Source organism: Taudactylus pleione, unplaced genomic scaffold (genome assembly GCF_031769625.1).
Source record: "Taudactylus pleione unplaced genomic scaffold, aTauple2 ptg000019l, whole genome shotgun sequence".
Taxonomy (NCBI): domain Eukaryota; kingdom Metazoa; phylum Chordata; class Amphibia; order Anura; family Myobatrachidae; genus Taudactylus; species Taudactylus pleione.
The window spans coordinates 25,803,115-26,091,472 of record NW_028284421.1 but is presented as its reverse complement, the minus strand read 5'-3'; the positions used below and the strand labels follow the sequence as shown (position 1 = coordinate 26,091,472).

Below are 288,358 nucleotides of genomic sequence, written 5' to 3'. Positions count from 1 at the left end.
GGCCAAAACAATCAAGCAGATATATTTCAGCCTGTTTGGGAAATCTAGATGGATGATGGCTATAATATATTATAGTTAGAAAAATGCACTATTATTGCCCAACATATTGTTTGGCCTCATTACAGTACGTAGACCAATGTTTGGATCCATATGAAGCAAAGTGTTTGATTTACTTAATAGAAAACACCATAATTTAAAGTTTTGAATTTGCTTTTTTTATTATCTAATACATAGGAAATATCCATTTAAATTAGCAATATACTATTAAAGTAGTTTGATGGTTGCTCTTGCAAAACTACATTTATATGTTTAGTTCCCATAAGGTTCTCTCAAGAAAAGAAAACTACACATAATTGGTAGCCATGAAGCACAGAGAATTGACCATCATGTGTCTGCTTACATGGTTGTACTAGGTATTCGCCTTCCTTGCTTCATAAGGATAGTGTTGAAAGAGTAGTGCTCTACTGCACAGACTCCAGCCGTCCTGTTTCTCCAGGGAGGCTTCATTGCGTGTTCAAATATAGCTGCCAAGCTCACTACTGAGCATGTGCAGGAGCCATCTTTACAGTTTGCTGTGTAGAGTGACATAGTGGGAGACAGAAGTCTCCTACATAGCTCCTATGAGAGATCTGGTTAATACCTGCATATAATGCTGTTCCAGATACCTGCATTGCTACCTGTTTGCAGCTTACACTCACCAGCAGGTGAGCTGTATTGAACCCCTCTCCACTCCATTACCAGTGTACATGTAACAGTGAGTATGTATATAACTGCTATTTCTTAATAAATCAACACCATTGGACTTTTCATAGTTTGAGTCATCTGCTCAGGGGTGTTTGTAGAGAGGAGGAGGTCCGTGTGCAGTCTCCGACACGGGTCCCCTCTTCTCTGTCCGGCGGCTGACAGCGCACTGAGCTGGGCGCGGCCAGCGCTGGAGTTATAGACTCTGGGCACTAGAGTCTATAGAGTATGCACAGGTCACCAGGAGAATGGCCGTGGCCGCCATTTTCCCTGTACTGCGCATGCGCAAACGACGGGAAAATGGCCGCAGCAGCCAATTTAGTCGTTTTTACGGTGCCGGACCCCCGCACCGATGTGGGACTCCGGAGAGGTAAGTAATACTATGGGCAGAGGCGTATCTATAATGGGTCCATGGGGGCCCCACACCGCACACCCTGCCCCGCACACCCTGCACCCATTATAGATACGCCCTGTATCTGCTGGTGAGTGCCTCTATATCTCTGCAATATCAACATCTGCACACACATCATTTCCAACAGGTTATGGTACCCAGACATACAGTACTAGCTATTAGAAACACCCAAAGCAGAATACAGATGCCATCTTAAGCACATGTGTAGTGAAGATTGCATAGGAGAACAGAGTGAAGACAGCACAGAGTGTTTCCAGCAGAGTATAGCAGCAGTGAATCTGATTAAAGTACAGACGCTACACAGTTATGACTGTAAGAAGCATAAATACAGGATCTACACCCATAATGGGGTTTATCAAACAGGTGCAGAAAATTATGTTTGTTGTGGCCTGTGGGCCATAGAACAAGATGCGGCCTTTGGGCCGTGTAGCAGCCTTGGCTGTGGTGGTCTGAAGAAGGACCTGTGCCACCGGGTTGACAAAGGCCATGGTACGTAGGATTGTGGCCTGTGCTGCCGGGATATTACAAGCGGTGGTATGCTGAATTGTGTACTTTGGATGCTGGAGTGCGGCCTGTGCTGCCGGGTTGACACAAGTCGCTGGACGCTGAAGTGCAACCTGTGCCGCCGAGTTGACACAAGCAGCTGGATGCTGAACTGGACACTGAGTGCTGTCTGTGCCGTCTGGATGACACAAACGGCAGAGCATGGATATGCAGACCGTGCCGCCTAGATGACACAAAAGGCAGATAATAGATATGCAGACCGTGCCACCTAGCGGCAGGTAACGAAAGTAGACAGGAGATCTGGGTACTCGACTGGATAACAGGAGACAACACCAAAACCGGAAACATGTGAAACACTACCACCGGCATTGGAGCAGGATTTGCACCAGAAGGAAATAGCCACAGGAACCAATTCAGAACAGAGCAGGGATGATGGACAGTTGATGGGAGGAGTTCAGCGAATGGTCCCCCGGCGTTCACATGAGCGGCTTGTGACACAAACACAGCCCAGTTAACAACAGATACAGTCAAAGCAAAGTTATCCCAGTTTCAAGAATGTGTACACTGTGATTTAAGCATTTAGACAACTGCAGTACATACAGAAATTGAAAAATTCAGAAAATCTCAAGTGTTCTAATTGTCACAAAATACATCACAAAGTAATTGAGTGCAAGCAAAAGAATGTGAATTCTATACAAAGCAAGAGATGCAAAAGCAGAGTTGAGTAATTTCTGAGTGTTCTAGATAGCCGCAGAAATGATTACTGGTATATTGATTTAGGCGCAACAAGGCATTTCAGCTGCAATGAGGAATGGTTCACCAAGTTAACCATATGTGATCCTATCAATATCAAAGGAATTGGCAATTAAGTTCTTACAGTTACTAAAGTTATCCTATCACTATCAAAGGAATTGGCAATTAAGTTCTTACAATTACTTAAGTTGGACAGTAAAAGCACACTTAAAAATTGTGACAAGAACAAAAGTCACAGAGATCCAAGATGTGCTTCGTGTACCAGAACTGGAAAGTAATCTTATCACCATCACTGTCCTAGAACAGAGAGGCCACAAACTTCACTTTGCTAAGGGAAAGTGCTTATTGAGAAACAAAATAGGAACTGTCATAGCTACAAGCACAATATGTCAGTAATTGTGCATGTTTTATACACAGCACTGTTACGTGATGATGACATCTGAGTCACAATCACTGGAACTCTGGCAAAGAAAGTTTTGTCACCCTGGATATGACAATGTTTGAAAGCTACAGAGTGGGACTATCACGGTAGTATTAGTAACTAACACAGAGGAACCCGTATGTGAGAGCTCTATTGTGGGGAACAATTTACAAAATCAACAATTGAAATAGTACATTCAGATGTGTGTGGTCCAATGAAAGTAAAGTCTGTGAGTGGATACAGATACTTTGTGACATTTATAGATGACTTCACAAGAATGACACGTGTACTTCATCAGAGAAAAATCTGAAGTGGTGAAAAACATTGTAGATTACAAGAGACAGGTTACAGACTGAAGACACTAAGGTCTAATAATGGTGGAGAATATCTCAACAGAGAGATGAAATTATTCTTAAGAAAATATGTAATAGAGCATTAGTTAACCATTGCCTATACTCCTGAGCATAATGGTGTCAGTGAATAAGCTAAAGGACACAGACCTAGATAAACAATTTTGGGTGGAAGCAGTGTCCACAGCATTTTATTTCAAGAACTGTTCTCTTACAGTGTAACATCTATTGAACTGTGGTTAAATAGAAAAAAAAGTGTAAAACATCTCAGAACTTTTGAAAGTACTGCCTATGTGCATATACCAAAGGAGAAAAGATGAAAGCTTGATTCAAAGTTAGTAAAGTACATCATGCTCTTCTATTGCTATAAGAGCAAAGGTTACAGATTCTGGAATCCAAATACCAGACAGGTTATTGAAGGTTACCATCTGCACTGGAGTTTGGTCATTGATACATTTATTTGTAGATGGACCCGTAATATAAAGCAAATATAAGTATCTTAACCATATATTTCAACGTGGGGGTGCTACCACTGACAATAATAAATTAATAACAGACACGAAGACAGAAGAGGAATTGTCCTGTGTGGTGTAAATAAAGACAAACAAATGGCACCCCCCCCTTTTTTTTGTTTTGGAATATTACCTTAACAAATGGAGATTAGCGGAGTAGTGGGAAGTGCATAGTTTTTCTTTTTAATCACACCATTCTTTTTCAGATCTGTCACTTTATTTCTATTTTATCTTGCTGGATTTTAGACATACTGTATAAAAAACAAAAGATTGTGTTTTATAAAAATGATAAATAAAAGTTATATTTTAAGATAATATATATATATAAATATATAATATATATAAAAAAATTAAAAAAAATAATAATAAAAAAAAAATTATATATATATATATATATATATATATAGCAAAACAAAAAGAAGGTGGCACTCCAAGACTGATAACTTTGTGAAGCAAATGGTGCTTTATTGCAACGTTTCAGGGTCCCTCACCCCTTCGTCAGGACACACAGTGCCTTCACAAAATCATCACTTGGAGTGCCACCTTCTTTTTGTTTTGCTGCATTAGAGGTGTGTCATCCTCAGGAAGGCACCCAAGCAAGGTCCAGTAAGGCTTCAGCTGCCTGCAGAGTGCCGGATTTGTCTTTTTATATATACAGTATATATATATATATATATATATATATATATATATATAAACATGTAGGAGTCCGGCACTCTCCTAAAGATATAAGTATTGCCCAGGTGCCACAACAAACCAAGAAGGTATAATATATACGGGGAAACAAAACAGAAGGGCACTCAACAGGACTTCCACAACCTATGTAGATATAATCAAGAAACCAAGCAGAGCCAGATGTAATGTCAACGTTTCAGCAGAAGGTGCTTTTATCAAGACATGATATAGATAGATAGATAGATAGATAGATAGATAGATAAAAAAATGCACACTCACCCCCTCCTTACAGAGAGGATTCCAGGACTTGCACGATACCACAAAAAAATGGGTGTAATCTAATATAAAGATTACATAATACAGACAAATGCAGAGGCCCAACAGTCTGTTTCAACTGCTCGCAGGCAGTTTTCGTCAGTGACACTGCTTGGAAAAGATCTTCTGCGAGGTCAAATATCGGCAAGCCACCTAGGGGATATGATGAAGAAGTTTCAAATATTTCATTCAGTGAGCCTCTAGATATTCAAGGAGCACAGTCAAGTGCCGACTGGTCTGAATGGAAGTCAGCGATAGATAAAGAGATGAAATCGCTTCACAAAAACAATGTTATCCGGCTATAGATAGACAGTAAAATGGTCAACAATATCTAGATAGACACCAGATGTTGAACAGTCAATAGGTTGACAGGGACAAAAGGTCGGCAGGGACAAAATATCGAGACACTAAAGGTCGACATGGAAGAGGGTCAACATGTAAAAATGGTACATGTTGACACACAAATGGTCGACACACAAACTTACTTACCAGAGGGTTAGGGTTAGGCACTTTCCCGATGGTTAGGTTAGGCACTTACCCCAATGGTTAGGGTAAGGCACAAGGAGAGAGATTAGGCACTTACCAGAGGGTTAGAGTTAGGCACTTTCCCCGATGGTTAAGGTCAGGCACCTACCCCGATGGTTAGGGTTAGGCACCAGGAGGGAGAGTGGGTTAGGCGCCAAGGGGAGAGTCAGGGTTAGGGTGAAGATTAGGGCTGGAAAAAAAATGTGTTGACCATTTGTGTGTTGACAATTTTCATTGCGTCCTTTTGACCCTGTTGACCATTTGTACCTGTCGACTTTCTTCCATGTTCCTGTCAACCTATTGCCTAACATCTGGTGCTTGTATAGTCAAATGCATAATTTGTAGCAAAACTGGGTTATGCAGGAGACAGCAAGTCAAAGCCGGTGCTAGGGTGTTCAGCACCCACCTGCAAAATATAAATTTGCACCCTATTATAGTTAGCATTCACACCTTTCTAATGCAGGAGCAAATGGCTCCATTGGTAAAGTGTCTGACTTCAAAGTGTGGGGTGATTAGTTCAAATTACTATTTTAAATTAAGGAGAATGTGAAGTAGCTTCATATAGTTAGAATTCACAGGCTACCTTTGTAGGAACAATTGATTCCATTGGTACGGTGACTGTCTGCAAAGAATGCGGTGATAGGCTAAAATCCCAAATATGACTGTATTTTAAATTAATAAGAATGTGAATTAGCTTCATATAGTTAGAATTCACAGGCTTCCTTTGTAGCAGCAAAATGGCTCCATTGGTAAGCTGTGTGACTGTGAAGTGTGAGGTGATTGGTTTGTGTCTCAGTTATGACAGAATTTTGAAATGTTTTCACTTTATGGGAATATGACTGAAGATGCTTAGGGTTAGAAGGGGATGTGACCTCAGCAGCAGAGGTAATGGGGGAATGGGAGGAAATGTGATCAGACAGAAAGATGCCGGGACTCACAGAGCAGGAAGCTACATGAAAGAATGGCCAGTGAAGCAGGGAAGGTGCCTCTCCAGCCCGACACCTGCCTGCAATGTATACTCCATTTACCACATTGCACTAGCACTGCAGCGAGAAATTACAATATTAGGTACTTTTGCAGGAGCTTTGAGAAACACCCTATTAGACTAATAATTGCACCTGACCCTGGTCTTTGATAGTCCAAAGGTAAATTTTTTCAACCCTTAGTGGTTATACAGTGTGTGTCTTATTGTGCTTTACAGTAGTATGTGAAGTAACAGAGGCATCATAAGCCAGGAGAAACACCTATATCCTGAATCACCTGAAAAAATAACACAGAGATGACATTTCACATTTAGTTAAGATATATTGCAGGTAGCAGAAGGTGCATGTACAAAGTTATTGTTGATTACATACTTCTCAACTGTCCCAATTTTTTGAGTCTGACACTTCGGGATATAATTACTAAGAATTGTGGCAGTCCGAGATTAAACACGCTGGGCACCGCTGAGATACAAGAGAATTTTCCCCAATCAAACACTCAAATTTACCAAGAATCATGCTTGACTGAAACATGGTTTCCAAAGGTCTATGGAATCATGTTTGATTGTATGCAAGTTTAGTCATATTGGGCTGAATTGAATAGAAGTGCCTGTGAGCAGCATGTTCTGCAGAAGCACTGCACAGATCAAAAAAAATGTGGTGGGGCCCAACCCAAAACCAGCCCTGGACCTCTGAGCCAGTCCTGGTACAGGAAATTGGGGAAAAACCTGGCGTGAGGTTCTCTGTATGTTCCTATAACCAGCACTGGGCTGAACGAGTCGAGATTGTAATGCCATAGCAGAAGACACACAGCATTGAGTCTCTCTGCCAAAGCATTAACCAGCTCCAAACTTGTCAGCCCAGGGCTGGCAATCCTTGGAAGGTGGAGACCCCAAAAATAAAATGGGGTCCCCCTTCCAAAGGATCAACCATCCCTGCACCCCTGGAGATGGTGGGTGCAGGTGTAATTGTTTAAATATAGAAATAATATTGTTCTTCACAGTGGGACTACAGGTTCAAGCAAATCTCCCCTGCAACACTTATAGAACTACAGAACTACTCAAAATAAAATTAATCCCCTATCCTGTGGACATGGGAGTCATGTATATATACATACTATATATACAGTGCTTCCCAGGAGACTGACAGGACCCCTACATGGGTTCATCAGACCACTTATAGCCAATCAGCGGCCGCTATCTCACTGGGAGTTGTAGTGTCATCACACCTAAGGAGACCCTGATGAGCCAAGTACACCAAACATGCTCAGCGGCAGCTGTCTCCCTGGACCCTCTGCAGCCCAGCACACAGCAGCAGTGTGCTGGGCTAGGGAGACATCGTGCTGCCACTGAGCAGCAGCAGCAGTCTCCTCTCTCTCCCTGCCCAATGTGTTATTGACTTGAGCACCCGCCAGGCCCCTTCAGCTGACCCGGGTCTTGGTAATTAGTAACCACTACGCCCCTCTCTGTGCCTCTGCGGAGGAGTGGGGCCCAAAGCATATTTTTGCACCTGGGCTCACTACTCACAAATTATGCCACTGGTCCTACAAATCCCTCTGCCAAAGAAATCTGGGGTAAGTAGCCAATAGGCTACAGTGACTAATGCCAGCTGAAGAGCACTTTGCTTTCCGGAGTTTGGTAAATTAGGTATTGAAGCAGCCCACAAAACCTCAGGGGGCTTCTTTTGCAAATGAAAAAGTAGATACTTTCAGGGGATATATAATATTTGCGGGTGCTCCATGAAATCACACATTGGTGGGGCATATCCCACAAATATAATTTGATAAATAGGACCATTATAGCTAATACTGTCTATGTGCTTCTCCTATAAACATTGTGTTTTTATTTTGCACTGTACATGACCATTATAATATTTCATGTAATGATACACACAGCACCATCTGAGAATGACGGGTTATTGTATCCCTACAGAGACGAATGACTGCAGCTATGGATGTAGGTGAAAGAGCTGATTAACTCCACTAAGAAGTGAACGTATGCATAATGATATAGGTAGGACATGCCATTGCATAATGATATAGGATCGGATGTGCCATTATTATTCTTATAGGGTAACCCTCTGTCTGAGTGCCATGTTGTTTTACAATGATGTCACCACAATGTTCCCTGTCTTTAAATGGCTTTGTTTGTAACATATAACTGGTGTTTATAATACACAGAACCAAAGGAATGAGAGATATCTGAGTAAAGAAGACTAACCCTTTCCTGGCTACAGCTTCTCATCCCTACAATTACACAACTTAGAAGGAATACCGTCCCAGAATTAGTTTACATAGTTGATGAGGATCAATGTGATAATGTAAACAGATTCAGAGATTCCATTAATACCCAAAATATAAAGTGTATGTTAATTGCTAAGCACTAAATACATGGCATATGAGTTGCAACTCTTTCCTTTAAAATAAAATGCATAGCATTTCATACATACTACATTGAAAGAAGCAGTGACAGATAATGGGGTATATTATATAGACAAAGCCCTGCAGCATATACAGTTGTATATTATACAGACAGAAGCAGTGTGAGGGATAGCTGTGTACATTATACAGAGATAAACTATTTGACAGAGAACTGAAGACTGGTACGAACCAAGTAATTATAGCACATAGAGGAGAGTAAGGAGAGCTGTGTATTATATAAAAATGCCTACATCAGATCCAGGTGAATAAAGTGAGAGGTAGGAGTGAATATTACGATCAGAAAGCAGAGTGAGAGACAACTGTAAAATTGTGGGGAAAAGAACAGTGACAGAACATTTTAGTATGAAGAATACTGTAGGAGATAGCTGTATGTGTGTGTTGACAGCTGTGTACATTAGGTAGAACAGGCTAAGAGTCAGCTGTGGAAATGTAAAAAGAACAGTAACATGAGATAAGCTATTCATTTCATAACTGAGTGCTGAATGCTGTTGTCATTATAGACCCTTAGTCCCCAACTGTCCTCAATTTCTAAAGATAGTCTCAGGTCTTAGGAATTTGTCCACAGAAATGTATATCTCTGGTTTTTAATACTGAATAACTGCACCATTCTAGTTCTCTTGTATGGGAAAACAAGAACAATAGTCTTAATGACCAACACTTCTTTGCCTATCTATAGGCATTTATAATTCTCCCTCTATTACCACCAGCGGTCGCTGACTTAATGGCTCCCAGTTCTCTCTCCTCCTAGAGTTATAGTGTGAAGATACCAGTGACGTGCGGTGAGGTCAATGGCTTGGGAGGCACACATGGAAATGGGTCTGAGTGCTGGGAGCCTGTCTCACTCCCTACTCACTGTAAATATCCCCTCACTACTCTAAGCTTCAGTGTCCATTGAGTCTCCTAGCTGCATCACTGTTTCTTCTCTTGCTGCTGCTGACTGAGCTCCAATCTCTAAACACTGCAGTGCACTTCCTGGTCACATGACACATCCAATGTGTCCATTGGTACTCAAGGTTCACCCACTCAGAAACATGCCTCTATTAGCTCTCTTTCTGTGCAGCTTACTGCTCATGGTGTGGCCCCACCCTAATAGTATCTATCAACAAGCAGTTCAGATCAATGAGAATGAGTTAAAATGTACTACCCGCAGATTCAATGAATATATATAACTTAATTTCTCAGGGTACCACAATATATTTATTATGTATTCCAATGAGTGAGGTGAGCATGTTCTGCTAGTAGTAATCTCAGGAGAATCAAGGGTCTTCCATTTGGAAGGGATCAAGCAAATGGCTACCGAGCATAAACGTCTGATCAGTTTTTTAGCATATTTTGAGACATCTTGGAACGAGAACGAAGGGATACAAATTAAATGCATTCGAGTCTAGTAGTTTGATTTTTATTAAAGCTAAACTTAGATCTCTAACCTCTGACCAAAAAGTGTGACTAAATTAGCCATAGTTACTTTAACCAGATAGATGTAATAGGATAGATATGTGCAACTTGAGCAGACTAGATAACATTTTTAAACCGTGGCAAATAATGCACAATATTATGATGTCAAATGCATAATGCATTTCAAAATATACAAACACATACATACAGTATAGAACATATACAGATGTGTCCTCTTATGTTGTTGCTCAAGTCGCACCTTACAGGCTTCTAAACTTCATGAAAAAATTGCGGGGAGGTGCGGTGAGGCGCAATGAGGCGCACTGAGACATGACAGTATACACGGCATGCAATACACAGCTTCACCACTGGGTGGCCAGTGCTCCACTGAATAAAACTACTGTACAGATCTGAATACAATAGCAGTGGATGGAGATGACAGAACAGTATACTAGCAAATCCTGACAGGCGGGCCAAGCATGTACTGGACAGTGTAAACAGTTCCGCTGCCAGTGCCTGTGGAAGAAGATGCTATAAAGTCATATTGTAGAAATACAGTACAGTATGGCAAAATATTGGAGTAGCAACGTCACACACTTTAGTCTTCAATAAATAAAAAGTAAATAAATGCTGCTATAACGTCTATCAGCTGACTGTCATTCAAACTTAAAAAAAATATTCACTACAATCAGTGACTGCAATACCAGATTACAGTGGCTGCCTTGGCTGACTGGTATGGTCAATACTTAACACATTGTCCAACTGGGGTTCGATCCCTGTTAAGGACAGATGCTGGATATATTTTTGATTGAATCATACAAGTTTATTAGATGTTCAAAAGAGAAGTTACATAGGTGTCATAAGAGTAACAACAGCAAGAAAAAAACAACATTGACTACAGATGTCACATGTTACTGCAGTTAACAATAAGAAAATAAGAAAAAAAAATAAGACAAAGGAGGGGTTAGGGCGGCATATCAGGTAGGACTCCTAGGGAAGACAATTTGGAACAGTTAGCGGTAAAAAAAAATTAGCCAGAGGGTCTCAAAAAGCAACTATGGATAGTCTTTTGTAAAGACTTCCAAGGTGGTAGAGGAAAAGAGAAATAAAATAAAATATTAGAGACAGGAGAGGAGAGACGAACCGGGGATAAAAGAGATAAAAAAAGGAGAGCAAGAAGCAAGAGGGAAAGAAATGATTAGGAGAGACTAGGAAGGGCAGCGTTATGGATCCTGTACCATGGTGACCAAGTAGCATGAAACTTATCCACCATGTTGTTTTGGGGGCTAGTTATATACTCCATTTTGGACACAAAACCAGATGTGGTTGAAGAGCTGTTGACGGGTCAAGAGGAGTGGCTGTTTCCAGGACTTTGCAATCTTGAGTTTAGCAGTGCAAGAGATTCTGTATGTAGAATTAGTTTGTTTTCATGTTAAGGTAGTTGGCAAACCGGGGCACACAGAAGCAATGCAGCTGGGGTGAGGGGGGGACTCCATTTCGATACATTGAGACAAATTGCCTCCCAGGTTTCCTTCCCCAGAGAGATATCTAGATGCAATTCCAAGGAAAGTTCGTGGGTGTCCAGAGGTGGCTGATCCTGTGTGAGAACAGAGTGACAAATGTGCGAGATGATGCCCCTATCCATGGGCAGGTAGACACTAAGGCATTCTATCGCCATGGAGTTGCATAAGAAATCTGGAGATTAAGTAATGAAGTTTCGAATTTGGAAGCATTGATAAAAGCAGGATTGTAGGAGATATTTTTTTTATGCAGTTCAGTGAACTAATGTGGAGCGAAACTGCCAAGAACATGACAAAAGTGGGTGATGCCAGCTGCTGACCAAGTATAAGCCATATGCAATGAAAGGCCGAGGGGAAAAGAGTGATGATACTGCAAAGTTTGAGCTGAGTGGTGGTTAGACAGGGCGAATTTAGAGTCAAGTGAGTGAAATTGAAAAGACCAAGAGGGCTGAGAGAGGTCTATGTTTGCGGAGGAGCCAAGAGAGGTTGGAGCCGGAGGAAATCTTGCCAAGTTCAGATTTCAAGTCAACCCAGCGTTTAGTACATTTAAGAGAGTGTCAGGCAACCAGCTGGCTGAGTCTAGAGGCTTGATAGTATTTGGAGAGTGACAGGAGGCCAAGACCTCCAACCATAGATCTATTAAAGAGAACAACCCTGCGCAAATGGGGCCTCCTATTGTTCCAGATAAATTTGCAATACAATGATTGGAGAGAAGAGAGGACATGAGGAGGGCCTGCCATAGGGAAAGTCTGAAAAAGGTACTGTGCGGGAAGAACATTCATATCTATTGAGTTTATTCGACCTCCCCAGGAAATGAAGAGAGTCCGCCAACTAGAAATGTCCTGTTCGATAGCTCGGAACAGGGGATGGGGGGGCAGGTTGCTTTGTATAAACTGTTATATGACTTCGTGAGACGAATTCCAAGATATTTAATAGAATCTGTTCGCCAGGTGAAGGTGAGAGTAAGATGAAGGAGATCCAGGGATGAAATGTGGATGGGTAAGGCCTCCGATTTGTCATGATTTACTTTATAACCATACAGTTGCCCATACAGGGATAGTTCCTGAAAGGGCTTTGGAAGAGAGATCAGGGGGTTGGTGAGGGGGAGGAGGATATCATCGTCAAAAAGAGAAAGTTCCAATAGAGATGTCAGCAATATCTGGGTTTGCTCGATTCCTGGCTAGGGGCTCAATAATCAGAGCAAAAATTAGTGGAGAGAGTGTACACCCCTGTCTAGTACCATGGGGAAGAACTCAGAGAGGAGGGCCCCTGCTAAGACAGAGGTAGAAGGGTTATGAGAGAGGGCCATGATGGCTTGGAGAAATTTACCCTCAAAGCCGAAGCTGAGAAGGGTGTTAGTCATGAAAGGCCATGAGACCCTATCAAAAGCCTTTTCAACATCTGGGGCAAGAAGGAGGGAGGGGAACCTGAGGGCATTTACATGGTGGATTAGGTCTACTGTGCATCTAGTATTGCCGAGGGCTTGGCAGGTAGGAACAAAGTCTACCTGGTCTGGGTGTATGAGAGATGGGAGGATGGGGTTTAACCTATTTCCTAAAATTTTGGCAAATAGCTTAAGGTCAGTGTTTAAGAGGGAGATCAGATGGAAGTTAGTTACCAGTTGGGAATCTTTACATGGTTTTGAAATAACCCTACGTTTGGCCCAGGTGGTGTCCAGGGGAAAAAATATCATCAGAATTTTTGAAGGAGGTTGTGAAATGGTGGACTAGTGAACCCTGAAAGGTTTTATAGTAGGAGAAGGGAAGACCATCAGGGCCGGGTGCTTTGGAGGGTTTTTGGGATTTAAGGGCATTAGAGACCTCTTCAGTTATGGGAAGGTTAAGTGTCGCAGAGGTAGAAGAATCAATCCGTGGTAGAGCACAAGGATATTCAAGGATGGGGATAGGGAGGGTGGGCTGAGGAGAAGCATGATCCTGGACATTATAGAGACAGGAATAGTAATCCCTAAAAATAGAATTGATTTTGGTGGGGCTATATTGAAGAGAACCAGAGGGGTCCTTAGGTGTCGGAATCGCTGAAGTAGCCTTATGAGTTTTCAAATGGTTGGCAAGAAGAGTGTCCACTTTGTTGCTTTTCTCTGATTCACTGATTCAACCACTGAAGAGATTTTTCTATCTTTTAAGAGAGGATTGCATTGAAGGCATATTTTCACAAAGGTAAGTTGCTTATAGAGGGCATCGGTAGGGGTACATTTATGAAGAGACTCTAAGTGGTGAACCTAATCTGTAAGGGTTTGGAGAAGTTGCTTATGTTCCTTATTTCTGTGTGAGATTATACTGATAATGTGGCCCTAGAGAACGGACTTATGAGCTTCCCAGACAAGTGGGGAGCTCCCGGAGTCAGGGACATTAAGGGTAATAGTCTTTTAAAACATCTGCCATCTTGTCTTGAATTGAGGGATTTTCAAACGGATCTCGTTATGTCGCTAAGAGGGCCAGGCAATTGGGTGTCCAGAAGGTCAAAGGAGGAGGTGACAGTAGAGTTGTCAGACCAAGGGTTAGAAATGATGACTGAGTCAATGAGATGTTTGGAGATAGAAAGACTGCAAAGAATGAAGTTGATCCTAAAGTATGAGAGCTGGGGAGTAGAGTAAAAGGTATAGTACCTGGAAGAAGGATTGAGAGTACACCATGTATCAAAAAGACCAGCTTCCTGGACATGTTTATTGAGGGATCTCAAGAGAGGACATGCATGAGGACGGACCTACAGTAAGAGGAAGATTTGTCTAGAGTCAACTCAAGAACATAATTAAAGTCGCCACCGAGAAACAGATGGCCAAGATGACGCTTATGCAGTGTGCTAAAAAAAGAATTAAAGAAGAGCTGGTGGCCTACATTAGGGGCATATACCGTAGCAATTGTTAAATCTGTATGACCAAGTCTGACAGTCAGAATAGTATTAATTACCGAGATCAGTATATTAAATGTGTGACACATGTAACTGCAGCTGAAATGCCTGGCAGCATCTGAGTCGATATACCAACAATCTTTTCTACGGCTGTCTGTGACACCCTGTGCGAGCCCCGGCAGCAATGGTAAGTGCGGCACTGACTTGGAGCGTCCTGAGGATGCTCCAGATCAGCTGCAAACACTGCAGGGTGTCTGTCTGGAGCATCTAAAGGACACTCTGGTGATGTAGCAGCAATGATGCTGGCTGCAAATGGCACCCTGCTAACAAGAAGCAAAGGCTGTGGGGTGGCAATGGTGCTGCCCACGGAGCCCTGCGGTCTGTGCAGTGCCACCGCTTGCACACCCCTAGTTACAACCCTGGCCTGTGACACTCAGTGCAGACTCATCTTTGCCATTGCCTTTCTTATTCTGTGTAACATTTACATTTTTCTATGTAAAAATTTGATGTAGGGGCGGCGCCAACAGGTGCCCAATCTCTGCAACCTAAGGAGAACTAGTGGGTTTCCCAACTTAACCCAAAGGGAATAGAAATTAAAACAGGAGAGTATCTCCGGCGCTGAGAAGGTATTTTGGGACTGATTCAGAGTTGGGAATAGAGTGAGAGATAGCACTTAACTATGTACCTGGGCAAACCATGTTGCAAGATATAAGTGGTCAAACACCATCTTACCCAAACATGAAATATGGGTTGCAATTGGCAAATAAGGGATTAACCGAACAAAAATCGATAACTTTTAATCAAATGGTTTATTAGTTAGATTAATGGCATCATAATACAACTCACTATTTTCATGGATAAACGAAACTTAAACATACCAAAATTGTTTTCGCTATTGTAGACAACAATGGTTAAAGGATAATTAATTAAAAACACAAATATCACAAGTACAAAATCAGGCATAAAATTAATAAAAGAAATTGTCATTTAAAACTCACATTTTTCTTTACATCATGTGGACAGCCGGGTGCTCGTGCGTTGTTTACCTGGAGAAGAGATTGCACCAGGATGCAGTATGAGAAGAAGGTAATTCAGCGAAGACTGTGTGTTGGAAGACAGTGTGTGTTGGAAGACAGTGTCAGTTGGAATATGTGTGTACTATTGGCGGTGAAATGAAATGTAATTGTACACACCAGTGGATGCCCTGAGTCAGTGAACAGCCCAGTACTTAACCAGTGGGGTGTTTTATTCTGCAGTGATGTGATTAGTACAGCCATACTCAGTTATGCATATGCAGACTCTCATCATCAAACGGAGCTTGAGCGGATATACAGGTCACCAGCCAGTGACTGTTTGTGGGTAGCAGTAACAGCTGTGTAGCAGGATGGATTTTGCGGTAATAGCAGGGTCTCTCTGGGGCAAGTTTCGATGGTGCTTTCAGAGCTGCAGCGAGGTTTGCCGGTCTCTGGTAATATGGGGGCAGGGCCTAATGTAGCCATGCCTCCTTTAAAAGAAGAAATTAAAATTATTGAAACAACCAGATGTGTTACAGGCAGTGACGTATTTATAAGGGGTGCAGGGTTGTGCGGTGGACACCATCTCCTGGGTCCAGGGGGTACACATCACACACCATGCACCCATATATTATACTCACCTCTCTGGAGTCCTGCGTCGGCACTGTAGAAATCACTGAGAATGGCACATGCGCAATAGACTCTGGCAGAGTGCCATAGTCTACCTCACTGGGGGAGATGTACTAAGCTATGGAAAGTGATAAACTACCAGCCATTCAGCTGTGTTTGAAAAATGACAGTTAGGAGATGAATGGTTGGTAGTTTATCACTTTCCAGATCTTAGTACATCTGCCCCTGTGAGAGAGGAGAGGGCCTATATAGAGACTGCACATGAGCCCCCTCCTCTCTTAAATGCCTCTGGTTACATGCAGCCATTCTGCATGGACTTATAATTATGATGGAACGAATACCAAAAGCTGTGGCTGTCTGCATTTAATTAAGGCAGAGTACTCAAGGCTTAAATATATGTGGGCGATGCTCTAATTAACAAAATGTCAGAATTAATTCTGGTTGCATGACAGCAAACGTTCTCATATACAACATTTAAGGAATTTCCCGTTCAGTTGCTAGGATTTCCTTGTCTCCCATCCCCCACGTTGGAATGGGCACAATCCTTGCCAGTAAGGTTCATGTGTATAAGTATATCTTGAACATAAAGAGACTCTGTGTGTGTTACTGGATTAATGCCATGGCAGGCAAGGAGAGAGGCAAAGATACATAGGCTAGAGTCTTGCAATATGATACCTGAAGCTGCTGTACAGAATCCAAAGTAGAATAGAGTAATAGGCAACTAGGCAAGGGTGTCATGACTATGCAATTACTAGGATATAATGTATGTAATAAGCAGGATTAGGTGACATTTCAGAGAGACTGCACCAATAATATATGTCTTTTTGTTAGTTAATTTCAAGCACTGTTTCAGGGGTTGTCTTAAATGAGACCAGATAACTTACAATTTGCACGCAGTTATATTGCGAAGGTAAAGAATTAATCCAAAGTAGGGATCAATTCAGTTGGCTGCGAGGGGGGCAAGTTGTCTTTGCAATGGCATCGCGCCCCCCTTGTGGCTCGATCTTGCCCCATACTCACATATTATTGTACAAAGCCCTATGCGGCTGCGAACAAAAACCTGGTGGTTCATAAATGCAGCATGAAGCCGCACTTACTCACGGGGCGAGTCGCCTTGCGGCTAACTGAATCCACTTTCTAGGTAATTAAAAGGTCAGGTGAATTGATGTAGGTAAGGATGGTGCTAGAGGCTTTCTAAAACCCCAAATTATAGCTAAAACATGATATCTAGCTCTCCTTGCCTGTAGTATCCCAGAGAGCTGAGAAGCTAATTACGCAGGAAACCACTCAAGATAAATGCTCACTACATGGACTACACAAAGATGGCTGACGCTGGTCAATGACAGAACCCCTAGCGCCCTTCTGGAAGTTTCTAGAAAGTGATTTTCGAAGAGAGTGATTGATCCGATGTGGAGCCGGGTCTGGCGGGTAGATGTGAGGCACAGCATTTTAATGGTTTGGTGCCAAATGAGGTCCCTGTGTGAGAGCAGAGGAAGCGAAGCCAGGAGGCTGACTGTGAGAGTTCTGTCAGGCCTGCCTGGGAGCATGACAGCTGGAGGGCGGCCGCTGGGAAGCTTACAGACAGGACTGCCAACCCTTATTGTAGCTGGAGAGTGGATTTCAGTGAGAGATGTGCAATAGACATACAATTGGGAAAGCGGTGTGGAGCTGACCCCTTGGGAGAGCCAAACCAGTATCTACAGCATTGGGCGTTTCAAGCTACCCCTTGATCTGAGAGGGAGTGTCTGATTCTGTGTTAGTGCCAGGGAGGATCTTCTAGCAAGAAAGGGGTGAATAGTATTCATACAGAGCTGTCCCTGTAATGTTAGGTGATGCACGTATATTAATATTTCTGCTTTGATCTAAGCTGAGAGAACTGTGAATTGCAATAAAGATCTTTACTGTTGTCTGATCAACACACCATGGACAGAAGTAGCGATTATCTATATGGGTTGGGTATTGGATGCCGGCGCTCAAGATCCCGGTGGTCAGAATCCTGATACCGGCATCCCGACTGGGTTATATGGCCGACACCTGCAGGTAAGTAACTAACTCTACCACTACTCCTGAACCTAGCCCTCCCCCCACAGACAAACCTTAATCCCAATACTTTTACCTTCGGGATGATGGCAGTCAGGATGCTGGTGCCAGGACTCTGACTGGTGTCGGGACTCCGGCGCCGGCATTCTAATCACCGGCATCCTGACCGCTGGGACAGGAACTAAATCTCATCTATGTATATTACAGAAGAAGAGAACTATGTATCAAATAATATTTGTAGGATATCCCCCTGAAAATATAAAGTATCCCCCAAATGTAATGTATCTGAAGATGTGTTAGCTGCTGTAGCCTGTAGCCCTTTCCGGCAATGGCCGCCGTACAAGCGTGGTTGGTAGACCACACATGGGCAGTAACGCTGCCGGGGTTCTGATAGAGGAGTGAAGTGATTGCTGATCTTTTTGGAGCACTGTACCTGCTTGTGAGTTTTGATACATTTAGGGGAAACGTAATTTCTTATTTCCGCAAATAGCAGCGATAAGAAATTACAATTATCAGGTCTAAATCTCGATAATGATAAATATGCACCAGAGTCTTTGTGGCAGCCATAATTCTTCAGAGATGTTTGATGTACTATAGAGAGACTGCACCAATGGTTCATGTAATTTCATGTTCGCCAACTATCATAGTACCCACCGACAGAACAAGCTTACAATGTTAAGTGACTGTACTGTAATTATTGTGCTAATCATTTGAGTGTGAGTGTGTGTGATCCTACATTTGAAAATTGGAGTGTAGAGCTGAAGCACCTTGCATGGTTCAAGGCCGGGTCGTATTAAGACAGGAGGGGGCCCGTGTGCATTCCTCGTCCGGGGCCCCCTCCTCTATCCCCGGTGCCCACAGTTGTCTAGCCAGCCCAGGCCATTACCTCCCATAAACGCACACTGTCAATCACTCTGCATCCAAATACTACCTACATTGGTAAACTATTGCAACACATGCGCAGTGCAACTCAGACTGATTCACTACAGATCGCTATTGCAATCACAGCTGCGATTACGCATGGACAGCTGCGAAAATATGCTAATGGATGCAATTACACAGCCAGCATAGAGACACACACTACCACTATCTCACATCTGTGATACCTTGCAGTCCTGCGTATACATCAGTAACATTGAGTAACATCGGCCCCTCACGCAGAATTACAGCAGCCCTGACGTTACTCAGAAATTGCTAACCTCGTTGTACGCAGTAAGTACTCAAGCTGCATATGCCGTTGCAGTGCCTAATTTATGCAAGCCCATGCAATGGCGTTCAAATGGACAGGCACGCCTGCGTTTCTCCGTCCACTTCCCCGTCACCACCCCCAAACGCTGACCTCCCGTCAATCACTCTGCGATTACTTTCTTTCTGCATGAGGGATAATAGAGCGATTGCAATGCTATTGCTCGCACGCACACTGTGGTGCATGCGCAGTATGCAACATTGAACGATCTGCGTAAGCTGTTGCAGTTGCGATCCATGGTGAATCAGGCCCTTAGGGGTCTATTCATCAAACCTAAAAAATAAAAAAGTGTTAATTACATTTAGAACTCACCTCAAGTTCTATCGAAATAACAGAGGTATTCATCATCCCTCCTGTAAATAAGTATCACTTCTGAAAAGCTGCTTCTTTTGCGAAGTCAATTAGAGTATTGATTAGACTAGAGGATGATGAATAGACCCCTTATGGTGGGTACACACCTGACAGATATATCTGCAGATGATAGTCGTTCATCTGCGGGTTCCGGCGACTAGGGGGCGTGTCCCGGTGGGGGGCGTGTCCTGCCCCCCCTCCTCGCGGCTGCCGCTCTTTGTGTACAGCGGTCTGCAGACTGCTCGTACACACCTGCCGATGGACAGATATGTCTGCAAACATATCTGTCCATTGGCTGTGCAGCACAGATAATGCGATATGTCGGTGAACGCCGACGTTCACAGACATATTGCGGGTACACACTGCCCGACGGGCAGCAGATACATTGGCCGATCAATTGATCGGCCAATGTATCTGTCAGTGTGTACCCAACTTAAGTCTTTGTCAATATTTTTCATGCCTCACTTATCATTGCTATTCTTTGTCATATCTAGTGTCAACTTCTTCTATTGTTCCATGTTCTTGTGATACTTTCTGCTGATATCTGTATGTGTTACAGACATGAAGCTGAAAAGCTGCCCACCCTTTCCTACACTATCAGTTAATAAATGTACCATGGTGATTTTAACAGCAGACCCTGTGTGTCTCGTGTTTGCTGATTATTAGGGTTGTGAGGTGTTGGGGCAGAGGTTCCCTGAATTGATCTCTGGTGGACGGAAAACCTGTTCCCTACCCTGTGGCCTATCAAGAATCAGGTAGATGCACTTTCAGAAATCAAGAGAGAGAGAGGTGAGAGAAATATCTGTTACGTTGTCACCACCACTACACAGCCCAGGGGTCCTACACTAACATTACATGGATCCTATATGTATAAAGTGCCTGACTCTGAGTCAGACTGCAAAGCCAAATGCGGACTGATTCAGCGGATATATGCAGACTGCGCATGTGCCATAGAATGCATGGCACAGGATGTGCTGTACCGTGCATATGCAATTATGCACGCATTGCCGGATTACTCTTTCCATGAATTGGATGATTTTTGGTGGCATCTGAGGGGCTATCATGCAAATGCACTGAACTGATCCATTGTATGGGAGTTTAATGGGAGTATTGTGGGTATGTGGTCAGACTTCCATGCTGGTTTGTGGTGTGCCGAGAGTGATTAGATGCCTGTTTCAGATGGACATTTAGCACCCAGTATGTAGTTGGTGTAAGTCCTGATATTAATGATGACAGCTGTGGTTGGTAATGCAGTGGACAGAGCAGTGCATATGCCTGAAAATGTGCTGATACTCGCGTAGAATTGCGGATACTCGCATTACCACAAGGTAGTGTGCAAGCTGCTATTATATTCAGCTGCAAATGTGTCTGCCTCAGAATCAGGCCCATAATCTTTTTGTAGGACAGTGTTATAGTAAAGGCTCCTATGCAAAAACTGCAATTTCAAATGGCATACCTCCCAACCAGCCCAAATGTGTCAGTTCTTATTTGGGGAGCCTATCAGCATGCTCGTCCATCTCATGGGAGGTTAGGAGGTATGCCAGTAGTGGCTGGGTGCCTACATCAGTTTAGGCAGGGAGGGAGAAAGGTTGGGTGTGTCCTAGCTCTACAGAAGCTATTGGTCCAGTCACTGTGAGCATGGACACTCCCATTGGATCCCAGTTCCTTTTTTCAGAATGTTGTGAGGTTTGGAAATAGGTTTGGAAACAATGATCCTTACTCCCAAGGTCAACATTGAAACCTGAAATGGGAGGGGCTGGGCTGCACATCCTAATATTAAACATGATAATAGGTGCTACCATGCTGAGACCAGTAGTTCTACAGCAAAAAGGAGAGGGGGGGGGGGAGGAGCAGGTGCACACTATAATCACTAAGAATACAAATGATCAAAATATCTATAATAGACTGCAATAATTAACATGGTTTTAAATGTAAGGTTTCTTAGTACATGTTTGGCCAAAGATGTTTGCCCACCTACCACGTCACGGTGAACCTTATTGCAGTCTATTATAGATATTTTTATCATTTGTATTCTTAGTGCTTATAGTGTGCACCTGCTCCCCCCCCCTCTCCTTTTTGCTGTAGAACTACTGGTCTCAGCATGGTAGCACCTATTATCATGTTTAATATTAGGATGTGCAGCCCAGCCCCTCCCATTTCCTGTGTGTGTGTATTTAAGGTACATCTGAAGGTGAGACCCCTTCTTTGGGCAAGCACTCTTCCTGCCTGCCCCAGGTGATTTTAACTGGTATGGGTCCTTGCATTGCATTACACACATCTAATGGACTCTATGATAGGTAAGACCTAGATAAATTAATTAGTGTGTTAGTATTAGAGATGTTAGGGACCCACCTGTATAAGGTTCACCGTGACGTGGTAGGTGGGCAAACATCTTTGGCCAAACATGTACTAAGAAACCTTACATTTAAAACCATGTTAATTATTGCAGTCTATTATAGATATTTTGATCATTTGTATTCTTAGTGCTGATAGTGTGCACCTGCTCCTCCCCCCCTCTCCTTTTTGCTGTACAACATTGAAACCTCTCTATACATTGGCCAGCCTGTCTGCTATTAATAGCCCCACCCACAATAACAATAACACCTTTTTCTTAGCTAACACCTCCTGCATCCAAACCCTCATTGCTGACTACACCACTGTGCTGTCTATGATCACGTCTCATAGACGGACGGGATGGGTTCGGTATAACGGCGCTCAGAGTCCCGGCGGTCAAAATCCAGACGCTAGCATCCTGACAGGGCTAGAATACTGACACATGTTGGTAGACACCCTAATCTTCCCCCTCCCCAGATACTAAACCCAACCTCCTCCCCAGTGCCTAAACCTTATCTCCCCCTCCCTGCTCCCTAAACCTAACCCTCCCCCCTAGTGCCTAACCCTATACTTCCCCCTATTGCCAGTCCCTAACCTCTAACCACCACCCCCCAACCCTGCTACCTACCTTCGGGATCCCGGCGGTTGGGATGCCGGGGCCGGAATTCTGATAGGTGTCGGGATTCCGGCACTGGTATTCTAAGTGCTGGCATCCTGTGTTGGGATACTGAACGTATCCCCTTATAGACTGGTGCATGCATATAACTATATGCTTCAACGTATTTGTTCTTGGTGGGATGTTAAATCACATTCCTTTTTGAGAAATCCTCCTTCTGTAAAGCCCATAAGCTTTTCTTTTCTGACCTCTTGTCTGTTCTTCTATATCCAGTAGAAGGGTTACAAACAAATATTCTAAAAATATTAACCGGATCAGCAGCCAGGAATTCTGTCTTTTTCTTTCCTACCACAGACTTGAAAGAGTTCAGGGGCGGAGGCCCTCTTCTTAAAGACATCTTATAGGAGGCATGTCAAAATGGTATTATTGGGGCCACATGCTGCTTTCTCTTTCCCAATTAGTGGCTGTCAGCCTTTACGTTGCCTTCTAAATAAAAGCATCCTCACCCTTTTAAGATTTTAAATGTTGCTTGTGTTAAATGGCTTTTAATTATTTAGTACATTGGTTAAGCCATCTGCTTATGTTTTTTGTTGGTTTTATCCAAAACTGACAGTAATTTCTAGTAGATTATTTTATTTTAAAACTTGTCCATGAATATTTTATTTTGCTCTCATATTTACAATTTATATCTGTTCTCTTATTTTATTATTGCTGTTATTTCTAATCATTTGTTTGTATTGCTATTTCTATGCGCATTAATGGTTTATTTAGATTTGCTGTTTTTTATATACTATGCCATATTAATGTTTTATAGGTGGTGGCGCTAGACAACATTCTCCTCTAGTGGCAAATATACTACTGCATTCTGTTTTTTTCCTCTGCAGTAGTTATGTAGACCCAATTTGGAGGGTCGTTTTGGTTTTTCCTCCTCTCCCGCTTTCCCTGTGCCTTATATTTTGCCACCTTTCCCCCTTTGGTTTTTGGGATTTTTTTATGCTCTAGACTGCCTTATTTAGTCTTCTGTCGGTCCATTTTGTGATTTTTTTTCTGTCTCCCTTCAGTCGTTTAGATGGTGCTCATTGTATCATTAAATGGTAAGGTGTTCAATTCCCTCAATAAGCGTAGATTGGCCCTATCTTCATTCTATAAACAGAAGGCTGATGTAGTAGCTTTGCAGTAGCTTTGCAGGAGACTCACTTCCTTTTTTTCCTTTTTCCTCCTTGGGCCCCCCAGCTTTGAAGGATCAGAGATATTCACAGGGTTATTTTTTGAATGCCCTTTTAAGCAAAATGCTGTTGCTATCCTTTTTCGTAACTCCGTTTCATTTGTGTTGCACTCTCAATTGGCTGATAAAAATGGTTGCTTCCTTATTTCAGCGGGCCTTTTGGAGGAAAGGTTGGTCACATTGGCTTTTGTATATGCCCCTAATTCACGCCAGATATCAAATTATGTTTAACATAATTTATCCGTACAGGTTCCCTTATCATTTTGGGGGATTTCAATTTGGTGCTAGATCCCAAATTGGATAAATCTACTCGATCTCCTGCTACTATTCCCGCATCTCAAACAGGCCCCTCTGCAGCTTTTCAAAGTCTTTTAGCTGAATTTGACTTACATGATCTGGCGTGTTCAAAATCCGAATGGCCGTGATTATACGTATTATTCCCCAGTATATAATTCCTATTCCCATATAGATTTTATTTTATGAGATAAATGGACATTACAACATTCCGGTATGGTAGATATCCTTCCTATTTCATGGTCGGACCATGCCCCAGTATTGTGGTGCTAGCACATCGCTTGATATCGTCTTTTCCCCCCCAGCCCATGGGGTCTGTCTCCTCATCTACTCTCGGACCAGGTAGCGAAAAAGTCTATTGCAGATAGTATATCTTCCTATGTGGCCTTTAATTAACTTTTTGACACATCCATCTTGAATTTCTGGTGTGCTCTCGAGGCTGTGGTTAGGGGCTCTGCTATTCAGGTTGGTGCTATACTTAAAAGACAGAATCAGCAGCACCAATTGGATTTAGAGACTAAACTCAGAGATTTGGAGGATAGGAATAAGACTCACCCTTCCAAAACTCTCCGTAAAGAATTATCAGCTGTTATAAGCCAACTGCAGAAGCTTCTCAGGGCCCGCGCGCAAACTACTCTCAATAGGTTACGCCAGAGGTTCTACTTGGTGGGCAATAGACCTGGTAAAATGTTGGCACGTAAACTACGTGCGCAACAGGCTAGGAATAGGATTAAACATATTTTTTCCCCAGCAGGTACTGAGATCTCTAATCCGTCAGATATAGTGAACCAATTTGCCAATTATTACACCCAATTATACAATCTATCCTCAGATCCTTCTACACCTCAACCTTCTTTTGTTATGCTATTGACTCTTTTTTGGCGACTCTAGCTTTACCTTCCCTATCTGACGATCAACTGGAGATGTTGAATGTCCCTTTGTCCCCTTTGGAAGTCGCCTCAGCAATTAAATCCTCCCCACGGGGCAAAGCCCCAGGTCCCGACAGGTTTATTAATGATTTTTACATCTCCTTTCAAGACCAACTAACTCCTACACCAGTGGCGGGCTGGTGCAGTGTTAGTATTGCATGGCCGCCTGGCTGTGGGAGTCATGTCATGGTAGTCAGGGTCCTCCTCTCCGGATGGGTATTTAGATATCACCATACTGTCATGTCAGGCAGACGATGCTTCAGCTCCGGCAGGGGCTGCCCAGCTACACTGCTGGTGAGATCTAATTTGCAGAGGCTAATAAAAAATGGCTGCCCCCATACCAAGCTACAAGGAAATGGCCGCTGTCGACCAATGGGGTGTGAGGTTTCCTTTCCCAGGAACCCTAGAGGCTGGAAGGTGGAAAAAGGGGGCGGGGCTTATCGAGGAGTCTGTCAGGGAAGAGCCTGGGGACTGGGAGCAGAAAAATAAGTTTTATGGCACCCAGGAAGAAGAGAGCCGGTGAGGGGTGCTCAAGAATGCAGGAGAGCCTGCTTACTGTCTTCACTACACTTTTAGAAACCAAGTAAGTGGAGGATGGGGCTTATATACAGTGTGTGTGTATGTGTGTGATGTCTATCTATCTATCTATCTCATATCTATCTATCTATCTATCTATCTATCTATCATATAGCTATCTCTCTATCTATCTAGCTATCATATGTTGTATACAAATTATATATGTCAGTGTTGCATATACTTTGCAAGGAGGGGTATTGTTTTGTTCTTTAAATTCAATTCAGCGCAATGCTGAATAGCCCCGGGAGGGAGCTCCTGGAGCGAATCAATTCAGCGCGCTGTTAAGTCAGAAAATGCCGGTTCTTTAGACATAACCTGGGTGTTTAGTCACGAGAACCGGCATTCTCCGACTAAAGTGCCGGTCGCACAGCTATTAGCGCCGCACTAAGCCAGCAAACAGCTGCCACTTTCGTCGGATTTCTCCTTACATACCCATGGGGGTGCGAGAAGAAATCCTATAGCCCGACCAAACATTGCATTGAATTGAATAGCTTCAGGAGCTACCTCCCGGGGTTATTCAACGTCACCTTGAATTGAATTCCCCTACATGTGAATGGACTTAATGTGTCTGTATGTATGTATAAGTGTTCCCACTAGGTACTTTTAGCAGGACACTACACCCTGCTCATTTTGTTAACTGTGAAATCCACCCTGCCCGTTTTGTGATTGATGAATTGCACCCCGCTTTGTCCAGGTCAGTCACACACACTGTGGGACGGAGCTTTAGGGGAAGGCGGAACAAGGGGCCGGACGCAGTTGCTCAACCCGATTCCCAGGAGACGCACACAATAGATGGTATTTGTTTATAGCTCTATGTCATAACAATTTTACCCTCATATACTTAATTTGCTATTTAAACCACACGCACATTAAGGAAACCATGCCACCAGCATTGTTGTCACGCCTATTTTTACATTGCATTCGCTAGTAGAAAAACTGGGCCACTTGCTTGTGTCTGCCCCCCAGGCTGAAAGTTGCCAGCCAGCCCGTCCTACACTGACGTTTATGTTTAATGAAGTGACTACCTTCGGTGCTCAAGTTGTTACCTTACCCAAACCAGAGAAAGACCCAGCTTATTGTCACCATTACCACCCTATTGCATTGCTTAATGGTGATGTTAAGCTGTATGCTAAATTGATAGCTACCCGTCTTAACATTTTTTTACCTACCATGATTCACCCTGACCAGGTTGGGTTCGTGCCTGGTACACAAGTGTCTGATAACACCAGGAGAATATTTAGCTTAATTCACTCCCTCCTAGCTGACCAGTTCCTTCTCCTGCTTTAGCTGGATGCTGAAAAAGCATTTGATTGATTGAATTGGCTTTACATGTGTGAAGTTCTCTCTAGATTTGGTTTTCAGGGTCAAATATTTTGTTCTAGCTATTGATCTGCCTTGATGTGGCTTTCCCTGGAGTTCAAAGCAGTGATAGTTCCAATAAATTATGTTTATTTGCGGACGATGTCCTTCTTTTTGTTACTGACCCTCTCACCTCTCTCTCCCAGTTACATACTCTACTGGACTGCTTTAGCGAGGCTTCTTACTTTAAATTGAATCCGACCAAAACAGACACCTTTCCTATTCTTCTCTTGGACTCTCTTGCTTCTTTTCGCTCTTCTTATCCATATAACTGGCAAATTGATTATTTTAGGTATCTGGGAATTAATATTCCTGCGTCTACCTCGGCTGTTTTTAAAGTCAACCTTCCTTCCCTTATTGCCTACTAACCTTGACTAAATCGTGGTTTTTATATGATATTTTCTGGCTCGCCGCTTATCTGCATTTAAAATGTCTCTCCTACCCAAACGTATGTATCTATTCTGCACTATCCCGGTCATTTTTCCTAAGAAATATTTAGATAAATGTAGCTCCATTTTAGCTAGTTATGTGTGGAAATCTCGTCCTCCTAAAATGGCACTTTCAAGGATGATTCTGCCAAAGGTTAGGGGTGGCTTAGCTCTCTTACACTTTACCAAGAGGCCTGCCTCTTACCTCAACTCAAAGTTTGGCTCACGAAGTCCCCTGAACCCTGCTGGGTTTCTATGGAAAGATTGGCTTGTTTATCATACCCACTGGAGGATATTTTATGGACCCCTAAACTCCAGTGCCCGTCCTCCTTGTTTTCTCGTCCCTCTACACGTGCTTCTATTCAGGTCTGGGACAAATTATTATCTAGAATTCCTGGCTTCCCCCCTCAGTTTTCAGCTCTTTCGTTGCAGGCCATTACTAAAATTATTCCTAATCTTAACCTCTCCTGCTGGCAAGCATGTGGCTTACGGTCCTTAGGCAACCTTCTAGACCTACCGCTGTGCTCCTTTTCTCTCTCCTTCAGGAACAATACTCTCTTCCCCATTCTGAATTACTTTATTATTTTCAAATTCAACCTCCTAGTCCCCTCGCCTCTATAGTCACGGCTCGTGTGCACTCAATCGGCACTAAAAGCGACATCTCTTTCTGGTATAAAATTCTTTTAGATTTACTGCCTAATATCAAATCTAATGCCCCAAAATGCTGGGAGGCTGATCTTGGCCTCTCACTCTCTGAGAGTCAATGGGGTAAAATATATGCTTCATCTTATTGTATGTCTCGTTGTTTAAACCACTCTGAAATGCATGTAAAATTGGTAAATAAGCTATATCTTACTCTGGATAAATTACATACATTTTGGCATTCTTGCTCTACATACTGCTGGCGACAATGCGGTGAGGTGGACCATGTAGTTAAAATTTTTTGGTCCTGTCCTCTCCTTCATGCTTTATAGGCAGAGGTTTTCCAACTGATTAATAAAGTGTTGAACCTATCTTTGTCACCACCTCCAGCTCTAGCCTTGTTACACATACTTCTTGCGGCGGTTCCATCTCATCACCACTATGTTCTTGGTCATATCTGTTTAGCCCAATTTTGGAAACAGCCCCTGTCCCCCTCTGTCTTGAAAGTTTTTAAAAAAGTACATTTTATTTTTACTATGGAAACAGAGTTTATGCCTTATTTTTCCATGGCATCTTCTCCATTTGTGAGGTGGATGCCGTGGCATGAATACTTGACAGAAGGTGAAGGCACCCAGTTAATAACACAAACCTCTCAGTCTAACCCTCTTCAATTTGATCTAAATGAAGCAGAGTCCCTTGATATTGTTATTGTTTGATGTCTTGTTATATTTTTACTGATTAATGATATTTATTTTTCCATTGTCAGATATGTCTTTATATATGTTTAGCTTATACATTTTTTTTGTATTATGTTCTATTCCTTTTTCCTCTCTTCATTTTTATAACCCTTCTATAAAATAATTTCTTTCAATTCAAATTATTGATGTTAATAAAAAAAACTTGTCCATGAAGTAATATTTCCTCCACTGCAGTATATGCAGTCCTAAACAAAGTTAATGCTAATTTTTACTCAGCAGGTATATTTGCAGACCTGAGCTATTTGCCCAGCATAGCAGGTTTCCACCTTCTGCTTTTCCCTTGATCTACCTCCTAATGATACTATACTTATAATGCCAGCTAGACTAACCCTCCTGCTGCATGCATCTGGATATCTACTCACTAAATTTTCTGACTGGTGAGAAACATCAGCTGGTATTCTGCCTCTGTGTTGAGTAAGTATTGAGTCAATATTGAGCATGATTTTTCATAAACTTGTCTTTCTTTGTTGATTCTCCCTGTATGGCAAAGTATGAGGACTGGTGACTTTTTTGGTACCCTAGTCACGACTGAAGTTTAGCTGATTGAAGTGATGTGTGGTGAGGTCAATGGCAGGGGAGGCACACATGGAGATGGGTCTGAGCTTGGGAGCCTGTCTCATGCCCTACTCACTGTAACTCTCCCCTCACTACACTAAGCTTCAGTGTCCATTGATTTTCCTAGCTACATCACTGTGTCTTCTCTTGCTGTTGCTGACATGAGAGCCGATTTCTAAACACTGTAGTGCACTTGACACATGACACATCCAAGGTGTACATCAGTGCTCTAGACACGCCCCTCATACTCAGAGGCATGCCTCTCCTCTATTAGCTCTCTTTCTGTGCTTACTGCCTGTGGTGTGGCCCCACCCCCAGCTCTGCAAGCAGTGTCTGACTACACAGAAGCGAGGCTGAGCTGTTTCTGCCTCATCTCTCGTCTCCCTGCAGTCCCAGGGAACTCCACAAAGCTGGTGAGTGTTAATTATAAAAATGATTACAATAAACAAAGAAGATGTTTATAAGATATAAATATCTTCATTGTATTAGTCGAATAATTTTTATATCAAATCTCAGGAGTATGACAGGAGAGGCTCTGCCTCCCCTGCTTATCCTGGCTGATTGACTGCAGCCTGCCTGTTTCAGGCTCATTTAAGCCTCAGTAGGCCCCTTTTATTAATTGTCTGTTTGTGGCCGTGGGACTGCTATAAGCACGCGAATGCTAGAATAAGCATGAGAAGACATAAGCACCCTGTTTTTTATTGTGCTAATACTGGTTATAACTGGCTTGGGGTTGCAGTCTCGTTATAGGTTAGGTTAATGGATCAGTCAGTAATGACAGCCTATCAGGGACCTGTTTGGGCAGGCTCTGTTTAGGAATATTAGGGTGCTGGGAGGAGTCAGCTTCCTCTTTTCCAGTTATGATCTCCTCTGGATAAGTACCTCAGTGTCATAAGACTAATCTATTATTCCTGCCACTGTTTGTTTTACCTACAATTTTCCTATCCCATATTTTCTGCCTCTCCTATATTGTTTCTCCTCTATTGATTTCATCCCACCCGTGTATCCCCCCTCCCACATGCTCCTCATCTCCCTCTGTCTGCTCTTTTCCCTTGTCATTTATTGATACCCCCCATCCTGTGCCCATCCATTATGCCGCGCCCGCGCCGCAATGCTCCTCCACCAGCGGCTGGTCGATACAGCCAGGCCGCTTGCAGTGGCCGCCGCCTCTCCTTACACGCGCGGCTCGCGCACTGCGCTCTGCATCCTCGCGCCTTCACGTCGGGCCTCCAAGTTTGGCTGGCCCGCGGTGGGGGCCCTTCTCCTCGAGCCTCTCAGTCTCCGGGGGCTGGTGGCGGGAGCGTTGTCGTGGTCACCGCGGCTCCCGTCGTTGGCCCCGCCCAGCAAACAGCGGCGGCCATTTTAAGTGTGCAGGGCCTTCAGGGCCCTGCGTTAATGGCCGCCGGCTGTCAGGAAGTGGCGAGGGCAGGGTCGCTGACCCCAGTACCTGGCCCCAACCCCTTAATGAGTCAAGCACTTGCTGACCCCCAGCGCTTGTGCAGCCCTTCATCCCGTCCCTCCACTGCCTTAGGGGCAGGGAGGGTGGGGCTCTACACCCCTATTCAGGCACAATCCCCCTCTGGCATTTCTCTGTTCTCCAGCCCGGCTGGGCTGCAGGCTTCCCCTATGAGGCGTAGTGCTGCTGCGGATGGACATAGCAGTGTCTCCGCTCGCAGCACCCCTGTTACGCCGCAGTTAGTGTTACCTGTCACGGCACCATTGCCGCAGGTGCCCAGGGTTACTGTTTGTGGTCCCGTGCAGCATAACCTGCCTTTGTACAGCCCTGCATTAGGAACGCAATGGTCCCCTTATTTTGCCCATGGCTTTTTGGCAACAGGCGCTCCCAACCGCCCCTCCAGCGTTCACGCAGCAATACTTTGTCCCGCAGTTGTCTCAGGCGTCGGGTCATTTCGTGCAGCAGGCGGTGCCGCCCTATGCGGGCCAACAATTTTATACCGCTCCTACGTGGTTCCGCCTTCAGCATCCAGTTTCCCACCAGGCGCCGGGCTATTTTTTGTGACAGGATCCAATCCCGCAACCCCCTCTGCCAGTGGCCCCTCCTCCGATTAGGCCACCCACCCCCCCCAGCTTGAGCCACGTGCAAGCAATGGCTTCCCCGTCCGCAGTGGACCCACCTCAAGCCCCCGCGGCTTCTGTTTCTGATGTGAACGGTTCTAACAGTGTTGTTCCCAGTTCACAGGGTCCATCCACTCCGGCCGTTCTTGCTCAAGATGCTGCGACTACAGGGGATGTCCAGGCGTCGTCAACTCCAAACGTGGTGGGCGCACCGCGCAATGCGAGTCAAGATGCAGCTTCCGCCGTGGGGCCCGCTACCCCGTTGACTTCTGGAGCAGGTGAGACAACATTGCATCATTGATTTGTCACACTCGGAGGATTCGTCCGACTCATCCAGTTCAATTGAGAAACCGCGTAAGCTAATGCGCTATTTTGTTCAACAATTGAAAGGGAAGCTTAAAAGCCCGAGTAGAGCACGTAGTTCAGCTGGAAGCTCGGTTCCGGATGCGACGGGCGATGCGGTGCACTGCTCTAACACTGCCATTTTAAGAGGTGTTAGGTCGAAAGTTAGGGAGCGTATTAGGAAAGGCAAGTACGTCGACATGTTTTCTATTACGCATGACGCCAAAAAAGCTTTGGATACAGCTAAAACTGGGGGGGCAGCAGCCGAGGAAACTCGCCGCAGCTACGCAAATTGGCTTTATTGGATGTACATTTTTGCGGCTTGTTACACTGAAACTAGGCCTGCCGAGTTTTTGAACATCCTTAAGTACTTACATCTGGTTCATAGCATGCAGTTGTCTGCTAGGCATAACGTTTGGCGGCAATATGACGAGGCTTTCCATAAGAAGCAGGATGGCCAAAAAATTCTTAGCTTCGGTTATAAGGACGTGGAGGTTTGGCTTGAGGTCACTCAGCAAAACAAACCCACCACTGAGACACTAGTTGGCCATAAACAGCCCTTTGTTGCCCGTCCAGGTTTCAACACGGAAAAGTGCTTCGCATTTAATAACAGACAGTGTAGCAGAGGAGCCAGCTGCCGTTTTAAGCATGCCTGTCTGTCGTGTGGAGGTAATCACACAGTTAAAGAGTGCAAGCGTACAGGTGGGCAAGCAGCTGGACAAGGCGAGCAGCGTAATGCTAAATAGAGCCTTTTCACCAGTGCAAATAGATGTGCTTGAACGGTGGTTGGGCCGCTATCCGCTAAGGGCGGAAGCGGCCTTTTTGTTGCAGAGTTTTAGGGAGGGTTTTCGTTTGCCAATAGTTAGGCCAGTTTCGGTGTTAGCAAAAAGGAACCTTAAATCGGCTAGGGATTACCCTGATATTGTGAGGGCCAAAGTGATGGCGGAGGTGGATTTGGGACGCATGGCCGGCCCTTTCCCGTCTCCTCCCTTAGCGGATTTGTGCATATCTCCTTTGGGCGTTGTCCCCAAGAAGGAGGTAGATAAATTTCGGTTGATCCAGCACCTGTCCTATCCGGATGGGGGGTCAGTTAACGATGCGCTGGATCCAAACGATTGCAGCGTCGCTTACCAATCTTTTGAGGACGCCCTCCGGATAGTGCAGGAGTTTGGTAGGGGAGCGCTATTGGCAAAAATAGACATAGAGTCTGCTTTCAGGTTACTTCCATTGCACCCCGAGTCTTTTAGGTTCATGGGTTTTAAGTTCGACGGTTCATATTTCATTGATAAATGTTTGCCAATGGGTTGCTCCATTTCCTGTTCCTTTTTCGAATGTTTTAGCTCATTCTTGCAATGGTGCATTCGAGCGGGTTCGGGAAAAACTGGGATAGCCCATTATTTAGATGATTTTTTATTAGTTGGTCCAGCTGATAGCGAAGTCTGCAGCGAGCTCCTTTTATCAGTGCAGGCTCTTTTTCGCGTTATGGGTGTGCCCATTGCGGTGAAGAAGACAGAAGGGCCTACCACAGTTTTGTCCTATTTGGGTATCGAGATTGATACCGTGATGGGTTTATGTCGATTGCCCCAAGATAAAGTCGCTAAGATGCGGTAGTATTTAGGGCTCTGCCTCTCTGCAAGGAAGATTTCATTGAAGCAGTTGCAGTCATTACTCGGCCTACTTAATTTCTCTTGCCAGGTGATCCCTATGGGTAGGATCTTCTGCCGTAGGTTGGAGAGGGCCAAGGCGGGCGTTAAAAAGGCGCACCATTTAATTCGTTTGACTAGGGAGCTTAAGGAGGACGTGCGTTTGTGGTGCGCCTTTTTGCGGGATTTCAACGGGGTGAGGATTTGGTTACCCGAATCGGTGGCCAACTCTGAACTCCAGCTTTATACGGATGCGTCGGGTGCTTGTGGTTTTGGGGCCTTTTTCAAGGGGCAATGGTGCGCGGAAGCACGGCCGAAAAGCTGGCATGACGCCGGTTTTACAACCAATATGCTCCTTTTGGAGCTTTTCCCAATTGTGGTGGCAGTAGAGATTTGGGCTGCGCAGCTTAGTAATCGTAGCATAAGTTTCTGGTGCAACAACTTGGGAGTAGTTCAGGCCATAAACAACCAGAGGGCCGTCTGTCCTCAGGCTCTCAGTTCACTTAGGCGTTTGATACTTTTATGTCTAAAGGGGAACATTGATTTCAGGGCTAGGCACGTCCCGGGTGTTGAAAACGAGATAGCGGATTCTTTATCTCGTTTTCAGTGGTCTAGGTTTAGGTCATTGGCGCCCACAGCCAGCGTTCATGGCTTACCTTGTCCCGCTCATGTCTGGCAGATAATCGGGCCGGCATCGATAGACTCGCGTTGAGAGCTTTGGCACCGAGCTCCTTAAGGTCCTATACGGCTGCATGGGATTTGTGGCTGGCTTTCTAGCTGAAGTAGATCGGGGTAAGACCATTGAGGACAACATGTTACAATTCGTTGGGATATGGCACGAGTGGGGCCGGTCTAAGGCCGCAATGTCCGGTGCCTTAGCTGGCATTTCGTATTTTTCGCATTTGCGCGGCTTGGTAGACCCAACCAAGTCGTTTATTCTTACCAAAGCATTGAAAGGTTGGGCTAGAGAGCAGGCAGGCCCAGGTGACTCTTGGAGGCCGGTCGATACCGGTTTATTGAAGAATCTCCTGGTGGCGGTAGCAGGAGTAGCCCTAGGCCAGTATGAAGCGGTTTTGTTTAAGTTAGCTTTTGTTTTGGCATTTTTCGGGGCAATGCGGGTAGGCGAGCTGGCGGCTGCTAGCAAGAAGGCAACGAGCACGGGGATTCTTTTGAATAATGTGATGGTTAAGTCAGATTTGATCTTGCTCAAAATTCAGAGATCAAAAACCGACCAATTAGGTAGGGGGCATTGGTTGTCGATCCCTGCGCATCCGGACCCAAGCATATGTCCCATAAGCGTAGCTAAGCGTTACAATCTCCAGCGTCCGCAGGGCGGTTTGCAATGGCTAATTCACGAGGACCTTTCACCGCTGACGCGTTTTCAATTCTCTGCAATTTTTAAGCGGTGTTTGATAGCACTTGATTTGCCAGTTGAGCATTATGGCACACACTCGTTTAGGATTGGCGCGGCTACTTGTGCGGTAGCAGCGGGTTCATCCAGCGATGCAATCAAACGGTTGGGTCGTTGGAGGTCTTCCGCTTATAAAGGTTACGTTAGAGGCGACATGCTGCCTAATTAGACAGCACTTCTGGCAAGTTTGTTTTTTGGGAAACCCAGTGCCTTAAGCTACCCACCGCTAGGGGGGGTTGGAGTTCTTTTCACCTTTTGCCCTCAAGTGAGGTTTTGGTGTTGTTCACCTCCATCTGGGTCACTCAAACAACTCAGTTTTTTCCCCGCCCTTGTTGTTGGTTACTTTATCTTGGATTTATACACTAATGCTCCTTTAATAATTTTCCCCTTACAGGTTGTGGTAGGGTATTCGATAGGGTGTGGATTGTGGGGCATTCGTATGTATATTGGGCATGCAGACACCCCCTTGCTCGTGATAGCCCCGGTAATGTGCGATGGATTGGGGTGCGAGGCTTTAGATGGAGTGGTCTGTAGTCTCTTCTTTGGGATTCAGAGAAGAAATGGGGTGCCCCGGATTGCTTGATCATCCATCTAGGCGGCAATGATTTGGGCACGTGTAAAGGTGTAGAGATCATCATTGCCATGAAAAGGGATTTTCAAACAATAGCTGAGCGTTGGCCGCAGGTGCAGTTAGTGTGGTCGGAAGTTATTCCTCGTAGGTTCTGGAGAGGGGAGCAAGGTGGCGCGGCTTTAGATAGGGTGAGGAGAAAACTGAATGCCGCAGTGTCTCGTCATGTAGCAGGTCTGGGAGGGCGTGTCATCAAACACCCCCGTATCCGTTTTGAAGAGGTTGACTTCTATAGACCGGATGGAGTGCATTTGGCAGGAGAAGGTTTGGCTTTGTTTGTTTCAGCTCTTTTGTCGGGCATTCGTGGCAGTTAGTGGTCCTATTAGCTGGTGGCGGTACATTGTCAGTGGACCCCGTTTTTGGCGGAAAGCAGTGCTCCTTGGCAGCTCAATTTAGTGCAGCTGAACTTGGCTAGCATCCCCCCTTTGAGAGAGGCGAGTCGGTCACTGCATTAGGGGAGGACCAGGTCTCCATCTTATGGAGGGATCAGCACTGTGCTAGATTAAGGGGGGATGGTACTACTCAAGACAGCTCACATTTGGTGGTGGATTCTCCACCTCCTTCTTAGTAATATACTCTCATATGGGCTGTAGCCGAGTTAGCACTGCTTTTTTCGCCACCATGCTGGATTATACAATTCAATTCCTGATCCGAATTTAATCAATTTGGCTGCAACCTCTTTTTTGCAAATCTATATCGTTGTCAGTGTCGTTATTTTAGTCGAATAAGTTTAAGTTAAGTATGGTAGAATAATAAAACTATGGGTGACTTAAGACTGGATGTTACTTGGGTGGTAGCAGACTCTTGATACAATGCTGGGTAGTCACTTTGTCATCGTTAATTGAGAAGTTACTTCCATAAGAAGGTCAGATGTACCCAATAAACTGCACACTTGGTATTGTATTTATATATTACACATCATATACAAAGATTCATTTGAGCCCTCACTTACATAAGTTAAAACACCAATCTGTGATAACATCAATCAGTGATTGTAGCTACTATTACAAGGTTTGGACAAGTGTAAGTTAACAGCTAGAACAGGATGGGGAGAGCAAACTACATCTTGTATGCAGCCTGCTAGGAAATTTAGTCTGGCCAACCACTTCTCCACCTCCACAGCATGTATGTGGCCTGCTCCCACCACCAGTAGTGTACTGTGCAGCTCAAATGTCAGGATCTTAGATGGGTAAACAACATCACTTGCAGGGAGCTGGATGCAGAAAAAGCAGGTTGGCAGGGAGCCGAGAACAGAAGAAGCATGGTCGTGCAGTGTCGGCTGAGGGGAGGCCCTACGCTGCAGATGTGTCACATGACCACCGTCCTTGCACAATATGGAAAGTGTTGTTTGCATGAAATGGACATGCAGAGAAGTCTGATGGATAAAAATGGGCATGCGGATGGGTGTGATGGCATAAAAGGGTTATGCAGAGCAGTCAAATGGCATAAAAAAGGGCATGTAGAGCTGTATGATGGCATAAAAGGGGTATGTGGAGCAGTCAAATGGCATAAAAGGCATATGCAGATCAGTCTGATGGCATAAAAGGGGCAAGCGGAGGTCTGATGGCACAAAGGGGGCATGCGGAGTGGTTTGATTGCGTAAAAGGGACATGTGGATAGGGCATATATTGTGTACAGCACTTGACTGTTTACTAAAACTTAAGTGGTCTCTGACATGAAGCAATTGCCCACCCCTGAGCTAGAAATTACACCAAAATTCCAGGAATATTCAGTGTTCAGTAGATCACTTACGATTTTAATTGAGGCCCTTACAGTGGGATGAGTTAAAATTGACATCCCTGAATAAAACAAATGAGTAGATAACTGGGCATCATAGTTTCTAAAAAAGATTTGAGGAGGTGCAAACTGGTCAAAATACAGAGATGGAAAAATAAGAGTGAAGAAGAATCTGCAAATGTATTGAAGTTGTATTATATGTATTGAAATATTAAAAGGAATGTAAAACGTACAGTATACAAAGACTAATAAGATACATTTAGAGTGATCCAATAGGTAAACATTCTACCAATCCCCCATCCCAACAGAGAGCTGGTCAAAGGTAGGTGTCCTTGTAGCGAGAGATTATCTTGCACAGTAATATACTAGACAGCTCCAATTTTTCAATTTAGCCCAGTTCTACCAACAATGCTATCAGCTGTCTCGTGATCAACTTAACCTGTGTTCTACCCCAGCTGCCAAATCCAAACATGCCTTCTTTAAGGAAGTTAAAAGTTCAGCGACAGCTTTTCCTCTGTCTGATCAGCTGGCTGAACACTTGGAAGAGGCCTGGAAAACACCAGGCAGGAGATTTCAACCACAGAAACGGTTGGAGGCCGCTTATCCGTTTGAGGAAAAGTATTTCTCTAAATGGGAAACTCCTCCTCAGGGCAAGTCTCATATTACTCGCTTAGTTAAAAGTGCGACCCTTCCTATGCCGTCCATGTCATCATTAAAGGATGTTATGGACAGAAAAGTAGAGGCTGCTTTGGATGCTAGTCTTTTAACATCTCACATTTTGGCGGCTGTGGTGTCAGCCAGGCGTTATCTTTGGTTGCGATCTTGGAGAGTGGATGCAGAGTCCAAGAAAGGGTTAGAGAGTTTACCTTTCAATGGCCAGGTCTTGTTTGGTCCGGATTTGGACAAAATTGTAGACACTTTGGCGGCTGCCAAGTCTACTTGTTTGCCCTCGACCCCAGTGCCGTCGGGATCTGGAACTTCGTCCTTTCGGACCTTCCGTCCTCAGGGTCCAGTCCTTTCCCAGACCTTCCGAAACTAAGAAGGTCACAAAGCCCAAGAAACAGGCTTGGAGTACCAGACGTCCAGCTACCAAGCCCGATGCTAAACCAGCCTGACGGAGTGGGCTTCTCTTTGGAGGACCCCAAGGTGGTCCCCCAAAGGTCGCCCAGTGCTTGTGTCACACCACCACAGACACTTGGGTAAGGGAAGTGGTCTCTCACGGATACACCCTCTGCTTTCACAGCAGACCTACTCATCAATTCTTCCCTATGGTACTTCAGATGGATCAGGACAAGGCACTGGAACTTCAGAAAGTTATACGTTCTATGCTCCTGGCGGGAGTTATAGTTCTGGTACCTACTTCCCAGAGGTGAATGGAGTATTATTCCAACCTCTTTCTGTTTCCAAAACCAAATGGTTCATACAGGCCTATCCTAAACCTCAAGTCCCTGAACAAGTTTCTCCGAGTGCCTCGGTTCAAGATGGAAACCCTGCCATCTATTATACTGGCTATAGTACCTGGGGATTTTATGGTGTCTCTGGACATTCAGGATGCCTACCTGCATGACCCGATAGCTTCAGCTCACCAGAGGTACCTCAGGTTCGCAGTGTTACAACAACACTTCCAGTTTCAGGCCCTGCCGTTTGGGCTGTCCATGGCACCCAGGGTGTTCACCAAACTTATGGCAGTTATGGCGGCCCAGCTGCGGATGTAGGGGGTCCGTCTGTTGCCTTACCTGGATGACCTGCTGTTGCTAGCCAGGTCTCCAGAATTACTTCTTCAGCATCTACAGCTGACAATCACAGTGCTATAAAGTCACGGGTGGTTGATCAACTGGAAGAAGTGCTCTCCGACGCTCTATCAGCGGATGCTTCATCTCGGAACATTGTTGTATTCGCAACAACAGAGGATCTTCTTGACCAAGGATAAGATATCCACCTTGCAGCAGCGGGTTCGCAGCTGCCTGCACAGTCGCCGGGTGTCGATTCACTCGGCAATGCAGTTACTGGGCTCCATGGTGTTTATATTCGACATGGTGGAGTATGGCAGTTTCATTCCTGGCCTCTAAGGTCTCTGATCCTCTCTAGGTGGGACGGTTCTCCACGCCGGATACAAACCAAGACATTGGCGCTTTCTCCGGAGGTGCATCTGTCTCTGACTTGGTGGCTTCACACAAGTCACCTTACAAAGAGCCACCCTTTTTGGATCCCGGATTGGGTCCTCTTGACAACGTACGCCTGTCCCCGGGGTTGGGGCACAGTGATGGGTCCTCACTTCTTTCAGGGAAGGTGGACGACAGAGGAATCGGTCCTTCCAATAAACATATTGGAACTCAGGGCAGTTCTAAGGGCTCTTCAGCACGCAAGACTACTTCTTCGTGGAAAACCCATGCAAGTCCAGTCAGACAACACCACCACGGTGGTGTACACAAATCGCCAAGGAGGAACTCGAAGTCAGGCAGTACTGGTAGAGCTGTCCCGCATTCTGACTTGGGCGAAGGTTATGTCACAGCCATATCGGCAGTGTTCATTCCAGGGGTCCTCAACTGGAAGCGGACTTCCTCAGCCATCAAGATGTGCATCCAGGGGAATGGTCTCTTCACCGGGAAGTGTTCCAGCTTCTAGTGGACAGGTGGGGCCTTCCCGAAATAGACCTCATGGCATCCCAACATAACCACAAGTTGCCAGTGTATGGGTCAAGAACAAGAAATATGGAGGCTCTTCTGGTAGACGTTCTGTCGGTCAGTTGGACCTTCCAGTTTGCAAACCTGTTCCCTCCATTCTCCCTTTTTCCTCGAGTGATTTGAAAGTTCAAGCAAGAAGGAGGCATGCTGTTGCTGGTGGCTCCAGTATGGCCCAGATATCACTGGTACTCAGATGTTCGGAGTCTCTCCATACACACTCCGATGCTGTTGCCTCAAGGTCCGGTTTTGGCTTTCCTACAAGCGGGCTTTGATCATGCTCTTCGCCTAGCTTCTCTGAAGGTGCAGGTTTCTGCCCTGTCTGTGTGGTTTCAGTGTAGGATTGCTACTCTTCCTGATGTCCACACCTTTATGCAAGGTGTGCTTCGTATTCAGCCTCCCTTTGTCCCACCAGTGGCTCCTTGGGATTTGGCTGTGGTTCTGAGGGCTCTCCAAGGACCGCCATTTGAACCGCTGGGCTCAGTGGATTTAAAATGGCTTACAGCTAAGACTGTGTTTCTTCTGGCCATTGCTTTGGCCAGAAGAGTGTCAGATTTGGGAGCTCTCTCATGTCGCCCTCCCTTTCTGATTTTTCATAGGGACAGGGTGGTGCTTCGAACCCGCCCTGGTTTTCTACCTAAAGTGGTAACTAGTTTCCACATTAATGAGGAAATTATAGTGCCGGCCTTTAATTCCCCAGACCTCTCAGCTGGTGAGGCCTCCTTGGTTGTGGTAAATGCTCTAAAGATTTATGTTGCCCGTACCAATTCATTTCGGACTTTGGACTCCTTGTTTGTCCTCTATGGTTTCCGTAAGAAGGGATGGCCTGCCACTAATCAAACGTTGGCAGGGTGGATTTGCATGGCAATTTCTGAGGCTTACATTCATGAGGGCCTTCCTGTTCCGGCCTCTGTTAAGGCTCATTCTACTCGGTCTGTGAGTCCTTCATGGGCAGCTCGCCGTGGTGCCTCGGCTGTTCAGCTTTGCAAAGCGGCCATGTGGTCTTCTGTCCATACCTTTTTAAGGTATTATGCATTTGATACCTTTTCCTCTCAGGATGCTTCCTTCAGGAGGTGGATTCTCCTTTCTGCACAGGAGCGTCCCCACCCTTAAGGAGACTGCTTTGGGAACTCCCCAAGGTCTCCTGTGGAGCCCTATGGACCCTGCAGTAGAAAATAAGAGATATGGTAAGAACTTACCTTTGTTAGCTCTATTTCTACGAAGTGCATAGGGTCCACAGGACTCCCACCTGTGCTGCAGATGGACTGTGTTCTGGTCACCGTTGTTTTTTTCCCGTCTCCTTCTGTGTGAGAGTGTGATACTTGTGTGTTCCAGAATTTCTTCCTTCTCTCTTCTCCTCCTCCGGCCATTGACTTGTTACGTAACTGAGGTGCCTTGGTCTGGGGGCGAGGTATAGGAGAGGGGCGCGGTGCATCCTGGGAGGACAGCTTTAACTATTGAGGTGCCCGATGACTGCATCATCAACCTATACCCCCAAGGTCTCCTGTGGACCCTATGGACTTCATAGAAATAGAGCTAACAAAGGTAAGTTCTTACCATATCTCTTATTTTTCACCTGCAATTGTAAAAATTAAGTTATCTGCCCATTCATCCTCTTGCGGAATGACCCACTGTCCCCATACACTAGTATGGGGACAGAATTTATCAAGCTCCGAAAATATTATTTTTTCGGAGCTTGATTGCGATAGCATTCTCCATCTTCAGATGGTTTTTGCTACCACTACCCGCTCCTTCTCTATGGGCAGGAGTCCTGGGTCACAAAGAGGATCCTTTTGGATCCCTCCGCCTCTGTCCGGCTCCTTCCACCGGACGTCAGGGCTCTTGTGCCCATGCGTGACCTGTAGGTTGCGCATGCGCACTGCTCTCGCGAGCAGTGAAAAGATTCACTGCTCCGTGAAGCAGTGAAGCTGCTCGCTGGGGCAGCTGATTTTTGAATCAGCTGCCTCAGCGCTGGAGCAATGATGAATTGCTCTGGCATCCGCAGCAAGTCAGGTTGTTAATTATCGGGTCCGTTCGGACCTCGATAATTAACATCTTGAATAGGCCCCTTACTCACTTCACTAGTGAGAGAGAAATATGACTAGCAGTAAAAGAAAGTTTTAGGCAGGAGCAAGAAGTGAGAGATGGAAGGAGGGAGTGAGTGGAGCAGTGGCTTAAAGACACAATAGGTGAGGGAAGGAGGCAGTGAGAGGTGCAGGGAGAGAGAGGGAAGCAGGCAGTGAGAAGTGTAGGGGAGAGAGGGAAGCAGGCAGTGAGAGGTGCAGGGGAGAGAAAGGCAAGCAGGCAGTGAGAGGTGCAGGGGAGATAGAGGGAAGCAGGCAGTGGGAGGTGCAGGGGAGAGAGAGGGGACAAGGCTGTGAGAGGTGAAGGGGAGAGAAAGAGAAGCAGGCAGTGAGAGGTGCAAAGGGAGAGAGAGGGGACCAGGCAGTGAGAAGTGCAGGTGAGAGAGAGGGAAGCAGGCAGTGAGAGGTGCAGGGGGAGAAGGAACAGACAGTGAGAAGTGCAGGGGAGAGAGAGGGAAGCCGGCAGTTAGAGGTGCAGGGGAGAGAAGGAAGCAGGCAGTGAGAGGTGCAGGGGAGAGAGGGAAGCAGGCAGTAAGAGGTGCAGGGGAGAGAGGGGACCAGGCAGTGAGAGACATAGGGGAGAGAGTGAGGGAAGCAGGCAGTGAGAGGTGCGGAGAAGAAAGAAGGAGCAGGCAGTGAGAGGTGCAGGGGTGAGAGAGGGAAGCAGGCAGTCAGAGGTGCAGGAAAGAGAGAGGGAAGCAGGCAGTGAGAAGTGCAGGGGAGAGAGAGGGGACCAGGCAGTGATAGGTGCAAGGGAGAGAAAGGGAAGCAGGCAGTGAGAGGTGCAGGGGATGAGAGAGGGAATTGGGGTGAGGTGCAGGGGTTTATATGGAAGCAGGGGGTGAAAGGGTAGCAGGGAGTAAGAACTGAGAGGTAAGTAAAGGAGAGAGATGCAGGTGATCAGACACAAAGGAGAGCATGGGGGGAATAAGAGATTACCTGAGATGAAGATATACGCACATGTGCAGAGTGACAGACAAAGGAAGCAGGCAAGAGAAAGCAGAAAGGACACATGGAAGACATAAGAGATAGGTACTGTAGGAACATGTGAGACATCAAGGAATGGTGAACACAAGTTGAATAACCTTACATCATACAATGGGGCATATTCAATTGGGGGCAAAGCTTAGCAAGGTAAAAAAAACCTCATGCCCCTGCCGACCAATTTTGAATTACCACGGGTATGCGCGCTCCCGATACCCATGGTATCCAATTGAAAAAAAGTGGTCACAGTGTTTTCAGAGCTGAAAACCCTGCAGCACAATAAAAAAAATAATGAAACTCACCTGTCCGGTGGTCTCCGTGGCTACCCGTGGCCTCCCCTCCATGATGTCAGTGGGGATGGGGCTGTTGGGAGTCCTGGGGGTTGCTGTGGGAAGCTCCAGTGGCTGGTGGGAAACACAAGAGCTGGTGGGAGATGTCATTTTCACAGCCTGGCTATACACGCACACTGGGGGGTGTCACTCACACACACACTCACTGACTCATACAAATTTACAAACACTCACACACACTCACATACTCATATACTCATCCTGCTGCAGCAGACCAGGCCCCCCGACGCTGGATGCAGAAGACACCGCTTCGGAAGTTGAGTAATTAAGGACTAATTAAGCTAAGTGGAAACTTCCAATTGCTTAATTAGTCCTATAGGGGCGTGCCACCGGGGTCCCAAAGCAAGTCCTGCTGATTTTTCCTAACATTAACCATTTTAGGAAAAATCAGACTTGCTCTGGAGGTGCAAGAAAAAAGTTGCAGTGTTTCTATAAAAATCACCGCGTCCCATTTTCAGTCCCCTGCGGTAAAACCCCAGCGCTGCAGGTTTTTTAAAAAAGCCTGCCCTCAATTAGGTTACCCCCATTAGATTTTATATGCTACTACATACTGCTAAACTCATCTAAAATTAATCTTAAAGTATAAATAAAGCCCCAATTGTAAACAAGTATCTGTGCATCTTTCCATTTCCATTAATTATGGCTCTCTAGAGTAATATATTGTAGCCTGGTTCAGAGGTGGATGCTATTGCAGCCAAGACTGCATCTTTGTGCTAATGCAAAAGCTGATGGTCTTCCTTCTGAGACTATTAAGTTGCACCATCGAACATTGCACCAGCGCTATGGAGGCACAGAATCTCCATCTGAACATGACCCGCCCATGGCATGCCGGGGTCTGCTAACCACCCCCTTGTTACCTCCCTCTAATGCCCGCTGACATTCAGGGCTCTTGCATTCACATTCATTTTGCATCTCCCAGCATTGACTATCGGTACGCATGGGAAGTGCAACTCGGATGCATGCAGCATTGACTTTACGTATACTTCTGAATCAGGCCCTGAAAGTTTTCCAATAGATTATATAATATACACCATTTCTAAACACATCTCTGTTGACCTTTTAAGGATAAAGCATGCCTTGATTTTGTTCCTTCCACATTTTAACGGTTTTGGTGTTGAAGCATAGTAAATCTACATATATTTAAGCTAGACACCTTTATTTATTTTTTAAAAACTTTATTTAAGTGAGCAATGTATATAATTCAGTAAAATAATCAGTAGTGCATTTCCTTGGACATAGACAAGGTCATTATAAAACAAATTGGCTGCGCAGTCTAGTCAATTAAGAACAATAAAAATCATTTAATGACATATCACAAAAAAACGATCACAGTACACATTCAATCAACCATGAACAGCAGTCTAGAACAGCGGCATCGGCTGTCCTGCTGTACAATAATGAAATTTACAATCGAAAAATGCAAAATGTAAAAAAGTAAATAAACACACAGGAAAAAATTAGAGAGTAAATATTGATAAAATTATTCAAATAATCTGTATAGCTAAATAGTTGTAGTCCTGGAACAATATCAGTAATTTTCACTTGTAGATGGCAAAATGTATAAGTAATGAATAATAAATGTTGTATTCTTGGATAAGTGCCGTGATTATCACAATAAAATTCCACTGGTGTTGAGCTGCTTACATTTCTATGAATGGAGCGGTATAAGTATATCCCAATAAAGGACTGTGAGATGGTGTTAGTGAAATTATTATCTCACCTTTCTTCAGTCTATAAGGCACTGTGGTGTACATGACAGTGGCTGGGATGTGTAAATGAAGATATTATCCCCCGTGTCTACGTGAGATGAGTATCACTAGACAGTGTGGAATATAGAAAATCCGGCTGAAATCCAATGCTCCCTCTCGAGTGAACTTAACCGGGTGCACCGCGGTCAGTATCTGTGGGACGTCCGTAAGCTCTACAATAGAGCAGTGGAAGATCGTGCTGTGGTCAGAGGATCCGTCCCTTGTCCATAAGCCGCATATCCAGCTGAATAAGTGCCGTAGCTGGTATTGAAGTGCCTGGGATGTATGTGTCGCTCTAGCAGTCCCAGTCAGTGACAACGGTAATCTGGCATAAACGTCCAAGTGATGATATGTTCCAGTATGGACAGAACTCAACGCATTTCCGTGCTCCTAAGCACCTTCATCTGGAGTAAAATGTATCCATCCTTGTATGAGTCTTTTTAAAGCACACCTTTAATTATCCACAGATATGTCTAATCAGTTACATTTGTAGCCATTCCTCCCTCAAAAACCAAGGTTAGGCTTGTATAGTTTTTTGTAATATCTATACAGGTGAAAGATTATCTCACATTGGTGTAATATTCATGTACTAATTGCATATCAACAAAAGTTATGAATTCGTCATAGTTAACACACTAAAAAAATCTAGTGTTTATACAATCATATATATTTTCCTATATATATATATATATATATATATAGGAAAATTATTTCAAACTATCTCACATCCTAAATTTGAAATGAACTACAATCTTATAATATTGTGACCATTATATATGGATACCACAATAAAGAAAGAATATAAATATGTATACATATCTGAACATATCTGAATAGTATGAGGATATATACAACATATGCCCCAAAATATTAATGAATGAGTATTTTTTAATTGAGTATTTTTTAGTATTCCCCTATACTCATGCACTTTACTTCAAAAATAAAATGAAAATAAAGAATCTAATTTACGCAAATTCAAAACAATAACAATAAACTTCACATATACTATAACCAAATAATAAAATTCAACAGAAGGTCCTCCCAAAATAATAATTAAATACAACAGAGTAGATATACAATATCTGACTCAACCTCATATTACCTAAAATCTAAGGGAAAGTCTGTTACTAGATAGACTAAATATCAAAATTAATATCCATGATAAGCCTCAGACTATAAAGCTTGGGGATGTTTAATAGCTGTATTCAATGTGTATCTCCTAACTGAAAAATAAAAATAAAAAATAAAAAACTAATAAAAATGAAAAAAGAAAAATAAAGAAAAAATAAAATATTTATATAAATATAATGTGCAGAGTGAGGGCCACAATTACAAGATGTATGTATAAAAACTGAAATAGCAACATACGGGTAATGCCCCTAGATGTCAAATGAAATGCAACAAAAAATATACTAAAACTGTACTATATCGAATTTAACATATTAGTACCTAAAAGCCTGAGGGAACTCTAGTGCTAGAGAGACTATATTTCAAAATCAGTATCAGTAATCTCATTCAGACCATCAAGTTGCAGAGTGCTTAGTAAGTGTATCCAATATGTTTCTCGCAGACAAAGTCTGGTATATCTATCTCCCCCCCTAATTGTGGGTTTGATAGTTTCTATCCCCAAGATTTTAATACATTTGGGATTGCCTGAATGGCTTTCTATGCAATGTCTGGATAAAGAGTGGTCTGTCGATTTCCACAGGATGTTCCTCTGATGTTCAAGGAACCTATCCTTAAGTCGGCGTGTGGTACGGCCCACATATTGGAACCCACAAGAGCAACTAACTAAATAAATAGTATTAGTAGAATTACAGTTGATATATGATTTTATATCAAATAATTTTTGGGTTCTGTAAGATTGGAAAGAGACAGATTTATGTTGAATATATTCACACGTTATGCACTTTGTGGAGCCACATCTAAAACAACCTGTCGTGTCTGTGGGTAACCAGGTATGTGCATGTTTATCCTGGTTAGTAGTCCCGCAAGTAGGTTTAAGTAATGTTAGTGCTAACAGGTTTCCCAGGTTTTGGGCTCTCTTAAAAATAACTCTCGTTCCAGAGCCCATTTCATTTTTTAAAATAGGGTCTGTATATAATATTTTTTGATTGGTAGTGATTATTTTCCTGATATTATCAGCTTCAGAGTTATATTTGATTATGAATTTAATAGCTTCAGTGTAGTTTGAATGTTGTGTGCTGTGTGTAGATGTTTTTGGAATAAAATGTGACCTTCTCTCCATATTAACTATTTTATTAAAACGAGTCTTGTAATAATTAGTCTGGATATTGTCTATTCCGAAAAGCATCCATTAATTTCTCAGAATGGGCTATATACTCTTTCTTTTCTGAACACTTCCTATGAATTCTACGAAGTTGTCCTGATGGTATATTCTGCAACCATTTCTTGTGATGGTTGCTGTTAAATGGAATGAAATTATAGCTATCCATTTCTTTTTGATATGTACAGGTAGAAATATATCCATCCTTAATGGAAACCGTGCTATCTAAAAAGTCTATCGATGTTCTGCTATATTTGCTAGTAAAAAATAGTTGATAAGGGTTCTGATTCAAATATGAAACAGATTTATTTACCGACTCCTCATCCTCATCCCACACAAAAAAGAGGTCAACTATATAACGCCCGTAAAGGACCAGGTTCACCCCGAACTCGCTACCCCAAATGAGCCTTTCCTCGAGGAGGCCCATGTAGAGGTTCGCGAAGCTCGGGGCAAATCTGGTCCCCATCGCCGTACCTTTAGTTTGGATGTAATATTGGCGATTAAATATGAAATAATTATGAGACAGTATAAAATTAATACTGTTCAGCAAAAATTGTTTAAGACACCCGGACTTGGTGTTATCTTGAGCAAGAAAATACCATACTGCTTCCAATCCTAATTTATGGGGGATATTGGTATACAGTGCTTGTATGTCGCAAGTAAACATGGAATAACTAGATTTCCATCCTATGGGTTGGATCAATTCCAAAAAATGAGTAGTATCACGTATGTATGCCCTCAATTGGTGTGCTATAGGTTGAAGGTGGGAGTCGACAAAAAAAGACAAGTTCGATGTTAAGGACCCGATGCCGGATATAATGGGGCATCCGGGGGGGTTATTTATCGACTTATGCACTTTTGGTAGATGATAATAAGTGGGCGTTATTGTAAAAGATGGAATTAAAAAATCCATTGTTTCTTTAGTGATCACTCCCTCATTGAGTGCTTCGATTAACAATTTTATAAGTTCTTTTTGAAATTTCACAGTTGGGTCTTGTTCCAAAATCGAATAAAAAGTTTTATCTCCTAATTGTCTGTTTGCCTCTATAAGATAGTCTTCCCTGTTCTGTAGAACTAACCCCCCCCTTATCGGCTGGTTTGATTATAATGGTTTGATCTGACATGAGGTCATTTAAATCTTGTTGTTCATTGGTTGGCAAATTATAAGTATAATATGGTCTTTTATTGTTTGTCTGATCACATAAACGTTTGAAATCTTCTAAGGTTGTTTTATAGAAAATATCTATTTGTGTACTCTTATTGTGTGCCGGAAAAAATTTGGATTTACGTCTGAATTTATTCAGTTGAATCTTGGGTAGTATCGAAAATTTTAACTGGTGGTGTAATATCAGATGTATTCACCATGTCACTATCGCTTTGTAGTTCCTCCAATAATTTTATAAGATGGCCAGCGGTGTTATCCAAAATAATCGGTATCGACTCCTCAGTTCTAGTTGAATTAATTTTTTTAAGAGCAAAAAATCTCTTTCTACAGAGGCTACGTATAAATCGATTCAATTCTGTGAATAATTCAAACAAATTAGGTCTACTGGATGGCGCAAATTTCAAGCCTTTTGACAACAAAGTGATTTCTGCTTTAGTAAGTGATTTTGATGAGAGATTAAAAATACCTGATGGCATGTCTATTGAATCATATTGTTTCTTTTTCTTTGTGGTATGCTTTCCCTCTGTAATTCCTCTCCTTCTATTTCTCTTAGTCTCTTGGGTGTGTTGGTCTGTAATATACTGTACCGATTTCTCCAAGAGAAAGGGGCTGGTATGGTGTGATTCAAATCTACCTGATTGTGTTGGTGAAAAGGGTGATGAGTTGTTGAGGAATAGGGATTAGTGGCTTTAGGTTTAGCACCTTGTCTATTTGGTGAAGATATTCTTCTTTTTGGTGTTACATGATGTATATGGGGTTTGAAATGTCCTTGTGTTTGTATGTCTTTTCTGTTGTTTTGGAGTGTATCGTCTCTCATTGGGGGAATGAACTCTCTCTATCGATCTATGTCTAGATATAGTGCTAAAATTTTGGGAATTAAAACCTCTCCGTTTGTAGTATTGATTATTAGTACTCCATTTACTATGATTGATGTTCACTTCTTTATTAGCATAGTCTAAAAAGTCTCGTCTATACTTGTTATTTTTGATCTTTATAATATCTTGTTCGTATTTTTGTACTCGAGTGTTAACTAGTTCATCCCTCTCTTTAAATTTAAGATGATCCAAAAATGGTTCCAAATCTTTCTGCACTTGTTCTAATTCAGTCTCAATTTGAGAAACTAATGATATTCTATATTGAATCATAATTTTCATTAGTGTTTGTGAGCAAGAGTCTAATGCCAGGTTCCACTGAGACAAAAGTTCTGGATTATCAGTAAATGATAGGGTTTTATTGATTCATAATCCCCTTGGGATCATGTTTTGTTCTAGGTATAGTGAGAGCGATGTATGGTCCCACCAATGTCTTGATTCTTTCTTTAAAAGATCTTCTATTTTATTAAAACTTCTAAAGAGATCCCGATCCTGTGAACCTGGATCTATTTGTGGTTCTGGGGCATTATTAAATGCTCCCCTAGCTAGGGAATCCTGTGTTCTTTTACACCTCACATTAAAACATGCCAAATTCATATTCTAAAATTTTAAAAAAATGATAAAATAAAGTAAAATTAATATGACTATTAATTGCCAATATTCTCAAACAAATTAGGTACAGTCAAATAAATATGATATCCTGTGTAAATATATTTAGTATTGGTATGCTGCCTAGCCTGTAACCAGCACAACAAAGAAAAAAATCCCAAATAGAATATATTACTGGCGATGGCGCTCACCACTGCTAAAATATTAAGTAAATTATTAGACCAGAGTGCAGCTGCCAATCAAAGAAGGTAGTGCAGTTTCTCCAAAAAACAATATAAAAGAAATTGGCTGCACAGTCTAGTCAATTAATAACAATAAAAAACATTTAATGACATATCACAAAAAAACGATCACAGTACACATTCAATTAGCCATGAACAGCAGTCTAGAACAGCGGCATCGGCTGTCCTGCTGTACAATAATGAAATTTACAATCGAAAAATGCAAAATGTAAAAAAGTAAATAAACACACAGGAAAAAATTATAATCTGTATAGCTAAATAGTTGTAGTCCTGGAACAATATCAGTAATGTTCACTTATAGATGGCAAAATTAATAAGTAAGTCTGTTACTAGATAGACTAAATATCAAAATTAATATCCATGATAAGCCTCAGACTATAAAGCTTCGGGATGTTTAATAGCTGTATTCAATGTGCATCTCCTAAATGAAAAATAAAAATAAAAAATAAAAACTGCGAATAAAAATGAAAAAATGAAAAACACCAGTCAACACCAGTGGAATTTTATTGTGATAATCACGGCACTTATCCAAGAATATAACATTTATTATTCATTACTTATTAATTTTGCCATCTATAAGTGAACATTACTGATATTGTTCCAGGACTACAACTATTTAGCTATACAGATTATAATTTTTTCCTGTGTGTTTATTTACTTTTTTACATTTTGCATTTTTCGATTGTAAATTTCATTATTGTACAGCAGGACAGCCGATGCCGCTGTTCTAGACTGCTGTTCATGTTAATTGAATGTGTACTGTGATAGTTTTTTTGTGATATGTCATTAAATGTTTTTTATTGTTCTTAATTGACTAGACTGCGCAGCCAATTTGTTTTATATTGTTTTTTGGAGAAACTGCACTACCTTCTTTGATTGGCAGCTGCACTCTGGTCTAAGAATTTACTTAATATTTTAGCAGTGGTGAGCGCCATCGCCAGTAATATATTCTATATAGACAAGGTCATGGCTGGCATCAGACATTGCATCTCCAGGGACATAGCTGAGGTCGGGGCAGGCGGCACACAATACATTTCCTGAGACGTAGTCAAAATTGGGGCAGACGGCAGACAGTGCACCTCCTGGGATATTAGCCATGGTCGGTGCAGGCAGCAGACAGTGCATATCCTGGGTCATAGCCAAGGTAGGGGCAGGCACCAGACAGTGCATCTCCAGGAATGTAGCATAGGTCATGGCAGGCGGCAGACAGTGCATCTCCAGGGATGTACATGAGGTTGAAGCAGGCGGCAGACTGTGCATCTCCAGGGACATGTGTCCTTGTGCATTGTGACTGGGGATGCAGTTTTTCCAGTCTCTGTCTCTTCCCAGTTAATTAAAGAGAAAAAGAGGTGCTCTCTCACATTATCATTTATCCCGAGCCAGAAGGACTGTTCTTTGCACAGAAGATTTGATAAAATGTCCTCTGTTACAGGATCAGTAAGGCCTGGGAATGCTTGTTCTTGTGTAAAGCTCATTGTATCTACTGTACCTCTGATGCTGACTCTCCAGGGAAAGGGTACGATCCTATGGTGAGTAAATATAAAATAACACCAAATGCAAACCAGTCTACACCTGCACTGTATGGCTGGCAGTTTATAATTTCTGGAGCATTATAGCCAGGTGTACCACCAAGTGTGTGGCATCGATTTCTCCATACGGGATGTAATTTGGAAGCCGACCGTCTAAATACCGTCCGCCGGCTTCCAGACTTTCTAATCCCGGCGTGGAACTAATGACAAGCGTCTAAATGTAGACGCCTGTCATTAACCTGATGCCGGAAGACTGACACCCGGCATCCTGATCGAAGGGATGCCGGGTGCGGACAGCTGCAGGGGGGAGGGTTAGGTTTAGGGCTCCCGGGGGGGGATTTAGGATTAGGCACCCCCCCGGGAGGTTAGGGTTAGGCTAGGTGAAGGGGGGGTTATGGTTAGGCACCCCTGGGGAAAGGTTAGGGTTAGGCACCCCCTCGGGGGACTTAGGTTTAGGTGGCAGGGAAGGGGGGGTTAGGTTTAGGTACTTAGAGGGGGGATTAGGGTTAGGCATTTGGGGGGGAGGTTAGGGTTAGGCACCTCTAAGGAAGGGTTAGGGGGGAATTAGCGATACTTACCTTAGGGACGATCGGGATTTTCACCCTTGCCGGGCTGCCGCTGTCGGGATTTGTTCGGCGGTTCAAATCCCGACATGTACTACATACGATACGTACTACACCCCTCCATACGCATTCAATAGGGCCAAACCAAAGTCAGTGATCTTGACATGACCTACAGTGGTCAGCAAAATGTTTTCCAATTTTATGTCCCGATGAATTATTCCTCTTGAGTGCATAAACTGCAATCCACAAACCAGTTCAGCAGCTATAAATGTTATTGTGGTGAGGTCCATTCTGATGTCTCATTCATGAAATTGAACAGATCTCCAGCCAGTTCCATTACACAGTATAGATAGCTCTCTGGGCTTTATTCAGAGGCGGTCGTACGGCCTACGACCGCACGGCCGCCTCGATGTTTGTCTAGTGCGCATGCGCAGGAGGGAGCCGGCTCCTTCGTGCGCATGCGTGAGACCCGCTACGACCGACAATGCCGGCCGTAGCAGGTCTCTTTCCAAAGGGGGCGAGCTGTCGATGTTGATTGACAGCTCGCCCCGTCTGGAAGGCGGGCCGGGGGGGTGGCAGCCCAAACGGAGGCGTTCCCATGGGAACGCCTGCCATTTCGGGGAGGCCCCACTGACATCACTAGTGATGTCAGTGGAGAGCTTCCGGCTCTGACAGAGCCAGAAGCTCTCCAGGGCTTACGACAAGTGAGACCCTACCCTAGGGTGATGGTCAATGACGATCGCGACCATCACCCTAGCGGTCATTAGAGCTGTGGGTGTTAACCCACAGCCTAACGACCGAAACAGAGGCGGCCGGTCAAAATGCAAGCGGCCGCCCAGTTTCTGAGCCACCGCTTGCATCATCCGACCGCCTCTGAATGAGGCCCTCTGTGTGGAAGGCTGCATAACCATAGATCAGCAAAATGCTCTCATGTGCCAATTCAAGGACCTGACACTCTACCAAACTGTCGGCATATTCAATTAGTGCTCTTTTCCTTAAGATTTTAACTGCTACTTATTCCCTACGAATAGCATCAGTTGTCAGCATAACTTTGCCATAAGCTCCCTCTCCAAGTATTGAGTGGAAAGTAAATGTTTCCACTATTAGAGGGACAGTCTTTGAGCCTAATTCAGCAGTGCACGCTAGTGCACTGCTGAACGCAGATTCCTGATGTCCGGGAATCTGCGCAGGCACAAAACCCGTTCTGCGCATCTGGTAGCAGACTGCCAGTGACTGACATTTTTAAGCCTTAGGACACTGTACACTCACTTCTAGGTGTCTCATGAGGAAGTGGCCACTGTGGTAGTGGTCTCTTTAAATGCTCCACAATTATTTGAATCTGTATATTGTCCCATCTTCTAGGCCATGATAAAATTGCTTGGGGCGGACCCTATATACCTAAGTTTGTTTAAATTTCTGTGCTCCAATCAAATGGGCTGCTTTCGAATAGACAGTCCCTTTCATCTACCGTATACACTGACACAAACAGAGTGCTCTCTGTCTCAAGCACTGTTTACAATTGCAAACAAACCTCTGGCTTGTCAGTTAAGAATGCATTTGGGCATCAGAGGTCTACGCTTCTGTCAGAGAGTAGACACTGTCACTCTTTATTCTCTTTCTGTCTGATTCTGATACCCTCTGGCTAACATGCTCCAGGTGGTCTAACAATTTGGCCCCTTTTCAGGACTTTCTATTAACCAGGATAAATCCTACATCCACTCTCTGAGGGGTCCCTTCAACTCCCTCTTCAAATTTGCCTTTTCAATAGGTGTCCCACTTTACATTCTTAGGAATTTAGTTTACCAATAGTTGTATGTTGGACTGAACGTTCATCCAGAATTGAGATATTTTAAAATTAGGATTCAGGTTTGGTATATGTTTCCCAGTAACTGATGGGGAGAGTATTTCTCAAATTTATCCCTCTGGGTTTTCCATAAGCTATGTTTCATCTGGACCAAGGGCCTGATTCAGAGGTGCTCGCAAAAAGCGAGTGCTCGCTCTGAATCAGGGCGGGCGCTGGTTATTTTAGTTGCGGCCTCCTGGCCGCTCGCATAGCTGTGGGTGACCACCCACAGCTATTACAAGCGGCCAGGATGATGCGGCCATGCAAGCGGCCATGCTGTTATAATGTGAAAACTAGTGTACAAAAATGGGGTGTTTGATTCTGCACAGGACTTTTATCTTCAAGTAGGATAGAAAAATAATTTTAGTCTGACAATTGGTGATGGGGTGCTCCCTAGAGTTAAGTTCCATATTTACTAGTGGATTTCTTCCAAGAGGGCAGAAGGAAAAGAAACAGGAAAATAAACTATATTGGGGGCACAGTTGAGAATGAATCAATGAAAATATAACTTTTTGTATTAGATATATGATTAAAAGATGAACATATTCAACATACAAGGGTAGGGGGACTCTGAATCTAGTCTATTTTGTGTAGGCTTACATTTCGAAAGAGTGATATGGGGCCTCTACAGGATAAGGAATGGGGGGATGCAGGGGAGAAGCAAAGTGTTCTTTCACCTGGGGTATAGACTCAATTTGAACCTCCACCCCACTCACACAACCCTATCAAAAAACATTTGTTCTTAAAGAGAGTAAGAAATGGTAAATGTCCCTAATTGCCTTCAATACCCCTCAACATGCCCATGTGCGCAAACATCCCCACCTAACAATATGTTCACAGAAATCATCAACACAGCTCTAACACTAGTTTGCAGGAATCTATGACCTGCAAACTGGATTTGTTCTAGGGAATAGGATTGCCACCTAGCAACAGCATGTGGGTTAGGCAGCAAGCTTCCTGAAAAACACTGAGGTAAAGTGAAAGAATTTTCACTTCCGCTGCCTGTAAATAATGCGGCGCGCGCACCCGTGGGTCACGTGCTCGCTCATGTCACGTGCACGCCCGCTTGAGCCTCGAATTAAATTTTTTTTGGAAGCTCGCTGGTGACAATTGAGTACCCAGATTGTAATGGTGTGGGAGAAGGTAAACCTGTATACCTGGTACCTTATGCCTTTGTTTAACGTTTTGACCTTAGTTTGAAAGGGAAAATAAAAAGGATGAAACCGTAAATGCTTCACAACAAGAACGATTTTTATTGAACTGTAACTGATGATTTCCTAGGAGGAAAAATGGTTTGAACAGTGGATTCTGGACTAGACGGGGAACAGCTGTTCCAAACTTAGGCAGGAAATCTTGTCCGGAGTCCCGGGTTACTTCTGTTCTTTATTGGTTGTTGCTTGAGGCTTCTTTGGGTCCCTTGCTGCGCCTTAAGGACGAGAAAGGTAAGGTTAATCGACGTCAAGTGAGAGTCTCCAGAGGAAATAACAGACCTAGCAAAGGAGAGTAAGAAAAAAAAAATTGGGAGGGTAGGGTGGGAGCTGTTACTAGGTGGCAATCCTATTCCCTAGAACAAATCCAGTTTGCAGGTCATAGATTCCTGTAAACTATTGTTTTGTTCTTCGGGAGGCTTGCCACTTAGCAACAGCATGTGGGTAGACTACAACATACCTGGTGGTTGCTCTGAGAAACTCGATCTTTTGTAGATCAATTGGTCTCCAATAGTGCTTTGCAAAGTACGGGCCGAGGCCCACCTTGCTGCTATTATGATTGAGTGTAGGGGCATTCCTTTTTCTGCTGCTCTTGTTGCGGCAGCTCCCCTTAAGTAATGACTTTTGAAGTGGTCAGTGTCTATCCCAGCTTCCCTCATGGATGTTACAATCCATCCTCTAATAGTAGAGGATCTTGCTGGGCGAAATGGTTTCCTGCAAGTGATGAATAGCTGTGTGATATTATCCCTTATTGGTGCTGTGAGGGCCAAGTAAGATGATAAGCATGAAACCACGCACAGGTTAGGTTCTGAAGTGTCATGTATCAAATCGAATTCGACTATTGGGCTATTGAATGAAGATGTTTTTGTATGACCTTTAAGAATGATATGGTACCCTGTAGGAGTCCGTGATAACCATGGGTCTGAAGTATGTATAAGGGTTAATTCGACCCCTCTGGCTGCTATTGCTAAAGCTAGCAAGGATGCCAACTTGTGGGATAACAGGGTAATGTTGTTCTCTGTCTCCCAAGAGGCTAGGGCAGAGAGGAACGGTTTGATATCCCAGGTATTCGATATCCCAGAGTACTTAGGTTGTATGGGCCTGGAGAGACAGATACCCCTTAACAGACATAGGTAAAGTTTATTATCTGTTAGGCTTGGGATCATGATGGCTAAGGCAGAACCATATGACTTTATGGTGGCCGATGCTAGGCCTAATTGGTATTTAGAGGCTAAGAAGTCTAAGGCTAAATGTAGTAGAGAGGATTGGTCAGAAAAAGACCCTTGGGACCGCCAGAAGTCAAATTCGTTAATTATTGCTGCATACCTGGCTCTAGTTTGGGGTCTTAAGGATGCATTGATTAGGGCTCTTATGGGGGATGCTAGGGCAGGATCTGTTAGCAACCTAGTAATATTGCCATCCACATGCACTGGGGAAGTGGTTGCAGAATGTCTGGGGTTCCCTGGAATCAGTCCTTGGATAACCCCAGGGGAATCTTGGGTCCTATGCGTAATTGGCTTATCAGGGAGAACCATACCCTGGATGGCCATACTGGATATACTACCACAATACTGGGTACTCGCTCCTCTCTGATTTTCTGTAGGACTTTCAAAAGGAGGGCAGGGGGTGGGAAGGCATAGGGGTGAGACAGGTCTGTCCAAGGGAAGGACATCGCATCCATTCTTCATACCCCTTTTGTCCATATTCTGGATACGAAACATGGAACTTGGGCATTTGTGGGGCTGGCGAAGAGGTCTATTTCTAGGTTTCCGAATGTTTGGATTATTTTTAGGAAGACCTGGTTTGTCAATGCTGCGGATCCCAGGGAGATTCTTTCTCGGGATACTGAGTCTGCAAGTTTGTTGAGCTCTCCTGGAATGTAGGTTGCCAGTAAAATGATGTCCCTTTGGACTGCCCAATCCCAGATCTCTAATGCTTCTTTGCATAGGGATAGTGATTTGGTACCCCCCATTCTGTTTATGTATGACACCACGGTCGTATTGTCCAGGCATAGCTGGATGCAGACCCTTCTTGTGTGCTCGGGAACTAGGGCTTTTAGAGCAAATTTTGCTGCGCATAATTCTAGTACGTTTATGAAGAGACTGGATTCTTGGGGAGACCAGGTGCCCCTGACTGCTTTCTCTTGAGAGAAACCTCCCCAACCTTTTAGTGATGCATCTTTTGTGATCATCATATGGGGTGTTGTGTCTAAGAGTGGATGAGGAGGAGGTACAGGGAGACTGTTCCACTTCAACAGTTCTGTTTTTACTCTTCTGGAGAGGAAAATGGTGTCCATCCAGGAATAGTGGGCGTGAAGTAGAGATCTTAGGAGCATTTGTAGCTCTCTGCATGACAAGGGCACATGTCTGAAACCAGGGGACATAGCAATCATTTTTCCAATAATCCTTGCTAAGGAGCGGAGGGATAATCTGCGCTTCTGGGAAATACTTTGTATGTACTCTTTCGTATCTAGCCATTTTTCTAGAGGGACTACAAGGAAAAAGAATGGGTATCTAGATCGAAACCGAGGAATGTTATGTTCCGGGTCGGAGTTTACACTGACTTTTGAGTGTTTATTATGAATCCCAGGTCTGTTAGTAGGGAAAGGGTCAAGTCTTTGTGTCTTAGTAGGGTGTCGTGGTCTGAGTGTACCAGTAGTATGTCGTCTAGGTAAATGATACATTGAATGGTTTGCTGATGCAAGTGGGACACTAAGGCTTTCATGAGCCTTGTAAAAGTGTAAGGAGCGGAAGAGAAGCCAAACACCATAACTGTCCATTGGAATAAGGTGTCTCTCCCAAAAAATCTGAGGAGACGCCTGTGATTCGGATGAACTGATATGGAATGGAAAGCTTCTTTCAGGTCTATCTTTACGCATAAGCAGTCTTTTGTGAGGATGTAAGGAATGTCTGGAATACCTTCCATGCGAAAGTGTTTTGGTTTCAAATATTGATTTAAAGCTTTGACATTTAATACTGATCTTATAGAGCCGTCTTGCTTTATTATGGGAAATAAGTGGCTTATCCAGCCTTTTGCCGTCTGGTCTGCCAATTCTATTTTTCCCTGTGGGAGAGCTGTAGTCAGTACCTCGTCTAACTGAGGGCTGCAATTCCTTGGACAAGGAATATGACCCGCTTGGTGTGGAAAACGAATTAGAGGGAGGTTTTACCCTGAATGGATTGTTTTCAGCAACCACTTGTCTGTGGTAATCTTCTGCCACTCTAGATATGATTGTTTGAGAAAAGTCTCGAGAAGGGAAAGTGGGTGAACTTACCGTAGTTACGGCCTCTCTTGGCTTTGTTCCAAGTGTTAGAGTACGATCCTCTTGGGGCATCGTTGGATCGGTGCACAAAGCCTCCTCTCTGGGCTCTTCTTGTGCCTTGGAAGTCTTGGGTCGAACCTCTGGCTCGCGAAGTCTGACCCCCTTGAAGAAAGGGCCTCTTGAAGGGCTCATTTACTTTTTTGAGGTCTGAGAAGGACTTCCTTGCCTTATGTCTTATTTTAACCTCTATAAACTGAGGGCCGAAGAGGTCTGCGTCAGTAAGGTTAGGGAATTCTAATGATTTAGGCGCTAGGTCTGCGAGTCCTGCGCCAGTAAGCTATCTGGACCTGCGAGTGTTGGTGATGTAGTTAAATGTCTGGCCTATTAATATGAGTGTTGCTCTGCTAATGGCCTTAAGGAGAGCAAGCTTGGATGCCACAAGAGATTCCAGAGAGACGCTGGATTCCCCTTCTCTCTCTGCTTTATCTAATACAAACAGCAGTGGGCCAGCTGCGTCGGCTATCTTATATTGAATTTTTCTCATGGTACGGTCTGTGGAATCATTGTGCCTCTTCTCTCCCACTATGGAGGCTTGGGCAGGGTCAATATTGGGAGCGAACATTGACGGTACGTCTGGTTGACCCGTGTAGGATCGTAACACCAACTCATCTTCTTTGACCAATGCCGCTCTAAATGCCAACTGGGCAAATTTTTGGACCTCGGAGTTACTTTTTAAGGACCAGTGTGTGGAATATAATTTAGTGGGCGGTGTTTTTCCCACTAAAGCAACCCTGGCCATCTGAATCTCGCTATATTCACCACGTTTGGATGAGGTGGAGGTTCTGGTAATTTCCTCTGATTCCTAGTCTACCGAGGAAAAGTGGCCACGGTCCCTATGGGAAGAGTGCGACTGTCTGTCAGGTGACCCCACATGCTGAGAGCGGGAACCTATGTGCTGCTGGCTACGGGCAGAGGTATCTTGCCAGCTAAGGTGATGTGCTTGCTCCGAGCACTATGCCGTTGTCTGCTAGGGACAATTCCAAGGAATGGGGGAATGACACCTGAACAGGTCTCCCTGGGGCTAAACTTATTTTTATTTTTACCTGTTTTCTTATGGATTGGTGAGTTCCCTGAACAGGGAGGTGACTTGTCACAGTGCTGAGGAGATTTTTCTTCCTCAGAGTCAGAAGAATCAGAAGTGTCAAAACTTCTGACAGGAAAAGTTTTTTTCTTTTTAATATTAATATCCTCTGAAGAGGATGAAGTAGAGGGGGAAGCGCTTGCCCTTTTGAGGGCTCTTTTCCCCTTATAACTGCTAGCCATGGAGGACGTTTGTAGTGAGTCGGTCACAGAAACAGATAGTGTGTCCTCCATGTCAGCGCTGACAGAAAAAAAATCTAAATTTGCGGCTCAGGTGCGCGCTCACATGACCGCGGGCGTGCACGTGACATGAGCGTGCACGTGGCCCACGGGCGCGCGCGCACGCCGCATTATGCACAGGCAGAGGAAGTGAAAATTTTTTCACTTTCCTCTACCTCAGCATTTTTTGGGAGGCTTGCTGCCTAACCCACATGCTGTTGCTAGGTGGCAAGCCTCCCGAAGAACAAAACCTCTGCTGTGTCGCAAGTCTTCAAAAGACTGTTCATGTTCATGCCGCATCAACAGCCGCTGTGGAGGGGACTGTTAAACTGGGAGGGAAAAAAAGTTGTAAATGGCCATCATGCACCTCAAACCTCCCCACATGCCCTTTACATATACAGCATGTGATACTGAGGGAAAGTAAAGGATTTAAAAGTTCTTTCCTGAACTAGGGCTGTAAATCCATCCATGCCGCCACAAAACTTCTGTAGCACATATGCAGTGCGGCCTGACAGATCATTATTAAGCAGTCCAGGGAATGTGTAGCTGTATACTAAACAGTTTGGGTACCCTTTAGAACTGGTCAGCCTGATTACATCTGCGCGTTGTACATTGCACCTCCTATCACATAGTGCCCCTGCCACACTGCTCAAATCTGCCGGCTTTGCCAAGACTTTGAGAAAGGATTTTTGTTGAGTTGTGGGGGATGCTTGTGATATATTCCATTTAAAATGTGTGCCAATCGCGCAAGAAAGTTTGAAAAACGCAGGCATGTTGGACCGTTTAAACTAGGGATGTGCGCCGGACCATTTTTGCCGGATTTGGATTTGGTTCTAATTCGTCGTCCGGCTTTGGATTTGGATTTGGATTTGCCAAACTACAGTGACTGGCTTTGGATTTGGATTTGGATTTTTTCACAAAAATTGACAAAAAAAGCTAAAATCACATAAATTGGTCTTTTTTTCTTCCTAGAGTATTATTAACCTCAATAACATTAATTTCCAGTCAATTTAGAACACCTCACACCTTATAATATTGTTTTCAACATTATTGGCCAAAGGTTGCAGTGAGCTGACTGGTTACTAAGCGACAAAGCAGCGGCACAACGACACAGACACTACAGTATAAAGCACATCTATGACACATTGCCACACAGCAGTGGCAGAAATGAAAAGTAGTGCACCCACCCAGTGGGGTACGGCCAGCAGAATCACAGTACTTGTTTACTCAGGGCTACAGCCCTATGAGTCACAGTGCACAATCTTATACACATTACACCGCACATAGTGCCCCTGATTTACATTACACCATAAAGTAGTGTCTCTTATTTATGTTACGACACACAGTAGTGCCCCATTTACACAATGCCAACAGCATTGCCCCTTTTAAACAATGCCCACAGTAGTGACCCTTTTACACAATGCCCACAGTAGTGCCCCTATTACACAATGCCCACAGTAGTGACCCTTTACACAATGCCCACAGTAGTGACCCTTATACACAAAGCCCACAGTAGTAATGCCCCTTATACAATGCCCACAGCAATAGTGTCCCTTACACAATGCCCCCAGCAGTGGTGTGCCTTACACAATGCCCCCAGCAGTGGTGTCCCTTACACAATGTCCCCAGTAGTGGTGCCCCCTATGCAGTCCCCTTAGTAGTAGTAGGGCCCCCTATGCAGTGCCCCCAGTAGTAGTATGCAGACCATTAGCAGGCCCCCCCAGTAGTATGCCCCCCATTAGCAGGCCCCCAGTAGTATGCCCCCCAGTAGTATGCCCCCCAGTAGTATGACCCCATAAGCAGGCCCCCAGTAGTATGCCCCCCCAGTAGTATGCCCCCCATTAGCAGGCCCCCCAGTAGTATGCTCTCCCAGTAGTATGCCCCCATAAGCAGGTCCCCAGTAGTATGCCCCCCCAGTAGTATGCCCTCCAGTAGTATGCCCCCCATTAGCAGGCCTCCAGTAGTATGCCCCCCCAGTAGTATGCCCCCATAAGCAGGCCCCCAGTAGTAGGTCCCCCAGTAGTAGGCCCCCCCAGTAGCAGGCCCCTCAATTAGCAGGACCCCATACACACATTAAAAAAAAAAAAAACTTACCTGTATCCCCACTCCAGCCGCCGTCTGCTCTGCTGCCACGCGACGAGGAGGGAGCCGGAAGACGGAGCTCCTGAGTGAGCTCCAGCCGCCTCCCTCCGTGCAGCAGCCAGTGAGAGTCTGTGTGACTCTCTTTGGCTGCTGTAACAAACACACAGCTGCCGCTGGCGGGCATTGTTTAAAAGGGGTACTGCTCTTGCGAGAATCCGACATCAGGCGGCCGCCGTTCTGCCCCGAACGGGGATCCGAGTCAGGCAGGGAACACCCGAACGGGGTTTGGGTGGACTCGGATCCCCTATGTTCGGAGCGGTCCAGATTCCACAGAATCCGAACCACTCATCTCTAGTTTAAACGCTGTTTCATGGGTGTGCATAAATTAGCCATTGTGATCGCCTTCATAGCATGAGAGCTCTCTGCGTGCCAGGAGAGTTGCAGTGTTTGCGGCAGGTCAGACTTGACTTACATGCTGCATAACTGGATGATGTGCCTCAATGTTACCAACGTTTACGCTGTTGCACGTCGTCAGACAAATATAAGAAGGCAGCAGTGGGCGTCCCTTTGTTCAGCTAAGCTTTGGAAGACATTAGCATATTTTAGCAACTGCAATCCGTGAGAGAATGCAGTTGCGATTGAATAAGTGTAAATCTCGGAATCAGGCCCAAAGTGCGGAGATAAGTCCTTTTTTAGAGGATTGTCAAAGGCAGAAAGATACAATGGTGGTGAAGGGTCTCTGTCGCAGTCGGTGGCTAACAGAACTGTGAAGGATTTACAGTTTGAGATATTGATAGTGAATTTGGTATATTAAATGTATCTTTAATGACAGAGAAAAGAGGGAAATTAAAAAAAAATTCATTGAGGTATATTTAATTCCTCCACGGTACCTTGTCTCAAAGGCTGTGACATGTGTTCCTGGAGGATTGTCTGGGTTGATAAATATCTGCACAACAGGACCAGTAGCTGGAGCTAAGCTAGACTGACAGATAGCACTGCCCCAGAGAGCTAAAGTGTGAAAAACTGTTGAGTGCTGTAAGTTACATCCGCCTCTCACTGCCAGTGATGTCATCTAACTGCTCCCTATTTAGCAGTATGTCCTAGCCTCAGTGCTTGGTTATTCCTGTAAGCTCCTGGTAAACCAGTACCTCATTGTATCCTATGTCTGTTCAGTCCTGCTGAGTACTAATTTCTACCTATGTATTGACCCACTCACTGGATTTCACTGACACTTCACCTCAGCATCATTGTGTATCAACTTCTGCCTGTGTTTAGACCTCCTCCAGGTTTTCCCTTGAACCGTGCCTTGCCTCATATGAGTTTCCATGTGTATCGACTTCTGCTTGTGTCCTGATCTCTTTGGGAATCATTCCAGTCTACACAATGGGGGAGATGTATTATAGTGGCTTGTACCGTGCCGCTATAACTCTTCCTGCTTCACCTCTTACCGAGGAGAAGCAGGAAGCAGTACCGATGAGATGTATTAACACAGGGCTGTATCAAGACATTTTTGTACCCCCCCATCAGAGCTGTAACTAAACATTATTGTGCCCTGTGGCAGAAAGAGCATTGGTGTATGTAGTTACGGCAGGGAAAGTAAGTGTTGATTGGTAGTAAATTTTATTTAGTTTTTTTAATCCAGAGCAAATTTATGAGGGAGGAGGGAAGAGCATGGGTGAACAATATGTCCCATGTTTTGCCCACAAAATCAACTTGGTGGTTCAGAACATTTTTTTAAATTAAAGGGGCATGTAGGAGATGCTGTCTGTGGCCATAAACATTTCTGGACATTTTTGGCATTCAGCACATTCAGCAACTGCATGTCAAAGATTGCAGCAGCTGTGGCAGGTCAACTTCCAATGTGGCACATCAGGAAACAAATGTTTTTATTATTCAAGATGTCTGAGGGAGTTGGAGTATGTATGTAGTTGAGGTCAGGGAAAGGAAGATTGATTAGTAGTAAACTTAACTTAATTTTTTGATTCCGAAGCAAATTTATGAGGGAGGCATTTACAAAAGATATTTAAGTCATTCACATCAGTCCTTGCCCCAGAAGAATCCTTGAGCCCTATGTCTGCTGCTGCTGGGAGTGAATTTTCATCTCAGAAGGGGACCAGGAAGAATACTACTGTAGTAATACTTTTAAAAAAAAACAATTGACTGTTAAACAATAATTTGCAAGAGGGGGCAAGCATGACACAGTCACGTAGTTGTACAGTGAATCACTGACGCCATAACATCTATGCTGGTATTAGATGTGCGTCCAATATCTGCCAAAAATGTAGTGGGTTTTAGACAGTTAATTGGAGTCCTGTGTCCCCACTACCAAATCCCATCTAGATTCCACTTCACTAGAAAAAGCAATTCCCAACCTGGCAGCAACCCCTTGATGAACAACACACCACCCCTTTATAAACAACAAAGCACCCCTGCGGAGTGCGGACGGGCCACCTGCAGAGTCACAAATACGTGGATGATAAACTGCGGTCTGGCTGGCAGTGTCACCGAACAATAGCGTAGCTACTAGCTACAGTAGCACACACACACAGAAAAATCAAAACAGATCTTTTTTTTTGTAGAATGATAATTTTATTTAGCTTTTATTTTTTTAACACTGGGGAAGAGCATCCCTGGACAAGGCAACAGCCCCTTGATGAACACCACAGCACTCTTTTATGAACAACAAAGCGCCCCTGCAGAGCAGCGGAGTGCAGACGGGCCACCTGCAGTGCCAAAAATAAGTAGATGATAAACGGCGGTCTGGCTGGCAGTGTCACCGAACAATAATAGTGGAATAATAATTGTATTTAACTTTTATTTTTTTTAACACTGGGGAAGAGCACAACCGGATTGATAGAGCACCCCTGTGTACTGCAGCCCTAGCCCTTTGATGGACAGGAAAAGACAGCAGCGCCCCCTTTATGTACTGCAGCGCCTTTATGGACAACACAGCAGCACCCCTTTATGTACTGCAGCCCCCCTTTATGTACTGCAGTCCCTTTATGGACAACACAGCAGCACCCCTTTATGTACTGCAGCCCTCCTTTATGTAATGCATCCCTGCACCCTTAAACAACAGCAGCACAGACCCCCCAGCCCGATAACACTGCACCCTTGAATAACAGCAGCACAGATAGCACGTCTGTTCTGCACACTCTCTACAGCCAGAGTGAATATGGCGCTGATCACCGGGACCTTTATAGAATCCAAAACCCGCGGGAGGATGAAGTTTTGCCTCGTTTTTGGATCCGAGTCAGGCAGGAAAACCCAGGTTGGACTCTGATCTGAGCTCGCATTGCAAAGTTCAGGTGGGTCCGGTTCTCTGAGAACCGGACCCACTCATCTCTAATTATTATGCAGTATAACTCACCAGCTATAGATGTAGGGGAGCGCATGTGAAGCTACAGCAGGATTTGCCCATCAGAACAGTCGTGCACAAGCCTGGACATGGCAGTGTAGATCACTGACTGAAGTTATAGAAAGAGTCCTGCTTGTAGTGTATGTACCCTACGACAGCAGCTAAACTCATTGGAAAGGGTACTCCAAGTGTGCTGGTAACACTGCACCTGGGTTGGGAATCCGTGGCTGTGTTTAGAGCCGGATTAAGGCTCCAGGGGAGCATGGGGCAGTTAAGACAAAGAGGCCCCTATGGCATACTTGCTGACATTCAGCTCCCTCCTTCCGGGAGGGAGATGAATGCTTGCATACAGGGTGGGGCATGGCCAAGCAATGACTCCATATTGGAGTCCACACGATCTCAAAATCTAGGCCCCGTCCCCTCTTCACAATGTTAAAATGAAAGGCACTGTGAAGCAGGAGGCGGGGCCATGATGACGCTATTCTGAGGGAATTGCGTCATCCCCTACCCCCCCCAGCTGCAGGGGCTTCTATTAGTAGTATGGGAGAGTAGGCATTACGATTGCAATCATTAGCATATTTTTGCAGTGAGACTGCGTGCGCAATCGCTACTCCTGAGATTTGATGTAAAAATTAATAGAATAATACAAAGAAGATATTTATAACTTATAAACATCTTCTTTGTTTATTGTAATCAGTTTTATAGTTAACACTCACCATCTTTGTGGCGCTCCCTGGAACTGCAGGGAGACAAGATATGAAGCATCAACATTGCAGCCTTACAATCTTTATAGTCAGACACGGCTTGCAGAGCTGGGGACGGGGCCACATCACGGGCAGCAAGCTGCACAGAAAGAGAGCTAATAGACGCATGCTTCTGAGTATGGGGGGTTTGCCTTGAGCACATGCAGGGTTGGATTGGGAACTTAAAGTGGCCTTGGAAAAGAATCTGAGACTGACCTCATTCAAATTTAAACTGTAGACAGCTCAAAACAGTCATAAGTTGTGCTAGCAAACAGCCAACTTGACAGCCATACAATACAGAGAGTAGCTTTGTGCCAGCCATACAGCACAAACAGCATCCCAGCCAAGTGCGTAGCTATAGTAGGTGCAGAGAGTGCAGCTGCTACGGGCACCCTCTCCCTGTACCTCCCAGCCTAGGTCTAATGACAGGCGTCAGGAATTTGACGCCTGTCAGTAGTACCTTGCCGGGATTAGACAGTCGGGAAGCCGGCGGTCGGGATTTCGTCCGTCAGCTTCCAGTAAGGACTTTTTAATAAATTTTGGCCTGTTACCCTTACCCCTCCCTCAATTTTACCTGCGTTTTTTTTTTTCTTAGAAACAATGGATAAAGCAAATTATTTATCTGATCTGACACTGCATGACTTATGATGGAATCAAGTGGAGGATTCAACTCCAGGCCAGACTGTTAACACAATCCTAATGGAGACCTGGACGCAGATTCAACATCCAGTATATGCCTGCGCACCTGTCCAATTTTGCAGCAAATCTCAGACAGTAGGTACAGAGAATGGGGCTGCTATAGGGCCTAGGCTGCCTTTGAGTGTTGCTGCAGGGCATCTGCTGCCACTGGCCCAGATGTCTTTGCCTCCATCTCTCTTCACTAACTGATTTATTAGTGAATCATAGCCTTCTTATATACCATGTTGTTTCAGAAACATTTAGGATTAGGGAGACTATATCATAAAAAAAATATATATATATATTTTTCGTTTATAATGCTTACTATATGCTAATTACAAATTATTTAATCCTGCATGCAAGCTAAGTAGGTAGATATTAGATCATTTACAATCAAAATGGATAAACTGCAAAATAATTTGTAAAGTACAGAGATCAGAGATCATTCCAGGGACTGCCGCACATTAAATTGAGCATCCTAGTGACAATACTGCACAAACAGAATTCTAGTTACCACCATACAGCAACGGCTGTATTCCGTCATCACCATACAGCGCTGACAGCATCCCAGTGACTGCCATTATGTACAGACAGCATTCTATTGAATGTCATACAGTACATTGAGCATCAAGGTGATGCCATACAGTACATCATAATGTACATAGCACCCCAGGCTTGTAGCTTGATCACTTCTGGGTGAGAAACTCATGAAATAGCACTCTGGCCATAGCCCGTGTCCAACAGACTGTGTGGAGACCAGCATGGGGGATCACCAAACTTGAGTGACCTTTGTTGCCAAATTATTGTTGCATATTGAACAAAACAAATTGCATACATCTACCAGTGAATCCTACGACCAATCCGCCATGCTGTTTTGGTGTGCATAGTTATTCTAGTCTACATCAGTATTTTAAGTTATTGTTTTCTATAGTTTAGTAAAATTAGCCAGTATTTTGGTTTAAGTTATTATACAGAGGTATGTTTTCTCATAACTTGCCACTAGTTAAAGTTATTATTCTGCAGACTAGAGTACGAGAATGCCAAATGAAGTATCCCTGAGTTGGTTTAATCACAATTCAATTTTGATTGCTGGCATCAGCGTGTGTTTATGTTAGTTTGATAAAGGGATCTTCATATGTGCACTGTGTATTTGGACGATTATGTAATATTTCCCTCAACCCATTTATGAGATAGGAGGAGTCAATTAAATGTTGATGTCTTGTTGGCTGGGACCCACTCTGTTAATCCCCAGAGGTGAATCCTCAAGCTCCCGGAAGGAGCAGCCAGAAAGTTGGCAGGTATGCATGTAGCCCTTAATGCAACTCTGCCTGTCCGCCATGGTTAGGAGAATCAAGGCTTATTCTTCAAAGGGGGCAGGACAAGTGGTGGAATTTCAGTTGGGGGGCAGAGACATTTGCACAGTACACAGTAAGTGCAGACTGTGTTATGCATCCTTTTTGAATGGCTGCACATAGGGAAGTTACACCACTGGGCAGCGTAAAAATATTATTTACAGTACAAAATAAAAACACAAAGCAGCACACTGGGAATTACTGGATAAGCTATGGCCAATCCACCCATGGTCTCAGCAATATGCCAGGGCTGACTCACATTGGGTAGGTTGGGTCACATATTTAAAAAAAAAAAACAGAAAAATAAATTGTTTACAATGGCTCCAAAACTGTCCAGCCCACCGGGAAAACTTCCTGTGAGGTCTATGGCCAATCTGCCCCTGACCACATGTGCACATTGGATATGTCATGAGACCAGGAAGTACACTACAGTGTTTACAGACTGGAGCTCAGTCAGCAACAGCAAGAGAAGACGCAGTAATGTAGATAGGAGAATCAATGGACACTGAAGATTAGTGCAGTGAGGGGAGATTTACAGTGAGTATGGGGTGAGGCAGGCTCTCAGCACTCAGACCCATCTCCATGTGTGCCTCCCCGCACATCACTGCAATACAATACAAAAAGATTTACAATACACAGAGCATTCTGGAGAATAACATACAATATAGGGAGCATTCTAGTGACTGATATACAACACATAGACAGTCTAGAGACCATTATACTATACAGGGACCATTCTAGTGAATGATATACAATACATGGAGTACTTAATGACAGATATACAATACAGGGAATATACATACATATATAGGAGACGCAGGCTAAATTTCATAAGAGCATTCACAAATAATAAGTGAATTGACATTGCAATCTAGAGTATAAATAAATGACTGTCAGTTCAGTTTATTATTTAAAATAATTAAACATATAGATCTAAATCCCATACAAAAATATTAAAACAGGCTCCAAGATATCCAATATTGACCACATCATTATTAGATTCTAAATCTCATACTACAATTATAAAATTATTAAAAAAAGGCTCCGAGACGTCCCATAACGACCACAAACTGGGGATATAGAAGATAAAAGATTACTAGAATGTTAACTCCTCAATTCGCTATAATAACTTAAAAAGGAAGATGTATCCAGTCGGCACTTAGCCGTGTTTGGCACTAGAAATCTCCTTAATTGAAATAACAACAGATGGAATATAGCCAACAACTTGATACTCAATTGTATATATCCACATTAGTTGAAAAGCAGCAACATGAGCTCATTTGTATATAAATTCATATCAGTGCTGGGTATTGCATATAAATTCAAAGAGTCAACCTCTCTATAGGCTCTAAATGGGTCACCATCTAGCACCCACGGCCTTAAGCACATACTCTGCCAGTACTTCTGCAATATTCACTCCTTGCTACTGAATCAGGAATCTCTGAGAATGCAGTTCCACTGTCCATCTGTATTTGTAACGAAATTAAAAAAAATGTAACCACTTAACTGACGATTTTTCCAGCAAATCCGGTCAGAAATTGCTGGACTGCAGAAGAGTCCGAGGAGTCAGAGGAGATCTGTTCTGCACATGTGTAGAACAAATTTCCTCTTCAAAAACACAGAGGGGCGGTGCGTTCGCATCACATATGACCATGTCAGATAAGTGGTTAATTCAGTATCCTATTGAAACAAATAATATTATTTACAAATTTATAGTATATTATAGTATATTTTATATTCCTAAATAAAACAGTATTAATTGCATAAGAATATACCTTTAATCCATCATCAGTGAAGACATGTTATACACCAAGCAAAAGTATTTCCCTCTCAATTTTTCAACCTACTCTGGGATCTTAGTCACGAGAATCAGACAGCAGGTAGCTGTGGCCTTACCGACCTACCTAAACATTCTGGCATGGATTTTCAGAAGCTTCCTATTACCCATTCTGCTACTGATAAGGTTATTCACACTGAGAAGTGGTATGCTGTCCACTGGAAGAGATACAATTATTTATTTATTTGCCAGGCTCTTAGGGGGCAATTCAATTCACAGCAATATCAGCAAAGTGCATTTGGAATGCCAAGGGAGGGTTGGGGTGCAAGAACGTCGCAGAAACCAACATCACCAATTTTCCCTCACACCCGATAGCACACTGATAAGAAATTATTTGCCCCCTTAGTATTTATGTTTCATGGATTTTGTGCAGACATTTTCATTTAACAGTTAAGAAGAAATCAGAAACTGGTATGAGTCACCATTCAATAGCATCCTTTATGAGCTTACTGAAGAACCCAAACCACTCATCAAGCAGATCATTCAGGCTTCCTATTCTGGAAGTTGAATTCAAAGTGAGTAAAGAACATTTCAGTCAGTGATGTGTATATAGTAAACAGTTTGTCAACAAATTTGAAGGGGCCGAGAAATCAGTTTATTAATGAAAGTTTGTCTTGATCAAGTAGCTGAGATTTTGTATTAATATGATGTTTTTTCTTATTTTCTTTCTATACTATAAAACCGAAAACAATATATTTTTTAATGAATTTAAACTAAAAAATTTGGTAAATGCAGAGTCGGGCAACTTGAAACTGATTTTCAATAATGTTAGTCCATGACCATTCCCATGTTAGTCCATGACCACTTATTTTCACTACCTTCTGAAAGGTGCAATACATATTTTACCAGAACCATATTTTTACCATTATCAACATCGCCTACCTGCCATGGAACTAAACTTATTTTGAAAGTGCCTCTCAATTCACAGATTTTGAGCGTAAAGGGCTTGGCAGACTTTTATTGGACTAACTAATTAGCTGTATAATAGCTATTCAGAGATTTACGGTTATCCGAGGATGAACGCACATCTCCGATGTTTAGGGGTCTGCGTCTGTGCAGGAGCCATTCTGCGCATGTGCGGAACAGGTCCTGCAATCTCGCTCGCAGACCTGCACAAGCCACAGCATGAATGACATGCTGCGGCATTTGGGGGGCAGGGCAGGGCAGGGCGGGGCGATGTTCCTGGAAATGGATGCGTTTTGCATCCGTTTTCTAGGACGGACAAGGCCAAAGTCTGCCATCGCGACCATTGATGTTTCCGATGTCTCTGTCGCAGTGCTGGGATCGCAAATGCAGCAAGGAGGTGTCTTGTGTGCGGCTGTGTAACTCCGTCCATTTCTGAATCAGGCCCTTTGTGCGCACACTGTTATCATGGACAGACTATGACAGCAGGAAACCCCTGTTTGGTCGAATCTGATACGACCACGGCCTACGACATCTACATTGTTGTGTGTCCAATATCCACAATGCAACCAATTCATAATGGCTGTGTCGTTGAGTGCTATACAGTAGAGTGAAATGATACCTTTGTCGTACTAGTACACAGTAGTAGTCACACTCTATTGTTATATACAGTTCTACTGTATTCCCAAGTGTTGTAAATTGGACTACCTAAGAAACCATCGGCCATCTGAGTAACCCTGAGGTCACTCAGATTGGCCCTCACAGCTCTGTAGTTGAGGCCAGGAAGTCTGTATCGAAAAATGCAGACCCTCGCCTCGGCACTCCCAGTAAACGTGGGCAACACTCCCCCTTTTTTGGTAACACGGACCAGCACCGTCCCCACTCCACCTTCAAACAACCTGTCAGGGGTCATACACAGACACCCCACCATTGGAGGTGTACGCAAAATATCATGAGTGTACAAATTTCGACTGTTGGTGGCCAGATACTACAGTTGAGACAAAATATCAGCGCTGTCAGGGCATGGAACCGCACTTCCGCCCTCACTCGATGTTACATCCGGGTCCTTTAGCTGAATGGGAAATAGGATCAACCCTAACTAAATACTTTCTGATGGTGACCTGTCTAGAGCATATAGAGTAGAGATGTCGGCTCTTTGAATTTATATACAACACCCAGCACTAATATAAATTTATATAATGAATGAACCCATGCTGCTGCTTTTCAACTAATGTGAATATATACAATTAAGTATCAAGTTGCCGGTTGTATTCCATCTGTTCTCTTTTCAATTAAAGAGACCTGAAGTGTTTATGACTGCTAGAGCCAAACACAGCTAAGTGCCGGATAGATACATCTTTCAGTAGTGAATTGAGGAATAAGCATACCAGTAATCTTTTGTCTCTTACAGTATATGCCTAATCAGGTGTCACTATTGAATGTCTTGGGGTATATTTACTAAAAGTCGATTTTAGTCAATGTTGGGGCGATTTTGTGTTTCAGGGTCTAACTCACGCATTTACCAACAGATGATTTTTTGACATTGTTTAAAAAAATTATGTCAAAAATCATCGGTTAGTAAATGTATGATTTAAATCGACTAAAATTGACCTTTAGTAAATATAACCTTGGAGTCTATTTTAATATGATTATGTTTTATGAATGCTGTTTGTGTTTTAGAATCTAATGGTGATTTATATGTTTAATTATTTAAAATAATAAACTGACTGTCATTAATTTATACTCTATATTGATGTTAATTTACTTATCATTTGTGTATTCTTTTGTGAGATTTAGCTTGTGCATTCTTTGTGTGTGTTTATGCTCCATGTATTATATAACAATTACTAGAATGGTCCCTGTATTGTACATCAGTCACTAGATGACTGTCAGGATGCGGCCTGGGATCGGCCGCTACTCACCGCTGCATCGGCGTCCTTGAGCTTAGATGTTCAGTTGCCAGGGGTGGAGGTGAGTGTTGGGCTGAGTATTCTCCCCAGGGTCTGCTAGGACTTCCGTGCGTGCATCCTGGTTTCCGTGGTGGCGGGTATAGGCACAGCCATGTTGGTCCGTATCACCTTAGTCTCTCTCAATGGTAGCCCTACGGTCACTCAGCTGATCTTCTGATCCAATGACCAACTACCTAAGGGTATTTTGTCTGACTCCAGGAACAGGAAGCTTCTTTTCAACTGCGCTTTTCCAGTGACTGTGATTACTAGCTGTTGCAGCTTTCCAAGTTCCATGTTCTCTCCTACCAGTGTTAATTCCTAGTGTCTGGATTAGCTCCTAGCTTTATACTACTTATTTCCAGTGACTCCTTCCAGTGCTTCACAGGATCAAATTCCTCAGTGATTTCTTCACTACTTGTCTTTGTGCAGAAAACTCCAGCACTAATCAGCGTCTAGTTCTCCTGTGAATATGTCAGCACCCGTCTCTGTGCTGAAACTCCACTTTAACTACTTCAGCACTAATCAGCGCCTAATTCTAATGTGTATATGTCAAAACCTGTCTCTGTGCTGAAACTGTGCCTGCGTCTGGATCACCAACATGTGTACTCAGTACAGCATCTGTGTACCGACTTCAAGTGTCATTCTCCTGTGCCTGCATCTGGATCACCAGTGTGTGTACTGACTCCTAGTGTTGCTCTTCTATACACTTCTGTGTCTGGATCATCAGAGATATTCTCTAGTGCAAGCCCTTGCTGGGATCTTCAGTGTTCTCATGTTTCCTTCATTGTAGTCCAGTGTACGAACTCACAGTATTCTTTACATTCATTATCCTGCGTATTCATTCCCGCTATTCTCTTGGTCTCCTTGTCACTCCAAGGTACCACCAGAGGGCCACAGCCTGCTCACTTGGTGCGGTGAAACCCAAATCCCAATAAGAGGGGTCACTGGTATAGACCACCAAGTAGGTTAGACTCCGCGCCTTTGGTCACCCAACACCTGGGTTTGACCAATAAAGAGGACATTATTATTGACAGCCCATCAGTTGCCTCCCAGCCACCCTAACCCCCCGGCTCAAAGTCCTCCAACTGAGGAATTCCTTGTAGCGGACTGTGACAATGTCACTAAATGGTCTATGAGTTGTATATCAGTCACTAGAATGCTCCCTGTATGGACCCCTAGACACCAACATACAGTAAGAGACTTTGGCCCATAAAGGCAGAGCCTTATATAAATAAACTAACATACATACCAGTGGCATAACTAGGGTGAATATTTACTCCATTGATCCACATAATTTATCTCACGGCTTTGATGGCTATATGCCACTTCGTTAAGGCATAGATCTCTTGGATTTTCTTGTGCTTCTGATTTTTGAGCCTTGAAAATATAATGAACAATTTCAACATGTTCCACCAGCACAGGTTGAAGTTCACTCTCCACAGAGGTCTTTATTTTCCAATTCACTTTAGCTGGACATTTTGCTTCAAGCTTTGTAATTTGAGACCACTTCACTTCCTCACAGATAAATCCAGCAGTACTGCAATTCCATCCTGCTTGCATGAAGGCATTGTTTTACATACATGAGTAATATTTTTCACAAGGCTCTCAGAATTAACTTTCTCTAAGTTTCTGCTTTGACCTGCAAAACTGTGTGATTGAGTCACATTCTCATCACTCTGAACACCCGGCAACAAGAGAGTCTCACCCTTTGAAGCCATAACTATCTTCGTAGAACTTCATACCCTCAGCTATCACTGTAAGCTGAAAGTCACTGCAAGGAATCTCATCCACTTTTCAAAGACAGACCTTTAGGGAATTTCCCAACTCCGATACTTCTGTCCCTTCTTGTACACTGGTATCGTTAATGAGGACATCTCTATGGTCCCATTGCTGCTGAAATATATAACTCTGGAAAATCTTACTTAGTTCCCGCAATTCACTGTTTGTCCGCTGCTCATCAAACAAGACACTCTGTACTGGTAGCATATCACTCTGCGTGCCAGCCTTTTCAGGATCAATCTGTAACAATTGCTGCTTGTGTTTATGTACTTCTGCCACACTGGGTTCAGCGAACACATCGGACGCCATTTTAGGTCCAGAAATCAACTTCAGAATGTCATTTAACTTCTTTTCCTCTTGTGACTTTCCCACTACCATGTGGAACTGTTTCTGAGCAATAGACAGCTGCTCTTCCAGCTGGGCAATTTTCACCATGGTGCTATCCAACTTGCTCTCAGCTTGTAGCAGATTGCTCTCTACAACTTCAAATTCAGCCACTCTCAACTTTTGTACAATTATTTCAGATTCTGCCATGTTTAATTCACATTGCAACTCCATTTTTTTGATATTCCTCTCCACTTGGAATCTTTGCAACTGGTTCTGTGTACTTAGCAGACACTTCTCAAGGTTCTCACTCTGTTCTTGCAACTTCCAAGCCCTGCCATGGGCAAGGTTAAGCTCTCTCTTCAAAGATTCAGTATGCTCTGCGGCTTTATGCAAACTTTCCTGCAGGAACACATTTCTTTACGTCAGACATTCCGAAACTGCTTTAGCTGCAACTAAATTAGAGTGAAGAGTTTGTACTTGTTCCTTACAGCTGACTTTAAGACAGACCATCTCCATCTCTTTTCCTTCACGGTCAGTTTCCCAGTGAGCGCGAGTCTGAAGTATCTGGAGATACTTATCTTTTACTTCACAAAACTTTTCAGCCAGAGAACTTTTCTCCAATTCACAGTCTTTAAGCTTTACTTGAGTGGACACAATTAAAGAGTCTTTTTCCTTTAACTCCAGAGCCAGGTCCGCCACTTCCACTTGCAAGCGCTCTGCATCACTCTGATGTCTCTGGACACATTCTTTCAACTCTTCTACTTCCTGCTTAAGTACCACACACTTTTGCTACAATTCAACAATATTTTGCTCCATTACATCATTCTTTGCTAGGAGAACATCATTCTCCTACTTTGTAACACATTTGAAAAGTTTAGCTTCCTCAAGGCGTTCAGACATAGCAGCCAATTTGAGGTCTGTCTCTTTAAGTACTTCAAATTTTTTTTATTTCTTCCTGCTCAAATGCCATTTTCAAAGAGGACAATTCACTCCATAATTTCTTTTCAGCTTGATCATGAAAATTTCTCTCATCAGCCAATTGTTCCATTAAGTCATCAACCTTCCCAGCATAATACGTATTACTTTCATTCAAAACTTTACACATACTGTCAAATTCTTCCAGGCGGATATAGTCCTGTCTGGATGGACCTTGCACCATACACACTGACATCTTTATATTCAAACTGTAAACTCCAGCCCGGGTTTTCCATCTCTCTAGACTGAGAATGAAACTTTGTAGCAAGAATTTTGCCTTTAGAATTTTTCTTTTTATTTCCCATGATTCTTGGCACAAACTACACAGGAACAACTTGTTTTTGTTTTCACTGTATCACACTTTGTCTTCAAAAGTATTTTCAACATGGCAAAACATTTTTCTTCATGTGGCACTACAATTACCAGCATGTATCAAACAGTCTCAATAGCCTTTCAATAGGAACCTCAGCTCCCTCAGTACCACACATTGACTTAATGAGCATGAGCAATTCACCAGGATAAACTCCACAATTTCTTTTAACCCTTGCAATGCTGAGGAAGTGCACATTTCTCTTCACAGACAATATACTTGCACTTTTCACTTGTACAGCATAATATAACACAGCACCTGCTTTCATTTCTGTGGAACTACAATGTCCATCAATCAACACAGCACTTGCTCTGTTCTTTGCAAAATAAATGTCCAGACCAGATAATTAGACACATCTTGTCTTAACGAGACAGAGAAAACACTTTTGTGTGCTTTCAGAAAAATAAACAGTTTTCCCTGTTAACACTGCTGTAACAAACGTCATAACCGCTTGCATTTCTTTGAAATAACACTTTTGCACATTTGCAAACAAGTCTTCTTCCCCTCCAAAGGAAGAGTGCACACTTGCAGACAACGTTTCTGTTCAACAGACTTTAACTTTTCTCTTCACTCACCACCTTGACGAGCATTCCACCATGCAGGTGCAGTGAGCCTCCTTATTTCCATTAGCTGCTGTAATCCACTTTCTGCGTAGACCTGATGCCCGCATTCTCCCCCATATGTGATAACTTGGGGGTTAATTAGCTCGGTAGACTGGGGTCAGTGGTGCAGTGAGTAGGTGCAGAATTAGAGTCTACATGTAGCATTCCAGTTTAAATAAACATAAATGGTGCTTTACTTCCAGCATGTGAAATCAGGAAACAGAAAAACAATAAACAACCTAGCCCTTGTTTAGGGCACTAACTCACTTCTTGAGCCCTCTCTAATGTGGTGCAGCTAGTCTGCCAACAAAGTCTCTGCCTGCTTCTTGCAGGTCTATCGCCAGCTCCAGTCTGGCTTGGCTGCCACAGCTATACAAACACAGTCTCTGTGCCTTCCCTGTATCCTCCAGGCATACAGTAGGCCCTGGCTTCCTCAGCCTTCAGCCCAGCTGCTTCAATGTCACACAGTCTGAGAGTTTGGGGTCCCCCCTGCCTCCTGCAGGTACAGACCCAGGCCTCCTGGTCCCCAATGGCTCGCTCAGCTTCACTGGGCTCTCTGGCTGCCACAATCCCACATAGACTGTCTCCTGACTGGTCTGCCTTCACATCAGCCCACACCTGAGCTCTATCCACAAGGCAGCCCTTAGACATGATAACAGAATCCTTTTCTTCTCTGTGTGGGCGGATCTCTCCTGCCCCAGACAGAATCTGCTGCTCACCAGTGCCATCTCTGGTGATAGTGCCACAATATATATATATATATATATATATATGTATATATATACCACGAGTATATATATCCAGATGCAAAGGTACAGCCCTCCAATAAATAAATTTATCTAAACCACCATTAACCACTTGCCTGGCATGGTCGTATCGAATACCATACCAGACTGGGCTTTACCTGACATGGTCGTATCTGATACGACCAGTCAGAAGTGCACACTGGGCGGCTGCGGGAAGCTAATCTTCCAGCAGCAGCCTATATAAGAGGGACCTCCCGGTCCCTCTACACCCTCGGCATCCCCTCCTTTGTGTCCCGATCACTGCTGGCCACAGTGATCGAGCACCCGGCATCATTCCCCTCTCAGTCCGGCTGCAAGGACAGCCGTGTCTTACATAGAAGCAGCTGCCGCGGATCCTTGTCGCCGCAGCTGCTGCTGTGTCCCGATCATTGTGACCAGCAGTGATCGGGAAGCCAGCTTCACCCCTCCCGGCCCATTCAAAGAAGGCAGTAGCCGCGGCTCCTTGTAGTCGCTGCAGCTGCTGCACTATGTCCAGCCAGTGGCACCCTCCTCCCAGCACGGCTCCCTTTAGTGATAGCAGCAGCCCAGCTCCTAACATCCCCATGACTGCTGAACTGTTTCCTGCCCCAGGGACCTCCCTCCCTTTCCACCAGCTTCACAGTGCCATTATCAACAGGTATATCAGCGCCGCCTCTGCCGTCTGCCCTCCATGTGCCCGATCATTGCTGGCAACAGTGATCGGGCAGTGTCTACTGAGTGACAGTGTATATATATATATATTAGGGGTGTGCACCGGCCCCTTTTCGTGTTTTGGTTTTGGATATGGATCTTTCTTCGTGTTTTGGATCTGGATTGGTTTTGCCAAAACCACCCTTCCGTGTTTTGGGTTCTGGGTTTTGTGTTTTGGATCTGTATTTTTTTTTAAAAAAAGCATAAAACAGCTAAAATCACAGAATGTGTTGGTTTTTCTGCTCCTATGCTATTATTAACCTCAATAACCTTAATTTCCACTCATTTCCAGTCTATTCTGAACACCTCACACCTCACAATAGTGTTTTTATGTCCAAAAGGTTGCACCGAGGTAGCTGGATGACTATGCTAAGCGACACGAGTGGGCGGCACAAACACGTGACCCATCTAGGAGTGAAACTGCAGTGGCAGACAGGATGGCAGTTTGAAAAACTAGGCCCCAAACTGTACATAATGCAAAGAAAAAAAAGAGGTGCAACATGGAATTGTCCTTGGGCCCTCCCATCCACCCTTATGTTGTATAAACAGGACATGCACACTTTAACAAAGCAATCATTTCAGCGCCAGGGTCTGCCACACGACTGTGGCTGAAATGATTGGTTCGTTTGGGCCCCCACAAAACAAGCTGGCAATTAATCTGTCCCTGCACAAACTGGCTCTACGGAGGCAAGATGTCGTCCTCATCCTCCTCATCCACCGATTCCTCACCCTCTTCAGTGGTGTGTACATCCTCATCCTCACAGAGTATTAACTCGTCCCCACTGGAATCCACCACCACAGGTCCCTCTGTACGTTCTGGAGGCTGGTCTCCCTGGAAGAGTTGATAATTCATTTTGATGAACATCATCTTCTCCACATTTTGTGGAAGCAACCTCCTACGCCTTTCACTGACAAGGTTCCCGGCTGCACTAAACACTCTTTCGGAGTACACACTGGAGGGGGGGCAACTCAGGTAAAATAGAGCCAGTTTGTACAGGGGCCTCCAAATTGCCTCTTTTTCCTGCCAGTACAGGTATGGACTGTCTGACATGCCTACTTGGATGCTGTCACCGATGTAATCCTCCACCATTCTGTCAATGGTGACAGTATCATATGTAGTGACTGTAGACATGTCAGAAATTGTTGCCAGGTCCTTCAGTCCGGACCAGATGTCCAAACTTGGTCCTGCCTGCCCTGCATCACCGCCAGCGGGTTGCTTAGGATAGCTAAGTTTTTTCCTGGCAGCCCCAGTTGCGGGAGAAAATGAAGAAGGAGCTGTTGACGTGTCATGTTCCGCTTCAGCTGACAGTGTGTTCACCAGCAGGTCTTTGCACCTCTGCAGGCTTGTGTCGGCCGGAAAGAGAGACACCACATATGCTTTAAACCTAGGATCGAGCACGGTGGCCAAAATGTAGTGGTCTGATTTCAACAGATTGACCACCCTGGAATCCTGGCTAAGCGAATGAAGGGCTTCATCCACAAGTCCCACATGCCGAGCGGAATTGCTCCGTCTTAGCTCCTCCTTCACTTTCTCCAGCTGCTTCTGCAAAAGCCTGATGAGGGGAATGACCTGACTCAAGCTGGCAGTGTCTGAACTGACTTCACGTGTGGCAAGTTCGAAGGGCTGGAGAACCTTGCACAACACGAAAATCATTCTCCACTGCGCTTGAGTCAGGTGCATACCCCCTCCTTTTCCTATGTCATAGGTGGATGTATAGGCTTGTATGGCCTTTTGCTGCTCCTCCATCCTCTGAAGCATATAGAGGGTTGAGTTCCACCGCGTCACAACCTCTTGCTTCAGGTGATGGCAGGGCAGGTTCAAGAGTGTTTGCTGGCGCTCCAGTCTTCGGCACGCAGTCGCTGAATGGCGAAAGTGGCCAGAAATTTTTCGGGCCACCCAAAGCATCTCCTGCACGCCCCTGTCGCTTTTCAGAAAATTCTGCACCACCAAGTTTATTGTGTGAGCAAAACATGGGACGTGCTGGAATTTGCCCAGATGTAATGCCCGCACAATATTGGTGGCATTGTCAGATGTCCGTGGTTAAGTGGACATTGGGTACAACGGCATTTTTCAGGACACTGAGGACACTTTTTGTGACGTTTCTGTACAGTCTCGGTATCGCCTGCCTAGTGAAGTGGAATCTAGACGGGATTTGGAACCGGGGACACACTACCTCCATGAATTGTCTAAATCCCACTGCACTAATGGCGGATACCGGACGCACGTCTAACACCAATGTAGCAGGGCTGAGTGTACCAGTGCGGTCACTCACCCTGCTACTAGGCATCCTCACCCTCCACGCCTGGATGGTGGGGGTGCCTTGGGGCAGCGGGAGCCCCGGGCATCAGAGTGGGGTGGGATCCGGAGAGATCCCAGCACCGTTCGAGCGTGTGGCGGGGCCCATCCGCAAGCTGGCAGGCGGGTCAGGATTGGTCGTGATCCCACCCCCCATCCTGCGCAGCGGGCGTGGAGGTAGCGGCGGATTGCCGCCGCTACTCCACGGGCATGATGGCAAGTCTGAATCCTGGTGGATTCAGACTCAGCCAATCAGCACGTGCCCCTTTGAATGTGGCGCCGACTGTGAACCAATCAGGGCTCACAGATCGGCAGCCAGCAGGGGATGGCCACGGCGAGCCAATCGTAGCTCGCCGCGTCATCACCCCGCCCCCTGGCGTCGGCTTGAATTAGCTGGCGCGAGGAGAGGACGGGGAGTGCGACGGCCGGGACGGAGCGGGGAAGAGCTCCCGAAGACAGGAGAACGAAGACGCCGGACGAAGAGCTGCAGACCGGCGCCCACCAGGAGTGAAGACGGAGAAGGCGCCGGAGGCCCTGGGGCAGCAGTGTGCGACGCTAGCCCCGGCCACTGCTGCCCAGGTGAAGACTGCAGGAAGCCCGGAGGTGGCGGAAGTTGTTCCACCTCCGGCGAAGACCACCCAGAGGATGGGCCAGGCTCATCTCAGCCAAAGGCCCCAGGATTAGTAAGTCTTTTATACCTCCCTAGACCACCAGGATTCGGCGCTAGGCCGTGGGTATTGTAATTCGGCGCTAGGCCGTGGGTCATAGTAATTCGGTGCTAGGCCGTGGGTACTATAATTCGGCGCTAGGCTGTGTCTCATTGTAATTCGGCGCTAGGCCGTGGGTACTGTAATTCGGCGTTAGGCCATGGGTACTGTAATTCTGCGCTAGGCCGTATCTCACAGTAATTCGGTGCTAGGCCGGGTCTTATTGTAATTCGGCGCTAGGCCGTGGGTACTATAATTCGGCGCTAGGCCGTGTCTCATTGTAATTCGGCGCTAGGCCGTGGGTCATGTTAATTTGGCGCTAGGTCGAAGGAGTTGTTGCTGTCGGCGATCATTGAAATGCGGCGCTAGGCCTTGGACAAGGAACAGTCAGGCTAGGCCGCAGGTAGGCAAGGGCATAAGGCCCCAGAGGCATTGTTCGGAAATTGGCCAGATGGTCAGGCCCCCATCAAAGGTAGACCGGCTGGGACCAGGACGTTATCCCCCTCAGTCAGGCCCCCATTAAAGGTAGGCTGTTGGTAAGTCGCTGTATGCCCCACAGTCAGGCCCCCATTAAAGGTAGGCAGTGGTAAGGCATCTGTTATTGTATTGGGTCCTGTGCGGGCTCTTGCTGTTGTGTTCATCTAAAGGTGCTGAGATCAGGACTCATCCAGCAAAGGGACAAGATTATTTTCGGTGAGCGTAATTGTTTTGTGTGCTGTTTGTGTTGTGTGTCACCCAACTTCCCTTTTCCCTGTCGGGCGTTTTCGTTCGGGGTACACCCTTGTGCTTGGCACGTAGGTGTAGCCAGTCTGAGGCCTAAAGTGCCAATGATGACCATCCACTGATCCCAGTGGAGGTCAACCCGCCTCAGCACCTTGTTTTTTTCCAGGGCCAGGGGTGGAAACCCAGTTCGACTGTCCGCGTCCGACCTATGTTCCAGGACCGTCGACGGGAGCGCCCTCGGCGACCTGAAGGTGAGAGTCTGGGAGTCAGGAGGTAAGTGTCCGAGTCCACCGGCACCGCAGCCGAGGTTTCACACTTACAGTTCAGGGGGACCCCCCCCCCCATCTCTTACACCAACATAGCAGTCAAGGCCTCAGTTATACGTTTTGCTTCAGGATGACTGCTGTCGTACTTCATCCTCCTCGCTAAGGACTGTTGGAGGGTCAATTGTTTAGTAAAAGTAGTGGTGTTCCTACTTCCTCTCTGGGATGATGAACGACTCCCAGCAGCAGCAACAGCAGCAGCGGCAGCAGGAGGCGTAGCAATGCAGGATCCTGCAGAGGAATCCCGGATAGGAGAGTCAGTCATGCCAGTGACATGGCCTGCAGGACTACTTCCGATCCTGACTAAGGAGGAAATTGACGAGGAGGGAGTTGACGGTGTGGTTTGCAGGCGCTTGGATACAACAGGACAACGGGATTTAGGTGTCCCTGGACTGCTTGCGGTCTTAGCCAAAGTTTCTGAACTTGACAGTAACTTTTTATGAACGCGCTGCAGGTGCCGTATAAGGGAGGATGTTCCTAGGTGGTTAACGTCCCTACCCCTACTTATTTCACCTTTACATATGGTACATATGGCAAGACAGTTGTTGTTCGGATTTGGATAGAAATATTGCCAGACCAAAGAGGTGGAATGTTTGGTCTTCTGCCCAGGCATGACCGTGATGGGCTTTTTCATCCCACGGACAACAACTGTCTCCCCCGGAGCCTGATTTAAACAAACCACATCACCATCAGAATCCTCCACGCCAACTTCCTCCTCAGCGCCAGCTACACCAGTATCCTCATTCTGTTGTACTTCAACAGTGACATCTTCAATTTGCATATTAGCAAGTGGACTGTGGGTGCTCCTTTCAGCACTTGCAGGGGGCGTGCAAATGGTGGAAAGAGCCACCTCTTCCCGTAGAGTGCTGGGAAGGTCAGGCATCGCAACCACCACCACACTTGGACTCTCCTTGGGGATTTGTGATATCTTCTTAGAGCGCACAGTTCTTCGCTGTGCTTTTGCCAGCTTAACTCTTTTGATTTTTTTAGTGGGAGGAGGGTTTCCATCGTCATTTGAAGCTGAACCACTAGTCTTGAACATATGGAAAGACCTTAGCCATTCCTTGCCACTCCGTGTCGTAAATGGCATATTGGCAAGTTTACGTTTCTCTTCAGATTATTTAAATGTTTTTTTCAAGGTCATTTTCCTGAACTTTGCCATTTGGGATTGTATGTGCCCTCTACTATGACATTGGGCATCGGCCTTGGCAGACGACGTTGATGGCATGTTATCGTCTATGTCATGACTAGTGGCAGCAGCTTCAGCACTAGGAGGAAGTGGTTCTTGATCTTTATTTTATTTTTATCGGAGAAAGTTTGGTCCTCCATTTATGTTATATCGATTTGATATATACGTGCGGCTAAGGCGCACACAAACACAGAAAATATTTTTTTATTTTTGCTGGAGAGTAGTGCACTTTGTGGGTTACACCACCCTTTAAGAAATGAGCCAGCCGGCTCTTTACTTATGGGACACAGGCGCATGCTTGGCGCTGCTCCTTTGTTGATGCACATGTGGCTACTGCGCACACAATTCACAAACACAGAAAAAAAATTTTTATTTGGTTTGGAGTGTACTTTGGGGGTTACAGCACCCTTTAACGGTCAAGCCAGCCGGCCTTTACTTATGACACAGGCGCACGCTTGGCACTACTTTGTTGATGCATGTGCGGCTACTGCGCACACAATTCACAAACACAGAAAATATTTTTTTATGTGGTTTGGAGTGTACTTTGGGGGTTACAGCACCCTTTAACGGTCAAGCCAGCCGGCCCTTTACTTATGACACAGGCGCACGCTTGGCACTACTTTGTTGATGCACGTGCAGCTACTGCGCACACAATTCACAAACACAGAAAATATTTTTTTATTTGGTTTGGAGTGTACTTTGGGGGTTACAGCACCCTTTAACGATTAAGCCAGCCGGCCCTTTACTTATGACACAGGCGCACGCTTGGCACTACTTTGTTGATGCACGTGCGGCTACTGCGCACACAATTCACACACACAGAAAATATTTTTTTATTTGGTTTGGAGTGTACTTTGGGGGTTACAGCACCCTTTAACGGTCAAGCCAGCCGGCCCTTTACTTATGACACAGGCGCACGCTTGGCACTACTTTGTTGATGTACGTGCGGCTACTGCGCACACAATTCACAAACACAGAAAAAAAATTTTTTTTTTAGCACTTGGGGGGAGCACCCCTGACGGACAGAGCACCCCCTGGACAACACTACAGCACCCCTTTAGGACTGGGACACTGCACAGGACTTTGGAGTGGACACAGCCCCTATGGACAACTGACTGCACAACACAGTCCAGCCAGCCCCTATGGACTTTGAAGTAGTGGACACAGCCCCTATTAACAACAGCAGCACAGCACAACACAGCCAGCCCCTATGGACTTTGAAGTAGTGGACACAGCCCCTATGGACAACAGCAGCACAGCGCAGCACAGCACAACACTACTCTGCACTACACTACACTACACAGCCCAGCCAGCCCTAACTCCCACCCTCCCTCTTCACTGTCCACAGCCGAGTGAGAAAATGGCGCCGACGCGGATACCTTATATAGGATCCAAAACCCGCGAGACCCGGAAGGCGGGATGATGACGTTTTGCCTCGATTTCAGATCCGAGTCAGGCGGGAAAAGTCGAGCCTGACTCGGATCGGGGGGGCTCAGAAATCCGAACCCACTCACCCCTAATATATATATATATATATATATATATATATATACATTGTGGTAGAAGCACTGGAGAAGTCTGGGATGGCATGTATGTGTGTCCCAGATTCCTATCATATGTGTTTTAAAAAAAAACAGGAAAAGTCTGTTATGCCAAACAGACCAGAAGTGTCGGCTTTTGGTAAAAGCCGGATAATGGGTAGTAGGGGTGTGGATGTGAAAAGAGAAGGGAGGACTCCATCCACAAGCCATTCCAGGTGTTGGGCCTTTCAGTCTGAGAGCAGGCTGATTAGAAGTTGCACCTGGAAGTGGCTCAGATAAGCTGTGTTAGGTTTTGGTTGAGTGTCTCACATACCCTGGGGAGAACAGACACTGAGGTTTGTTCAGAGACACTGCGATATTTGAAAGTGCTGTGTTTGTATTTGTGGTAAGGCAGTAGGCCCTGCCACTTGTAGAGAGGGAATAACCTGTCTAGTTAGTGCCCAGACAGGCTAGGACTTATTTTTATGTTTTGTTTATTTTGTTGTTTATATTGCACAATAAAACTGGTTCCGACCAGCTTGCACGAAAACCCTGGACAGGTGTGCTGTTTCCTGGCCGCTGTGTGTAAGGAGGTGTCCATCTACCCCAGGAGAGGGACCCCCTACCCTGACTATATCACAATATATATATATATATATATTAATATATATATATATATATATATACACACACATTATCATTTATTTATATGATGCCACAAGTGTTCCGCAGCACCTTTCAGAGTACATAAACAAATAGGTTGACTAGTGACTTATAGTACTATACAATACAGGACAAGGAACATGAATAATATACATTGCTACATTAGTGACCATAACACCAGATGAGCAACAAAGCAAAGTAACCAGGCGTTAGGTGCGCTAGTGGGGAGTAAGAAGTAGATGAAAGTAGAGAAAGGAGAAGCACAAGAGGGTAGAGGGCCCTGCTTGTAAGAGCTTACATTGTAAATATATATTTATATATATTACATTATATATATATATATATATATATATATATATATATATATATAGTAAGAAACACGGTAAAAAGATATTGCGCACTGGACTCAGGATAAACGATGAAGGTGAGCTGCACTTGTAGGAAGGGTGTCTGGCCTCCTAAATTGAATACGAACGTCTAATCTATAATCACAGATCAAAATGCGCTCAAAACCCTTATCGAGATGGTGTGTGTCAATTGTGAGTGTGTGTAAGAGTGATGAGCTCAAGCTGAATATGGTAATATAGAGCTTTAATGAAACAAAAATAGGTATAATAGGCTTAAAATGGTGACCGTCCACTGAATGTGTCAATGGCAGTCAGAGTCCAAAATATATGCAGTATTAATGGCAATGTTCAGTAGCTAACTTTACTGAAAAAGAAGAAAGGAAAAAACTGTAGAAAAAATCCACAGATTAATTTCAGTAAAGTTAGCTACTGAACATTGCCATTAATACTATGTATATATATATATACATATACCTGTCCCTCGTTTTGTCCATCCCCCCAGCTAGCAGGTTATTTAATACTACATTATAAAGTATTATTTTTTTTCAAAACGTCCCTAAACTGGTATGTTTTATTACTATTATTATCACATTATATAATAAATAGCTATTTAAACGTGATTTCAAATTTTTGTTAAAAAATATATATTGAATCAAGTTTAAATAGCTATTGTTTACATAATTTGCTAATAAAATGTCAAAACTGGATTATTAGATGAGACAAGATCAGTTTAAAATTGAAGCGTGCGCGACGCCATCTTGCAAATGGCAGCTAGACTCCATTTTAGAAACAAGAATCTGCAATACGCCATTTTATGACTAGCGTCATTTCAAGTTACAATCCAGGTGCTAAGAACAGATGGCAATGTTAATCTACCAAGGGCAACTGAAAAAAACAAGCTTTCTGAGTAAAAGTAAACAGAAATAGACAATGGGTATTTTTACATACAAATTGGGAATCCCTGGATGCAGATAAAGTAAAGTTGTGACAATTGTAGTATAATCCAGGCATTGATATACACAATTGGAACTGTCTGAACTCTAGACAGGATGGTCCCAAAAACTTCACAGCTTGAGGTGATAATAAATTTGCATTTCACACAAGAGTCTAGGAGGACAAAAGAGGTATCTTTCCTTTGAACACAGGAAAGATGGGGGGGCTTGCTGACAGGACATGTAGAACTATCTAGCCCAGCATGCCACGCTGCTAAAATGTTAGAATCAAATGCACCCATCTACATACACACATTAATATGTCTTTATATCAAACCCCAAATACCCACACATTCCATATTCATACATAAGGGCCCTCATTCAGAGCCGTACGCTCTGAGCAGAGCGCACGCTCTGAATGAGGGCCGGGCTCCATTTTCATGGAGCGTCCTCCTGGACGCTCGTATAGCTGTGGGTCACCACCCACAGGCTATACGAGCGTGCTTTGTGATGGCCGCGATGGTCGAGACCATCGCGACCATCGAAATTGCGAGCCGGAGCCTGCGGTTGAGGTTTTCAACCGCAAGCTCCGGAGTGATTTTGGCTCTATCAGAGCCAAAATCACTCCCACTGACATCACTAGTGATGTCAGTGGGCCGGCTTCTGACGGGAGGCGTTCCCGTGGGAACGCCCCCGTCAGGGAGGCACGCCCCCGGCACGCCCACCAAAGGGGGCGTGCTGTCAATCAACATTGACAGCACGCCCCCTTTGATCGGACACAACGAGCGAAGGACTTTCCTTCGCTCGTCGCGTCTGGCGCATGCGCACGACGGAGCTCCCTCCGTCGTGCGCATGCTCAGTGCATAACATCGACCCACTTGCGAGCGGACAGCCGCTCGCGAGTGGGTCTGAATCAGGCCCAAGGTTCAATAAGCTTTAAAGTGTATGATTCAAGAAGGTTCAGTTAGTTTAAATGCTAAGAAATAAAGATATTTGTTAACTAAGGAATTATACAAGATAAACACGTCATTCTTGGAGTTGTTCTGATGCGTACTCTTTCCACAGTTTCCCGGTGCTATCGGTGAGGAGATCGCATCATGCATTCTCGAGTTATGGACCGCAGAACCTACAAGCAACCAAAATGTATATTTTAGATTCAACTGTTAGGATGCTGACGAAGGCGTGAGGAGGAAGACCCCTAGCTGTTAGAGGTAGGGAAAGTCTGTTTGAACCAGCCTGTTAGATGCACTGTAACAGATACTTCACCTCTGAGAACCATTGACATCAGCAACAGACATACCTTTTGTCTTGTTTATACTGGGGGGGTATAAGTATGGGTGCACAAACACTATATGGGAGTCTTCGTGCTGAATGCTGAATGACGAGGGGTCTCTTGCTGAAGCATATCTCTGGGTCCAGAAGCGCCTGCGTACGTATACTGTACTTGTGGTCTGTATGATTTACTTTTGCGCCTACATTGTGTCTTGATCAATTGTGTGTAACTGTCTGAACTTTTACCTGAATATCACTTGTGCTTTGGAACCACAGGTTCTATGTCTAAGTCTTTATTTATGGTGTGACTGCGTACGCAAACTAGCGTCAACCTTAGAAGGTATAGGAAGGTGTGTATAGAGGTTCTGATCCAATATTGTTAGTTGGGGGTTCTTAGTGAAGTCACTTACCTGCTCACACGGTACATACGGTAATCGATATTTCAGCAAAGGGTGGAGTGGCCACATGCAGGGTTTGCCTGCAACCGCTTTGTGCTGAAAAATCGCTATCCGTCTCCGTGTGAATCAAGGGAGCTGACTAGAATCCAGGGACAAGAGAGGAAAAAGTTTGTTTTCCTCTGTTGATAGAACCTTACGTTTAAAGGGGTGTCGCAGTACTGAGTACGCGGCTAAGTCGCAGGTTTGCGCATAGTGAGACGCACTTTTGCGTACGCAGTTAAAAGCCATTATACGGTTGTGGGGTGTTCGCATTATTGTGTATGTGGCTGGTCGCACAATAGCGTATATGTACTTCCGGTTGTGCTGCCACGTGTTTGAACAAAGCTGTTGAGGTTTACATTTTTTTAAATATTACCAATATCTGGGTTAACGTGTATTTTTCTGCGCAGGAAAAAGTGTGTAACAGTGAGTGTTTTGTTGGTAGGGGTAACTTGTTCCCTACAGTTAAAGGTACCGTATGACTGTATATGTATAGAGGTTCTGAACCAATATTGTTAAAAAAACCTAAAAATTTGGGGGGCATTTTTTGAAAAAAAAATGTGTCAGTTAAGTGGTTAATACATACAGACAGTAGTGTAAGTCGATGTTTCGGTATATATAAAGAACGTCCTTAGGACAGTAATGGAGCAAAATAAAAAAACATGCAGCCAAAAATAGATGCTACTAACCCCGCTCTAAATAGAGAAGATACCAAACCAGTGAGTGACCACTGGAACCACGAGGCACAGATAACGAGGTGCTCAAAAATTATGCCACACAGTCTCCCAGCAACACCAAGCGCGCTGTCACAGAAACAGACAAATCTCAGGTGCACAACTCCAAATTATTGATAATATATAAATGCAATAAAATTTTGCAATCAATAGAGGTTTTTAGCATAATCATGGCCAAGGTTATGGGCCTACCCACCATATCCTCTTTACCTCTTTAGGGTAGGTCCCTGACATACTGGGGTTCAAATCCAGAGCGCAGGACCCCCCCAAACTGGCCCAGCTAAGCTGCCCCAGGGCACTTCCATAGTAAGAAAAGTGCAGTGTAAAAGAGATAGTCAAGAGCAGCCACAGCATGCATTATTGCATTTATAATATATCAATAACTTGGAGTTGTGCACTTGAGATGTGTCTGTTTCTGTGCCTGCAATTAGTCTCATCAGGTAGCACCTCCCATTATATATATTCAGGTTGTGCAGTCCAGGAATCTTTCCCATATACCAGGCGCGCTGTCGCCTGGCAACCGCTGACACACCCATGGTGCTAGATGCCTGCGTCCTGGCTGCACAAATACCCCATTTAATGCCAATGATTCAGGGGGACTACTTGTAGTATGCTGTCTAAGAAGTACCTGGTCTTTACAGATCTTATAAAGGAGTTTTGCATTTTTTAAATCTGCTGAGTTCCGCTGTTTTTTTGAACAGCTGGACTGTATATACTGTAACCCTCCATCAAATAAACATACAGTAAGTATGATTTCAGAAGTTTATTAGTGTATTATATGTTTAAGAATTTACTTAAAAAAAATAAAAACATAGGTTAACAATAACATTGGATCAGAGGCGTCACTAACCTTAATGACACCTGGTGTGGAAGCTCTATGTCCGTTTGCGTGCCGTAGGCGCGCTGTCCTGGGGAGGGGCGTGGCTTTCCTGAAAGGGCCGTGGCCTCTGCCCGCGAAGCCATGCCCCCTTGTTTGCCGATCTTGGGGGTGTTACTGCCTCCCATTCTCTCAAGACAGTGGGCTTCCCCAGCGCTCATGCAGCTGCTGGGACAGCCTGTCTCCGTGTCTTGGCTTCACTGTGACACCATCCGTAGGGATGACACCAAAATAGCAGAGCAGCTCTGCTATTTTGGTGTCACCCTCTCAGATGGTATCACCCAGTGCGGCCCGCACCCGCCTAGTGACGCCAGTGCATTGGATAACATCGATGTTCCAGAACCAATGTTTAGGACTAAACAATGTTTTGTATCCAATTTTAAAAACTTTGGTACTTCCAATGTTTTCTTTCGGTGTCCCAGCCGCCACACTATTCAGCCGTCATACAGCAGCCAATCAGTGTCCGACAGTCACAACAGCCAATCAGTAGCAAAGGTCTTTTCCTGGTTAGGAGCATTCTGGGAGTTGTAGTTTAGTCCTCTTATAACTTGTCCCTTGTTTGTGTCAGTCATCAGTACAGGCTGAGATTGTGCACTTGCCCCCTTATGCTGGCTGCTGAGTAATGCCCTATGCTGGAGCAGCTGTCTACCCGGCTGGTGATGAGGTGCAGTATGACACTAACCACATGGAGAAGTTAGGAGGGCACTGATGCAAGACATCAGTTTGCAAAACAATATTATAAAAAGGGATGGTGTGGCCACATTTATTCATTATAGGGTTGTTATGTTTTTTTTTCCAATTGATTGGACTAATTTTGTGCCTCCATGTAGCATTTCGATTAAGATGAACACACAGTAGTGACACATGTAATACAAACAGTCCTGGTGTCCCCTCAGGTCACAAGTAACACAAAGTCCCAGTGTCCCTTCACGCTCAGGACCATGGGCGCCGAGAGGGGGGAAGTACAGTTTACCTGGGCCCGCGTTTGCTAGAGGGGCCCGGCGTCGCCTCACCCCTCCCTCACAGCTGCTCAGCACACAGCTTGTGGATGTAGTGCAGAATATGGAGGGTTTGGGGATATAGTGCAGTGTATAGAGAGGAAAGGGATGTAGTGCAGAATATTGAGTGGTCAAGAATGTAGTATATATTTCCTGTGGAGAAATGTTTTTTTCTTCTCCTGTGGGGGGTCAACGTGTGTTGTTTGTTACTGTGGGGGGCACTGTGATGATATTTTTTTTGTTACGGGCCCTCCTGCTCACCTCGGGCTCCTGTGAGACCCCCTCTATCACATCATGTTCTGTTTACTTTATTTATTTATTTAATTCTTCTTCTATCCTGTTACCTTATCTAATGCACTGTAGATAGGTTACAGGAAGTCAACTTTTAAACTTTAATTGCTATTAACCCCCCCCCATAATACAAGTTGGGGCAGGCCAGACGACAAGTGGGGACGGGCCTGATGACAATTGGGGGCCATGCGGACAAGAGGGAGGTCCGGAGGAGTGGAGGCGGGCTCCCTGTCGTAAGTGCCCCAGGCTCCCTGAAGACTTAATCCAGCCCCAGGTAGAGGATCATAGGAGGCCCCCACAAACTAGTTGCCGTGGGAGCCAAACAAACCTTAATCTGGCCCTGATTGTTACACATACATTTGTCTGTGTCCTGCATTGCTACACAAACATCTGTCAGTGTCCTGCATTGTCACACACACTTCTGTCAATGTCCTGCATTGTTACACACACAACTGTCAGTATCCTGCATTGGTATGCACACATCTGTCTGTGTCCTGCATTGTTACACACACAACTATCAGTATCCTGCATTGTTACACACACATCTGTCAGTATCCTGCATTGTTACACACACATCTGTCAGTGTCTGCATTGTTACACACACATCTGTCAGTGTCCTGCTTTGGTAAGCACACATCTGTCTGAGTCCTGCATTGTTACACACTCATCTATCAATACCTGCATTGTTACACACACATCTGTCAGTTTCTACATTGTTACACACACATCTGTCTGTGTCCTGCATTGTTACACACACATCTGTTAGTGTCCTGCATTGTTACACACATCTGTCTGTGTCCTGCATTGTTGCACACAAATCTGTCAGTGTCCTACATTGCTGCACACATCTGTCTGTCCTGCATTGTTACACACACATCTGTCAGTGTCCTACATTACTGCACACATCTGTCTGTGTCCTGCATTGTTACACACACATCTGTCAGTGTCCTGCATTGTTACACACACATCTGTCAGTGTCCTGCATTGTTACACACACATCTGTCAGTGTCCTGCATTGTTACACACACATCTGTCTGTGTCCTGCATTGATACACACACATCTGTCTGTGTCCTGCACTGTTACACACACATCTGTCAGTGTCCTGCATTTGTTACACACATATCTGTCAGTGTCCTGCATTGTTACACACACATCTGTCAGTGTCCTGCATTTGTTACACACATCTGTCTGTGTCCTGCATTGTTACACACACATCTGTCAGTGTCCTACATTGCTGCACACATCTGTCTGTGTCCTGCATTGTTACACACACATCTGTCAGTGTCCTGCATTGTTACACAGTCCTGCATTGTTACACACACATCTGTGTCCTGCATTGATACACACACATCTGTCTGTGTCCTGCACTGTTACACACACATCTGTCAGTGTCCTGCATTTGTTACACACACACATCAGTTAGTGTCCTGAATTGTTACACACACATCTGTCTGTGTCCTGCATTGATACACACACATCTGTCTGTGTCCTGCACTGTTACACACACATCTGTCAATGTCCTGCATTTGTTACACACACACATCTGTTAGTGTCCTGAATTGTTACACACACATCTGTCAGTCTCCTACATTGCTGCACACATCTGTCATTTTAAGGCACAGCTATCTGCATCAGTTATACAGTTGGTCCTCTATATGGCTCACACACAGCTTACAGTGTATAACGGCTACAGTGTGCGTCAGGAGTTGTACTAACTTGTTCATACGGTGTGCATTGGATGGGTTAAGCAGACAGGGTGGAACCCCAGTGTAACATGAGTCCCTCACACACTCGCTCTGTGTCTGCAGTCAGGAGTAGATGTATGATGGCTGGAGGATATTGCTTGCTGCTTCTGCTTCTTGGGGGAGTTCTGCAAGACATGGGATCTGAAGGTAAATGGTTTGTGAGATGATGGGTACAGGATGGAGGATTCTCTGGGCAGTCAAAACTTGATTGAAAGTTCCCTTTCATTCTGCACAGCGTGCATTGCAGTCTCTACAAGTTGAACTGCTCCTGTTGCAATGCTTCTCTCATGCTGTATATATGATGCACAGCTGCCTCTTTTTTCTGCTATCTATGGCACACTCTGCACCTCACACTGACTATACACATTTCCTCACTCTGGTCCCATCTGTCTGAGTTTCATACATTTACTTCTCTCAATGTGAAATGTACCATCTTTTTGTGCACTCTTTCTGTGCCCAGCTACTCATCACTCCTTTTCTCTATATAACATTCACAGTTGTTGTTGTTATGATCTCTTCCTATGATTATCTGTAATACACAGCTTTCTGATGCCTCCCTGATTTTTATACACTACTATGCACATAAACGACCTCATAGTGATTGGATCCATTCATCACTTACTCTATGAATACAGTAGCTATCTCCCAGTTGGCTCCAACTTATACATAGCTAACGCTTGCTGCCTGTGTTCCCACAGTAGAGAGAGGACTCGTGATTACTACACACTTATTTCTGAATGAATCATTTTACAGTATTGACAGCTATCATTCAGTGTGACCATATTGCTACAATATACTGTTCTCCCTACATGTAGGAATGATCCATGGCATACACAGCGAGCACCTTTCACTCTCTTGTAATAGGGCAGTGTATCAGTCTTGTCCTCCAGCATCCCTGAAAGTTAGCTAGGCATTATTAGCCTGAGCACAAGAACTCAGCAATACCACCAGCCATGATCTTTTCACATGAACACATGGGATTAATCCGTGTCTTGTCATTGATTCTCATATTCAGCAGGTACTTCTTCTTCCACATAATCCATGTCCTATATGGACTACAAGCTGAGCTAACTAATTCATACACCTTGTATTCAAGCGGCTGGGTATGGGTTCCCGGCGGTCGGGATGCCGTCGGTCAGAATACCGACATCGGTATCCTGACAGTCAGAATCCTGACACCTGTAGGTACTACCACTAACCTTAGCCTCTACCCTAACCCTCCCTCCCCGATGCCTAAACCTAACCTCCCCCTCCCCGCACCCTAAACCTAACACTCCCCCTAGTACCTAGCCCTAACCTCCCCGCACCCTAAACCTAACCCTCCCCCTAGTGCCTAGCCCTAACCTCCCCGCACCCTAAACCTAACCCACCCCCTAGTGCGTAGCCCTAACCTCCCCGCACCCCAAATCTAACTCTCCCTCTAGTGCCTAGCCCTAACCTCCCTGCACCCAAAACCTAACCGTCCCCCTAGTGCGTAGCCCTAACCTCTCCGCACCCTAAACCTAACCCTCCCCCTAGTGCCTAGCCCTAACCTCCCCGCACTCTAAACCTAACCCTCACCCCTAGTGCCTAAACCTAACCTCCCCGCACCCTAAACATAACCCTCCCTCTCTTACTGCCCAACCCTCCCACTAGTGCCTAACTCCTAACCCCCGATACTTACCTTCGACATTTAGACCGTCTGCATCCCGCACGCCAGGATGCTGACTACATCCCGTATTTAAGTACCTTTTGGATAATAGAACATTACTTTTTCTTTTCATCATATTTAGCTACTTCAGTGTATTTATCCATATATTATGTATCTATCATGCTCGTTCCCTGTTTTATGATACACTGCCATGATCACTTTGCTCTACATCTACCACTGTTCTGTATAATTTACAACTCTATCTACTGCAGTCCTTTTACTATAAAAGATACCAAGGGGCCTATTCATTAAGTGCTGCTGAAGAATCCATCTCGCTGCGAGTAGCAATGGTGGATACTAAGGGCCCGATTCAGAGATGGACGCAGCGCCGATGTTTACACAGTCGGGAGATTATCGCTAAACTGCACACGCATCTGAGTCGCACTGCGCATGCGTCGTTTTATTACCGTTGATGCTCGCAGTGAGGATTTGTTCACAAAGTGATCCACAGGCAGGGACTGTTTTTGGGCGGCAACGGGGAGGGGGCGTCTGAAACGCATACGTATTGTGACCGTCTATGGGGCGTGTCTGTGTCTGCGACTATGATCCCATATGCTGTCAAAATGGCTCAAGCTTCTCAGTTCCTGTGGCCATTTTGGGTAACAATAGGGTTACTCAGAAGACAGATAATTGACTGATCTGCCACCGCTGCTGCGTCTTTGTATGCAGTCATTTTCATTTGCAAAGCCACCAGTGGGTGTCCCCATACAAATCCCAGCGGCTGCGACATTTGCATATGTATACACAGCCAACGCGTACAAATGTGCAGCTGCAACGGCATTAGCGTCCATCTCTGAATCAGGTCCTTATTCCTTCCTCAGCAAACACGTTATCTGTCATTTATCCAGGGCTGTATTGGGGGCGACTGGGGCGGTCTCCACGGGGCCCCCACACAGGGCCACCCGACCGTGCAATTGCCGAGGACAGGTGCCCTGCGACTTTTTCATTAAGTACTGCTGCTACGGGACCTGTTCCCAGATGAGGGCTGCAGCTGCACTATGTTCTGCATGTCCATGACACTGATGAGGGGACTGGGGATTGGAGTCGCTCTGCGCTGTAGGGAACGACTCATCCACACAGATCCAGTCAACAGCTCAGTGCTAGTCTGGCCTGCTGACACTGGGTGTCTCCCCTGTGTCTCCTCTCAATGGACAACCTCATGCCACCTATAATCAAAACTGCAACTTGGCAGCAGAAGCGGAGTGGAGGTGAGCTGGGACAAGGCATATGTGCTGGGGATCAGTGAGACTGGGGAGATGTGAATAGGGCTGAGGAGATGAGCACTCCATGAGGACTGGCGGTGTGTGCAGAGGGTGAGGAGAAAGGACCCAGGACTGGGGACACATGCAGAGCCTCAGTGGGGACTGGCAGTCTGTGCAGAGGGTGAGCTTGGAGAGCTGAGAGGTGACTGGCAGTATGTGCAGAGGGTGAGCTGGAAGGGCTAAATTGACTGATGGTACAGTATGTGCAGAGAGTGGGTGTTATGAATTCCAGTGAACACTCCTTGTAAGCCATCTAGAACTCAGGCTAACACTAACAACCTCCTGTTGTTCCCTTAATTAATAGCTCACCGATACTTAGGCGGCCACCTGGACTTACTGCTCGGAGTAGTAGCAGCTTACAGGAGTGTCGGTTGGAATCCTGTGATGAGGGAAAGAGTGAATAGGAAGAGTCAATGGTGTTGCTTAGAGAGGTGCGGCAAATGTGCAGATGGTGCGGCTTGTGTGCCGATGGTGCGGCAGATGTGCCAATGGTGCGGCAAAAGCCGATGGTGGAAAGCTGATTATGAGTGCTGTGGCTTTGAGAGCAGATGGTGCGGCAAATGTGCCGATGGTGCAGCAATTGTGCCGATGGAGTGGCTTGTGTGCCGATGGTGCAGCAATAGCCGATGGTAGAAAGTTTGTAGTAGATACTGCGGCTTTGGGAGCCGATGGAGTGGCAAATGTGCCGATGGTGCGGCAATAGCCGATGGTATAAAGTTGGTAGTAGGTGCTGCGGCTTTGCGAGCCGATGGCAGCACGGTTGTATTGGGGCGGCTAGGAAGCTGTAGGACAAGCTGGAGAACCGGGGACAACACGGAAGTTGCTGGTGCGGCTAAGGTGTCAATGCTGCGGCAAAAGCCAATGGTAGAGAGTTGGTAGTAGGTGCTGCGGCTTTGAGAGCCGATGGCAGCACGGTGGTATAGATGCAGCTAGGAAGCTGTAGAAGAAGCTGGAGAGCCAGAGACAGCACGGAAGCTGTTGATGCAGTAAGGTGCCAATGGTGCAGCAAAAGCCGATGGTAGAGAGTTGGTAGTAGGTGCTGTGGCTTTGAGAGCTGATGGCAGCACGGTGGTGTAGGTGCAGCTAGGAAGCCATAGGAGAAGATGGAGAGCCAGAGACAGCACAGAAGCCACTACGGGAAAACCAGAATCTTCACCACGAGGATGAACACAATGCTGACCATGCAGCCGAGCCAAGGGAACCCACAGGAACGCTATAGTTGGCGAGGCGGCAAAAGGCCAGTGTGTACAAATAGGAGGACCATCCAATCACGCAGTGCTAAGGATGGCATGTGACATCCTGAGGCGTGCCGGTCGCCTAGGAACCGAGGGAACCAAAACGACAACATCCAGGGAAGGCGAACTGCTTGAGGAAGACAAGTCGTGACCGCAACTTGTAACAGTGAGCTTAGAGAGGCCTGAGAATATGTGCTAGGGCTCAGTGGTGGCTGGCACAGTCTAGCAAACAGGGGGCACTATGGAACACTGTGTAGCAAACGGGTGGGGCACTGTGGGGCAAGGTAAGGAGCATAGTGGCAGCACGGTGTCAGTTTTATTGGAGGGGCCCCCACAAATTAGTTGCCCCAGGGCCCCCCACAAGCCTTAATCCGGCCCTGCATTTATCTCTTATTTGTTCCTCTCCTTATATTTTTTCACAAATAATTACGTTATTACCAGATACTACTATTTTTTAAATGGATTTTACCTTTCAGATCACAATTCTCCTTTCAAACTGTCCCACATTTTGTTCTAAGGTATAGATCCTTTACAGGCTCCATACAGCCTCAGTTTGGCAACTAAATTGTTAACAACAACCTTCCTGTATATTCTTTCCTTAGTTATTTGTGGCGCTTGTAATTATATACAGTGAACTGTACTTTAGAATAATTTGTATACTAAGCTGTGCCAATTTGACAAAAAGTAAATGCAAGTTCTTTATAAATCAAAGCTTAAGCTACAAATATGCAGAAATCTTCTACCTACTCCTCTCTGTATAAGCTGCAGTAATTCATTCTACTCTCCCTATGTGCCTGATGTAATAGGGTCCGATTTTTGAAATTGTGCGAGTATAGAGCTACACTCGCACATTTTTAGAACTCACCCTATATAATAGGGTGCGAGAACATGTAAAATCGCATGTTTCTCACCCTCCTCCGCAACTCACAATGACAAAACTCGTATCCAGATGTTTTTCCATTGTGAGGATACAACTTGGCCAATGTAATAGAGTGCACGTTTTTAACTCTATTACAGACCTAAATCTCATAAAATAATAGACCCGTGCATGCTTCTGTGTTAAATAAACCTATAAAACAGTAAAAATAAAAAATGACGTGGGGTTCCCCCTCCTAAAAGCAGAACCAGCCCTGGGTTTTCCTGAGCTGGTCCTGATTGTGAAAATACAGGAGGAAAAAAACATAGGGTTCCCCTGTATTTTCCTAAACTAAGACCGGGCTCAGTGAACCAGTCCTGGTTGTGGAAATACAGGGGAAAAAATGAGTAGGGGTCCACTGTATTTTCCACAACCAGCACCCGACTTTTTCTAGGGGGGTGTAATGCCACAGCCGTGAGACCCTTTCACTGGCCAAAGCATTCATCACCTACCCGCTAGTCAGACCAGGCCAGGGATCCCTGGGGAGGTGGGGACCCCCCAATAAAGGGTTTTCCCTCTCCAGGGCACCCCAGACGCCTGGACTGATAGCCCGGGGCTATCCTCGGCACCCCTGGGTGGTGGGTGCTGGGTTGATTGTGTAAAAAGTAGATTAAATAATATTGTCTTTTACAGTAGAACTAGAGGTCCCAGCAAGCTTCCCCCGCATGTGCCCCAAAAGTACCAGCATGCAGGGCATTAAGGGCCCGATGGTACCTCTAGTTCACCAGCAAAAGAAATAATAAAATAAACACAGGACACCGAAGATTTTATTATTTTATTTCACATACACTCACTCATTCACACTCACACTCGTCTATAGTCCTTGTAGCCATTCACGTCCTCTTCTCCATGTAGCATCCATGTAACCTGTAAAAAAATATAAAAAATCCATACTCAATTACCCCTGTGTTGTGTCCTCTTCAGTCCATGGCTTCCACCGTTTTCAGAAAGAAAAAAAACAAGAAAAAAATCAGAGCCCACCAACATGTACCGTCCTCTAAGAATGGTACATTGTGAATGAAGGCTCAGCCACTGCATTTTCCATAGAAATGCATTAGCTGAACGTTCATTGGCTGAGAGAGGTAAGCCTCTGCCTCTCTCAGCCAATAAACAGTTCCCACCATTGATTTCAATGGTGGGAACTGTTAGGTAGCCTTTAATAACCTAGCGGTTCCCACCATTGAAGTCAACGGTGGGAACCACTCATTGGCTGAGAGAGAGCCGAAGGCTGCCCTCTCCCAGCCAATGAATGCTCAGCTAATGCATTTCTATAGGAAATGCAGAAGCTGAGCCTTCATTCACAAGGTAGCGTTCTTAGAGGATGGTACATTGTGGTGGGCTCAGTTTGTTTTCTTCATTTTTTGCTTTCGTGAATGGCTACAGGAATTGTAGGTGAGTATGTGTGAGTATGAGTGACTGAATGAGTGCATGTGATATAAAATAATAAAACCTTTGGTGCCTGTGTTCTGTGTTTATTTTAATATTTATTTTGCAGGTGAACTAGATACACCAGCAGGCCCTTACTGCCCGCATGCTGGTACTTGTGGTTCCCATGGCTGTGGCATTACACCCCCACTAGAAAGAGTCTGGTGTTGGATGTTTTAAAATACAGTGGATCCCTACTAATTTTATCCCCTGTATTTCCACAACCAGGACTGACTCACTGAGCCCGGTCCTGGTTGATGTAAATACAGAGGACCCTATGACTTTTGTCCTCTGTAATTTCATACCCAGGACCAGCTCAGAAAAGCCTGGTGCTGGTTGTGCTTTTAGGGGGGACCCCACTTTTTTTTATTTTTTTGTAACAGAAGCCTTCACAGATCTCACTGATCTGTGAAGCCTTCTGTATAACTCGCACCTTGTAATGAAAGTTGCATTATAAGGTGCGAGTTTACTGGCAGTTTAATTCGCAATGCGAGTCAAACTGTGATACTAAAACTCACACCCTACTACTTTTGCGACTTTTGGGACAAACTCCTAACTTCCAAATGTGCGAGGGGGTCTGAGTCCCCACAAAAAACTCGCACCCTATTACATTTGGCCCTATAAGATTTTACCTTGCCACCTGACCCTTTGCACACATTTTATCCTATTGTGTATGTATTTCTTATTGCAGTTCTCTGCGCTTACTGAATTCACTCATGTCGATTTTATCTGACATTAATTGATTCAGTCAAGTTTACACCAGTGTGAGGACCGCACGTCCTAGGGAGTTCTTTTAAATCACCTAGGAAGATTTGTTGTTATCAAAAAGCGGTTTATTCTATAGATGACAATACAGACATGTGGATATATAATCACAGATAGATGAGCTTCTTTGCAGGTACAGCATACACAAGTGATGGAAGTGCAGGTTCTAATCACCAATCCATGACCACACCAATGCAGTTGGAAACATAGATTATATCCCCTTAAATATTCCCACATTGTTAAAGCTAGTGTTGGACAGATTAAGGGCAGTAGCCAGATTGTTATAGGTGGGAAAAATGATGTCTTGTGTGTCTGTCTCTGTGTGTGTCCTTCCCTCGTGGTGGTTGGTGACAGTTTGCTCCTGTGGAGCAGGTGCCCAGGAGCCCAATCCAGGCGCCAGCACACAGTGACTTTGCTTTAACCCATATCTGAATAAAACACACCACCTGGCAACATTTAGGAATAACTTGTCTAACTTGTAGAACAATTAACATGACTATGTACTGCATAAAATAACATGTACAAATAGAAACAACAAATAATTATAAACTGAAAGGCATCAAAACAATGACAGTTCAGGGTACACAGAAATGGGAGCTGGACCACAAGTGTCTTCATGCTTTAATCGCACCTCGTGGTTTCACAACCAGCCATAATACAAATGGCAGAAACAGGAGCAGACCATTCTGCAGTGGGTGAAATTAGTCATGTTAGAAGGGAATCGGTATGTATTACCGGCGGACCTAAGGCCGGCGGATGAAATACCAACACCGGAAGGCCGGCAGATGAAGATCCTGACTAAGGTAAGTAAATACCCTAACCCTCCTCTCCCCCTCCCCAACGGTGCCTAACCCTAACCACCCCCCCTATTGCCTAACCCTAACCTCCCCCCAGGGGTGCCTAAACCTAACCCCCCCCCTCCCTGCACCCTAAACCTAACCCTCCCGGGGGGGCTAACCCTATCCTCCCTCCGGTGGTGCCTGACACTAACCCCCCCTCCCCCTAGCCTAACCCTAACTCTCCCGTGGGCGTGCCTAACCCTAAGTTCCCCCCTCCCCCCCGGGAGTCTCTAAACCTAACACCCCCCGCCCCTCCCCCCGCGGCTATGAGCTCCAGACGCCCAGCTTACCTACGTTCGGTATGCCGGGCGTCAGGATTTCGGCGTGGGGCTAATGATGGGCTGGGCGCCGGTAATTTATACTATCAGTAGTCCCATGCCAGACTTTCACTGTCGGGAAGCCGGTGGTCGGTATTTCCACCGGCGGCTTCCTGACTACATCCCGTTAGAAGGTACATGGAATACTTGGGTACACAGATATATTTCCTTTATTTAAGCTTTGTTTTGTTTTGCTTTTTTTTTTTTTACTATTTTTACCTTGTTGGCTGTTGCTCATATATCCATGCACCCAAAACCATTAATATATTCCACAATCTTTTATCCTGTCATCTTTGGATGCTATGCAAATCTATCTGTTGCTCCACTGTTTAACACTACTTCCTAAACCTATCCTCAGATTTCCCTAATGCTGCCTGCTTTGTGGATAGCTTTAAAGGAGCATGTGTTGCGTCATTACTTAGTATCCCAACAATCGGATATCTCCATTCGTGTTCCTGTGGGGGAGATCTATAAAATGTGCTGCTAGTGAGGCCTGAGGTCATTTCTAACAAGCATAACTCCAGTCCAGAGGGACAGATATACAGGGGAAGTGTTCAATTTGTGCATTGCACAACACAGATCTGCAGAAGATGCACCACCTCCATATGGAATTGGTATGAACTACCGGCGGATGCAAATCCGGCAGTTCAAATCCTGACAGCGGCTGGCCGACATGGCTGAAAATCCCGATCATCCCAAGGTAAGTATTTACTAACCTAACCTCCCCCCCTAACCCTCCTTAGGGGTGCCTAACCCTAACCTTCCCCCCAGTGCCTAACCCTAATCCCCCCTCTAAGTCCATAAACCTAACCCCCCCTTCCCCGCCGCCTAAACCTGAGTCCCTCGGGGGGGTGCCTAACCCTAAATCCCCACCAGAATTGCCTAACCCTAATCATCCCTTCGGCTAGCCTAACCCTAACCTCCCGGGGGATGCTTAACCCTAAGTCTCCCCCGGGAGCCCTAAACATAACCCTCCACCCCGCGGCTATCCGCGCTCGGCGCCCGGCATCACTTCGATTTAACCCTCGCCGGGATAAAGCAGTCGAGAAGCCGGCTGTCGGCCAGCTTCCCGACTTCATACCCTCCAGATAACAGGCAGCTCTATCCTTATACCATTATGTGTTGTTGACTGATACTTATGTTGTCATGTGATGTCCTGTTCTATACATACTATCAAATCCTGTCATGTTATTTATTGATTTTCACTACTCTGTGATACCATACACTGCATTCATGTGGAGGGGGCATGGAGCCATTTGTGCAGCAAGACCACTAATGTGGTCATTAAGCCAGTGCCACAGACTTTTGAGATTCAATAGAATTGTGGTTCATATTTGATTTGGTATTTGCATACTTGCCTACCCTGCAGATTCGGTCAGGAACCTCCCGAAAATCGGGTGCCGCCCCCAGACCCTGGAAAGGCAGTCAAGCCGCGGCTGCCGACCCCTCCGGCCTCCCTAAAAAAGAGAAACCCTCGCAGTTGGGGAGGCCGATGACGCGATTCACGCTGAATCACATAATTTTGGCCCCGCCCCCTGCTTCACAATGCCGGCAATCTCTGCATTGTGTAGCAGGAACAAAATGACTTGATTGCTTGGCCACGCCCACGCTCCACCCACAAATGCCAGGTAAGATGTCCGGCCACGCCCCCCTATGCTGGCCACACACTCCTGCTATGCCGATCTGGCTGCTCCCTCCCGGAAGGGGCAGCCAGAATGTCAGCAAGCATGGTTATTTGCCCTAAACTTTTGTCAATAAATACAATGCATTCATACATTGAATAAGCTTTTATTTGAACAAAATGCTTATGAATGGGAAGTAGTCAATGACTCGACAGTGAATATGTCAACAGTCAATTGTCACTGTGTCGGCATTATAACATAATGCATTATGAACATGTTTAAGGTCATAATGCCGCCACAATTAAAATCATACTTGCTGACCTTTTGACTGCCTCCTCCAGGAGGGGACAGCCAGGTCGACACAGCGTGGGGGCGGAGCTCGGCAGAAGTGGACAGGTCTGGGGACGTCCACTTCTGCCCCGCCCCATTATGCAATGCTGCTATTATCAGCATTGTGAATCCTGGGACAGAGCCACGATGACGAATTCAACACTTCACTGGCGAATTGGGCGGCCGGGAAGCCATAGCCTTAGGGAGACTTGTCTACCCTTCTGGGCAGCCGGGAGTGCCATGCGATTTTCTTGAGCCTCCCGGCCGTTCTGGGAGGGTAGGCTAGTATGGATAAAATGCTTTAGCTAACATTACAACCGTGTCTGCATTATGCTGTTGGCAATCTCCTGAAGACATATTGTCTGTCAACATATTTATTGTTGACAAGACGTATGTATTGCCTTCTGAATGGTTTTGGAACACTTCACCAAACATATGTATCAGAAAGCCTGAGCTTATATGCATAAGACTTACAGATAACCTACCCCACACCTGTTGATCTGTGAAATGCTCACCTTACAGTACCTCTTATCAAATGTTTTTGTTTTCTATTTCAAGCTATTTTCTACATTCAGGAGGATGGCATTGCAATTGTTATATTTGTCAAAAGAAATGTAATAGTGGTATATAGTAATAGTGGTATAGTTAAAGTCTAAATCCATTTTAAAAAAAATGTAATAAACAAATTGTGTGTGGCTTAGTTCTATGCCTCATCAGAAAACTAAATACTGCATTTGGTAGATACGTTGTTGTTGTTGTTATTATTATTATTATTATTATTATTATTATTATTATTATTATTATTATTATTATAGAGATATTGCTGTCATTTTAAGATGCAAATACATTTCTGTTGAGAGATGTTGTTTGTTGATTTGATAGTCACTGAATTTATTTTTCACCTAAATTCATACTTTTTATTTTTCACTTAATTATTTGCTATTTGTTATGGATATTCAAACGCAAAAGCAGCCCACATAGAAACGTTGCTTTCTGAATTTGCCAAGCTCTGGAATGCTTTGGATTTCAGAGCTTGGCCCCGATAGCTAACATCATCTGAAGATGGTGTTAGCCATTGTAGCCCAAAGGCTATACCAAGCAAAACTGGGAGAAGGACCTGTAGGATCTCTTCCTGGCACTGATTATTCGTGCATGCAGTTAGCAGACCACCCATGCACAGTAGTGCGCCAGCTGCCAGCCAATGAAAGTATTCACTAACGCGATCACTTTACTTTTACACAAGCGGGAACCTGTCATTGCATGTGTTCAAAAGTACACGCCGGCGATATTTAATTTCTTATTTCCGCAAATAAAAATTATAATGATATGGTCTAGAACCCGATAATTAGTAAATATGCCCCAGTATCAGTTACTGACTGCAAAATACTCAGAGACATACTGTAGTACTATTAGTTGTGCACAAATTTTAAACTATGACTGTCGCAATGCAAAGGCTTTTACATGGCCACCAAGGGTGGGTGTTGAAAAGTCCTGTCATATATTATAGCTCTCAGTGTTTCAGTTTCTAAACTTAACCCAATGTCAGTGACATTTTTAGCAGTTAGAATACTATGTGCCAAGTAGTAGCAACGTAACCCCATGACAGTAACATGTTTTATTGTTTAAGAGGTCAGTGCCTCTGGGGAGTATTGACCTGGTGACTTCAACAGGTTCTAGTTCTGCTCATTCATAACATCTCACTGACAGGCAGTTGTAGGAGGTGTGTGGGGGACCAGCCACACTGAATCTCTGGCCCTGCTGCTGCAGGATCACTTTTTCCATCTGGGTGTGTCTGGGAGTGAGTACGGCATACAGAGGGGTCTGTGTTTGTGTGACACTGCACCACACGTCTGACATTAAATGTTCCTTTCAGCAAGAAACCCTCCTTTGAAAAGTTTGTCTGAGGGGGGAGGAAATCTGTTTTTGCACATCATTTACTCACCCTGTGACTACACCCCAGTGCTACGCTGTTCATCAGCTCCTGTAATAGGCACATAACTGTTTCTTATTAACAGCTCCTGTAATCCTCTGAGTAATTCTGAATTAAAATTCATCATAATTTCTATTACCCTAAATATTGTCTCCACACAAATCTATAGCTTAATTACACCTTTGAAATTGCATATCTCTAACCGTGCCATTAGAATGGAGTTTTCATTAATATGCGGCATACATGCTCAGACGGAATCGGTATGACATACCGCCGAACGTGAGCCCGGCGGATGTAATACCGATGCCGGAAGACAGAAGATCCTGACAAGGTAAGTAACTATACTATCCCTAACCTTCTCCCCCCCTAACACTAACCCTCCCTTTAGGGGTGCCTAACCCTAACCTCCCCCCCCTAGTGCCCAACCCCAACCTCCCCCTCCCCGCACCCTAACCCTCCTGGGGGGGGGGTTGCCTAACCTTAACCTCCGCCCGGGGGTGCCTAAACCTAACCCCTCCTCCCCGCACCCTAAACCTAACCCTCCTGGGGGGGTGCCTAACCCTAACTTCTCCCCGGGGTGCATAACCCTAACCTTCCCCTAGCCTAACCCTCCCGGGGGGGCCTAACCCTAAGTCCACCTGGGAGCCCCTAAACCTAACCCTCCCCCCCCCCCCCCTCTGTGGCTGTCCGCTCCTGACGCCCGATTTACCTTCGTTCGGTATGCCGGGCGTGGGGATTTCAGCGGGTGTCATTAGTCCCAGGATTTAACCGTCGGGAAGCCGACGGTCGGCATTTCGACCACTGGTTTCCTGACCGCATACCGCTTAGACAGTTGTGTTACTTTAAGTTATCTGTGGCTCTCAAATCTGCATTCATACTGTATATCAGCAACATTTAGATTTCCATAACCTCTTCTAATAAGTACCATGTGTGGTTGGTTCAGAATGAGACACTCACTAATTAATATAGCATCACTTCTGGACACCTAGAAACGTGCTCTTGTAAAGGGTGATATAGAGTTGGACGCCGTGCATTTGTGCTGCGCAAATATGTGGCTTGTGTAAAATGAGTGACTCTTTGCATGCACCTCTTGAAACTAAATTTTAAGCCATTCATATCTAGGTGTATGCTTGGAGGGGATGCCGACTGCCGAAATCCCGATCAGCTTGGAGAGGTGAATCATTCCAAGTGTAGTGCAGGTAGATTGTATAGAAGCAAGGTAAACACACCCATTTGAGATGCATCTTATTATGGGTTACATGTATCTCTGATATATGTTCATTAACAAGCATAAATTCTGTGCCTAAACAAGAAGGGAGCAGGTTAGCTGCTTTTCAGTTGTTGATAATAATTGAAGTATATTTGTTCTGGTCACATTATTAGCTTATACTGTAAGGTTGCACGTACAGACATTTATTTATTTATTTATTTCCAGTTATTTATATAAATGACATGTAAATATAAGTGCGTAGATACATATTGGCACATATACAATCAACAACTGTTATGTTAAACTTGAAATTGTCCCCATAGCTACCATTACCTAGATTTGAAAATACGTAATTCACAGGGCTCTTTGCGGCTGGCAGATGCATTAAAGCAAGTCGTGGTACAGATCAGAGCGACCTTTGTTTACTGCCATGCCAGTAATGATAGGTTAATGATCTTGGTTGTAGTCTACTTTTTACATTAATTGAAAATTGAATTACAAAGCCCAGAGAATAAGAATAGATTGAGTGTAAATTACATTCACTAAGAATAATAATTCCATTCGGAATAAAGGGAGCTCTACTGAACAGTTTCTATATACTGAAAACAATGAACTAATTTTTAAAACCTTATATGGTCCTTCAAAATTAGGCACTATGGATGATGAAGCACAAAAGGCCAATGGCAGAAGAAAATCTGCTATAGTACCGCCGTGCGCCTTCTTTTTCAACTAAAGTACATAGAATTACAGAACAAGATGGCAGAGGAGCAGAACTTATAGATGCTGGGGGAGTATTCGAGTGCTGGAGCACCTTGCTAAGTGTGGAGTATACACTGGTGCAATTCATTTTGCAGAGTAGTGCAAACATTAGATTGATTTTGTGGAGCGGAAGTATTGGAAAGAAACAAAGGAGCATATTCAATTGGGCACAAGATTTTTGAAGCAGAACTTAACGTAGCTATCGCGACCAATTTTTGAATACCACAGCTGTGCGCACTCCCGATTTTCGTGCTGTTCAATTGAAAAAAATTGGGTGCAATAATTTTTGCTGCAAAACCCCCCGTGATATTTAAATAAAATGGGGAAATCAGCCTGTAGCGTAAAAAACTGTAACAAAATATTGGATAACAGTATACAGTAGATGTCTATTACTGTCCCAAAAAATTTTTTGTGCGTTTAAAATATTTCAAGTGACTGATTTATGTCCGTGAAAATATGATAGAAAGCAATTTTTTTTTCGTTCAAGAAATGCTTTAGTTACTTTGGGGTGCATAAATTATCCACTGTGATGTCATACACAGCTTGGGCTTTCACTGCGTGCAATGAGGTTAACAATTTCTGTGTAAGGTCAGACCTTGTGCAAGTGTGAGGCTGCAATTGTATTCGATGTTACCGATGGTTTCGCAGTCTTGCTAAGTATTACGAATCTGTGTAAGGTAAGGGGGGCATCCTCATGATAGACTGTGTATGGCATTGCGATTGCAATTATTAGCATATCTTAGCATTGAGACTGCGTGCGTAATCGCTATTGCGATCGCAATAGCGATCCTAACGCTGAGTACACACGGTACGATGGCAACGATTAGATGACGCTCAGTCGATCGTTGCCTGATTGTCCTGCATATGTTGGATGTTCATCCAACACATGCAGTAACCCCTTAACGACTATAACGACCCACGAACTACGTTTGCAGGTCCCTATAGTCGATATCAACCAGGTCTGACTGCTTGCACAGATGACGGATAGTTGGTCGATAACGGCCGTACGTGGCCGCGCATCAACCATCATATGGTCGTTTGCAGGGGCCAGAAACTGTCAGATTTTAACGATAACGATAGGATCGTTATCGTTAAAATCTGACAGCTTATCGTACCATGTGTACGCAGCATTACTGAATCAGACTCCAAGTTGCCAAAATTACAGTCATGCAATACTAACACAAAGAAATAATGTCAAACTGACAGAAAATATATAGGAACGTGATTTACTTACTTTAATTAATAAAGTTGTCACACAAAGGCTCTGTAATCAGCAGTTCTTTTAGTTGCAACACAAGTAACTTTAAAGATAGTCTTCAAATTTGGGTGACTGGGCACATGTCTGCAGTCTTTAACCTCTTGACTGCTAAGGACAAGTGGGGCTCATTCTCAGCAATACATGGAGTTCAAAAGTGGTGGGGACTTATCTATAAATTTATATCACTGGGAGTCAGCAGGAGGAATGGATTGATTTTGTCATTTATTACCAATCCCCCCAGGCACTACACTACTGAAATGTACAGAAAATGGTTGAAAAGAGCATTAAAAGTGTTCTATTTCCCCCATTCTGGCATTCTCAGACTCAGAAGAACCGTTGTTTGAAAGAGAAAGTATTCTCTGAAATTATGTGATCTGTTAGAAGTTATTCTCTGGTGAGCATGTGTTATCACCAAAGGACACCCCTGCACTGCATAAATCATTAGGAAGTCCAGGGATGTGGGAGTATATCTCCCATACTGGCTTGAATCAGCTCAGGTGAACCCTCATTTAAAATACAGAAGTCCACTCTTTGAAATGATAAGGCCCCTTAGTGGTTATTGGCTTCTAATCACCAGGCAATATCAACCTGAACTGCCGAAATACTAGAAGAACTGAGGAGGGAACCTAATGTGCCCAATCTCCCAAATACTGGCATCCAGGGGCATAACTAGATGTATGTGGGCCCCATTGAAAAATGTTGTTACATGCTGGTCACAGTCCTCACCTGCCATGCACTACTCAGTGCGGGGCAGGAGCTCACCTTGCGAGCACCGTGGGCAGTTTGAAAAGTTGCCCAAAGCAATCATCAGCTTCTAACCGTCGCCGCGTGTACTCAAAAATGGTCATGGCTATGCTTCATGGGGTCATGTCTACGCATCACACATTAAACCTTCTAAAAAGGACAAGTGGAGAATTTGCCAGTAGCAACAAGATTCTACCAACCATTTTATAGATTGTACTAGATAAATGATAGCTAGATGCTGATTAGTTGCTAAGGGCAACTTCACTTCTATCAAAATCTGGCAAACTCCACATGATAAACTGCAATAAAGAATGAAGCAATGTGTGTTCCAGTGGTGCTGAAGTACAGAATAGGACTGTTTCATCCTCAGGCAACTTCTTTATATAAGCAATGTAATGGATGGCAGACATGGTATATAACAAGATACAATAAATATTGCTTTTCTTATATAACTAAGGAAGAGACTGCCAGTGGGTCCAACAGTAACATGAGCTGTGTGGTGCTCTTAGGGGGGAATCTTAGCCGTGGGGTTTACCCCGCGCGTTAAGACCCATAAGTGGACTTCTCCTCACAGCTTTAGGTTTTGCGAGGCAGGGCTGTAACTAGGGTGTTGCGGCCGGTGCAGCCGGAGCGCAGGATGCTCTGGAGCGGAACCGGCCGCCACCACAATTAACAAAATTTAAAAAAAAAACTGAAAACGCATGAAAAATGGAATTGGAAAATGCTGTACACTTTCCTGTACATCAGTCGTTCAGTGTGTTAGAAATAAGAGTGAGTTAAGATTATTATCCTTAGCATTTCATATATTCAGTTGCACAATATGTGCTGGTGATTCTGAGCATGTTCGGACAGTTACTGCAGCCATGTTTAGTACCATATGCTAATGCAGGAATCAGCACAGACTCATATGTATTGCCAGGGCCGTAACTAGGGTGGTGCAACATGTGCCACCGCACAGGGCACCTCACGGCAGGGAGCACTGCTCGGGCCTGTCAATTTTCTATTTATAATCATTCTCACTTGTAGCTTCCTTTTCATTTATCTCCGGCATCTTCTGGCCTCCTCTATTACTTCCCTGGCACCTGTCACATGGCAATCAGACACCTGACATATGGAGTTATCTGCCCCACAATTTCTGATGGCAGCACTGAACACGGACACCGATTCCAGACTCAGATGTTACCAGCACACCTCGAGTACTTTTGCCAGAGCTGGTTAGTTATACTGCATAATTATTGTATCATCACTGCAGCCATTGGATTCACAATGTGTTTAGCAGTGACTCCTGGATACAGTGGTACAGTGGATAAGTACCCTTTCATCATCGCACGAGAGATTTGTCATGCCCCTCCCCCATGAGGCCACACACTTTTTTTTGGCGTGCATCTTATGCTCCAGGGCACCAAAAAGTCTAGTTACGGCTCTGCGTATTGCCGCACGGCGCACTTTTTCCATTTGCACCCACAACCATCATCATTAGTATTGGAACTTACTCCTTCCCCATGCTGGGTGCAAGAGATACCTCTAGAAAAGATGTACCTTCGTTACATGCAAGCCTCAGAATAGCACAGAACTCTGGCTACAAGCACACAACACTCGCATAACACTCCCACATAATGGATCCTTAGCATGCGTCCGCAAGGTAGCCACCGAGTTGACACCCAGAAACACCCACTTCACGGACAGAGAGAACCAGCCATGCATTTAGCCTCTCTCAAGGGGGTAGATTTACTAAAGCTTCTAAAACAGACAAGTGGTGTTGCCCATAGCAAGCAATCAGATTCTAGCTATCATTTCTCTTTTGCATTCTATAAAATGATACACAGAATCTGATTAGTTGCTATGGGCAACACCACCACTTGTCAGTTTTAGAAGAAGTAGTATATATACCCCCTGGTGCGTGTGCATGGTGTAGTGCCTATGGAGTTTGCAAATAATGGCTAGATGAGTTTTTTATGTCTATTCTGTGACTCAGAATCTGTCAAGTACCAGCACTTCAAATCTACCTAATATGTGACTCTCCATGTGTCTCCATGTAAGTGCTTATTGTGTTGTTATTAAAGTGAAAATAATATAGTCCCTTATAATGATCTGTATATACTGTATGTGTTTTATATATTGCCCATGGTATAGTACACCCTCATTAGCAAGCATTTCTGCTGACATCGTGCATATATTATTAGGTGTTTAATGGGGTAAGCTCCTGGCACCCAAGCCATTAGTGACACAAGGTTAAACCATTTGATTAGTCATAATATCTGCATATACTTAAATGCAAATGAACAAAATCATGTGCATTCCATTAATGGATACATAAGTATCGGTAAAGGCATTATTACATGAAATTCTACTTGATATATGTACATTTAACCTCAACATATCCTAATAGTGTGCACAGCTGTCAAACCTCTCACAGGAGATGGAATGATTTTGACAACACTGCAGCAAGATTGTTACAACACTGTGGGGTCTATTTACTAAGCAGTGTTAGGAGACAGAGTAAAAAGTGATAAGAAAGTGATAAGGTGCCAGCCAATCAGCTCCCAACTGTCACCTCACAGGCTGTGTTTGAAAAATTACAGTTGGGAGCTGACTGGCTGGCACCTTATCACTTTCTTATCACTTTTCACTCTGTCTCCTAACACTGCTTTGTAAATAGATCCCTGTATGATGTATGCAGGTTACAGAGCTATACCAGGGCTTAAATGTGCTCTGTGACGGCTCACCCCCTTATCTCCCGAAGTCCGGTTGCACACTCCTAGTTATGGCCCTGGCGGGTTACACCATCCAAATGGTGTTTTCATTCTCCTACAAGTGAACCTGTTAATAGATTTAGGGGCAGATGTACGAGTACTAAGCTTTGGAATTGGAGTGTGATAAACTACCAACCAATCAGCTCCTGTCATTTTTCAAACACAGCCTGTAACATGACAGTTAGGAGGTGAGTGGCTGGTAGTTTATCACTCTCCAATTTATCACTCTCCAGAGCTTAATACATCTCCCCCTTAATATAGTAACTGACATCCAACATCTCATTAGTCGTATATTGTGGTATATTCAGAGTTAATTAACACCACACACAAGAACTGAAACTGATGTACTCATGCTCTGCTACTTTAATATTTGCATATAATGCAGTCTGGACACTATTGCCACCGCAGCTGCGATCGCAACCTATGTGCGACAATATGCAAATGACACAGCCGCCGGGAAATGTATTGAGACGACCACCTGCACATTTGCAAATCTGCGTATAAAGAGGCAGCATCAGTCGCAGATCATTCGATGTCAGCAGTCCTGAGTAACTCTATGGTCGCGCAGAATGGCCGCAGGAACTCAGACAATGGAGCAATATTTACTGCGTACGGGATAGCAGACGCGTGATGTGACACGTCCCCTAATGGGCAGGAGTGTGAATAAGCCGTATTATATTACCTAATAACTGCAAATGTGTAATACCTTACCCCATTACACATTGTTAAACTATAAATGCATAATCCTAACTCAACAATATTTCTAACAACTGCATGAAAGTACACTGTATTTTTTTATCACTTTTTCCGGTGTTTTCACTTATATGTTTTTTTTTTACTGATTTTATAAAATATTATTTGATGTAGACTCCGTCATTGCTTAAAGTAGTTATGATAATGTGGGAATGTTGTGATTATCTCATGCATGATGTGGCCTATTTGTGTGTTTGAGGACTTGATTTACATTAGGCACAGATCTACAGCAATTCAAAGCTTTTAAGTAAAGTCCTTTTGTATTGTAGAGACAGATGCCTCCACTTCTGCACCAGAAAGAGCAGCCAATATAATGCACCAGAAAGAGCAGCCCATGTAATGCACCAGAAAGAGCAGCCTATATGCTTCTTTTCGCAATTCTTCTGGGAGAGATACAATTGGGGGTGTTTCAGTCAGTGTAGTGTGGACTGCAGTGAGAGCGGTCTGCACTACACAGTAAAACTGTTTTAGCACTCAATGATAGTCAGACAGACTCTCATTTGCTGCTGCACCCACGGCTGGAGCTCCGCCTTCCAGCTCCAGCAGTGGATGAAGGGAGAGACGTTATGACATCTCTCCCATAGTTCCGAGCGGGAGGACGAAGGAGCGGACGGGGGGCGGGCGCAGGGATTCAGGTAAGGATTGTTTTTTGTTGTCTGTGTGTATGTAAGGGGCACTATATAATGGGAACCACTACTGGGGGCACTGTATAAGGGGCACTACTGGAGGCACTGCATAGAGGTGACCACTACTGGGGGCACTGTCTAAGGGCACTACTGGGGGCACTGCAAAGGGGGGATCACTACTGGGTGCACTGTATAAGGGGCACTACTGGGGGCATTGTATAAGGGGCATTGCATAGGGGGGACCACTACTGAGGGCACTGTGTAAGGGGCACTACTGGAGGCACTGTATAAGGGGCACTACTGGGGGGCACTGCATAGAGGGCTCTATTTACTACAATCCGCATTTGTAATGCAGATTGTAGTGTGATATTACCGACTGAATTCGCATTGCGAATTCAGGCAATATCACAGGGATTTACTACAAAGCCCTTGCAGGGACAGAGCTTGCGATAAAGCTCTGTCCCTGTGAATCCCCTCCGCACACTTATCACAGTATTTTTGCAAGAAATACTGTGACAAGTGCCGACGCATGCGCCGACCGACCGTCGCTAAGCCCCACCCCCTGCAATCGCGGACCCCCCCTCCCTTAATTACACTTACGTGCAGTCATCGGTGCTCTGGTGATGTCCTCCGTGGTTCCGGTCAGTTGACATCCCATACTGCACTGGGACTCAGTCAGGTGACGACCGAGCACCAGTGCAGGCTGGGAGACCTGCTGACCGGAGAGAGGACATCACGGGAGCCCCGATCACCGGTCCCTGGTAAGTTTTTTGTTTTCTTTTTACTATATATTTTTTTCTTTTAGCAGTGATCAGCGTGTGGTCTGTTTAGACCACACAACTGATCACTGGGGTCGGTTCCGGGCTCTGCTCTGCCCGTTAGAGCAGAGCAGGAGCCCGGTAACTGGGGGAGACCCTGGATAACGCCAATTCCAGGTGGCGTTCTTATCACAGGGCTTTCCCCGGTATTTTTTCACAATTTATTTTTAGTAACTTTGGCCAGATCACATTTCCCATTACAATTATGGGAAATGCGATCTGCTTACTAAAAATAAGTGATAATTAGGGCTTGGAGTAGAATTTTACGAATTCCACTCCAATTGCCCTGTAGTAACTTTAGGTGATACTAAAATAATGTGAAAAGGATGTGAAAACAACCTTTTTCACTTTATTTTAGTAAAAATAATGTTAATAAAGATTTAAATCTTGTTGTAGCTCTTCTTGGCAAAACTCTATACTTAAAGGTTCTTTTCCTCTGCAAACACCACCATCGTGTTCCACAAAGTAATATTCTTAAGCTTGCCACACATTAGACCAACTTACATCCAACCAGCCAACTTGTTGATTGGTTGGAATGAAAATCTGGTAACGTATGGGAGTAAATGATGATCAGCAATTTGCTCCTAAATGCCAGAAAACAGATGAAAATTGTCGTTTAGACAAGTTTGTTAAATGTTTGATCTAAACTATTTGTTCAAACAACAGTTTTGATCCATTTTCCAGCGTTTGGGAGCAAATTGCTGATTGTCATTTGCTTTCATACCTTACCAGATTTTCATTCCAACCAATCAACTAGTTGGCTGGTTGGATGTAAGTTGGTTTAGTGTGTGGCCAGCTTTAGAGCGATAGGTACATTTCAGAAAATGAGAGTGCATGGCTCCATCAAAGATGATTTTGTCCCCTTCAGAAATGCAGCCCTATATCTTACTTTTCTGTGCAAGCACAATAAATGTAATTGTTTTAAACAGCAGCTCACTGTTACATGAAATGTGTATAATTTATGTGTGCACCAGTGTCATAATGGGTGCAGGTGATAGATGGTATTTTTTTCTTCAGTAAATCTGCATTGGTTTATGAAAGATGCAAGATTAGAATTTTGAAAATGTGATTGTTAATTTAAAGGACAGTATTGAGATGTGTCTGTTCCTGCAAGAATGATCCCTTTGTGTGCTGATCTGTATTGTCCAGGTTACCCCTTATTATTGTACTGTACTTAAGAGCAAGTGCCTGGGTGCATAGAGCACTGTGCGTTTGTGCGTGTACATTTCCTGTAATGTTTTTGGGTTCGCTGCAAGGGACCGAACTTGGACACAAATTGTGAGGACACAAATTATAGTAATGTGACAGAGAGGGGAAAGAGCGTACGTAGGGATGAGTGAGGCACATACTGTACACACACACACACATACATACACACATATATATTTAAAGAATGTAAGCTCTTTCGAGCAGGGTCCTCTACCCTCTTGTGCTTCTCCCTACTGTAATTTAATTTATCTCTTACTAGCCACTAGGGCAACCAACACTTGGCTGCTTATGCGGGCGTTAATGTCACTAATATAGCAATGTTTATCCATGTCCTGTATTGTATTGTATTGTAAGTCAATGGTTACTTTTTTGTCTATGTACTTTGTAAGGCACTGCGGAACACTTGTGGCGCCATATAAATAAATGATAATAATAATAATATACTGTATAGGGGGGAGGGACTGACAGACAGACACACATTTTACATTGCAAGTACAAGAAAAGGGGGGTTTCAGGGGGTTTGATGGGGACATAGCCCAATTTTTGTCTTTTTTAGTCAGTGTAGAGGCTGACAGGGAGAGAGTTATTTATATGGCAAGGTATTATGAAGTGTAAAAATATATTTAACTGTAAATTTACTCAAATTTTATTGATTGATCATTGTGTGTAATCGATTACAAATGAGGTGCCAAAATATGTTATTATGTAATACTTGAATGTCCCAGAATGCTATATCTTTTGTACACATTGTAGTATCTCTGCTAGATAAAATAAAAATGATATAAAAAATATATATATTGCATATCAATCAATACACATCTCCATCCTCATTTTATCAGGTCAAGGACATAAGCAAAGTCGTTTCTTTCCATGTGTCCATAAATTCCGGACTGTCCTTGTCTGGACAGTTTACGGCTACTTTATTATTCATCTTTTTTTAAGCTGCCTGGACTAAGAACAAAGAAGATGCTTCCCCTACAGATACCTTCAAAGTCTCAGGAGAGCTCTGACTCTGTGGTCAAACTTGAGGGTGGAACATCTAGTGGGAGGAGTTCATTTGGCCGCCAACCTCACCAGACAGAATACCATCAGAATGGCGTGTGCATGGCGAAGTGTCTCACTATGGGGCCTATTTATCAAATAATATTGATGGGAAATCCACCAAAAACCCCTGTTTTCTGGGGGTACCCACAAATACTAATTATCACTCAAATGTACCATGGCGGGACGGCAACAGATATCTCCATATCTGCCGTGGTCTCTTCATTTCCAATAGCAGCCGCAGCCCCATAGGTTTCTATGGGGGCTACAAAGCTTTATGATTTTCCAAACTTGGCCCCAGCAGCTCACGTCATCTTTAGAAGATGGCGTTAGCCCTTTGTAGCCTATGGGCTACACTCTGCAGATTTTTTGTGGAGAGGAATCCTTAGGATCCCTCCTTCTGCTGCCCGCCTGCGTAGCTGGCCAAAATAGAAAGTGTAGTCTTAGAGAGTTCACTTTTACTGATAGCCGGGACAGGCTGCTATTGGAGTTCCTGTCCCGGCGACTCAGTAATAATACGTTTGACGAATAAGGATTCCTTATTGCTGCAAATTGCAGCGATAAGAAATCCTTATGATCATGGGCTGGCCAAATCTATTACTATAAATGCCCTTATCTCACTATCATGTCGTTTGTCCCACACTCCCACCCACTCACATAGGTTCCAGAACACGGTTCCTGATAACTTCATATTTAAAAAAAAAAACCTTCCGTTCCACAGCGTTCCACTCCATTCTCCTTTAAAAGTAGCACTGCAAGAAAATATGGCGATAATGATTAGAATGCGTGATGTTGATTTGAAGCAGTTATGTGCATAATGCACAGTTTGATGTATGTGGGCTGTACATATGTACTGACACCAGATGCTTTTAGACAACACCCCAACAGAGTGTCCTCATAATTCCCCATCCCAATATCTCTGTTCTCTCCACCCCGTGCTATGCCTTTACATCCCCAACATCATCTATGCTCATCCCCTGGGAAGCCTCTGTGGCCAGGATGAATTATCCTTCTATTTAATTAAGCACAGAGTCACTAAGAACGCGGTTAAGGAAAGGTTTGGGAATGAGAAGCGTGGGGGGAGAGCAGGGCAGGGGGTAGAGTAGGACAGGATGAGGGAGCAGCAGTACACTGCCAATGACTGACTAAGCATCTTCCTCTTGCATCCACTCATTTTCTCTACCTCATCCCCCTGCTCTCCCCCTCCTCTCCTCTTATTCCCTTCATCACTGCATCCCTAACCTTTTCCCATATTGTATTTCCCAGCTAAAAATACCCAAAAACATTTATCAGAGGCTCGCTAGGGAATTATGTGTTATTATTGTACGCATATTACTGGGGAGAAATGATGTGTGAGAAAGAGGTAGATTGATGGAGGAAGCGAGAGAGGGGGCTGCTGGAAATGGAAGGAGAGGGGGAATCAGAGAGCGTGTGTAAGCTGGAGTGGGGAGGGAGGAAATAGTAAAACATGAGCCTCAATAAATTCTGCATTATTTTCATACAGCTTCTGGAAAGATGACAGAATTATCCTCACTTTATATTCTCTATCTCTCCTCTGATACTGTTTCTTTCCTGATCGCATCCTCTGCTGGGCCTATTACACAGCCCTCCCCTATTTATACCGTTATCCTCCCACATTCTCTATTATTTACCCCTGCATGCACTTAGACTGCACTTTGGGGGGATGGGATATTTGCAGTCCTGGTTATGAATTGCAGTCAATAAAGGAGTTTTCATCAGCAGAGGGCTCATTATCACATCATTTTGTAGATCAAAGGGGTTACCATTATCCTGAGACGGCAATAACAGAACAAAAGCATTGCACATTTTTTATTTTTTACAAAAAAAAAATTATTTATTAAAATAAATATCTATAATGTTTGTGTGTGTATGTTTATAATATTTACTTTATTTTCTTTTTAAATTAATTGAAAACCTACATCTGGCAAGCGGCATACTGTACATATGCACACAACTAAGGAGACTGCACAGTAGTACGTGAGCTGCTCTCAGCCAATATCACCAGTATCACTTGAACGCCTCTGAGAATTTAATTTAGTTTTTTTTTATAAATGCAAGTTATAAGTTGCTGTTGATGTTTTTTTTTTTTTTTTTTAATTAAAAAAGCCACTAAAACCTAAGATGAGACAGACAGAACTGTGAGTTACTTTTGGTGGATTTTTTTTTCAACTTTCCACATTTTATTTGTTTTTATCATCACTCGTTATCGGCCACCTGCAACATATTTTTAATTTTCTTTTGATGGTAAAATTGTTCCTCTATCACTTGTGTGACATTTAAACTCCATTTTGGCATTTGAACTCTGGGGTTACTTTAGGCTGCATTCACAATGGTGTTAAAGTTCCACTCTACAAGAGAGAGAGAGAGTGCCACGAACGAAGAGGCGGGACCCCCAAGTAGGACAGATGTTAGGAATTAATTTAATTATAGAAACCAAGAAGTGCAATTGGGAAGTGTAAACACTGGGATAGTTCCTACAGATTTCGTTATAATAATCAATATTAATAAATAGCCACATACAGTATTTGGCCAACTATCTCATTGTCTGCACCAATGTATGTATACAGGAGCTCATTCAGACACGCTCGCAAGATGCGTTCGCTCGCAGGCAAAATGGGTCCGGATAATTAAATTAAGCGCTCGCACTGCGTCGCGTAAGGACGCCCTCTATGTCTTAGCGAGCTACGGCAATGAGCACTCGCTAGTGTTTAAAGACACCCCTTTCCACTCGCAACACACATCATCTCCAGGAATTGTAGGATTAATCGGTAACATCGAGAGCCATCGGAGCAGCTCGCAGCCCTTGAGGTTGCCTTTCCCCGCCGCAAGCACTGCGATCAGTGCGACCTGAAATACATGCAGGTGACGTGTACATTAGCGCTACGTTGCTAATTATGCACACCCTTTAAATGGCGTTTTGACGGTCTGACACCTGCGTTCGCACATCCACTCCCCCGTTCACAAGCACCCTCCCCTGTTACCACCCACAAACGGCGCTATCTGTCACTCAAAGCAGCGACCTGATAATGGCTTACGAGCAACCAAAATCAGATCGCAAATACTGGCTTGCGCACACGCACTGTGAATTATATGCATGCGCAGGTGGGCGAAAATCGCTCAGAGCGAGCGCAACTTAGCGACCGTGTCTGAATCAGGTCCACAATGTTTGAATAATTTACAATATTTCTAATGGAAGGATAAGTTTAGTTGATCTGCTCAAAAAGTGATAATAACGCTCAATGTTTGGCTTCAGATTTTATTTGTAACTGGTATCTGTCATGTAGCGATAGAAATAAAAAATATTTGAATATACTTTTAAAATGAAAAACAAACACAAAACTTAATTACATATAATATTTTTTCCTCTCCTGCAGACGATATCGAGGATGGTGATAGTGATAACAGGATTGTAGCAGTACAGGAGGTTACACCGTTATCCTTTTTAAATAGGCTTCCCCATGCTGTGCACGGCAATAGCTATTGCCAGCAGCGGGGCTTGATAAACAGACCCATTAATCTCTCATTTTTGTGGTCTGAAGGCCTGGTTCACTACCGATCGCAACTGCGATTACACATGCAATCAGAAGATTGTTGTCCTCTGCGCATGTGTATGCATCGCATTACGGTGTGCGAACTGGCCACTGTGATCGGGACTGCAAACGCAGTGACTACGCAGACCCATCGGAGAGTGATTGACAGGAAGTGCCGTTTGTGGGTGGTGACGGGAGGGTGGTCGGCGAAATGCAGGCGACCCTGAGCATTCGAACGCCGTTACAGGGGTGTGCATAAATTATCCACTGCGACGCCTTACGCAGCTTTAGTACACACAGCGTGCGATGAAGTTAGCAATTCCTGAGTAAGGTCAGAGCTTGTGCAAGTGTGCGTAAGGCTGTGATGGTACTCGATGTTACCGATGGTTTTGCAGTCTTGCTAAGGATCACGGATGTGTGTAAGGTAAAGTGGGCGACGGCATAGCGATCACAATCGATTAGCATACTATCGTAGTGAGACTGCGTGTGTAATCGTTACTGCAATCGCAGTTGCGATCAGTAGTGAAGCATGCCCTGAATGTGTGTAGGTGTGGCAGGGTGGAAATCTCCCACATTTGAAGAAAGAGTTAACCTGTGGGTCAGGAAAGAACCACACCTTTTCTCTTAATTAAGAGGAGCTAAGGTGCATAAACCTGCTTGTAGTGGGAGAGATAGGAGAGGGTACATCTTTGGCAGCCCTCTGGGTACTGGATGTTGCAAACCCTGACTTACCATATTGCAGTTCTCCTATGATGCCATATTGCTGTGTTCCTGAACTGCTGTTTGTACTCCTGTGTAAGTACTGTAGCTATTGTGCTGGCTGTACCTTTTGTAGCTATTGTGCTGGCTGTACCTTTTGTAGCTTTTGTGCTGGCTGTACCTTTTGTAACTATTGTGCTGGCTGTACCGTTTTATAACTATTGCGCTGGCTGTACTTTTTGTAGCTATTGTGCTGGCTGTACCTTTTGTAGCTATTGTGCTGGCTGTACCTTTTGTAGCTATTATGCTGGCTGTACCTTTTGTAGCTATTGTGCTGGCTGTACCTTTTCGCTGGTATAAAAGCTTGTTTTGAAGCATTTCAGTCTCAAGTGTTCACCTGAATCTACCCGCCACAGTGAGTAACCAGTTTTCAATGGAAATCACTATACAGACTTTTAATGGCACCACTTAAATGTTCCCAAAGACATTGGGGACATTTAAATGCTGTTCCAGTTAGACATGTTGCAGATGGGTAGCAGTTGGCCAAACATGACCATCTTTTCAGACTCTCTCTCTCTCTGAAGCTGAAATCTTTCCTATGGGTCTGATGTGTTGCTATTCCTGTTTGCGTTCATGATCTCCCTACTCTGATCTCTGCACTCACCTGCACTTTACTCTATATCCTATGCTGTCACATTGCTTTTCTTAACTGAGATTCTGCTCTGAACAGTGATACAAGCAGAACAATTGTTTTAGTTATACTCTGTGCGCAAAAAAAGGGTATGGCCACGCATCACAATAGACGTGGTCATTCAAAAAGGGTGAATGTCAGCATGACACGCCACCCGTTTTTCATCACTCTTGGAACATTCCTCTCCATTCCATTGCAAATACAATTTACCTGTATAGTGGTTTCTCTGCAACGAGGAAAGACGTGTCTTCAATCGGTATTCACTATTATTACAGGAGGTCCAGAAGATGCCTGTTTGAATATAACCAATGTCATCATACAACAGAGGTTCAACCAGACTCGTGCCCCCTGTGTCATCTCCTGTATCTACTCCAATCTCCTGTCCCTTGTGTCTCTCCAGTCACCTGTTTTTCCAGCTTCCTGCCCCCTGTCTTTCCAGCTACTGCCCCCTGTCTTTCCAGCTACTGCCCCGTGTCTCTCCAGCCTCCTGACCCATCACTCCAGTTTTCTGCTCTCTTTCCAGCCTCCTGTCATCTGTGTCTCTAGCCTCCTACCCCTTGTGTCTCTCCAATCTCCTGTCTTTCTAGCCTCCTGCCTCATCACTCAAGCCTTCTGTGACTCTCAGCCTTCTTAATGGAATGCCGTACTGTTCCATACCACCATACTTGTACCACTGGGTCTGACTAAAATCAAAATTTTAAATAGTTTTATCATTTATAGCTTTTCCATATGTGTTCACATATGTGCAGTGGAACTTAAAGATGAAAAATAGATAATACAAATTCGAGAAAAATAAAAAGAATAATTTAAAATAATTGTAAATTGAAAAAAATGCTTTACTTAAGCCAGGGGTGGGGAACCTTTTTTCTGCCAAGGGCCATTTTGATTTTTATAAAATAATTTGCGGGCCATACAAACTTGCACATTGGCAATGACAGGGAAAATAATAAAGCACATTGGCCTCCACAGGAAAAAAACATAATGTACATAAGGCTTCACGTGATAAAAAATATTATTTACTTATAACTTGAAAAAAAGATGCAGAAGTTCTGACTTTAGACAGGACAGATAATGGAGAATACATATAGCTCCTACTATAGGATAAAGCTGCAAAGATGTGACCAAGACAGTGGGCTGGCAATCATATATACTAAATAGTACTGGGGAGGGGATGGAGCTATTAGGACACTTACCGGGGAGGCAAGTCTTGCAGTGGTACTGCCCTATGGAGATTACGTAGTCTGCCCACAGCCCCTGGATCCAAGCACTTTAAGCTTCCTGCAGGTGTTGATGCTTACTCCTCCTCTCTCCCCTGAAGAGCGGCAGGATGTCAGAGGCAGAGTGAGGGAGGAATCAGTGTCAGAAGTGGACGCGGCTGTGTTACTTCGAGTAGAGACGGTCAGTGTCAGCAGCAGTCGGTCCTGGTGGTCCATCTCCGTGTTGTTACTTTCCACAGCGGAATGCAAATTTCGGAAGCTGGGTCAGCATGGGACTGTGAGCAAGCAATTTAAGCCAGCGTGGCTGAGGGGGAGAGAGCGCGGCTGAGGGGGAGAGCGCTACAGCTGACCAGGCCAGATAAAATCCTCCAGCAGACAGTGGACTGTGAGCAGGCAATATAAGCCGGTGTGGCTGAGAGAGAGAACGCCACAGCTGGCCATGCTGGATGGAATACTCTTGCGGGCTGTATACGGCCTGCGGACCGGAGGTTCCTCATCCCTGACTTAAGCAATAAATTATTGATTATCATCTGCTGTCTCCATTCTGAGCTCAGGGCTGCCGAGATCTCGAACTTGCCTCGATACTGGCCTAGGCATGACCAAGTGGGGCCCTTTGAAGAAGAGGTGTGGAGGGTGTACCCATGGCCCTGGAGTATCACAAGCGCTATACATCATTGGGCCAGTTATGTCTAGGAAGGCGGCTACATCCTCCGGAGGACCCGACCCCTTGCTGAACAGTTCAGACCTGCCAGAGGAGGAGTGGCCTGATTGATTTTTATATGTATATATATAATATATATATATATATACATTTATTTTTTTAAACAAATGCAACACACACGTCCAAGCCATTATGTGCTAAGATGTGTCATTTGTAAACCTGCTGCACATCATTTGCAGGATTCACACCCTCCTAATCTCTGTTTTTTTACATCCTGCATTTTGGAGGCCAAAACTGAAAGAAAATCACTTTGATTTGCAATGACGCAGAAGACATTACAAATTCACTGGCCACTACATTTTACCTATAGTGTGTGACGCGATACCAACACCGGAGCAGGGCTCCCCTGTGCCCCAAATTCTGAATGCAGCTCTACACACTGCAGGATGCATGACTATAGTATTGTTTGAATGCTCCGAGAAGCACTGAGCAGAGCTACTGGCCATTAGCCATGGGTCCGTCCTGGGTGAGGGCACCCATTGCACATTTATCCCTACAGCACTATGTGATACTATCCCTGCAGTCAGGGCTGTTGCCCCAACGTCTAGGACTATTTGGAGGTGTGTTCTGCTTCCCAACCCTGGACTACAGAGCAATGGAGGGGAGTTTCTAGAGAAGAGTACATCATCCCATCCTATCCTTCTCTTACTTTGATGGTCAGCTATCTCTTCTCCTTCCATTGACTTCCACTCTGCATTTCAGTTCCCACTCAGAGAAGAATGGGAAACCACATTTTCATGAAAAATATCAATATAGAAGTATCTAACTCAGCTACAACTGATTGCACAGGACTGTATATGTAAGAATACAGACAAGGGGCCTGATCAGTCTGGATCACAATTGCAACCGCATATGCAGATAGGCCAATGGTTACGTACTGTGTATGCACTGCACGTGCGTGGCGATTGCTATTACGGACGCACTGTGGAATCCATTGCAGAGTGAGTGACAGGCCGTGAGCGTTTTGGTGGTTGTGGCGGTGGAGTGGTTGGAGAAACGCAGGCGTGTCTGTCCATTTGAATGCAGTTGTATGGGCGGGGATAAATTAGCCACGGTGATTGCCTATGCAACTGGAGAGCTCACTGCATGCGACGAGACTTGCAAATTCTGATACAGGTCAGACCTGCTGCAATTGTGCATAAGGGGCCTATGTTCTCCGATGTTACCGATGTATACGCAGGACTGCGAGGTACTGTATTACGGATGTGAGAAGGCAGTAGTGGGCGTCTATATGCTGGCTGAGCGGTGGCAGACATTAGCATATTTTTGCAGCTTCATTGTGTGCCATTACACCGTAGCGATCCGTGCTGAATCAGGCCCAATGTCATTAACTATTGTATTTTGATTTTATTATGAAGTTGCAGGGAAAAACTACTAGAAGATCTCAACATAGAGATATCATTATAATTGCCAGAACCATTGAAGCAGCAAAAGTCAGTATAGGAGGGAGCCAAACTAGAAGTACGGGTACATGTTATTGCAGGTCTCATACAGTAAGCAGCGGCTATAAAAAGGGAAAACGTTCAAAGTGCACACTGTATGCAGCACATAGTGCAGAAATTGTACAGTATACTACAAGCAGAACGTTACTGAGATGAAGCACAACAAACCAGAAGGAACTATAAACTGTGTGGAGTATGTTATTTGGCTACATTTTGCAGGGGATTAATCACTGCAAACCTTACTCTAAAAGGACAAATGGAAATGGCATTCTAACACTGATTGCTTTTGAAACTGTCAACGAGCTTATAACCAAGCACATGGGACCAATATTAAGTTACTTTGATATAAAAATGTGATTCAAGTGGATGCATTCGAAATATGGTCCGAATGTTGACATCTAAAACGTCGACACTTACCTAATATCGACTCTGCCAAATTGATGACAATGGGCCTGCTTCAGCAAGGAATGCAAGTGTGCGCATGCACACAGCCGCTGCAAATATATGCTAATCCATGCATATGCACGGCAACTGCAGCATACGATGCAGACACCCAGCACTGCACAATGCCGCCCACTTCCCTTTACTCAATGCCTGAGTAGTCTGCAAGACAGCGGAAACATCGGTAACATCTAGAACTATACGCACAATAGAGGTTGACCTGATCTCGTGCAGGATTTTGACCACTTCCTATTCTGCCACACTGCATTAATTATGCACACCCCTATAAAGGCATCTCAATGCACAGGCATGCCTGCGTTTGCCCGATCACCCCCCGTCACCACCCACAAACGGCACTTCCTGTCAATCAATATCGGAAGGGTCTGCATATACACTGCTTGTAACCTGCGTACCCTTACCCAATCATACTGGCTAGTTTGCACACGCACAGTGCGATGCATACGCATGCTCAGTGCAAAAACATCGGCCTGGGTTGCGTGCAAATTCTCATCTGCGTTCCTTGCTGAATCAGCCCCAGTGTTAATGGCGACAGTTACAATGTTGACATTGGCATTTTACGTGTAAATGTTACCTTTAGCCTAACCATAATCGCAGCCTAACCCTAATCCCAAACTAACCCTAGGGTTAGGGTTAGCATTCACAATGTCCACATTATGTCACTGTTGACATTGTGATTGTCGACATTCAGACTATGTTGACATATTCCCAATGTCAACATACTGACTGCAAACCCTAGTGACAGTATTCACTCTACAAGGAAAGACTGAAGCCTGTCCTTCACTTGTCAGGACACCAACACAGATCAAGTCTGCACCGATTGGATAAGAAATGTAGTGGGATGTGAGAAATGACATTGTTACGTTTATAGTTACAAAAATGTGGCCAAAACAGACCACAAGTCATTGGTACATATACTTCAATACCCCTGCACAATCCTGCAATGGGCGATGTTGAGATTGCAAAAATATGAATTATCAGTGCAAATGGTATATGTAGATGAAAAATAGTAAAAGTGGGAATAAGACAATATGGTATACTTAGTATTAGTGGAAAAAGGTCTTGGGTGTGTCCTCCTTTTCAACACCAACACGTTTCGGATTCAAAATCCTTCCCCAGGGTGTGATGTGTAACAAACCATAAATGCCATTTATACCTAACTGATGGGTCATGTGACTTTACATACACCAATAGAATCATTACTCTAAAAAAGACATAGGGCCTGATTCAGAGTTGGGAAAAGAGAGAGAGATAGCACTTAACTGTGTATCTGGACAAACCATGTTGCAATGCAAGGGGTGTAAATACATAATTTTTTTTGCATGTAGGGTAAATACTGGCTGTTTTTACATGTAGCCCACAAATACTGCACAGCTTTATTATTACTCTACAATTTAGATGTCAGTTTGGACACGTCCTTCCCAAATATAAATCTCTCTGCACATTTTAAATCTGCCCCACCTGCAGTGCAGCATGGTTTCACCAAGATGATCAGTTGAGAGAGATATCTCACTCTATTCCCAACTCTGAATCAGGTCCATAGTTCTTAATATCTATTTCAATAGAAAATCGCTTTTTTATATAATATGGTTAAAACGAATCATCCCAGTGCATATAATACCTCTCTATCTATTGATAAAAATCTTTAAACTTTACAATAATATAAATGTTAAAATGTAAAAAACTGTATTAATCCATCTACATTTACCACCTCATTGCTTACCCGGGAGAGGTGGTGGATGAATGTTTCTTTTTGTGGCTAAGGTATGAAGTGAAACAAACCATCGGTCTTGGGGTGTCATACATGTAATTCTGGGATTTGTTTTTATATGGTTATTTTTGCTATTTTTATGGACTTTTTTTAATATTTTACTTTAAGGGACATATCCAATTAAACCCCGCAGCTAATTTTCACGCTGGTGGGAATTCAATTAGCGGGAATTCCACGCACAGGTGTCCCCGAGACCCCGCGCACGAGTCCCCCCTGTCGGACTTTACCTCGCACCTACATGAGCTCTATTCGGCCTCGCGCGAGCGGGGTCTTGGGGAATCCTGCATGAGAACACACTGATTCCTCGAGAACTGCGGAATCAGTGTGTTCTCGCGCAGGAGTCCCGTTCTAATGATGCAGGGAAATAGCTATTTAATTGAATAGCTAATCCCCGCATTGCGGGACTTTTGCATGACAATTAGCCACGTGTGAAATCTCGCAGCTAATTGGATATTCCCCTAAGTGTTCTATTGGATATACATTTAGAATCCAACGGGCTGTACAAACCCCTACCAGTAAAGAAACCTTTATATGAATGTCTATGTGAAGTGGGAGGTGAGTGTCACTCTAATGTGAGGATTGAAGTAAACTATCATTGTCAGTATTTGAAACCTTTTGATGAATGCTCATAACCTTAAATGGGTGAGTCTTAAGGTCTCTTCATCTTTCTGGGAAAAGAGATTGATAACTCCATGTACTTGACAACATTTCCCCTCAATCAGAGCTGGATTTAGACCTCATGGGGCCCTAGGCAAGATACTGGATTGGGGCCCCCCTTCCTCAAACAATCCTGTTCATAAATTACAGTAGTTGTCGCTGGAGCGAGATACACACATTATATATATAATATATATATATATATATATAGATCAGGGAATAAAGAACGGCACTCTGAGACATCTTCATCACCACTCACCGGCCGGAAACACCTAGCTGATGCACTTCCGGGTTCTGTGTTCCCTAGCAATAGCAGGCTTGCATTCCAGAGCCGCCCGTGTAATGCATCCCCAGGCGCTGCCGACCTGCCAGGCTCACAGATTCCACAGGACTCCTGCGCTATCAGACAGGATCTATTTAAGGGATGCAGTCAGGAAGCCGACGGTCGAAATGCCGACTGCCAACTTCTCGACTGTCAAATCCCGACAGGGTACTAATGACAGGCGTCGAAATCCCGACGGACCATTCGAAGGTAAGCCAGGCGGCAGGTGCGGGGGGGGGGAGTTAGGTTAGAGAATCCCAGGGAGGGACTTAGGGTTAGGCTAGGGGAAGGGGGGGTTAGGGTTAGGCACCCCCCCCCCTGGGAGACTTAGGTAGGGTTAGTTATACTTACCTAAATCCCCTGTCGGGATTTCCACTGCTGCCGGTCTGCCAGCGTTGAGATTTCAGCCGGCGGTCATTCATACCCTGTTTAAGGCGCGAGAACGGGCATTCCCCTACCTAACTTCCCGGCGCGATGCTGTTTTCCAGGCGCAATGGGCAGAAAACAGCCTCGTGCCAGGACTTTTATCGGATTTCTGCTCGCATTCCCCGAGGGAAGCAAAACAAAAAATATGTAGTAAAACACAATCCTCACACAGTATGATGTGTGTATTTTGCTCCAGTAACACCTACTGTAATATATGCACATCCTGTAATAAATATGTATATGTAGCCAACTGTCCATACACATATATATATATATATATATATATATATATATATATATATATATAGACAGACACACACATTCATACAGGGGGATAGGCGAGATAGGAGGACAAACAGAGGGAGATGGAAGGAAAGGGGGACAAACAGAGGGAGATGGGAGGAAAGGGGGACAAACAGAGGGGGATGGGAGGAAAGGGGGACAAACAGAGGGGGATGGGAGGAAAGGGGGACAAACAGAGGGGGATGGGAGGAAAGGGGGACAAACAGAGGGAGATGGGAGGAAAGGAGGACAAACAGAGGGAGATGGAAGGAAAGGGGGACAAACAGAGGGGGATGGGAGGAAAGGGGGACAAACAGAGGGGGATGGGAGGAAAGGGGGACAAACAGAGGGAGATGGGAGGAAAGGGGGACAAACAGAGGGAGATGGGAGGAAAGGGGGACAAACAGAGGGGGATGGGAGGAAAGGGGGACAAACAGAGGGGGATGGGAGGAAAGGGGGACAAACAGAGGGAGATGGGAGGAAAGGGGGACAAACAGAGGGGGATGGGAGGAAAGGGGGACAAACAGAGGGGGATGGGAGGAAAGGGGGACAAACAGAGGGGGATGGGAGGAAAGGGGGACAAACAGAGGGGGATGGGAGGAAAGGGGGACAAACAGAGGGGGATGGGAGGAAAGGGGGACAAACAGAGGGGGATGGGAGGAAAGGGGGACAAACAGAGGGGGATGGGAGGAAAGGGGGACAAACAGAGTGGGATGGGAGGAAAGGGGGACAAACAGAGGGAGATGGGAGGAAAGGGGGACAAACGGGGATAGGCGAGATAGGAGGACAAACAGGGGGATGGGAGGAAAGGGGGACAAACGGGGGGATGGGAGGAAAGGGGGACAAACAGAGGGGGATGGGAGGAAAGGGGGACAAACAGAGGGGGATGGGAGGAAAGGGGGACAAACGGGGGGATGGGAGGAAAGGGGGACAAACAGAGGGGGATGGGAGGAAAGGGGGACAAACAGGGGGATGGGAGGAAAGGGGGACAAACGGGGATAGGCGAGATAGGAGGACAAACAGAGGGAGATGGAAGGAAAGGGGGACAAACAGAGGGGGATGGGAGGAAAGGGGGACAAACAGAGGGGGATAGGAGGAAAGGGGGACAAACAGAGGGGGATGGGAGGAAAGGGGGACAAACGGGGATAGGCGAGATAGGAGGACAAACAGAGGGGGATGGGAGGAAAGGGGGACAAACGGGGGGATGGGAGGAAAGGGGGACAAACAGAGGGGGATGGGAGGAAAGGGGGACAAACAGGGGGGGATGGGAGGAAAGGGGGACAAACAGGGGGGGATGGGAGGAAAGGGGGACAAACAGAGGGGGATGGGAGGAAAGGGGGACAAACAGAGGGAGACAGGAAATAAAATACCTACAAAACAGCTAGTGACCAGTGATACTATATGTAGACAAAGAGAGAGCTGTGTTTAAAACTTTAAAAAGATTATCTTTTCAGTCAAACTTACCCAGACTGCAATCTCTGTCCATGCTGGATCATGTTGCTGCCTCTGATGTCATAGGTAGAAGTGCAGTATCAAGTGTAATCACCCCATTGACCTCACTTGGGGGGTGAAATGAGTCAGGGGAATGGAAGTCTCATGTGGTTCCAACACCAGAGGGGAGATGCAATGCACAGGAGGCTGGCTACACTGGGGGGGGGGTCACAATGGAGGAGGTTGGAAGCAGCACTCACTGTGACTGCAGAGGCTGGCTACAGTCGCGCATAACGCAGGCTGCAGAGGCGGGGGGGCTGTGTTGGAGTAGTCTGACAAGACTGTAGCATGCTGCGGGGGGGAGGGCCTGGCTACACTGCGGGGTGGGCTTCAATGGAGGAGGCTGGCAGCACTCACTGACAATGGGGGCTGGCTACAGCAGCACAGGCTGGGGAGGGTAGTTGGTTGAAGTGGGCTGATTACATCAGCGCAACCTACGGGGGGTGGCGGTGGCTACACTGCAGGGGGAGGGGAGGAGAGAGGTGGAGGGTTTGGTCGAAGGAGATTGGCTGGAGTCACTGACTGCAGCAGCTCATACTGCACGGGGGTGGTGTTTATTTGAGCCGAGGTGAGGAGCAGGAACAGGAAGTGGACTGGAGCCAGATCTATCCACTTCCCTGCAGACAGTGATGACAGCGGTTACCCGGGCTACCACTTTGCTTCTGCGTGAGTCCTCCTCCCTCCGCATAGTAGAGACAGGCCCCCGACCGCTCTACTGCTATACTGCTATACAGTAGGAGCAGTTCAAGCACAGCGCAGATTAACTACAGGGCTGGATTTCGTGGCCGGGCCCGACGGGCCCTAGGCGGGTGCCTTGGTTGCCTGATGGCAAATCCGGCCCTGCCCTCAATATCTTCTGGAGAAATATAGGGTGTCTTCACAGGAACCTTCATTGGAACGGAGGAATTTATTGACTTTATTGCTAACAGCACTTGTGGACTACTCCACCTCTATTGTTGTTCCCTTCCCTGTATGCAGGACTCAGAATCACACAGAGCTTTAGCTACACGCCCACAACACTCCCACAAATCAGGGTGGTTCTGTGCAATTACATTGTAACCGCCCAGTCCCGCCCCAAAATGCCTAATTTGCATCCATCCAACTCAAAATCATGTCCAAAGGTCGCCCCCACCTTGTACCAGTGAAGCCAGGGTAGTGGAGTAAAGGCCCAGGCCACCCAATCTGCTTCTCTGGCTAAGCCTGGGAACAATGCTGATCAAGAGACGTGCCTGTAAGTCAGTGTTGTGGCCATACTTAAATAGAAACATTATTATGATTATAGCTAAAAGACAAACATTTTAAATCTAAACATAAACAACAAAGGACCATTGATGCCGTGAGTAATTCGAGAATTGGCATGTTAATTCTAGGATCAGACATGTTCACATGGAATGAGGGGACTTTCTTAATTGTCGTGGATTAATACAGGAGATATTATGCTATTGCCAAGTTACAAAAAATAGCAGCAGGCGCAGTAATATTACACCTCACAGCAGTACTGGGAAGACATGAGCAGCAATACTTTAACCAGGAAAAACTGCTACCAGCAACTGTAGAAGGAAATCAGAAACACTATAATCTCAGAAAGGTAAACAGATATACTGAAATCCTATTCATTTGAGAAAAAGGAATCTGTTAAATATATATATATATATTCCAAGAAAGAACGGCACTCAGAGGACACAATTATCAAGATACAATAAAACGAATAGTGTATTCACCTATCGTCAACGTTTCAGGGCTTACACCCTTACGTCAGGCCATAAATCACATACAACCTGACGTAAGGGTGTAAGCCCTGAAACGTTGACGATGAGTGCCGTTCCTTCTTGGAGTTTATATGGACTACATCTTTACTGGCACCAGGACCAGATGTATCTTGGATGAGTGAGTGCCGGCTGATTTGGACTATATACATATATATATATATATATATATATATATATATATATCATGGGAGAAAGCCATGCTATAGATGGCAGTGTCGCTCACTGATGAAGAGATTCACCAGGATTCTCCAGCCAAGCCTTCCTCATGCATGGCAATTTGCTTCCTCAGTCTTAGCATGTCAATAGCAGGAGATATTCATAGAAACGAAAAGCTTTCTTTAATTAATTAAAGTATTTTTATAATCAGAAATAGACGGAAATAATTTTATATATATATATATCTTTACTTTTTTTATTATTTATTTTTAAAATTGGAGCTCAAAGCCTAAGTCTGAGCTTACATTTCCACTGAACATGTGTGAGCCAGCAAAGCACAAGAAGGGGACGTGGCCACATGTTGGGGGTATATTGTCATATGTCAGAGGTGTGGTCACATGTCGGGGGAGGGGGGGGATTGACTTCACCTTTACCGTTCCATTTTCCTGAAAGGACCCTTAATACTACAGAGCAGTAGTGAACGGGACATGCCTCCCAACCTTCTGGCTGATATTAAAAGCTGTTGGTGCGGAGGACAAAGCCCTCAAGTTGACACTGTCCTGCCAAATAAGGACAGTTGTGGGGTATACACATAATCCCTCAGTATACCATACCCGATACATACCTATTTATTCATCTCCCCACATCACTCTACACCCATTTCTGACTTATCCCTCTGCTTTCACCATTCTGCACCCATTTGTTTCCTAGTACTTCTTACTGAGATCAACATTTGTATCTCATATTTATCGTAATATAATGTGAGCACTTCAAACCCTTTCATGATAACAAATAGGTGATATGTGTGATAGAGATGCTCATTAGTACTCTATTGCCCCCAGGACTTGCAGGCACTTATAACTCAGGAATGGAATGGGCAGTAAGCAGGCAAAGGCACAATGAAGCAACTGGGGACAGGAACCAGGGGCCTGATTCTGAGCTGTACGCTATGCCGGGATTCACAAATGGAGTGATTCTTTGCCACTGCGCATGTGTCTGAGTCGTAATGTGCATGCAGCGAGGTACATTGTTGCACGCTGTAATTCTTTATTTGCAGTGTAATTGACAAGCAGTAGGCGTTTTAGGGGAGGCATTGGGGAGTGCCGGATAAAAAAGCAGGCGAGTCTCGACCATTTCAGGGACGTGTCACATCTTGCGTCTACAGGAAACATGGCTCCAGTGTTTCAGTTATGGTGGCCATTTTGAGTGACCATAGACTCACTCAAGGGGGTAAATTTACTAAGATGGGGGTTCTATTAAGAAGTGATGTTGCCCATAGCAACCAATCAGATTCCAGGAATAATCTTCTAGAAGGTGCTAGATAAATGAGAAGTAGAATCTGATTGGTTGCTATGGGCAATATCACTTCTTAAATATAACTCCCATCTTAGTAAATTTACTTCAGGAGTCGATGTTTGCATAATCAGTGTCCGATGCTGCACATGTATACGCAGTTGCGGACAGCTTCGATGGCTTCGGTGGGCGAATTAGTACAAGTCCAGGCGGCTGTTCCATTAGTATATTTTTCGCAAATTCCAAGCTGCAAAAATCGTCCCTGCGGCAGCAGTAGAGTACAACACTGTAGATATGTATCCTATGTATCCTGCTAGGACCCAGCAAGATGAGACTTTACATGGGGCTATGCATGCTGGGAGGGAGTTCATGTTTGTTCGGCAGTTCAGTTACTGATGTTGTTCTAGTAAAACGTGTTATGTTGTACTCCTGAGTCCATGAGTCTTATCTGATATACAACACATCTAAATGATGTCAGAAGTGGGATACCATGGCTCAAGGACTCCGCCTCATCGACCCCCTCGTGTTTGATGAAACTATCGCTGACAGATGCGTGCAGTTCAGGACAGAATGGATTGTGTACCGCATGACTCGACTGTCCGAAAAATCAAAGCAGGTACAAGCATACCCATTGCTTAATCTGGCTGGTGCAGAGGCAGTCACTAAAGGAGACACATTCACATATGCAGAAGGGGAAAACAAAGAAGACCCAGATGTATTAATTGCAAAGTTTGATGAGATTTGTATGCCTGTAAAAAATGGCATAATGGACAGACACACATTCAACTCCACAAAGCAGAACACTGGGGAAAATATACAGTCATATGTGTCCACCCTGAAACTATTGGCAAACAAAAGTAACTTTGGAGCAATAACTGACGAGCTGATCAGAGACCGTATCGTATGTGGTACCCGTAGTGACGCAGTACGTGCACACTTACTACGAGAAAAGGATCTACCCTTAAACTCCGCTATTCACATCTGCATGCTGCATGAGCAATCAGAACAGGGCACAAAAGTGTTACGGAGGGAGGCTGAAATATGCAGTGTACAGCGCACACAAACGCAATACAGGCCATGCTACAACTGTGGGGGACGCCATGCATCTGCGAGGGAGATGTGTCCTGCCTTTAACAAACGCTGCAACCGCTGCACTAAGCTTAACCACTTTACAAAGTGTTGCAGATCCAGACAAACCGTGACACACAGTGAACCACAAGTAACACAGATGCATAAAGTCAACCACGTGGGCACGGAGTCAACAGCGCATACTGATGAGATAGTATATTGTGAAAGCGTCGATCTAATTGCAAACCAAGGAGAGCTTTTTACTAACTTATGTGATAAAAAGAGTGGTAATACATTGAAGATTAAAATTGACACTGGTGCCAAATGCAACGTGATGTCCAAAACTCTACTGCACAAAACCAGTCCGCAAGCAACAATAGAGCACACAGATACTGTAAACTTAGGCCCTCATTCAGAGCTGTACGCTCTGAGCAGAGCGCACGCTCTGAATGAGGGCCGGGCTCCATTTTCATGGAGCGTCCTCCTGGACGCTCGTATAGCTGTGGGTCACCACCCACAGGCTATACGAGCGTGCTTTGTGATGGCCGCGATGGTCGAGACCATCGCGACCATCGAAATTGCGAGCCAGAGCCTGCGGTTGAGGTTTTCAACCGCAAGCTCCGGAGTGATTTTGGCTCTATCAGAGCCAAAATCACTCCCACTGACATCACTAGCCAGCCGCTCGCGAGTGGGTCTGAATCAGGCCCTTAGTGGCATATGGGGGTCATATTATCAAGACTGTGGCACCACCACCATCGAATATACGTGTGCACCCCTGCTAATCCACATAGTAGATAGTGACGTAGGCCATTGCTTGGACTGCCTGACAGCGTGCGCCTTGGGTTGATACATTTGGGGCCTGAAGTACACATGATACAACAAGACACCCCAGAGTTCCGCGACTTCAAGGATTTATTCACATGCGACACCATCGGCAAACTTCCCATCATATACCACATATGTGTAGATGAATCTGTCACCCCTACATTGTGTGCACCCCGGAGGGTTCCAATCGCCATGAAGGATAAGGTCCTAGCTGAGTTGTGCTTGGTGTCATAGCCTCTATTGAAGAAGCGACCCAGTGGGTATCTGCAATGGTTGCTGCTATAAAAAAAGATGGGACTGTCAGGATTTGCATAGACCCTGTACACCTCAATAAAGCGCTGCTAAGACCCCGCCACCCATTGAGAACAGTAGAACAAGTCATTGCTGACATGCCAGAAGCCAAGGTCTTCAGAACGTTAGATGCGAAATGTGGGTTTTGGCAAATCCCATTAGACAAAGAATCGTCACTCCTCACTACTTTTATGACACCAGCTGGGAGATATGCCTTTCTACGCATGCCATGCGGATTAACTACCGGCAGTGAGGTGTTTCAACGGTGTATGGAACAATTGTTTGCTGGATACCCCTGTGAGATTATAGTCGACGACATCCTCGTCTGGGGCCGTACTATGCAAGAGCATGACGAGCGTCTATGCCAGGTATTGGACAGAATGCGTGCTATCAGTTTAAAGCTCAACCCAGATAAGTGCAGATTCAGAGTGGCTGAAGTCCCATATGTGGGTCACCTCCTCTCTAACCATGGTGTTAAACCCGACCCTGACAAAACGGCAACCATCCAGCACATGCCTTTGCCTGTGGACAAACTTAGCCTCCAACACTTCTTAGGGATAACTAACTACCTGTCAAAATTCATCCCCACTTACAGGGCTCTATTTACTACAATCCGCATATTGAATGCGGATTGTAGTGTGATATTACCGAGTGAATTTGCATTGCGAATTCAGGCAATATCACAGGGATTTACTATAAATCCCTTGCAGGGACAGAGCTTGCGATAAAGCTCTGTCCCTGCGGATCCCATCCGCACTCTAGTTGCGGTATTTTCGGAAAAAATACCGCGACTAAGAGCCCGCGCATGCGCCGACCGACCACCGCTACTACCCCCCCACCGACGCTAAGCCCCGCCCCCCGGCGCTAAGCCCCGCCCCCACGATCGCGGACCCCCGCGACCCCCCCCCCCCTCCCACCCCGCGACCCCCCCTCCCTTCATTACACTTACCTGCATCCTCCTGGCCTCCGGTGATCTTCTCCGGGCTTCCCGATCAGGTGATCTCCCATACTGCACTGGGACCCGAACACCTGATGACCGGGCCCCAGTGCACTGTGGGAGACCAGCTGACCGGAGAGGAGCCATCACCGGAGGCCCGATCACCGGTCCCTGGATGCAGGTAAGGAAAAAAATAAAAGTTTAATTTTTTTTTTTTTTTTTTTACAGTAATCAGCTTGCGGTCTGCTTAGACCACACAGCTGATTACTGGTACCGGCTCCCGCCTCTGCTCTCCCCGTTAGAGCAGAGTGGGAGCCCGGTAACCGGGGGAGACCCTGGATAACGCCACCTCCAGGTGGCGTTATTATCACAGGGCTTCCCCCGGTATTTTTTTACAATTTATTTTTAGTAACTTGCACACAGATCACATTTCCCATTACAATTATGGGAAATGCGATCTGCTTTACTAAAAATAAGTGATACTGGGGGTTGGAGTAGAATTTTACTAATTCTACTGGAATTGCCCTGTAATAACTACAGGTGAAACTAAAATAATGTGAAAAGGGTGTGAAAACACCCTTTTTCACTTTATTTTAGAAAAAATAATGTTAATAAATAGAGCCCACAGTGAGATAACTGCACCAAGATACGGAGTGGTGTTGGTTGGAACAGCACCAGGCCGCGGTGTCAAAACTTAAATGCATACTCACAAGCTCTCCTTCTCTGCAATACTTCAATGTACACTTACCGGTGGTGATCTCAGCTGATGCCTCACAGGGGTGGGTGCAGTTTGCTTCCAGAACAATGGACCAATTGCTATTCATTCCAGGGCTCTGACGGACACAGAATCTCGTTACGAGCAGATCGAGAAAGAGCTGTTGGTGTTGGTGTTTGCTTGCCAGAAATTCCATGATTTCATCTACGGGCAGCCGGTACCGGCGAAACTGACCACCAGCCGCTCATTACCATCCTGCGAAAGCCCCTGCACAATGCATCTGTCCGTATTCAAAGGATGATGCTCAAATTACAGAGGTACCACCTAGACGTTGTCTACAAGCGTGGCAAACAAATGTTCATGGCTGATGCCCTCTCCAGAGCGATCCTACCCCATTCTGCTCCGCTGCAGGTTGATGATGACTATGACGTAATGACTGTGCAATTCCTGTCCTCTGCCCGAATGGAGGAGCTGCATACAGAATCTTTGGCGGATGAGTTATGTCAACGCCTCTCTCAGGTTATCCTGCGAGGCTGGCCACAGGGAGCTACCCCAAGTCTTACACCCATTCTTTGCCATGCGAGATGAGTTATCACTATCAGATGGGATTGTTTTGCGAGGTCAGAGATTTGTTATACCCTACACATTGCAAAAGTACTACACCAAGCAACTGCACCAAGTCCACCCTGGTCTGGAGGCCACGAAGCGCAGGGCCAGGGAACTGCTCTATTGGTCTACCATGTTTCATGATCTAGAGAAGGAGGTCTCTGTTTTCGGCCCTTGTGCAGCCCTTCATGTACACCAACCTAAAGAGCCACTGCATCCGCATGACATACCAGATCTTCCCTGGTGTATTACTGCTGCTGATGTTTTTGTATGGAGGGGTAAGGAGTACCTGGTTCTTGTAGACTCTTACTCAGGATGGTTTGAAATTGATCAATTAACCACTGTTACCAGCAGCACCATAATTACCAAGCTCAAACAGCACTTTGCCACACATGGAATACCTCAGAAACTCATTACAGACAATGCCACACAGTTTACAAGCAATGAGTTCAAGCTGTTTGTTTGTACTTGGGATTTCACTCACATCACCAGCAGTCCACTATATCCCCAATCCAATGGACTCGCAGAAAGAGCTGTTCGTTCCGCCAAGCATCTGTTAGAGAAATGTGCCCGAGACCAGACCGACATTTGTCTGGCACTCCTTAACTTACGTAACATCCCTGCCCAACGGTTGTTATCACGTCACACCAGAACCCAAATCCCAATTACCAAACAACAATTACAGCGTCAATTACAGACACAAGTATAGCCAGCACTGGCTGCTAAGCGTATGTCTAATAAAAGGAATTATAACTGTACAGCACATGCTCTCCCTCAGTTGGTCCCAGGACAAGCTGTTCGACTACAGACCGCTCGAGGATATGACAAACTTGCTACTGTTCTAAAGGAAACCGACCGGCCCAACAGCTATGTTGTTCAAGCAGATGGAGCTGTGTATGAGCGTAACCGTCGCCACCTCCTGAGTGTACCTGAAGAGACTATTACTGCGCCCAATGTAACAGTGGACGGCACAAACCCCTCTCAAATCACACCAAGCCCGGGGTTGTCAGAACCTGTGGCTTCCACAATTGATAATGAACTGCCATCTGACTCAACGGCACCAACAGATATCCCTTGCAATGACCAGGCTCCTATTCCTAACATGTATACCACCAAGTCAGGACCCGTATGCAGACCCAATTGCCGATTCCGGAATTATGTCACATAACCTTCCTCACCCATTCTCTCTCCTTTCGTTATTTCCTTTTTATTGTGTTACCTCTTCTCTATCATCTGTATGAAGGGAGGGATGTAGATATATATCCTCCTAGGACCCAGCAGGATGAGACTTTCCATGGGGCTATGCATGCTGGGAGGGAGTTCCTGTTTGTTTGGCAGTTCAGTTACTGATGTTGTTCTAGTAAAACGTGTTATGTTGCACTCCTGAGTCCATGAGTCTTATCTGATATACAACACATCTACAAACTCTTTTTGCGGAGTCAGCTTTTTGTAAAAGTTATATTTTTCCCCCTACAGGTGAGGTATCCATAAGGATTTCCTCCCTGTATCTGCCCCCCCCTCTCTATTCCCCACTGTCTTTCAACCCCTGCTCCCCCTCCGTTCTCCGGTGTCCGATCCGGCCACAACCCTCCCCCTGCTGGCACCGCAGGTGTCCGTTCCGGCTTCCCCTACCGCTGCTGTCTGATCCTGTCCCCTCCCTCCTACTGGTGTCGGAAACTGGCTCCCCCCCCATGCGGGTGTCTGATCCGCCCACCCTTACCACCGCATCTGATCTGGCAACACTGCGGGTGTCCGTTCCAGCTTCCCCTCCTGATATCTGATCCTGCCCTTCCCTTCTGCTGGTGTCTGTTCCGGGTACCCCCCCTCCCCCGCGGGTGTCTGATCCACCCCACCTCCCAAGTGGGTGTCCGCTCGTCCACCTAAGCCCCCCCCCGACCACCTCATCTTCTCCCCCGACTCACCTGTCTTCTATCTTCTGCTAGTGAGTCCGGGCTACATGTGTGTGATACCCTGATACCCCGGGGCTCTCAGCTGCGGGACTCTGCAGTGCAGACACAGCAGGGAGGGATCTTAAAAGATCCCCTGCTGGCTGCAGTGGCTGGGCTGGCATGTAGATCTTCACAGGCAGCCGTATAACAAGCAGCCTGTGCAGATTATCGGGGCTCTACGCCATCTCAGGATGGCGTTCAGTAACACCATCAAGTTCTGAAAAAAATGCTTTTTCAGAACCTGATGAATGACCCTGACACATTTTTACAGAAGTATGTGAAAATTAAAATTTTTCACCTGCTTTTGTAAAAAATAAGTGATGATGAATAGGCCCCATAATCATCATCGTGTTTTGGTTTCGGCAAAACCACCCTCAAGTGTTTGGTTCGGTTTTGGTTTTGATTTCTTTAAAACTTGATAAAAACGGCCAAAATCATGTAACTTGGGCCTGTTTTTGTTGCTATAGTATTATTAAGATCAAATAACAGTCATTTCCATTAAATTTTGACCCCCCCCCCCCCCCTCACAGCACCTGAAATCACAAGGGAGGTACTTAAATGCAACCCAAAATATGCAAGATCCAGTTTTTAGATCAGATTTCTGAACTTGGTGAGAAGACTCGAGTCAGGACTCTGTTCTACTTTGAACCCCAAAGTAATCCTAGCTGGGACTAGGAACCCCACAGTTCTGGTCTGTACGACTTTCACCTCATCTCTAATAATATATACAGAGACATAAATCCATTGCCGTCGCCGCTCCTAGATTCAGACTTGGGGCGTGAAATGGCATGTGACCACATTGCTGAAATAAATAAAACACAAAATTCAGCACTCACCATCATAAAGTCACTCACGATAGTACATAAATAATAGGGTTTTGATCAATGCATTTAAGCCTGCAACCCACTTCAATGGGCCCTATTTCTCTGCAAGTCCTACACTATCAGTCATGATTCTTAAAACCTGGTAACTACTACTATCACACTTGTTTAAAGCTCACCTGCCAACTAACTTATGGCTTTTAAAGGTATTTATATATAAACTATTTCCTTCCCTGTTTAGGTAACATTGCCTCTCACAGGGCTAAAAGACTCCTTGTTATTTGGTAACTGTCATCTATAAAAGACTATACAATGTCTGGCATTTTGTTCTTGCTTCCTCGAAAAGTGAAATTGAGAACATGTAATAAAAAAACATTACAAATAACCCCACAACTAAAAAAAGGCTAAATAAACTCTTCAGGTCTGCATTCATACTTTACAATCTATTTTTCAATGTGATAAATTTTGAATTTCTAGCATATAGTTTGTTCCATAAATTGCTGTACATTTTCACAAGGTCGTGCTTTTCATATAATTATGGTCTGAGCTGCTAGTGCCTCTATGTGTCAACTTTGTGCCAGCTGTCTCACTCTTTTGGGCAACAAAAATAACCTGGCAAAGAAAGGAAAAAAATAACATTTTTTTTCACTGACCTGTTTCAGAAAAAATAAACCCATAATAGCTCTATATTAGGACCATAACCAGTCACATCATTTCAGAACAGCTCAGAATGGAGGATGCTGCAGTTTCAAGTTTTCCAATCCAGTTATATGATTTGTTTAACAAGTACAGATTATAGTTCATGGCATTTTCCAGCAAGTCCAATTTTCCTATCTGTTGGGACAAGATGCAGTCCTCACAAATGTATTAGTTTAAACACAGACATTCTTTAATATTCAATTATAGACCCTGCACATTGTTGCCCGTATTACATGGTATTGTGTTGTAAGGAATCGGTATGTAATGCCGCCGGATCTATTCTTAGCAGATGAAATACCTCTAACCCTCCCTTAATGGTGCCTAACCTTAAAACTCCCGGGGTGGTGCCTAACCCTAAGACCCCCGAGGGTGCCTAAACCTAACCCCCTCTCCCCGCACCCTATATCTAATTCTCCTGGGGGGTGCCTAACCCTAACCTCCCCCCCGGTGGTGCCTAACCCCCCGCCCCCTAGCCTAACCCTAACCCAACCCGGGGGTTGCCTAACCCTAAGTCCAGCCGGGGGTGCCTAACCCCCCTCCCCCTAGCCTAACCCAACCCGGGAGTTGCCTAACCCTAAGTCCCCCCGGGGGTGCCTAAACCCTAACCCTCCCCCCCTCCCGCAGCTACATGCTACAATTCCCCGCTTACTTTCGTTCGGGATGCCAGCCGTCAGGATTTCGGCGTCTGGCTAAAGATAGGCATCAAGATTTAAACGCCTATCTTTAGTACCAGGTCGGGCTTCCAACGTCGGGATTCCGTCAACCGGCATTCCGGACACCGGTAATTGAACTGTACCCCGTTTTGTAACTACACAAAACTTCTTGCACTAGTACATTGATAGTGAGTAGTATTCTGCAGTTCATGGGAGCAATCAAAGGTAATTTTTGGAATGTGCCACATTTAGGAGTCCTACATGATGTGTGCATAAACGTGATTCTTACTAGACAGTGTGGTGAAGCTCCTTGGTAATGGAGGCGAGGGTTTCAGTTAAACTTTCCCAAGTTTTAAAAAAAAATGTGTGTATCTTTCCTTCTATAGTCATGCTTTTTTGTTTTAAAAAGTCTATTAGAAATATATGGAAGAGATGATCTTGAATTAATGAAAATGGCAGCAGATCAACCTGTACCCAACTTTGGATCACTCGTTTCTCCATGGAACGCCTTTTCTTACATATTGAGATGCTGCGAAAACACTGAAAATAGGGATAATCATCATTTTATATATTTAGTCCTATATTTTATTATTTGATCATCAGGAAGTGTTGTCACCTCCAAGTAACAGCAAAGCCTTTGGCAGGTTAGAATCGAGTATACAGGTTTATTTCTGCTTATAGTCTGCAATGGAATGGGCAATAACTAAGACTATTTACAATAATGTTGAAGTCCACCAATCTACAGTGAGAAATATTATTTACTAATGGAGAGTTGCCAATTTTCCTAGGAGTGGAAATTCAAAGAATGATGCCCTGAGACAACGCAGACCATTATAATAATATTGCCCTATACTGGTGTGTGAGCAGGAGAGCACCTACGTATAGTGTAAAGAGTCATATAGAGATACATGGTAAAAACACCAGGGGGTATATTTATAAAAGGTCCATTGAAATCAATCTAAATCGATATTGTGTTTCTGGGGCTAAATCAAACATTTGCTAACACTAAAGTAAAATGCGTAATTTAGCCCCAGAAACACAACATCGATTTAGATCGATTTAAAATCGATTAAATTTGACCGTCCTTTAGTAAATATACCCCTTGAAATAAGTAACATGTCCTTTTAGCAAAGGGATAGGATTCAATGATAATTAGTTTGCAGATCTCAGCTTGTTTCAAGAACTATAATTAAAAACACTGAATGAATTTATACAACAAAATATTTTGCTGACAGTAAATTATGAATTCCTATAAAAGCTGATTTAATTGTCCACAGACCACAATAAGGCTGTGGTTGCAATAAGGGATAGAGCACAATGTACATCTAATAGTCATACTATGGCAGTGCACTGAATTTACTTACTTGTTTACTTAATATTCTCGCAGCCACCATAGTTGATTACCAGCAGAAAGTAGCAAGACAGATGACTTCATTCTATGATAAGCTTCCACATATGATTGTCTCAGTCACTAGCGACAGTAGATAATATATAACATATATATAACTTGGTGCCAAATTCATTTAGTAATATATTAAAACATTTCTATCTTCTGGCTACATGTAAGAAAGTGCTATATTTATTTGACAAATAAAATGTATAGAGTAGGGGAAATGGTTCCAGCACTGTATATAGTCTAAGGGTAGTGGATTACTCAGATTCATTCTTCCAATAGTGTTCCTTTTTTTTTTTTTTTAAACATTACATTTTTATTGTTTCAAAATTATATAGAAAAGAGCTGAGGTACAGAAATAAAAAAAGGGGGAAAGAAAAATAAAAAAGAAAAAGAAAAAATAGGGGATAAAGGCCCTAATTCAGAGCCACTCGCTAGCGGCAGTACGCTCGTTCCGAGCGATGTTCGCACATCTGCGCATGTACCAGTCAGTGCGGCCGAAAATCGTTGGTACGCAATATAGCGAGGGCCTGCTATTTTGAGTGACAGAATGAGGCGTATGTGGGTGGTAACAGGGGAAGGTGCTTGAAAACGGGGAGTGGAGATCCGAACGCAGGCGTGCTTAAAGGTCAAAACGGGTGTTTTAAGGGAGTGCATAATTAACAAAGCAGCGTCATTGACCACGTCACTTGTTTTTTTTTAACTCAGAACTGCTCGCAAAATAGCGGTTGAAAACACCAACCACAAGAATAGCGAGCAGTTCATACGCTGTACGATGTACTCGATTAATCTAATAAATAGCGGACATGATGTATGGTGCGTGCGGCCAGGGGGCATTTTTATCAAATAAACGAGCGTATGTTTTGCTCGCTCGTTCAGACTTAGAGGTGGGAACAGACTGCAATTTGCGAACGGATCATTTGAATAGCCACCCCTTGTTTTTGAACGAACGACCGCAAATAGCGAACGGCTCTGAATCAGGCCCAAAGATCACAGGTACATTATTTGCATATAACCATACAAGTATAACATAGAAATATTTGTACAGTCCAGAAATTACATCCGTTCTTGTCATCCAATATATAACAATAATAGATAGTTCTAGTTAACGTTAATAACATACAACTAATTTGAAAAAATATAAACCTCCGACTAAAACCGTCCGGATAGTCGAAATGTTAAATAGGACCATAGTGTTCCTTTTTAAAAACAATTGTAGGCGTTGGACAAACTCTCACCGATGTCCTACGGTGGTTGCTTTCTTAAGCAAATTGGATGTCGTCGGTACCGCAGGAGTTCTAAGGGAAGAAAAATAAAGTGCCAGCATAGTGCAGATCAGAATATCCAATGATACTTTGCTTTAGATCTTATACAGTATACGCACCTCAATAGGATGGAGGAATGGTTTGGACATTCATTTAAAAACCCTATGTCTACCGGCATCATGAATAATGGGATGCAATACACCAAAGATCCAATGCCAATAAGTTAAATTGAATAAAACTAATTTTATGATATACGGCAATATACAATAAAATGTCTTAAAAACAAATAAATAAAATAACATAAAAACAAAGGAAAGTATCAAATAGAGATAAATAGGTAGGTGATACCAGTAAGTGGTTGTAGCAATGTGTTGCACAGAGCATATGTCGGCATTCTCAGGTATATACTATAAGCCCCTAAATAAAAGGGGATAAGGGCATGTAATTTAGCAGGTTAAAGCCTGATATAGAGTTGAACATAAAGAAGCCCAATGTATGTCCACTCACTTGCATTATCACACCTGTATTTTCAGTTGCACACATTTTAAGATTGTATATCTCAGGACTACACTGACAACTTGAGTTATAGACTCCCATCAGACTGAGCCTCTACGAGTGCCACTTATTACATGTTCCTGACACTAGCGCAATAGTTCTCAAGCACAACTCACAAGTTTTCCCATAAGTTCATGTTTCGAGGATTTCTGTCTGTGGAAGCAGGTGAGATAATGACAGACCCAGCAAAATAGATAACTCACCTGTGCATGATTAAAGAAATCAATGAATCCTGACCTGCTGGTAGAACTTGAGGACTGGGGTTGAGAACCCCTGTACTGGAGCATTAGCACATACAGGGGCTGATTCTGAGTCGCATGCAAAGAACACGCAACAGCATGTATTGGCGGTGGCTCGTCTGCGAGTTTATGCAAAAACCGTAAACTGTTCCCCTTGTGTACATCCGTGTGGCCAAATGTGCAAGGGCTGAGACGCCCACTTTTAGCGCCCGTGCACACTGTAATACTAATTGGTATGTCCATATATGCCACCATTGGTCGCACCATCAAAACTTGCACCAGCCCTATGGCAGGTGCAATTTCTCCGTCTGACTATGGCTTCTTATGCCTGCGGCTGAGCGTCTGGGAATGCAGCGGCTTTCATTGGCACGCCCACTGACCGATGCCACCAAACCTACTCCCACCCCCTCCCTCGTACCTATCAGCAGCCCAGCACATGCTGTTGTATGCTGTGCTGCAGTGGGAGACCAGGGAGACTACTCGCTGCTGCTAAGGGGGCGTGGCCATGCCTCCCACGATTTGGCACTGCCATGCCTCTTTTCCAGTTAGTGGCCTTAGTGATGATAAATTGGGAATGCTAATTGCCAGGCGAACACCCTCACTTGCTTTTTGAACTTTCTGTGGACATAATGCTCTATATTCTTCAAGACTGGCTATCACTAAGTTATCTACATAAGGAATAAATCTATCACAAATATCTGAATTTGCTGATGATATTATCTTAAATATATCTAATCCAGTTCTCTCTGCTTCCACTAATGGCTAGGTTTGATGAATTTGGTAAAATTGGGGATTTTCAGTCAATGTTGACAAATCCATTCTCATGATTTTACATAAAGAACATACCGTATCCTCCATGTGCCAGAAACATTCAAATTGAATGGGATGCTAATTGCATCTCCTACTCGGGTATTCAGTTGCCCAAAAACCTAACATGACTGTGATTTCAACATCATGAGCAATAGTATAGCTAAAGAACTCACTGGTTGGAATTGTCTCTAGATTTCATATTGCTAGAGCTAATCTTACGAATATGATTTAATTTCCAAAATCTATGTAACTTCTCCAATCCTTACCATTACTTTATACACACAAATACACAAGGGTTAGTTATAGTGCATACCACAATTTTATTTGTAAATACTAAAGACCTCAGATAAGCTTAACCAAAATGCAACAATCAAAATCTAAGGGAGGACTGACGTACATTCTGTGTACAGTGCTGCGTTATATGATTAGCACCATATACATATAAATGATAACAATTACAATAATTTATGACAAGGTTCATCATAGAAGAATCTTGATAGGGCTCTTTAATGCTAAGGCGGCTATTCATGAAAGCTTGGAGAAAGATAAAATTATGAGAGATAAAGTACCAACCAATCTGCTCCTAACTGTCACTTTACAGGCTGTGGGGTCTATTTACTAAGTCTTTGATGGGGATAAAGAGAATGGAGATAAATTACAAGCCAATCAACTTCTGTCATTTTTCAAACAGAGTGACATGACAATTAGGAACTGATTGGCTGGTACTTTATCTCCGTTCACTTTATCTCCATCCAAGGGTTTCATAAATAAACCCCACAGTGTGTTTGAAAAATGACAGTTAGGAGCTGATTGGTTGATCTCACACATTTTTATCTCTCTCCAAGCTTTCATGAATAACCCCCTAAAGCAGTGGTTCCCAAACTGGGTGCCGCAGCACCCTGGGGTGCCTCAGGGCACCTGCAGGGGTGCCTCAGATTGGTGTTCCAGTACCAAATAAAATTATTTTTAGTCAGTGTGATAGGCAAAACCAGTGCTAATGACTGCCAAACAAAAAAATATGTGGACAAAAGAAGTGCAGCCTTGTCACCCACTACCTAAGGGTGACTTATAAAAACAATTTACTTCATTTCATTTTTGCTGAATTTCTCAATAAGAAACTTTAGGCCCAGGGGGTGCAGTAGAAATAATGCTGATACTCTAGGGTGCCGTGATTCAAAAAAGTTTGGGAACCACTGCCCTAAGGGATATATTTACTAAAGTGTGGGTTTACAAAATTAGAGATGTTTCCTATAGCAACCAATCAGATTCTAGCTATTATTTTCTAGAAGCATTAGATAAATGATAAGCAGAATCTGATTGGTTGCTACGGTCAACATCTCCACTTTTGAAAACCTTCACTTTAGTAAATATACCCCTAATACTTGCCCAAAATGCAATGCCCCAATGGTAGATTTTCTGGCACCAGATTTTGAGATTTGCTAAAGATCATTTAGTCAATATGATACCATACCCTGATGTGGGCTATATTAGGCATCTTCCCACCTGGCACAAGAACCTCCAAGGGCATCAAATAACTGCTATTAGCCATTTCGGCAGCTGCCAGTAAAAGCATTCTCCAAATATGGATCCTGAACTCTGCTGCCGCTTTTACACAGTTAAGGGAAAAGCGTCTTCATATTTCCAGAATAGATTGGCTGGAAGCTTCATTAATAAAAGAAAAACACACAAAAAACTCTTTGAAATGTGGGAAAACATTATCCATATTTTTCCATCCTGTACAAACAGGTTCTGTGATGCTTTCAGCACAGCTCTTGGTACAACACAAGATATAGCTATTTTATTCTATAACGTACTCTGAATGGGATGTTCTATCTCACATCCCATATGAATCTGTAATACATAAACGGATTGAGATATGATACTTACACCCAGGTGTTAGTGGGGATGTAGCAAACATGTCCACATTAACTATGTTGACATTCATAATGTCAACATTACAACATCATCAGTTATTATGCTGACATTGTTAAAATGTCAACATTGAACATGCCGGCATGTGCAGAATGCTGACAAGCTCAAAATGTCATGTGAAATGTCAACATGTGGAACTACGACATTCTGCATATACGAGCAGCAGAGGGTTAGGGTTAGGCACTAGAGGGATGGTTAGGGTTAACAATACTCACTGTCAGAAGAACCACTGTCTCCACCGGAAGTCACCATCAGCTGACCAGGTAAGTCACCACTAGACCATCAGGGGCGTTTTGTAGACATTCAAGTCTTGGCAACAAGATGAAAGTTGACATAAAATACCACACTCACATGTATATGTTGTCAGTGTAGTGGCACAGGTACTTAATATATTGACATTTATAAGTATTTACCACACAACTACTGTAAAACTTATGCTATTTGTACGCATGCACCCCAAGTTCTATATTTCTCTTATAGATTTGTATTTAGAATGTTGAAACATATACTATGAACTAAATATTTGCTTCAAGAAAAAGGAAATCATAAAATGAAAGATAAGCCTTAGTGTAGTGTATAGATGTGCCTGGAGCAAAAATGCAACAATCATCAACTGCAAAATTTACATCCGGTTTAGGTATGTGCCAAACTTACGTCTGTACCTGTAATATTTCAGGGTCTTTGTAACTCAAAATAAGACACATCTCATAATGGTGTACTTAACTTACACCTATATGTCCTCACTGCACTGCACTTACACAATAAGCCCCCTGCCTCTCCAAGTGCAACATACATGTAACTGTAAATATGGATGCAGTGCGGCAGTTTTACACCAAGAGGCGTCTTTACTGCTTGTGAATGCACGTTACTGAAAATCATGCCTTTAGTCTCATACTAAAAAATTGTTAATCATGTTTTTAGGCATTGAAACACAATTTGTTTTCTAAATAAAGCTGGGTACAATGTAAAACTTTTCTGTCCAACCATCCAACTAGTTGATTGGTTGGAATGAAAATCTGGTAATGTATGGGAGTAACTGGTGATCAGCAATTTGCTCCTAAATGCCAGAAAACAGATGAAAATGGTCGTCAGACAAGTTTGTTAAATGTTTGATCTAAACAATTTGTTCAAACAACAGTTTTTGTCCATTTTCAGGCGTTTGGGAGCAAATTGCTGATTGTCATTTGCTTTCATCCCTTACCAGATTTTCATTCCAACCAATCAACTAGTTGGATGATTGGACAGAAAATCTTTACGTGTGTACTCAGCCTTAGAAATAGGAATCACCTTAGCAGTATAACTACAAGACCATGCACATCCATGTTTGTAATAGGCTGGGTATGTGGTGCTGAGCTACTGTATAATGTAACAGCCCAGCACCAGAGTCCAAAGCATAGAAGAGTTTGCCTGCCCCAACTCCACACTAGCCAAATGTAGCTGGAGAGTGGTGCACAAGACAGGGGAATCACCTAGGGCAACCAGAACTCATGCACAAACCAGTATTCATTTTCTCTAGGCTTCATAATGTAATGCTGTACATAGTCAAGAGGAGTATTTTAAATACAAATCAATTACATTTTAACTACGTTCATTAAACATGTAATAATGAGCATTTTAATGCTTCAATGGCTAGATAAATTGCACCCACAGCTGTGCTTGGATTAGCATGCTCCGCTGTACAATGTACAGTGTCCTTTGGAATTACATTTAAATGTTGCATCACACCATGAAATTGGGAACAGTAAGCCGAGCATCTACACTCTGCAGCTCTCTGTAAGCTTGGCCTAGGATCTGTCCATGTTGCCTGTACACATACTAGTTGATACTCCCATATCCAAATATTCCGAAATACAGAATATTCCGAAATACAGATTTTTGTTAGCATGACTGAGATAGTGACACATTTGCATTTTGATGGTTCAATGTACATAAACTTTGTTTGAGGCACAAAATTATTAAAAATATTGTATAAAATTACCTTCAGGCTGTGTGCATAAGGTGTACAGTATATGAAACATAAATACATCCTGTGTTTAGATGTGGGTCCCATTCCCAAGAAATCTCATTATGGTATGCAAATATTCCAAAATACGGAAAAATCCGATATTCAAAAGCCCCCTGTCCCAAGCATTTTGGATATGGGAGACTCAACCTGCAATATATAATAACTAGTTCACAAACTTGAATTTGTAGATTGGAGGAGTAGGAAGAGATATGTTGATCAGAGAGCCAAGGTAATAGAAAAAGGTTAAAAAGCCAAAGGCATGTTATACTTACTACAGTATATCCTAATAGAAAATGGTGATCTGCAGGCTATAACAGTGATAGGCATTATTACTGTGATGTTATATTTTAGGGCTTCCCTGGGAAACCATGATTACCTGACACCGTATCTGCTGAGAGTATAATATACATACAGTAGAGTAGACCTGTTACAAAATATTTTATAATATGATAAATGCAATGTATGTATATTTCAGGTCCCTAAGGACATATATAGTGCTCTGCAGGGCTGGCCATCATATTTTATGGCGGTGTAGCAGGTTTGTATAGTAGTGACTGGATATAGTTAGCCAAACTGGGCAGTGACTGAGATAGTGGAGACAAGTTAGAATTTTGGGGGAGATGTATCAAACCTTCAACAGAGGACAGATGGAAAAGTTGCCCATAACAACCAATCAGCTTCTACAAAATATTTCATAATATGTACTAGAGAAATGATAGCTAGAAGTGGATTGGTTGCTATGGCAACTCCTCCACTTGTCCTCTTTAGAAGGTTTGATACATCTCTCTATTTGTATTTGCAAGCATTGTAGAAAAACAATTGTCAGTGTACAAAGTGGTAACAATAGTGCAGGCAAGAAATGGACATATACAAAGAGTTAGAATAGGTGTTTTATATACACACCACCGGTGTAAAGATCAAGCAACGTCCGGAAAGGTATACATTGGACCTCCTGTCTGGGAATCTATTCCATTCATTGCACGATACTCCTGAAAAGGAAATATTAGGTTGTTTGTATTTTACTGCTATTATGGTGAATAATCCTTATTTACTATCGCTGTGAAGGGTGAACCTTTTGATTTATAACATTATCCTGGGAATATCAAAGTTGGAACTTTGGAAACTAAGGCCCGTATTGAATTAGTTTCGCCTCAGCGAAAAAGTTCTGCCTACCCGACTTTTCGCCGCCTTCGCCTGTTTTGGAGGTGTAAACTTTTCGTGAGTGCTCCCGATTTACTCCGTATTCAATTCCCAAACAGGCAAAAACGGGACCTGACCAATGTGAACCAGATGAAATGTGCAGCATGAATTGGGATAATCACTGTACCCCAGAACAAGATGGGCTGACTTCTGAAATCATTACGGTAGTTTAGTTTTAGCCCTAAATGAACTAGTTAGGGTACTTAAGTGGTGGTAATTGCTTGCTATTAGCGTCTAGGTAAAAATGCTGAAGAATAGCATATAGCAGTGTTTTTTGGAGAAAATAAGTAGTCCCATCAAATTTGGGGTGCTTGACATTTTTTATGTCTCTAAAGTGAAGTTTTAGAAAACGTGAAATTCCTCCGTCATACAAGCACCTGCAATCCCAAAAACACTTGGCTCCGCCTTAGAGCACCCCCAGAAGCTTATTTCGCTAGTTTTTGAAGTCCCCCCTCTTTTGTTTGAATTTTTGCCCCCAATATCTAAGGCTTTTTTTTGGGGGGTGGGGGGGTGAATTGTCTTTTGGGGGGTTTACCAAAGGTTTCCCAACATCTGCACCCCAAAATATAGATTTTGCACTTTTCTTCTCCTGCCATTCTGTGGAGAAAAAGTTTTGCCTATTTCAGTGCATTGAAAACGGACTGGTATTGAATACGGAGATAAATTTTCAGGTGAAATTATCTACAAAAAACGTCCGAAAACAGCTTTTCGCTCCGAATTGAATACGGCACTAACTCTGTGATATTTCCTCACACCCATACTGCTACTATATTTGCAGACATTGTCCTCAATTTAACATCATGAGATTAACAACACTTTCCGTGAACTCATTCACCATTCACCATACAGGATTAGAATCTGTTCAGATTGTTAGATTTTAGGCTGTGTACTGCTAGCAATATTATATTAGATTTTTATGCTTTTAGATTAAACAGTGCATACAATATTCAATCTAAGTGTGCATAATTGTATCTTACGTAACGTTTTATGACTATTTGAGAATTAATGTAATGAACTGTTTTATTGTGTAATAAATTTCTTGAATTCCTTACGGCGCTCCACTTTTGTTTTTTCTATAAAACAAAGAGTAAAGGCCCCCATACATGGTGCGATATGCACCTTGCGACGCGACGGGGGATCCATCAGATGACATATCGGGCGGTCCCCACAAACGGTGTGATCGGGTGGCCGACCGCCCGATATGCCAGCACCCCTCTCCCCTACCCGCATAGCGCTGCATGGAATCCCCAGATCAAATGAACATGCAGAAAGATCTGGAGATGCGTTGTACGACCCCATGGGAGAGCGCTCTGTCCGATATCATGCCCATATACGGTACAATATAGCAGCAAAATTGTACCAATCCGTCAGCTGCTATATCGCACAGTGTATGGGGCCTTAAGGTACAAATAGCACTGACATATAGTGCAACATCACATTGTGAATGAAGGGAGGATAGCGAAAAAGAGGTTTTTCCTTACTTGGGAGGATGTGGGTTGGGATTGAGATAGACAGCAGGGTCCCCAGCATCAGAGAGCAGGGAACTCAGCATCAGAGTAGGACCCACAACTTTAGAGAGCTGGACCCCCAGCATCAAAAAACAGGACCCCCAGCATCAAAAAGTAAGACCCCGGAATTAGAGAGCAGGGCACCCAGCATCAGAGAGCAGGGTTCCCAAGATTAGAAAGCAGGATCCCAGCATCAGAGAGCAGGACCCACAGCATCAGAGAGCAGGACCCACAGCATCAGAGAGCAGGACCCACAGCATCAGAGATCAGGACCCACAGCATCAGAGAGCAGGGTCCACAGCATCAGAGAGCAGGGCCCACAGCATCAGAGAGCAGGATCTCAGCATCAGAGAACAGGACCCACAGCATCAGATAGCAGGGCCCAAAGCATCAGAGAGCAGGGCACCAAACACCAGAGAGCAGGGCTCCCAGCATCAGAGAGCAGGATCCCTGCATCAGAGAGCAGGATCCCTGCATCAGAGAGCAGGGCACCCAACATCTGAGAGCAGGGCACCCAACATCTGAGAGCAGGGCACCCAACATCAGAGAGCAGGACCCCCAGCATCAGAGAGCAGGACCCCCAGCATCAGAGAGCAGGACCCCCAACATCAGAGAGCAGCATACCCCGCATCAGAGAGCAGGGTACCCCGCATCAGAGAGCAGGGTACCCCGCATCAGAGAGCAGGGTACCCCGCATCAGAGAGCAGGGTACCCCGCATCAGAGAGCAGGACCCCCAGCATCAGAGAGCAGGACCCTCATCATCAAAGAGCAGGGTTCACAGCATCAGAGAGCAGGGCCCACAGTTTCAGAGCAGCACTTGGATTGTCAGGGCTGTGGGGGAGTTCCAGGCCATGTAGCAGTTAAGTTGTTGTACTGTTGCACATCCAAGGGTGGGGTTCTTGTGAAGGGAAGGGGGCAGAGTAGAGGTGAAGTTGTGAGGTGTTTCTACCTGTTTATTGTCAAACATATCTTGTAAAGCTAATGATGTAGTGGTATGTGATTTATGCATCCAGCATTCATGACATGTTAATGAGCATAGGCCCGCATTCAGATCCGCTCGCAAGCAGGTCGATGGTGAGGGCCTGCGCGATCGCAGTGCACGTGCGCAAGCCCCGGAGCGACTAACAAATTCACTCGCTCCGGGGCTCACTAGAAACGGGCGGCTGTCGATGTTGTAGGCGGGGTGGGGGGGTGGCCGGACAAACGGAGGCGTTCCTGAAGGAACGCCTGTCGTTTGTAGGCAGCCCTACTGACATCACCAGTGATGTCAGTAGGGAGCTTCCTGCTCTGTTAGAGCAGGAAGCTACCTGGGGCTTGCGGTAGACAAGACCCTACCGCAACGGTCTCGTCGCAAGCCCCGATGGTCTCGACCATCGCGACCATCACCTGGTCACTCGCTGAAGCTGTGGGTTGTCACCCACAGCTTAGCGAGCGGCCAGGAGGCCGGCTTTTAATGAGGGCCATAGTTCCTACTGACACAGGGCCTGATTCAGAGCCGCTCGTAAGCAGCCGATCGTTCGCTCCGAGCAATGTTCGCACAACTGCGCATGCGTATGGGTCGTAATGCGCATGCGCCAACCAGTCATTGCGGTCGGAAATCGAGCACTCGCAAAATAGCGAGTGCCTGCTAATTTGAGTGACAGGATGAGGCGTTTGTGGGTGGTAACAGGGGAAGGTGCTTGAAAACGGGGAGTGGAGATCCGAACGTAGGCGTGCCAAACGGTCAAAACGGGCGTTTTAAGGGTGTGCATAATTAACAAAGCAGCGTCATCGGCCACGTCACTTGGTTGTTTCTTAGCCTGAACTGTTCGCATGATTGCGGTAGAAAAATCCAACCACAAGCACTGCGAGCAGTTCAGATGCCTTTCGATGTACTCGATTAATCTAATAAATAGCGGAGATGGCGTAGGATGCGAGCGGCCAGGGGGCGTCTTTACAAAATAGCGAGCGCATGTTTCGTTCGCTCGCTCAGACATAGAGGCGTCAACAGACCGCAAAGAGCGAGCGCTCAATTTAAATAGCCGGCTCCTTTTTCTGAACGAGCGAGCGCAAATAGCGTCCGGCTCTGAATCAGGCCAAATGTTACCATGTAATTCTTATTTATTTATTTTTTAAACTAATTTATACAATTATTAATAATAAGCAAAAAATTTATATTTTTTCATTGTACTATTCTCAATATGGAAACTGGTAATAAATGTAATAAATGATCAGTGTAAAAACTAATATACAATAAAACATCATCACAGAAACTAGATCCATATGTTGTACTCCTTACTTAAGGTAACATTGACTAGACATGAATAGATTGTATTATTTACCCATTTGAATGGATTCCCATTAATGGCTTCGGTTACAAAAAGTAAAAGTTATCTAACATTTACCTTTATTAATGTATTGTTGTATATTGGTGGTTTCAAAGATTAGTGTCATGATTAAACAGCTTTGAAGGCAACTTTTTTTCTAACTGTATTTTATATTCCAAAACTACAATCTGCCCCACAACCATTGAGTCAGTCTGCAGCTACAAAGTCACCCCATCTCTGCTTTCCACAATGCAGCAGAATGTTGGCGCTATATTATGTTATACATAAATATCCAAGTTCTCAGTAACTTTGCATTGTCGCTGCCTTGAACACAGACACACGTGTGTCCATACTGACTGGCATAAAACATTATTATTAAAATTTACAATTGAGAATAAAACAGTAATAAAATTAGATTGGGTAATAGCAGACAGGAGCTGATTCAGACCTGGATGCTAAGAAGCGTTCGCTCGTAGCTAGCCGATGTTCGCATTCTGCACATGCATCGCAGTGCGCGTGTGCGAACTAGTACGAAAGCTCAGGAAGCTTTCGCTCGCTGCGCATAGACAGCCCAGCAGGTTGAGTGACAGGAGAAGCCGTTTGTGGGTGATGACAGGGGAAGGCCACTAGAAATGGGGGAGATGCGAACGCAGGCGTGCCTGAGCGTCTTAACGCCGTTTCAGAGGCGTGCCTAATTAAGAGGCAGCGTCATAGTACACGTCACCTGGTTGTATTTCACACTGAAGTGATTGTAGTGCTTACGGCAGGGTATAGTCAACCTCAAGCGCTGCGATCGCATCCGATGGTCCCTGATGTACCGATGGTTGCATACTCTTCCTGGAGATGACGTGCGCAAGTGGGCGTCTTAAGACAGGCTGGTGGGTGTCTACATACTCAAAGCGATCGCATGCCAAGACATAGTGTGTGTGCTAATGCCTTGCCGTGCAATCGCTTGCCTTGATGGGCATGCCCTGAATTTGAATACGCTGGGTGCGAGCGCATGCATCTAGCGAGCGGGTTTGAATGAGCTCCAGAGAGCAAAGAGGGCCTTGCTCACAATCTATGGGCAAATAGGAATCTGATACACAAGGATAGGTGCTACATATTGCAAATTGCTCCAGCCAGATTGCAGAGGTTGTTGGTGGGTTACATGATCCAGTGTGAGTGTATGAAGAGTCAACAGTTTTCACTTTGAATGATGCGGTACTTTTAATGTGTGGGTTCATGTATATACAAACATGTCATAGGGCTCTATTCATCATCATTTATTTTCTACAAAAGTAGGTGAAAATTAAGATTTTCACCTATTTTTGTAGAAATTAAGTGCCAGGGTAATTCATTATTCATTCTTGTAACACAGGAGATATCACTGATATCTCCTGGTTACAATTCTCCCCCAATAATTTCTACAGTCTCCATACTATAGTATGGGGATGTGAAAATTATATAATTCATCAAGTTCCGAAACAGCATTTTTATTCGGAACTTAACAGTGATACTGTACGCCAACCTGAGATGACGTACAGGACCCAATGCAGCAGAGGGATCTGAAAAGATCTCTCCCTGCTGGGTCCTCTTACCTAATGAAGCTCCACAGGCAGTCCTCCTGTGAGCAGGGAGCAAGGGAGAGGACACAGCACTGGTGGCGGGGGACTGGCACTGCAGGACTGCATGGTCTCAGGGGTTGCAGACTCCCACGGCAAAAAGCTGCCTCAGCAAAACGAGCAGCTTTTCAGAAGTGATAATTAAGTATAGGAGGCATGATAGTTATCACAGGGGATATTTTCCCTTAATGAATAGACCCCATAGTGTAATACTGTATACGGCAATTGTTTCTTTTACTAGGCTTACAGCATACTGTCTATGAACCTGATTGGACATTCAGGGGAGGCTATAGTATAGTGGCAGTATTTGAATTCCTTATGACTCCTAGCATCAATAAAATATATTATATTTCTATTCCTCCTAAGCACTAGGTAAATATATGCCACAGTACAATAGCAATAATAGCGAATAAGAAATGTGTGGGGTTTTTTTATTTAACAAATGCTAATCTTTGATATGCCTCCAAAAAAAATTATTCTGCTATTATACTGCAACATAGTACTGTATAACATATGCAGCAATATTGCATGAACTTAACGCTGTCTAGACATTCACACACTTGTAAGAAACTTTTGTTGTATTACCACTTGTACGCACAAGAATTTCTATCACTGCTTCTTCGTATTATAAAATGGTGATCTCACAGCTTCACTATTTATATGGAGCACTATTTTCCGTCTTCCAGTTAAACGTCTTTCATTCCTGAGGGGGGACCTGCTTAGTATCAGCAATGTGGACACGAATCCTGGAGAGGCAGATGTTAATGGAGCAGTTCATTCAGAGCTCTCCAGCAACTGTTCTGTTAATAAGGAGTAAGACAGGAGTTAATTAGCTGACGGAGTAAATTCATTGTCCTTAATTTTACAAAAATGAATTACTTAATGGAGCAATGATTCTTGGCGTAGGCTAGCTCAGTATTAAAGAATATGAGCAGAGAGTACACACTACCGATTGCCTGCTGGAGATCACTGGAGGAGAATTGTATTATCAATAACCAATGACAGATTGCTTTCAGTTGCAATAATTGCAACCGCACTGCTAGCCTGATCTAAGCAACATCACCGGGGCGATGTGAGGACATTAGGGGAGGTGGGATAACTTGGTAGACAGTGCATTTCACTCTTCTCTCTTATACCAATTGTAAACTGGTCCTGCTACATTAGAGCACTGGATCTCCAAGACCAGCTGCAATTGTTTCTCCACATCTCCTTGATGGGGTCAATGCTCCAGATCTCTGGCAGTTGAAGCATTAGCTGAACAGTGCAGCTGCAGTATTGCTGGGAGACTGAGGAAACAACGCAGCAGCAGTTCCCTGTGAAGTGTTAATGGAGCAATGTTCTGCAGGTCTCTATCTAACGGAGAGTGTATATAATTGGGTAATGCTCCGCAGGTCTCTAGTCTTGATGTGGTTGGTTTCTCCAGTGACTGAGTCTCCCGGACACTGAATCATCAAAATTGGCATCAACACACTGGCTATTATATATCCAAATATAGTAACAGTGAGCTGCCCAGCCCTGCATAGCACTCTTTAGATTTTAAACCGTCAGCTACACACATGCTGTATAGAAATGATTCTGCTCCATCAACAGCCCTCCTTACTAGTCACACTACCTCATTGTACAGCATCCTCGACTAATCACAAGGCACCAGCACACGCCACCCTTTTACTAATCACAGGACCTGCCTAAGCTTCGCTGTGTTTACACATGGGCCAGTATATGTTACTGAATTTCTGTGCTAAGTGTTTGTGCAGCTAAGTCTGTTTTATTCAGTTTCCTTGTTTGTAGCATTGCGTTTTTCAGTTTCTGTAGGACCCCACTACATAGCATCCCCAAGAGTTTTAAAAGCAGGAAAAGCTGAAATAATATTTTCCTACGGAGCTGAAAGAGGTTCTGTGTTGTAGCAAATGAGTCACAAACAGTCACTTAATAACATATGCATATTAACAGCCTAAAATATGCAGAATCATCATCACATGCACATTAATTGCTGCCATCTTCATTTCATAAAACAGCATTCATTTAATTTTTAACAAACGATGTAATTTCTCGTTAATTATCACTGGGTAACATTGCATATACTGTACATTTGGGAGAAAGTGTATTATTATTACTGAACATTGGTGGTGATATCTAGTCTATGATATATACTGTAAATGCATGACCTTAGGCAGGGATAATATCTGCCTCTCCATCCCGCATACAGGCGGGCTTACACAATAATAACAGTACACCAAGCACAGGAGAGAAAATGGTCACAACCTTTAATTACAAATCACTGATTTAACCTTTAAGCAGATGGGCATACCTGGCTTTGTTCATGTGTCAGACATTCCACAATCCATGTATCATATTGACTGTGGCCCGAATCAGAAACAGACGCCATGCCGACATTTAAGCAAAACAAGCGATTGTTTGCTAATGCGCATGCCGCACTGCGCACACGGAGCAATTGTTTTGCGACTATATTCGTATAGAGGAACCGTTCGCAAATTGAGTGACAGGCAGTCAGCGTTTGGGGGGGGGTGGTTAGAAGAACATAGGTGTGTCTGACCATTTCAACGCCGTTTGGTGGGATGGCATAAATTAGCCATTGAGATCTCCTGTGCAGCATGAGAGCTCTCTGCGTGTCAGGAGTGCTGCAGTGTTTGCGGCTGGTCACACTTGCTGCATATGTAGCATGGCTGCCCGATGTGTGTCGACGGTACCGATGTTTATGATGTTACACGTCGTCATACGGATATGAGAAGGCAGCAGTGGCTGTCCCGATGCTCCACCGTACTTTGGAGTGCAGTAGCATATTTTAGCAACTGGGTTCCATGAAAGAATGCAGTTGTGGTTGCATTACCGTCCGTCTCTAAGTCAGGTCCTGTGTCCATCAATCAGCCATCTGATGTTTCTTATCCTGGTGACAAATGAAAATTGTGTTATTAAAATAAGGTTATTTTAGTAATAGAATTATTAGCCAGTGGGTTGAAGTACTTAATATTGACCTTAGAATATGCTCTACAGTAGTGTATGTAGATAGTGGGGTTTCGGAGTAACCAGAAACTCCCCCTGATCAGTACTGGCCTGCAGACACTACAGCTCTGACCAGAGGATGGCTCTTATGAGCCAGCCGGGCACAGAATAGAGAGCGACTGTCAGTGTCACTGCTGAGTGCAGTACTGCCAGATGCCACTAGCTGCTCCCATCTCCATTTGTGCTGCCTATCTGCCAGAAGTCGGCCCTGCAGTGCTGACCACAAACTGAAAGCTGTGCTGACTGAGGGATGGTATGCAGCTCAGAGGCGGGAGCATAGCTGGGATCACTCAGGAGGATCATAGCTGGGATCGTACAGAGGAAGTCTGCTCTGGTTTTGTATGTGATCTATCTACAGTCTCTCCCTCTCTCTCTCTCTCGCTGGGGGGTTTCTACATCTATCTATCTACAGTCTCTCTCTCTCTCTCTCTCTCTCTCTCTCTCTATCTCTCTCGGGGGTTTCTACATCTATCTATCTACAGTCTCTCTCTCGGGGGGTTTCTACTTCAATCTATCTACAATATCTCATTCTCGAGATTGGGAGGGGCTTCTGCATCTATCTATCTAACTGATAATCTTGGTGAAACCATGCTGCACTGCAGGTGGGGCAGATTTAAAATGTGCAGAGAGATTTAGATTTGGGAGGAGTGTTTCCAAACTGACATCTAAATTGTAGAGTAATAATAAAGCTGTGCAGTATTTGTGGGTTACATGCAAAATCAGCCAGTGTTTACCCCACATGTAAAAAAATTTATGTATTTACACCCCTTGCATTGAGAGAGATATCTCACTCTATTCCCAACTCTGAATCACGCCCAATGTGTGTTCCAGCTTGCAATGCTTAGTCGGTCAGGAAGTGACATCACTTCCTCTAGTTACAATATTAATACATTAGTCCCAAAAGTCGAGCATAGCAAAAACATCATTCCATATTTTCATTGTCAAAAACACTTAGGGCGGTATCCAATTAGCCCAGATAAACTGGAATTTTTTGCAGATGATCTCCTTTTTTCAACAATTTTTTTTCATCCTATCCTATTTGTGCGGACAAACAAATAGGATAATTTGCCCCAAAACACATAGGATCTATGATAAGTTCATGGACCTATGAGTTTTCGCCATTGCGCTGACGAAAAAAATGCACTTTTCGGGGATAATTTTACGGCACACAACAGGCCCCGAAAAAAATTCCCAGTAAGTGCCAGCGTCCGGCCTGACTTCGGGGCACACTGACACTGATCCTTTCCTGTTCTGCATGCAGCCTCCGGATTCCTCCAGCTTCCTCCATTCCTAGCAGTGTAGGATAGGGGCTTGTCTGTGCTCTGATTGGCTGAGTGACTTAAGCTGGGTACACACCTAAACAATGTGCCATTACGGTGATGCGATGTAATGATATACACACTGCACGATCCGCAGTACAACACCGAAATATATTCTTACCTGTTTAATGTACCGCTGCTAAGTACATACTTGCCTACTTTTGAAAAAGCATTTCAGGGAGATTGTGAAAGCAACACCTATGAGCGCGGCGGTAAAGTGGACTGTACTGCTAGATCTGAGAGGCGTGTCATAAAAGTGACTAACATCCAAATGTAAACAAGCCCCAAAGCAGTTAGTAAGATCTATTTGTTGATGAAAACACACTGATACTTTTCAGAAAATGCATGTAGCCATAGGGATCATTGTGCCTTATAGTCAATGCAGGGAAATTATACTAATGATCCCATTTGAATCATACTTGCCAACTCTCCCGGAAGTCGCGGGAGGCTCCAGATTTTTCTGGTAACCCCCTGCACCCCCTGAAGAGTAGGCAAATCTCTTGCACCCCGTTCACTTCCTAGTTACGTGGACAGGATGGGGAGATTTTCCTAGAAATTTGTGGGTCCTTAGGGAGGAGGCGGGGCTAAGTGACGCAAATCAAGTAATTTAGCCCCACATCTTTCTCACAGACCCGCGAATCACGGGGCTTTCCTGTAAAGGGGCCTAATAACGCCTATAGTCAGGCCCCGCCCCTCGAAAATGAGAGCAGCAGGTCCTCTTCGGCTGCTCCTGGAGATGTGCCCTGAAAAGTCGGTAAGATTGATTTGATTGTATATATCTCTGATTTTTTAATTTTTTTTTATATATAACAGCTTCAAAATGGGGGTAAGGTGCAATCAGGGAGATTGCCAGCAGAGTCAGGGAGTCAGGGAGATTGCTACTAATTCTACTATTTCAGGGAGGCTCCCTGACAATCAGGGAGAGTTGGCAAGTATGACTTAGTATTTCATTAAATACAAATTTAAATGCTACAAACCAAAATGTTAGTTTTGTTAGGAAGATGTTATTAATACATAGCTATTAGAGTGATGCAAAAATTAAATCATACAAAAAAAATACAATAGCAATAAAAGGTAGTCCCTTTAACAGCAAGGTACCATTTTTTTTAGTTAAAACTGGTGGCACAGCTAGTATGGCCCAAGGCAGCCCAATAGGGACCAGCCCATCCCTGATGGAAGTGGTCGGAGCTCCAAAGAGGGGGGTTCACCATGAATTTACCCTTCCCCCACCAGGCCAGTCTGACCCTGCTTAGAAGAATATCCTTCAATGATTGTCAAAGGAAGATTCTGTACATCATTAAGGGGTCTATTTACTAAGCAGTGTTAGGAGACAGAGTAAAAAGTGATAAGAAAGTGATAATGTGCCAGCCAATCAGTTCCCAAATGTCATCTCACAGGCTGTGTTTGAAAAATGACAGTTGGGAGCTGATTGGCTGGCACCTTATGATTTTCTTATCACTTTTTACTCTGTCTCCTAACACTGCTTAGTAACTAGACCCCTAAAAGTCTCTCTAATTCCAGCGTATCACTTTGTGCATGTCTGTCAGTGAAGTTATGTTACTAAAGAATGGAGCAGTCTGTACATATTCAGGGTTGGCAAAAAAAGAAGAAGAGAGCAAGAAATGTAGTAATTATGCACTTTGGCGAAACCATGTTGTGCTGCAGTAGGGGCAGAATTAATGTGTAGAGATTTAGATTTGGGAAGGGCATCTTATCTCAAACATAAATTGCAGTGTAAAATAAGTTTTCGGGGATATATAGAATGAAAATATGAACCTCTAAATGTCCTTAGCTATATCTAATGTGGCAAGCTCTCTGAGTTTACTTTAGTTAACCTGAGCGACTCTGTGCTCAAGTCTGTGCCTCACTAATGGCGGGATGCATCAAGCATTGCATTTTGTATGTGATGCATCCTGACAATGATCAGATGCATAGCAACTTTTAATAATGCTATATGCATGTAGTTTTTGCAATTAAAACCGCAAAGGAAAGGTCTTCCGAAAAGAGCTGTCCTTTGCGGTGTGAGGACTTCCGGGATTATGACCCAGGAGCCCTTCTGCGAAGGCCAGCGCATGCATGAGCCATGGAGGACACTGGGAGAATGATTGCGGTAAGAAGCCCATAGGCTTTGCCTATGGTAGTGGTTCACAAACTTTTTAGAATCACGGCGCCCTAGATGTATCAGCATTTTTTCCACAGCACCCCTGGGGCAAAAGTTTCTAATTGAGAAATTCAGCAAAACTTAGATGAAGTAAATTGTGCTTATAAGTCACCCTTAGGTTCAGTCACGTAGTGGCTGACAGGGCTCCACTTTTTTTTGTCCACATTTTTTGATTGGCTGCAGCCAGCACTGGTTTGGCCTATCACACTGACTAAAAATAATTTTATATGTACTGGACCACCAACCCGAGGCTCCCCTGCAAGTGCCCTGAGGCACCCCAGGGTGTCACGGCAGCCAGTTTGGGAACCATTGGTCTATGGGGTACAAGCTCCAGGAAGTTTCCGCAGCTTGGTGCATATGGAAAATGCGGCCTAACAGCAGTTTTCTGAACTTTGACCACATTTTGGGCTAGATGCATTTCGTCCTGAATGTCTTTAGTTATCTTTGATGCGGCAAGCACTGTGAGTTTACCACTAATGTTTAGTACTGGTGATGGTGGGCAGTGCCCAAGTACCTATCGCCTGACATGTCTAATTGAAGCTGTAAGCATGCTCCATTGGCGCCGTCTGCGCTGAAACTGAAGCCTACTTTATATGACTTCCCCTTTCAGCTTGAACTCTGATGAAACGTCCCTGATCTAGGGTCAGGACTACTGTATGCTTGTGAAATTATCTTGCTTGTCACTTTCCTCAAAATCTATGGATATCACACTTCTGGATAATCGCACATTGGCATATAAATCCCAACCAGCAACTAACTGACTACTTGACTGACTGGCAGAATAATTAAATTGGTGTCATCATGAGGTCCTCTACTTCAGGGAGGACCTCATCAGCTGCTATGGGGCCCACTTTAGTGTTGGTCTGGGCCACTTCTATTTATTTACTATGGCTCTCGCTCAGCTCCTTCCTGCTGACAGCACAAGCAATTTTTAGTTTCTTCGGTGGCTCGTGACTACCTAAATCTCTACTATTAGACTCCAGCTCTTACAAAACCTATGTAAGTCTCGTTCCCGGATAGCGCATGCTGCTGGGACTTGTAGTTTCTTTTGTTCGCCCCTTCACAACCAAATCTAGGTAAGGCAATGGAAGTTACATTGATATCAGGGAAGTCTAAATGCCGTAGGGGTGGCCATCAACCAGCGATGGTCAGTAATCATCGATGGTCAGATGATGATGGTGAGTGTTTTCACCATCAAAGAGACTCCACCAATGGTAAAACAGTCTGCACATCTGCATAGTCTATCCATCCATGTCTCACCATTGATTGTTAATTGCTGATGGCCGAAACCCAACAACCATCCATGGCATAGCCCGTTTGAATCTCTAATTGCATAGGGGGAGTTAGTGCCTATGACAACCACCAAGAAGCTTGAAAATAACTTAAAACTTTCACAGGCCACCAATAGTAACTTACTAAGGAAATAAGTCCATACGTGTGGAGTGAAGGGATCCTAATATCATTAGTTCACAGATAATATTATATTAAAGTTATTAAAATAGCCCAAATTTGTATAAATCTATGTAATTTCTTGTCTGCTAGTTGGAATACCTTTAGTGTCGGACTTGTGTGGTTTTTGTTTTGTGTGTAAGACATGCAACTCTGTAATGCCAAAATGCATATGTATACTTCCATATACAGTTATGTCTGTAGAGGTTAAAAGGGGACGGGCAAAGGCTAAGCACAGCATGGCTGTATTCACATAATTGAAGCTGAATTAAACGTGAACCACCCGCAGATACGTCTTCTATAAGGCCTATCTCTTGAGGTTTGGTGCAATAATATGCAATGTTAATAATTATCAGCAACAGCTAGCCACTCCTGAATCACTGATCAGCTTATAGCTGGTAGTATTTAAATAATTAGCTTTCTGGCTATATATTATCTATTCATATTACTAAATTGGCATTTCTACTTGGACTGCAACAGGAAAGTAGATTCTTAATGTTGAAATGAGAAAACATATGTTTGTATTTAATTAAATTAGTATTTGTGTTTGTAGTTAATGACAGTACATTTTATGTTGAAAATGGGTCTCTCTTATTAATATCTGTGAAAGTGCCAGGAGCTGAAATTCATGAAAGGCCTATTGTGCACTGCTATAGAGGGTGTGGTCAGCGCCACAGGAGTGTCGCTAGTGATGTTGGGGAATGTGGGGGACTGACCAGTGTTGTGGGTGTGTGGTCTGTGCACAGGGTATGGGTGTAGCTACCATAGGTGCAAGGGGTGCAGCTGCTATGGGGCCCAGAGCTGAGGGAGGCCCATCTTCCTTGTCAAAGTTACATATGTTATATTAATTTCTCACCATTGGGTGATACACAGGGGCCCTTACAGACATTTGCTATGGGGCCTTCAAATACCTAGTTACTCCCCTGGCAGAGGGTATGGCCTGTGCTGTGGGATGTGCCTAGCTGGGTGAAAATAGTGAATAAATGAACATTCTAGCTCCTCTCCCGTCAACCAGCCACTGACTAAAACAAACATACACCAACAAAAAGTACTCACAATGCACAAGGCCAAGATATGTTATGTCCTACCGCCACTTGCTTCCTAGACAACTTGCTGCAGCTGCCAGCTGGTGATGTAAGTTCCGTTGGTGCTTATTTAAATCCTGGCCTGTCTGGAAGAGATAGGTAAGATAGGAAATAAACACCTGCATTTAGCCACTTAACTGGTTAATGTTTTTAAAAAAATCACCATATTTTTTTTTTTTTATCATCAAATTATGTAAATAATAGCCATTTAAACCAGATTCAGTATAATTTTATTAATAAATATGTAGATTTGTTATTAAAATGAATCCGAATCAGGGTTAAATCTCTGTTATTTACAAAATTTGACCATTTAAAAATGCACAATTTTGGGGACATTTTCAGAAATAAATTGTTTTATACAGTTAAAATAAACTGCAGTGTTAAACAAATATGAGCCAAGTGGGCAATTCTTTTAGGATCGATCCCTTTCTGAACCCCACACAGGAAGAGAAGGCTGGGGGAGGTTGCAACTGCAATCAAAGGCCCTGATTCATAGCCGGACGCTCTGACCAGAGCGCTCGCCCTGAATCAGGGCCCACCTCCATAATTATGGAGCGTCCTCCTGGACGCTCGTATAGCTGTGGGTCACCACCCACAACCTATACGAGCGTGCAGGTTGATGGCCGCGATGGTCTTGACCATCACCACTGCGAGCCGGAGCCTGCGGTTGAGTTTCTCAACCGCAAGGCCCGGAGTGATTTTGGCTCTATCAGAGCCAAAATCACTCCCACTGACATCACTAGTGATGTCAGTGGGCCGGCTTCTAACGGTAGGCGTTCCCTTGGGAACGCCCCCGTCTGGGAGGCACGCCCCCGGCACGCCCACCAAAGGGGGCGTGCTGTCAATCAACATCGACAGCATGCCCCCTTTGATCAGACACAACGAGCGAAGGAAAGTCCCTCCGTCGTGCGCATGCGCAGTGCACACCATCGACCCACTTGCGAGCGAACAGCCGCTTGCGAGTGGGTCTGAATGAGGCCCAAAGTGTGCTGAGCCCAGCGGGTGCTGAAAGATTACCTTCCAGCAACCACTGACATGGCCGCATCAGATGCGACAGTGCCAGGGAAAGCCCAGTTTGGCATGGAGGCATATGATGCGACCACGCCAGGTAAGTGGTTAAAACTGCCAAATTATTTAGTCCCCCTCACTAAATCTGCAACAGCCAGCCAACATAAAACGTTAGTATGCATGGGTCTTTCACATTGCTCCTTCATGTCTCTTACTGCCACGTCCCAACACACACACACACACACACAGCTCCTCCTGTCCCTCTGACAACAGCACTGCTCAGTCCCGTGTAGCCCCGTCCCCTGCTCAGACTTCACCCTCACTCTCCCATTTGGATTATGTCCTGGGAACAGTTCTAACCCCTGCTCCCCTCATGACACAAGAACAGGAGCAGTCTGGTGACAGTTACCCTTCTGCCCCGCTGGACCTATTTTTGGGGGATTTGGAACTGTAGATCCATCCATCCCACTGTAAAACCAGCCATGCTGTAACGTAACTGTTCTCTCTTATAGATTTAAGTAGGGTTTGGCACCTGATTCCAGCTGTGAGGTGCTCTCCAGGCATCTCGCTACATAAAAAGGCACAGGGCACATGACCATCACCCATCTTCCCGCTCCGTGCTCTTGTTCTGTAATGTTCCCTGGGGGTGCTGTCCCGAGACACATACACGCCCTACTACAGCACTATATTTAACACTTTATTACAGTATTAAATCATTTACAAATAGGTTATTGAGATTTTAACATACTTCTAACACTGGGCCTCATTCAGAGGTGGACGCTATTGCAATTTGCTCGTAAACTGAGGGATTGTATATGTATGCATCGTCTATTTGTAAAGTGTGTACACTTGCGCGAAGGCAGTGCACATGCGATCCCGCAGCATCCGCCGTGTGAGGCCGTAGACCACGGAGCCCATTGCAGATTGATTGACAGGAAGTAACCATTTGGGGGTGTTGACGGGGGGTGGTTAAGGAAACGCAGGCGTGTCTGGGCGTTTGAATGCCGTTACGTGAGCATGCATAAATTAGCCACTACAATTGCATAAGCAGCCCTGTGTGGCAGAAGAACTCCCTAGGCTGCGGCAGGCCAGACCTGCCGCAAGGTAAAATGGCCGCCGATGTCCTTCGATGTTACCGATATTTATGCGTGCATGCGATCGCGCATGCAAGTACGAAGGCAGCAGTGGGCGTCTTTATGCTCAGGTGATCTTTGCTAACATTAGCATATTTTCACAGCTGCGAGTGTGGGAAAGCGCGGCTGGGTACGCATTAGCGTCTACCTCTGACTCAGGCCCACTGTTCAATGTCATCTCTGTGATATCTATACTTTTGAAACCTGAAGTAAGTTTGACACAAATGATACTGTTTTGCAGCTGGATCTGGGGATGCATTCCAATGAACCTATGCATGCAAATACACAGTATCTCTGTACCTCCAGATATACCTGTTTTCAAGTGTTTTCTTAAGATACATGCAACACAAGATAACCAAGTAAGAGTTCAATTCCAAATCCAAGGGTCACTTACCTACAGTATACTGATTCTTCTCCACCTCACGCCTCTGTTTGCCATCATCGTACACCCCTTCCTCCTACAAATGCCACACTCCGTTGGCCCCCAGGGTGCTGCTCTCTCAGGGTTCTTTATCTACTTGTTCAACCGCCATTTATCTGCCTGCACCTCCTCCCCTTTTCCCTGCCCTGTTGTTATATGTCAGTGCTCTGTCTTTGGCCCACTCCTCATTTCCATCTATACATCAGTAAGCTTACGTCTCTTCCCTTCATCTCTCCCCTCTTGTAATTTCCCATATCACCTGCTGCCTCTTGGATGTCCCCTCACTTCCTTAAATTCAACATCTCTATGCTTGAGTCAATGTATTTCGCCCTGCAAATGGCCCTTCTCCCCCCCCCTCTTCACTTCATTTAGAGTACCCCCTTTTTCTCTGTTTCCCTAGTCTAGTGTCTAGCTGTTATCCTCTTCCCAAATCCAGTCCCTCTGCTAATCCTGTCATTTCCATCTTCGCAATATCTCCAGGATCCACCCCCTTATCACCCTGGAAAGCTTAAAAATCCACTTCCACCTCACCTGGATTACAGTAATCTATACCTCACAATCCGACCTGTCTTGTTTCTTGCCTCCCTTCAGTCTATCCTTAACTCTGCTGCCCACCTCATTTTCCTCTCCCAACACTCCATCTCTGCTGCCCCCTTTGCCAGTCACTCCACTGGCTCCCACCCAGAATCAAATTCAAACTCCTCAACCACTCCTCCACTCTCTATATCTCCAGTCTCATACCCACACCCTCTTTGCTCTTCCCATGACTGCTGCCTCCCCTACTCCCAGATCACCTCCTTCCATGCCCTTGCCCCAGGATTTCACCCATGCTGCTCTTATCCTTTGGAATGCTCTATCAAACATTAACCCAGCCTCTCAGTCTTCAAACGCACCATCAAAACTCATCTATTTACCCAAGCCTACTACCTGCCTTCAACTATCCAACCTCTGCAAGACCAAAAACTTCCCCCCTCTGTGTCCACCCATAGCCTCAGGGCCCTCTCTCCTTTGTGGTCTGTATGTATTTATGTCATTATAATTACGTCTATTTGTAAAGTGTGAATTTGTCTGTTACTGTCCTGTATGATCAGCCATGTACAATGCAATTTTGCTAAATGTTCCTTTCACTATTTCGGCACTATGGAACCATTTTTGCATCATATAAATAAAAGATAATAATAATAACATGTAGTAGGGTGGATTTGGGGCACAATCTGTGCTTAATTCTGCATAAGCCCCTTTGAGTGTATTTGCCTTCACTTCCTTATGTAATATTTCTCCCAATTCCTAACATAGATTTGTTGCTTTTCCAAAATAATTCAATGCAGGCATGTCATCAGGAGAACCCACATCAGCAGACACTGTAGTATAGTGCTGCATTATCGCACACAGTCCTCTTCTCTGAACTGTGGCCAAGAAACGGGAATGTGTCTGCACAGCTGACTGCCAATCTCTAGGATGTATTGCATGGCATGGTTGTTAGGCGGGCACGCCACCTAGCGATCAACAAGGAGACTGTCAGATGCAGGGGGCAAATACACTGGCACTATCCTTTTGTTATTTGAGGTATCTCCTTTAATTAGTTAAACTAATATGCAAATTGGACTTGTGATTGGTAAGCTTTTTAATTTGTGTATAGTAATTAAGATCCAATTTAGTGAACTGTATTACATATAAGGGATTTAATATACATTCAGTCTCATTTGTTTATGTAGTTACTATATAAATCTGTGTTTCCACTGCTACTATGCTCACTTTCTGCTACAGATTAAGACCAGAATTGTGGTGCTAAACATATCTGAAACTGGCGCCTTCATGAAAGCCCCCCATGGATTCTGCAGTGCACTATACAAGTACAATATACATTCCACTAAATATCCAAATAAACAAGTAATTAAATGTTTAGATGTCTAGGTGACCATCAATTACCAGAACACAGCAAATGAGTAATAAATGTTCACTGCCCAGTTTCCCGGCTTTTTAACACTTTATAGACTATACTTATCTATTGTTTGTGCAGCATTATTAAATATCATAAAGGTACATTGGTCCTGACTGGGGTCTTCAATCCCCATGTGACCTGGGCCTGTCAGTGATGGATTGGCTTACACCTAGACTGATACATGCACAAAGGAATATCCTGTGAGTTTTCGGTTCCAATATGAGATAGACCTTTAGTATTAATTATCACAGTGAAACTGCTATGCCAAATGGGCCAATACTATGCATGTGTCTCGGCCTCTGTGTAAGCTTAAGAGGGCAGAGCTGTGGTAAGTAGATACAGTACATGCCAGGCTTAGTTCCCAAAATTATGATATGGGGCCTGGTGGTTGCTGTTTAACCCCCTGAATGCAAGGTGATGAAAAATAAATATTTTAAAAGCTGTGTTCTTTAAAGTTAGTCTTTGTGCACTTAGCAATCAGTATAGTTTTAAATATGTGCAACAGCCCATTCACACATATTTCATGCATACTTTCCACCTTTTATTTGTCCCCTTCTGGGAATTGCCAGAGAACATAGGGCCTGATTCAGAGAGCCGCTCGTAAGCGGCCGCTCGTTCGCTCTGAGCGATGTTCGCACAACTGCGCATGCGTATGGGTCGTAATGCGCATGCGCAAACCAGTCATTGCGGTAGGAAATCGTTCACTCGCAAAACAGCGAGGGGCTGCTAATTTGATTGACAGAATGTACCGTTTGTGGGTGGTAAAAGGGGATGGTGCTTGAAAACGGGGGAGTGGAGATCCGAACGCAAGCGTGCCAAACGGTCAAAAGGGCGTTTAATGGGAGTGCATAATTAGTATAGGAGCGTCATCGACCACGTCACTTGGTTGTCTTTTAGCCTGAACTGCTTGCAGTGATAGCGGTAAGAAAACCTACCACAAGCACTGCGAGCAGTTCAGATGCCTTTCGATGTACCCGATTAATCTAATAAGTACCGGAGATGACGTGTGATGCGAACGGCAAAGGGGCGTCTTTACAAAATAGTGAGCGCATTTTTCGTTTGCTCGCTCAGACATAGAGGCGTCAACAAACCGCAAAGAGCGAGCGCTCAATTTAAATAGCCGGCCCCTTTTTTGGAACGACCGTCCGCAAATAGCGTCCGGCTCTGAATCAGGCCCAGAGTTCCATGTGGGGTGCAGGGGGTGTGGCCTGAGATTTTCATGAATGTAGTCCTGTCTTCCTGTCCAATGCCACCTTGTGTTGCACAGAAGTGGGGGTTCCAAATGCAGGCCTACTCTCCCAAAATTCAGGAGTCTCCTGGAAAATTCTAAGACAGTATGCAAGTACAATTATTTATAAAACATGGATTTAGGGTTAATACAAATTAGACACTCATATCAATTAAGGTTTATTGCTCATTTTCTCCTGTAAGCTTTTGGAATGGCAATTTCGTTAGACTAGCATTTCCCCCTAAAGGGATATAGTTTAAATCCCAGCAGTCAGGATGCTGGTACTCAGAATGCCGATGTTGGAATGCCGACTCCAGTCAGAATCCCGGTGCCAGCATCCCAGCCGTCGGCAAGTATTAGGGTTAAGGGGAGGGTTATGGGTTAGGGTTAGGCACTAGGGGAAGGGTTAGGGGTTAGGCACTAAGTGTGGAGGGTAAGGGACATGCTGCAGGGGGGGAGGATAAGGGTTAGGCTGCAGGGGGGAGGTTAGGTTTAGGCTGCGGGGAGAGGTAGGGGTAGAACTAGGATACTTACAAGTAGGTGTCAGTGTGGACAGAGCGGTGCTTGTGGCACTGCCCACACCATGCCTCCAGTCAGTGTTGGACTAGTGCATGAAGGGCCCACTGGGGGAATGCAGTGATAAGAGCCCATACTTACGGGTGTGGCCAGCCTCCAGAGGGATGTGGCTAGTCTCCACAGAGGCTTGGTTAACCATTAAAGAGTGTACGGTCTGGGCCCCTTTAAAGATATATACATAGTAAATAATGCTGGTGCATGCATGATAATGTACCAGAATAATAACAGCAATGTATTGTAGAAAATACACCATAGTTCTGTGCAAAAAATGTAACATATGTATAATGTATAATTCAAGTGCACAGTCTGGAACCTGATCCCTAGAGGAAGGGGTGGGCCCTCAGGCATTGGGGCCCACCAGGGGGTTTCCCCTGTACCCCTATGGGCCAGTCCGACCCTGCCTCCAGTATGGACACACTGAGCTCTTTATGTGCTTCAGACTCAGCTCATCAGCAGGTGATTCCCTCCCCAGTCAAATGATTTATCTCCGGCACCCTGAAACAGTAGTGTGTGTGTGTGTGTGTGTGTGTGTGTGTGTGTGTGTGTGTGTGTGTGTGTGTGTGTGTGTGTGTGTGTGTGTGTGTGTGTGTGTGTGTGTGTGTGGAGCTTTGCTAAGTGGAAGAGTTGTGTGTGTATGAGTGTGTGCGGGGGCTGGTCTGTGTGAGGAGGGGAGCTCTTTCTGAGGGGGAGAACTGTGTTGTGTGTGTGAAGGGGGAGATCTGAGTGAGGAGACGATCTGAATGAGGGGGAAGCGCTGTGTGTGTGTGAGTGGAGGCTGAGTGATCCCGGTGGGCTATCGCTTCAGGACACCAATACTAATAATAGGAATAAATAAATCATAGGTTTGACTTTTGTTTCAAAATTCAATGTGGCAGCTAGCAAAATAACTAATATAATTAGAAAGAATTAAAAATAACTTTTTACAGATCCTATCCTAAAGAAGACTTTAGATAAAAAACCAATTGTTGTTTTCAAGCGAGCAAAAAACCTTTGAAACTTCCGCGCCCTAAACTTCTTTAAAAACACACTACATAACAATAAATTGAATAGTGGATACACATGGTTAGGTCCCCCTACTATTGCATTCTATAGGTGCAATTCTAATCGATGCACCACATGTCGTTTTGCTGTAAATAATACAAGAAGTTTATATTCAGCAGTATCCAAAACGGAATTCTCTATTGAAACTTATATAAACTGCAAATCCCAATACATTATATTTTTATTAATCTGCCCATGTGGGCTATATTGCTGTATATAGTATGCACAACATGCACTCTTAAGTCCTTATTCATGGAACACAGAAGAAATATTCGAAATAGATTTCTGAAACATAGCGTTCCTAGACACTTTGTGGACCTGCATTATGGTGATCCAACAGGTCTAAAATTAGTTGGGGTGGAGGTGATATCTAAGACCTGCAGGGGTGGAGATCGTTTCAGAACCCTACGCAGACAAGAGGCTGCATGAATTCTGAAAATGCAGTCTCTTAAACCACAAGGTCTAAATGACAATATACAGTAGATCTAGAATGCATATGAAATATCCATTATAACTTAACTTACATCTAACTCAAATGTTTATTTACTTGCATTTTACATGTTTACGCTATTCCTACATATATGGCATGTATTTACGCTTATTATTTCTATTTCAATTAATATGTCACATTTATTACTTTTTAAGAATATTATTATAATTTTTTTATATTCTTTTATATTATAATTTTCTATGTTTGTATTGTTTATAATTAGATATGGATTACATTTGTGATCTATTAGAAGCTTATTATGGTGCTATTTGTGTCCATGCTTAGTCCATGGATGCCTGCTGTACACCAGACAACCTGTGAAGCCGACTGCTTCATTTGCCGCCTTTAATCTATCAGCCGGCTCCGATGCACAGATTCCACCATTAGCCCCCAGAATACCATATCAGTGCTGACAGTCTCACACAGCCTGACTTACAACAGCGCAGACACTTGGAGGTGGTAACGCCGCACAGGAACCCCCGCGGGGGTTTACAGCAGGCGCTTTCATCAGGGCTGTAACTAGGGTAGTGCGACCAGTGCCATGGCACAGGGCACCACAGGGCAGGGGGCGCTGTTTGGGCCTGTCAATTTTCCTTTTTATTATTATTCTCACTTGTAGCTTCCACTTCTTTTATCCCCAGCATCTCCTGCCCTCCCCTAACTCTTCCCTGGCCCTTCCCCATGAGGCCATGGCCCTTTTTCAGATGCACTATTATCTTATGCAACGAGTTTTGTATCATATGTGTGATGGCATTTCCTGGAGGATCCATTTTATCAGGTTATCAAAATGTGCTTTTTCACACACACGCACACACACACACACCCGACTTCATTAATATATCATGTTTCCCCTCACTATTGTAGGACAACACCATACAAGAAAACCTGACCTACAGAGGAGGGTGGACTCCAGCCTGCACATGAAATTTGTCACCTCGCAAAACTCTGGACTCCTATTTTTCGCAACTGGTAACACCCAGTATCTGCTACTGGAACTGGTCAATGGGACCATAAGGGTAAGAATCAGCATTCTGCACTAGGGGATCATATTGGAGATGTACAGACCATAATTATGGAAAGACCATTATTATACAAGGCTACAAGCATATTGAAGGGCTTTCCGCATTCACAACATTTTAGCTCATATGATTTATTAAACGGTTAGTAAATATGTTGATTTATAATTTCATGAAAGCCTTCAGATATGATATGGGCCGTATATCTAAATGGTGATTCCATAGTCAACAGAGATGCTCTGAAAGCTTTGGTGACAAACACAGCAGGAAGATAAGGAAATACTGTATATTTACTAAAAGTTGCAGTAGGGCATGTACAAGCAAATAAGTAGACTGTGTTTAGAAACCCATTTGATCAAAGTTATTTTTCGTTACATAATATATGGAACACATCACATACAGCTCACTTTTTGGGCAGCATAATAAGAAATATTGTATGAAATAGAATAATAGTTAAATAAGGAAAATAATATTGTGACACAATTCAGTTCATATCTGACTGAAAAGACAACAATATGCACCAAAGAACCCGCAGGCCACTTCTAAATACCCACTCCCAAACAATGAGCATTAATAAGAGAAATTAGAAAGATGATGATCCGTCATAGTCTAACAAGCGATCCATGTTTTATTTACCAGTATCCTCAGCACAAGTACTGGGCAACAATGTCCAATCTGACCACACAGATATGTGCCCACATACACCTGTCCTTAAATTACATCAAATTGCCTTGTTTTGCACAACTCAGACTTTGTCACTAAGCCGTGCCATATGTTCCGCCATATAGATTTTCACAGTGTGTGTCTTGTCCGCATCATTAATGGAATAAAGTATAATGTATGGGTACTCTGTACACTGGCGCTGACTTTCCATACAGTTGCTTTTTGTAACACAGATACTAACATGGGTAAGATTGCTAAAGACTGAGGATAGATACAAGTGAGCCGTACCTCCCACCGCGCCATGTATTGTTGTGCTTAATCTGCGACTTTATACCAATTCCTTTGTGATAAAAATACTAATTCTATGTGCCAAGTACACTGGTGGAGATGTATCAAGCCTTCTAAATAGTGTAAAAGGGGACAAGTTGCCCATCAGTTGTTACCTATCATTTTAGAGAATGAACTGGATAAATGCTAGCTAGGGACTGACTAGTTGCTATGGGCAACTTCTCCTCTTCTTCACTCGTTACAAGGCTTGATACATCCCTCCTGGGTGTCTTATATTATGTTGCCGGTCAAAATGTTGACATTCATTAGGCAATGTTGACATTGGACCGTGTTCAATTAGGAGCGAAAAGTCAGTTACCGGCGATAATTTATCACCGATGACGTAATTTTCAACATTTTCACTTATCCCCATAATCAATTTCAAAGACTTTTCGCAGGTGCGAAAAGTCTTTGTAAAAAAGGGGGATACGTTTTCACCAATGTTTAGGTAGCGAAAAAAGAGTGCAGAATTGGGGTTTTGGGGTGCCGAATAAAAAAAAATAGCCTGCAGCCTTTGGAATGTCCCCTTAATGTAATCTGTGTAAAAAAAAAAGAAAAAATCCTTCGGACACCCCAAAAAAACTTACTTTCATTTTGGGGCAAAAAAAGAATGTTGGGGAACAAACTTAAAAACTAGCGAAATAGCCTCAGGGGGGTCCCCATGAATGCGGCAGGTGTTTTCAAGAATGCGGGTGGTTGCGGCAGGTGGATTTTTGAAGAATTTTTAAAAATCACTTTAGGGACTTAAAAATATGTTTGCACTCATTTTCATGTACCCCAGATCTGATGGGACTAGTTTTTTTTCCCCAAAAAAAAGATAAATGTTTTTCTTCACCACTTCTTCACAGGCACATTTATGCATCTGCCGCAGCTATTTAAAAACCCCACTTAACTTCAGCAGGCCAAATCGGGGGTACCCATAGTGATCCCCCATGTCAGACCATCTTTTGAGGGGTGACAGGTTGATTTCCCCAAAAGTGACAGGACTTTACGATACTTACCTTTCCGCCAGGTCCCATTTTCGCCAGATCCTAATTGAATACGGGGATAAGCGGGCATACGCCCGATACTTTATCCCAGGAAAAAACGGCGATGATGGCGAAAAGTCCGACCTCCGACTTTTCGCCTCAAATTGAATATGTCTCATGGTCGTTATGTCAACATGTTCATAATGTCAATATTGACCATTGACATTATACAGGTGTTGGCATTATGATGTCAACATGTTAGCAATGGATGCAGCTACGATGGGAGTCTAGCTCGTGCCATGCTTCTCACATCATATGGCTTAGCAAGGATGGGTGTATGAGGAAACAAGTGTACACTTAGGTGGCCATTCAGCCCTTTGTGTTCAGCATTATTTAGGGCTGTTAGTGTGGTTGGAAAATGACCACTTGCATAAGCAGATAAAGGCCCCCACCCAAGCATTCTCAATAATGTTATATTTATTTTAATTGGATAATTATAAGTGTCGATTTCAGGACAGACACACTGCAGTTATGGACCTGTTGCCTGCAATATTTGTTTATGTATGACAATTTGCAGATTACACTTTGATAACTTGTTTAGATATCTGGACTGCTCTGTTTAATGCATATATTTCACAGAAATTAGAAACTAAGGATTTTCCCTCAATCATGTTTGATTCGTTTGATTGTAATGTTACTCTATCTGATGCATCCCAACTTTACCATCTTTGGAGACCTTTGAGAAATGTACTTTATAGCAGGTATGGGGTTTAGGAGAAGTAAGCAAAATATAAGTAAGTGGAAATGATAAAGAGATCACAGAAAGACAGACACAGAGTGGCGGAGACATAGAATGACAGGTAGTAAAACTGAGAGTATTATGAATAAATACAGACACATTTTCGGCAAGCCTACAAGGATCATAGAGTGTTATGGGAGACAGATAGATGACATACAGCAGTGATTCTCAGACCTGACTCTTTCATGGAATACAGATGTGCGCAACACCAACAGAGATTATGCAGCAGATAGAGGGTTTAGGTGGTGTGACAGGGAGACGTAATGCACGTGGAAATAGAGAAACTATAGGAAGTCCCAGTAATGCACATTTCCAGAAGCAAATGCCAAAAAGATTTATCAGTTCTATTTGCAAAGATATGCATGTACAGTGGGACATACACTCATACACGTACAAACACAAACTTCCGCTGTAAAGCAGTTTGTTCCTATCATCCTAATTTAGACCAGATGTGGTAGTGTGGGATTTAGAAATTATCCTTAACTACCCCCATCTGTCCATGCACATACACACATTGCTCTTCACATAGCCTCACACAACTCTGAATCCAGATACAAATCCCCACGGCTTGTGTCCATATGGTACATTCTGTAGGCAGACGTCTTTGTCACATTTCCCTATAGTGCTGTGCAGACAGACACATTTCCTTGTATATACATAGATTTGTCTTTCAATCATACTGTACCTAATGTCATTTTTAGATTATAATAAAGTATGATGTATGCATTCACCTTATATAAACATGTCATTAAAGAGACAAACATATAGATATAACATACAGTAGGTAGGCTCATTGGTGAGGAATGCTGTATTTGAATAGAAATACTCACAGTACGTACTTAATGCATTGCAACATATCCTATTTTATCTTCTATAGGCCCGGCTGGAAAGAGGTTCAGGAGAATCCATTCTTAACTCCCCAACATCGATGTTTCTGAAAAACAGTGAGACCCACAAACTAGATTTGATGCTTACAGAGTCCCTGATGTCGTTAACACTGGACAACTTAACCAGTATCATGGACCTCCCATGGCCGCCACAGAAGCTGTATATACAAAATGGAATATTTCTTGGTGGAAATGGTGGAAATAGCATTCCATATCATTTGCAGGGTATTCCTAATTTTCACGGCTGCATTCTGGAGGCCAAATTTAATAATATGGACCTACTATCTGGGAATCTTCCTCAAGTGGAGTTCCATGGAAATTGGGAAAATTGCCATTTAGAAAATCTGTCCAACTCTGCTTTACCCTTTGGGTTCCTGGGACCACGTTCATATCTAAAGTTTCCGAGTTGGGATATCAGAACACATGGATCTATTCAAATAACCCTGGAGACCTCCAGACCAGGTCGTGCTCCACTTATTTACCAACCTGGACCACACAGCACCTATTTTTATGTTGAGATTTCCGGAGGTCACCTACAAGGAACACTAGATACAGGAGTATCTGCTGTAAAAATTCAAAACTTGGTGTATGTAAGTGACAGTCAGCCACACACTGTCCAAATTTCTGTGGATAATACTAAAATGCAGCTTATTGTAGATAAAACTTCCTCCCAAATCTCTCTTGATAGTCTCAGACAAAAATGGGATTTCCATGGTGATCTTTACCTTGGGGGGGTGGATCACATCACATTAGCTAAGATGAGAGACGGTCCATTTGGTAAGATATTCATAGATGACATGGAATATAAATCTTTCTCTGGCTGCATCACAGACTTGAAGATAAACAACATGAAGATGGGAATACAAGATGCTTTGGTTATGCAAGATGTTACAGATGGTTGTCATGAGTATGATGACTATGCTGAATATGATAGGGACACTACCCCTGTTCCTCCCACCCCTACTACTACAAGGCCCACAATTTTTAGGAGTCTTTCTGACACTTGCAAGATGGAACCCAGTAACCCAAACTTGACCTCTCTTCTGGACCCAAAGCCCTTGCCAGTGACAAGAGGGGGGTTTTCTGTCTTAGAATGGAAATATGTCCAACCCACAATTGATTTGGCCAAAGCTGGAATACGCAAATCTCAGATAGTTTTCACTATGGTTGGTGACACTCAACATGGACAACTGGAACTTGAGATCCCAGGTGCCGAAGCCAGACGAAAATTTACATTGCTAGATGTCAGCAATCACAGAGTGCGATATATCCATGATGGGTCAGAGTCACATGAAGACCAACTGATTTTGGAAGTGTCACTGGCCAGTAGCATAAATGTTCCTGAATGTCTGAGAAAGGCCCAACTTTACAATCTTACAATAAATATTTCCCCTTCAACAGCTATACCTGTCATAGAGTTCCCTAAAGGTAATACATTAGGAATTTTATCACATGGGTGGTTGGTTTTTACAATGGATATTATCAAGATCACAGACTCAGATACGCCATGTGACCTTCTCACCATCTTTGTCACTGGAAATTTCAGAGAAGGACATGTACAATTTCAAAACAGGCCCGGAGAAGCCATTAGTGAATTCTCCTGCAGGGATTTAGAAAAAGGTGATGTGGGCTTTATTCATAAGTCTGGACAACAAGCACAGATCATACTTCAAGCCAGTGATGGAACATCCAGAAGCTCCCTAGAACATGTCATCTTTATAGTGCTGGAGCCTCAAATGAACATAACGCAGAAAGCATTAGTTGTTTCCCAGGGAGCATCTGCACTAATCAGTCCTTTGAACCTACCTGCAGTGACCAATACAGATAAACTAGGAATAGAAGTCATATATCAATTAGTTGAGCACCCCAGGCTAGGGGTTATTCAGAGATTGGTATCTGGAGACAATTGGAAAGTGACTGAGGCATTTAGACAAAGTGACTTGGAAAGAGCCGGTGTAAGGTATCTCAGTACAGTTGCAGAACTTAGAGAGGAAGAAGTTAGTGAAGATCTGAAAATCCAGCTAAAACTTGAAACTCAGGTAGTGAGTAATAACACATTTCGAGTCAAAGTGAAGCGGTCAAGTCTACAGATGACGAGAATGATCCCCCTGAAGTTGGGAAGGAAACGTAAAGTGGACCTTACAGAAAAGCAGTTACAGGTAGACACTGACATGCAGGGTCAGGAGCTGGCATCATACTTATACTTGATTTCTCAATCTCCCAGGAAGGGAAATTTGCTATTTGATGGACAACGGCTTATGGAAGGCTCGCGTTTTAGCCAGGAAGACCTAGTGAATGAGCGCATCAGCTATGCAGCTACAGTCCAAAACACAAAAGACATGGAAGACCAGTTTCAGTTCCAAGTGTTCTATGGCAACAACAATTCCCCAATCTACACATACAAAATTCTGATTGGTGTAGACCCAGATGCCCCACAACTTATTAATCAACTATTGCATGTACTAGAAGGTGGGGAAGAGGTAATAACACCAGACCATCTTTTTCTAAAAAGCAGTAGAAGTGCTAGTTTTATTTATGAAGTCATAGATGGTCCTCAACATGGGATGTTAATTCGGAAAGGAAACCCACAGTCTGGAGATCCTATAGAAGAAGGGATAACAGAATTCACTAATGAGGATATTATGGATGGTCTACTCATTTATCAGCATGATGGCTCAGAAACCACAGAAGATGATATACCATTTGTAGCCTCTAGGCAGCAAGAAGGTAGTGCCTCTGATGTCAGTGGAGAAGGAGAGGATGATGAACAGGAGGTGGTGAGAGGTGTTTTCCGTGTCTCTATTCAGCCTGTTAATGACAATCCCCCCTTGCAAATAGTGCACAAAGTGTTCACTGTGGTTCGTGATGGACAGAAGTTGCTAACTACCAATGATATTGCATTCTTAGACCCAGACTCAGGATCAACAGACTCACAAATAGTGCTGGTTAGATATGGGGTGCCATTTGGAAAAATTTTATTTTTAGATGACCCCTCACTCGTAGTTGTGAGATTCACGCAAGAGGATATCAGAAGACAGAGAATTCTGTTTATCCATAGTGGTCCTGACCTGGGTTATATACAGTTACGAGTATCTGATGGGCTTCATCATCTTACCACTATTTTAGAGGTACAAGCATCAGACCCTTTTATCCATATTGCTAATATTACCACACTGAATGTGTTATCAGGAGGGAAAGGAACCCTGACAGCCACAAGTCTCCAACTGGAAACCAACTTGGATTTGCGCACAGAAGATGAAGTTAAGTACTATATCAATACTAAACCAAGGTGGGGAGAAGTTTTGAAGGACGGAAACCCCACAGATTCATTTTTACAGCAAGATTTGGCAGATGGATTAATAGTTTATCAGCACAGTGGAGAAGGAATTAACAGGGACCATTTCAGGCTTTCAGTTGAGGCAAACCAGGTAGTTGCAGTCGGTGACATCAAAGTACAAATAATCTCTGATTCGCCACCTGTGACTCTGAATGTGATACACAATGAGAAAGTTTACGTCTTTCAAGGAGAGGCAGCAGAGATAAAGAAGGACTATCTTATGGTGAGTTGTGACATTAACACACTGATAATGTTTTTTTAAGTGCTTCTAGTTCTAACCTACAGCATGTGGAGAAAAAAAAACAACAACTTTGTCTTGATAATGAGACTATATGATATTCTGCCCTTCCATATATGTGTAAGTGGCTGCTAAAAAACCATTTGTTTATCATAACAGCACAAGTAAAGCCATTAATATGGATTATGTGCGGTTAATGGACTGCTGTAATGTCACAGAAATTGCCAGCTCTGTTATTGTGAAATAATTTTGCACTAAGCATTATTGTTTCTTTTGCTACAAATGATTATTTGCACATTTCATTTCACTTTCTGTAAATAAATAAATGATAAATATATAAATATATATATATATAGTATTTTTGTACACAGTATACGAACAGCTGTCCACTATCTTGCATTGGTCAAACCCCTGCATAATTCCAGATGGTGAATGATGACAAAAGAACATTCTCCAGCACTCAGAAAATTCCATGTTTTAATTATCTCCCTGTGTGGCCACCAAGCTAAAAATCAAGGTGAAACATCTAATATTGTAGTAAACAATATACTTTGTCAAAGGCATTTAGCACATACTTTCCACATTCACCTAATGCCTAGAATAGCTGGCAGCTCTGGCAATCTCTGTTATACAAATGAAACCAAAAAGCCACCAACATGATAAAATAAACATCTGGACTGTTCAACAAGTAGGCTACGTATAATTTTTATGTTCATTTAAAAAATGTACATGTGCAATCAGGGGTGTAACTAGGTATTTCAACGCCCCATAGCAAAAGTTTGTAAGGGCCCCTATGTACCACCCAATGGTATAAAATGTATATAACTCATGTAACTTTAAAAAGGAAGATGGGCCCCCCTCAGCTCTGGGCCCCATAGCAGCTGCACCCCTTAGACCTATGGTAGTTACACCTATGTGTGCAATCCTAATATACTAAAGTACTTAATAACTGGACAGATCCTGTCTATAGCTAATAATGTAATAGTACCGCGAGCTTCTTCTTACAGAAAGTACGTAGGTAAGATGCACTTTCCACTTCAGTTTTCTTTAAAAGAAAAATGTGATGTGCTGTAGTATTTTCTGCTTCCTTAGAAATACAGTAGCAAAACATTCACCCAGCACATTACTTAGATAGTCAAAAAAGCTTAGGGGGTGATTCAGCAGAGGACAGAATTACAAAACCGCACACAAGCAGCTTTGCAAATCCGTCCTTGCTAAACTGCAAATGCAGCAGGAGGTGTCTGACACCTATTGATGCATCTACGATCCCAGTGTCGCGACGAAGCTGCAGCCTGGGCTCACCATCGCGACCATCGGTGTTGGATGATGCCGGACAGCTGAGTAAACCTCGGCTTACGCAGGCTGGCCGGCATGCGAGGCCAAGAATCTGCGTCAGTGGACAGAGATCCTGCCCTTGCCACTCCACGCACTGCCCCGTAAACGTCTCTGCCTGTCAATCAGGCAGAGGTATATGGGGCCTGCGTGCAATCAATACAAATCTCAGTCACATCTTTACTTGCAGCTGATTGGTCATTACTGGGTGTTATGAGTGAGGACGTGGCATGGGCATGTGGGTGGAACTGCCGACTATGCATTTGATTTTGGGCAGGCTTCTTGCATCAAATATAGGGCTGGTACACATAAAGGTCTGCTGCTGCTGCTGCTGCTGGTTACTTCTATAAGCATATGTATAGGGCGGTGCAGCTGCACACATCCCTGCAACTCTTCATACGGGTAAATATCCACATTCAGTTCCAAGCACACAGTGCTAGTGCAATTGCGGCTAACTCTGAATCAGACACTCTATACTTCTGTGCATATTTCCATCAGAGAAGCTCCACCTCTATAGCGTTGTGCTGGCAGCACTGGATTTTGATATACCGACGGCTGCTTAGTCGCCAGTTCAAATCCCGACTACGGCAGCCCAACAGGAGGACATCCTGACGCTGACTGGTAAACACCCTAACCCTCCCTTAGTGGTGCCTAACCCTAAAACTCCCTGGGGGGTGCCTAACCCTAAGTGCCACCCCCCAGGGGTGCCTAAACCTAACCCCCCTTCCCGCACCCTAAACCTAACCCTCCAGAGGGGAGGTGCCTAACCCTAACCTCCCCCTAGTGGTGCCTAACCCTATCCCCTCCCTTCCCCTAGCCTAACCCTAATCTTCCCCGGGCGGTGCCTAACCCTAAATCTCCCTGGGGGTCCCTAAACCTACCCCCCCCCCATCCCCAGGCTAAGTAGTATTCTTACCCGGCTCTTGACAATCGGGATGGCGGGGGTCGGGCTTCTGGCGTTGGGATTAATATAGGCATCAGTATTTCAACCTATGTTAAGTCCCGTGTCGGGCATGTATAGTCGGGATTTAGACCGGTGGCATCGCTTCCGAGGGTCTATTAACTACATCCCGATTCTAACATGTGGCACTACTGACAGCAGCAAGAATTGACAGCCATTAACTGCTTCACTATGCTGGCACTTGCAGAACTACAAGTGACAGCAAACCCATGGCTGCCAGACATTACTGATCTTTGTAAAACTACTAGCACTAACATGCCCTGACACTACAGGACCCACTGGGATGTGTTGTGTCACATATTAAAGTACTAGAGACAAAAAGATAGACACAGATTGTATTAACATTCCTTTATTCAATTTCTACATAAAGAACTATCAATGCCTCATTGTTTTGTTTCTCCTTCTTTTTTCTTTCCTTTCTTCTCCATCTTACTTCTCCTTAGGTAAGTTTATAATAGAAATCCTGCTATACAGCACATACCTTACTCCTAGCTAGCAGAGCTGCAAGTCCATTCCCAGCAGGGGCAGATTTAGGGGCAGACCACCGGGCCCTAGGAACAACATAATTGACCCCCCCACACACACACACACACACACATTGGCTGCACTCTGCCCCCCACAAGTCACTGCTGGCTCCTCCTCTATTATATCGTGGAAGGTTCTGAAACCTGGACAGCCAAGGCAGCCCAAACCAAACCCCTCACCAATCGTTCCACAGTTTGCCACCAACAACACCCCCAATCCCACCCCAGTGGGCTACTTGGGCTCTGATAAAGGGGGCTGGCTGTGCCAGCAACTGGCGCCTCTACGCGCATGCCTCACATGTCTACTATGATATCCACCACTGCAGCCCATGGCCCAATCAGAATGCTTCTTGCATATAGATGCCAGGTGGGTTAACAATTAACTTCATTGATACATTGTGTGAATTAACCTGTGATAAATTAAATTCATTGGTTCATATACAAGCTCCTGCCTGAAGTTCAAATAGCGGTTATTCAAGGATGATGTTGTGTGTTGTCTAGCAGAGTATATGCAATTAACTGATCAGATGGCTTCACTATGATTGTCTACTTGCGATCAGAATCCTGGCCTGTCATTCTCATCACACCTCTACTAGGAGCAAAGGTATCACCAATCAAAATGTCAGCATTCATAATATTGACACCAGGGCCGTAACTAGGGTAGTGCGACCAGTGCCATGGCACGGGGCACCGCAGGGCAGGGGGCACTGTTTGGGCCTGTCAGTTTTCCTGTCTATTATCATTCTCACTTGTAGCTTCCTTTTTCTTTTATCCCCAGCATCTCCTGGCCTCCCCTATCTCTTCCCTGACCCTTCCCCATGATGCCATGGGCCTTTTTCAGGTGCACTTATGTCCCTATTTAAAAAATGGGGGGAGAGCGCCAATATTCTCTCTGGCACAGGGCACCAAAAAGTCTAGTTACGGCACAGATTGACACCAGAGGGTTGACTTTCATGATGATGACATAGTTAAAATGTCAACATCATTAATGTCGACAACTGGAAAATGTCAACATTGGCTTAATTTCGACATATGAAGTGTCAGCATTGCCATAATGTTGAAATTTCCTCTAGCCTTGGGGTTATCATTAGCTTTAGGGTCAGGATTAGCATTAGGGTTACTGTTAGGATTAGGGAAAGCGTTAGTGTTAGAATTATACTAAAAATACATTTTTTATATGCTGAATGTTGACATGGTTAATGTTGACATATTCAATGTCGACATGATGACTTTTGGCATTTTGACCATCTAGATAAAGTTTAAAGATCCGTACTGATGATCATCTTTGCACCAGGGATTGAACATCTGCCATAGATACGTCTGGAGATGTGGCGTACACACCCATCGCCTATAGTTGTACTTTAATTGCACATGCATGTCATCAGTCCACCTCTCCTGGAGACAGGGGCTGTAAGTGCATCTTGTGTCAGGCACTTTATGTATGTCAGGTATAGTATTCCGCTTACTGAAAAGCAAGCTTTATTATTGTAAGGTCCATTATTGGATTTCATTTGTTTTCACATTTTACTGACCCTCTAACATGACTCTTTCCACTGAGTACAACATGTTTTGCTCCTGAGAACTTCCCACTTAATTTGCAGTCACCTGTATTAGTCTAATTTATTAGTGGGAAAAAGCATTTTGTACCTGGTGGAATGGGTCATGTTGGAGGCATTATTTGACATAAAAGCTACTGTAATTAAGATAAATAAACGTATAAAGCCAATTGACTTTGTGTTCACAGGTAACTGCAGACGACCTCTTCCCTCACAAAATTGCATACAGTCTAACAGACCCTCCTTCTTTTGGTTACTTGGTCTCTATTAGTGGAGAACTATCTTCTGATGGGTCACCAAGTTTAGACTCTGTACATACTTTCACCCAGGAGGACATTAACAAGGGAAGGATCCTGTACCTGCATTCAGCTTCAGAAATGCTCCCTGACCGAATGACACTAGAGGTGTCTGCAGAAGGGACAACTCAGGAGATAGTGGTCCCCCTGGAGATTCTGTCTGTTCATATCCCACTGGAAGCCAATGACCTGAAAGTGGAGGAGGGTGGGACAACTGTCCTATCCAGCAGCATACTAAAGGTTCCTAGCGACTACTACTTGGGTCTACATTTAGTACTTACAGTACTGGAAGCTCCAAAGAGTGGTCATATCATTGATACAGAGAAAAGGAATCTGAGGAGCTTCAATTGGAATGAGGTGAGGTATTAGAGCAAATCCTGTGTTTTGAAATGTATTAGAAAATATACAGTAACGGTACAGTTCTAGGAGTAAAGGTGCATATAGTTTACAATTTCCATGTAAAATCTTTTTTCTTAAAATAATCATATACCTGGCCTGGTTTAATGTTATAATTTCCTTTGTTCTTGAAATAATACGTCTAAATTCTCGCCTTATAGGGGATTGCCATTCATGGTTGTTAGCAACATGAAAAACATAATCCAAATGGTAAATTTAAAAAATAAAAAACAGTTCAAAGTACAGAGTACTGGCTACCGAAAAATATCACTATATATTGCATCACATCCATGTGATATTTAGTAATGTTTTATAGCCATTCATATACACTTACCTGTCTGGCGTCGTCCTCTAGTAAATGGCCCCTCCGCGATCCCTAGAAGCAGTGAGAAGACAGACCTATCAGGAGCTCGATATGTCTATTTCTCACTGTGCATGCGCCAACGTCTGAGAGCAGCAGGTCAGGTCAGACTTGCTGCAAGGTACGCTGGTCTAAAGGGGGCGGAGTCGGCACCGGATGCCTGGCAGAGAGCAAGGAAGTATTCAGCTTCCCTGCTCTTTTCATCTCACAGTACAAATTATGCCATTCTGATATGGTGAATCTGTACGCAGCAGAGGAGCGGATAGCTGAGCTTTCCGTTCTTCTATGAATCACACTCACCATTTAAAAGTATGATGATGCGATGCATACAGGAAGCAGGGGTGCCGCTGGAGAAGGACAAATCTTGCCCACGCTAACCCACTCTATGAATTGACGAAAACAGTGAAAAGCCCTGTTTTTCAGCTAAATAGGGCTTTTCACTGCTCTATGAAAAGACCCCTTAATGTGGGGGACTCACCTTCATCTGCCAGCCAATCACAAGCATAAGCAACGGAGACTCCTCACTTGTCTAATGGTGGGGCTGGTTGAATATTTGTGGAAGGGGTATGCAGTTTATTTTTCATTTCAAACAAAACCTTTACTGAAATATCAGGACCAGTGCTGGGGTACTATTGTGTATTTAGCCATATCGATGATTTGCACTTTGGCAGACAAGCACATTAGTAGACGCACTAACAGCAATATAATGAAAAGCTTCATACACATGTAACTGCTATGATTAATTAAACCACAAATAAGACTATAGTAGCACAGGAATAGGAGTTTGCATCTTGAAGTGACGTTACACTTTTGCATCCATCTATTCAGGTTTTTCCACCACTGCACACCAGGGAGCACTTTTACTTTGTATAGGTGGGGAGTAGAGAGGAAGCCGGTGCCCTAAGGTGCACTAACTGTACCCGCACAGGGCACTAGTTCAAAACTTTATTTAACATGCACCCATATATGATGATGAATGTTCACCAGGTGTCCCTAAAGTGTGATAGTTATATTAGGTATCCTTAATGTGTGAAAATGTATGTAAATGCCCCTAATCTGAGTATATTTATTGCAAGCATTCATTATGTATTTAAATGTTTTACAACAACCTTTTGGATTCGTTTTCTATTTTTATTTATAGATGATAAATGTGTAGATAGATAGATAGATAGATAGATAGATAGATAGATAGATAGATAGATTAGCAGTACAGTATCTACATCTATAATGATACACATTTCGTTCCAGCTGGATCAGGGACGAGTATTCTATGAACATGATGGCAGTGAGACCAGAAATGACAGTTTCGTTATTATGGCCAATGCTTCAGATGTAAACCACCACAGCCAGCCAGTAACAGTCAGCGTGATGGTACAGCCAGTAAATGATGAGAAGCCGATGATTGTCATCAACAATGGGCTGCAGGTAAGTTCAGCCAAAATGAAGAACTACTGTATATACCCAGCATCATCATCCTTTGGAACTAGCCTATCCACTCCATGTACTATTGATGAAGGGATCTCATAATCAGTAATTCATAATCAAACATCAAACATATACTTCACATAAGCCTCGATTTTATCTCTACACCTCATAACTACTTTTTGTTTTAATGTACAATATATATATATATATATATATATATATATATATATATATATATATATATATATATATATATTAGGGGTGTGCACCGGCCACTTTTCGTGTTTTGGTTTTGGATCTGGATCTTTCTTCGTGTTTTGGATCTGGATTGGTTTTGCCAAAACCACCCTTCCGTGTTTTGGGTTCTGGGTTTTGTGTTTTGGATCTGTATTTTTTTGAAAAAAAGCATAAAAACAGCTAAAATCACAGAATTTGTGGGTTTTTCTGCTCCTATGCTATTATTAACCTCAATAACCTTAATTTCCACTCATTTCCAGTCTATTCTGAACACCTCACACCTCACAATAGTGTTTTTATGTCCAAAAGGTTGCACCGAGGTAGCTGGATGACTATGTTAAGAGATACGAGTGGGCGGCACAAACACGTGGTCCATCTAGGAGTGGCACTGCAGTGGCAGACAGGATGGCAGTTTGAAAAACTAGGCCCCAAACTATACATAATGCAAAGAAAAAAAAGAGGTGCAAGATGGAATTGTCCTTGGGCCCTCCCACCCACCCTTATGTTGTATAAACAGGACATGCATACTTTAACAAACCAAACATTTCAGCGCCAGGGTCTGCCACATGACTGTGGCTGAAATGATTGGTTCGTTTGGGCCCCCACAAAACAAGCTGGAAATTAATCTGTCCCTGCACAAACTGGCTCTACGGAGGCAAGATGTCGTCCTCATCCACCGATTCCTCACCCTCTTCAGTGTTGTGTACATCCTCATCCTCACAGAGTATTAATTCGTCCCCGCTGGAATCCACAACCACAGGTCCCTCTGTACGTTCTGGAGGCTGGTCTCCCTGGAAGAGTTGATAATTCATTTTATGAACATCATCTTCTCCACATTTTGTGGAAGCAACCTCCTACGCCTTTCGCTGACAAGGTTCCCGGCTGCACTAAACACTCTTTCGGAGTACACACTGGAGGGGGGGCAACTCAGGTAAAATAGAGCCAGTTTGTACAGGGACCTCCAAATTGCTTCTTTTTCCTGCCAGTACAGGTACGGACTGTCTGACATGCCTACTTGGATGCTGTCACCGATGTAATCCTTTAACAGACAGACGCACGCTTGTCGCTGCTGCTTTGAGGATGCAAGTGCGGCTACAGCCCACACAATTCACAAAGACAGAAAAAAAAGAAGAATATTTTTATTGTTTGTGGAGCGCACTTTGAGGGTTACACCACCCTTTAACAGACAGACGCACGCTTGTCGCTGCTGCTTTGAGGATGCAAGTGTGGCTACAGCCCACACAATTCACAAAGACAGAAAAAAGAAGAAGAATATTTTTATTGTTTGTGTAGCACACTTTGAGGGTGTCACCACCCTTTAACAGACAGACGCACGCTTGTCGCTGCTGCTTTGAGGATGCAAGTGCGGCTACATCGCACACAAGTCACAAACACATTAAAAAAATATTTTTTTATTTTTTGGAGCACTTTGAGAGTTACACCACCCTTTAACAGACAGACGCACGCTTGTCGCTGCTGCTTTGAGGATGCAAGTGCGGCTACAGCCCACACAATTCACAAAGACAGAAAAAAAAAGAACAATATTTTTATTGTTTGTGTAGCACACTTTGAGGGTGTCACCACCCTTTAACAGACAGACGCACGCTTGTTGCTGCTGCTTTGAGGACAGTATCATATGCAGTGACAGTAGACTTGTCAGAAATTGTTGGCACGTCCTTCAGTCCGGACCAGATGTCCAAACCAGCCCTTGACTTATGACACAGGCGCACGCTTGGCGCTGCTACTATGTTGATGCACGTGCGGCTACATCGCACACAAGTCACAAACACATTAAAAAAATAGTTTTTTATTTTTTGGAGCACTTTGAGGGTTACACCACCCTTTAACAGACAGACGCACGCTTGTCGCTGCTGCTTTGAGGATGCAAGTGCGGCTACAGCCCACACAATTCACAAAGACAGAAAAAAGAAGAATATTTTTATTGTTTGGGTAGCACACTTTGAGGGTGTCACCACCCTTTAACAGACAGACGCACGCTTGTTGCTGCTGCTTTAAGGATGCAGGTGCGGCTACAGCCCACCCATTTCACAAAGACAGAAAAAAAAAGAAGAATATTTTTGTTTGTGGAGCGCACTTTAAGGGTTACACCACCCTTTAACAGACAGACGCACGCTTGCCGCTGCTGCTTTGAGGATGCAAGTGCGGCTACAGCCCACGCAATTCACAAAGACAGAAAAAAGAAGAAGAATATTTTTATTGTTTGTGGAGCGCACTTTGAGGGTTACACCATCCTTTAACAGACAGACGCACGCTTGTCGCTGCTGCTTTGAGGATGCAGGTGGAATCTAGACGGGATTTGGAACCGGGGACACACTACCTCCATCAATTGTCTAAATCCCACTGCACTAATGGCGGATACCGGACGCACGTCTAACACCAACATAGCAGTCAAGGCCTCAGTTATACGTTTTGCTTCAGGATGACTGCTGTCGTACTTCATCCTCATCGCTAGGGACTGTTGGAGGGTCAATTGTTTAGTAAAAGTAGTGATGTTCCTACTTCCTCTCTGGGATGATGAACAACTCCCAGCAGCAGCAACAGCACTAGGAGGAAGTGGTTCTTGATCTTTCCCTATTTTATTTTTATCGGAGAAAGTTTGGTCCTCCATTTATGTTATATTGATATATACGTGCGGCTAAAGCGCACACAAACACAGAAAATATTTTTTTATTTTTGCTGGAGAGTAGTGCACTTTGTGAGTTACACCACCCTTTAAGAATTGAGCCAGCCGGCTCTTTACTTATGGGACACAGGCGCACGCTTGGCACTACTTTGTTGATGCACGTGCGGCTACTGCGCACACAATTCACAAACACGGAAAATAATTTTTTTTTTGGTTTGGAGTGTACTTTGGGGGTTACAGCACCCTTTAACAGTCAGGCCAGCCGGCCCTTTACTTATGACACAGGCGCACGCTTGGCACAACTTTGTTGATGCACGTGCGGCTACTGCGCACACAATTCACAAACACAGAAAATAATTTTTTTTTGGTTTGGACTGGAGTGTACTTTGGGGGTTACAGCACCCTTTAACGGTCAAGCCAGCCGGCCCTTTACTTATGACACAGGCGCACGCTTGGCGCTACTTTGTTGATGCACGTGCGGCTACTGCGCACACAATTCACAAACACAGAAAAAAAAATTTTTTGCGGTTTGGACTGGAGTGTACTTTGGGGGTTACAGCACCCTTTAATGGTCAAGCCAGCCGGCCCTTTACTTATGACACAGGCGCACGCTTGGCACTACTTTGTTGATGCACGTGCGGCTACTGCGCACACAATTCACAAACACAGAAAATATATATTTTTTTGGTTTGGAGTGTACTTTGGGGGTTACAGCACCCTTTAACGGTCAAGCCAGCCGGCCCTTTACTTATGACACAGGCGCACGCTTGGCACTACTTTGTTGATGCACGTGCGGCTACTGCGCACACAATTCACAAACACAGAAAATAATTTTTTTTGGGGTTTGGACTGGAGTGTACTTTGGGGGTTACAGCACCCTTTAACGGTCAAGCCAGCCGGCCCTTTACTTATGACACAGGCGCACGCTTGGCATTACTTTGTTGATGCACGTGCGGCTACTGCGCACACAATTCACAAACACAGAAAATATTTTTTTTTTTGATTTGGACCGGAGTGTACTTTGGGGGTTACAGCACCCTTTAACGGTCAAGCCAGCCGGCCCTTTACTTATGACACAGGCTCACGCTTGGCACTACTTTGTTGATGCACGTGCGGCTACTGCGCACACAATTCACAAACACACAAAAAATATTATTTTTTTAGCACTTGGGGGGAGCACCCCTGATGGACAGAGCACCCCCTGGACAACACTACAGCACCCCTTTAGGACTGGAACACTGCACAGGACTTTGGAGTGGACACAGCCCCTATGGACAACTGACTGCACAACACAGTCCAGCCAGCCCCTATGGACTTTGAAGTAGTGGACACAGCCCCTATTAACAACAGCAGCACAGCACAACACAGCCAGCCCCTATGGACTTTGAAGTAGTGGACAACAGCAGCACAGCGCAGCACAGCACAGCACAGCACAACACTACTCTGCACTACACTACACTACACTACACAGCCCAGCCAGCCCTAACTCCCACCCTCCCTCTTCACTGTCCACAGCCGAGTGAGAAAATGGCGCCGACGCGGGTACCTTATATAGGTTCCAAAACCCGCGAGACTCGGAAGGCGGGATGATGACGTTTTGCCTCGATTTCAGATCCGAGTCAGGCGGGAAAAGTCGAGCCTGACTCGGATCTGCCTCGGATCGGGGGGGCTCGGGGGGGTTCGGATTTCCGCTCACCCCTAATATATATATAGAGAGAGAGAGATACTACAGATACATTTTGCTTGCTGTTGCAACACTGGTAATGGTCCCATTGGAAGCACACACTAATTGCTATTTGCAGTTGGGACTGCCAGTCCCAGGGTAGAAGACACCTCACCCCGGGACCGCCTGTCCGGCCTTCAAATGGGAAGCCACTGCTACTGCTAGCAGTACCAGTGAGTGGTGTATTTTACTGGGGGGGCTGCAGTCCTGCCCCTAGGTAAAATCCGCCACTGCCTGTTACCAACGAGTTATGCCCCTGCCACAGGTGGAGATGCCATTGAGTTGCATACATCTCAACATTACATGTAGATGCATGCGCTTAGCTACGGAACATGCAGTGTAAAAACACGCAATATCTGTCCAGAAAACATACTTACATGCAACTCTGCACCAGCCTCAGAATGCTGTAGTATTTTATCTAAATAAATACCCACAAAATCTATTGTTTACCTGTTTAGAATTCCCTGAATCTGTAATGTATCTTCTTTCATCCTCCCTGAAGTAGTCCAATTGGAATAAAAATAAAAAACCCTTTAGGGGGGAATCCAGTTAGCCACGTTGTTTACCCTGCACCAGGAGATTCAATCAGCGGATTTTCCCTGTGCATTAAAATACAGAGGTGGACTTTTCCTTGCTGCTTCAGGAACTGTGAGGGAAAAGTCAGTGTGAGAAGGCGCTCTCTGGGATGAACGGGGAAAACTAATTGATTCCACAGTTCACGCAGAATCAGTGGGTTAGCTCACATTAACCCATGGTTTGTGGATTATGCTATTTTATTGAATAGCATTTCACTGCATGACACAGGTAATTAGCACTATTTGAATTTCCACCGTAGAGAACTACAAGGACTTACTCAATATAGGACCACAACAATCATGCACATTAAAACAAAGTGGAATTTGTGTTTGACTCTAAAACAGGCCTTGTCATACTTTCCAACTGTTTTCAATGTCCCCTCAAGTAGGAAGGTGAGGGAGGGTGGGGTGTCACAATTTGCATCATTGCGGCACCCCCTTCTCAGGGCTGGAACTAGGATATTTGTCCCCTGGGACAAGGCAGTAATTTAATACCTCCCCACCCCCCTACCGGTGTCTCTGCAGCAGTCTGTGCCCCCCCCCCCATTCCTGTATCACTGCAGCAGCCTAAATCTCCCCCCCTTCCCTTTATCTCTGCAGCATCCTGTGTTTGTGTTGCCCTCACCCCATCACCTCTTACCTTGATCTTTTCCTTGCTTCTCCTTAAGGCGGCGGCGGCAGGCTTCTCACACACTGTTTTTAGTGCGCGTGATGTCATCTTCCTCAGCCAGTCTCAGTACGGGAGAGGAGGACGCCGATTACGCAAACCGCGACTGAGACTGCAAGAGCCCAGTGTGCACTGTGCATGCATTGCATCCATCTGGAGCAAGGAGAGAATAGAGGAGGGGTGGTACTCTCTCCAAACTGTGACACTGCGCTCTCTAATGGGTGGTGCCCCCTTTTCGGCCACACTAGTCAAATGGCCCAGGGAATGTGCCCCTTTCCCCTAGTTGTGGCCCTGCCCTTACACTATACAATTCAGCAATGTTTACCAATATGCAGTAGAAGCTATGTCACAATGACATAATTCACTGCAAATCATACCCACTGCAGGAAGTGGGCATGATCCAGAAGGCTGATCTACTCTCCTAGAAGTATGGGAAAACTTCAAAATATGATGTAGTCTCCTGCCAGGGCCGTAGCTAGGGTAGTGCGGCCAGTGCCATCGCACAGGGCACCACAGGTCAAGGGGCGCTGTTTGGACCTGTCAAATTTCTGTTTATTCTCATTCTTGCTTGTAGCTTCCTTTTATTTCATCCCCAGCATCTCCTGGCCTCCCCTATATCTTCCCTGGCCCTTTTCCATGAAGCCATGGTCCTTTTTTGGGTGCATTATGCCCCTTTGAAAAATGACGGGGCGCCAATGCTCTTTCTGCCACAGGGCACCAAAAAGTCTAGTTAATGCTCTGTCTCCTGCATAAGAGAGCGCTCAAGGTGTGCTGGGTGTGTGCCTGCACACCCCTTAGGCACCCCAAATTTTAATTTGATCCCGACTGTACTATGATCCCAAGTCCCTGCGTACACCTATGGTCCCCTGGACATTGGAGAGAGTATATAAGGCATACTTGCCTACTTTTCAAAAAGAATTTCAGGGAGATTGTGAAAGCAGCACCTATGAGCGCGCGTTAAAGTGGACATATACTGCTACATCTGAGAGGCGTGTCATAAACCTGACTTACATCCAAATGTACATGTGCCCCAAAGCAGTTAGTAAGAATTTATTTTTTGATGAAAAACACCCTGATAGACTCTTCAGGGAGACAGGGTGATTGCTACTATTTCAGAGAGTCTCCCTGACAATAAGGGAGAGTTGGCAAGTTTGATATAAGTTAGTGCATGTATTCCTATATACAAATGTTTTCATTAAAATATGTTTATGTTTGGAATACATACGGTTGCAAAAGTAACAAGATCACTTTACTAATGCATTTGCCAGAGGTTAAACAGTATTTGTACTGTATATATCAGTGATTGCAATATTCGTCATGTTATTATACATCTCCATCATAAGAAAGGGACAAAAGGTTGACACCTAATTGCTTACAAAATATTGCACATTTTCATGAATTCATGAGAAGCACATGGAACGCCACCAAAATTAATTATTAATAATTAATTATTAATAAAAATATAATTAGGCCTTGAAGGAATATGTATGTCTCATACCTACTTTTATCCACTAGATGTCTCCATTGTTTTTTATTTAAATTTAAGATAATGTTTCTGCCTTATTGATTCAATTACGGACGGAATTGCAAAGCTGCTCGCAAGCCTGCTGCTAGTCTCCGTGCGGGATCACAGACCCGTTCTGTATATGCGCAGAACGGGTCTTGTGCATGCGCAGATTACCGTTTACTGCTGAATAAGGCCCTTAGTTTATTAGTCACAAATAATAATACATTTTCACTCCAAGCAACAACCACATGTGATGATAAGTAAACAATGCATGTATTTGTAGAGAATGCCTTGCAGATAGAGGGCCTGATTCGGACCCGGTCCCAAGCTCTGATCGCTAGCAACCAGGTCGATGGTGGCCCAGAGCACATGCGCACGACGGAGCCAGCTCCGTCGTGCGCATGCGCGAGACCCGGATAGCAACGGGCACTCCGTCGCTCCGGGTCTCGCACCAAAGGGGGCGTGCTGTCGATGTTGAGTGACAGCACGCCCCCTTTGGTGGGCGGGCCGGGGGGGTGGCTGCCCAGACGGAGGCGTTCCCATGAGAACGCCTACCGTCTGGGGGCGGCCCCACTGACCTCACAAGTGACGTCAGTGGGAGAGGGGTTTGCGGCCACGAAACCCTACCACAAGGGTCTTGTCGCAAGCCCAATGGTCGCAATGGTCTTGACCATCATCCTGGCCGCTCGCATTAGCTGTGGGTGGCAAAAAAAAAAAGACGCCCTGACTCAGAGCGAGCACTCTGTCAGAACGTCTGGCTCTGAATCAGGGCCAGTGTTATTAAATTGTAACTCAATTAGAAGTTTTAAAATCACGGGGTGGGGGGGCTGTGGAGATTTATCAAAGCTTGGAGAGAGATAAAGTGGAGGGAGATAAAGGGCGGGATGTACAGTACTACAGCAGGGGCGTAACTATGGGAGACAATGGAGGCGTCTGGCGCCGGGCTCCAGCTCTGAAGGGGCACCTCCTCCATTATCCACAACATATTCACCCCACTTAGGGCTGTAACTACGTACCCGGAGTGTACCATCACAGCCTCCCAATACATGGCACCCTTTCCCGGCACCTGAGAAGCCACCATACACTATTGGAGAGCTCCATGTCAGACCATCAGCTGCTGCCTTCGTCTGTCTATAGCCTGTCTGCATGCAAATTGCTACATTACAGTGTCAGCGGCTGTGACGGGGGCACCAAATTATAACTTATCTCCGGGTGTCTGAGATGAACTTACGCCACTGTACTAAAGCTTTTATTGCGGTCAAAACTTGGCCACATTTCCATATATACCAAGCTATTACTGGACTCCCCCCCACCCACCCAGTACCCCCGCAGCGTGCGGAAGTCCCTCTCGCAGAGGACAGCTCTTACTGGGAGAACTGTGCTTTGCAATTTTAAACACATTTCTAGGTACATACCGACGGTGTAGGAGCGGCAGATTTCTCCTTTGCGGAGTCTCCAGGTTCTCCGGTCACACCCCTCAATCAGCAGCATCAGCAGTCTTCTGCCAAGGTCCGGCGAGCGGGCAAGTCACCCAGTGTGGTCTCCTCTGCGGGGTCCTCTGGTCGTTTGTCTCCAAACGTAAGGTGCTCTCCACAGGCTGCCTGCACCATCAGGTCCTTTCCTCGGTGGGGTCCGGCTCCCAGCGGGCACTCCTCACAGCAGGCGGTTCATCCCCCTCTGAATTCCGGCCGGCACTGTCCTCTTCTTCTCCAACTCGCTGGTGGCGGGACCTTCAGCGCTGGTCCCCTGTGGTCCGTACGGCAAGAAGGCTGGAAGGCAGCCACAGGGATCCTCTCTGGGTTGCCCTCCATGGTGGCTTATACGGCGGCGGCTCAGTCTCGGTGGTGCCTCCTCTTCAGCGGCCTCCTCTCAGGCTGCAGTGTCTTCTGATGATTAGCAGGCAGGGGCAGGACAGATTCAGGGGTCCTCCAGCAAAAGGCTATTCACAGGGTAGAGCTTATTTCCCCTACATGCTAGTGACCTGGAAGTGACGTGAGTGAGGGTGGAAGTGCAGTTCATGCCCAGGAAGGCCAGCTAAACAAGTAATTTGTCTCCACTTAAACAAGGAAGTTGTCCCCTCGCAGGCTCCCCCCCTGTGCCCACTTGGATGGTAGGGAATGATGCTGGACACTGGCTGATGACGTTAAGGTTCTCTCTGTGAAGGGGATTAAGACACTACCCTATTTTCACAAGGGGACTTCCGACAGGGCAACTGCCTGCTCTGCTCATTGGCACTATTGCAGGAATCCTAAGGCACGGTCATTGTGCCGCCTATCACAGCCAGGATCCTCCACACTGCGCCAGCTTCTCTGACTGTCCCGCAGTCTCTTTCACCCCAGTCTGCTGACACCTGCTCCTCCATTGGCCCGCTCTACACTCCGGATGGCTACATTACTCATCCACTTCACAGGTTAGCCTCCCATCTGTGCGAGTTCTATCCTCTCTTCAGCTACAGGCTTTTTATAGGGATGGCAGTCGCAGGGTCCGCCTCTGCTCCTGGGTCCCCTGCTTCTCACTGGCCCTCCAGGGATGACAGCCACCAGGTTCCTATGCCCTACAATCCTGTCCTCCAATGAATAGGGGGGAATTTTCCCGGGGCTTAGTAGGTTGCTGATTGAAATAAAAACTCTTCCTTGGAGTTGCCCAGACTCAGCAGATAGGGATGGCCATCGGGGTGGTTACCATCAATGGCAAAATAGCAAATAGCCATCAATGGTTACCAACTATGCAATGGATGACCATCAATGGTTTCAACAACTGATTGTCATCCCTGTTATTTTTACTGACTGGCCCGTGGGCCAATCAGAACCTGGGGACGCAATTTCGCGAGTGCTGGGGGCGGAGCTATGCTCCATGTCCCGGCACCTTGTAAAGAAAAAAACATTTTGTTATGCTTAGACATCGATGGAGGGAAACCATCTGGTTCTCCCCCATTGATGGCAAAAGCATTCGACATCGGCCATAAACGATTGATGATTATGAGTCATCAATGATCGATGGACATCCCTAGCCTCAGAGGCATAGGGGTCAGCAAAACTTCAGCAGCCCAGCTCTGAAGGGCACACTACACCCACAGCTATCTACAGGGCAAGTAGTATATATAATAAAAAAAGTTGGGGACCCCATTTGTGCACACATATAGGGGTACCACATATACATCATCACCCAACAAGTACTCATTCACTCCTAAGTTTATCATTATGGTGACTAGTCACGTGTGCACTCCCCGTGCGGGACCCCCTCCTCAATCCCCGGTGGCTGGCAGCTGACTGACGCGGCTGGCCAGCCACCAAAGCATTAGTAGACTCTGGGCACTAGAGTGTGCCCGGAGTCTACTGCGCATGCACAGAACACCGGAAAAATGACCGCGCCGGCCATTTTCCGGTGTTCTGAGCAGCGCTGTCACCCGACGCTGGACCACGGACAGGTAGGTTTAAAATAATATGGGTGTAGGGTGTGCGGTGTGGGGCCCCTCTGGACCCAGGGGCCCGTGTGCCCCGCGCACACTGCACCAATTATAGATACGCCACAGGTTGCAGGAACATGAAATACATGTTCACTTTATTTGATAAAGATAAAATAGCAAACTCTCCGTAGCATTTTAAATATAAGCTATGACCTATATTATTTACAGATAATTACATTTTAATCACATGTGGGACCTTCTACCATTGCTGTTACTGAGGGAGCAGCAAATAGCAAGAACGGAATCTCTGATCAGCTACATGTAGCATATGTGTGCTGGGGTGTTGGTAGTTAATTGGTGGAGGAGTGTGTATCTTGGTGCTGCTGCTAAGGGTGTTGGTTCTGCAGTGAATGCAGGGAGAGAGAGTGTGTGAGCTCTGCTGGGGTGTTGGCAGTAAATGCAGGTGGAGGAGAATGTCTGGGTGCTGCTGGGTTGTTGAAAGTGAATGTGGAGGTGGGTGAGTGTGTGTCTGGGTTCTGCTGGGTTGTTGGCAGTGGAAGCAGAGAAGAGAGTGTGTCTGGGTGCTTCTGGGGTGTTACTAGTGAATGCAGGGGGAAGGTGTGTCTGGGTGCTTCTGGGGTGTTACTAGTGAATGCAGGGGGTGAGGGTGTGTGTCTGGATGCGTCTGAGGTGTTGGCAGTGAATGCAGGGGGAGGAGAGTGTGTGTCTGGGTGCTGCTTGGGTGTTGTCAGTGAATGCAAGGGGGAGAGAGTTGTGTAACAGGTTGCTGCTGGGGTGTTGGTAGTGAATGAAGAGGGAGGAGAGTGTATAACTGGGTGCTGCTGGGATGTTGGTAGTGTATGAAGAGGAAGAAGAGTGTGTAACTGGGCGCTCCTGAGGTGTTGGTAGTGAATGAAGAGGGAGGAGAGTGTATAATTGAATGCTGCTGTGGTGTTGGTAGTGAATGAAGAGGGAGGAGAGTGTATAACTGGGTGCTGCTGGGATGTTGGTAGTGAATGAAGAGGGAGGAGAGTGTGTAACTTGGTGCTGCTGGTACTGAATATGGGTTAGGGAGAGTTTGCGTGACTTCTGTAGGGACTGCAGTGTTGGTAGAGAATGCGAGCAAAAAGGGTGGGAGTGGCACCAACAACTATCTCACCTCTGGGCTACTGGTATGAACTTATGCCCCTGGCTGAAAAGTAAAAAGTCCTGCGTTAAGTTTGGGCAGGATAAACTTGGGTTGGATATAAAGGCAGGAAGATCAAAAGCAATTAAGGCTAGTTTTATTTAGTCCTCCTCATAGCACATACTCGGAGCCTGATTCAGAGATGGACGCAGTGCTGATATATCAGCAATGCTTTGCTGCTGAGCATGAGCAAAAAGTTTAGAAAACTCTTACAGCGCATGCGCGAACCATATGTACGATTCACAATTGCATACGTTATTGCTAACACGTGAAGACTAACGATACTGTCTTTGAACCTCTATACACCCCTGCCTACACCTTCTGATATCCTGCCTATAAACCTCTAAGGATGACGCTGTTTTGCGTACGCAGTTATACAGTAAATAAAGACTCCAGACCTAGAACCTGTGGTGCCAAAGCACAAAGTATTATTCAAGTAAAAGTACAGTCAGTTACACGCTAGTTATAAGTACAATTTGGCGCAAAGGAATTATACAGACCCAAGTATAGTTATACATACGAAGCACTCTGGACCAGATGTAGGCATCAGCAAGAAACCCCTCGTCAATCAGCATTCAGCACGAAGACCAGGCACCCAGGGTCAGAGCACACATATTTATACCCTCCAGAAATAAATAACACAATAGAGAAGTTTGTTGCTAATACCATTGGTACTAAAGGAGAGGGCATATGTTACAAGGCATTTAACAGGTTGGTTCAAATAGACACAGTCCAGCCTCTAACAACTGGTGGTCACTGGTTTCCCACCTCATGCAAATCCTAACAGTTGGTCATATAATGTACATTTTGTTGCTTGAAGTCTCTGCGGTCCATAAGTTGAGAATGCATATTGCGATCTATCCATCGATATTACCTGAATACTGTTCAGAGAGTACGCATCAGTACAATACCAAACATGGCTTACTTATCACGTATAAAACCTTAGTTACGAAATAATCTTTATTTCCTAGCAATTATAATAAATGTGCATACTGTAATGTGTGAGTATGTGGGGTTTGATGTAAAGACGCTAGTTAACTTGGGGCAGATGCGTGTGCATAAAGCTAATATTCAGCGTTTTCATACAGGATCTTATGCATTCGCTAATATGCGACTAGTTAACAGCGCAATTGTGCGTATTAATGTGTGTATGAGAAATGGTGAAAGATGCAATCGCATGATGCTAATAGTAATATCGCCACATGTACTAAAGTGTGAGTTTATCTAAAATGGCGCTTGGGCAGCCATTCACAAAATGGCGTCTTGCGATCTCATTTCCAAGATGGCGTCTTGCGGTCAGTTGCAAGATGGCGTCGCTGCGATCCAATTTTAAAGTGATCTTGTCTCAGCCAATTATCCAGCTTCGACAGTCCACCCTTTGATAGCGAACAATATGCTATCACAATCTGATTTTAAAATATAATTTAGGCTTACATTTATATACTATTTAGTGTTATTATGGGATGGCACAAGGTGGTTCTTAATCCATCAATAATGTGTCTCTGAGTGGGGACATAAAACTACTATTATAAGCACACCGCGGATCTTGGAAGATCATGTGAAAGGTGTGGGGATACACCAGTCCAATAAAGGCAGTCTTGAAGGGGAATTTGAGACTTTACATTATCTGAGGTGTTTTAAAAATAACATTTCAATAATACATTCCATGCAGGTCTAAATATAATACATTAAATGATGGTATTTCCTAGTTCAGGGTTGTAATGCAGTTCTGTATTTACCTCGGTATTCATACTGACCATCATCATGATTTCATTCTTTCGTTTTACTCTATTTTTACATTTTCCATACTTTAACACAATAGGAACACACCGGACACATATGCCAATTATTATGATGACAATCAGTATAAGGATTAAGAATTTGCTGATGCTGGCGATCACTTCCTGGACCCATTCCCCTAGACCTGAGAACCATTTCACTGGGTTCAGCCATGAACCCCATCCTTCTATCTTCTCCCCTACTTCAGCCACTGAAGCATTGTGGTTCTTACGAAATTCCCATTTTAGCTGCAGAATTTCATCCATCTTCCTGTCTATCACTTCCTTAGGGTCGCTGGTATCATTGGTGACATAGGTGCAACATTTTACTCCAAATTGGGTGGCCAACGTTACGCAATACCCTCCAGTAACAGCAGTTAAATAATTTAACACTAGCCTGTGTTGCACCAGTTCTTTCCTGTAAGCTTGCAATTCTCTCCCTGTATACCTGAATGTGTCATCGTACATCTCGGTGATATTATCTATTAATTTAGCAAGTTCCTGAATATATCTAAAATTTTATGTACCCCAAGCGATCCTGGTGGGATCCAATGCGACTAAAACTTGAAAGCCAGTTGTCTCACTAATTAACTGAGTGGCTTTATGCACGTCACCAGGTATCATATTTCATTTGCCTCTGTGTTCATATTGCGTGTGAAGATATGGTGATGGTGTGTTTTTATGTATACCAAACATGTGTGAGGGTCATAACTTCTGGGACTACTCTTCCCAGGTAACACAAACCTTCGAAACTCGGGGAGAGCCACTTATACGCTTTTCTTCCACATATAAAATATACATTATCAGGGAGAACATAAGGAATGGTATGCATCATTATCATTAAGCACATTTCCCTTGCAAACAATCCTATTTCTGGGTCTTCCATCTGGTACATGCAAGTCTCTGGCTGTATTATTTTAGCACAATAACCATCTGGCACCTTACCAATAATTTCTTTGGTGGAACTCAATGTATACCAGTACCTAAAATGTCTCCCACTAGATTTAATTGAGCGTAACAGATCATGGTTTATGGACTCATTATCAGCTCTTTGTGAGAAGGTCATCGTCTGATTATTCCCTGTCACTTCCAAACTCCCGGGTTTATTAGGGTTGGTTATGTTTAAACACAAAAGTGATCTATCTGCTTGGAATTGATAGAGTTTGAAATGAGGTGGTTTGGATGAGAGGAATTTTCCAGCCAATGTCTTCCCTTTCTGTAATTCTAAAATTTCCGTGATATTCAGCGGAAATGGCACCAACCCTACATTATGCTGTCCCTGTGGCACATGTGAACACACCCAGCAATCAGTTTGATTTAGCACTTTGCCTACCATGCTATGATAATCCTCTAAAGGATACCCACCCCATTATGGGTTTTATTTAGGCTGGCACCGTTGGATACAGTTCTCATCAACTAGGGACCCACAAAGCTCACAAATACAGGAATCTTCAGACGATAAACCTCCACACCGTCCCCGAGTATCCGGAATAACAGCTCTCTTAACAATAACAGTACTAGGATTGGTCAGACACTCCCCTGATTGGCATAGCACTCCTCCTGACTCCACTCCATCAGTGCTGCCATCAGCTCCCATCTCCTCTATCGGTCCTCCATCACAGAAACTGGGTATCAACAAACAGATCATCACGACGGAAACTCTGGAAGAAAGAACTAGGATGACCACAGCAGACCACTCCATTGCTGGAAGCACTGATCTACACATTTCTTTAGCTCAGGTATCTCACCGTCACCTTTTTAATCCTTCCGGCACAAGCTCGCAATTGACAGGTCCACGTTATCGGCCTCGTCTCCGCCTTGTATCTCCACCGGTTGGCTAACCTCCCTACAGTGAGTGGAATGGACCCACGTATCTTCCCCGGCCACCCTTTGAGGATGTGGTACTTTGTCCACAATCGTCAGATACGGACCTTTCCACCGATCAGTCAAACGACGTGAGCTAAAAAAATTCGGATCATAACAAATTCCCCAGGTTTGACATCATGACAGTTTGCATTAGACATGTTAGTTAATAACACTTTCAATTTCTGTTATTCTTATTCATCTTCGTGGGACCCTGCACAATAACCTCTTTATCATTTATTTTTTTTTTTTCACATGAGGCTGCCTGTTTAAACAGTATCTCAAAGGGGGGACAGATAAAAGAAATGACAGTCTGGAATGATTTTGGTTTTATTACCCATCACCTTACACATGTTCTGGGAAACGTCACCTGAAAAATGAGTCCCCCTATCACTTTTAATAATTCTAGGGATATAGTATCTGCATACAGGTTCCTGCAATTAAATCTTGTTATTAATAGCTACTGCTCTAAATAATGCCTGTGCCCCTGGGTTGGATAGTATTTCGAGTATTTGACCTTAGCCTGGCATGGTTGCCGTTTATCCTTAGCAACCTTGTGTCCTGTGTGTGAGAGATAAAGCACAACAGTTTAATATCATTTAAACATGACCTAAATACAACAATAAATCATCCACATTTTACATTAGAACAGATCCATTGGCAGGTTGAAAAGATTGTAAACAGTCATATAAGGCCTGGGAGAAGATACTGGGGTTGCCTATGAACCCATGGGAAACCCGTGTTCATGTGTGGTGTTCTTCACTTTGCAGTACTTACTTATGTGTCCCACTTGGTGACAGTTAAAACATCTTTTTGAACGGGGTGGATGAAAGGATTGTTGTGGGAGTTGAGCAGGAGGGAAAGATGGTGGGTATGGGTAGGAATATGGAGGATAAGGGTACGGTGGGAGGTATGAAGTTTGTGGGTAGCATGGGACCTGTGGTTGTGTATGATATGTGAGGTAAGGATGTGTTTGCTGTGGTGTGGGATTGGTGAGGACGTGTAACTGTTCAGGTGCAAGTGTGTGTATAGGTGCAGGTGTGTCTACTGGCTGTGATGTTACAGTCATTCCTTCCAGAGCTTGGATACTAACAGCCATTAGTTTTTTGCTCTGGGTCTCTCTCTTCTTTGAGATGTTTTTATCATGTTCTATGGCAGATTCTATGAGGGTATCTATTGTAACTCCCCTCCAGCCAGGCTGTGAGGTCTGAACCCGGGTCTTTAAGTCTTCTTTAAGGCCATCCATGAGTATGGTGACAATCATTCCCCTGTGGTGAGTGCTATCTTTAATATCTTCTAACCCAGTGTACTGGGTGATAGTCTGCAGAGCCCGGTCGTAATAATCTTCTGCAGATTCACTCTCCTTTTGCTTTATGGTGAAAATTTTGTTCCAGTTAACTACTACTGGAAAATATATACCCAATTGAGTTACAATGCGGGAAATATTATCTTGGTTTACTTGGTCTGTTAAGGGAACGTCACCATCCAATACACAATCCGTGATAAATTTTGTCACGTCGGTATTGTGTGGTAGACAGGCCCTTAACACCACACGCCAATCTTTATTAGTTGGCTCATGAGAACTACCCAAATTCCTCAAACATCTTTGACATTTGGCTAGTTCCTTTTTGGGATCGGGGAAATCTTTTATGATGGAATTTAGTTCTGCTCTTGTCCAAGGACAATGCATTACCACTTCCCTCGTGGGCACTACACCGTTCGCATCTGCATTTCCATTCGGAACAGTTATTGTCTGAATGGGATGCAGACCGGCAGCGCTGCTACCTTTGACCTTGCTACCTGGCTGGGGGTTTAGTCTGCTGCTGCTACGTATGATATTAACAACTTCCTCTACGGGTGCAGAGGGGGCTAGCACTACCCTTACTGTTACTGATGGAGATGACGGCACCACTCGTGATTGTTGTGGTGCAGCATCTATCATCTGTACAGCATGGGAAATGGCAGACATTACAATAGGCTCATCATCCACATCATGAACATTTTCTTTATGGTTGCTTAAGAGAGGGTACAAATTGCTTGTTACATTTTTATGGGTATTTCTGATAACTGTACTTGCACCTCCATCCACATAAGGTGGAGGTGGTGTGCGTGAACTGCTGGCAATACCTTCTACAACGCTACCTTGCCGCACGTGCGCGCCATTTTGCGGCTCGCTCGTATTGCAATTTAGCGTCGCGGATGCATTCTCTGGCAATGCGCTCACAATGCTAGTTTGCGTCGCTTGCGCATTTTTAAGCCACGCATCTCCTTCATGCTGCCACAACCTTAAACATTCATAATATTTTACCTTTTTACCTCGAGAGCGCATCAGACTGATGTGGTCTCGGACATTATTCAATACATGTAGAGGGAGATCACGTAGATCCGTTTCTCGGCGCTCACTGTAGGTACTAGAAGCAATTGATGTGAGTGCTGCAGATCCCTATGTTTAGATGCCCCAATCTAAACTAGTGTGATAAATGACCAATTGAACATAAATGTAAATACAATTTATGTTATAGTAGGGATCGCGCTTTCTTTAGTGAATGTTGTAGATGTTGTAGATTGGATCCCACTTGCAGAAACACTGTGAGTGAAATAATGCAGACTGGATATATACCAAGGGGGATGTACAGAGTAATTTATTGATGTCACTCGCAGTATAGTGAGGACTAACTGTTTAAAATACATGCATGTGGCAGCTAATAATCTGCGTGGTTTATGCAATTGAACATATGCAGGTGGTGGGGAGAGATGGGGGGGAGGGGGAATGGACAGGCACTGGACAGATGGATCGTGCAGGGGACAGTCCAGTGATGTGACTAAGTGTGCAGGGGGAGGGCGTCCCGCACCCCACTGAACTGAGCAGCTGATGGTAGTTATGAGCTGTTAGTATCACAAAGTCAGGGTTAAAGTATAACAAGTCTAGATGACAGTCTTGGTGAGGCCTCACCTTATCTTCTTTCTTGGTCCGGGTCCTGGTATCTTCTTTTGGCAGTCTTCATCCACTCCTGCTATAGCCGTTGGTCAGACCGTGTTCCAGCGTGCGCCTTCAGTGCGGCTGCTGGTTTGGTCTCCACAGTATGTCAGGTGCTGAATCCCGACCGGACCCGCGATCTCGCAAGATCTCACGGGCGGGAGGGGAAGAGCAGGCTCCAGACTACTGTGCGCTCAACTCTGCTGGGAGGAGACTTGGGCAAGCGGAGGGACGTGTGATAGATGTGTGTGATGAGAAGCTCCTACGCGTGTCGGCTGACCTCTAGCCTTCCTCAGGGAGTTGTGAATAGCACCATCTTAGAGATGGGAATATATAGAGTCCTGTGGGCGGGAAGTCTAATTAGTCACTGGGCTGTTAGGGGTTGTCATGGTAACGATCGGGCTGCACTGCTGTCCAGAGTGAGAATGACAGGTTATTTGGATTGTCTGAATAAGGTCACCAGGGCAAGTGAATAATGTGAATGAACCTGCATGGTGCTTAAGCATAATATAAAACAGCGAACATTTTGTGAAGTTAGGGAAATAAAGGCGGTTGCCCTTTGGTTAATTGAATGAAAATAATAAAAAAAATAAAAAATAAAAACATGGGTAAACTGAAGTTTAAAAAGGAATGGAAATGGGTGCAGTCCATACTTGTTGATGGCTATAGAATTGGCAATGTGTAGGAAAGACAGTTATATATATGAATACAGTAAGAGGGGTTGGTGTTGAATAATCAATGCCGGTTATTGTGGAGTGGTATACATTATATGAGAATAAATAAATTAAATTAACTTGATTGGAATAAGAATGAAATTAATTTTATATATATATATATATATATATATATATATACATATATATCAAAAGATACACAGCCCGTAATGACCGTTTTTACCTCATTCTCCAAATTGAGTCCATGTGGGGCAAGTGTATTCAGTTCTATCATCCATTTTAGCTCCTTTTTATTAATCTTTTTATCATAGTTGCCCCATCTCCAATTCTTGGGTACTAATTTTATTCCTATGTAGTCGAGACCTGTCGGGTCTTGATTGTGTTGATCCTTATAATGTTTGGACAGGCTGTGGGTTTCTAGTCCTCTTCTGATGTTTCTAATGTGTTCAGAAACTCTCACCTTTAATTTCCTTTTTCTTCTTCCCACATATTGTTTTCCACATTGACATGTGAGGAGATAAATCACCCCCATGCTGTTACATGTAAGATGATCTTGAATTTTATATGTTATTTGTTTCTGCTTGAAGTTGAAGAGGCATCTTTTTTTGGTGGAAATTGGGTTTAATTTACATGCTTGGCATGATCCACAGTAGTGGAAACCTGGGGTCAGTTGTTGGCCTGTCAGTGTCTTCTGTGCAAATGTCTTACTCTTTATATGATTCCGAACATGTTTTTGTTGCAAGTTTGGTGCTCTCCTAAAGGTCAATCTAGGTCTGAGTGGTAGCAGGTCATTAAGGACTTCATCCTCTAAGAGGATGTGCCAGTGTTTTTGGATGATTCTGTTCAGATGCTTATAATCCTTACTGAATTGGGTGATGAAGGCAGTGTTTGTTTGTTTTTGTGCAGTGTGACCGGTTGTGTATGACAGTAGTAAAGGTTCTCTTTCCTCTCTTTCTACATTTTCAAAAGCAGCCTTAACTATTTCTGGTTTGTAGCCTTTGCTCAGGAACTGTTGTTTCATCAGCTGCCCTTGTGCTTGGTAGTCTGATGTTTTACTGCAATTCCTTCTAACTCGTTTGAATTGGCCTAAGGGGATATTGTCTAACCAAATCGGGTGATGTCCGCTTGTTGAGGCTATATAGCTGTTGACGTCTACTTTCTTTTGATATGTTCTGGTTCCTATCTTCCCTTGTTCAATGTATAGGGTTATGTCTAATAAGTTAACTTCCGTCTTGCTATAGTTGGTTGTAAAAGAGAGGTGGTTATCATTGTTATTGATGTAATTGAGAAATTGTATGAGTTCCTTTTCTTCCCCCTTCCATACAAACAGTACGTCGTCTATATAGCGATGCCAGAGGACCAGGTTTGCCCCAAATTCGTGTTCTGACCAGATGTTAAGGTCCTCCCACCTACTGAGAAATAGGTTGGCGTCACTTGGAGCAAACCTGGTCCCCATCGCTGTCCCAGTGTCCTGTCTGTAAAATGAGCCCTCAAGCCAAAAATAGTTGTGTTGTAATATAAACAATATGCATTGTTATGAATTGAATCTGTTGCGAGTCCATGTCTACATCCTGTTGCAGGAAATGTTTAACGGCGTCTGTTCCCTGTTGGTGGTCTATAACCGTGTAGAGTGATGTTATGTCACTTGTGCATAGCCAGTAATCTGTATGCCATTCTAAGTTCTCCAAATATTTTAGGATATCAGTGGTGTCTCTTATGTGAGATTTCTGATTTCGTACATGGGTCTGTAAAAAGTGGCCTATATACTGGGACAAGTTGCTGGTCAAGGCGTCTATGCCTGATATTATTGGGCGCCCTGGTGGGTTGGTAATACTTTTGTGGATTTTGGGCAAGTAATATATAACGGGAATTACTGGATGAGAGTTGTCCAAATAATTATATTCTTTTTCCATCAGGATGCCTCGGTCATGGCCTTTTTGTAGTAAATCCCGAAGTTTAGTTTGGTATTGTTTGGTTGGATCTGTAGGTAATTTCGTGTAAGTTTTTATGTCGCTTACTAATCTGGTGCATTCTGTAATATAGTCTTGTTTGTTAAGTGAGACTAAACCTCCTCCCTTATCTGCTGGCTTAATGACTAGGTCGTTATTGGTGCTTAGGTCTTTTAATGCTTGTTTCTCTTTCCTAGTGATGTTCATGTTTACGGGTTGGGGCTTAGTGACTAGTTTATCAATGTCTTTGATGACTAGTTTCTCAAATGTCTCTATCAATGAACCCTTTAGATGTAATGGGTAAAAAGTGGAAGATGGTTTGAAGTCTGTATGTTTAAATTTATCGCTTTTCTGTTGCGTGTCTGTGCGTGTGCATGGATTTTTGCTGAAGTATTTTGCTAGTGTTATTTTTCTGGTAAAGCGATGCAAATCTAAATAAGTTTAGAATTTGTTAAGGCCTGTAGTGGGTGCAAATTTCAGACCTTTATCTAACAAAGTAATGTGTTCCTTTTCCAGCTTCATGTTACTTAGGTTAAAGATGCCTGTTCCTATGGCCTTGGTGTTAGATGTTTCTGATGTTCCTGACTTTTGGGATGTTTTGCTTGACCCTCCTCTGCATCCCCTTCTAACTCGTCTAGTTTCCTTTTGGTCTGTGATAGTTGTATCTTTCCGCAGGCTAGTGCGCCTGCTTCCAGCTCTAAAAAATGAGTGCCCCATGTCTATGTGCTGATGATACCCTGATTGCATTCCAATGGGTCTATGTCTCTAGGTGTTACTTGATCTTGGTCTATATTGGTGGCGCGTAAAGTTACCCCAAAATCAATAGACTGTCTTGCTAAATGATCGTAAGCAGGATCCTCGCAGATGCTGTAGGTAGAGAAACTAGTGTCTGCTGTAGAGTCAGCCTCTGATTCCAATTCCTTAGTTAGTAATGTGGCTTTCTTGATCGTTTTGTCTGTCTGATGTATATGCGTCATGTATTGTTGGTATGTTAATTTTAACTTTTTATAACGTGGAGTACTGGTTGTTGAATTAAATGCAGTGGGTAGTGGATGTTTCTTTGTTAGGTTATGAGTTTTCGTTTGACCAATGATCGTTTTTTTGTTTCGTTTTTTTGTGGTTTATCCCGTGCCTCTTACCTACTTTGTCACGAATAATTTTTGAGGTTTTTAAGAGTATAATATCCTCTTCATGTTTCTTTAATCTATTTTTGGTTAAGTTCTCCAAGTGTATGAATTCCTTATCTTCCTTATACTTGTCAAGTTCTCCATAAATAGTATTGATCTCTCTTTCTAATGTTTGTAGTTCATTATTTTGTGTTTCTATAATTCGTTCAATGAGTTTTTTAGAGCAGTCTTTTAGTATTGTTTCCCATTTTGGTATAAACGTGGGAAGGCTAGAGGTTAGCCGACACGCGTAGGAGCTTCTCATCACACACATCTATCACACGTCCCTCCGCTTGCCCAAGTCTACTCCCAGCAGAGTTGAGCGCACAGTAGTCTGGAGCCTGCTCTTCCCCTCCAGCCCGCGTGATCTCTCAAGATCGCGGGTCTGGACGGGATTCAGCACCTGACATACTGTGGAGACCAAACCAGCAGCCGCACTGAAGGCGCACGCTGGAACACGGTCTGACCAACGGCTATAGCAGGAGTGGATGAAGACTGCCAAAAGAAGATACCAGGACCCGGACCAAGAAAGAAGATAAGGTGAGGCCTCACCAAGACTGTCATCTAGACTTGTTATACTTCAACCCTGACTTTGTGATACTAACAGCTCATAACTACCATCAGCTGCTCAGTGTAATGGGGTGCAGGACGCCCTCCCCCTGCACACTTAGTCACGTCACTGGACTGTCCCCTGCACGATCCATCTGTCCAGTGCCTGTCCATTCCCCCTCCCCCCATCTCTCCCCACCACCCGCATATGTTCAATTGCATAAACCACACAGATTATTAGCTGCCACATGCATGTATTTTAAACAGTTAGTCCTCACTATACTGCGAGTGACATCAATAAATTACTCTGTACATCCCCCTTTGTATATATCCAGTCTGCATTATTTCACTCACAGTGTTTCTGCAAGTGGGATCCAATCTACAACATCTACAACATTCACTAAAGAGAGCGCGATCCCTACTATAACATAAATTGTGTTTACATTTATGTTCAATTGGTCATTATTCAATACATCTTTATCAAAACTACCAATTCTAGGAAACGGTTTAAAACTCTTCCTCGTCATATTAAACCATAAATCACAATACCTGGTTGCATTGGCACCGTACCTAATATGCATAATATGCCGCGCCGACCCAAGTGGCGCTTCCAACAGCAGCAAATCATTTAACATCTCTACCGTTTGCTTGGCCCTCATCCTGGGAGAACCCTAAGTTCTTCAAAAAAGATTTAAATTGGTGAAAGACAGTCTAGATACTTTCACTTACCTACGGACAAAATTTCCAGATGCCCCCGCTCACCTACGGAAGAAATTTCTAGATGCCCCCGCTAACCTACGGAAGAAATTTGTAGATGCCCCCGCTCACCTATTATCTCCCAGCTCACAATCACAAGTTTCCTAGTTTGGCTCAACTACAATGCTCAAATAACCCAACCTAATTATTGATCACTGCAATCACACTGAGAGCCGGTCCCTACAACAGAGACAACATGTACACCTGCTAATGTGTATAGAACGGTAAGCTACTTACTGAGCTACTAGGCCAACTCCTGCGTCTAGTACTTAAGGGTCATACAATACCCTTAACCTTTAGGTCTCGTGTTACACCCTAAACAAATACTCACAATCACACACTCTTTTCCTGCGCAGAAAACTACATGTTAACCCAATTATTGGCAACAATTGATAATGTAAACTCAATGGCTTTGTTTAAACATGTGGCAGCACAACCGGAAGTACGTATACGCTATTGTGCGACCAGTCGCATACACAATAATGCGACTACCACACAACCGTATGACAATCTTTAGCTGCGTACACAAAAGTGCGTCTTTACTGTGCGCAAAACTGTGACTCAGCCGTGTGTTCAATACTGCGGCACCCCTTTAAATGTTAGGTTCTATCAACAAAGGAAAACAAACTTTTTCCTCTCTTGTCCCTGGATTCTAGTCAGCGTCCCTGGCTCACACGAAAACGGGTAGCGATCTCTCAGCACCGAGCGGTTGCAGGTAAACCCTGCATGTGGCCACTCCACCTTTTGGTGAGATATCGGTAACCGTCTGTGCCGTGTGAGTGGGTAAGTGACTTCACTACGAGCCCCCAACTAACGATACTGCCTTTGAACCTCTATACACCCCTGCCTATACCTTCTGATATCCTGCCTATATACCCCTAAGGATGACGCTATTTTGCGTACGCAGTTATACAGTAAATAAAGACTCCAGACCTAGAACCTGTGGTTCCAAAGCACAAAGTATTATTCAAGTAAAAGTACAGTCAGTTACACGCTAGTTATAAGTACAATTTGGCGCAAAGGAATTATACAGACCCAAGTACAGTTATACATACGCAGCGCTCTGGACCAGATGTAGGCATCAGCAAGAAACCCCTCGTCAATCAGCATTCAGCACGAAGACCAGGCACCCATGGACAGAGCACACATATGTATACCCTCCAGAAATAAACAACACAATAGAGAAGTTTGTTGCTAATACCATTGGTACTAAAGGAGAGGGCATATGTTACAAGGCATTTAACAGGTTGGTTCAAATAGACACAGTCCAGCCTCTAACAACTGGTGGTCTCTGGTTTCCCGCCTCATGCAAATCCTAACAGTTGGTCATATAATGTACATTTTGTTGCTTTAAGTCTCTGCGGTCCATAAGTTGAGAATGCATGTTGCGATCTCTCCATCGATATTACCTGAATACTGTTCAGAGCGTACGCTTCAGTACAATACCAAACATGGCTTACTTATCACGTATAAAACCTTAGTTACGAAATAATCTTTATTTCCTAGCAATTATAATAAATGTGCATACTTGAATCTTATACCTTAAAGCTTATGGAACCTTGTATGTGAATATGTAATGTGTGAGTATGTGGGGTTTGATGTAAAGACGCTAGTTAACTTGGGGCAGATGCATGTGCATGAAGCTAATATTCAGCGTTTTCATACAGGATCTTATGCATTCGCTAATATGCGACTAGTTAACAGCGCAATTGTGCATATTAATGTGTGTATGAGAAATGGTGAAAGATGCAATCGCATGATGCTAATAGTAATATCGCAACATGTACTAAAGTGTGAGTTTATCTAAAATGGCGCTTGGGCGGCCATTCACAAAATGGCATCTTGCGATCCTTTTTCCAAGATGCCGTCTTGCGGCCAGTTGCAAGATGGCGTCGCTGCGATCCAATTTTAAACTGATCTTGTCTCAGCCAATTATCCAGCTTCGACAAGAGGTTGGCGATCCCTGGTCATATCAGGGTGGAGACTGGGAGCTGACCGAAAGTAATCACAAAAAGGGTCACGGGGGTGTTTTTGAACGTTGCTACATTCCCAATCGCAAATCCAATGCTTCAGAAGCCATGTTTAGTTATATTAGAGGAGAGTGGCTAGAGGCTACCGCAAATGTCAATGTTGGTGTGTTTACATTCTCCATCACAAATGCATAGACCATGAAGCCTGACAGTGGGGGTCTCACCGCACAAAGGGACGGCTGAGATTAGCATTTGCATATTCCTGCAGACTGCTATTGCCAGAGTGGCTGCTACCACGGCTGCATTACCAACCATCTCTGAATTAGGCCCTCCGCTTACTCTCTGTCGCAGTTCATCCTAGTGGTTACATCCCTCCCACTTAGACTGGGTCCTCTTCCCTCATTCTCTCCTCCTAATAGATTTCCCATAACATTATGTAGAAAACTGCAGTAACCTGCATAATTCTGTGTTTTGTTGCTATGTGCTAACAGCCTAATATAGGACATATCACAATCTCCTGCAAAAGGCTAATTAGCACTGCAGACCGCAGTCCTCATTATTATCAGTGGGGGCTATGGTCTGACGCTATGAATCAAACTCCGAAAAAAACTGCTTTATCCCTATAGAGGCATTCTCAAAGGAGAATCTGTCCACCTCCGGAAACTGGCTCTGCGTGCATTAATACATAGGCCCCCTGGTCATGGATGATTGTAGGAAATGGATCTATTCTAAGCATACTTCCTGACAAAATAAGCTCTAAAAGACACTGCAGATGCTGCGTAGCGAATAAAATTGCTGAATGCGTTAGTAACACTGGCCACACACAGGGTGATCATCCTGCTGCGTGGTCTGAGAACTGGACCACTGTAGATGAAAAGGATTGTACATGCTGAAATTCAGAAATGTTTTGTGGCGAGTGGAAATAATAAAGGGGACTCCGTTTATGATCTGCAGAAATGAGAGTTACTGGTTACTGTGTGATTAAACTGCTGCCATTGCTTACGTGCATTATTTTTTATTAAGTCCCATCTGGTTCCTGTCCAGATCTGGTTTCACCACAATATGAAATGAGATGTGTGCTTGGGACAACAAAATTATACAGTCTCCAGTTCATCCTCTGGAAGCATCTCCTTATGTATGTTACAGTACCATTATACAGTCAGTGAGGTTTTCTCTTGGAGATGATTCAACAAACTGAAATACCCCTTTCAGACATGCCGAGAATCCCGGGAATTTGGCCTGCCTCAGCCAAATTCCCGGGTTGCCGCGTATGTCTGAAAGGTACCTACTCGGGAACACGTTCCCGGGTAGCCACCCTTCAATCGACCAGGGAATTTCACGGGACCTAAGTCCCGGGAAATTAGCCTGCTTTTGTATGAATGGTGCTACCCGGGAATTTACTACTCCCGGGCTGCACCAAGCAGCTTTTACATTGATTTGGCAGCGCAGAGCATCCTATAGGATTCCCAGCGCTGCTGCTTTGAGTTGGCAGCGCGGATGTTCAGCGCTGCTGTTTTGAGTTGGCAGCGCAGAGCGTCCTATAGGACGCTCAGCACCGCTGCTCACCACCCCCAGCGCCGGACGCTGGGGACACCCACCGGCAGGTCTCTGTCACAGCGGGTCACCCGCACTCCCGCTGGACCACCAGGGCACATTTAAATGATTTAATAATAAAATAAAATGCCTGTAGTGATTGGTCGGCTGCCTGCTGCATGATGATGACATCATCAGCGGCAGCCGGAGAGGGGATAGGCTAGGAAGGGCAGAGGAGAGGCAGGTAATATTAAAAACGAAAAAACCCTGCTTATGTCTGAAAGGGGTCTACCTGGGAATTTCCCAGGTAGACACTGTAGTGTGAAAGGGGGGTCTCGACCAAATACCCGGGAATTTGCACAGAAGAAATTCCCGGGTCTGAGCAGGAAATTTCCCGGGTCATATGTCTGAAAGAGGTGTTAGAAAGAACACTAACAACCTGAATACTTGTCACACTTCTTCACAACAGTGAGAATAGAAAGAAGGAAAAATTAAATATCGAATTTGCCACTAGAGGTCACTGTTACTGCTCACTCTGTTGGATGGGTGTATGGTTCATCTTGCTTTCTCCTTTGACTCACTGACGCTGTGACACTAATGGGCGGGCTGTGCGTTGTATTAACATTGTAAACAAACTCTCCTTGGTTCTCATGTAGGGAGGAATGCATAATATTTATTGTTGATATCCTGGGCCAAATGTAAGAGGGTGAGAGTTTAGAAAATGTGAGTTTAGAAGAAATCTCTCACATTGGTTGAGTTTTAGCTTAAAAATGGGAAAATATCTGGATGAGAGCTTAAAGAGTGAGAGTTTTTTGAGTGTACAAACGTGAGTTTCTTCTGTTGCTTTTTTCTCGGACTCTATTGCATTGTGCAAGGTTGCATGTTCTTGGACTCTAGTACATTGTGCGAGGTTGCATGTTCTCGGACTCTATTACATTGTGCCAGGTTGTATGTTCTCGGACTCTATTACATTGTGCAAGGTTGCATGTTCTCAGGCTCTATTACATTGTGCGAGATTGCATGTTCTCGGACTCTATTGCATTGTGCAAGGCTGCATGTTCTCGGACTCTATTGCATTGTGCGAGTTTGCATGTTCTCGGACTCTATTACATTGTGCGAGGTTGCGAAGGGCTCTAATTATAAAGCAGTGAAAAGTAGGGATGTGCAGGCTCGGATAGGTTCGAGTTTGCACGTGGAGTTCGGATTTTTCCCTCCAAAAAAACGGAACTCAGAACGAGGCAAAACGTCATCTTACATGGACGAACATCATCATTCCTGGACAAAAGACCAGGAATGATGATGTTCGTCCATGTAAGATGACGTTTTGCCTCGTTCTGAGTTCCGTTTTTTTGGAGGGAAAAATCCGAACTCCACGTGCAAACTCGAACCTATCCGAGCCTGCACATCCCTAGTGAAAAGTCCTTTATCACTCCTCCCCTGTGATACCAGGGCTTTTCACTGCTTCACTTATTAAGGGAAGGGATCACCGTGGTAAAAATTTCAGACTTCTAATGCAGTGCTCCTAATTAGTGCACATTACACTTTCCCATATGCTGACAATTGTGATATCACCTATCTGTGGAACCTTGCCCGCTCTCTTCTCTATAACCCTTACACTGTATGGGTCTCTGGGCGGGAACAGACACACTAGCATTCCACCAATAAAATGGCCACCTCTAGTCCCAGAAACATATTTGCTCGGCGCATGCACCATCATGATATCATTATTTTTTTTAATGGAATTGATTTAATTTTACTGTTCCGCGCCCTGTAAGCACATCACTGGGGACCTGACTTTGGGCTCTGCATCGCAGGAGGGGTGAATGTCTATAAATAACCCCTTAACTTCCTGATATATCGCATCAATGTGATGTGATCTTTTAAGACGTTTAACAGTACTTTTATCATATTCTTTATGAATAGAGCCATTTATGTTGATGTTGATAACAACTAATCCAGAACAGTTGTCATAGAGATGGGAAACAGCCTATAAGTCTATTTTGTTTGGTGACCCTACCGTTTTATGTTTAAACTTGTTTTACCTATATTTCATAAAACATCTCCATATAAAGTATAACATTATACAATCGGTGGACACATAAATAAAAAGATATAGAAGAAGAAGAAGTAAAAAAGAGATTCAATACTTCATAAAAAACACTAAAGGGTGACACCCAAACTTGAAAGGGTGCTCCTTCCTTATTACAGCTAATGCCGTGAGTTCAATGTATTTAGTGAATACATCAAAGATGACTTGCTTTCTCCTCAGGTGAGTTGGCTTCTGTAGTACCAATATAGAGACAGAAATAGAAATATCATCTACTTGACACAAATAAACCAATAATTGTATATTCTTACTGACTGAAAGCATCCCTCTGTACCTAAATCTATACCAAGAAATATATGAGTGTCCTTTATTTATATAGCCCCACACACCTGAGCTGCAATTCCCCATTCTGCCGACCCGATCCACCGATCGGCGACCAAAACCAGCAATCCATGGACATTGATAATGTTAAAAAAGGCCCTTTCAGAGGGTCACAGAGGCCTGGGGAAACCCAAATTAAGAGCCCACCCCCTCTGTCTTAATAAAAATTTATTTTAAATTGATTATAATATATTATGTTATTAAAATTTACAAATAAAATACTGTATACATATACTGATGTACTGTATTATTGGAGATTTAATATTAAAAGTGCTTTTCTAGATTTTTTTCTGCAAATGTAGCAATCGAATTTGTAGAAATCCAACTTTTGTGCCACGTCACAGTTAATATTGAGGATGACCAGCCCATTCCTTCGCTCTTACCCAATAATTGATCGATGACCGTTTTTTACAGTCTTCAGCACACTTACCCTAATTGCACCCCAGCATCACACACATACATACACACAAGTATGCACGCACACACACATACACACACTAACCGTAATTCTACCCCAGCAATCACATACACAAATGCGCACACACATACACACACTTACCCTAATTCCACTCCAGCAATCACACACACGCACGCATGTGCACACACATACACACACTTACCCTAATTCCACCCCAGCAATCACACACAGGCACGCACGTGCACACACATACACACACTTACCATAATTCCACTCCAGCAATCACACACACGCACGCATGTGCACACACATACACACACTTACCATAATTCCACTCCAGCAATCACACAAACGCACGCATGTGCACACACATACACACACTTACCCTAATTCCACCCCAGCAATCACACACAGGCACGCACGTGCATACACATACACACACTTACCATAATTCCACTCCAGCAATCACACACACGCATGCACGCATGTGCACACACATACACACACTTACCCTAATTCCACCCCAGCAATCACACACACACGCACGCACTTGCACACACATACACACACTTACCCTAATTCCTTCCCAGCAATCACACACACACTTAGGCCAGGTACACATTAGACGCCCCGGCGATTTACCTTCGCCCTGGACCATGCAAGATTTCCGGAACACATTACCCGATGTAATGAACGACGGAATGATACACTGCATAACCCCGCATACGATATTGTGTGATTAGCCGTGCTGCACAGCCAATCACACAATATTGCATGCGACTCACAGGAGTGAGCAGGTACACATTAGGCGATGTGCCCGATATAGCGTTACGAAAGCAATGTATCGGCCCATATATTGTCTAATGTGTACCCAGCCTTACCCTTATTCTATCCCACAATTACACACACACACACACACACACACACACACACACTTACTTCAGAAACAGTCTTTCTGGATGCAGCTCCTACTCCTCCCTTTGAGTCTGACAGCTGCTGCTCAGTCTGTGTAGCCCCGCCACCGTGACCATGCTCAGATGTCATTCTCCCTCCCTCCCTCTCCTGTCCTCTCCTGAAGTTTTACAGCCCTGCAAGACCTGGAAGGAGTGTATAAGAAAGAGTTGTGGCGGCGGCTGGTTCCACTCTGCACCGGCCGCACCGCCCTAGTAACGGTCCTGTTAACTAATTGAAGCTATTTATCTTTAAAAACATTCAGTTGTTCATGTAAAAAAAGTGATATTTTAAATGAATAAAAACAAGACCTGTTGAATGTATACAAGCCTGAGCATTGTAATAATAAAACATTGATGAAATTAACGTACCTAAAACGCCAATTCTGCAATATCTCGAGTAAACGTTGAATATCAAACAGTCCAGTCCAGTTTCCTAATTATAAACTATTCCCTTAGCAAAGTTGTGAGTCACTCACCCCGGCAAATCTCCAGGACAAGTGACGTTCTCATGTGTCTGTGTGGATAGATGCATCACGCACAAAGAGAGCAATAAGCGCATGCACCACTGCGCATTATACCAGTTTAACCAATGAATATGTTTAGGCACTAGGATAAATATATGAAAAATTCAATAAAAATCATAACACAAAAACAATAAGTCGTAAAATTTCGAGGCCCCTTTCCAGTCAGAGGCCTGGGGAACTTTCCCCCCTAGTCCCCCCTCTGGTAGGGCCTGGTTAAAAATCCCTGACTTGCAGATTCCAACCATTTTGGGCTTGGGATCGGGGAAAAGATTTTTCAACAAGTTGAATATCCCCGATCCAGTGGCAAACGCAGGATTTCTAGAGGGGGGTTTCCAAATGCTTGATTTTAGAGCAAATGTGGCCAGTCCATGAAGAGGGCAGAATTAGTACTCAACCAGTTTTATTATGCGTCGTACAAAGTGTATTGTGTATCATTATTACAGCATGTACAGGACCAGCGATCATAATAAGCCATTAGATGCGGCAGTAGGGCCATCCTTCCTGAGCTGCAGGGGCTGAATGGAAACTTTCAGCCTGGGGGCAAACACAACCATGTGGCCCCAACTTTTCTACCAGCAAGCTGTGCGGGGAATTCAATTCAATGCGATGATATATATATTCAATACACCGCGCTGTTTGCCTGGTCGAGAATTGGTCAGAGAATGCCGGCTCTCGTTACTTAACCTGGGTGTTTAGTCGTGAGAACCGGCATTCTCTGACTAAAGTGCCAGCCCCGCGTCTTTTAGCACCACGCTAAGCCGGCAAACAGCTGCACGGCCGGTACTTTTGTTGTAGTTCTCCTCGCATTCCCAGGGGGGTGCGAGAAGAAATCCTATAGCCCGTCCAAAGAGCGCAGTGAATTGTATAGCTGCGGGAGCTCCCTCCCGCTGCTATTCATCATCGCATTGAATTTAATTCCCCCCTGTGACGGAAAAAGAAGTGTCCTAATGCTACAAGATAATAGCAACCAGGTGAGTTAGCTCTCAATTTAGAAATATATATCAATCTACGTGCTATCATGTAGAATAAGAAAATGCATATACGTATGACCTAAAGTGGGTGCTCTTATCATGTAGTGTTAGCACCTCCAAAAGCAGGGACGTTATGGCGGGGCTGGTGGCTTAACCATATGTTTGCAAATTTATGTACTGAGGGCCTGATTCAGAGCTGCTCGTAAGCGGCCGCTCGCTCGCTCCGAGCGATGTTCGCACATCTGCGCATGCGTATGGGTCGTAATGCGCATGCGCCAACCAGTCATTGCGGTTGGAAATCGTGCGCTCGCAAAACAGCGAGTGCCTGCTAATTTGAGTGACAGAATGAGGCGTTTGTGGGTGGTAACAGGGGAAGGTGCTTGAAAACGGGGAGTGGAGATCCGAACGCAGGCGTGCCAAACGGTCAAAATGGGCATTTAATGGGTGTGCATAATTAACAAAGCAGTGTCATTGACTACGTCACTTGGTTGTCTTTTAGCCTGAACAGCTCGCAGTGATTGCGGGAAGTAAAACCTACCACAAGCACTGCGAGCAGTTCAGACGCCTTTCGATGTACTCGATTAATCTAATAAATAGCGGAGATGACGTAGGATGTGAACGGCCAGGGGGCGTCTTTACAAAATAGCGAGCGCATGTTTCGTTCGCTCGCTCAGACATAGAGGCGTCAACAGACCGCTCAATTTAAATAGCCGGCCCCTTTTTCTGAACGACCGTTCGCAAATAGCGTCCGGCTCTGAATCAGGCCCTGAGATCTTTGCAACTACTATTATTATATAGAATAGAAATCTCTTTACTGGCCTATGTGCAGAGTGCTGGGGGAATGTTTTTTGTCTTTTTTCTTGTCTAGATTAACCCTTCCCTTACATGCATCTGTAAAGGGCTTATACATTTATTTGAGCAACCACCATTTTTTGAGTATAATTTATTAAAAAAGTCTGTACTTGTCTGGGATGGGTTGTGGGTGTGTCAGTACTCATTGGCAGAGTGCGGATGGAGGTGGGACAGGTCTTTTGCACCCAGCATGGGGCTGGTACAAATACTAATGATGGCGGCTCTCGATGTAAGAAAAGAGGGTGGGATAGACTACATAATATTTAGTATACACGGGGCGAATTCTCACATCACCATGATGTAGTAGCAGGCAGCTGCAGCTATACGCAAATGCAGCCATCAGAATCAGCCCCATAATATTTATATATTCATACTTTTCTGCTGTAACCCCAAACACCCACTACACTTGCCCAGCCCTATCTGTGTTTTTTTTCCATAAAAAACACAAAGAAACATTATAAAAAATAATGTCAGTGTTGTAAAAATATTGCCTTATTACTTACTATTATAAGGGATTTATAGCTGATTCACTTTGTAAAAATCATTCTTGTGCCTTTCTCTGCACTGCCGATCCACTGCTGAACGGCATGCTCTCATGACTCTGCTCTGATAGGTGGAGACAGTCACCCTAGAGTGCACAAGGGAACGTGCCTGTGAATGTGACACTGTAGTTGGGAGCATAAAGCTGCACCCAGCTGTTCCCAGCAGCAGCCGCGGTACGGAAGTACTGTAACACAATGACAAGCGGCTGGTCGGGCCGCTTGTCATTGTGCAGTGGTGGGAAGCAGCGGGCCGGAAGGATTGGCTCGCGGGCCATATTTTGCCCACCCCTTCACTATACTGAATGGTAAGACAAAGCCATCAGGAAGTGGACAGCGGGACCGACTGGTAACTCAGTGACGTCATTGGCGCTGGTCGGCCCCCGCTGTGGGATTCCCGACCACCACCAGTCCTGACGGGTGGCACTGAGCCACTGACAAGCCTAGGACAGGAGGTCGACTTGGAGCAGCCGGGGAGCTACTTCTCCCTGTCTCCCGGCCAACAAGCATGTGAGTCAAGCGGCCCCAAAGCTGTAAAATTGTAGCGGCCCGGGGGGCAGCTGGCACCCTGCCCCCCAGCCCAGCCCGCCACTGCTGAGCTGGATGTTTTTATTTTAGATGTGGGCACCATTCCAGAGTAGTAGAGCAAGTCCAGGAGCCTGGGGGAGCAGCAGAAGAACCTAGCACTGCCCTGGATATTATGTACATATTGGGCTCTATAACGGTGCATCCCTAACAGTGTATGTTTTCCAGATCTCCTAATTGGTGTACAGGTTATTTATTACTGTCTGATACATGTTAAAAGATCCACAGGTAGTGCTAATTATTTCATTTGTGATACTGAGAAGAACATGCAACACTAGCAAAATTCTATTATATTACTATTTCTACTGTGGTCATCTGTGTGCTGGGGTTGGGGGTTTCCAGGCAGACAAAAAAAAAACCTGCGTTTGCCTATGCGATCCCCGGCTCTGACGTCGGCAGAATGGGGAATTGCAGCAATCCGTCACAGATGTATGGGCCCTTTTATTCTCTACTAAAGACAGACAAACACACAAATACTGGGGTCAGTTTAGTTAGAAATAAGTTTGGACTCTTGGAGGAAATATGAGTACACAAAAGTAAAGTTAAGCAAACATGGGGAGAATGTAGAAACTCCATACAGATCGGGCCCAAATCAGAATCAAACCAAGTACCATCCAGCACTGAGTCTCCTATTATAACTACAAGGTAGCTTACCAGCATTGAAAATATATATTATTAGGAAAAATATCAGCCAAACATTGCCTCTGTATTATGTCTATAACAGGCAACTGGCATGATCCTTTCAGGTAAAAGAGCATTATTTGTAATGTAATCAATTTCAGCATACAGAGTTTAAATACTCAATTATTGGTCAGTAATAAAAATCCACTATGCATTGCCAATTAGACCCCCTTTTTAAAATAAAGGGGCAACTTTTACAAGCCAACACCTCCCAGCTTGTTTCACCCTGAAAATAAAAATGGCACTGATGTTAAAATCAAAACAGGTAGCACAATACAAAAAGCTTAGAGATATTGGGATGCTGAGAAGTGTAAACTGTGAAAAATTGACCTAGAACGCTTGCACATGCACCAAATAGGTAATGTGCAGATACATGGTAATAATGGGTGCTTAGCAGAAACCTGGCACTGAGTCAGACGCATCACGGTGTGTATGGCTCTGTATAGTAGAAGAAATACTATGCTATTGTTGTTGTATACTAATTTTAGTTTTTGGTGGGTTTTTTTGAGTAATTTATGACCATTTTTTGACCAGTGCTTTCTTGTTCAGTCTTCGTATTGTCATTGTGCTTTTCTTGCCTCCCATTTCCAGACAGAACCTGATGAGGACATATTCCCAAAGCGCTTATTTGATGACCTTTCTCTAGTTAGTATACTGACAATGATAGCTGTGATCTCACCAATCAGTGTTACATATGTTATGCGGCATGCACCTTGATTCCCTGGGCGGGGTGCATAATGCATCGCATTCGGGATACAATGCATCCCGCCACTCTTAGCATGCATGTCGACGTTAATTACGCCAGTATGCATGAAGAATATCACAAAGGACAGCTCTCTCGGTAAGAGCTGTCCTTTGCGAATGAGGGACTTCCGGGTCTATGAGCCAGAAGTCCCTCTGGTGTAATTCTGCGCATGCGCAGAATGACACACCCACCGCAGGGGTGCTGCGAGGATCCAACTGGATCCCTCTCACAGCACTCTCCGAATAGAAGCCCATAGGCTTCTATAGGGTAACACCATCAGAAGATGGAGTACCCACCACATCGGTCTTGGTGCATATGAGAAATTAGGTCAAACCCGTATTTTCGAGGGTTTGACCGCATTTCTCAGGTTGCTGCATCCCGCCCCCTGAGTTAAAGGCTAGTGCGGGCCATACATCTACTGCCCGATTCTCAGTTCTGCCAATCCGCTGATCTGCGGACATCGATGATCGGCGATCGATCACTGGATCAGGGGAAAATAGTAGCCGATCCTGCTCATTTTATGATCAGGATCGTGAAATCCTAGATTCCCAACATGTTGGATTTCCCAGACTCCCTGACCCCGGCGTCGGCAGAACGGGGAATTGGGGGAATACATCACAGGTGTATGGGCCCCATAAGGGGAAAATATATAAAACCTCTTAAAGAGAAGTGGAAAAGCAGCAAATCAAATTCTAGCTGTTTTATATAATGTACTAGAAACAAACCAAAAGTCACAACGATTCCTGGTGCCCGGTGACGACATGAAGGGGGAGATGTATAAAGCCTTCTAAAGAGTGTAGAAGTGGGCAAGTATAGAAGTTGCCATTAGCAACCTATCAGCTTTTGCCTACCATTTTATAGACTGTATTTGATAAACGATACCTCAAAGTCCATTGGTTGCTATGGGCAACTTCTCCACTTGCCCACTTCTCCACTCTTTGGAGGGCCTAATACATCTCCCCTGACACTGTCCTCGATAAGAGAATTTATTGTCAGTTTCATCACAGCCACAAATCAACAAGTCAAAGAGTATTTTCACCATAGATGTGGAATGTGTCACATTGCACAGGTCTAGACTGAGTAAACGCCTCTACATTATAAGCTCTCAGACATGCAGGGCTCTCCCCTTCATCTTTATTTAATTTATCTACCCTTTATGTCTGTTTCATGCGTCCTCTGCTTTCCATAATGTCCATCGCTGTAAAGCACTGTGGTGTCTTACAAGTCAGTGACATTATGTAACACTATAGTGCTCTCTGGCCAGCCAAAAACCTTTCTAATTTGGTGATGGAGGTTTATTTGCAGATGTAAATTTCTATTCTGAGCAGTTGATTTCTTTCAGAATGATTGTTTATTATGACATCCCACAGTGTATATACTGTATGTCTTGTAATTTTAGATTTTACTGTTCCTTAAAATTTATAGTTACTGTTTAATCTAGAATTACAAGGAGCAGACAAACCAACTTTCTTATGCGTTTGGTCTATTGAATGGCAGATACAGCTGTCACTAAGGGCCCCATTTATGAATGATACCAAATGCTGACGTCATATTTAGTTTAGTATGTGATACTAATGAATGTGCCGGCAGGATATGCTGTAACTTACCTGTCCGGCGAGGTCCTATGGTGTCCTATCCTCGGCGATGTCTTTTTCTGAGTAGCATTTCAGGGAGATTATGAAAGTAACACCTATGAGCACATTACAGTGGGCGTGTACTACTACATCTGAGAGGCGTGTCATAAACCTGACACATCCAAATATAAATGAGCCTCAAAGCAGTCAGTAAGCTCTATTTGTTGCTGAAAACACTCTGATACTTATCCTAAAATGCATGTAGCCATAGGGACCATTGTGTCTTATACCCAATGCAGGACATGATACTAATGATCCAATTTGAATGTATATATCTCTGTTTAATTTTTATATATATATATATGTATAACAGCTTCATAATGGGGGTAAGGTGCAATTAGGGAGAATGCTAGACTCTTCAAGGAGTCAGGGAGATTACTACTATTTCAGGGAGTCTCCCTGACAATCAGGGAGAGTTGGCAAGTATGTGATAATGACTAATGCGTATGCTTGGCGCCATTTGCACATATTGCTTTAACCTGGCAGGAACTCAACAATGCCTGGAAGGCTTTGTACCTCTTACACAACCTAATAATGTAATTGGCGGCATAGGTATAAGCAGCAAGGCTGTCATAACCCCTTTAGTGAGTGCTAAAGTGGTTATGGGTCGTTCTTTAATAGAGCCCTGAAGCCTTAATGCAGGGCTGGATCGCCTGTTAGGCGATGTAGACTTTTGATTAGGACGTAGATTGCCCTGTAGTAGTCCATCTTCTGCTTCTTTTTTTTACAATTCACAGAGCGGCAGATTCAGGTGTGTGGTGCATCATGGGATCGTGGTCTGGGTATCCTGGAATTATGGAGGCTTGCCCTGGAATTATGGAGGCTTGCCCTTAAAGGGCCCCGTCACTGCATGTATTTCATGTGTAGTGGGAGTGACATAATGCCTATGCAAATAGAGATTATTGATCAACAGTGCAGACATGATGTCAGTACTTTCAGGAAATTGTCAGCGTGTACTGACATCCTGTTCTGTATGAAGATCAATAATCTCTATTTGCACAGCCTTTCAAACTGTAATGTCCGCATATTGAGCTGAACAAAGCATGGGCATAAGAGAATCCCCCAGTGTATTGACCTAGATAATGCAGAGTACCATAACATGCCTCATACATAATACCAGAGATATTAAGTTTGTATATTATTCAGCATTCCAGTTTTCATAGCTATTACTAATATAATTGTATAATGGCTCCCACCCAGTTCTCATATCTTAGGGCAGTTACAGCCAGCCTTATTTTGATTTGTTTCTGCAGTGCAGATAAATGAAATGACATTCTACCTTATGCCAGAAGCCCATGTGTACACGCCCTTACTTTGCACACTGAAGCCCTGTTCCTGTCACCATGTGTACAGATCTGGCTCGGTATGCATTCAGTGCTTATTACATTGTTTACTGGTTTAGAAGGCGGCTTGTGTCTCTCCCTCCCACCTTTCCATCAATTATCCACCTGTTACAGGTCATGTGAGCCCTCACTGAAAACCAACCTGGCAATCTGAGCCCTGAAAGAAGAAGGTGACTTGATACAGGTGTAGGGAGAGGCTGGAAAACATAGTAGTAGTGTTTTATAGGATATAACTGTTAGATCATAGAAACAAACAGGGAGATTTTTATTATATTCAGATGTTATTTAAACATTATTTCAGTGACAATAAAAGTGTATATATGAGTAGTATATACTTTCAATATATATTCTGGAATTACCATTAAAAAAAAATGTAATCAATGAAATATATCCATTTATCTTACATTTCAAATTGTGTGATGGTTATGGCCGTACATTTGTAGTTATAATGTGACATGTTATAATATATATTTTTGTCATATTAGATATTGGAAGGTGAGACTGCCATTATTAACCCACAAACCCTGCTCAGTATTGATGCTGACTCGTCACCTGAAGAGCTGGTATATACCTTCTTTCCTCCTTCCAATGGAGAGGTGATTGTGACGGGATTCCCTGGGAGAGTTTACAACTTCTCACAGAAAGATTTGGAACAAGGAGTAGTGCAGTTCATGCACAGAGGTGAGGGACATCAGCTATCAGAAGCTACATACATACGCTACGTGTGCTGAATGATCAGATGAGATTGGGGAGCAGTAAATGGACATTGTATCAGCATATACGAGGAAGAGGCAGACAAGTGATGGGATGAGAGTAGGCAGAAGCCTGTTGCGCAGATGAGAGCGGGAGCAGGTGGGTAGGCAGATAAGAGCAAGGGAGAGATAAGTGATGTTGGATAGCCTGTAGATAACTGGTAGAGGATGGTTCAGTGGATAAAAGTAGGGCCAGATTAACAATGGGGTGGTTGGTGCTACAGCTACAGGCCTTCACATATACAGTAAATATGCTTGACAGCATGGTGATGACCAGCCACCCGCTGGCCACACTTAAATAATGTGAAAACTGATATTTTCACACCTTTTTCACATTAGTTTAGTTTCACATAATTGTATCACAGGGCTTTTGGATGAGTTTTTGAAAAAAAAACTCCTCCAAGCCATTAAATTTTCATTCTTTTAGTAAGCAGATCGCATTTCCCATACTTGTAATGGGAAATGCAACCTGTTCAAATTTACTGTACTAATGTTACAATGTAAAATAATTTTGGAGGGAGCCTTGCGATAAGAACACCATGTTCAGATGGCATTATGCAGGCTTCCCTCTACTCCTGCTCTGCCCTTCCTGACAGGCAGAGCCGGCTTTGGGATCAGCCTGTGTGTCTATAATAATAAATTCCTTCTCACTATAGGCCCTTGAACATTTTCGGACACAGGCTCATGTGGCCCTTAATCCAGACCTGGTTAAAAGGGGTAGCAGGCCATGGATAGGATAGTTGGGCCAGATGAGTGAACATAGAGTTGTGGTCAGGAGGTTGGTGAGTGGACGACAGTGGGAAACACGTGAATAGGAAAGTGAGGGGTAGACAAGTGACTGAATTAATGAAATTTTGGAGCGTGTCAAGGAGAATCAAGTGGTGCATGGTTAGGACAATGTGAGAAAACATGTTTGAAATAGACCCAATCTGATAATAGTAACCGGTAACTGAAGGTATAAAATATAGGGGCAAAGAAGTGATTGATAGGCTAATGAAGGTAAATGTGAGTGAGCCAATACAATTTTTCCCAATCAGGAGAGATGGATGGCGGATTCTTTTTCATGGTTTCTGATGGAGAAAATGAATCAGAGAAGCACTTTTTCCGTGTCCAAGCCACACTTATCACAGTCAGCATGAAATCTTTCAATAACCTCATCGCATGTCCACGTAAGTGGCAAAACTATTTGCACATGTACAGTAGAGTATTCTCTCTACTAACACATGCTCTAAAGGGGTTTTTATGTTTGTCCCAGGATCTCTACAGCAAATCACCAGTCAACACCTGAGTGCCGGGACAAATGAAGGAAAGCACACACAGCCTGTGTTTGTGTATTACATAGAATATCCTCCACAGATTGGTCAGATCATACGAAGAAGAAACATGGAGGAGACAGTATTGACTAACTTCACTCAGTCCGAGGTGAGTACATGTATGTCCTTTTGCACAACTCCGCCTTACATAATACCCTTTCAGATTCTTGCAGCACCATTCCCTTGTATTTGCAGGTGGATGCAGGTGTAATATTTTACCAACACATTGCAACTTCAACACCATTCTGGACAGCTATAGATAACGTCTCATTCCACGTACAATCCCCCCATGCAGTGTCTCCCAGGTATATCATGAATGTGACAGTGACGTTCCAGAGTCCATGTCCACAGCTGCATACACAGCTCTGGAAGAACACAGGTAAGGCTCAGTGAAGGGAAATGAGGTCTGAAATTATAATCTATTATTAGTAACCTACAAAGTACCTTGAACATACGACATATCATTGCATAGTTATGACCAATGATTACCTAATTATAAATTTACTTCAAACTTCGGGGTATCTTTTCCCCTTTCGTTTTGTCACTATTGTTTGATAAATATTACATGGGTGTGAGCTATTTATTATAAATTACCTAATTTTGCATTATTTTCGCAGTCCTTAAATTAATTCTATGTTGGACTGTGCATGTGTAAAGGTTACAGGGGAACTATAAATAAGTGTAACTTCAAAGTGAGATGGCTGTAATATTTACTTGCTGATTAGAAGTCTTAGCACGTAAGAGTTAGTGCTGCTTTTCTACAATACAGTATGTCACACTACAATACAGTATATTACACTACTTCCCGCATTATTCAACTTTGAAGCTCAGCCAGGCAGGTGGCTTAACTAGAGGGGTTAAGCAGGGGCAGAAGTACTGCTCAGCAGTAAGAGGCTGCTTGCCCAACTTAAATTTTTGTGGGCACCTGACTGATATTAAAGGAACATTCTTACGTACCTGTGGGACTGCTGTATTTTGCCCACTTTAATAATGGACCTTGGGTCTGTCCTTACTTACCAATAGACACATGCTCCATGTTTGCGACAAGTATTGGTCCGCTTGCCCGCATGACACATTGTGATGTACTGCTATGGAGTGTCAGGGAATACTTGTGATGTCAGTACTATAGCGATGCCCCTGGGCATATCACATAGAATTGAATTACCCCCACAGAGGTGCACATGAAAGTTTACAATGTTGAAGCATAAGGTATTAGGTATATACTGTATGTGCATAGCTGAACATTGCATGAGATTCAGTGTCAAATCATGGTTGAATTGTCCTCAAGGACGATTGGCAGGTCTGTAAAAATGACTCTATACAGCAACTGTAATGTTGCTTGGCATAATGTGTCATGGATCACAGCTTCTCTTACATTTTACAAGATGTGGAAAAACTTCCTTCTCTCACCTCAAGCAACAAAAGGTTTAGGAGGGGATGTTTTAGAAAAGTTTTAGCTTCCTGCGTTGATTTCCTGTGAAAAACTGTTAGGGAAGGAGCCCATGCAACCATGCCCATATGTTGAATTTAAAGTTTACCCGTACTCTCGAATTAAAGACTACCAATGATGCAGGGTGTTTGTTTCATGTATTAACTAGATTCTCGTGAAAAAAACATAGAAAAAAATTCCCATCCATTAACTCATGAGAATCAATACTAGGCTACACTGGCTTCCCTATATTGGAGCTCTGCTTCACATTGGCTCTGACTGGCTTATAGTGCATAGATTTCCAATGTAGACCATACCTTGGTCTATGAGAAACATGAGGAAGTTATAGCAAGTGTTGAAAGTGGTTGCCATTAGCATCCAGGCCAGCTTGAACGAGTGGGGTACGGGATGCCGACGCTCAGGATCCCCGCAGTCAGAATCCCGACGCCGGCATCCCGACAGGGTTATGATACCGACACCTGTCAGTCGGTATCCTAACCTTCCCCCTCCCTGCATCCTAAACCTAACCCTCCCCTCTTAGTGCCTAACCCTTCCCCCTAGTGCCTAACCCTCCCCCTAACCCCGCTACTTACCTTTGGGATTCTGGCAGTCGTGATGCCGGCACCGGGATTCTGACAGGTGTCATGATTCTGGCGCCGGCATTCTGAGCACCGAAATCCCACAGTCGGGACTATGACCACATCCCGGTTGAACATGTATACTCCATGTTTTGAAAGGTTTTAACAAATATATTGGGAGTCACAGTCTCAATGTTTTGTCTCAGTGCCATGAGAGTCCGTGGCTTGTTGTGGTACACTTTCCCTTTTAACATGCCCCATAGGAAGAAATCCAGTGGTGTAAGGTCAGGCAACCTTGGTGGCCAAAGTCCCTTGGAAATTACATGACCATTAAAGTATGAAGCAATTCCAGCCATGTTGGCATTAGAGGGGTGGCAGGTGGCACCATCCTGCTTAAAGTAACCAGGACTGATTTCCTTGTCATCTAACTGATTTACAAAGTCATTGAATATTTCTATGTAGACTGTGATATTCACTGTTGTGGGGCCAATAGCGAGTGAAACACCCTGTAGTAACATAGTTATCAATATTCATCACTATGGAAGCACATAAGTCTTTATTTATTTTCCATTAAACACAAAAAATTTACTTATGTATTGTTTTGTGTGCAGGGTGGGGCATATGTATGCATTATAATGAACAAACAAAAGAAGATTATTTGTTGGGGGCACTCCTATATGGTATTATGGTTAATATAAAATTTTACTTTTATTAATTATGAAAATAGAATAAATGGTACACACACATTACACATAACATTAAAGTGTACATTTCTGTACACAAGAACTAAATTTTATATGAGGAAGTTCAAAATACAAAAATGCAAAGAATGATAAGAGTGACAATAATTCATCAATGTTTATGAGTGATGGCGAAATATATCGGCTAGAATTATGTTTCAGCCCGTATGATAGGATAGGGTATGTTTAACCTAAATATTGTTACAAAAATTTCAAAAACCTCCTAATATAGCACACGCAATATAATTATAGTATCACACCTCTAGTTATACGTCTAAATAAAAGTCTCCACCGGAGATGTGCCCATCGTTTCATAGTAAATAGCCAGAAAACACAATGGTTCACCCAAGGTAGAACAGAGCAAATTAGTGTATATACCTCATGTTATTATAAAGCATGGCATGAGTCAGTCGAATGAACACCGCACACTAGAAAATCCGCAATGATGGAATTTGATATATCCTTGTTTCACACTGTAGCAAAATAGATCATTCAGATATTTAATAAGATAAGTTGTAACATGTATGGCTCCCGGGAGCAATTACCCCTATCGTCCACTGAGAAAAGAAAAATAAGAAGCCAAATTATTATATTCAGATGCAGTGTCACCTAGAAAAGAAATATTAGTAATGCAGAAAGCAGGCTTACTTATTCAAACAAATTTACTGTATGCAGTGTAATATAAACCTCCAAAGTGGCTGGAGGATAAGCATAAAATAATCGTTACACCTGAGATACAGTTTGTCAAAGATAGTGACATAAGAGAGTTAGATAAAGGGGCCCAGATACTGTCCTCCACACTTCTGCTGCCTCCACGTCTTGTATAGGACAGAGGACATGGGACGAGAGAGTGGGGTTGGCAACTGGTGGGAAAGAAGTAAAAGAGCACTTCTGCTGTCAGTCCGCACAAACCTTGTCTATCCTGATATCCTGGACATTGCAGTACAGGCAAGGTCGGTTGGCCGATGCTAGAGTGCAAGGAAATTACCTGAGATATCAAGTGTGAAGAGTATTCCTCTCAGAGCTGGTAGTCTAAGGTAGTTTGCTGTAGAGGCAGTGTAGATGACAGAAAGCTTCTATGATACACTATGCTGTATAGTGATCAGGCCCATGAGAATACAGTGGGATATGTGGAGCCTCGCTTGCCACTAATATTGAGGTGGCTGGCTATGTTACAAACCGGTGTGTATAGGACAGTGGCCCTGATTCAGAGCCGGACTCTCTGACAGAACGCTCGCTCTGAATCAGGGCGTCTTTTTATTTTTTATGGAGCAGCCTCCTGGCCGCTCGCATTGCTGTGGGTTAGCACCCACAGCTAATGCGAGCGGCCAGGATGATGCTCGCGATGGTCAAGACTTACGATGAGACCCTTGTGGTAGGGTCTCGTGGCCGCAAGCCCCAGAGAGCTTTCGGCTCAAACAGAGCTGAAAGCTCTCCCAGTGACATCACTTGTGATGTCAGTGGGGCCGCCCCCAAACGGTAGGCGTTCCCATGGGAACGCCTCCGTCTGGGTAGCCACCCCCCAACCCGCCCACCAAAGGGGGCGTGCTGTCACTCAACATCGACAGCACGCCGCCTTTGGTGCGAGACCCGGAGCGACGGATTGCCCGTCGCTATCCGTGTCTCGCGCTTGCGCACGACGGAGCCGGCTCCGTCGTGCACATGTGCTCTGGCCACCTTCGACCCGGTTGCGAGTGCTCAGCGCTTGCAACTGGGTCTGAATCAGGCCCAGTGTCCGAGCAGTGGTTAGGTTAGCTTGTCCATTCCTGTAGTGCATGTAATACTGGATAGCGGTCACACTCCTAGGATTGAGTAGTGTGTGGTCTGCCGGGTACCTGTTATTCTTAGTGCAGAGGCTGATGGCTGTGGTCCGGAAAGATCCTAAAGGTAAGTTCAGCAGCAGAGCGAGTCTGTAGTTTAATCGCGTTGTTGGTTACTTGGGTTTTGTGCAGCCGATAAGAGGTGTGTGAGCCCAAACGCCTGTGTGGCTGCGGAGGGCGGGCAGTCAGTAATGCTGGGCTGTGATTGAGCAGCGTTGGACTGCAGGGAGAGTTCCGTGGGCAAATCTGACGGGTTGGTGCCCGGCCTGGTGTATCACATGACCTGTGATGACGTACATTTCGCCTGCAAACAAGGCTTGTTCACATCAGTGAAGTGTGATACATGGGACTGGGTATAAATACCCTGTGTGGGCTTAATTGGAAAATTGATTTGGTTGAGGCCAAAGTTCTCGGACTAATGTCAGAATATTTGCGCATGGGACCTTAAACCATGATATGGGATTAAAAAGTTAGTACAGACCAATAATAATAAATACGTACCAGATATATGGTTAGAGCAAAATTTTATTTAAAAAGAGAGAATAATGACCAAATTGTATAACTGGAGATAAAAAGGAAAGAAATTGAGACAAGGGACATAATTAATATATATCTTAAAGAACTGGATTACATGATGCAGCTAAAGTACCCTATCACAATATAGTATGATATAAGGGTAAAAATATAAAGTAAGAATAAAAAATAGTACATTTTTATAACCATATAGATATCAAAAATATTGTGGGGTGTTAGACCCCCACATATCTATAAGTACCATCTATCGTATACATCGACAGACCTATTCACCTTAATGTGTGTATGTGACTAATAATTTGAGCAATAATGGTGGAGGGAGGGTAGTATTTCTTCAGGAGGCTAGAAATATTGGGGAGAATATAAAATCAAAATAGATATAAGAGATAATGAGATCGGTAAAGAGGGATAGGAGTATTAGAGAAAAGAACTGAAGTTAATTAATTCATTTAAGCCACCCGGTGTTAGGACTCCCAGCCTGAGTTCATTGGCTTTCTCTCTTCAGTAACTCCTTTGCCAGATCACCCCCTCTTATACCCAGTTTGACCTCCTCCACACCGAAGGCTTTGAAATTGTTCAAATCCCCATTGTGAGTGTAGTGAAAGTGTCTTGCCACGGATGTAAGTTTCTTCATCCTTGCCAGATCATGAGGGGCGTTTCTTATAGTACCAATGTGTTCCAGGTTCCTGGTTGTCATGCCTACATACCTCGCACCACACTCACAAGTGATGCAGTACACCACTCCCATGGTTCTGCAGTTTATATAATTCTTAATTGGAATGATTGTGTCATATTTGTCAGTGACTTCCTTCTTTTTGGTCATGTGAGTGCAGGCTTTACACAATCCACAGGGATAAGAACCCTTGATAGGGAGAAGCCAGGGGATTATTCGTCTATAGTGGCTTTGAGTGAGATCATCACGTAAGTTTGGGGATCGTCTCTAGCTCATTGATACCCTGTCACCCAGGGTTGGGGACAGATCTTCATCCAGGAGTAGAATATGCCAGTGTTTCTGGACGATGTTCCATGTCTGCATGTTAGATTGGAACATTGAAAATTTATAAGGAAATAAAGTAACACACTGTACAGCTGAATAAATAAATATGAATATAACCCTATCATAGGTCCACCTCATAAGCACACCTCAACTCAAGAAAGGAATTCTCTGTGAATTGAAGCCATAAAAAAATGGGTAAACTTTACTTTGTCAGATCACATCTGGTCTTTAGTGATCCGTGCAATGATAATTCACCATCTTCCCCATTCCAGCTTCTCAGTTAGAAATGGACTACTTGATCCACTTATAGCAGAGACATGGTGATTGGTCAGTAATACACTAGACTAGAGCAATGATCTGGTGACAAGGGAAGGCACTAGTCAAATGGGCATAGGCCACCCAGTTTCCCTGCTTGCTCATGGCAGAAGTCACTTTAATTAAGATTAAGGGTTCTATGTAATTATAATCACGAAACTGCCACGATTATTAATGTAACATATTGTGGCAAACATTTTAATTTGTAATGAAAATATCCTCGCTAAGTTCAAAGGGGAACTTGCAGGGCAGCGGTTGCGGGAACCACTGTCCCTGCGAGCTATAAACCCAGCATATTGTAGAAGTCTTTCTCTGACGAAGGCTGGCACTGCGCATACACACAATGTCAGCCTGCAACGCCTGCAGTTGTATTTAGAAGTATGATTTTAATTCCTAAATGTATTCTATCATTTTACCTAATTAGAACTTGTATAATGTCTCTGCTGCACTACCACCTACACATTATATGTAGTAACCACCTCCTCCTTCCCCTACCCAGATACTCTCAGGCTGATCTGAGGTCCTTTTGACTGCCCCAGATGAAATCCTGGGATAGGGAGGGGCTAATCACATGCCCCAGTGAAGAGATCACAACTTGTGATTGGTCCTCCCACTCACATACACCCTCCACCTCATTTTAAAATGGGAAATGCAATTAATTTGCTGGTTCTGTATTATGGCTAGGGAAGGGAAGAATTTAAAGTTAATAAAATATAATGTGTAGGTGGGAGTAGAGCTTTTATATCATTTTCATTTAGTGATCCATTCATCAAGACTTTCCTTTAGGTGAGCAACATGTTTATGTGTAATATACTTGTAAGTAATCTGTAATCTACTTTGTTAACCCATCATACATATGTTCTAAAGATCTATGTGCTAAAAGAACTTTCCTTGAAGTAGTTACTACTATAATGATACAAATAACCGTACTGCCACTGACAGTTATTTAAGTAACCAAAAAATAGAAGTGCAGGTTCAGTAGGTACATAATTACTGTAAATGTTGTATCTAACCAAAAGTGTACATATTTAATAATACAATTAATACTTTAAGTATTAAGTTTTTAAAGCCAAAATAGGTTAAAAATCAAAGCGAGTGCTAAAATGGAAAAATTGCATATATTGGTATTAATGATTCCAAATTAGAGGATAACAAGGCCTTACTTAATATGTTGGTGTTAATACCTTTATAATGGTGGGATTTTTTTTTAATAAAGAGGTGTAAAGGAGTTTAAAGTCAATTATATATTGATGAGTATATGTTCTACTACCAATGAACCATATATTTTCATAAAAAATTGTTAACACCTTATATTCTTCATTAATTGGTGTAAAACAGTGTTTTTTTAATGAATAGTAGTGAGCCCACTTAAGACTCTGGGTTTATTTGTTTGTAGGTTACACAAGGGATAGGCGATCCTGATAACCTGGGCTGTCTGCACTACAGTAGCCCTGCCTCCCCCCACTCTTCCTCTACTCTCTCTTCCTCCCAAAAAGCAGAGTCATGGGCGATCCTTAAGATTGCCCACCCACTGCTGCTGGCGGAACGCCAGCTAAGGAGTTATGACAGGCGTCAATATACCGACGCCTGTCATAATCCCTACGCCAGACAGTAGAACGACGCGGAGCCAATCGAGGTAAGTACGGGCGCCCGTTCTACTTAGCCGCGCGCGGGGGGGAGGGTTAGGATTAGGGCACCCCGGCGGGACTTTGGGTTAGGTTAAGGCTAGGGGAAGGGGGAGTTAGGGTTAGGCACCCCCCAGGAGGGTTAGGCTTAGGCACTAACGGGGGGAGGTTAGGGTTAGGCACTGAGGGGGAAAGGTTAAGCATCCCTAAAGGCGTGTTAGGGGGGTGAGCGGAGGGTTAGACTAGCTTACCTAGCTGTCGGCATGCTGTCCTGCCGGGCTCTTCCTGTCGGGATTTGAACCAGCAGCTGCCGGTAAAACAATCCCATTCTGCTGCTGGCTGCACTTCTTGCAGGACTAATAAAAAAAAAATATATATATATATATATATATTCCAGTTAACAAAAAAATTAGGCGCTAAAAAGTGTATACAACAAAAATACAATGTTGAAACTCATATACATGTAAATATAGCATTGACAGTGTAAAAAATCTTATATATAAAATTAATTGGTCTGTTTGTTTGTCTGTCCGGTTATGCATTTAGACACCCCTGAACCAAGTGGGATGAAACCAATGTGAGATGGTCCAGTTTGATCGTGGCCAGGTTTTAGGATGGTTAGGGTCCCAGTCGGACTTCTCGTTGGTGTACGCAGGGCAGAACTTTGACCCGGGGTGCCTGTTCTGAACCTTCCACTGGATGGATTTGGACGAAAACTTCAAAGTGGTAACATTGGATACAAGAAAACATACTAGGGGGTTGGGGTCCCAGTTGGACCTCCTGTTGGTGTACACTGGGCAGAACTTTGACCCGGGGAGCCTATTCTGGGCCTTCCACTGGATTGATTTGGATGGAAACTTCACAGAGGGGTGGCAATTGGTCTGGGATGCCTAATGGAGTGTTTGGGGTCCTGGTCGGACCTCACAGCCGAGTGCACTGGGAAGTACTTCAGCTAGTTATAATAAAGGAACAAAGTTTACCCCCCAAAATTTTAAACTGAAAAATCCCTCTGAAAAGTTAATGTCCCAAATGGGACAGTACAACTATGAAATATGTATTCTTTCATCAGATACAACATGTATAGTAATAGATTACCATCTGAACTTGTCATTTCTATTTATTTTGGTTTTTTATTGCTTTTTCTTTGTTTAGTTAATGGTCATTCTTCCGTAATTAGTAGTTGCATTCTGATGATGGTTTCTATTATCAGCTGTTGATTACAAGTTTGGTGAAGGTTTTATATTTGTGTTTTTATTAATTACCTTGGAGTGCCCTCATATTTATTCTTCTTTTCACCAATGTAAAAAATACATTACTTTCAAAAGCAGCGTAAAATCCATTACCACTCTATCAATATCACAGAGACATTCATTTGATAGTAATTGCTTAAAATTTATATAAAACACACCACACAATCCACACATTGATTAACACCAGTACCGCTTATATTATAATATTCCACATCAATATTAATGCCACCTAAATTGATGTGTTCAATGCATATAAATCATCTCAAAAGAAAAAAAAAATATCAATAATTCTAAAATAAACTAAAACAGTCAAACATAAACCTAATCCCCACAGCTCCTCAAATTAACCTTAAACTCTTTACATGATTATAGCCACACTCAGGCAAACTTATTAGTACTATGGACTTTCCTTCCTAAAGTCAGGATTACTGTTGGACATCTAATTTGTCTGTTTTTGTATGGTTAGCTAGTTATGGGACAGTTGTATTCCTGGCTCTTCTTACTATTCTTCCTACATGTAAACTCATGTCCACTCCAGCATAATCCGTTTGTTTTGCTGTGATATAGGAGAGGTGTTATAATGTTTCTACTGACTGATCAATAGAGTGGAGTTAAACCACGACATAGAATAACTAGTCTTGGAGTCCTATTTATCTTAACAAACAAATGCAAAACATGTTCAGCTTGTTGCATAGTTATGAAAAATAATTACAGAGGTAGAGTAAGTGGATCAATGTGCTGTAGGTATTCAGGTGGCAGTAAGAACAAAAAAAATTAAAAAAAAAGGATGCTAAAGATATGAGGCATGCTGAGAAAGTGTTAATTACCATGTTACAATGATTTCTTGTGTTTTAAATTGTTACCTAAACCATTTTTTATGTTTATACAGGTCTTCGTATCCTACAAGGCAGTTCTTCGGCCATCACTCTTAACTCCCTTGATGCTTCCAACCTTCTAGCAAATCCGAGTGTCTCCAGAACCTCTCATGATGTGGTTTTCTTGGTCACCAGTTTCCCGTCACAGGGCCATCTCTCACTTTATGGTGACACTCTGAACTCACAGATTCCGTATTTCTTACAGTCACATCTGGAGAATGGAAGCCTGTTTTATATCCATACAACATCTGGGAGCCTGGATGACAGCTTTCAGTTCACAGCAAGACTATGGCCTAAATCCAAGTCTTTTTATCAACGTGATCACGATGAGGATATCTTGGTCAATGAATCTTTTAATATAACATTTACTAGTCTACCCATGATACCACCCTTTATACTTCAACCAAAGTCAACATTACTCCTGCCAGTGGGTTCATATGTTTCACTTACTCAAGATCATTTATCTTTAGACAATTCCATAGCATCACCTGATAAGATAGTTTATACTATACTGGATTTACCAGTAGGCATATCAGTTGAAACATTTGGAAGCCAATCTACGCCGGTCACACAATTCACACAAGATGATCTTGCTAAGTCAAGGATCATCCTCTTGGCTAACTTAACTGCAGCTTCAGGTGAAATTAGATTTAATGGTACAGATGGACAGCAAACTCCTTTTATAGGAAAAATACCTGTAAAGGTACTCCCAGTTCATCAGACTCTTCTTGAAGTGAAACAGGAATCAGGCAGGGCAAAGATCACACCTGAACATATACCACCAACATTGGGCAGAATAGCAGATACATTTTTGTATAAAATAACAAAGAAGCCAACTTATGGCCAGGTAGTAGTTGGCCAGGAAACAGAATCAGAGTTTCAATGGCAACATGTGAATAAGAATGAAGTATCTTATGAATTCACCAGTTTCTTGTCCACCCAAGATGAGTTTGAATTTCTTGCAATCTCCAGTCTCGGTGAGGAAATTATTTTTGAGAAAGTGATAGTAGTAGTATCAGCAATGGTGAAGATAGGAGATAGGCAACAATGGCCAAGAGGATGTACTATTATGCTAGGGTCAGATGTTGTTGATGCAAGTGAACTTGGGAAACATACAAATAGTGTACCTCAATTCATAGTTCTTCGGCAGCCAAGGGGAGGAAAGTTGGTTAAATTTCCTTATCACAATAGCAGAGAAGAGGGAGCAAGCACTAATGTCTTCACACAACTGGATCTAGATAGTGGACTAATTGGTGTGGAATTATGGGAAGATGACCAGAGTAGGACAGACATACGAAGTGACCGACTTTCATTGATGCTCAGTGCTAGTCAGGTGCCTCCAGCAAATGTTACTGTCAGGTTTAGTACTGTACCTTATAACTCTTCCCATTCATACACTGCCACCTTGCTCAGAGTTGCTGGGCACTTGCAGACTACAACAAATGTAGGAATATCCATAACCGCTTTAGAATCCACAAGCATGATGTTCACCACTCATATAACTACTACATATATTGGGTCAACCACTTTTTTAGCATCCACAAGCAGCGAGTCAACCACACAATTAGAAACCACAGCACAATTAGTTTCTACTACTGATTCAGTTATCACTAATAATTTAGTACCAATCACAAACTCAGCTTTAACACCAACACCAGAACCTACAACACATCCAGATATTTCTATCAATGCTACTCAACCTAATACTTTGACACCAGATCTTTGGGTGTTGAAAGACCGAACTTGGGACGGATCCTTGAATAGTTCAAGAATGAACACCTCCACTGCACCCAGCCCAGCAGAAGAGGGTACAGTCCTTGCTTTTATGAATTCACACATATATAGTATCATACTTCCTCTCTGTCTAGTATTGCTTTTGGTGGCACTTGGTCTTCTTCTTCTAGCATACTTTATGCGCAAGAAAAAGATGGGAAAGCATCACGTCCAAAAAGCAGCCACTACTGCTGCCAAGACTGAAAATGGAGCCACAGAAAGGCAAACATTTCGTCCAACTGAGCCTGAAAGGGGAATCCCTCTTTGTGAGGTTGGAGGACATAGAGGCAATGGTGCTGGAGGAAATGGACAACCTGGCAGCCAGTACTGGGTGTGACTGTATGGGTAGGCACTAAACGCGGGAGATGTCCTCCCAACAAAACTATGGATGGAGAATAAAGTGGGGGTTCTGGTTCCCATGCTCAGCACTCACTCACTCCCTCTTTTTGTATAAAGCAGTGCAGTGTGGGCCTGTTTTAGTACATACTCAAGATGTGCACATTTTTGTCTTCACAACAACTAGGACAATCTGGACTGAACCCAGCTACATCCCAGCAAGTCTGCCCCAGAAACAGAACTAATTAGAACAAGGACAGCCACCCTGTACCTGAACAGTTTAATGTCTGCCTAGTTTCTAGGGTATGGGTAATATATTGAAGGTACATTGGATAACATTTATCACTAAGATCATTGTGTGTTCCTTAGAGCAGCACTGACTGACCTGCCAGTGCAATTAAAACTGTTCAAGGCTTTGTAGGTTTTGTTGGACAAATTAAGTCATTGGTTTTCACAGAAATGCCCCCCAGGCTGAACCTGTCCATAAAAACTGACCAAATATTTCTTGTATATATTTTTTTAGATGCATTTTCTTTACACGATTTCATATCCTTTGACTAGTACACAATTACATCTTAAAATGTGTCTAGGTTACAGCCAAACCAACTCTTGGCACTCCCTGTGAATTTGCAAGTCTGTACTCACAGTTCTTAAGTGCAAGTGTTATTCCCTTTATAGCCTTTGTAACGGGTGACTGTCGTTGTTTTATTGTTCAAGACAATAGCATAACGTGTCACCCAACACAGGGCCTGATTCATTACCGATCACAACTGCGATTCGCACACAATCAGCCAATTGTTGCGTTCTGCACAGACATCGCAATCCACGTGCGCAAAGACTCCACTGCGATTGAGACTGCGATCAATGACTACGCAGATCCATCGCAGAGTGATTGACAGGAAGTGACCATTTGGGTGTGGCCACAGGGATGGGGGGGGGGGGTCGGCGAAACACAGAGGTACCAGTGAGTTTGAACGCCGTTACAGGGGCGTACATAAATTAGCCACTGCAATGCCATACGCAGCTTGGGCTTTCACTGCGTGCGATGAATTTAGCAATTTATAAGGTCAGAGCTTGTGCAAGTGTGCGTGAGGCTCTGATGGTTTTACAGACTTGCAAAGTATTACAGATGTGTGTAAGGTAAGGTGGGCATCCTTATGTTTGGCTGCGACGGCATTGCGATTGCATTCATTAGCATATTTTTGTAGTTACACTGCGTGCATAAATCGCAATAGCGATCCTTACTGAATCAGGGCCACAGCACAAGCAAGAAACCCCCAACTTTTAAATGAGTGCAGTACACTTGTTTATTTGCAGTACAATAAGTTCAATTGAAGGACTGTACTGGCTGATATTGGAAACTAGTATTTGCCTAGAACTATAGAAGCTGACAGTTCTAGAGATCATAACATTTCTAGAGATCATGAAAATGTTCATACAACTTCTCTCCCCTTGATCCTGCCACCTAAAAGAAGTATATTTAACATTTACCCACTCAGTATTATCACACTATAACATTTTCCCCAGATACCAGCTTTGCATGTCAAGGAGCATGTGTCAGTCTCAGGTATAATATAATATAGGAGGAATCAGTATGATTTACCGCCGGCAGGGGTGAAAATCCCGATCGTCCAAAAGGTAAGTATTTACTAACCCTATTCTACCCACTAACCCTCCCTTAGGGGTGCCTAACCCTAACCTCCCCCCCAAGTGCCTAACCCTAACCCCCCTTCCCCGCCACCTAAACCTAAGTCCCGCGGGGGGGTGCCTAACTCTAACCTCCCCTGTGGGTGCCTAACCCTAATAGCCCCCCCCCCCTCCCGGCTGTCCGCGCCGGTCTTACCTTCGATCGGTAATCCGGGTGTCGGGCTCCCGGCGTAGGTCTAATGACAGGCGTCGGGATTTCAACGCCTGTCATTAGACCATCGGGAAGCCGGCGGTGGGGATTACGTCCGTCGGCTTCCCGACTGCTACCCATATAGGAGTGTTAGCTCTTCAGGTTATCATGCATTAAAATTTCAAGTATTCCATAAAGCTAAAAAGCAGAAAGGATCACCATAATCTCCTAAAATATAAGTATAATATATATTGAATTCGGAAAAGTTCTAAGCTACCTCAATATAAAAAAATTACTCTCTAGAAGCCTTTCCTGCTGCTCAAGGAGGAACCAAAGTTATTTTAGGATAGGAAGAGAAAAGTGAATGTCATACCTAAGCACATCAAACCTACATCCAGTTTGTGCAGTTCACCTCACTGTAGTAACTTATATCCCCTTTAATTCTGTTGAGGGCCCAATATTAGTGGTAGTCTTATATATGTATGCTGCCAATGGTACAGGAAGATCATTTATGTCTCATCTCAATTTCTGTATATCTGCTATTTATATGTATTGTAAATGAGTAAAACAATACTGTATCTGCAAATTCATCAGTCATTTACCCTTTTCATCAACAATAAAAGTCTGTGTTGTCATTTGTTATATGTAATAAAAAAAATTACTTTATCAATAAATAACAGAAGAAAGTTGAGACATAGGAGGACATCAAAAGGGTTTAGAATTAGCAGATATAGATGTTATAGATGTGTGTTTTCCTGGATGAGGTGTATACTTTTACCTATGCAACGGTCACCTATTGCTTCACTAGCTCTATTTAATCTGTAGCTCGTTGTGATAAAGGCCCTATATTTTATAAAAACATATTCTCATGTACCAGCCATGCCAGCATAGGTTTGGATTCCACAGAAGAAATCTTAGGTAACCTGCATACTGTCAGATTACATTGAATCTAAGCAACAATAATCCTATATATAAACAAATGTATGAGGGATATGTTCCCATTGTCCGTGCTCTTTCCCAACAATCTGGAAAGTATTGGAAAGTGGAAGAATGAAGTTGATAGACTTATATAGGGCACTTATGCCTCTAAAATAGTTGTTAAGGCACTCCACGCAGTGTATATTTGCTAATTGTTCCTCATAACCCATAGAGGGGTGCAGGAAAATGACTGAGGATTCCTTACTGCAGTGGTTCTCAAACTCGGTCCTCAGGACCCCACACAGTTCACGTTTTCCAGGTCACCTAGCAGGTGCACATGTGTATTCATTACTCGCTGACACATTTTAAAAGACCCACAGTTGAAGCTAATTATTTCACTTATGTTTCTGTGAAGAGACCTGGAAAACATGACCTGTTTGGGGTCCTGAGCACCGAGTTTGAGAACCTGTGCCTTACCGTAAGAAGTTGTAATGTGTCTGACATTGCGACTACACATTGAGGAGAAATCTCCCCATATTATTGTTTTCTAACAAAGTATAAACTGCAGCAATACATAATAAACAATCATGACTTATCTTTGTTTTGGTTCATGTTAAACAATGAACCATACTTGCCTACTTTTGAAAAAGCATTTCAGGGAGATTGTGAAAGCAGCACCTACGAGCGTGGTGGTAAAGTGGGCGTGTACATCTGAGAGGCGTCCCATAAAATAATGTGATGTTGTTATGTGATGAGGAATAGGAAATAGCTTGTGTTCCCTAATTGCTGAATAAAAAAAAAACATTGCTTGTACATCTCATGTGAAAACAACAGATAGCAAATCAGAAGAACCGGATAATTCATGTAATGTGCAGTTCTTGAAACAAAAATGAAGATCAGCTCCACCAAAGAATTAAAATGTATATTTGGTGGCGTTCAATAAATTATAATGCATAGTTCTATTTACTTGGCAGGGTCCCCAAAGGTTTCAGCAGTCTAGGCATGCATTCTTCTCACTTACTACCACTTGCTTGTTTCAGATGTTAATTGCAGTCCTACATAAACTTCCCACTCATGCAGATGGGACGTTCGCAGGAGAGAGGTTTAGTCAATAGCAGTAGTGGAAAGTGCAGCTGCGGAGTGGTGGAGCCCTCCCCTTGACCCCAGGTAAGTAGAACTATATAAAATGGATTAAAATCCACCCAAAGCTACATTTTATATTATTTATTGAGATATTCTTTAAGGTTTTTAATTACTATGAATTTATAATTATTATTCAATACACTAAGTATGTTGGGATGATTGTAAAGCGCTGTGCTTGGTGGAGGTAAAGCCTACAATGAAAGCGCTATCACCTCACTGCAGTGCTTGCCTTTGGCCCTGACATATAGAAGCTATTTAACCATCTTTTGAACACTACATAAAACTCTTGGTAAATACTACTTTACTATAACCAAGCTTCACTTTATCACTTCGATTTCTCATTATGGCAAATTAACCATAAGGAGAAAAAGACATGTAGGCTATATTTTAAATATATCTTTTTCTTTTTTTTAAATGTCTATGGCTGATCCATTTTATACATGAACGGCTGTAGTGTCACACAGAAATAAACACAGCGTTCAAAAGTTGGTCAAATAGTTACCGAGCTTGGAAGCAGGACTTCCCTGATTGGCTTACATAATGAAGACCAATATGTAATTCGTGGCTGGAAAATGGCAGCACTGAATCACTGAGATAAAGTATTCATCTGCCTATTCTTATATCTTCTTATTCCACAGAGAAGTCATTCACTTCTATATGAGTTAGGAGAAGCTACACCATTGCAAGTTAGCTGTCAAATGTCCCCTGTTGAGGTATCTAAGAGTTTTTTACAGTCATTTGCAAATGATCAAAGAACAAGTCAGACTGTTCATGATGGTCCAGTTACTCTCAGCGCACCATAATGGCTCACACCTGAGGCAATAGTGATGTCATCAGTCTTTGGGGTTATCTCACCATGAGCACACACTCACATACTGTACCTGATTCTGAGTTGGATGCTGCAGCGCCAACATATGAATCTTTTGCATATGCAACATTATGCTAATTCCTCTAACAGGCCCTTCCCTGGTTTATAGCTGTAAGTCTGAGTATGCAAGGACTGAGACGCCCACTTTCAGCATCTGTAGACGCTGAATACACTGCTTGGTGAGACTTTAGACGCAACTATGGATAGCATCAGCAAAACTTGCACCAGCCCCAAGCTAGGTGTAGATGCTCAGTCAGAGCGCGGCCACTAATGTGAGCTATTAAGCATTTGTGCTTGCAATCAGTTCAGTGACACGCCTGTGACACTCCCATACCATGCTCCATCTCTGTACATCTGAATAGGCACCATGCCACATCTTTGTGTGTCTGAATAGCCACCTCCCAGTCACCACCTAGGAACGTCCATACCATTTGCAATACACTTCTGTGACCATGTGTTTCAACTGAAACTGCACCTCTGTGAGACACACCATGGGACACATGTGCTGGTTAACTTTTTAGCGCCTTAGATAAATGCGCAGTTGAAAAACATCAACCATTTGCACAAATATTGGCTTTGCTTGTAACTTAGAATCAGGCCCACTTAGGGCCTGACTTACATTTGGGAATAGAGTAAGATATAGTAAGTAACTGTGCATCTTGGTAAGACCATACTGCACTGCAGGTGGGGCAGATTAAATGTGCAGAGAGAATTAGATTTGGGAGGGGGGTGTCCAAATTGACATCTAAATTACAGTGTAAGAATAAAGCTGTGCAGCACTTGTGGGCTACATGCAAAAGCAGCCAGTATTTACCATGCACGCAAAACAATGTATGTATTTGCACCCCTTGCACTGCAACATGGTTTGTCCAGGTACAGAGTTACATGCTTTATTTTACTCTATTCACAAATCTGGCCCTTCGTGAATACTATGTGGGGAATTCAAATATATTTGCGCGCCTATAAGTAACAGGCACTAGACGGAGAAATTAAATTGTTGCTCTAATCAGGCACAAGTGTCGAGGGCACCCATTACTTATCACACAGATGTACCAGGTTTAGCAGCTAAACCCATCTAAAGTCCTGGTTAGAGTGCCCAAAAGCCAGACTTTGATGATTTCTGCTCATCACCTCAGGAGGGTGCGAGCTTAAATCTGGGCAGACCTGGCATTCACGCCCCATCGGAACAATTGAATTGCTCCATCAGGCGCCCTTGACTAAAGCGGTCCATACACTGGGCAATTTTACACACAATATGCACGATTTCGATTGATCGCAATGATCAATCTTGCATATCGTGTGCGTTTTGGCATGCTGTATGACGGCGATGCATGTCCCCGCCGTCGTACATCGGCTTCGTAGATCTTATGGAAAAACTATAAGATCTGCGATCCGTCATGCTGTTAAATAGGTAAATGAAGCATCTTGTAAGATGCATCGTTTACCATTCACAACAGCATGCGATGCATCGGGCTGAATTTGAAAACTTACAGAGGTGTCGTACATTTTCATATCGCCCTGTGTATGGGCCGCATAACAGGCGTGCAAAAAACAATTAAATTCCCCCTTATGTGTATGAAAATTATGATGAATGATCCTTTATGATGCTATGATCATAGTCCACTTTGAAACGCGTAAATGCATATGTTTCTACACATCAGATTACTCTACATTGGTAAGGTCTGCTTCCATGGATGCCTTACATGACATATCACATATTTTTGGGTCAGGCCTGAAACTTCATTTATCACCTGAAAATGGCACTTATTCTCACAATTAGACCGATGTTAATGAAGTTGAACCTTTCCTTGCTAATCCTCCTTGTATGGTGCAGAAAGATTTATAACTCGTGACAGTAAGAGTCATTGCATATGTTCTTATCATTGTCATAATCTTACAATTTAAGTTATTCATTACAGTGAGGCATGTGTCCATAAATCAGTAGGTTTTCCTGCACCTTATAGATTATATAAACATGTAGACATTTTGGGGCTTATGCAGAGCTAGGAGCTAAACAAAAAAAGGAGCTACTTTGCTCCAAGACAGGCCATTTTGCAATGCATGGGGGTGTAAATTAATTTATTTGTATTTATTCTCTTTTTGCATGCAGGAAAAACATTGGCTGAGTTTACATGTAGCAAACAAATATCGGACAGCTTAGTTTTTCTATTTGCTTTGCTCCTAACTTTGCATAAGCCCCTTTGAGCGGCTTAAATGATCTGTGGACTGTAGCTGAATGGGGCACATCATTCCTGCCGGCTCATTAGGCTATCTCTTTATGATAATGTTAGTATCAGCCGTTCCCCTGGTGTCCAAGCGTGCTTCTGACTTTACAAGGACTGGGACGCCCTCTTAGTGCACCTTTAGGCGCAACAATCCGGCTTGGTGCATCTTTAGACGCTACCATTAGACACACTATAGGAACTTGCACCTGCCCCGTGCTAGGTGCAGATTCTCCATCAGTGTATGGCCTCCAATGTAAGTGATCATGTATCTGAGTTCTCAACCAGTTATGCAATATGCTCGCGACACTCCCATAACACCAATCAGACATCTCTGTGTGTCAGAATAGCCACCGCCCAGCATGGCCCAATACATACCCGAGACCGTGCATCTCAATCGCTACTGCACCTCTCTGCGTACACACCGTGGGAGGCATGCACTGTGCAATATTGACAATTTGCGTGTATATCAGCATTGCGTGTGACTCAGAAGCCAGAAAACCTCCTGTACTTTCTTTATGGCCACTATTCTATATAATTCTGTTAAAGAAATTGTCAGTTTCTTGAGGTCCAGAATGGTTTCCCCACTTTTTCATTCCCTTCTCCCAAGTTGCATGCTATAGAAAATTTGCACAACCACCCGGCGAGTAGCATGAGTTTCTAATTGAATTGAGCATATCTCGGGAGCAAGCATTCGTGCAAACTGTGCGAGTGTCATGAAACAAATTTGCACTTGCAAACTCACTCCTAACTGGACTGAGCCCTATATATTATATAGCCATATTTCAGCATTTGAAAAAAAACCAAAAGGACACATTGCAGAGGAGAGGTTTATCTGTAGGTGTTATATAGGACAGACACTAGGGCAGGGATATTTAACATGTGCCCCTCCAGCTGCTGTGAAACTACAAATTCCACCATGCCCTTCCACAGTTTTAACATGCCCCAATAGCAAATCTGTGGCAGGCCATGCTGCATAGTAGTTTCACAGCTGGAGGGTCACATACTAAATTCTCATGCTCTAGGGAGATAACCACTGTCTATGATCATATTACAACTGAAACAGAGGATGGACGTTATACTGTGCATTTAGTCAAAGTAAAAATAACAAAATCAAATCAAACATGGACATTTAAAAAAGTTACAGAGTAATATTTTTGCAAAAGACAGAATTATCCCCGTTTTAGACATGTCTCATGAAAAAGAATGCAGGAAAGACAGGGACATCATGTCATACATGAAATATATTCCTCCTCCAGCTGGCTGGGTATGACCCAACAAGACAGTAGCCTTATGTGTTTTCATTATTCTGCAAGGGGAGGGGATGGATAAACAAAGGACAAAAACAGAGTCCATACTTCCAGATGTTGCTGTGTGGTGAGAGAAGGGGCGGTCACATTCCACACATGCCAACATTTATAGCACGCACTGCTGCTGTAAAGCTCACCTTTATAATATGGGTGTATATGGCCAGAGTCTGCAGCAGCCTAAGACAGCAAGGACAACAAAATGCAAGAAAATAAAGTAAAATTGCATTAAAAAAACAATAGAACTACACAATGGAGATGGTTTGTTAGAACAGACACTATAGAATTCTGTATTTAATGTGGTTCTCAATCATATTCAAAATTGATAGTCATTTTGCACAGCTTTTATACATTTGTATGTAGTAATATGCTATCCTATGCCAGGTTATTAGTGCCATTGTTTATGTGCATTTTTGGACATTAAAAATGATAGCATTTATGAACCCTGAGAATCTCAGTCCCCTTTAGCAGAACAGAAAAACTGTAAATAATTGGGGCATGTGGCAGGAGACAGTGCATTTACATTTATACATCTGTTGGCTTGTAAGTAACATTTATCTAAAACTGGAGTGTTGATTAGGGAGACGACAGCTGTGGGGGTTGAAAAGAAGAAAATGTGTTTGTAAAGTGCACATGACAGTATGGATTTGGTGCATCTATAATCTGTAAACTGCTGGTGTACTTTTGCAACAAGGTAGTGTACTGTACATCTGTGAATCATTCACCTTTGCTGGGGTTCAGATGTCCATTGCTAGTGTATTGATGCAAGAGGCATGTAAGTACTTTAAGTTTGTGTAAGGAATTATAATAATGCAATTTCAGACACAGCCTCAGGTTGCATTATGGATAGGTACACCCCTGTATGCCCTAGCAGGAATGCAGATCATTGTATAGGACATTGCACAATACTCTGCCACCTCACACACAGTGGTTCAGGGCAATGTACTTAAATATGATGCAACCCATAGCAACCAATTATATTATAGATGTAATTTCTTGCACAGTTTAGAAAATGAAAGCTAACACCTTATTAGTTGCTATGATATAAAGCAAATGTGAACACCCTAGTATTAAATAAAGCCCTAACACAGTGGTTCCCAAACCTTTTTGAATCACGGCACCCTAGAGTATCAGTATTGTTTTCACGGCACCCCAAAGCCAATAGTTTGTTATTGAGAAATTTAGAAAAAAAATGTAGTTTGTAGTAAAGTGAAGTAAATTGTGCTTCCTTGTCATCCTTAGGGTCAGTTATGTGGTGATGGACAGGTTTGTGCTTCTGTTTGTTCACATATTTACAGTACATAGACCATAAAAAATATGATTTGGTGCTGGACCACCAACCTGAGGTACCCCTGCCAGTGTCCTGAGGCAACCCAGGGTGCCACTGCGCACAGTTTGGGAACCACTGCCCTAACAGTTGAGCATGCCTCACAATAATACACAATCAACTTAAACCTACACCTCACAAAAGTCCCCCAGTAGCACACTACCCCACTGAGAACGTACACTAGTAGGTTACAAGAGACTATTTCAACATTCAATAACTGAAATAATTATTTTAATATGGAATACATTTTTACATTAATTTATTAAAGTTAAACTGTCTACACTCTGTAATTATACTTCATGAAAAAAATAAATGCAGCATAAAAATAAAAAAATAAAAGTTTTCTACTTATTTATTATCAACTAAGAAGCAATTCAATTCAGCGCAATGTTCCACCGGGCATCACCACAATGCCCGGCTGCAGACATAATGGCCATTTACGGTAGAGCCGACATTGCAAGTTTTCACTCGCACCTCTATGGGGTAAAACTTGCGATGCTGGCAGGAGCTACGTATGTGCCATTCTGGAACGGCACATCGCGTTGAATTGAATTTCCCCCCTAAGTTTCAGGAACTGAGTTTTGCTAAGAACTTTCCATATTCTGCCAAGCAAAAATCAAATCCAAGATTCAGCTCTTCTCCATCACACATAGACATCGCCATGGTGCAAAAAAACATGAGTTTCGTAGACCTGAACACATCTCTCTGTTACATACTGAACACTAGCACATTACAAAAAGTACTCTAGCTTTCTGTTTCCACGTTATAATGGCCCCCTAGCAGCACACACTAGCACCTCGCAACAGTGTGATACGGACTCACAAACCCACTGCAAGTGCACACTAACAGCTTGTGTATCTTCCTAACATAGAAGATCACATCAGCAGTTAGTCAATCTCCTAACATTTTAAATATTTCAAGCAAAACCACCAGACTCATGGATAGAAAAATATCCTTACTACATATATATATCAATCTCCACAAAGCATTAATGTCTATATGCTTAGGGGCAGTGAAAAAATATGTTCGAAAACAGCCAAGTAATAGATCCAAAAGATTCAGAGTAGTGAAAGCACACTGGGTTTGAAACTAGAAGCTGGTCAGATTCAATCTATAGTGGCCATAAAGAGTATATTGGAAAGTTACACACATTAATGTCAAATTAATAAACCATTCTAAGGGTGTTTCTTGACTGCAAATAAAAACAAGGCCAAAAAACAGACAATTAGTGTTTACTAAAGATTTTACCCATTTTTCTAGAATACACTCAAATCTTGGTTCAGTCAGTTGCGTTCAGAGATCACATCATAGAATGGAGTCTCCTTTGTAAACAAACGGTTTAAAAATAAATACACCACCTTTTTGGGAGATGTCCGACAGTTGGTTTGCACATTTCCCAAATAAAAACCTCATTGTGAAGGTAAAACAAACATGCAAAGCAAATCCGCAAACAGAGAAACAATAGAAGAATATGCCAGAGCACTGAGAAATCCATCACAAAGAAGTGATAGAATATTCATAACTATGAATTTGTCTAGTGACTGAGTACAACTAGAGCCTTCCATGGCAGACATTGGAGAAACTATACATGGGACAACAATCGCCCCTGGCTATACAAAGCAAAATCATTGTCAAAGAAAAACTTATATGAACCCTCACCTAGTTTGCTAGAAATCATGTGGAAGCGTCTCTGCTACAGGGTCTGGAATATTTAAATACTAGAAATAGAAGGCAAAACGGATAGGAAAAGAAATAGGCAAATCTTGGAGGAACAGCTTGGTATGGAGTAAATATATAATAAAAATAAATAGGGGAGAAGTATTTAGATGTCCTTTTCCTCAGCACCACCTGGGGCATCCACTTTCAGTGGAGGCAGCCTCAACCATTGGAAGCACTATCTGGACTTGCACCTGCCCTATGTTAGGTACAGACTCCCCATCTAGTATGGCATCTAATTTAAGCGATTAAGCACCTGGGTCCAAAACCGCTCCTGCAACACACCCACAACACTTCCATGACACCCCCATGACGCAATATCATTAAATGGCCAGGAACGCCATATACATTCCAGAGTCAGTGAGGCTCCCCGGGATGCAAGTCCCATGCAACTTCTCAGGGATTTAGATGCATGCGAAATTGCCAGTTTACGTTACCATCGGCTTTGCATCCGACTCAGAATTAGCCCCTAAGAGAGATCCTGCATCGCCACATGATGCAGGATGTCTTAGCGCTGCAATGTATGAAAGAGAGTGTCATAGGAGACGTGTTTTGATAACTCAACCCTCTGGCGTTCTCTGTTCCTTTGTATAGCATCAGCCTAATACTGATGATATGCATTATGGCTCCTGGACGGGCCTAAGGCGCATGATTTGGGAAAAACCGCAAGATGTAATTTTGAAGTGCAGTGCAAGCAAGAACAGGCTTGGAGACAACATTGTAAGTACCCATAATACATCCTCTGTAAGCAATGAAAAACTCAGCTTTTCAGCACTTGGCAAGTTACCAAAACAATTCGCCACCATAGCCGATTTTTACATGGAGTGCTTTGTGTCACATATCAGAAAGTGGGAACAAAGCCATTTTCGCCAAAAATGCAAAAAAAAAAAAAAAAAAAGAGGGTTTAAAACAGTTTGACCGAATGTACTTGAGTGGTCCAACCAAAAGCCAGACTTCTAATCGCATAGAGGCACTTACGGAATGATGTGTAAATAGCTATTCGCCAACAGTCTCCAACCAACGAACAATTCAGAGAAAAAGGGGTAAAGAAATTGCAGTGTTCAAATGATCAAAGCTGGCAGAGACTTACTGCCTGGCCTTATTTGCAGTCATGGATGCTTCCACCAAGTACTATAACAACTCCACTGTAACACAATTGTCTGTTTTATTGTGCGCTATAAATCAAGAAAATGCTTTAGAGATTGTTATTTTGTTTTTTTTTTGTATTTTTAATTTGACATTACAAAATTTCTAAACAGGTGAACACTTTTTACAGCCACTGTACAAGAAGTATACTAGCACAGAGTAATAAAAATATGTATCCAAAAAAGTAACAGCACATTTATGCATACAAGCTTCTGCTCCTGTTTCCCATAAAAGGGTATTCAGTACAAATGGTCTGCACATCATCCTATACTCATCCAGCTCCTGCATGTAATAGGAACATAGAAATAAATACATTTATCACATAGGCAGACTGCACCACACAGTATACTAACCTGGCACCTTAAGCTTGTACTCAGGTTCTGATCTCATCTTCCTCTCACTCTACACAAATGGTGTGTGACAAACTTAAGTTTACAGAATTGTTCGGTGCTGTGTAATGTGTGGAAGAACTTGCCACTGCCTTGCTCTGAATGGATTACATTCCTAATGAGTGATATAACTCCCTCTAGGGCACACAGAGAGTGTGTGTATGCAAGCAAATCTATACAAACACAGAATCAGTTTCCACCCTGCTCACGACATACACAGACACACCCCATACTTCTGGGGTCACTGCTTACCGAAGCCTGCAATAATGAGACTAGTTACTGGAATGTGACCCAAGCATCTGCTGCTTATTAACTTTAGCAGACCAAACACTTTGGCCGATGAAGACGAGACATGGGGGTAAATGTAATAACCTGTGATCACTTGCAGGCATCGGAAAGATCCCGGCAAGTCTGGTCGATGTTTTATAGTGGTAATCATTTACAAGTCAAAACCAGGTTGGTTTTGCTTTTTAAATGAGTGCCACATTAAAACATTGGCCAGACTCGCTGGGATCTCGGCGATGCCTGCAAGTGATCGCAGGTTATTACATTTACCCCTTTCTATATGAGTATTTTGCACCAAAACCAGTGTTGTCTGCTGTTGTGAAACAAAAAAAAATTATTATCCTTGGTCTCTTTTGTAAAACTTAAAAACACACTAAAAAACAGTAATACAAACTAAAACCTTGATTATTATATAGGAAATATTATCACATTCAAAATGTAATTGAGTTTGCAATGGAATATAAAGTGCAAGTGTAACCTACACAGTGTAGGCAGCCATTTTATGGGCTAAACCAGTATTCATGGATAGCGGCTTATTAAGTCACTAGAAACCAGTGAGATCACGAAGGAACTTTCTGTGCCAGTAATGTGACTGTATGTATCTTATTGAGTGTTCAGGCCAAACTCTCAGGAATATTGGTCATATTTTGAAAATGGCTTCTTCCACTGTGCTTAGGTGACAGACACACATCATTCGAACATCCAAGCAGTTTGTCTGTGAACCCTCAGCCTCCCTGACAATTCTCCACTCCCTACATTTATATAATAAAAGCTCCAATTTATTTTTGCTCTTGTAAAGCAGCAGCACTTTGTAAACCATATACATTTACCAATATCAACACCAATTAACATTCACCTTATTCTTAAAGTTTCTTTCCATAACAAGATCTCCATCTGTAAACTCAAACTCAAATCCTTCTATTCTGTCCCTTCCATTGTAAAAGGCACCTTGTTACATACATGGAAGTAAAGGAAGACATGGTGACTAAGCAGAACAGGTTCACCAGGCAATGCCAAACCAGCATTTGGCAAGTCATAAAACCAATTCCCAACCAAAAGTGATGACGCACATCCAAGTCACAAGTTTTCATACATCAGTAGAGTCTTCTCCAGTTCCTGGCTCACTCTCCGATAAAAGAGAATTTGTTCCTTTAAATAATGCTGGACCGCCTGCTTAAAGTCCAGCAGCCTTCTCTGGTGAAAATGGTTAATTTCTGCTTGTAAAGCAAAGCCCACCACACGGCACCTCTTCCGGATTCCATCTGCTTCATCTTGCTCCATCTTCCCTTCATCGCTCATGCGCTGGCTGTCCTTCACCTTTGCAAATGCTCCTGAGGGAACAAAAAATGAGAGAAGAGGTTGGCATGGTCTTCCCTTTATCAGTACATTAAGGTCAACCGCTACTCCTGCCACAGCTCATCCAATTAGCAATGACCGGATAACCTGAAACTGTAATAAGTTGGTATTTTCTTTTAGCGAGTCTACATCTTTCACTAACTTAATATATTTAAGAGGAACGCCAGCTGCCCAAAAAATAATATTGTGAAGTAACATTTAACCTTGTGACTTTATCGGTGATGCGCTGTTCAGCTGATTCATTGGTTCACTGAAGCCTCCATGGTCTCACCTTTAAAATATACCCTGCTGCTGACAATGTCCTTGCCTTGTGCAAGCATCACTGGGAAGTAGTCAGGTGAGGGACACTACCCAAAGTACAAAGGAAGCATACAGGATGAGCAGCAAGAGACAAAGGGATGCTTCAGGACCTTGCTAAATGAGCAAATAAAACTTCACAAGTGTGACTGAAGGGAATCATAGCTTTGTAAACACCATCTAATTCTAGACTTGGTTTGGTTGGAGTTCAAATTCAAACTACATTTATCAGTTTTAATGTTCACGATAGCATAGCTGTAGAAACAATTACTTAATAATGAACAAAGAAAACAATTACTGCACTATTCTATGCCCAAAGCTAATGAAGGCACTATTAAATTATACATAATGGGTCACATGATAGCAGCTAAGTAAAAGATCAGGCCATACCTTTTTGTAGGTGAATGATGTCTGGAAAGTTGGACAGTAATCCTTGGTATAGGGACAGTGTATCAAGAAACCTAAACTGATCATTCTTAGGCTGCTCAGCAAACATCTCTCCTACTATTTCATAGGTGCGCCCGGTATGAGACATTGCTCCAACCAATGGCTCTGAACCATAGGGTGGGTCTAGCTGGAAGGAGTGACTTAGACCTTGCAATGCACCTCCAAGCTTCTGAAACTCCTTACGAAAGCCTCCCAAGTGTTTACGTGCCAATTCAGATACTACACTACTTAACTGGAGGACACTCTCATCCATCTTTTTTGAAAAAGCTTTAAAGGCATCCACTCGCTCTTCCACATCCTGAAGGTCCTGATGTTCTGTTGGTATTTGCAAGGTCAGCAGAAAGCTTGCACCCACCATCTCATCTTTCTCTGTACGCCTTTTGCCTGCTTTCCATTGCTTTTCATCCCGACAGGTCAAGAAATGCTCAAAACCATCATACTGTGAAAGAACAGGGTGACTGGTCATATGATCCATCCATAGAACCAACCGACGCTTGCGCTTTTGGATGAAGTCCTCTTCAAAGCGTCCTGTGGCTTGCTTCTCTGGCAAGTGGGGAATAGAAATTACAGTAAATTTGTGTAGGAGGCGGTTGTATAACCAGTCAAAGTGCTTGTATCGACGGTAAACTGGAGAGACTGTGTGGCCCGGGGTTAGCCTAAGGGATAAAGTATAGGTTGTTGTAAGAGACAGCAGAAAATTAATGATCACAGTTACTAATGATGTATTACTTACATAAAAGGAAAGTATAAGGTAAACAAACTGGTGATATTCATGACTGGAGTCATCACCAAGTAGAACTCCATACAGAATGCAAAATGGGGTTGTTGGTCATTTAGAGAAAGGATGGGGAACTTCAGGTCCGGGGGCTGTATAAGGCCCTCGGAATCATTTGGTCTGGCCCTCAGAGCTTTTTTTGGTTAGCCTCATCTGGCTAGCAAGGTGCCTAGAATGGCACCCTGCAGCCAGAATCTATACAGCAGTGCCACCAGGACGCTTCAGATGGTCACACCGCTGTGACCCACCCCTGATTTAGAGCATCATGGACAGGTGAGACAATTATTCTAGCTTGATAAGATGACCAAGCAAGCTTCTGAGACAAATGACTGAATCACTTCCAGCATTAGTGCAGTCAATGAAAATTCAGAAGTGGACTACACATACAGGTACAATAGCAGTTTCTTTTTGACTGGATTTTCTCACATACCAAACCATGATCTGATCAATTGTGGTTGGATAGCTATCGGGCATTGTGAAATTAAGCCAACTGGCCAATACCAGCTGTAATATTATAATAATATGAGGAGAGTATTAGCTTAACCATTTAACTAGCAAAGTCGCAGGGAATGCAACCGCAGCCAGCTGGGCTTTAGCTGACAAGGCCACATCCCATGCGACCATGCCGTCCCACTGCTTCCCGACTTTTAAAGATTAAATCTGTTCTGCACATGTGCTGAATACATTTCCTCCAGCTCATCCATCTGCGGCAACATCACTGCCAGAATCGCACCCCAGAATGCTGTGCGGATGGCATTCTGGAGCGCATGCGCCAGGGACGAAAGAGCAAGGGGGGGCTCTATTGGCACTGGAGTTGGGGGGTGGGGGTGTAATGCCCCATAAAAAATTTACACTTGGAAATGAATGTTTTTTAAAATAGTAGAAATATTACACATGGTCACGCTAGGGGTGGTGGTGGGGGATTTCTGCAAAAATCAGGATCACACTGGGGGTGGGGGGGTTGCACAAATGGGGATCTATTACCTGGGGGTGAGGGTGGGGTAATGCTAACGGAGAGCAATTGCCACTGGAGTGTGTGTGTGTATGTGGGGGGGGGGGGGGTTTGCTAATTGGGGATGGCAGGACACTTTGCAATAGGGTTTATGGATATGGGGTGGTGGCGACACCCCTTAATCATGCATTTTTTTAAAATGTTTTACTTCATTAAATGTAAGTAGAGAGAATTTCTGAGGCCCATTTCTTAAAAAATTGACAGTTGAGTGGTTAAAGTGTTCATTTCACTCTACCAAATCCTTACTATGCATAGAAACAGATGGAACATATCACTCAACCTGCAGGATGACAGACAACCAATTCAGACAGCCTACCTCACCCTTTGTTTACTCCCTGCAATGACACAGTGACCTCCATCGAAATGCAGACCATTGTCTGAGTCACACCCACATATATTACTGAAATTCATGCTCCCCATAGTAAAAACTATGTAACCAATGACACCTTAACTTGCTTACAAGATGGAAAAAAAACGCATTCTTCTACAACACAAAGTGCCATTTTCAGAAATGTATCAACAAATACACAATAAAAATAGTGCAGTATATGCAAACATTGTTTTAGGCACTATTCATTGAATACACACAGATCAGTACATTGACCCACACGCCACTGATTTTGCTCACTATGCCAACAAAAAATGCTTTGCATGCCCTGTTACTTGCTTTCTCACCTGTAGGAGATGTAACTCTTAATTCCTTTGAACTTTGTTTGTTTAGTGGGTTCCTCTACAGAGCAATTGAATGAGTTAGGATTTGGTCTCCATTGTGGCCCCATGGGTCCCATCTCAATGACATGATTTTCTGGTACTCTGCCTAGCTGGGGGACATCACCAAGGATGAACGCTTCCACCCCAGACCTAACAAAGCTGGAGAATCTATTCAAATTCCTCCCCACCACACTTCCGCGCTTCCCACTGGCCACACTGTCCTGACGCTCTAATTGTGGCCTTGGTCGGTGGGCATATTCAGCTCTGGGGTAATAGTGATGCTGTGGCTGATTGTGAGGAACCCCATTTGACCCACTGGGTTCTTCTGCCACAGACTGTCCATCATCCCAATCATCCCAATCATCATCATCCTCTTCCTCATCATCGTAACTCCCATGATGAGTGGATTCTGTGTAGCCTGTATGTTGTGTCGGGCAGTCAACTTGGACAGATCCAGAGCGGGGTGGGTGAAGGATCTCCACATATGACGCTGGAAAGAGCCCCGTCTGACCGCGGCTGTTTGTGCCCTGAAGCCATCCATCTAGAGAAACATCACTGAAGAGGCGCAGCTCCTCATTCTCTAGGATATTTATCTCCTCCTTGTTTTCACTCTGGAAGTTGTACAGGGCCCGGGCTTTCAATGCCATGATGAAAAGGATTGTAGAAAAATACTGCAATATGAAAGGATAACATTAACTGCATGTTCAGGCAACATAAAATCACAGCATAACCATCACAAACAATTTTCAGTGCCCCTTCATGTTTAAGTTTATCAACTAATTAATTAATTATATATATATATATATGCATGCCATAATCAATTATATCTACCTTTCCACAGTGATTGTTGTGATTGGTTCGGTATTGCTACTCTGAGGGGCTTATTTATCAACAAGTTTTATCATACGCGACGTTGCGCATGATAAATGGTGCTCAAGCCAATCAGCTCCCAACTGTCATTTTTCAAACAGATGACAGTTAGGAGCTGATTGGCTGGAGCACCATAATCATATGTAACGAGTTTTATCACTCGTTGCATATGATAAATGAGCCCCTTAGTTTGGGTTCTCAAAAGGAAAGTGTCACTACGGCTTCAGTTATGTTGCGCTAACTATTTAATTGGTTTTTATCTGTGAATTGTGGTCATTACTAGCACTATGTTGTCTTTTTATATAATGAAAACAGCAGTCAATGTGAGGAAATAACCACAGGAGGTCGTGTCCTATGTTTTGCTACGTCAGGATATAGGCTACAGTGCATTTGATGGTGTTCACCTATCCTGGGCAATTAGAGTAAGTAATGGTGCATACACACGGTCAGATGTGTCAGATGAACGACTGAACGATTTGAACGATTTTGGATGCCTTGATAAAGCAGCCAGGCGAAACGCGCATTGGCGTTTCGCTTCACATGCCGATTGGCTGCGTTCAATGATTACTAAAATGTTTTGATATGATAAGAATGTTTATAACTGCAGCAGTTTGAGGGAGTATTATGTACGCACTATTCCTTACTAGAGATACGGCAATATCATTAATAGATTAACCACTGATTAGCTGAGTAATATTACACGGAGCTAGCTAGCTCAGGATATATCAGTAGCGCTACAGTGGTGTGAATAGACGATCGCAAAGTAAACCTATGTGAAGTGTTATCAAAGTAACCAAACTGAGATTGCTTCTCTTGAATAGTTACATTGGGATTCTATCTTTACACAATCTGTCACATTATAGCTGCTGCAGATAAACATTCCTCTTTATATGAATATCACTAACAAAGGACAATAGATACAGACTATTAAATCCATATAAAGTTATATTATAACAGTGATATCGGGAGAATAATATCAATTCAATTATATAAGGATATAATTACATGCAACCAGCGGCATATATGAGTTTTTAAATACACTAAATTTAATTATTTCATGCACATGTTTCTATTCTGTTGAATTTTGAATTCATTTTAATATATTAATTTCGCCACTTGTGGTAACCGCTAAATGTCACAATTTTAATTGAATATAAATAAAGATTAATATGTTTTAACTAAGGAAAGATTAATACGGACTGACAGAATAGTGCACCACAGCAAACAACTCTACTTTTATCCCTTTTTCTTTTTTGAAATATACATATATAGAGTCTGTGGTATCACATCAGTAATAAGGACCCATTGAAATAAAACAATCTCAGTGAAATATTATGTTCCCTTTTACTGTGTCACCATTGTATATTATAACATAAATTAAAAATATTACATTACTAGTGCGGGATCCTAAACCCTTTTTTGCACACTGTCAGATGAACGACTGAACGATTTTACCAACGATTTGAACGATTTCTGATTGCATCAAAATGAATGGAATCGTCCAAATCTGACTGCAAACTCATCAGATGTCAGATATCGTTATCTGACAAGCGGGAACACGCATCGTTCATCTGACAAACATGGCAGATTTTCCTTCATATATGAACGATTTTTAAAATCGTTATAGTACAGACCTGAAGGAAAATCTGACCGTGTGTATGCACCATTATACAGATATTGAGAATATAAAATTATATTTTTAAGTCAGAAGGATTTAGTGGATCATGAGGTGTAAATTTACTTCCCATTGTTCACTCTTGGAATGATCTGTACTTGGTAGGTTTGTTGTCTTGGGAGGGGGGGGTGGACTACTAAGAAACAGTGTAAAAGGTTATACTGCTGCTAGCAGGAATACACATAGCGACGTTCTTCTGAGTGCCTGCACAGCAAGCCCATAACATCCACATCCGCCCCAGGACATAACAGTACAGTGTCTATTGTATATAGTAGCATTAACAGAACCACCTACAAATGTTTTTCCATAAAGCAACAAGATATTGCCTTCTACTACACATAGTCAGCTGCTCCCACTAGCTAATGTGACAGTTGTACTGCTAAGGCACTTATCTAAAATCACATTTTAACCTCTGCTGCAAAAAAAGATTAACAACAAAAACATATATGTGGATCTATAGGAGGACAAATGATTCAGAGGCTGAATTGCTGTAATGTAGTTTCCATAGTTCATATGCATAATGCTTGCCTGACATTATTACTGTGCATGTGAAAAAAGCAGCATCACAGTCATGTAGCCTGCGTGATTCCTATGACAAGCGATGGGGCAGAATGGTGGCGCAATGATTAACTTGCTGTCTGAAGCTGGGTACACATCAGACTATGGGGTCTATGTACTAAGCAGTGATAAGTGACAGAGTGAAAAGTGATAAGTCAGTGATAAGGTGCCAGCCAATCAGCTTCCAACTGTCATCTCACAGGCTGTGTTTGAAAAATGACAGTTGGGAGCTGACTGGCTGGCACCTTATCATAGACTTATCACTTTTCACTGCTTAGTACATAGACCCCTTTGTGTACCCAGCCTGACATTGCGGGCATCGGGACCCGGCATGGAGCAAGTGCATACACACTTGCCAATGCTGGATCCAACGGGGGAGGGACGCACCATGCTGCGGGTGCGCGCATAGCATGGGTACACACTAGACGATGTACCCGATATGTTACTCCGATCCGCGGGATCAGGCGACATATCGTCTAATGTCTACCCAGCTTTACAGAACTGAGATTGTGGATTTGATTCCCACCATGGCCCTGTGTGGAGTTTGAATGTTCTTCCCGTGCTTGTGTGGGTATTCTTTGGGTGCTCTGGTTTCCTTCCACAATCCAAAAACATACAGGTACGTTAACTGGCTCCAAACAACAATGAACCCTAGTGTATGTGTGTGTGTACATAAGGTAGGGAATATAGATTGTAAGCTCCACTGGGGCATGGACTGATGTGAATGGGCAAATATTCCCTATAAAGTGCGGTGGAATATGTGTGCGTTATATAAATAACTGGTAGTAAATAAATATAACCAATACACAAATGTGTCCCAGTTCTTGCAAATTTCTTCAATTAAAGTTTTATTTAGAATCTCATTTTATTACAATTCAGACTCCTGAACATCTGGATTAAGAACACTAGCAGGCATACATTCCTATGATTCTTTCCTTACATTCCTTGCATTTGGCACCTAAAAAGAAGCATAATGTGACATTTATGGCTCAGGCAAACAGTAGAATGTGCCAGTTTTCTGTTTTAAAAAAAAAAGTCAAAAAGTGTGTAAGCAACTTAATTATGTATGTACTCTAAAGCAACCTAGTTGTGCACAGGAATAATAATAATAACTGGGATTAGAACACCTGTTCCAGTGTATCGTAGAACAGCTACTATTCATTCACTATTAATAGATTAAAGCACCATGTGCATGGATTATTGACAAAGACACACAATAAAAATACAAAGATATATACGATGGGAAGTAGTCGGCATCCCATCGTGCGGTTTAAATACTGGCACCGAAATCCCAACAGCGTCGGGAACCTGGCACCAGTGTACCACCTGCTGGCATTTCGAAGGTAAGTATCGGCAGTTAGGGGAGGGTTAGGGTGCGGCGTTAGGCACTAGGGGGAGGGTTAGGGTGCGGCACCGAGGAGGGAATGTTAGGTTTAGGCACTAGGGGAGGAGGTTAGGTTTAGGTACCGGAGAGGGAGGGTTAGGGTAGGGGTTAGAGTTAGTGCTAACATACTAACCTATGGGTGTCGGGATTCTGACTGTCGGGTTGCCGCTGTCGGTATTCTGACCAGCAGCATCCCGACCGCTAGCAATCCATACCAAACCCATATACGATTACTAATTTGTAATTCAAACATTACTCCATACTGATAATGTGGTCACTAAGTCCAATCAGCACTGTATGCTGCTATTGGGAAAAAATGGAATACCTTTTTTCCCTAGCTAGGTAAAGAGCAACAATTGACTACTGATAAAGATACAATAAAAAATCATACTATATATACAATAACTAATGTATTCAGATCTACAAAACAAAATATAAGTAGTAAAGATAAAATGAAAAACTGAAAATATAACTCTGCGCTAAAGTTTATCAAGTTGAGAACGGTAGGGAATGAATCATGCACTGTATAAAAATAACTTTTTATTAAATGTGATTATTATCATTTATACAGTTCATGATTCATTCAATACGTTCTCAACTTGACAAACTTTAGCGTAGAGTTATATTTTCAGTTTTTCTTGTTACACCTTTTTAGGTGATCATTGTGCTGCAGATTTATTAATTGGATAATTTTTTATCTATGTTCAGCTTTTAACAGCGCTGGGTTATATTTTTCTTTTTTACTTGGTAAAGATAAAATGGTATCATGTAAATCGTATTGCACTTAAAAGTTTCCTAATAACGGTATACACCACATACAAATACAACATAAAACATTCACACCATCAGATAATAAAAAATATATCTGTAAAAAGATTCTTATGTCTTAACTCCATAGGTTTGGAAGAATAGTCATAATTAAACAAGTTATTTTCAGATCCCTCTCCAGACAGTTTTGCGATATTGTAGCCAATAAGCTACAATGGTGTTAACTAGTGGAGGCCAAGCTCCAAAAAGACAAAGCTTGATACATTTGGCAAACCATATGAGGACTGCTTTCTGATCAAAAATGGATTGACTACAACAGTGGTCTCCAACCCGTAGCTCGCCAGCTACTGGTAGCTCACGGCCGTAATTTGGGTAGCTCTCCTAGCTGCAGTACTGCTGAGTCAACTAGGAGGAAGTGACCTCTGACAAAGCCGTGGATGGAGCGACAGGGAAGCGCGTCAGGTGATTGCCACAGGGCGACAATACGTGAGGGACACCATCTGGACATCACAGGAGTCAGCTGCATTTGGGGCGAGTGACTCTACTTACCTCCTTGGAGCCAGTAATTAAAAGTGAAATGTGCAACAATATCACTGAATTAATTAAATGCATTGTTGTTGTTTTCTATGTAACATTTTTTTCATTTTCATTAAATGATCTTTAATTTTTCGGTTATTAGCCAGATTTTGTTTGCTGGACTACAGCATATAGCTACTGCATTACCCTTTTAATACATTAATAACAGCTGTTCTTGGAGACTTCCCACAAAAAAAAGTTTAATATAGGCTATATGCCCCTTAACGTATTAGTAGAGACTGGAGTAGAACAATCCACCAATGGATGTCATAGTTCAGTGTTATGACTACTGGTTTACCAGGGAACGTCTATGAAGGCATCAGAAACCATAGATTGAAACTTCAGGGGCCAAAATTCTAGGGGCCTTATTCTGAGTCGCATGTTTTTCAAATTGTGCATACATCTAAGTAAATACATATACGTCCCACTGTGTGTACGCACAGAGTCGCAGTTGAGACTGAGATGCATGGCCTTAGAAATGTATTAGGTGTTCCTGGAAGGCTGCTATAAGACGCATAGAGATGTACTGTTATACGAGATTGTCGCTGGACTGGATGCAAACTCAGATGCCTAACTGTTTACATTGGGGCCATACTCTAACAGAAATCTGCACCTAGCATTGGGCAGATTCAAGTTTTCAGGGTGCATCAGATGGTAGCGTCTAAAGACCCACCAAGAGGGCTTGTTGCGTCTAAAGATGCACAATGTGGGCATCCAAGTGTTTGCACATTCACACACACTTGTACATCAGGGATAGGGCTGATACTAGCATTAGCATAAAGTTGCAGACGCGACTCTGGCAAGAAACACTAAAGCAGTCATAGCAGCGTGCAACTCAGAATTACAGCCTAGATCTTTCCAGTAGGATAAAACCTCTCTCTCACTGTCCTGTGATAGGTTGGGTCACAATTGACTCCAGAGTGATAAGGTTCATATAAGGCTACCTCCCTTGGTACCTTTAATTTATCTTATGTTGCATGGGTGGAATGTGATATAATAGCCTGATTATACTTGTAATAGAATATAATTTACATTCAATATTGTTTTTTCCTCTATGACATGCTTTTGTGTTTTGAAAACACAATAAATGTCCTCCGCTTTTCTTTCCCTTCAGGTGCAGATTACAGTAGAGGAACTATCAGGTGGCACTATGCCGTTACATTTACTTTGGATTGCTTAACGTTTAAGTTCCATTGTTTTGTGGCGTTACCATTCTGTGACCAGTTTGTCCTTAGCAGATAGCTGGGATTTTTATTAGTCACCAAGATCTAATCAATATGATGCGGACAGCTGATGTTTTCTAATAAAATGTTGTGTTTGGTTAATATTTTTCCGCTGTATAATGCCAAGTGATGCAACCCTTAGGGCCATAGCAGTGTCTTATAATCACAAACCTAAAGTTCAGTTTGTTTTCCTACAGGAAATCCATTTTAGTCCAACCTCATATCCTAAATATTTAGATAAACTTTTCGGTGACTTCCATATAGATTATTCCCAGGGGACGGCAAAGGATGTTGCCATCCTGATTTTTAAACAAACCACTTTAATTTGCTAAGATTAATGACCCAAAAGGTTGATGCCAGATGTTTATGTAGAAATGCGCTAAACACCATTTATAGTCCTAGTGAAGGTCACCCAGCATGGAAAACACCCGCATTGGAAACAGTGGCAATAACAATATTAGCAAATCAGGGCTGTATTATCCATTAAGCAAATTAAATACATGCTTAGGGCATCAAGGGAAAGGGGGCATCACAGAAAATGTTCTATTGCCGGATTTACCATGGACCACTTGGAGCAAAACTGTAAATAGTGCAGCTGAACCAGGTTCCACAAAAAGGGGCTATAAACAATAATAAAAATAGTAATAGAGGTTAATGATATACAATAATCTTGGGAATACAACAAAGAATCTGGTAACTGGTAAACTGCCACACGGTTCACCGAGGCTCACATGATCGTTCTTTTCTTGGTCATGTGGGAGCAAGCGCAGCGGCGCGCAGGACAGTGTTGCCAGAAGGGGCGGAGGTTCCAAATTTTGAGGGTTTTAAAGGCCTTGGCGAGAATTTTGAAGATAACTTTCCTTGGGGTTTTTTGGGGAAGCAAAATATATATTTTGGGGCACCAACATTTTTTAAGTGCTTGGGGCCTCTAAAGGTCTTCATCCGGTCCTGTAGCAAATGTATTGCTATAACAATGTATACCCAAATAAGGCCTCTATTTAGCAACTCTTTATAACCCTTATTCCACAAACCATTGAATTTTAACAAGGGGATTTCTGCTGAGAAGTCAATGATTTTCGGGCATATCCCTACTTACCCCTTGTCCTCGCTTGACCATGCCCAGGAATGGGGAACGCAATGCTGTTAATAGGATATCGTGGTACAGTATGTGAGGTTTATATTTTAATGGTGGGTACACACTAGACGATATGTCGTTCGATCCAGCGGATCGGAGCGGCATATCTGGCACATCGTCTAGTGTGTACCCGTTGTCGCTGACTATGCACGCACCCGTGCATCGTCAGCGACATCCTCCATCGGCCCTACATGCAGGTTGCAGCCCGCATCGGCAAGTGTGTATGCACTTGCCCATGCCGGGTCCCATCGCTGCCGAGGTCGGGCTTGGTACACATCTTCTAGTGTGTACCCAGCCTTAGATAAAAATCAGTGAGCAATGCTGTGCTGTCATAATCACATGGTATAAAACTGTACATATTTTAAAATTTTAAATATTTTGAATTTCTTATAAAAATATAGGTTAAAGTGATCAATGGCTAAACAATTCATGCAGTGGTATGTAACACTGGGCCTGATTCAGAGCCGCTCGCACGATGTGTATGCAAGTTGCGTAGGCAGTGCTATCGCACACCAATGCATTAGCACGCCCTGTATTTCTTAGAGAACGATCACGTAGTGTATGCAGACACCCACCAATGCAATTAGTGAAGAGTCCCAGCTTGGATCACTTTGGGGTTTCAAGTGGAATTGAGGACCTCATTCAGACCTGCTTGCTAGATGCATTTGCTCACTCGATGCGTATGCAAATTTGGGAAGGCAAGCGATCGCACGTCAAGGCATTAGCACGCCCACTATGTCTTGGAGTGCGATCGCTCTGTGTATGCAGACGCCCACCAGCCTGTCTTAAGACACCCACTTGTGCACGTCATGTTCAGGAAGTGTATGCAACCATCGGTACATTGGATGCTATCGCAGCGCTTGAGGTTGACCATACCCTGCCGCAAGCACTTCAGTGTAAAAACAAGCCAGGTGATGTGTACTATGATACTGTCTTATAATTATGCACACCTCTAAAACTCCATTGAGATGCTCAGGCACGCCTGCGTTTGCACCTCCACTCCCCCGTTTTTAATGGCCAGCCCGTTATCAACTATAAACGGCTTCTCCTGTCACTCACTCTGCTGGGCTGTCTATGTGCAGTGAGCGAATGTATTGTGAACTTTCGCTAAGGTATGTATATGCACACTGCGATGCATACACATGCGCACAATACATACACACTGCATACCAGCGGCAGCAGCGAGAGTATGCATCTTAGCGAGCGGCTCTGAATCAGGCCCACTGTCTGTTTATCCCAATAGAATTTCAAGAAAAAATAAAAGTGATCTTCCAACAACAATATCAATAAAATAAATAATAAGAGCACAGAATTACTACAACCAGTGCATCACATGGATGTTAGAGTTATTTTATTTCTGCTGTCAGTTGACTTGCTTTCCTTTAGCGTAAAGAATAATTAAAAACAGAAAAACTATATAAAAGTACTATGTTCAATGGATTAACTCATTTACTCGTGTACTTTAAAAGGTCATGACCCCGCAATTCATAGAGCGCATTTCTACAATGCACATCTGTCAAGTTGTCAGTCACTGTGAGACGCACCTCTCTCGTAACATGGTAACCTGCTACAGAAAGAAAAATATATACACAATAGTCATGTCGGCTAGTGTGTACCAGCGATATGCCTGTGAACAACGTCGTTCACAGACACATCGCATCAGCTGTGCTGCACAGCCGATGGCAGATATATCTGCAGACTGATCTGTTCATCGGACAGTGTATACACATGCAGCGGAGGCCACGGGAAGGGGGACAGGACACGACCATCATCTGCAGATATATCACTCGATCTGCAGATATATATGTGCAGATATATTGATTGCAATCAATTTACATGCAATAATTCAGACATTATAATCTTTATGTCAACAGAAGGGAGTAGTTCAATTGTTTTCGCCTGCGGCTGTTCATAATGGGCGCCCGACGCAACAATTTAATTGTTGCTCCGATCAGGCGAGTCTGCCATGGGTGCACACATTTCTGCTCGCAGCCTGCTGAGATGGTGAACAGAAATGTGAGAAAAGTCCGTGGTTTGGGTGTACAAACGGTTGTTTGGGAGCCCTAACCAGAACTTAGACAGGTTTAGCTGCCTTACGTGGCTAAACTCTGTACTTTTGGGCATGACAAACGCAATAATTAATGGTAACCCAAAACAATTGGGTTAGTTCGTCTGGTGGCCATTAATTATCGCCGCCCAAAAATAATCTAATTTCACTGTAATAGCTTGAACAAGAATTTATACGCTACAATTTTGTACAAAAATAAGAAAAAAATGCTAAGAGGTGTGGGAATACTGCTCTATCATATTATTCCTACAAATCCACCCATAAACCGAACGAGAGAGCCAGCTTGGACTGTGGCTCACGGCATTGGTGGGACTAAATCGGTCCAGAGCTCACAATGTAGGCCCAGCTGGTGTTCCAGGGAAACAGAGTATGATCATCAGCTTTTATTTGTAAGGTAAAAAAAAAAAGAGAGATTTGCCCCCCAGCACACTGCAATTAAGCTGATCGGAGCAACTACCAATTTTTTTATTTATTTTTTTTTATTTGTAAGGTGCCACAAAACCAGGTCATACAAAATACAAAACATAAGCAAAACAGACCTGCATGCCAGGCTGACAAATGAGAATCAGACGTGAGACAAAGGGCAGAGAGGGTCCTGCTTATGAGAACTTATAACCTAGGATTGAGCACTTTTTGGCTTTTGGGTTCAGGTAAGGAGGGAAGCCAGCGTAGAGGTTGTCCTAAAGTGGCTCTCCTTATATTCCAAAACAATTGTGCTCCTCTGAAAACTGCTTATTTTGTTTATAATCCCATTCCTACAGCCTTAATTTCTCTCCAGCTGCTGTTAGGGTCATATGCAGAGATGGGATAACAAAATAAAAAAAATGCGTCTGTCAAACAAACAAAAAAAGTGGCTTGAAGCAGCTGAATTGCTAAGTGAACCAGACGCTAATATACAGCTTTTCTTGTAAGGCAGCACAAACCTATTTGGAGCATTCCCCTTCCCAAAAAGAGTATGCAGCATACTTTGTGCAAACGAGCATTCAATGCTTTGTACTTTTTAAACAGTGTTGCAGCAGATTTAATACATTTAATTAAAAGGGTGTGTTTGAGACATTTTCGTCCAATTAGGTTCAAGCTGCGTCAGTCATCATCATCATTATCAGTGTGCAACTTACACCATGGTTTTAGCAGCCGGAAGTCAGCCCCTCCAGGCAAAAGTGATTGCGTCTGTCCAGCGGATTTTTCAGTCGACTACATGCCAACACCACATCCTTACTGTACTTTGCATCTGAAACCCCCCCCACCTACATGCCCATTCCAGCCCCCTGGTCGTACACAGTTGCAAAAAAAAAAAAAAAAAGCCGCAAATTTCATTTATGTCCAACTTTGAATAAGGCTTTAATGTCTGAAACACCTGAATGTCTAATTCACCCATTCCATCTTCAAGCTCAGTCATGATCTTTCTTTAAATCTCAAATGAAATCATACTTCCTGAATCACACGCACTGTTGCAACACCTCAACCACGCCAGTTACTAGATGTGCTGAACTTATTACTGCTAGCAGTACATTGATTTTATAGCATTGTACCTACCTTTAATTCATGAACAAATTACTATATATACATAGCTTACAAAGGTTTCACAAACTCAGTTCTCAAGGCACTCTCACTATCCAGGTCTTTAAGTATATCATGCTTGAGCACTGACAGTTATATCAAACTGACGGAGGTTCTAATTAAGTCACCTATGCTTAAGTATGGATATCCTTAAAACCTGGACTGTTAGGGATGCCTTGAGGACTGAGTTTGGGAAACAACTGTAAATATTTCTAATTGCCCACACACTAGTCACTAGTGGATCCTGGTACTTCATCTGAGCATCAGGAAACACTTCCAAACTTGCCCATCCGTTTGGTACAAAGACCGACAGAAGTCAATTGTTCACTAGAGTAAAGGTGGGCTGATACGCCATCCTATCTGACGATTGGTAAGTGCATACACACTTACCAATCGTCAGCCCAATGTAATTTGCCTGACATCACAACTGGACGGGCATTTACATGTGCCTACCCAGTTGTGGTCAGTCACCGGCAGCCTCTGTAGCAAGTGTACACAGGCAGTCGACTGACCACCCGTACACACAGCACGATGAGCCGATAGATCTGCATATATATCGGCCATCGGCTGTGCTGCATAACAGCCGATGTGATATGTCTGTGAACGACGCCGTTCACATACATATCATTTGTACACAATGGCCGACGCAACACGATATAGATGTGTCCACATACATCTTACTTCCTTGCGCACTAAACAGCCCTTCAAGTCGCGCTATGCCGTGGAGTGACTTGGTAGCGCTGAGCATCTGTTCATGTGACTGTTTACCTTTAAATGTGTGTTATTCACAAAGCAATGTGAATAGGACACACAAGCAGCTTCTGATTAAAATGATATGCAGCATGCCTATACTGTGTGCGACTGTGGGTGTATCTGCATGCGAAATGCTACGTCACAGTGTCACAGCCGCTGGCACTGTAATGTAGCATTTTGCATGCAGATACACCCACAGTCGCATACAGAATATAGGCATGCTGCATATCATTTTAATCAGAAGCTGCTTGTGTGTCCTATTCACAAATTGTGAATAAGTCGCATTTGAAAGTAAAAAGTCGCACAAAAAGACACTTGTTGCACAGCGCTCACACGTTAATGTTTAATGCGACTTGTAGCACACGGAGATAAGATGTATGTGGACACATCTGTATATGTCAGCCAGTGTGTACCCAGCATAAGAGGCATCCAAAAAATGTATTTATTTATTAACAGATATTTCTATAGCGCACACATATTATGCAGCGCTTCACAGATTATATTTCCGTCATTCACATCAGTCCGTGCCCCAGTGGAGCTAACAATCTACTGTATATTCCCTACTACATGGACACGGACACACACACTAAAGGCACACATTCACTAGACGACAGGCAAAAGACTGCACGATTACGACATTGTAATCGTGCAGTCGTTTGTCTGTCTGTGATGTGCCTACACTGAATGAGCAGTCGTTCAGTGAAGGCACATCAATCATCTGCAAACACGTTGAAAATTACGATATTGTCAGGTTGTACAACATATTTGTACGATGATAGATGTCTAAACAACCAACGATTTTCAAACGATGTTCAAACGATTATCGAACAATAACGATATTGTTATCGTTCAATTTAATCGTCTAGTGGATGTGTGCCTTAAGGTAAATTTTTGGCCAGATGTCATTCAACCTACCCGTATGTTTTGGAGTGTGGGAAGAAACTGGAGCACCCAGGAAAAAAAAAAAAAAAAACACGCAAACTCAGGAGAACATACAATCTCCAAACAGATAATGGGGTCAATCCAATTCCACGCGATGTTCTCGAGGGCACAAGTCATCGCGACAATGGGCGCACTTGATGGCAGGACGAATGTGCATAAAAGTGCTCGCAGCCCCATAGGGCTCCGAGCTAAATTATGCAGATTCGGGCTCGAAGCAGGCCGTGGGGGGTGCGAGATGTGGTGCCGCTGCCAGCGTTTTAATGCCGTAGCAACAGCAACTTGCACCCTTCACGTGGAATTGGATTGACCCCATGGCCTTGGTAAGCAATTTAACTAATGACATTAGGGCTGTGAGACAACAATGTTAACCACTACACCAACCGTGCTTATTCATGCAATTCTTGGGCATCTCGTGCATTGGGGCTACAGTTTGGCAATATCACTGCATGTGTGTTTATATATGTCTTAGCCTATACAGTTTACACTCACAACAACCATTCCCAATTTGTTAGTTTTATATGGCACAAGGAACTTCATACATTGTGACATTACTAATCAAACTAAAAAGTGCATGCAGTAATTAAATGTTTAAATGAGAAGTTATAAAACTCTTAACATTTATAAACCTAGTAGTGTATATTAATATCTGCCCTGAAGCAAGGCACAATGCAAAACAAGCATAATTACTCATTTTGGTTGAATGATTACCTATTTTACTGAGAATGTAATTTTAGATGCTAGCATTATTTATATGCATGTACAGCACAATGCAGGGCATTATAAACACTTGGCACACAGGGAACAGACTTCCAAGGACTACTAGTTACAAAAACAGGTATGACGTGAATTTCAGCTCTAACACGGAGGCAGCGTTTATAGGACAGATCCCAACACAAACAAAACCTAACAATACAGGAACTCACCACAAGTGTTATCCGCCCGGGAATGCAGCGCAGGCTCAGTGCACAGTGCAAATATTGTCAAAATTCAGTAAAAAAAAAAAAAAATCCCTATATTCCTCAAATCGCTGTGGGAAATATCCTTTCACATTTCCAAACACTTTATAAGAGACGAGATGCGCCCATCAGTCACCAAAAAAGTTCAAGAATTAAACTTTAGCATTTCCAAAGGGACTGAACTTCTGGGGCAGCTGGAATCGGATCACGATGCACAGGAAACGGGGAAAAATGCTACTTTGCTGATTCCAGATACATACATGTCACACAGCACTTCCCCTGTGATGGAAGGAGTCACAACCTCAGGAATTCACTGCTAAAAAAAAAAAAACTATTTCCGTTTGCAGAAAAGAACACGACACAGAGGGATCATCCATGTGCCACCGGGATCACCCCACCAGCAGGACCACGTCTGCAGCCAGCGACCTGCACGCCGTCATCCCAGGAGGTACTCGGTGCCTCAGGCCTCTCAGTGAGGGGTCTGCGAGTTGCAGAGAAGGAAGGAGCAGAGAAATTTCTACATTATCCTGCCGAGTCTCCAAACACAGGCTGCAGCAGGGATGTTACCTTCACCCTGGAGGTGGGCAGAGGGTGTGACACACAAGGCCAGCCCTACCACCTAGGGGGATGGGTGATCTCTTTTTAGGATAATAGATCTTTTAGGGTCTTGGGGAACCCACAACAAACCCCTCTGCTCCTTCTTCTTGCCCCTGTGTTATGTAAACTCCTCCTTTTGTTCATCCCTCCTTCCCAGAGGAGGTACTAGCAGCGTCCGGGAGCAGAGAGAGCAGCAGCAGAGCAGTGACCAGTCCTCCTCCTCCTACACAAGTGCTGCGGCTGCCTGCTTATGCCACACACATTATAATACTAATAAAATAATAAGTAACCTCTTAGGACTATATTATAGGTGAGAGGTAAAAGTTTTTTGTTTTTTTCCATCACTCCAAAGCTTTTATTTGTGTACATTCTGTGACATTTTTCATCATGTATCTGCTGATGTTATTCAAATATTTTTTTATAAATATCTACCTTAACTGTCTTTGTAATATATTCTATGTTAATTCATGGTTTTGGTGGTGCCTGCAGCCAAGTTACGGTCTGTAGCATCCCAGCCTGCATGCTGTTGTCTGTCATATTAGATTCCATTCATTGTTTTTTCCATGATGTCAGGCCCAGCACACAGACACAACAGGGTGTGAAGGTGAGATGGTGCAAGCAGCTGGGGAAGGAAGCCAAATGGGCAGATGTATCAAACCTTGGAGAGAGATATAGGGGAAGGTGTATGAAACTCTGGGAAGTGATAAAGTAGAGAGTGATAAACGACCAACCAATCAGCTCCTAACTGTCATTTTTTCAAACAGCCTGTAACATGACAGGAGCTGAGTGGCTGGTCATTTATCGCTCTCCAGTTTATCACTTTCTAGAGCTTCATACATCTGCCCCAAAGTACCATCCAATAAGCTTCTAAAGCCGCCCATACACGCTGCAATATGCACCTTGCAACGCAGCAGGGGATCCGACAGCCGACATATTGGGCGGTCCCAACCAGGGGCGTATCTATCCCTTGACCAGGACGGCATTCGCCAGGGGCGCTGGCCAAGGGGGGGCGCTGCCCAGCGGTGCCAGTTAGAGAGACACGCTCCTTCGGCGGCAGCCGAACTTTCCCCGACACTGGCTGAGCTTCACAGCTGCACAGGGAGGAGATTCTGGTCCCGCCCCCCTCCACGGGTAACACACGCTGCCATTGATTGGTCTCATGGCTCAAACTACAGGGAGCGATGTGTGATCGGCTTCCTGCCCCAGGCAGTTCTGTGTAGGGACGGTGGCCCGTTCTACTGAGAGGCCGAGGAACAACTGACAGGTCCTTCAGTGAGTAGGTGTAAGTGCCTCCTGCCCCATTTATTGCCTTGCCCTGCACAGCAATAACTGGACCCAGGCCCCGCTGTTATTACTGTGATGCCAACATATAGAAGTGCAGAGTTGTGAGTGGACTAGAGTGTGCAGGATAAGCGGGCACCTTTCACCTGGCTGGGGAGGTAGGAGGAGGGGGCATCCGGACTTGGGCATCCCATTCTCTGTTGTTCTATTATCTGGCAGGCAGAAGAGGATCCTAGCACTGGCAGTGGGGAGGGGAGAGGGATGATATATGTCTGGGCTATTGTTATTATAGGAGGTCGGTATCATTGTGTGCTGCACATAATGTTGAGTGACCCTGCTCAACTAGGCTGGCTGCTCTCAGGGTGGGGCCACCCATGTATGCTGCATGCTGGACATGTACCTGTCTCCCTATGGGTGACATCAAGCACTGGGCTGCTTATGCATATAATATAATATTGTTCTTCAGTGATTAAGGGCCTGATTCAGAGATGTACGCTAACCCGATGGTCAGCGCACATCTCCGATGGTGGGAGGACTGTGCAAGTGCAGGATGTGTACTGTGCATGTGCAGCCCTCCATCTGCGAGCCTGTTTAACAGTCTGCAGTATTTTGGAGGAGGAGCAGGGGCGTTCCTGGGTATTGCCCCCATTTTCCCGGAAGGGACAAGGCTTGGGACTGCATTCATGGACACAGACTACCTGGCCTCGCAAGCCGCCAGGACCCGGTCAGGTTGCAGTAAGCTTCAGCTACCACAGCCTGGCTAAAGGGTCAACAATCGTGACCGATGGTCGCGATTTCTCTGATGGTGATCCCAGGCTGTGACCTCGATTGCAGCACTGGGATCACACATATGCAGCAAGGAGGTGTCTGTGCAATTCTGTCCATCCCTTAGTCACTGAGGCTGCAGCATTTTCACAGCTGAGAGCGAGGGAGGATCTGCGAGCTCCTCGCTCTCTCTTCTGCTAAAGAGCAGGTCAGGTCAATTAATGTGTGTTTATATTTTTCCTGTCTTTCCCGATGTGTTTGTTTTTGTTCTGTATTACCTGTGGAAGCCAATAGGTACATAAGTCATTGTATACTGCTCGCCTCTGTGAAGCAATCAGGCACACGGGGAGGGGGGCTGCTGTTGTGACATGGAGAAGGGAGGTGCTGGAGTTCCACAGGGTAGCCTGGACTGACATGAGGGGGTGAAGGTTCCTTACTTTGCCAGGGGCACTCAGACCCCTAGATACACCCCTGGTCCCAACACACAGTGCGATCGGGTAGCCGACTGCCCGATATGCCGGCACTCCCCTCCCCCCAGCATAACGCTGCATGGGATCGCAAATCGCATCCCCAGATCAACTGAACCTGCAGTAAGATCTGGAGGTGCAATTTACGACCCCACGGGAACGCGCACTGTCCGATATCATGCCCATACATGGTACGATATAGCAGCGATATCGTACCAATCCGTCGGATCGGCTGCTATATCGCACCGTGTATGGGCACCTTTACTGCCATTTTACAGGATGTGTTTGAAAAATGACAGTTAAAAGCTGTTTGGTTGGTACTTTGTCCCTCTCTCCAAAGTTTGATACATCTCCCACAAATGTGCTTCAACACATATGTACTGTGTGTGTGTGTATACACACACACATATACAACAATGGAGAGACGGACGTCACTCTGAGAGCTTGTATAGAACAGCACACAGTCACAGGTAGGTGCATCCGACATTTCGGTTTTAATAACCTTCTTCAAGGATAAACTGTCCTTGAAGAAGGTTATTAAAACTGAAATGTCAGATGCACCTACCTGTGACTGTTTTATACATATACAATTCCTCTGAGTGCCGCCTGTCTCTCCATTGCTGTGTATTACCTTTCGGAGGGCATCAAGGCATTTATATCTTTTTAGTTTGCATAAGTGCCGTAACTCTCTGTTATATACTAGTTGAAGTATCGGGCGTTGCCCAGGTTTATATCTTCAAGTTATTACATTTTATTATGTGATGACGTCCAAATCCATCCTGTGGCCCACAACAGGCTCCCTGGGTGAAAGTTCTGCAACGGTATTTGCTGCACTCTATAAGAATTATATGTAAAATAAGTATTGAACACATCAACATTTTTCTCAGTAAATATATTTGTAATGGGGCTATTGTAATTAAATTTTCACCAAATGTCAGCAACAACCCATGCAATCCACGCATGCAAATAAATCAAACCATATATGTCCATAAGTTAAGTTATGTGTAATAATGTGAAATGACACAGGGCAAAAGTATTGAACACATGAAGAAAGGGAGATGCAGAGGCATGGAAAGCCATTTTCTGATGTTTCGGGCACGTGCCCTTCGTCTGGGATACAAACACAATATTGCAGAAACACACATATATATATATATATATCAGTCAGGTGCATAAATATTGGGACATTGACATAATTTTCATATTTTAGCCTCTATTTACCACCACAATAGCTTTGAAATGAAACAAACAAGATATGCTTTAACTGCAGACTTTCAGATTTAATTTGAGCGTAATTACATCCAAATCAGGTGAACGGTGTAGGAATTACAATGGTTTCTATATGTGCCTCCCACTTTTTAAGGGGCCAAAAGTAATGGGACTATCAACTCAAAAGCTATTTCATGGACAGGTGTGGGCTATTCCCTCGTTATTTCATTATCAATTAAGCAGGTAAAAGGTCTGGAGTTGATTCTAGGTGTGACATTTGCATTTGGAATCAGTTGCTGTCTACTCTCATTATGAGATCCAAGGAGCTGTCACTATCAGTGAAGCAAGCCATCATTAGGCTGAAAAATCAAAACGAACCCATCAGAGAGATAGCAAAAACATTAGTTGTGGCCAAATCAACTGTTTGGAACATTCTTAAAAAGAAAGAACACATCGGAGAGCTCAGCAACACCAAAAGACCTGGAAGACCACGGAAAACAACTGTGGTGGTTTGTCCTTTTTATATTTTATTAAATCAGTCTTGTACTGTTCCGCATGGGATTGAATCTTATCCAGCCAGTTATTGCCGGCATCCTGTAATAGTGTCGGCTTGTGCTCACCTTCAAAGTTGGTAATTTTATCCTTTGTTTCACTCAACTCTCTGTTAGATTCTTCAATTACCAAGAGAATGAGATCCATCGAGCATTTGGTTAAAATTCCCACCCACTTACGGCAAAATGGTAAACTGTATCTCCCTATCGTCTGCATATTTCGGATTCTAAACCCTCTTGGGATCTGTTTAGCTTTGTAATAAACCGACAGAGAAATCCCGTGATATAGGTAGTCCAGTTCCCTTTTCTTTAATCAGAGCCATTCTTTATATAGTTCCTCGCAAGGGGTTTTATACTGTGCATCCACAAGTTTTTCTTATCGCATCAGCTTCTGCCTCAGAAAAACTGAAGATTTCACTAGGGTCAATCTGAGCAAAAGGGTTACCTGGCTCATTGCCTAGTTCAGTAGCTGACATCTTGTATCAATGACCAGAAAGTAAAAAGTAATAAAAAAAACCCGACCCACAGTGAGAAGTAATAAATAATCCCAATATTATGGGTGTTCAAAGGGTCCTGAAAGAAATCCCCACATTTTTAGACAAAAATTGTGACTTTGCATTTTTTTTCTCCTGGTCTGGGATGGAGAAAACTTTTCTACAGTTTTTTTTGCCTGTTGCCATTTTTGCCTGTTTTCTGGTGAAAATGTCACAGTTTTTTTGTTGAAAAACGTCCGTTTTCGCCGATAGCGTAAAAAAGGCAGTTTTCGCTGCTAAGTGAATACAAACCAAAGTCAGCTAAAGCATCAAAGATACAATCAAGGGACTCTGAGGGATCTGACACTTATAGCAGAAAATCATCTGCAAAAGCAGTGAGCTTAATCTCTTTGTTCCGCTTTTTGATAACTTGAAAAAAAGTACCAGACTGTAAAAGTTTAAGCAAGGGGTCAAGAGCAAGGTTGAATAAAAGGGGTGAGAGGGGACACCCCTGTCGAGTATCTCTATACATAGTAATGGTATTGCTGCAGCAGCCATTAATCAATAAGGAAGTTTAGGGACTACCTGATAAATTCAATAAAAGAGGGATGGAATTGTCTCAAATGAAGGACAGCAAACAGATGTGGCCACAGGACTGTATCAAAGGCCTTTGTTGTTCTATTTAATCTTTTATCAAGGATACAGGCTGCATCCTTGCTAAAAGATTAAATATATCTTGCTGATGTGACCAGTGTATTTATGTGCCTGAGAGTCCTATGAGTGCCCCCTACTTCTGGACCTATATTATTTCACAAACACGTGTGGAGGGCACCTGGGCAAGTAAAATATTCTTTCTATTTGGAGTGCCGGTCAATGTGGCCTGTATATATATATGTATATATAACATTTTCCTATATAGCACAGCATATTCTGTTGCGCTTTACAAGTCAAAACAATAGTAATGGAACAGTTAGGAAGGCCCTGCTCACAATATTATAGTGTCTATAGTGTGTGTATGTATGTATGTGTATATATATATGTGTATATATATATATATATATATATATATATACATATATAATACACACAAAATAGTTTAGACATGCTAAATCATGCTGGTTTATAATTCATACAACTTTATAAACCAGTATGATTAGTGTTATTGTTATCAGATACCAATTAAAAATGTGCAGATAACAATTATTATTATTAACTTTTATTTATATTCTGCCACAAAATGTATTCAAAATTCACAGTAACGGTATCAAAGTACAAGTACAATTCACACATAAAGTACCAAACTTAGTGTCATGCCACAGACTGGGTAGGACAGATAACTGGAGCAATTCATAGAAAATAGCAGGTGTCACGGATAGGAATCAGTTCAGTACTTGGTGATCTTGTACCCAGTGTATGGTAGAAGGGAATAATAAAGAGACATGGTAGCAAAGCACTGGTGACATGGAGTGTGCTAGGACAGAACAAGAGGGAGAAGGGCCCTGCCAGTAAGATATTACATAGAATAGGTGTGCAACCAGGAGGTCACACCCCCTTTGACATAAGCACGCCTTTGGTGTACACGAGGGGCCAAGAGGTGCCGCATCGGGTTGTCATGAATCTGAATGTAAGAAAGACATTCAGTAACGTAGACTAGGGAAAATGGTGAAATAGAGAGATCATTTTGAGAGCTTATTAGTTACAGATAGTAGATGGGAAATCATGAGAACCACTGTACAGAGCTTTGTTTCACAGGCTGATCCCAATCTCTAATTGCTTGGACTAAACCAGATCCAGGGCACTTCAAAGACTTCAAAGGCACATTTTTCTAACTTGGCACTTAGACTATTTTATTTTATTTTTTCTGAGGCTGGATTACATGTCTACAGTGTCCAGACAAAGACAAATCAGAATATAATGGAGATCATATCACAAATGTATCGAAAATGATTGCAAAACAATGTTACCAAAACACTGTAAGACAGCAAAGTGCACAAACATGTTACCAAATATCATGACCAATTCATCCGTCCAGCGCACTCATGTGGATACTGTACAATGCCCGAAGAGACCCATATGTACTAGCCAATAAGATGTGTGTCTGTCTAAACAGTTGTACAAGGGTGGATCTCTCTTTATGCAATCTTATTAATTTGGCCAATGGTCTTTCTTCATACTTTGTGATACAGGGTTAGTATTTGTGTGCTTTTTTTCCTATTGTTTTATTACATTATCTTTCCAACTTTTTTAGGGATTAAGGGTAGAGAGTTATCTAGTCCCTGGAAATAATTATTTTACCTATATTCTTTTTGGATTTAAGTGCCGTTACTATTTCACTTCATAATTTTTCAGATCCTGATGTAGGAATATATAATTATTTATTAACAGTTACTTATATAGCACAACCCATACCGTTGCATTTCACAATTGGAAAACATTAAAAGAACAAAGCTGGGTAATAATAGACAGACATAGAGGTAGGAAGGCCCTGCTCGCTAGCTTACAATCTATAGGGAAATAGGCATAATCAAATGGTACTACTGATTTTTTTCAATATCTATTTCTCCTATGTTACCACAACCAACTTACGTTTTCCCGAATATAGGGGGGTATTCAATTAGCTGGCTAATTGATCCCCAGGGCTAATTCAATTAGTCCCGAAGATGACATTTATCAAGGCATGGCCTAATCTTGGGAGGCATGGCCACACCCCATTAGGGGGGGGAAAAATATTTGGCAACATTGTGCGGGCTGAGGAAGGGGGCGCAATCAGGGTCATCGCTCCCCCACACACCTGCATATGGAGAGGGAACTGCTGCTGCTCAGCGGCAGCAGTCTCCCTGGCCCCACTGCAGCCCAGCACACAGCAGCATGTGCTGGGCTGCTGACGGGTAAGAGGGGCAGCGGAGGAAGGGAGGTGCGGGGAGGGTACGGGGGGCAGAGGCGTCTGATCCGGGTCTCTCCAACAAGCCCAGTAATTCTCCCCCCCCCCCCCTCTCGGCGCCCCTGCTTGTCGGGGGTTTTTTTGTGAGGCTCAGCAGGAGCCAGCATTAACACACAGGATCCGTGAACTTATCATGGGTCCTATGTGTATTCGCCAGAAATCAAATATTTTATTGGGCGAATAAGACGGGATCTAATTGAATTGCTCAAAGGCAATTCAAGTGATAAAATCCCATTTTATTTGCCTGAAAAAATATTGTGTCTAATTGAATTACCCCCATAGTGTTAGTCACCCTCATTGAGCAGTGCATATAAACTATCTCTAGTTCTTTTACTAAAGAGGGCCGATCCTTATATTAGTTGACATGTCTCCTTTTGTGCAGGTGGAGCATTGGTAGTCCACTATTTCTCCTTGTCACAGACAGTATGGAATATTTTAAGAGGGGTTGTAAACGTGTCTTTTTCTTTTTCCCCAAAAAATTGTTTCATTTCTCAAAAAGTCCCCTGAATCCAGTTAATATTTTGCTTAAATCCCTTAGCAGTGATATTATCACAATGTTAATAGAGTGATTACTTTATTTTTACACATCATATAATACATTCGGGTGGTCGATAATTTCTTATTGCCGCAAATATACGAGGGTTGTTCAAAAAGTAATGCCTAAATGCTCAAAACTCAAATGTTATTATAATTTGAAAATTTGCAGTAAAATACTTTGAAGTCTTAGTAACAGAATTATGCTACTCAAAAAATTCACCATCTGCCCTCTAAACAATTTCTCCACCTCTCAACCCAAGCTGTGAATCCACTTTGGAAAAATTCCAGTGGTTGGTGTTTGAACCAGGAACGTACGGCATTTTTAACAACCTCTATGTCTTCAAAATGTTGCCCCACCGGAGACAGTATTTGATAGGGCCAAACAGATGAAAGTCAGAAGGGGCCAAATCAGAACTGTATGGTGGATGTGGCATTAGTGCCCACCCCATTTTGGCAATGGCCGCAGATGTTGCCATCGAGGTCTGGCATTGTCGTGGTGTAAGATGACATTTGACAGTGGAATTGTTGACCTTTTTTTGCGGATGGCTTTTTCAGCTTATTAAGTGTAATAATGTATCGATCACTGTTGATTGATTGATTGGTTTGGTTCCAAGGAATCGATGCGAATAACACCTCGGCAATCCCAGAAGAATGTGGCCATGACTTTGTTTACGGATCGCTGTGATTTAAACTTTTTTGGCCTAGGTGAACTTGCGTGTTTCCATTGCTTTGATTGGGCCTTTGTTTCTGGGTTATAAAGTAGTCCCCAGGTCTCATCTCCTGTAATTACATTTTCCAAAAACGTCTCAGGGTTGGCTTCAAAGTTGGTCAAAAGGTCATTGCACACTTCCACCCTCTGGGCCTTATGATCCCTGGTTAATTGCTTTGGAACCCATTTAGCACACACTTTACGATATCCCAAATCATTGATTAGTGTTTTTACAGTGCTATGGCTGCATTCAAGTTCATCACTGACATCTCTGATGGTCACACGATGGTCTTTCTGAATCATGACATCGACTTTGTGTCGGTTCTCTTCTGTCACTGCAGTTGATGGTCTGCCACCAAGAAGTTTGTCGCACACCGACGATTCTCCCGATTGAAAACGCTTCATCCACCTTCTGACATTGCTATAGTCAATTGTACGCTCACCATACACTTTTTTCAGTCTTCTGTGGATTTCTGTAGCACTGCAGCCTTCTTTTTCCAGAAATTCAATGACGGCTCTTTGTTTCATCTTGGATTCCATGGTATTTCGTGGACTACCTAAACAAAAATACATATATAGCTATCAGACATATTAAACTACAAACTGACAAAGTTTCAAATAAATATTGCATATTATTTCAGAGTTATGAGCATTTAAGCACTACTTTTTGAACAACCCTCGGTAATTATAATTATCAGCTCAAAAACCTGATAAGTAACAGATGGCACCTATGAGTAACAGATGGCACCTATGAGAGAAAAATATCAGTGGTGCACTTTAGATCCATAAAAAAATAACCTTAATTTACATTAAAGGCAAAATCCAGAAAAGGGTAAATTAGGGGTGAGCGGGTTCGGATTTCTGAAATCCGAGCCCCCCCGATCCGAGGCCGATCCGAGTCAGGCTCGACTTTTCCCGCCTGACTCGGATCTGAAATCGAGGCAAAACATCATCATCCCGCCTTCCGGGTCTCGCGGGTTTTGGATCCTATATAAGGTACCCGCGTCGGCGCCATTTTCTCACTCGGCTGTGGACAGTGAAGAGGGAGGGTGGGAGTTAGGGCTGGCTGGGCTGTGTAGTGTAGTGCAGAGTAGTGTTGTGCTGTGCTGTGCTGCGCTGTGCTGCTGTTGTCCATAGGGGCTGTGTCCACTACTTCAAAGTCCATAGGGGCTGCCTGTGTTGTGCTGTGCTGCTGTTGTCATAGGGGCTGTGTCCACTACTTCAAAGTCCATAGGGGCTGGCTGGACTGTGTTGTGCAGTCAGTTCTCCATAGGGGCTGTGTCCACTCCAAAGTCCTGTGCAGTGTCCCAGTCCTAAAGGGGTGCTGTAGTGTTGTCCAGGGGGTGCTCTGTCAGTCAGGGGTGCTCCCCCCAAGTGCTAAAAAAATACATATTTTTTCTGTGTTTGTGAATTGTGTGCGCAGTAGCCGCACATGCATCAACAAAGTAGTGCCAAGCGTGCGCCTGTCTCATAAGTAAAGGGTCGGCTGGCTTGAGCGTTAAAGGGTACTGTAACCCCCAAAGTACACTCCAAACTAAATAAAAAAATATTTTCTGTGTTTGTGAATTGTGTGCGCAGTAGCCGCACGTGCATCAACAAAGTAGTGCCAAGCGTGCGCCTGTGTCATAAGTAAAGGGCCGGCTGGCTTGACCGTTAAAGGGTGCTGTAACCCCCAAAGTACACTCCAAACCAAATAAAAAAATATTTTCTGTGTTTGTGAATTGTGTGCGCAGTAGCCGCACGTGCATCAACAAAGTAGTGCCAAGCGTGCGCCTGTGTCATAAGTAAAGGGCCGGCTGGCTTGACCGTTAAAGGGTGCTGTAACCCCCAAAGTACACTCCAAACCAAATAAAAAAATATTTTCTGTGTTTGTGAATTGTGTGCGCAGTAGCCGCACGTACATCAACAAAGTAGTGCCAAGCGTGCGCCTGTGTCATAAGTAAAGGGCCAGCTGGCTTGACCGTTAAAGGGTGCTGTAACCCCCAAAGTACACTCCAAACCAAATAAAAAAATATTTTCTGTGTTTGTGAATTATGTGCGCAGTAGCCGCACGTGCATCAACAAAGGAGCAGCGCCAAGCGTGCGCCTGTGTCCCATAAGTAAAGAGCCGGCTGGCTCATTTCTTAAAGGGTGGTGTAACCCTCAAAGTGCACTACTCTCCAGCAAAAATAAAAAAATATTTTCTGTGTTTGTGTGCGCCTTAGCCGCACGTATATATCAAATCGATATAACATAAATGGAGGACCAAACTTTCTCCGATAAAAATAAAATAGAGAAAGATCAAGAACCACTTCCTCCTAGTGCTGAAGCTGCTGCCACTAGTCATGACATAGACGATAACATGCCATCAACGTCGTCTGCCAAGGCCGATGCCCAATGTCATAGTAGAAGCCACATACAATCCCAAATGACAAAGTTCAGGAAAATGACCTTAAAAAAAACATTTAAATCATCTGAAGAGAAACGTAAACTTGCCAATATGCCATTTATGACACGGAGTGGCAAGGAACGGCTAAGATCTTTCCCTATGTTCATGACTAGTGGTTCAGCTTCACATGACAATGGAAGCCCTCCTCCCACTAAAAAAATCAAATGAGTTAAGCTGGCAAAAGCACAGCGAAGAACTGTGCGTTCTAAGAAGATATCACAAATCCCCAAGGAGAGTCCAAGTGTGGTGGCGTTGCGATGCCTCACCTTCCCAGCACTGGACGGGAAGAGGTGGCTCTTTCCACCATTTGCACGCTCCCTGCAAGTGCTGAAAGGAGCACCCACAGTCCACTTGCTGATATGCAAATTGAAGATGTCACTGTTGAAGTACAACAGGATGAGGATACTGGTGTAGCTGGCGCTGAGGAGGAAGTTGGCGAGGAGGATTCTGATGGTGATGTGGTTTGTTTAAATCAGGCTCCGGGGGAGACAGTTGTTGTCCGTGGGATGAAAAAGCCCATCACGGTCATGCCTGGGCAGAAGACCAAACATTCCACCTCTTTGGTCTGGCAATATTTCTATCCAAATCCGGACAACAACTGTCTTGCCATATGTACCATATGTAAAGGTGGAATAAGTAGGGGTAGGGACGTTAACCACCTAGGAACATCCTCCCTTATACGGCACCTGCAGCGTGTTCATAATAAGTTACTGTCAAGTTCAGAAACTTTGGCTAAGACCGTAAGCAGTCCAGGGACACCTAAATCCCGTTGTCCTGTTGTATCCAAGCGCCTGCAAACCACACCGTCAACTCCCTCCTCATCAATTTCCTCCTTAGTCAGGATCGGAAGTAGTCCTGCAGGCCATGTCACTGGCATGACTGACTCTCCTATCCGGGATTCCTCCGGAGGATCCTGCATTGCTATGCCTCCTGCTGCCGCTGCTGCTGTTGCTGCTGCTGGGAGTCGTTCATCATCCCAGAGAGGAAGTAGGAACACCACTACTTTTACTAAACAATTGACCCTCCAACAGTCCTTAGCGAGGAGGATGAAGTACGACAGCAGTCATCCTGAAGCAAAACGTATAACTGAGGCCTTGACTGCTATGTTGGTGTTAGACGTGCGTCTGGTATCCGCCATTAGTGCAGTGGGATTTAGACAATTGATGGAGGTAGTGTGTCCCCGGTTCCAAATCCCGTCTAGATTCCACTTCACTAGGCAGGCGATACCGAGACTGTACAGAAACGTCAGAAAAAGTGTCCTCAGTGTCCTGAAAAATGCCGTTGTACCCAATGTCCAATTAATCACGGACATGTGGACAAGTGGAACAGGGCAGACTAAGGACTATATGACTGTGACAGCCCACTGGGTAGATGTATCACCTTACGCAGCAACAGCAGCAACGTCACCAGTAGCAGCATCTCAGAAACGCCAGCTCCTTCCAAGGCAGGCTACGCTGTGTATCACCAGTTTCAGTAAGAGGCACACCGCCGACAACCTCTTAGAGAAACTGAGGGAAATCATCGCCCAGTGGCTTACCCCACTTAGACTCTCCTGGGGATTTGTGATATCTGACAACGCCACCAATATTGTGCGGGCATTACATCTGGGCAAATTCCAGCACGTCCCATATTTTGCTCACACAATAAACTTGGTGGTGCAGAATTTTCTGAAAAGCGACAGGGGCATGCAGGAGACGCTT

The 288,358-nt window shown here is 43.8% G+C and overlaps 2 protein-coding genes, 1 long non-coding RNA gene and 1 pseudogene across 3 annotated transcripts; 1 reads left to right on the top strand and 3 right to left on the bottom strand.

Annotated features, from left to right (window-relative positions):
- Window positions 1-55,571: 55,571 nt before the first annotated feature.
- LOC148540446 (uncharacterized) lies at window positions 55,572-60,045 on the bottom strand (annotated as a pseudogene).
- Window positions 60,046-93,592: 33,547 nt separating this feature from the next.
- CSPG4 (chondroitin sulfate proteoglycan 4) lies at window positions 93,593-243,434 on the top strand. The gene is made up of 10 exons (XM_088446198.1): window positions 93,593-93,662; window positions 175,085-175,236; window positions 178,871-182,440; window positions 187,017-187,481; window positions 189,130-189,306; window positions 228,625-228,820; window positions 229,929-230,060; window positions 230,147-230,313; window positions 230,400-230,583; window positions 240,382-243,434. The coding sequence occupies exons 1-10, from the start codon at window positions 93,593-93,595 to the stop codon at window positions 242,475-242,477; spliced, it is 7,209 nt and encodes a 2,402-aa protein (XP_088302324.1). The 3' UTR covers window positions 242,478-243,434.
- Window positions 159,629-255,760, bottom strand: LOC148540444 (uncharacterized). Its single transcript, XR_015869734.1, has 3 exons — window positions 255,314-255,760; window positions 166,353-166,467; window positions 159,629-160,251 (listed from the first exon to the last, which is right to left on the bottom strand). It is a non-coding gene; the product is annotated as an uncharacterized LOC148540444 (long non-coding RNA).
- A 109-nt stretch (window positions 255,761-255,869) lies between these two features.
- Window positions 255,870-275,496, bottom strand: SNX33 (sorting nexin 33). Its single transcript, XM_088443799.1, has 4 exons — window positions 274,668-275,496; window positions 260,197-260,903; window positions 257,678-258,390; window positions 255,870-256,965 (listed from the first exon to the last, which is right to left on the bottom strand). Exons 2-4 carry the CDS (start codon window positions 260,877-260,879, stop codon window positions 256,712-256,714), a joined length of 1,650 nt encoding a protein of 549 aa, XP_088299925.1. The 5' UTR covers window positions 260,880-260,903; window positions 274,668-275,496; the 3' UTR covers window positions 255,870-256,711.
- Between the last annotated feature and the right edge of the window lie 12,862 nt (window positions 275,497-288,358).

What these genes read in the sequence shown, in the direction of transcription:
- CSPG4 (XM_088446198.1), top strand. Translation starts at nt 93,593, where the DNA reads ATGATGGCTGGAGGATATTGCTTGCTGCTTCTGCTTCTTGGGGGAGTT. An exon ending in GCAAGACATGGGATCTGAAG is followed by an intron (nt 93,663 to 175,084) that starts GTAAATGGTTTG and finishes TCACTATTGTAG; the next exon opens with GACAACACCATACAAGAAAA. An exon ending in ACAGCTCTGGAAGAACACAG is followed by an intron (nt 230,584 to 240,381) that starts GTAAGGCTCAGT and finishes ATGTTTATACAG; the next exon opens with GTCTTCGTATCCTACAAGGC.
- SNX33 (XM_088443799.1), bottom strand. Translation starts at nt 260,879, where the DNA reads ATGGCATTGAAAGCCCGGGCCCTGTACAACTTCCAGAGTGAAAACAAG. An exon ending in AAGAGTTACATCTCCTACAG is followed by an intron (nt 258,391 to 260,196) that starts GTGAGAAAGCAA and finishes TTTATCCCTTAG; the next exon opens with GCTAACCCCGGGCCACACAG. An exon ending in CATCATTCACCTACAAAAAG is followed by an intron (nt 256,966 to 257,677) that starts GTATGGCCTGAT and finishes TTGTTCCCTCAG; the next exon opens with GAGCATTTGCAAAGGTGAAG.